The following is a 288,358-nucleotide window of genomic DNA, read 5'->3' as shown; positions in this document are numbered from 1 at the left end:
TTACGTGCATAAAATTAGCATATACGTGTGTAAGTAGATTGCGCACGAGTCCAAAAATACATGTGTGCGAGTACACATTTACATATGCAAAAAAGGGTGGTCTAGGGGAGTTCAGGGCAGGGCTAAGAGGAACATGCATAAATTGCTGTTTTATAAGAGATTTACATGTACACATTTGCCAATTTGTGTAATTTTACACCTGCTAATTATCTTGCACAATTCATTTCTGACTCATCTGTTCTCTACTATTGGTTGGGTGGGAGGTCTGGGTGAAGTGGGGGGAAGTTCAGGGTGAAGAACTAGGAGGGTCTCAATGACCTGAGAAGGACTGGGTGAACTGGTGGAGGTTTCAGTAAACTAGTGATTTCAGTTATGCATGCATTTTAAAATATACCAACTTACATGTGTAAGTCAGGATTTATAGGACTAAGTCATATTTTTTCGTGGATAAAATATATGTACATGTGTTTCTAAAATAGGTGGGAAAGGTACGCACTTTCAAAGCATTGCAGGTATTCGCGTATTAGCCAGCATATGCTCATATGTTTGGGGATAGACATACACGTATTTTCTAATATGCACGCACCTCATATGCACAGGTTGTAAAACAGTGTCATAGATCTCTGTGTGGCCATATATGTGCACGTATGGGGCCGGACGCAATTCTTTGAATGTTATCCTCAGTATAAGAGCTAAGCACTGGACAACCCTGAAATCAATAAGGTAAATTGGAGGGAATGAAAGTATGAGTGAAATATCCTGCCTATGAAATTGGTTAAAACTCCAAATAGGTATCTGTGGGACTGGACTGATTTACTTTATATTTATTGCCTTGCTTGAATTTTTTTTTACTAATCGGAACATTTCCATACTATGTTTAGGAGATTTTAGAAAAAATAATTTTCTAGAAAATATAAATTAAAGCACATTATGTAACAGAGCACCTTCTGCAAAGCATTTAATTGTATTAATTTGCATCCTGCCAAAGTGTATTTCAATGAGCTAATGTGCAGCAGTGCCTTCCTGGCACTCACATCACTACAGATTGATTCCTCTTTGCTCTGGCACTATAAATTGACTTGTCACTTTCAATTCTTTCATTTTGATCAAATACTCTCTTTCCTCGCAGGAAGCATGATTCAGTTTGCCTGAGATTGCACAAAATGCATCTATGCTTTCATCACTGGATTTTAATATCATAGAATTCCACAAAACCTTTGATCTCTTTCTGTCTTCTAAACACTTACCATGTCCCAGATGAGCATCTTATTATATTGGAAATTAGAAAACTTTTTTTTATATACCCAAGCATAATGCAGCGATCTGTGGATGGGAAACAATAATGCTCTCAGTTATCTGAATGCATTATGAATTAAATGTTTAAAAATAAGGTTTTGCTTTGCGAACTGCTTTTGAAAAGACTCCCCAGGCAGTGATGCCTTTTAATGGGCATCGAAACAGGAAAAGGACAATTTGGAAAGGAATTTGCCCAGGTAATTAAGCAGTTACTTTGATGAACCTGGATAATTTCCCTGGGCTGAAAGCTGCCCTCCCCTCAGCTGCTAAAACTGCATGCGCTGTTTCTCAATGCACACACGTTTTGCCTGTGGAGAAAAAGGGGGGTTGGCTAGAAAGTGAGGGGTGGCAAGGTTAAGAGGGGGACGGTAAAGTATGTACGGATTTCATTTGTAATTCCCTGTGCATTCACAGTACATACTGCAGTGCACTTGTAAAGCAGGTAAAAAGCCCACGGGGGCTCTTCTCCCCCAACAGCCTCAAATTTTCAAAGGGAATCGCTGCAGCATCCTGTTCTGCCTACATCTTCCGTTTCTTCGTATACTGTATTTCTAAGATGGATGTGATAATAGTGTGCACTCAAGCCAAACGTTGTCATGCACACCAGCTAGCTACTGCTCAGACTGGCTCCATACTAAATAGCCTAAAGTGATAAGGCTGGTGATCAAAGCAGATTTCCCCTCCTCCCACCGCATTCCAGTGGCACCACAATGAAGAGGCTCCAGTGCACTGGCAGACCCACCTTCCTCAAACCCCACCCCCAAAGTGAAAAAAGTAAGTGCCCTCTGAGCCCTGATCCCCCACCTCCTGGACTGAAAGTCCCCAAGTCCCACACCTACCCCACACACTTGGACCGGTACACTAAAAGTCGTGGGAGAGCGGGAGAGCGCCCGCTCTCCTGTGCGCGTGATTTAGTATCGGCCTGCAAGCAAATGAGGGCCCGCGGTAAAAAGAGGCGCTAGGGACACTAGTGCATCCCTAGCGCCTCTTTTTTGACAGGAGCAGTGGCTGTCAGTGGGTTTGACAGCCGACGCTCAATTTTGCCAGCGTCGGTTCTCAAACCCGCTGACAGCCATGGGTTCGGAAACCAGATGCTGGCAAAATTGAGCGTCCGGTTTTCAACCCACGAGCCGATTTAAAAATTTTTTTTTTAATTATTTTTAACTTTTGGGACCTCCGACTTAATATCGCCATGATATTAAGTCGGAGGGTGTACAGAAAAGCAGTTTTTATTGCTTTTCTGTGTACTTTCCCGGTGCCGGCAGACATTAACGCCTACCTTTGGGTAGGCGCTAATTTCTGAAAGTAAAATGTGTGGCTTGGCTGCACATTTTACTTACTGAATCGTGCAGGAATAACTAATAGGGCCATGAACATGCATTTGCATGTTGCGGGCACTATTAGTTTCGGAGGGGTTGGACGCGTGTTTTCGACGCGCTATTACCCCTTACTGAATAAGAGGTAAAGCTAGCATATCGAAAACGCGCATCCAAACGTGGGTTAACAATGCGGTCCGCTGGAGCGCACTGTACTGTATCGGCCTGACTGAAAATAAGGCTCAGTATGGAGCAAGGTACAGTGCAAAGTCAGTCTCCATCATTTTTTAAACTTCTGGCTGTAGGATAGAAAGGTGGCCCACTCTTTTTTGACTTAATCTTCAAGTGATCATCATCAGAGGTGGTAGGGCTTAAGGGGGGGGGGGGGGATCTTTCAGGTGAGGAGTTGGGACATGAGGAAGAGGGTCGAGCCATGATTGGCCTTTGATTTAATGTGTGGGCATGGGGAGTAGGGGGAAGGGGATTGGAGGTGAGAATGAGGTTCTTCCTTCAGCCTAGTGAAGTTGAATTGGGATCAGGGGATTTGGCACCATACTTTCAGTCTAGGTGCAAGGGGGATCAGGGTTTGGAGGATCCTTAATTTCAGTTTAGTTGGGTGGGGGAATTAGAACTCAGAAGCCCCTTACTTTCTGTAGTGGGAGGGGGTTAAATTGGGTACTGCATTCTGTGTGCCAGATATGAGGCAGATGAAATTCCCTGTACTAACTGGTCTACACTGAAAGGGCCAGTTAGCTCAGGGGATTTCTACATGGAGACAAGCATTCTTAGGATTTATGTGAACATAAAATATATAACAACAAGGCAGGTGTAAAATGTCTGCCTTAACTGAATCCATAGAAAATAATAGGTAAGAAGAGCATACCACCCTATTTCCCATGAGCTGGTAAAACTTCATTTACATATCATGATCCCTCATTTACATATGGGAAAATGAGACTTTTATCACTTACCTGTTAAAGAACAAGGATACTTATCTTAATATGCATGTTAAGCACTGGCAAATTCTATGAAAAGCATTGATAAGGAAGGCAAAGAGAGAATTTGATAAGAAACTTGCTGTGGAAGAAAAAACTCATAATAAAAAATTTTCAGGTACATTCAAGGTAAAAAGCCTGTGATGAACTCAGTTGGGCTATTAAATGATCAAGGGGTAAAAGGGGCACTTAGGGATGATAAAGCCATAGCAGAAAGACTAAAGATATGTTTTGCTTTGGTTTTCACTGAGGATGATGTAAGAGAGATACCCATACTAGAAATGATGTTCAGCGGAGATGATTCAGAGGAAATGAAACAAATCTCAGTGAACCTAGAAGATATACTAAGGCAAATTGACAAACTAAAGAGTAGCAGATCACCTGGACCAGATGATATACATCCCAAAGAGTTGAAAGAACTGAGAAATGAAATTAGGGATCTGGTATAGGAAATTTGTAAACTATCATTAACATCATCTATGGTACCTGAAGACTAGAGGGTTGCCAATGCATTGTAAATTTTTAAAAAGGGATCAAGGGGTGATCCAGGAAACTACAGACCAATGAGTCTGACATCCGTGCCTGGGAAAATGGTAGAAACTATCATAAAGAAAAATATGCTGAACATTCAGATGGGCATAGTTTAATTGGATAAAGCCAACATCATAGTTGGTGATTCAATTATTAGGAATGTAGACAGCTGGGTGGCAGGTGGGCATGAGGATCGCCTGGTAACATGCCTACCTGGTGCGAAGGTGGCAGATCTCACGCGTCACCTAGATAGGATTTTAGACAGTGCTGGGGAGGAGCAATTGCTGCCGGCTTTCACACCCAATAGCGCCATCATAAAAGGTGGTGCTATTGGGCGCAAAATTGGCAGCGAAAAGGGTTCTTTCCTTTTCGCTGTCCGCGATGTCATCGCGGCATCCGCCCCGGTGCCGTCCCAACTCCTCCTGTTCCGGTCTTGACGCCGCCCCGCCTCCTCCCCCATGTACTGGAAAATGACCCCCTTAATCAGCCACCATTATTTCTTGCGTTAGTGTAATATAGTTTATCGCTTACTACAAATCAGAGTGATCCCACGATGATCATCATTATGTGCTGCTATATACATTTAAAAGGTTTCCGCTTTCTATTTCAGTTATTGTGCAGCACACAATTATTAACTATTAATAGCTCTTATATTTTATTATGTAGCAGTATGACGAGGTGCATTCTTTGTGTGATTAATGTTTCTGAGCTATTCCTGTTTTAATGTGGTGGTGTTTTAAGGTAAAATTAATTCATCAGGCTTGGTACACCATCGGGTACACTAATTAAGGGCCGGATTTTAAAAAGGTTACGCGCTTAAATCTGGAGGATTTATGCACTAACCGGCCTTACGCGTGCCGGGCCTCTTTTAAAAAGGCCTAGCAATGCTTGTAAAGCCCCAGGATGCGCGTAAGTCCAGGGGCTTGCAAAAAGGGGCAGCGAGGGGGCAGGGCATGGGCGGGGTGGGCCAGTCCAAGGGTGGGGCGGGGGCAGGATCAGAGGCCTCTGACAGAGTGGCCATTGCCGCTGTGTTGGAGGATTGTGTGCCGGCAGGCTGCTGGCAGGCGTAAAAGTTTAAATAAAAATTTTGGGGGGGTGTTAGAGTAGGGCTAGGGGAGGAAAGGTTAGGGGAAGGGGTGGGAAGGTCAGGTTTGGGGGAAGGGAACGGGGGAAGGCAGCACGGCTCGATGCGCACAAGGTGCACAATTGTACACCCTCTTGCGCGCGCTGACCCAGGATTTTATAACTTGCGCGCGCCTGCGCACGCAAGTTATAAAATCAGATGTACACCTACGCCCGCACGCAGCCTTTTAAAATCTACCCCTAATTGTCTAACTTGATACATTCTTTTTTTGATGCATTGGCAATCTAGCAGTTTATGACATATTAAATATAAATGCATTTCAGAGAATCAACACTGTCCTTGTTTTAAGAACACTAGTGGCATTAACTGCATAGGAATCATATTCAACATCGGGTGGATCTTTGTTTGGTGAATGATACTTTGTACCTAGCCAGAATTGCTGTAAAATTGGAAGGTATCATTTTCATAAATTTTCTGCCTTTTTTTTTTTTCTTCATCTTTCTTCCTACTTTTCTTCTTTCTGTCCTCTTTTATTAATCATATATCTGCATCAATATATCTGTTTCACCATGTCCCTTTACATTATTTTAATAGTACTTGATATATCATCTTTTATGTAAAAAAAAAAGTATTTATACTTGTGATAATTCATTTTTAACTGTCAACATTAGCTCTTTCTATCTGCTTATTCCTGTTCTATAGATGTATGAACTTTTAAATATGTGATGAGAAATTAATTATGTTATTCTATATATTTATTTCATATTAATATGACTATTAAATCTATTTTGTATATCTTGCAGCCCCTGACATAGCTCCCACTTGTGGGCAAATCTCAGCCTGAGTAGGGCATATTTTAAGTATTTTTGATTTGAACTGCATCTTAAATAAAGGATTCCCTACATCTAAGTTGATCAGTCTTATTCCACTTTGTTCGCCAAGTGCCAGGTGATATATTTAAGGCTGAATTTTTATTCCTCCGCATGCGTAAAATACAGGGGTTACGCGCATGGCCAGGCTCCATGCACAAGGCCCTGCCAAGCATGTAACCTCTGCATTTTACGCATGCGGAGGAATAAAAATTCAGCCTTAAATATATCACCTGGCACTTGGCGAACAAAGTGGAATAAGACTGATCAACTTAGATGTAGGGAATCCTTTATTTAAGAAACAGTTCAAATCAAAAATACTTAAAATATGCCCTACTCAGGAGCTGGCGTAAGTTCTGAAATAAAGAAAAAAAAAAAAAGGTAGGCCATGTTAAGGGGTCAGAGAGGACAGGGGAAGAGGGAAGGAGTATGGGCAGGGGGAGTAGGGAATTTTCTTCCCAGTCTGCTCCTTAATTGGAGCAGACTGGGAGGGAACTGGGGAAGGCCACGATGCATCGCCGCACAAAAACTGCTATATTTCAACCCTCTTGCGCATGCGTCCATTTGCGCATGCCAGGTAGTGTGCGCACATGGACGCGTGCATGTATGTTTTTAAAATCTACCCCTTAGGGAAGAGCAGTCCAAATTATAGCTACTCAATGCAGGGTTCCATATTAGGAGTCACCATCCAGAAAAAGGATCGAGATGTCCTCATTGATAATACGTTGAAATGTTCTGCTCAGTGTGCAGCAGCAGCAGCCGAGAAAGCAAATAGAATGCTAGGGATTCTTAGGAAAGGAATGGAGAATAAAACATTGAATAACATAACAGAGATGTGATTCAGCCGAACCTTTCAGGTTCGGCCTTCGTTATCGGCCCGCCACGGGAAATTTCATTTCCCGCGGTTCGGTCTGATTTTTTTTCGGCTGCCCGATCCAAAAAAATAAAACCCTCCCCAACCCTTCATATTTAATTTATTACAATCCCTGACTCTCCTGACCCCTCCAAAAACTTGCCTAAAGTCCCTGGTGGTCCAGCGGGGGTCCCGGGAGCAATCTCCTGCTCTTGGGCCGTCAGCTGCCAGTAAACAAAATGGTGCCGGTGGCCCTTTGCCCTTACCACGTGACAGGGGCTATCGGTGCCATTGGCTGGCCTCTGTCACATGGTAGGAGCAATGGACGACTGGCGCCATCTTAAAAAACAGCGCGGGCCATCCATTGTTCCTACCATATGACAGGGGCTGGCCAATGGCACCAATAGCCCCTGTCACATTGTAAGGGCAAAGGGCCATCGGTGCCATTTTGATTAGTGCTAGCCAATGGCCCGAGAGTGGGAGATCGCTCCCGGGACCCCCACTGGACCACCAGGGACTTTAGGCAAGTTTTGTGGGGTTGGGAGGGTGGGGGATTGTAATTAATTAAATCTGAAGGGTTGGGGTGGGTTTGGGGTTTGTTTTTTTTATGTGCCCTTTCTCCCCCCCCCCCCCCCCCCAAAAAAAAAAACGATAAGAAAACCACATGAAATTTCGTGGGTTTTCCTATCATTTTGGGAACCCCCTGAACCGCGACAAAATAGGAAATATCATCTATATTTCCTATTTCGTCGCAAACGAATGCACATCCCTATAACATAATGCCTCTGCATCGCTGCATGGCACAACCTCATCTTGAATATTGCGTACAATTCTGATCACCACATCTCAAAAAAGATATAGCAGAATTAGAAAAGGTACTGAGAAAGGTGACCAAACTGATAAAAGAGATGGAACAATTCCCCTATGAGGAAAGGCTAAAGTGGTTAGGACTCTTCAGCTTGGAGAAGAGATGGCTGAGGTTAGATATGATAGAGGTTTATAAATTAATGAGTGGAATGGAACAAGTAAAGAATCAGTTTATGCTTTCAAAAAATTCAAAGACTATGGGACACAGAATGAAGTTACTAGGTAATACATTTAAAACTAATAAACAAAAATATTTTTACTCAGAGAATAATTAAGCACTGGAATTCGTTGCTAGAGGATGTGGTGAAATCTATTAGTATATCTGCATTTAAAAACGGTTTAGGCAAGTGCCTGGAGGAAAAGTCCATAAACTATTATTAAGGTGGAGTTGCAGATATCCACTGCTTATTCTTGGGATAAGCAGCTTGGAATCTATCTACCTCTTTGGATCCTGCCAGGTACTTGTGACCTGGATTGGCCATTAGTGGAAACAGGATACTGGTTTGATGAACCCTTGCTCTATCCTAGTATGGCAAGACATATGTTCTTATGTAAGGCCTTATTGCCCGTTTTTAGCATGTTCAAGAGGGACTTAACATTCATTTTAAAGTTTCTTACATAGACCCCATAATCTGCATCTCTACATCTCCTATGTTTAATATCAACATTTCTGTCCATGTGCAGTTTCAGCTCTGTGCTGCCTTTCCTCATACATAATATCGTTTTCAAAAAACATGCAAAGTAATTCTTCAGAGCAGGGTTCTCAGTTTTTAGCAATGAAAGGTGGGCCAAAGTCTGAGGCCCAGCATTGTTGCCATGTGGAAAATTTGGACTTATTACTCGAACCCAATTACTTTGGGGGACAAGGATTGAGGGTGTTTTGAACACAGAACTTATAGCTCCAGCTAAAGCTATAGACCAGCACTTACTGGCTCAAGAGCACCCTTGCACTAGATTCTGAGGGGAACCATGGGTCATGCCACATCAGCAAAGTACTGTTGCTGTAACAACTGGGCTACAGCCATGAGGGGTTAGGGCATAAAATAGGTAAGCACCTTAGGTCCCATAGCATTAAGGAAAGTTCAGATTAAGCTTCATGAACAGAGCAGATGAAAGTTGCCAACCTCAAAAATAAATAAGATGTAACTGAAACACGTAATATTTTTCTACCTCATTTTGTACCTTTTTTTAAGCATAGAAACATAGAAATGATGGCAGAAAAGGCTCAAATGGTCCACCCAGTCTGCCAAACAAGCTTCCCATGGTAGCATGTGCTGCACCGTGCAGGTAACCCCCCCATGCTTATCAGTTTCCCAAACTCTAAAAGTCAGGGCCCTCGGTGGTTACTGTCTGAATCCAAATCCCTGTTACTTCTTGCCACTGAAGCAGACAGCAATGATGGAGTAAAAAGCAATGAAGGCAAAAGTTGTAAATAATTTTATTTCCATTAAGAAAGCTGCAAGAATTAAGAATGACACATAGCTAGAAAAGAAACCTTTTTTATGTAAGACATATTTTCAATAGTAAACCTCTTTAATCAGGAAAAGCAAACTGACATGAAGTTTGCAGCTGTGATATAGTCATCTCCAATGAAAAAATCCTTCATTCATGAAAATTAAATAAATTGTTACTTAGCATGTGTTCCAATTATTGTGTATATGCTTGGCTTCCAAGATGAAGGCAACGCATCTGGAGGCTAAAGATTGCCAGTTGTATCCCCAGTCATCCTCTGAAAAAAATCTTGAGCCAGAAAGCAAATGTCAATCACATATGAAGAAAAGACTTATGTGGCCTCAAATGTTCATGTACTGTAAGAATCTTTTGTTGGCTGAATAAAAGGTATCACCCTGTACAGAAATTCTATCATAAAAAGGCAGAATTATACATTTTCATGTGGATAAAACTGAAAACCTCCATATAAAGAATAGTACTTTTATGAGAAGAGTAATAGGCTGCCAAACTTTTGGTTTGCTACTCATGCCCAAAACACAAACAGAGTAATTTTAAAAGGAATGCATGTGCACCCATAAATGCACATATTGGCATGCAAGCAGAGAGAAGCTGCGATTTTAAATTGTGCTCGCAAGTCCGTGCATATAATTTAATATAAAGAAAGAATAGATGCCTGTAGTCTAAAATTAATCCTTTATTGAAGTGGAGACACAAGGGTAGCCCGACTCTGGCCGAGTTTCGCCGTCACAAAACGGCTGCCTCAGGGGCTTAAATCAATCTTCTTGGGTTCATCAATCATATATAAATTAAATGAAAGATGATCGTATAGATCACTATATGATCTCTTATGCTGCTCCGTCTTGCAACATTCACAAACATCGATCTCAACTTGTGAAGTCAAACATCGATGTTTGACTTCACAAGTGGAGATCGATGTTTGTGAATGTTGCAAGACGGAGCAGCATAAGAGATCATATAGTGATCTATATGATCATCTTTCATTTAATTTATATATGATTGATGAACCCAAGAAGATTGATTTAAGCCCCTGAGGCAGCCGTTTTGTGACGGCGAAACTCGGCCAGAGTCGGGCTACCCTTGTGTCTCCACTTCAATAAAGGATTAATTTTAGACTACAAGCATCTATTCTTTCTTTTCATCCTGACGGCTGTTATAGATCGCCTTCCTTTGTGCTTTTTGGGTCCTATAATTTAATATATCCCTCCTATGTCTATTTCGGCTAAGGTTTTAGCGGGTTTTACACTTGTATGCAAGTGGATTTTAAAACATGCTCAATTGAGGGAAAACACAGATTTTCCAAGTAGTCCACCAGTTTGCCCAGTTTATATCAAACCCTTCAAGACCCCTCTGTTTCTTCAACCTGCAATCCCTCACTTAACCCCAAACCCTCACTCTGGGCTTATAACCTGAAAACTTGAAATCTCCAGACTTGTTCCTCATCAGGACCAGAAGTAAAGTTATGCAGATAACAAGCCATGTGCCATGGTCCGGGTATCAAGTACTTCACGGCTTCTTAAAATGCGCAATGCTCACATGAGGCCCACATACACTCGTATGTGGCCGTTTTTCCTTGAGCAACATTTTTAAAATCATCCAAATGGAGGTAATTTTCAAAAGTATTTATGCATATAAAATAATATTTAATGCACATAAATGGGCTTTTAGAAAATTACCCATGGGTCATGCATGTGGAAGTGATTTTGTGCATACTTTTTTATTATTATTATTATTTTTATTTATGTAATTTTCTATTACAGAAACCAAGAATCATTTCTCGTAGTGAAAAACAGAAAATGACTGTTTTATTTTCTTACTAAGTATAGAAAAACACTAAACATCATAATAAACCAAGTCAATTTCAATCCAAGTCCACCATATGAAGATCCAGACACAATTTAAGGAAAATATTTAAATTACAGAAATATGTATCACCAATCAGAGGCTCATTATTAATATAGGACTCTCTACTGACAATAAAGTAACACTAAATAGCTACAGAATGAGAAGGTTTATGTTCAAATGGCATCTTATTATAAAATAGGATAATTGTGCAGGCTGAAAAATAACATAGGAAACATCTCTTACTTGACACAACATTTACATGGGTATTTCAGAAAAAAAGGACTCCAGGTCTCATAACTAAAAATTGCTGCCTCTTTTTCTGCATTTGTCTGGCCACAACTGGAAAAACTCTAACTTTACAATTTAGGAAAGTCTCAGACATATGTCTAAAAAATTGACACAAAACCCAGTTTCTATCTATCTCTAAGAGAAAAAAAACTATCAAAGTTGCAGGAACAATCCCCTCATTATCAGACATCTCCAATATAACAGATAAATATCCAAAGCCAGTGGTGGTATAGTTGGCATCTTAATAGCATTATTAACCTCCCTTTTAAAAGGGGGAAGAGTAGTGCGCTTTAGAAATAGGAGGGAATGCCTGTTCCAAAATTTTAATATTTCCAAAAATTATCTTTTAACCATTTCCTTTGGTGGTATTAAAGAATTCTTAGAAGAGTTTATATATCTCAAGGTCTTTCTGATTATAATATTTTCAAGATTTTCCAATTCCTACACGTGTTTCATTATCCTTGAGAGACATAAGAACATAAGAACATGCCATACTGGGTCAGACCAAGGTTCTATCAAGCCCAGCATCCTGTGTCCAACAGTGGCCAAACCAAGTCACAAGTATCTGAAAAGTATCCAAACATTAAATAGATCCCAAGCTACTATTTGTTATTGACTAATAGCATTTTTTGGACTTTTCCTCTAGGAACTTATCCAAACCTTTTTTAAACCCAGTTACACTAACTGCAATTACCATATCCTCTGGCAATGAAATCCAGAACTAGGGGGGACATTTACTAAGCATTTTTCCCATAGACACAAAATGGGAGAAATCCTTTAGTCAATGACTCCCTTAATTATGCGTTGAGTGAAAAACAAAATGTCTCTGTGTTTTAAATGAGCTACTTGCTAACTTCATGGAGTGCCCCCTAATCCTTCTATTGTCTGAAAGAGTAAATAACCAATTTACATTTACCTGTTCAAACCCTTTCATGATTTTGTAGACCTCTATCTTATCCCCCCTTAGCTGTCTCTTCTCCAAGCTGAATAGCCTTAATCTCTTTAGCCTTTCCTCATAGGGGAGCTATTCCATGCCCTTTATCATTTTGGTCACACTTCTCTGTACTTTCTCTAGTGCAATTATATCTTTTTTGAGATGTAACGACCAGAATTGCACATAGTATTCAAGGTGCAGTCTCACCATGGAGCAATACAGAGGCATTATGACAAACACTGTTTTATTTGCCATTCCCTTCCTAATAATTCCTAACATTCTGTTTGCTTTTTTGTCCACCACAGCACACTGAGCCAACGTTTTCAAGGTATTATCCACTATGATGCCCAGATCTTTTTCCTGCGTGGTAATTCCTAATATGGAACCTAACATCGTGTAACTACAGCATGGGTTATTTTTCCCCATGTGCATCACCTTGCACTTGCCCACATTAAATTTCATCTGCCATTTGGTCGCCCAATCTTCCAGTCTCACAAGGTCCTCCTGCAGTTTATCACAATCCGCTTGAGATTTAACTACTCTGCATAATTTTGTGTCATCTGCAAATCTGATCACCTCACTCGTTGTACCAATTTCCAGATCATTTATAAATATAAAAAAATGCACTGGTCTAAGTAGAGATCCCTGAGGCACTCCACTGTTTACCTTTTTCCACTGTTTAATTGTTAGGTTTTGTATACCGTCACTAAGACATTCCATCTTAACGGTTCACAACATATTAGAAATACAAACAATTGTTTTAAACCTGGTACAAATGATAAATAATCGTATCCTTAAAAAATCAACCAAAATAGCATAACATTTAGACCTAAACAATTCACTAAGAAGTTATTAAATTAAAAAACAAAACTCATAAAATAGAAGAACTAAAAGTAATAACTGCTAAAATTAAATAGCCTGGGGCTAGAGGGTGTCCTGGGCCCTTAACCTGACCACCAATGTTTTATTTAAGGTAATGGAGGGGGATCCGGCGAGTGGCCCAAAATGCCTCCACCATTCTTTGTAATGAGTTGGTGGTGCAGGAAGGGTGAGGGGGAGCAGTACCTCTGTATTACTACAATGGAAAGGTGAGGCCAGAAGGTGGGAAGCTCCTCTTGGGGAGGATTTGGCAAGGGGGGGGGGGCGTCATCTTGCACAACATTTATTCTATTTTGGTTTTTTTTTACTATTTTTTTTGTGGGGCTGCCTCAATTGGCAACCCCAAGGTGGGGAGGGGGTCAAGTTAGACCCCCCCCCCATAACAATTTTTTTAACTTGTCGGGGCAATGTCAGATTTGGCTGCAGGGCCCTTTAAATCTACCATGGCAGTACCAGGACCAGTATTAGGGTCTTGATGCTCCTGCGGTAGATTAGTGAACTTCAAATAGCTGTAGATAAAAAATGTGGCTGACAAAATTCTAGGTCAGCCACTTTATTTTATTTACATAGGATTTTGTAAATGCAAAGCAGCTCATTGCAATAGGGGAAGGAATCTGATCAAAAACACATGCAATATCATGAATATCATGTGATAATCTGGTCAAATATACATGCAATATCATGAATATCATGCAATATTGCCACAGTAAAGCTGTATCATGTGATATACAGAATTTAACACACATTATAGCCCTAATGCGCCTTGATGAATCTCCCTATAAGTTATCTTGATAATGCCAATTTTCAGCATTATCCTGCTAATGTGACCAAAAAGCAATGCTAAAGATAGCCAGATAAATTTATCCAGCTTAATTTAAAATAACCAGATATATTTAGCAGCATGCCTGTGTTGCGCGATATGACAGCTAAATTAGCCAGATAAGTTTACCCTGCTTCCTTTCCTAGCCAGCCAGCAACTGAATATCGATCTCAAAGAGTTGTTGTGATGTTAGACTCCAGTTTGCTTTTAGGGACATAAAGGAGCAATATCTGCACTTTCAACAAAAGGTACAATGATCTAGGTTACTTCTTGATTGGTTTATTTTAAAACCTTCCCTCTAACCCTTGACTATACATTGTGCAAGTCCTTTAATGTAGCAATACTCTGTAAACTTTCCCCTTTGTTTGTTTCATATCATCTCATGTCTCTTTTTAACAAAACCTCTAAAAAAAAGTTTGTATTTTTTGTTGAAGATTAGATGATGTGTTCTTAAAGCTCTTCATCCTGAATCCATTTTAAAAACATCTTTGCCCTTCATGGAATGAGTCTTTGGTCAGGGCTAGGGATGTGAATCTGGCTTCGGACGATTGAAAATATCGGACGATATTTTCAAAATCATCAGAAATCGGGGGCTCCCCCAAAACGATAGGAAAACCCCACGATATTGATCGTGGGGGTTCTCTTATCGTTTCGGGGGAGGGCGGGAAAAATGGCACACAAAATAACCCCTAAATCCACCCTTTAAAACTAATACCTTAGCTTCCCCCACCCTCCCGACCCCCCCAAAAACTTTTTACAGGTACCTGGTGGTCCAGTGGGGGTCCCTGGAGTGATCTCCTCCTCCTGGGCCGTCGGCTGCCACTAATCAAAATGGCGCCGATGGCCCTTTGCCCTTACCATGTGACAGGGTATCCGTGCCATTGGCCGGACACTGTCACATGGTAGGAGCACTGGATGGCCAGCACCATCTTGTGCTCCTACCATGTGACAGGGGCTGACCAATGGCACTGGTAGCCCCTGTGACATAGTAAGGGCAAAGGCTATCGGCGCCATTTTGAATACTGGCAGCCGACGGTTCGAGTGCAGGAGATCGTTCCTGGACCCCCGCTGGACATTTGGCAAGTCTTGTGAGGGTCAGGAGGGTCCCCCAAGACTTGCCAAAAGCCCCTGGTGGTCCAGCGGGGGTCCGGGAGCGATCTCCTGCACTCAGGCCATCGGCTGCCAGTAATCAAAATGGCGCCGGTGGCCTTTGCCCTTATTATGTCACATGGGCTACCAGTGCCATTGGTCAGCCCCTGTCACATGGTAGGTGCACAAGATGGTGCTGGCCATCCAGTGCTCCTACCATGTGACAGGGTCCGGCCAATGGCACGGATACCCTGTCACATGGTAAGGGCAAAGGGCCATCGGCACCATTTTGATTAGTGACAGCCGATGGCCCGGAAGCGGGAGATCGCTCCAGGGACCCCCACTGGACCACCGGGTACCTGTAAAATGTTTTTGGGGGGGTCAGGAGGGTGGGGGAAGCTAAGGTATTAGTTTTAAAGGGTCGGGGTGGGTTTTTTGTTTATCGGCTCGGGCACAGCCGATAAACAAAACTGCGATCGGGCCCGATGAGAAAAAAACCACATGTGAATCGGATAGGGATGTGAATCGTTTTAGGACGATTAAAATTATCGTCCGATAATTTTAATATCGTCTTAAACCGTTATGGAACACAATACAATAGAGATTCTAACGATTTATAGTTATAAATCGTTAGAATCGTGAGCCGGCACACTAAAACCCGCTAAAACCCACCCCCGACCCTTTAAATTAAATCCCCCACCCTCTTGAACCCCCCCCAAATAACTTAAACATTTCCTTGCCAAATCCTACCTCCTTCAATCCCCCACCCTCCCGAACCCCCCCCCCCCAAATGACTTAAATTACCTGGGGGTCCGGAACGGCAGCGGTCCGGAACGGGCTCCTGCTACTGAATCTTGTTGTCTTCGGCCGGCGCCATTTTCCAAAATGGCGCCGAAAAATGGCGGCAGCCATAGACCAACAGGATTCGACGGCAGGAGGTCCTTCCGGACCCCCGCTGGACTTTTGGCAAGTCTTGTGGGGGTCAGGAGGCCCCCCCCAAGCTGGCCAAAAGTTCCTGGAGGTCCAGCGGGGGTCAGGGAGCGATTTCCCGCCGCGAATCGTTTTCCATACGGAAAATGGCGCCGGCAGGAGATCGACTGCAGGAGGTCGTTCAGCGAGGCGCCGGCCGAAGACAACAAGATTCAGTAGCAGGAGCCCGTTCCGGACCGCTGCCGTTCCGGACCGCCGCTGGACCACCAGGTAATTTAAGTCATTGGGGGGGGGTTCGGGAGGGTGGGGGATTTAATTTAAAGGGTCGGGGTGGGTTTTAGTGGGTTTTAACGATTTTAACGATATATCACGATATTTTACCCCCCCAAACGGCAACAATACGATTCCCTCCCCCTCCCAGCCGAAATTGATCGTTAAGACGATCGAGGACACGATTCACATCTCTAGAATCGGAACCGGAATCCGAACCGATTCCGGTTCCAATTCACATCTCTAGTCAGGGCTGGACTGGACCAGGACTGACTTTCAGATTCTACCTTGAATTGATGGTCACTGTTAATAAGCTTTCTGTTAAATCAAAGTTACATTGTAAATCCTCTTTTGAACTACACTGTGATCAAGATAATTGGCCAGTTATATGGGAATATGTAAATGTACATTTTTAATTCTGTCTTGTTTTCCTAGTATATAATAATTGCAAAAACAATTAACAACAATCTGAAAACAATTAGCTGCATTGGTAATATAGTTCTCTCTATTGTTAAAAGCTCCTCCATTTCAAACGACCACACAAATTCATAATAACATTTTTTATCAGTTGTATCTCACCCATGGGGTGTACACAAAATCTTCTCAGAGGTTCCTGACTCTTGCTTGAGTTCTTGCTCAGAGAAGAGCAGATTTAGACATGTTTGGTGGGACTGTTTTATAATTAAATCCATTCAGGTGAAGTTTCAAAGGAGCTGTAGCAATGTTTAAAAGCCACTTACCCATGTTAAGTGCACTTAACTCAGGTAAAACCTGTTGACAATTTAATGGCATATAGCAGGGGTGGCCAATTCCGGTCTTCAAGAAATGCAAACAAGCTAGGCTTTCAGGATATCAACGATGAATGTGCATGAGACAGAACTGCATAGAAGTGCATTCAAATCATATTCATATTCATTGTGGGTATCCTGAATATCCAGCCGGTTTGTGGCTCTCAAAGACCGGAGTTCGCCACCTCTGGCACATATAGTAGCAATTTTCAAAAGCCCACTTACAAGGGTAAAGTCATTTACACACATAAAACCCAGTTTTAAGTGTGTAAATGCTTTTGAAAATCAAGCCCACAATGTTCAAAATGTTTGAATAGATTCAAATTATTTAAGGGGTCAAACCCCTAGTTTCTTTTTTGCATTGTTAGGTTGTGATCCTGTACACTATTTCTTTCCAACTGTCCATAAGGTGATGGTTGCTAAACAGAAAAGCACTTACCCCTCCATGTATGGTACTTTTGGTTAAAAGGGGTTGGCAAATCTTGTTGATGAAGTTCACTGCCCTCAAAAAAGAAATGAAAAATAGGAATACCATAGTGTAGAATTAATTTATTGATTCTTCTGACAGGAGCCCTTAATATTGGAAAACCAGATTTGCTCTTTTTCTCGGTCTCCCAGAGCCTTCCATGTGGAATTGATCGAGTCGCTGGAGAACTGAAATTGGAACAGGGGGATAAATGTGTTGTACTAGTTTCATTATTGATGTGTTGATAACCTGTATTATTTTCATGTACACAGTTATTACAATAAAAGTACCCTCTTAATTACAACCTCATAACCTGTTCCTTACTTTTGTGACACTGTCTTTGTATAATTGGTATTCTATATTTCATTCTATGTTGAACATAATCAACAAAAATAGTCTGCTCGAGTTGCAGAACTAGACCACCATCTCATGGCAATAATGGAGTGACTCTGAAACAACTGGCATTAGCCCTCACCATCTCAGCATGGAAAGTAATCCCTGTTTATAGTGCATGTTGATGCTAGTACTCAAGGTAAGGGCACTTTGATTTACTGTTATTATACTACTGGCAAAAGCACTTACATATTATTTATCACAGGCCTTTTTACTCCCTCCAGATGCCTGTACTGCTCTTGTTGATCAGTCAGCAAAACTTTATCAATATAAATCAACTGTTCACATAACTCTACAGGTTCCTCTCCTTTCTCTTAGGTATTGGTGAAGGATTGATTTCTTACGCGTTTCTAAACACTTTTTTTTTCCTCACACTTGTTTCTTCCAGGAATCGTAAACTTTTTTTTTTTTTTTGGCATTTCGTGCTCATGCCACTTTGTGTTCTCTTCAGAGCTCAGATGAATTATTTCCAGGCTCAGAGTAAAAAGCCTGTGAGACACCACAAAAAAATCTTTTTTCATTTTTTTAAATAGCCTTTTTTATGTGCTTATTATTTAGTTCTATTAACATTCATATTAAGAAAAACTTTTACTTGCCTTCTAAAATTGTTTTTTTTAACCCTGGTTACTTCTTTTTAAAGATCTATAGTTTGCTTTCACCTTTCAATGCTGTCAATCATTCCATGTGCAAAAAGGCTCTTCTATCTATTAACTACTCCTGATGAAAAAATATGACCTTTCCTTACCCACACATGTGCTATCTTCCTTCTCTGCTATGCGATCTTATTATTTGGCTACTTATATATATGCATGTATTTTATCTTTTTTAAGTCTTTATTTGACTGTGTTTGGTAAGCACATGTTTTGAAGATCCAAAGTTTTACTAAGGAGTGGCAATTTTCAAACTCTGCACATTGGGATAAAGTCCATGGACTTGGCACCACGTTTCAATGAGAAAGTATATGTCTGTACACTCTCTGAAGCTTGCCACAAGAACAAAATATCAGGGTCATTTGCACCTGTTCTTTGTGCAGGCAGATTTTCCTCAGAAAATAATGCACACAGACCTGAAAATCCATTCTTCTTGCTTTGTTTTCCTATCCTTCCCAAAACGCGCCCCCAGGAATGCTTTCCCTAAATTCAGCTAATAAGTACACGCCTAATTTTAGCAGTGTTGAAAGAGAAAAGCACACAGGAAAATTGCCATGTTTACTCATGTAAATGGCTTTGAAAATCATTCACTAAAAATGGCTTTTGTCCTACATTTAACTTTTTGCTAGATGTACAAAAACAAAGATCAGTCAAATCCTTGTCATTTTGGTTGTGAAGCATACATAATTTGCAGGCCAATGTTTAAAAAAAACTGTACAAGTCCAAGTTTTTCCTCGAACCCGATACCGGAAACGAATCCGGTACAGATTCACATCTCTACAGCCTATGATCCTAAAATTTCAAGTTTGGCTGACTGCCAAACATGCCTGTAGAAAGGACTGCAGCCCTTGAAAAAATTCCACCCAAGAGAAGGCAGGAGTTGTAGGTCAGTCACCCACTGAGTTGTCCTCCCCTGCTGACGAATCAGGGGAGACTCAAAACCAAGCGAAACCTTTGACATGTCCCCCTCTAGTTCCCTTCCTGCAACCAGCTGGGAAGAACCAGGATCAGCAAAATCAGTTGGAGCCAACTTGCCCTGAGCCTTCAAGCAGCGCTGACAAAGATTAGAGGGGACCGCCGGCCGTGATGCCTGAATATGGCAAGCAGTGCAAATTGCAAGGCACTTGGGCTTCTTTGCTACTAGCACCATAGATGTCTAGAGGCAGCATGTTCAACAACAAGCATTGAACAATTGTGTGTCCAGTAGTGCTTCCATACCCGGCAATCCCAGACAGGACACCCAAAAATACTCTATTGAACACTCGTACTATACACACCCAAAACTTGGACATCCAACCACGCAGTCCAGATGGATGCTCAGACTGGACACGCAGGCATGAACCAACATCAGGCACTGCTTTCGTGGGTGACTTGTTTAGAAGAAAACGTGTAAACACAGTTGCGGCCTACCATGTGGCTTAACAGTGAAGCCTGAGAATGGGGCCTAACCCAAAGAGCTGCTCAACCCACCAAAGCAACCATGACTTCCCAGGTCCCCCATGGATATAGGAATACATGTCGGATCGGTGCACCGAGGCTTGGAGACCAAAAAACAGAAGAGGGGAGAGGAATCCCTAATCTCTCTCTTCTTACACTTTTTTTTTTAAACTCTTTACCTGAGCTCAGCCTGACCCAGCTGAGTACAGAGTTGGTCTCTGTACTCGGCTTCCTGCTCCCACTAGCCTCTCAGTTGATTCTGTCCTGACAGCTAAGTCCATGCCGGAACAGACTACCAGACTGAGGCACTTGACAGAGGGAGGGGCCACCAGATATCACCTCAGGAGAATTCAGCTGAGGGAGGGACCACAAGGTATCAACTCAGGAGAAGCAGTGTGTGATTAATCCTCTTTCTCCTTCTTTTCTTAAACCAGAATCCCCAGAAGGGAGATGCACGTCCACCATCTGCTGGAGATGGAGAATACTGGCGGGCTAATGTCAGAGCAGGGGTATATATATACCATGATGTCAGCTTTGCTCTGTCTCCATCTGCTGGTAGGGGTGCATAACCCACTGGTTGTGGATTAACCTATCTGAATACTGAGAAAGCAGAGTTGCTTGCTTGTAACAGGTATTCTCCCAGGACAGCAGGATATTAGTCCTCACATATGGGTGACATTGTCAGATGGAGCTCTGTCATGGAACACTTTTGTCAAGGTTTCTAGAACTTTGACTGGCATACTGAGCATACCCAGCATGCCACTAACCCTGTAGCCACCAGGGGTCCCCCTTCAGTCTCGTTTGTGGCAAAAGTACGAGCGAAAAATAAAATAAGAAGATGGTAACAAACCCAACTCCATAGGGTGGCGGGTGGGTTTCGTGAGGACTAACATCCTCTGTCCTGGGAGAACACCTGTTACAGGTAAGCAACTCTGCTTTCTCCCAGGACAAGCAGGATAGTAGTCCTCACATTTGGGTGAATAGCAAGCTACAGGCTGACTCATAACAAAGGAAGCCAATCAGCACTCAAAATGTGCAACAGGCACAACAACGGTAGTGCTGTTGGCAAGGATGAGGCAGCCTGAAATTCACAGCAGGTTGAGGTAGGACGAGTTGGGTTACTATACTGGAAATACGTTTCGTAGGACAGACTGGCCAAAGACGGCGTCTTATTTTCCAGCTTTGTCCAGGCAGTAGTGGGCTACAAAGGTGTGGAGAGAACTCCATGTCACAGTCCTGCAGATGTCAGCAATCAGTACTAAATGATAGTGTGCTACGGACATTGCCATGGCCCTGACTGAGTGAGCCTTCACTCGTCCCTAAAGTGGAAGGCCTGCTTGCTGGTAGCAGAATTCAAAGCAGTCTGCCAACCAATTGGAGAGTGTCTGCTTGCCCACCGCAGCTCCAAGTTTGTTTTTATCAAAAAGATACAAAGAGTTGGATGGATTTCCTATGGACTGTGGTGCGGTCTAAATAAAATGCAAGAGCATGCTTACAGTCCAAGGTGTGTAGGGCTCACTCATCCAGGTGAGCATGAGGCCTTGAAAAGAAAGTGGGCAAGACTATGGACTGATTTAAATGGAAATCAGTTACCATCTTAGGAAGGAATTTCGGGTGAGGGTGTAGAACCACCCGGTCATGGAGAAACCTTGTAAAGGGTGAGTAGGTCATAAGGGCCTGTAACTACTTACCCTGCGAGCAGATGTGATGGCTTCTAGGAAAAGTACTTTCCATGTAAGGTATCTGAGTGCGCAGGAGTGCAAGGGCTCAAAAGGAGTATGCATGAGCCGTGCAAGGTCCCAGGCCATAGAGGAGGCTTAAGCTATAATAAGCCTCTCATGAAGCAACTCACCAGGGGTTGAGCTGTTATCAGGGCATCCCCTACTCCTTGGTGGTAAGCAGAGATGGCACTAAGGTGTACTCTGATAGATGGCGTCTGGAGACCAGATTCCGAGAGGTGCCAGAGATAGTCTAACAGATTCGATGTGGGGCAAGAAAAGGGGGCCAAGCCTTTTTGCGTGCACCACAAGGTAAACCTCTTCTATTTAGAGCAGTAAAATTTCCGTGTGGAAGGCTTTTAGGAAGCTACTAGGACTTGAGAGATGCCACTAGAAAGATTGAATGGTTGTAAAATCAACCTTTCAACATCTAGGCTGTCAGAGACAGGGTCTAGAGATTCAGGTGGCACAACTTGCCGTGATTCTGTGTTATGAGATTGGGCGATGTGCCCAAGCGAATGGGCTTCTGGACAGAGAGGTTGAGAAGTATGGGGAGCCATACTTGCGTGGCCTCGGTCCTGTTGTCACTTCACGAAAGTCTTGCTTATTAGCGGAATCGAGAATACACATATAGCAGACCTGTGTTTCAAGGACAGGCGAAGGCATCCATGGTTGGTGCTCGTTTGTCCCTGTGCAGGGAGCAGAAGCATTTCACTTTGTGGTTCTGACTGGACACAAAGAGGTCAATGGTCAGTTTACCCCACCAGTGGAAGATTCTGCTTGCAACAGAGAGATCCAGAGACCACTCGTGGGGCTGAAAATGATGGCTGGGGTGGTCCACCAGTGCATTCTGTGTGCCTGCCAGATAAGTGGCTCACATTAATATGGAATGTGACAGGGCCCAGGCCCAAATCTGCACTGCCTCCTGGCAGAGCAGGTAAGAGCCCATGCCACCCTGCTTGTTCAGGTACCACATTGCAACTTGTTTGTCTGAATCAAGACAACTTTGTTGGAGAGGCAGTCCTGGAATGCATAAAGGGCATACCGCATCGCCCGAAGCTCCAGAAAGTTGATTTGAGAGGCTGCTTCAGTTGCTGTCCAAGTGCCTTGAGTTTGAAGGCCTTGGAGATGGGCTCCCCAACCTAGGTTGCAGGCATCCTTGGTTAAGGTCACCTGAGGAGCCGGGTTGCTGGAAAGGAAGACCCACTTGCAAGTTGGATTTGTGTGTCCACCAGATAAGGGACAGACGAAGATGGCTGGTGATGTGTATCAGGGACAAAAGCGGTTGAGTAGCTTGTCACCACTGACATTTTAGAGTCCATTATGTCATTCTCATGGCGAGGCGTGCCATTGGGGTGACGTGGACTGTTGATGCCATATGGCTGAGCAACCTGAGTAGGTGGGCAGCAGAGGCTCTTTCCCAATGGCGGATAGAGCTGGCCAGGTAGGGCAGCGTAATCGCACGGTCGTCGGGTAAGAATGCCTTGGCCAGTGTCATGGCCAGTCCTGCTCCTATAAAGGAGAGATGGTGAGACGGTGTTAAATAGAGATGTGCTTCGTTTTTTTCTACCAGGTCGTTTTTTGACTCGGATACTTCGTGGTAAAATTCGGGTTTTCTCGTTTAGTTTTTTTGAAAAACGAAACGAGGAAACCCGAAACCAGGCCAAAAAACGATTCGGGAAACGAAGCTTAAAAAAAACCCACCCCAAGCATTTAAAAGCATTTTCGTGCCTACATACAAACTCCCCCCCCTCATACCGATCCCTCCCCATGACTTACGAACATCCCTGGTGGTCCAGCGGGGTCCCGGGTGCCATTTGTTCCTCCATGCACATGTGTGCCATTGTCAGCCTTGCTCCTCAAAATGGTGCCGAACAGCCTCTGAACTACTATGTCACAGGGGCTACCAGCGCCATTGGTCAGCCCCTGTCACATGGTAGGAGAACCGACCAATGGCGCCGGTAGCCCCTGTGACATAGTATTGGCAAAGGCTATCGGCGCCCTTTTGATTTCTGGCAGCCGACAACGAAATCGCTCCCGGACCCCCGCTGGACCCCCAGGGATTATTGGCAAGCCTTGTCCTCGGACATTCGGGGCACTTTCTGAACCCGGTCGCCATTGTAAAAAAGGCGGGCAGGCGGTCGATGACCGTCGGGCACCAAGGAGAAATACTGCCGGGGATCGACCACAAACTATGGGGAAACACTTACCGAGTGCCGGAGAGAACGGTGCACAATGGGGGACCCCAGCGAGGGTGATTTTAGGAAGATTCAACTTCAAAAGTTCCATGAAGAAAGTTGTGAGAAATTTCTCACAGAGCTCCTAAACCACGAGGCAACTGCTGCACGGAAAAAAAGAGACTGAAGGGGAACCCCTGGTGGCTACAGGGTTAGTGGCATGCTGGGCATGCTCAGTGTGCCAGTCAAAGTTCTAGAAACTGAAAAAAGTGTTCAGTGACAGGGTTCCATCTAATGATGTCACCCATTTGTGAGGACTACCATCCTGCTTGTCCTGGGAGAAACACAAGATAATCAATAGGATGTAGCAGGAAGAAGGTACAGCTGCAGCAGGAAAGAGAGAATGATTCCTTTATGCCCTCCTGGTTACTTTAGCTGGGACTACTAACTGTCCCCATATCACCTGGATAGGGTGAGCTTTTCTTGGTTTTACTATGTGAGATCTATTAACTTGTAGTTCCAAAGTTTCTAAGAGCAGCAAGAGGCAGATGGTAAAATATGCACATACCTATGGATATTATCTCAAAAACTCAGCTACACTACCTTGAGATGTAGTTAACTTTTTTGTGTTAATGTGTGTGCAAAGCAATTAATGCACATATGCTTTTTCATGGATGTGAACTCTTGGGCTGTGGCATGGTTGATGTGGCCTAGCAGATGAACCCTCTAGGCCCATGCCAACAGCAGGTAGACTCACTCTTACAAAGATTGGATCTAGGGCTTCACCTATTCCAGCCCCGATCCCCGCAGGTTGAGTCCTTGGGTTCCAGGAGTTGACAGAGCTTAGGCAATGGTCCTGTAATGAGCAGTCAGGAGAAGTCAGGTACCAGGTCAGGGCGGTCAGTGAGTAAGCACTGTCAAGATCTAGGCAGCAGTCTTGGTATGCTGAAATCAAGCAGTGTTGAGGTACAGGCCGAGATCAGGACAGGTGGAGATTAGGCAGTATCGAGGTCCAAGCTGTGGTCAGGGCAGGCAGCAGTCCAAAGATATAGTCAGGGACCGAGGCCAGGGTCAAAACCAGAAATCAGGCAGAGACAGATAGATAACTCAAGGGACTGAGATGCGGCAGAGACATAAGGTAAGGCAGGGCCAGGAACACAAAGGCAAGGCAAGGAAAACAGAAGGAGAAGAAAGACAATGCACGAGAAGCACAAGGCAGCAAACTAGCAACACACACTGAAGTGTAGGCAGAGTGGATAGTTGGGAATATTTGTAGTAGAGTGCCGATTATGTCATCGGACAGTGCTTCAGCTCTATTACTGCTGCAGAGACTTCAAGACAGAGAAGTGTACACGTTTCACACCTATGGATGCACGTAGAAGCAGCAGCAGCATCTGAGCTGGGAAGAGGTGGTCATGGCAGAGGGGAAGGACAGTGGCATCCTAAAGTAAATACAGCTGGTCGCAGGGCCATCCTGGCCAGCCAAACGTTACACACTTTCATTACACCAATAGGTAATGAACTGTTTTGTAAAGCTTTGCATCTCATTTCCTCATCATTATAGGTTTTGTATTAAAGCTCTCAAAAGCTAATTTACACATGTTGAAAGCACTGTTAATGTGCATAAATTAGATAAGACACATTAATGATGCTTTTAACCAGGGCCGATGCAAAGGTGTTAAGCACCCTAGGTGAACCTTGCAGTATAGCTTCCCCCCTCCATCAGACCATTCTTAGAATAGATTTTACATGAAAAAGGACAAAGTACAGTCTTTAGAGGTGAAATTATTACAACATGTATAATGTATTCACATCAACTATTGTGGTGTCAACCAGAAAACCCTACAAAAAAAGAAGAAACTTGGAACTCATATGATATTAGACTAATTTTCAAAAATGTGTTTCATATAATTAACTGCCTTAGTTGGGTTCCTTCATTTATTTATTTATTTATTTATTTATTTATTGTTTTTGTTATACCGAGTTTCATGATAGGCATCACATCAACCCGGTTTACAAATAACAAGGAGTGTAAAGCATAACGTAACGTAAAAAACAATATTTTCAATAAGAACCTTGAACTTTAAATACAGTGAATCAGAAAAAGGGAGAGGGAAAGTTACAATAAAACAAGGAAAATAAACTTGGGATGGAAGGGGAGAAATTGAACAGCACAATATTTACATTTCAGCCTTCATATTACTGGGCTTTTCAATGTGCCTCTTGGCTATGAGCAATTTTTTCGCTACATTTATGTAACCATTTAGTATAATCATAGATCCTCTTTTTTTTGTATTGCGGATAAAAATGAAAATCAAGGGCTGCCAAACCCCCCTCTTAATCCATTCATACAAGCTTTTACTTCTTGCTTCTATGTTTCAATATCAAAGTAATCACTGCAGAACACTTAGCTTTTTCTTTGTCTGTATTCTACATTGAAACATAGAAGCAAGAAGTAAAAGCTTGTATGAATGGATTAAGAAAGGGTTTGACAGCACTTGATTTTAATTTTTATCCACAATACACAAAAAATGAGGAGCAATGATTATACTGAATGACTACATAAATATAGAGAAAAAAAATTGCTAATAGCCAAGAGGCATAGAAAATGTCCAGTAATATGAAGGCCCAAAATAAGGCAGTTAATTACATGAAACACATTTGTGCTAATATATTGTATTTCTAAGTAATTATTATGAGATTAAGATTGTCAGGGTTTGTTTTTTTTATATTCTGTACATCAAAGCAGATTACGACTTATTTATAGAAAAGAGTAGATATCTGAAATTTAGTGAGCATCCTTTCAGTTGGACAAGAAGTTGAGTATATTAGACTGATTGTAACACATGTGTGTGGTCTTGGCCCTCAGAAAGTCAAGAGTAAACAGAATTATAATGGTAGTATATTAAACATTCTATACTAACTGCTAGCATTCAAACATTAACAGTCCTACCTATGAGAAGATAACACTAAAAATATTACAACAGGCCCTAAAACACCAATACACATCCTATTAGGAAAACAATACAAGCCAAGCTGATACAGATCTCTACACAGAAACTACATGCTAGCAAAATACCCCATAAGAACATAAGAAAATGCCATACTGGGTCAGACCAAGGGTCCATCAAGCCCAGCATCCTGTTTCCAACAGTGGCCAATCCAGGCCATAAGAACCTGGCAAGTACCCAAAAACTAAGTCTATTCCATGTTACCATTGCTAATGGCAGTAGCTATTCTCTAAGTGAACTTAATAGGGATGTGAATCGTTTTTTGACGATTTAAAATATCGTCCGATATATTTTAAATCGTCAAAAATCGTTAGGGCCACGATACAATACCAATTCCCCCGATTTATTGTCAAAAAATCGTAAATCGGGGGAAAGGGGAGGGCAGGAAAACCAGCACACTAAAACCCCCTAAAACCCCCCCCCGACCCTTTAAATTAAATCCCCCCCCCCCCCGACCCCCCCCCCCCCCCCAAATGCCTTAAATTACCTGGGGGTCCAGCGGCGGTCCGGAACGGCAGCGGTCCGGAACGGCCTCCTGCAATTGAATCGTGTTGTCTTCAGCCGGCGCCATTTTTCAAAATGGCAGCGCAAAATGGCGGCGGCCATAGACCAACACGATTCGACTGCAGGAGGTCGTTCCGGACGCCCGCTGGACTTTTGGCAAGTCTTGTGGGGGTCAGGAGGCCCCCCCAAGCTGGCCAAAAGTCCCTGGGGGTCCAGCGGGGGTCCGGAAAACGATCTCCTGCCGCGAATCGTTTTCCGTACGGAAAATGGCGCCGGCAGGAGATCGACTGCAGGAGGTCGTTCAGCGGGGGTTCGGGAGGTTCCGGACCCCCGCTGAACGACCTCCTGCAGTCGATCTCCTACCGGCGCCATTTTCCATACGGAAAACGAATCGCGGCAGGAGATAGTTTTCCGGACCCCCCCTGGACCCCCAGGGACTTTTGGCCAGCTTGGGGGGGGCTCCTGACCCCCACAAGACTTGCCAAAAGTCCAGCGGGGGTCCGGAACGACCTCCTGCAGTTGAATCGTGTTGGTCTATGGCCGCCGCCATTTTGAAAAATGGCGCCAGCTGAAGACAACACGATTCAATTGCAGGAGGCCGTTCCGGACTGCTGCCGTTCCGTACCGCCGCTGGACCCCCAGGTAATTTAAGGCATTGGGGGGGGGGTTCGGGAGGGTGGGGGGTTTAATTTAAAGGGTCGGGGTGGGTTTTAGGGGGTTTTAGTGTGCCGGCTCACGATTTTCACGATTTTCACGATACTTTAAACACCCAAACGGCAACAATACGATTCCCTCCCCCTCCCAGCCGAAATCGATCGTTAAGACGATCGAGGACACGATTCACATCTCTAGAACTTAATAGCAGGTAATGGACTTCTCCTCCAAGAACTTATCCAATCCTTTTTTAAACACAGCTATACTAACTGCACTAACCACATCCTCTGGCAACAAATTCCAGAGTTTAATTGTGCGTTGAGTAAAAAAGAACTTTCTCCGATTAGTTTTAAATGTGCCCCATGCTAACTTTATGGAGTGCCCCCTAATCTTTCTACTATCCGAAAGAGTAAATAACCGATTCACATCTACCCGTTCTAGACCTCTCATGATTTTAAACACCTCTATCATATCCCCCCTCAGTCGTCTCTTCTCCAAGCTGAAAAGTCCTAACCTCTTTAGTCTTTCCTCATAGGGGAGTTGTTCCATTCCCCTTATCATTTTGGTAGCCCTTCTCTGTACCTTCTCCATCGCAATTATATCTTTTTTGAGATGCGGCAACCAGAATTGTACACAGTATTCAAGGTGCGGTCTCACCATGGAGCGATACAGAGGCATTATGACATTTTCCGTTTTATTCACCATTCCTTTTCTAATAATTCCCAACATTCTGTTTGCTTTTTTGACTGCCGCAGCACACTGTACCGACGATTTCAATATGTTATCCACTATGACACCTAGATCTCTTTCTTGGGTTGTAGCACCTAATATGGAACCCAACATTGTGTAATTATAGCATGGCTTATTTTTCCCTATATGCATCACCTTGCACTTATCCACATTAAATTTCATCTGCCATTGGATGCCCAATTTTCCAGTCTCACAAGGTCTTCCTGCAATTTATCACAATCTGCTTGTGATTTAACTACTCTGAACAATTTTGTGTCATCTGCAATTTTGATTATCTCACTCGTCGTATTTCTTTCCAGATCATTTATAAATATATTGAACAGTAAGGGTCCCAATACAGATCCCTGAGGCACTCCACTGTCCACTCCCTTCCACTGAGAAAATTGTCCATTTAATCCTACTCTCTGTTTCCTGTCTTTTAGCCAGTTTGCAATCCACGAAAGGACATCACCACCTATCCCATGACTTTTTACTTTTCCTAGAAGCCTCTCATGAGGAACTTTGTCAAACGCCTTCTGAAAATCCAAGTATACTATATCTACCGGTTCACCTTTATCCACATGTTTATTAACTCATTCAAAAAATGGAAGCAGATTTGTGAGGCAAGACTTGCCCTGGGTAAAGCCATGCTGACTTTGTTCCATTAAACCATGTCTTTCTATATGTTCTGTGATTTTGATGTTTAGAACACTTTCCACTATTTTTCCTGGCACTGAAGTCAGGCTAACCGGTCTGTAGTTTCCCGGATCGCCCCTGGAGCCCTTTTTAAATATTTGCTATCCTCCAGTCTTCAGGTACAATGGATGATTTTAATGATAAGTTACAAATTTTTACTAATAGGTCTGAAATTTCATTTTTTAGTTCCTTCAGAATTCTGGGGTGTATACCATCCGGTCCAGGTGATTTACTACTCTTCAGTTTGTCAATCAGGCCTACCATATCTTCTAGGTTCACCGTGATTTGATTCAGTCCATCTGAATCATTACCCATGAAAACCTTCTCCATTATGGGTACCTCCCCAACATCCTCTTCGGTAAACACTGAAGCAAAGAAATCATTTAATCTTTTCGCGATGCCCTTATCTTCTCTAAGTGCCCCTTTAACCCCTCGATCATCTAACGGTCCAACTGACTCCCTCATAGGCTTTCTGCTTCAGATATATTTTTAAAAGTTTTTACTGTGAGTTTTTGCCTCTACAGCCAACTTCTTTTCAAATTCTCTCTTAGCCTGTCTTATCAATGTCTTACATTTAACTTGCCAGTGTTTATGCTTTATCCTATTTTCTTCTGTTGGATCCTTCTTCCAATTTTTGAATGAAGATCTTTTGGCTAAAATAGCTTCTTTCACCTCCCCTTTTAACCATGCCGGTAATCGTTTTGCCTTCTTTCCACCTTTCTTAATGTGTGGAATACATCTGGACTGTGCTTCTAGAATGGTATTTTTTAACAATGACCACGCCTCTTGGACATTTTTTACTTTTGTAGCTGCTCCTTTCAGTTTTTTTCTAACAATTTTTCTCATTTTATCAAAGTTTCCCTTTTGAAAGTTTAGCACGAGAGCCTTGGATTTGCACACTGTTCCTTTTCCAGTCATTAAATCAAATTTGATCATATTATGATCACTATTGCCAAGCGGCCCCACCACCGTTATCTCTCTCACCAAGTCCTGTGCTCCACTGAGAATTAGATCTAAAATTGCTCCCTCTCTCGTTGGTTCCTGAACAAATTGCTCCATAAAGCTATCATTTCTTCCATCCAGGAACATTATCTCTCTAGCATGACCCGATGATACATTTACCCAGTCTATATTGGGGTAATTGAAGTCTCCCATTAATACTGCACTACCAATTTGGTTAGCTTCCCTAATTTCTCTTAGCATTTCACTGTCCATCTCACCATCTTGACCAGGTGGATGGTAGTATACCCATATCACTGTAGTCTTCCCTGTCACACAAGGGATTTCTACCCATAAAGATTCAATTTTGTATTTAGTCTCATGCAGGATGTTTATCCTGTTGGACTCTTTGCCATCCCGGACATAAAGCGCCACACCTCCTCCCGAGTGCTCCTCTCTGTCATTGCGATATAATTTGTACCCCGGTATAGCACTGTCCCATTGGTTATCCTCTTTCCACCATGTCTCTGAGATGCCAATTAAGTCTATGTCATCATTTACTGCTATACATTCTAATTCTCCCATCTTACTTCTTAGACTTCTGGCATTAGCAAACAAACATTTCAAAGTTTGTTTTTTGTTTGTATTTTCATTCAGCTTTTTAATTGATAGGGATAAGTTAGAATATTTTAGCTCAGGTGAGTTTTTAGTTACAGGCACTTGGACTACTTTTCTAATTATTGGAACCTCACTGTCGGGATGCCCTAATTCTCAGTCATACATGCAGAACACAGACAGATCCTCACCAAATACAGAATAAAGAAACCATAAAGTATAAATAGGTACATGTAGACATAAACTGAACTGGAAATCGCAGCAAGCCAGACTCTTTATGCAGAGCAACAATGGAAAAACAGAAACATTACCATTCTTCCTAAAACTGTTGCGGTCCCGGTCGCGAGGTTCACGACCGGGTCCTTACCTCTTCCTTCCTTGGGTGTCGGCAGCGGGCTCTGGGATCCTTTGGGCCTACTCAGGCCTCTTTGCAGTGGCGTTTCCATGAGGGAAACGCTGCCGAGCTCCGAATCGTGGCTTCACCCCCCATAGGCACGCATGCGAGGGGGAACCTTTTAAAGGGACTCTGGCGTGAAACCGCGGCCAGTCCCCAGAGATGACGTCAGACGCCGGCAAGGATTTAAACCCGGCGACTGACTGAAGATCTTTGCCTTGCAACATGGTCGACTCCTGGTGAGTAGAGAGTTGCTGTTCCTGCTTCTTCTGGTTCCTGTCTCCGTTCCCGCTCCTGTTCTAGATCCTGTTCCGGACCTAGCTGTGGTTCCTGCTCCAGCTGCCGCTCCTGATCCTGCTTGTACTCCAGTTCCAGTTCCACTCCTGCTCCTGCTTCAGTTTGCTGCTCCAGGTTCCAGCCTTGCCTTCCCTTCGGATTGTCTTCTTGGTTCCTGACTCCGGTTTGTCTTCTCGTGCTCCTGCTTGCCGCCTGCCCAGTACTTGGATCGTCTTCACACTGCTGTTCTTCATCCCAAGGGAATTCACCTAAGTCCCAGCGGTCCGGGTCCTCACGAGCTCCTCCCGAGGGGATCTCTGACTTCCAGGGTGAAGGTTCTGCTTGGCCTCCTGGCTTCGAGCCACCACCCGGCTTTCTATTCTCAGCGGAGCCCTTCTGTTCTTCCATCTCATCTCCGCACAGCTGGCCCAAGGGTCCACCTTCCTGCTCACAACAGTTTGCAAGGCCATGGACCCGGCGGAAATCTCAGGTCTTCAAGCCATTCCTGGAATGGTCCAATGCTTGCAGCAGCATCAGCATTGCTTGGACGTCCTTGCCGCCACCATCAAACGGCTGGCGAACCGTTTGAATTCCACACCTCCAGAGCCACCTCTTGTGCAACCTTCCACTCCAGTGGTGAGTGTGATTGCACTGACTCAGCTGCCCACTCCGTCTCGCTACTCCAGGAATGCTAAGGGCTGCTGGGGGTTTTTGAACCAATGCTACATTAGGTTCTCTCTCTTACTGAACCAGTTCCCCTCTGACTCTGTAAAAGTAGCTTACATCCTGTCTTTGCTGGATGGGAAGGCCGTGAGCTGGGCCTCACCCATGTGGGAGCACAATGATCTGCTGTTAAATAATTTGCAGCAATTCATAGCCAACTTCAAGCAGGCCTTTGATGAACCCGCGTGCTTGTCGACGGCAACGTCTGAGCTTCTGCAGCTACGACAGGGACCCCGGTCTTTGGCAGACTATGCGATCAAGTTCCACACCCTCGCCCTGGAGGTAGGAAGGCGAGACGACTGTCTGCGGGGAGTCTTCTTGGAGGGCCTATCAGCTCGTATCAAGGACGAGTTGGCTGCCAGCAACATTCCTTACGATATCAACGGAGTAATTGACTTGGCTGGGCAAATTGACCGTCGCCTTCAGCAAAGGGCGAAGGAGGGATGACTGCCTCGCCGAACAATACCATTGGCTCCTGTTTTCTCCATACCTATGATGTCAACGTCAGGGCAAGGAGCAGCACATCCTGAGTTGTCAACAGAAGAACCCATGCAGTTGGGACGTATGCCACTGACTGCAGAGGAGAGGCGACGATGCCGGGCATTTGGCTTATGTCTATACTGTGGAAGCAAGGGCCACTTTTTCGCCCAATGTAAGGAGCGTCCGGAAAACGCCAAAGCCTAGGCTGTACCGGGGAGCTGCTCCTAGGCTGTGTTAATTCTGCTCCTCAATGTACTGTGCCTGTCACCCTCAAATCCACTCCACATTCCTCACTCCTCTTAACTCTCAGTCTCTTTCTTTCTCACTTATGAACCAAAGGAGAGTCCTGGATATTTGTCTTTTTCTGACACAGAAATTTCAAATTGTTACTTACTCTTTAGAAGCTATTAGGATTTCATATACGTACTTCCCTTCTGGAGCAGCTATGAAGACAGTGCACCCCCCTTGTCCTTTGTATCCAGTGCTAGTTTCGAGCTCTGTGAAGAAATAGCCAGCTGCAGCCTCTCCCCTAGGCCCAGCCAACCCCCCAACACAGTTCCCCAGAGAAATCTCCAAGTTCAAAACCTATTCTCTCTCTCTCAGTAATCCTTGACTTCTGTAGCATTTTTCTAAATCCAAGAGAGCACATGGTATTCTCGTATGAGCTTTCACATTGATAATCCACTTGCACACTTCCAGCAGCGCTTCGGGGTGAAGCACTAGTTGTTCTCCTTTCTCTCTTTCAGTGGCCTGGACACTCCAGACACTCATAACCCTTTAAACTCCTTCCTCAGTGACTGGACCCTTTCACAGGGCACACATACAGATTTATACCAAACACAAAACTTCAATCATTGGTCCAACTTCATGCTTGCCACTCACACACAATACACACCCCCCCAGGGGCTGTCCTAGAACCCTATCTGGAATTTTCTTTGTTCAGGTAATAGGATAAAGTTTTAACTTTTATAAAAAAAAACAAAAAAACCCAAAACTTTCAACATCCCTTAGATGAAGGGCTACCACAAAATCTCCTCCCACCAACATCCTTTGCCCAGACCACAACTGATAACCCTGGACATTTGCACTTTTAAATTTCCAAATATTATACAGAATACATCTATGTAAACATGTAGCTCCATAAAAATACAGGAATAGTGCGCACTTAGTGGCATCCATGCCACAATAAAACCACTGGACTTTCAGATTATGGATCAAAAATTTGAGATCAGTCGGTATGCTTAATGATACTATACGCTCATTACAGCTAAATTCAGTACATCCACATTGACAACAAATTATGGTTATGTTAGATTGCCCTGTTTTAGTTGTTTGAAGCTTTTGCGCTCAGATTTAATGATTTTTTTTCAAAGCACTCAGCCAAGAACAGCATGTACTTTTTGAACCGTGAAGTAGCTCCGACTCTGAAGAAAGACAGGGGAGTTGTTGAACTCTCAAAACAAAATAGGCTTTACTCCAGTCTGAACATATGCCACAGATGGGCTATTAGTTTGTAAATAGGTATCGTGCAGCATCAATCTGACTTGAATTTTTTAGTGAATGTACTGTATGCATTTTGCTATAATTGCTATCTAACTGATAGCACTTTGGATGATGTATGAATACAAAAGAGCCAGAGTCAAAGCAAATCACCTGTTCATTGTTAGATTATTATTCATGAATCCCATGCAGAACTCATTTCTAAGGATGCTGTAAACTGTCAAAGACTTGGACCCCTACTGCAATAAACAAGTCATTTATATGTGAAGAATGAAAAACTAGCAAAGCCTAGAGATGGCATACATACCTGAGTAGAAAAAAATATAGCAATGAAACAGCATTAGGATAATCTAAATGCAAGGTTAAAGTACAAGTAATTTATGAAAATAGAGATGGCAAAAAGAACAGAAAATAAAGCTATCTAGTGAAAACTTACCTGCAAGAACCTTCATTTTATCGTTTTACAAAGATATTGTATAGAGCTGTAACACTGGGTCGACCGCGGACACCACTCCGCAGCCAGCCTGCACTTGCCCCGGGATACCACCATCATGGTGCGCTCTGAACTATTAAGGGTCTGTGGTGGAAACTAGGATCTGGCTGATGACATTAGAGCGGGCTGGGGATTTAAACCCTAGCTGCACCCCAAACTGGCAACTCAGGTCCTCCTGCCTGCTGCAGGGCATGTTGCTAGTTCCTGCTTGCCTTGTCTCATTCCTGCCTACCCCCAAGCCTTGTCCAGCCTGGCCAACCTCATCCGCTCTGCTTTGCTCCTTTCCTGCATTGTCTCATTCCAGCCCATCTTGGTCTTGCTCTGCCCTAGCCTAGTCTCTGCTCCAACTTGCCCCAGGCTTCGCCTGCACTTCTTCCTGCTCTGACCTTTGCCTGAACCTTGACCATGCCTGTCTGCAACCATTGCCTAGACTTTGACTGTAATAATGCAACAAACCACATGTAAGCATATATATATATATATATATATATATATATATATATATATATATCTGGATATATGCAGAATATGTTTTCTATTTTCAGTGATACCAATAGCCCCTGATGAAGATACTGAAACACCGGTGGTGTCGGGCGTTGCAGAGCTGTTGTTTTATGTTCTTACGCTACACAAAAGGATGTATCTTTCTAAGCTTTGTTTGGTGTTGGCGCAATACATATGTGTTTAACAAAGAAAGGAAAAAAGAAAAAAAGACATATGCACTCAATGTAGCATTAAAATATTTTTTGAGAAACATACTTTAAAACAAGGAAAAAGTGGCTTACCATGCTTGTATAGAGTGTTAATAAACCCCGTGATTAAATACACAGAGCAGACTATTGTTACACTTTATTAATAATAAGTGAACAAACTGGAAAAAAAACCGCTTTTTGCGTTCATATAATCTGCTCATCTATGAGGGTTTAACACCTATTTCATTGTACAAGTGGCTTTTTATGCTTACATGTGGTTTGTTGCATTATTATAGATTAATTTACCACATAGTCATTAGACTTGTGCCTTGTGTAGACTTTGACTGTGTCTGTCTACCTCCTGCTCCAACCTCTTGTCTGTTCCTCAGCCTCATCTGTTCTCTTCGGGACTCTGCATTAGGCGTCACTACCTAGGAAAAGGATTGTGGTGTCATGGTGGGCAATACATTAAAATCCTCAGCCTAGTGTGCTGAAGCAGTTAAAACAGGAAAGAGAATTATTAGGAAAGGAATGGGGAACAAAATTAACAATATCATAATGCCTCTGTTTAGATATACGGTGGGACTGTACCTTGAATACTACTTTCTACTCTGGTTGCCCCATCTCAAAAAAGATATAGCAAAGCTAGAAAAGGTATAGAGAAGAGTGCAAAAATGATAAAGGGGATGGGACAGCTTCCTTATGAACATAGACATATGATAGCAGAAAAAGACCATACTGGCTGTCTAGTCTGCCCATCCACACAACTGCTCAGCTCTACAAAACCTACCACACTCTCTCAGAGACACCTTGTGCTTGACTGATGCCTTTCTGAGGAACCGCTAAACAGACTAGGGCTCTTCAGCTAGGAGTACAGATGCCTGAGAGGCAATAGAGGAATATAAAATCATGAAAAGAAAATAAGGAACAGTTATTTATTCTTTTAGATTAGTACAAGGGGATATACCATGAAAGTATCAAGTAGAAGATCCAAAACAAAATGGAAAAAGCATATTTCCACTCAATGCACAATCAAGCCATGGAATTTGTTGTCAGAGGATGTGGCCACTATAAATAGTATAACTGAATTTAAAAGTGATTTGGACAAGTTCTTGAAAAAAAGGTCCATACACAATTATTAGCCAGGTGGACTGAGGGAAAGTCACCATTTATCCCTGGGAATAGGCAACAAGAAAAATATCTACTTTTAAGGATCTGCCAGGTACTTCCAAGAGATCTATATTGGCCACTGTAATAGACAGGTTGCTGAGCAAAATGGATCCTCACAAATCTGCTTCACTTTTTTAAAGGAGTTAATAAACATGTAGATAAAGGTGAACTGGTCGATGTAGTGTATTTGGATTTTCAGAAGGTGTTTGACAGTTCCTCATGAGAGGCTTCTAGGAAAAGTAAAAAGTCATGGGATAGGTGGCGATGTCCTTTTGTGGATTACAAACTGGCTAAAAGACAGGAAATAGAGAGTAAGATTAAATGGACAATTTTCTCAGTGAAGAGGAGTGGGCAGTGGAGTGCCTCAGGGATCTGTATTGGGACCCATGCTTTTCAATATATTTATAAATGATCTGGAAAGGAATACGAAAGTGAGGTAATCAAATTTGCAGATGATACAAAATTATTCAGAGTAGTTAAATCGCAAACAGAATGTGATAAATTGTAGGAAGACCTTGTGAGACTGGAAAACTGGGTATCCAAATGGCAGATGAAATTTAATGTGGATAAGTGCAAGGTGATGCATATAGGGAAAAATAACCCTTGCTATAGTTACACAATGTTAGGTTCCATATTAGGAGCTACCACCCAAGAAAGAGATCTAGGCGTCATAGTGGATAACACATTGAAATAGTCAATTCAGTGTGCTGCAGCAGGCAAAAAAGCAAACAGAATGTTAGGAATTATTAGGAAGGGAATGGTGAATAACATGGAAAATGTCATAATGTCTCTGTATGTCTCCACGGTGAGACCGCACCTTGAATACTGTGTACAATTCTGGTCACCGCATCTCAAAAAAGATATAGTTGCGATGGAGAAGGTACAGAGAAGGGCAACCAAAATGATAAAGGGGAAGGAACATAGAAACATAGAAACATAGAAACATAGAAATGACGGCAGAAGAAGACCAAATGGCCCATCCAGTCTGCCCAGCAAGCTTCCCTCATTTCTTCTCTCATACTTATCTGTTTCTCTTAGCTCTTGGTTCTAATTCCCTTCCACCCCCGCCATTAATGTAGAGAGCGGTGATGGAGCTGCATCCAAGTGAAATATCTAGCTTGATTAGTTAGAGGTAGTAGGGGTAGTAACCGCCGCAATAAGCAAGCTACACCCATGCTTATTTGTTTTTACCCAGATTATGTTATACAGCCCTTATTGGTTGTTTATCTTCTCCCCTGCCGTTGAAGCAGGGAGCTATGCTGGATATGCGTGAGGTATCAGTTTTTTTCTTCTCCCCTGCCGTTGAAGCAGAGAGCTATGCTGGATATGCATCGAAAGTGAAGTATCAGGCACATTTGGTTTGGGGTAGTAACCGCCGTAACAAGCCAGCTACTCCCCGCTTTGTGAGTGTGAATCCTTTTTTCTTCTCCCCTGCCGTTGAAGTTATGCTGGATATGCGTGAAGTATCAGTTTTTCTTTTCCCCTGCCGTTGAAGCAGAGAGCTATGCTGGAAATTCGTGATGTATCAGTCTTTCTCCCATGCCGTTGAAGCAGAGAGCCATGCTGGATATGCGTCGAGAGTGAAGTATCAGGTACATTTGGTTTGGGGTAGTAACCGCCGTAACAAGCCAGCTACTCCCCGCTTTGTGAGTGCGAACCCTTTTTTCTTCTCCCCTGCCGTTTAAGCAGAGAGCTCTGCTGGATGTGTGAAGTAACAGTTTTTCTTTTCCCCTGCTGTTGAAGCAGAGAACTATGCTGGATATGCATTGAAAGTGAAGTATAAGAATGGAGTGATCAAGCGAGTGATCAACAACTCCCCTATGAGGAAAGGCTGAAGAGGTTAGGGCTGTTCAGCTTGGAGAAGACACAGCTGAGGGAGGAATATGATAGAGGTGTTTAAAATCACGAGAGGTCTAGAATGGGTAAATGTGAATCGGTTATTTACTCTTTCGGATAACAGAAGGACTAGGGGGCACTCCATGAAGTTAGTATGTGGCACATTTAAAACTAATCGGAGAAAGTTCTTTTTCACTCAACGCCCAATTAAACTCTGGAAATTGTTGCCAGGGGATGTGGTTAGTGCAGTTAGTGTAGCTGGGTTTAAAAAAGGATTGGATAAGTTCTTGGAGGAGAAGTCCATTGCCTGTTATTAATTAAGTTGACTTAGAAAATAGCCACTGCTATTGCTAGCAACAGTAGCATTAGATAGACATAGTTTTTGGGTACTTGCCAGGTTCTTATGGCCTGGATTGGCCACTGATGGAAACAGGATGCTGGGCTTGATGGATCCTTGGTCTGACCCAGTATGGCATGTTCTTATGTTCTTAGTCTGACCCAGCTGGCACTTCTTGTGTTCTAACATACATAAAAAAGATTGTGCACACTAACGTTCTGAATGAGACTGGCCTAAACACAGGGAGCTGAATTTTCAAAGCTATCTGTGGTACTGTCTGACCCAGAATAGCAGTTCTTATGTTCTCAGCATTTGCACAGAGATTAATGCTAGTATTTTAGGACACCATGTATTTCTGCTCCAAAAGTATTTTCATATGTTTTCATATGTGTATATATTTCCAATGCAAGAAAATGTTTCTCTACCCATTTTATAAACATACGCATGTATCTTTTACATGCAAAATAATCATGACGCTGTATGAGTAAACATCCAAAATAAAATGCAGAGGCAGATGTTTCATAAAGTATAGGGTACATTTTCAAAACCTTTCATGCACCGGGCCAATTTTCAAAGGCCCAGCCACGCGTGTAAGTCCTGGGGCCTTAGAAAAGGGGCGGGGAGGGGGCGGGGCCTGGCTAGAGGTGCCCGGCACAGTGGCCAGAGCAAATGGTAAGACAAGGATTTGGGGGGGGGATTAGGATAGGGCTAGGGGGCGGGAACGTTAGGGGAAGGGATAGGAAGATTACTATAGCGGGTAGGGATGTTCCCTCCCAGGCCGCTTCTAAATTGGAGTGGACTGGGAGGAAACTGCGGAAAGCCACGGGCATTGGGCCCGCAGGTTGCACAAATGTGCACCCCCTTGCGCGCACCGACCCCCAGTTTTATAACATGCACACACCGGCGCGTGCATGTTATAAAATTGCGTGTCCATGTGTGCGTGCCAGGTAATGCACGCACATGGTCGCGCGCGCAAATTTTAAAATCTACCCCTATGTGCATATACTATTTTCAAAATACTTAATTGCATGAGTTCTTGGAATCACCAGTTCACCAGTAGTTTGACCATTTACTTGAGGAAGCTATTCCAGTAATGATGTATTTGTTCATTTTTATTTATGTATGGTCAGATATGATTACAATTCATGGAAGTAAATTACTGCTATTGTTTTTTGGTATTATTCTAGAAGCCCCAGAAGTGATTGTTCAAAGTTTGTCTGGGGAACATTTGTAGAATTTTCAAACTTATTTTTGGACATTTGTATATCAATTAGCAGTTATTTGAAGTTTTTTTATGCTCCATGTAAGACTATTCTTTTCCTTCTCTGGATATTTAATACAAATAGTTAAGTTTGCTTACCATTAACAAAGTTCTCCATAGGATGAATTAATCATAACACATTAGTGATGGCACTGAATGGACCCTTTTCTTCTAGCTCAGAGTTTTTGCTCTACTGAGCATTTGCAGAAGTTCCCACATACACGCTACCCTGTGAGCCCCTCATTGAGTCAATTCCCCATGGAGGTGGGCAGGTAATAAGCATGGTTAATTCATCCTGCTATCTACAGAGAACTCCATTTATGGTAAGCAAACTTGCCTTCGCCATCAATAAACAGGGTTCAATTAGCCATGAGATGTAGACAATCCGAAGCTGAATGCTGCAGCAGAGCATGTACAGAAAAAGCAAGCCAGTAAGCCCCTATCCTCCCACCCACTTGTGGAGAGTGGACTACTGGATGAACAGGCTGCACAAAACTGCTTGCCCAAAGCTACTGACATATTGTTCAGACAGTAATGGGACATGAAGGTGCGAACTGACAACCAAGTTTCAGCTTTGCAAATAAGATCAATAGGCACAGCTTACAGATGAGCCACTGATGTAGCCATGGCTCTCTCTTGAAGAGCCTTGACAGAATCTGTGATCTGCAATGAGCAAGGGCATAGCAATGTGTGATACTGTCTGCCAGTCAGTTTAAAAAAAAAAGAAGTGCTAGGAAAAAAAAATTGTATTTTTAATTTTGTTATTGGGGTGTTTTTTTCCACGAACTTCACTTCATTTAATGTTTATTTCATTTCCTTTAGTTTTCAAAAACAAAATAAACATTAAAAAAATACACACTCCAAAAATGAATTTAAAAATGAAACAGGGCCTCCTGAAGCTTCCCATCCCCATCACCCATCCCTCCCACGTGGAAAAATGCCGGGGCCAGAATCCTCCCTGGCCCCTCATCCAGTCTTGGGGGGGGGGGGGGGATCTGCTGACAAGGCCTAGGCTCAGGCTGAAGCCTTGGCTTTTCATAAGCCTAGGCCATGGTAGGTCACTGTGACCTTGGCCTAGGCCTGATACCAGAGCTTGGTTCAAAGGTCGGGTCTCAATGCTGGAGTCTTGCACCAAGGCCTGGCCTGGAAGCTGTATTCTGATGCCGGGGCCTCAGCCCAGGCACCAAATTTCAAGCCTCACATGTTGATGTGCTCTTCTTTCTTCTTCACAATGGTGCCTTCCTCCTCAGTGGAGGGTGCCATTTTGGTGTATGGCAGCTCATTTAAACTTGTAGATAAAGGTGAGCCAGTTCATATGTTGTATTTGCATTTTAGGCAAGCATTTGAGAGACTCCTCAGGAAATTAAAAAGTCATGGTATAGGAGGCAGTGTCCTGTTGTGGGTTGAAAACTGGTTAAAAGAAAGGAAATAGGGGGAAAATAGTCATAAGAACATAAGAACATAAGAAATTGCCATGCTGGGTCAGCATCCTGTTGGAAACAGGATGCTGGGCTTGATGGACCATCAAGCCCAGCATCCTGTTTCCAACAGAGGCCAAAACCAGGCCACAAGAACCTGGCAATTACCCAAACACTAAGAAGAACCCATGCTACTGATGCAATTAATAGCAGTGGCTATTCCCTAAGTAAAATTGATTAATAGCCATTAATGGACTTCTCCTCCAAGAACTTATCCAAACCTTTTCTGAACCCAGCTACACTAACTGCACTAACCACATCCTCTGGCAACAAATTCCAGAGCTTTATTGTGCGTTGAGTGAAAAATAATTTTCTCCAATTAGTCTTAAATGTGCTACTTGCTAACTTCATGGAATGCCCCCTAGTCCTTCTATTATTCGAAAGTGAAAATAACCGAGTCACATCTACTCGTTCAAGACCTCGCATGATCTTAAAGACCTCTATCATATCCCCCCTCAGCCGTCTCTTCTCCAAGCTGAACAGCCCTAATCTCTTCAGCCTTTCCTCATAGGGAAGCTGTTCCATCCCCTTTATCATTTTGGTTGCCCTTCTCTGTACCTTCTCCATCGCAACTATATCTTTTTTGAGATGCGGTGACCAGAATCGTACACAGTATTCAAGGTGTGGTCTCACCATGGAGCGATATAGAGGCATTATGACATTTTCCGTTCTATTAACCATTCCCTTCCTAATAATTCCTAACATTCTATTTGCTTTTTTGACTGCTGCAGCACACTGAGCCGACGATTTTAAAGTATTATCCGCTATGATGCCTAGATCTTTTTCCTGGGTGGTAGCTCCTAATATAGAACCTAACATCGTGTAACTACAGCAACGGTTATTTTTCCCTATATGCAACACCTTACACTTGTCCACATTAAATTTCATCTGCCATTTGGATGCCCAATCTTCCAGTCTTGCAAGGTCCTCCTGCAATGTATCACAGTCTGCTTGTGATTTAACTACTCTGAATAATTTTGTATCATCTGCAAATTTGATAACCTCACTCGTCGTATTCCTTTCCAGATCATTTATATATATATTGAAAAGCACCGGTCCAAGTACAGATCCCTGAGGCACTCCACTGTTTACCCTTTTCCACTGAGAAAATTGACCATTTAATCCTACTCTCTGTTTCCTGTCTTTTAACCAGCTTGTAATCCACGAAAGGACATCGCCTCCTATCCCATGACTTTTTAGTTTTCGTAGAAGCCTCTCATGAGGGACTTTGTCAAACGCCTTCTGAAAATCCAAATACACTACATCTACCGGTTCACCTTTATCCACATGTTTATTAACCCCTTCAAAAAAATGAAGCAGATTTGTTAGACAAGACTTCCCTTGGGTAAATCCATGTTGACTATGTTCCATTAAATCATGTCTTTCTATATGCTTTACAATTTTGTTCTTGAGAATAGTTTCCAGTATTTTTCCTGGCACTGAAGTCAGGCTCACTGGTCTATAGTTACCCGGATCACCCCTGGAGCCTTTTTTAAATATTGGGGTTACATTGGCCACCCTCCAGTCTGCAGGTACAATGGATGATTTTAATGATAGGTTACAAATTTTAACTAATAGATCAGAAATTTCATTTTTGAGTTCCTTCAGGACCCTAGGATGCATACCATCCGGTCCAGGTGATTTGCTGCTCTTTAGTTTGTCAATCTGGCCTACTACATCTTCCAGGTTCACAGTGATTTCGTTCAGTTCGTCTGACTCATCACCCTGAAAACCATCTCCGGAAATGGTATCTCCCCAACATCCTCATTTGTAAACACGGAGGTAAAGAATTCATTTAGTCTTTCTGCAATGGCCTTATCTTCCCTAAGAGCCCCTTTAACCCCTCTGTCATCTAATGGTCTAACCAACTCCCTCACAGGTTTCTTGCTTTGGATATATTTAAAAAAGTTTTTATTATGAGTTTTTGCCTCTATGGCCAATTTCATTTCAAATTCTCTCTTCGCCTGTCTTATCAATGTTTTACACTTAGCTTATCAATGTTTTACACTTAGTTTCCTAAATGGAGAAAAATAATTAGTGGAGTGCCACAGGGACTGGTACTGGGATCTGTGCTGTTTAATATATTCATAAGTGATCTGGAAAAGGGAACACTGAGTGAGATGACTAAATTTGCAGATGACATGAAATGATTCAAAAGTTGTTAAAGCAGCAGCTGATTACGAGGCATTGCAGAAAGACCTTGTGAGAAAATAATCCCAACTACAGGTACACAATCCTGGGTGCTGTAGTGGGACTCACCATCCAGGGAAAGCACCTTGGAGTCCTTGTGGACAATAGGGATGTGCATTTGTTTTTAACACCTGCAAAAAAGAAACAAATGAGGCCATTTTCAGTTCATTTCAAATGGAATGAACTGAAAATGGCCTCTGATGAAAATACCTAAAAACTGTTTAGTATTTTTACATTTGTTTAAAAAAATAGTTTTGCTGAAGTCTTTTTGACATCATCCACCCCCTCTAAAAAACTGGGGTCTCCATGGCCCTCTCTTACCTTACCCCATCTAAAAAAGCTAACCGGACTCCATGGCCCTGTCTAACCCCTCTCCCACCTCACAAAAGAAGACAAGAGATCCGGGCCCCAGGAAGGCTTATAGCCAAGCCTAGTCAGGGTCCTCTAGGCCCCTCCAACCACCACCTGCCCCCTGGATCAACTGCTGGGGCTGAAGAAGTCCCCAGCCTAGGGGTTCTCAGTGTCCAAAGAGCAGGCGCAATTGCCATTTGCTCCTGCCCTGGCTGGATTCAGTGAAGACAGTATGCTCTGGTGGCCAAAAAAGCAAATAGAATGTTAAGAATTATCCAAAAAAAAAGAATGGAAAATAAAACATAAAATATCATATTGCCTGGGGATGTGTACTTACTTTTAATTCATGTCATTTTCATTTCAGGTCCTTATCTGTTAAATTTTGGTTTTATATTGGTTCGGGAGGTATTTATTTTGGGTTTCCTAATTTTGGAGTTAGTGCGCACTAACTTCATGTTAGTGCGCACTAAGTCCCATTTGTTAGCTGTTGCCAGCCGGGGTTTGGATCCTTTAGCCAAGATGAGGTTGTCGCTACCTGTAGGGGAGGGCTCAGCAGGTCCCCGCCATTGGCAGGTGGAACTGGTTGTCGCAGGAATCCTAATAGGACCTTCATCTATACCAACCCTCGTTCCCCACAGGTTAAGCCCTTGGGTGCCAGGGCCGGCAGGACTTAGGCAGGGGTTCCTAGTGATGAAGATTCCACAGCGGAGGAGGTGGAAAGGTCAGATAGGCCAGAGTCAGGATGGGCAGCAGAGAAGCGAGAATAAAGTGGCATTCCAGGGTCAGGGCAGGCGGCAGACAAGGAGAATCCAGGAGACGTACTGATGTCAGGAGCCAGAAGACAATCCAAGGTGGTGATCAGGACACAGGTATCAGGGCATGGAGGCAGGAACTCAGGATCAGGAACTTGCAGCAACCAGCAGCTCACAAGGAGAAGGACTTGTTACAGAGGCAATCCCAGATTGCCAGAGCTCGGGTTAAATAAGGAGTTGGTCCTGACGTCATCACCCTGGGCCTCGGGCACTTCCTCGCTGCTGGCCCTATAAGGGGTGTGGGGAGCACTTGCCTGGGGGCCTGCCAGGGCAAATGAGCTGGATAGTGACCTTGCTAGCTCACCGAGTACCATGGAGCTCAGCAGGGGAGGCCTGTGAAGGACCGTGGCAGAGATTCCCTGCTGCTGCGAGGGAGCTGGCAGAGGACCCCGCCATGCCGGTAAGTGGGGTTGGTCGCATAGCCGTGAGCCAGCCTATGCAACACAGTTAGTACGCATAACCAGTTTTCCTAATTTCAGGCTTAGTGTGCATTAACAGGACTTTGGTGTGCACTAACTAGATGTTAGTGCACATTAAATCCCGTTAGTGCGCACTACCTAGTTTTCTTAATTTAAGAGTTAGTGCGCCCTAATAGAGCTTAGGGAGCACTAACAAAAAATGTTACCAATAAGTTAAAAAGTGTCAATTGGGGAGCAGTTTGTTAACTAGAGGTATGGTTCTACATTAGTGCGCACTAAGGGGTAGATTTTTAAATGTATGCGCAGGCGTACATGTGCGCGCACTACCCGACGTGCACACATATACGCCCAATTTTATAACATGTGCGCACAAGGGTAAGCATGTTATAAAATGGGGGGTCAGCGCTTAAGGGGGTGCATACTAGTGCACCGTGTGTGCGCTGATGCCCTCAGCCTTTCCCCATTCCCTCCCCCTAGTCTGACCTTCCCACCCCTTCCCCTAGCCTTTCCGCCCCCTAGCCTAACCCCCACAAATTGTCTCACCTTTTGCGCCTGCATAGGAGACGGGCGCAGGTTGCGCATGCCAGCAGCCTGTCGGCACGTGATCCTCCAACACAGCAGCAAATGGCCGCTGTGCCGGAGACCTCAGACCCTGCCGCCGGACCACCCCTTTAGTAAAGCCCTGGGACTTAGACACGTCCCGGGGCTTTACGCGCATCGCCGGGCCTTTATAAAAATAGGCCCGGTTCATGTAGGGCTTTGAAAATCCGCCCTAAGCCTATAAATAGGAAAAGTATAGTTAGTGCGCATTAACAGGACATAGTGTGCACTAACTACATGCTAGTACACACTAAGTCCCGTTAGTTCGTACTAACAAGAAATACAACATTTTGTCAATTTTTTTTTGTTTTGGGGCACTTCTGAAACATGACGAACTAGACGATTTTGACATGATAGATTTCAACATGATAGAAGTTAAATCATAAGTGAGGGTGAAATGAGTGCATATAGAACAGCTATTTACCCTTCCAAATATTACTAAAACAAGGGAACACTCCATGAAACTAACAATCAACAGATTTAAAACTTTTGCACTCAGCAATCAAGCTGTAGAATCTATTGCCAGAAGATGTAGTGAAGGCAACAAGCATAGTAGGGTTTAAAAGAGGCTTAGACAAATTCCTAGAAGAAAAGTCCTTAAAACATTATTAATCAGCTAGACTAAAGAAAGATGGATGTGAGTAACATGAAATAGGTCTACTTTTGGTATATTTGCCGGGTACTTGTGATTCAGACTAGTCACTGTAGGAGCTGACCTTGATGGTCATTGGTCTCATCCAGCATGATATTTATGATGTTCTTACCATTGAAAATGGCCAGTACAGGTACCTGATTGTTTCATAATGGGGTTTCTACATCTCATAGATTAGCCTGAACTGAATCATTTGGAAGGTATTCATTAATGTGGTGATGATCGAATAATATGGTATGGGATGCACAAAACTTGAGTGTGAACCATATGCAACTCATAGATCACCAGTTGGCAATCATAAAGAGAGAATGTTTCATCTGCCTAGAATTAAAATGTTCAATCTTTTCTAAAAAGATATCAAAGCCTGAATAGTGCTGTCTAATTCAGTTTGTATCTCTAATGCATAATGTGATAGGTGTTCTCCATGCACAGAATTTTAAAGTCAGTGGATACGTTTTACCTGCAGATTTTATGTCCATTTTCAAAAGGTAAAAGTTCCCTTTAAAAAGTGTCGGAAAAATACACAGATCTGCTCCTACTGTTTGTGTACCTTTGCCAACAATAACTATGCATACATAGTTCACATAAGTGCTAACCCCGCTATTGCTCCATTCCCCTAATGCATATACGTGTACTGGCACCACACAAGTACTTTCACATGCAGATAGGGTAGGCTATTTTCAAAGACCCCATTTCTAAATGTAAAACACTTATGTGTGGAAATGTCTTTGAAAATTGCTTTTATGGAAGTCAGTATTGATAGAGAAACAGAAAAAAATAACTTTTCACTATGTATACCAGAAGTATGAAATTGTTCTTTAATTCTTCTACATTATGGATGACTAAAATAGAAAGGGCAAAAGTGAATGCAGAAAAATATAATTGGAACGGACACAGAATAAAGGAACATGAAACGAACAAACTCTTTATTTGAATGGCTTTCCAGCAATTCCCACCTGAGTGCTGCTTTGGAATTCAGGTATCCTGTAAGTCTTTAGTGATAATACATATTTTAATCTAACCTTTTCAAGAAGAGTAATAGCCCACTCTGAAGCCTTAAGTTCAAAACCATGAAAAAAAGCATAATTTTCTTCAAGTCTATAACCCTAGGACCCTAAGAAAATGAAATATGTTCCAACCTTTTTATTTTAGCTCTGTGGACAAAGGAACATTTTATTACTGATAAACAACTTTTATTAATACTTTACATCATACTAGACGCTTAAGAGACTTCCATAGATTTCTCATTTCCTAAACATTTTAAATATACAACATAGGAACATTGAACAACTAAAATATTTTAGTATGCTATTTTCACCAACTGCGATAGTAACTCATCCTCCTCTAGTAAAAGGACCATGATTAGCTCTATAGCCCATGAAGATATTTTAAATAGGTCAGCACTTATAAAGAATTGCCTTAGGAAAGAACCTTTGCCCTAAAAATTTGCATCTTTAAATTTTGCTATCCTTATAATAGTAATACATCTTCACCAGTATCTATGGGCTTGATTCACCCTCTAGAAAACATCTGGAGGTGTTTAGCTATTCAGGCTGACTGGCAAACAAAAATTCCCTCTTTCCCCTTCATTTCTGCTCCTTCTACGTTCCTCTTTATCTCCCCCAACACAGTTTCTTCCCCACCTGCATCCTTTCATTTTTCTCTATCTGCCCTCCAGGTTCTTTTCCATCTCCTATTCCCCTCCACAGGTTGCTCTCTTCTCCACTCCCATGCCCCAAGGTCCTCCTCATTGTCCCCTGCTCCTGGATTTTTTTTCCTTTCACCTATCATTTCCATTGGGCTCTTCTCCCTTCCTCCCTCTCTTCCTCCTCCATCTCCTCAGGTTCATCTCCATCTCCACCTGCCTCTTCAGCTTCCTCTCTTCATTCCAATCCCAGTTCATCTCCTCCTCCTTTCCTTTTGGTTCCTTTCCATTTCCTGGACAGAATACCTCAGCAGCTTTAAACCAAGAGTTACAGCATTCACAGATAGGGCAGTCTTGTAGTAGGCGCTGCTTTCTCCTCATCCCCAGGGACTTCTCTCTGGGCCTTCTCTCTTAATCCCCTGCTCAGAGAAAGGACTATGAATCAGTATTCTCTTCTGGGCTGTGTCTTAAGGCAGAGCAGCAGTCAAAAAAGCAAACAGAATGTTAGGAATTATTAGGAAGGGAATGGTTAATAAAACGGAAAATGTCATAATGCCTCTATATCGCTCCATGGTGAGACCGCACCTTGAATACTGTGTACAATTCTGGTCGCCGCATCTCAAAAAAGATATAGTTGTGATGGAAAAGGTACAGAGAAGGGCAACCAAAATAATAAAGGGGATGGAACAGCTCTCCTGTGAGGAAAGGCTGAAGAAGTTAGGGCTGTTCAGCTTGGAGAAGAGACAGCTGATAGAGGTCTTTAAGATCATGAGAGGTCTTGAACGAGTAGATGTGAATCGGTTATTTACACTTTCGGATAATAGAAGCACCAGGGGTTATTCCATGAAGTTAGCAAGTAGTACATTAAAGACTAATCGGAGAAAATTCTTTTTCACTCAATGCACAATTAAGCTTTGGAATTTGTTGCCAGAGGATGTGGTTAGTACAGTTAGTGTAGCTGGGTTCAAAAAAGGTTTGGATAAGTTATTGGAGGAGAAGTCCATTAATTTCTATTAATCAAGTTTACTTAGGTAATAGCCACTGCTATTAATTGCATCAGAAGCATGGGAACGGTGTTTGGGTATTTGCCAGGTTCTTGTGGCCTGGTTTGGCCTCTGTTGGAAACAGGATGCTAGGATTGATGGACCCTTGGTCTGACCTAGCATGGCAATTTCTTATGTTCTTATGAATAGTTGAATACTATAGGCAGAGCAGTAGTAGAAGACTAGTAGGGTGAGGACATGGTGAGAGTGTACTACCTTTTATCTCAGCTGCTCTTCCACTGATGATGCATACTTCCATTGTGATCAGGAAGCATGGGGTAGGGGTGGGGGAGACTAGAAATGCATGCTTACTGTGTCTCCACATTGCTGGCCTACAGATGATCTGACTGCCAGAGAGGAGGGAAAGCTGAGGAAAGTTGGCTTTTTAAGGGCGGGGTCAGGTCAGGTTTGTAAGTTAAGCGCTCAACTATAGTTTCCAGTGCTAGACACCTAACCTAGTATCCTAACTGTAGGCATACTTAGGAATCTCAGTTTTAGGCATCCAAGTTGGCCAATTTTCAGCTTTAAACTTAGACACCTAATTTTGGATAACAAGTTTCCCAACTTTAGGAGCCTAAAACTGGTGTTTAGGTCAGGCACTCAGTTTTCTTTGAAAATTATCCCCAAAAGGCTCCATTATTGCATCACTTACTTTGCATCCTCAGCACTCATGCCAGAATCCAGGGGAGGCTGCCTTCATCAATTTCACTGCAGCATGCACTTACATAGAAACATAGAAATGACGGCAGAAGAAGACCAAACGGCCCATCCAGTCTGCCCAGCAAGCTTCACACATTTTTTTCTCTCATACTTATCATTTTCTCTTAACTCTTGGTTCTATTTCCCTTCCACCCCCACCATTAATGTAGAGAGCAGTGATGGAGCTGCATCCAAGTGAAATACCTAGCTTGATTAGTTAGGGGTAGTAGGGGTAGTAACTGCTGCAATAAGCAAGCTACACCTATGTTTATTCCCTTTACCCAGACTATGTCATACAGCCCCTATTGGTTGTTTTTCTTCTCTCCTGCCGTTGAAGCGGAGAGCCATGCTGGTTATGCATTGAAAGTGAAGTATCAGGCCCTTTTGGTTTAGGGTAGTAACCGCCGTAACAAGCCAGCTACTCCCTGCTTTGTGAGTGCAAATCCTTTTTTTTTTTTTTTTTTCTTCTCCCCTGCAGTTGAAGCTATTCTGGATATGCGTGAAGCCTCAGCTTTTCTTATTCCCCTGCTGTTGAAGCAGAGAGCTATGCTGGAAATGCTTGATGTATCAGCCTCTCCCATGCCATGAAGCAGAGAGCCATGCTGGATATGCATCGAAAGCGAAGTAACTGCTGCAATAAGCAAGCTACACCCATGTTTATTCCCTTTACCCAGACTATGTCATACAGCCCTATTGGTTGTTTTTTCTTCTCTCCTGCCGTTGAAGCGGAGAGCCATGCTGGTTATGCATTGAAAGTGAAGTATCAGGCCCTTTTGGTTTAGGGTAGTAACCGCCGTAAAAAGCCAGCTACTCCCTGCTTTGTGAGTGCGAATCCTTTTTTTTTTTTTTTCTTCTCCCCTGCAGTTGAAGCTATTCTGGATATGCGTGAAGCCTCAGCTTTTCTTATTCCCCTGCTGTTGAAGCAGAGAGCTATGCTGGAAATGCTTGATGTATCAGCCTCTCCCATGCCATGAAGCAGAGAGCCATGCTGGATATGCATCGAAAGCGAAGTATCAGGCACATTTGGTTTGGGGTAGTAACCGCCGTAATAAGCCAGCTACTCCCCGCTTTGTGAGTGCGAACCCTCTTTTCTTCTCCCCTGCCGTTGAAGCAGAGAACTATGCTGTATATGCTTGGAAAGTGAAGTATTAGGCTTATTTGGTTTGGGGTAGTAACCGCCGTAACAAGCCAGCTACTCCCCTCTTTGTGATAGCAAATCCTTTTTTCCACATTTCCTCTTGCCGTTGAAGCTTAGAGCGATGTTGGAGTCACAGTAAGCATCTGTATGTTTATTTAATAAGGGTATTGTCTCCGGGCAGTAGCCATCTTTCTGGTGAGCCACCCACTCTACATTGGCGGTCTCTTGACTTTATGGATCCACAGTGTTTATCCCACGCCCCTTTGAAGTCCCTCACAGTTCTGGTCTTCACCACTTCCTCCGGAAGGGCATTCCAGGCATCCACCACCCTCTCCGTGAAGAAATACTTCCTGACATTGGTTCTGAATCTTCCTCCCTGGAGCTTCAAATCGTGACCCCTGGTTCTGCTGATTTTCTTCCTACGGAAAAGGTTTGTCGTTGTCTTTGGATCATTAAAACCTTTCAAGTATCTGAAAGTCTGTATCATATCACCTCTGCTCCTCCTCTCCTCCAGGGTGTACATATTTAGATTCTTCAATCTCTCCTCGTACGTCATCCGATGAAGATCCTCCACCTTCCTGGTCGCCCTTCTCTGTACCGCTTCCATCTTGTCTTTGTCTTTTTGAAGATACGGTCTCCAGAACTGAACACAGTACTCCAGGTGAGGCCTCACCAAGGACCTGTACAGGGGAATAATCACTTCCCTTTTCTTACTCGATATTCCTCTCTCTATGCAGCCCAGCATTCTTCTGGCTTTTGCTATCGCCTTGTCGCATTGTTTCGCAGACTTCATATCATTAGATACTATCACCCCAAGGTCCCTCTCCTGCTCCGTGCACATCAGCCTTCCCCCCCCCCCCATCGAATACATTTCATTCGGATTTCCACTCCCCATATGCATGACTTTGCATTTCTTTGCATTGAATCTCAGCTGCCATGTCTTCGACCACTCTTCCAGTTTCCTTAGATCCCGTCTCATTCTCTCCACTCCTTCCGGCGTGTCCACTCTGTTGCAGATCTTAGTGTCATCCGCAAAAAGACAAACCTTACCTTCAATCCCGTCCGCAATGTCGCTCACAAAGATATTGAACAGGACCGGTCCCAACACCGATCCTTGCGGTACAACCACTTATAACCGCTCTCTCCTCAGAGAAGGTTCCATTTACCATCACACATTGTCTTCTGTCCGTCAACCAATTTGCAATCCAGGTCACCACATCGGCACTCACTCCCAAGCTTCTCGTTTTATTCACCAGTCTCCTGTGCGGAACCGTATCAAAAGCTTTGCTGAAATCCAAGTATATGATATCGAGTGCTCTTCCTTGATCCAATTCCTTGGTTACCCAGTCAAAAAAGTCAATCAGATTTGTCTGACAGGATCTTCCCCTGGTGAATCCATGTTGCCTCTGGTCCATCGATTCTCCGGACTGTAGATTGTTCACTATTCTCTCTTTCAGCAGTGACTCCATTACTTTCCCACCACCGAAGTGAGGCTAACTGGTCTGTAGTTTCCAGCCTCCTCCCTGTTGCCACTCTTGTGAAGCGGGACCACCACCGCTCTTCTCCAATCACTCGGCACCACTCCCGTTTCTAGGGATCTGTTGAACAGGTCACACAGTGGAGCCGCTAGAACATCTCTGAGCTCCCTCAATATCCTTGGATGGATACCATCAGGCCCCATGGCTTTGTCCACTTTCAGGTTCTTTAGCTCTTCCCACACATTTTCTACTGTGAAAGGATTTTCATCTATTCCACTTCCCTCCAGTTTCTTGTTGTGTAGAGATGGTCCTTCTCCAGGGTCTTCTTTAGTGAACACAGAGCTGAAGTATTCGTTTAATATTTCTGCCATTTCTTCGTCACTCTCCACACATTGATCATTACCACCTTTCAATTTTGCTATACCACTTTGGACCTTTCTCTTTTCGCTGATGTATCTGAAAAATGTTTTGTCACCATTTTTTATCTCCTTGGCAATCCTCTCTTCCGCTTGACTTTTTGCCAACTTGATTAATTTCTTTGTCTCCCTCAGTTGATTCAAATATGCTTCTTTGTGCTCCTCCCTTTGGGATCTTTTATATATCTTGAATGCTGTTCTTTTAGCTTTAATTTTGTCAGCCACCTCCTTTGAGAACCAGATAGGTTTCAGTTTCCTTTTGCTTTTCTTTACATTTCTAACATATAGAGCAGTTGCCTTGGTGATTGCTCCTTTTAGATTGGTCCACTGCTGATCCACATCTCTCTCGTTCTCCCATCCTTTTAGTTCTTCCTCCAGGTACTTACCCATTTCCTCAAAGTCTGTGTTTTTGAACTGTAAAACTCGGGTCTTTGTGGTTCTTTTCCCTATTCTTTTATTGATATTAAACCATACCGTTTGATGGTCACTGCTGCTGAGGTGGGCTCCCACCTGGACATCTGAGACATTATCTGCATTAGTGAGCACTAAGTCGAGTATAGCTCCTTCTCTCGTGGGTTCCAACACCATTTGTTTGAACAAAGATACTTGCATGGCATCCACTATCGCTCTACTATTTTTAGTTTCTGCAGATGGGATTTTCCAGTCTACATCTGGCATATTAAAGTCACCTACGATCACCACTTCTCCCTTCTTACCTATCTTATGGATGTCTTCAACCAGCTCTCTGTCCAGCTCTTCCTTTTGGTTTGGAGGCCTGTAAACCACTCCAATATAAATGGATGCTCCGTCATCTTTTTTTAGGTCGAGCCATAGAGCTTCTTCCTTACCCCAACTTCCTTGTAGCTCAGTTGCTTGGATGTTTTGTCTGACATAAAGAGCCACACCTCCCCCTTTTCTATCCTTTCTGTCCTTCCTTAACAAGTTGTAGCCTGGTATTGTTGTATCCCATTCATGAGATTCTGTGAACCATGTTTCTGTTATAGCAACAATGTCTAATTCTGCCTCAGCCATTAGGGCCTGCAGATCTGGGATTTTATTTCCCAAACTATGAGCATTTGTGGTCATTACCTTCCAGGTACTCTCTTTAAGATTATTGCATTTCCTGGACTCCTTATAAGATATTAGTTGAGATTTGTTATTCACTTCACTCTTTCTTTTTGTAGTTGTGCCACTGTTGACAGAGTTATTCCTCTCAATTAGATTTTTCTTTTGGTTATGGATCCTGAAATACTGCATGCATTGTGTTTTTTCCCTCTTTTCTGGTAACACTTCAATGTTTTTCTCATGAACTTCTTCAGTTTTTAATATAGAGAAGGCTTGTTCTTTTTGCATTTGGTACATGGTGTGTCTCCTCATCACAGGTCTAATTCTACCAGAGCCCACTGTATTCCTGGATTTTAAAGAGTTTCTTAATGACCTGTTTGAGTGGGGGGGTATACCTGTTGACTGCTCTTCTGTCAAGAATGGGTGACTGTGGGTCCTTCCTGAGCCTAATGAATTTCCTTTTCTTGACTCCTGGTTTTTCTGTGATATTGGGGAATTATATTCTGAGTAATGCAATGTGGGTGTATTATTTTTAATTGAAGCTAATTGATTTTTAATGTCAGTCAACTCCTTTTTCAGGGAAGAGAGTTGTGCACAAATTGGGCAAGCTCTAAGTTTCCAGATGCTTTCCCTCAAAATAAAGGCTCCACAGCAGTTACATTGGATAGTCCTCATCCTGGTAATTTATGATTTGTATGTCCTTGACTGTTACCAATGTACTAATTTATGTCGCTGCCAATGGCAAGTTAGGCAGTCTTTATTAGAAAACAAGCCCCAGGGGTGGGTGGGTAGAGGGGTAGGGTGGGTGGGAGTTAAACAGTTAAGCCTGGGACAAGCTGGGTAAAGCAGGGCACTTCTGGACGGTTATCTTTGCTTTTTGGTCAATTGTTTTAAAAAACAGTCTTTATGCCCCAATATTTTAGTTTGAATAGATTATTTCTGCCAGCTAACCCCAAAACAGAGAGATTATAACAGTTTACAAGCTGGAGAGAGTTTTTGTTGGGGGGGGGGTTCTAACTTTGTGCAACAAACAGCAATTTAACTTACTAGAAAATTATTATCTTACTATAAAGAAAATTAAAACAGGCAGGAATTAGGCACAGAGGCTTTCTGCACAAATACAAAGCAGTAAGCCCTGTGCAAGCAAACAGCAAATGAACTTACTGGAATAATTTCTTACTATAAAGAAATGAAACACACTATAAATAGGCACAGAAGCTTTCTACACAACTTCAAGAATAATCAGAATACTTAGCCACGATGCAGGTTCAAAGCAATAAGCAGAATTACTTAAGCCACAATGCAGGTTGCACAATGAATATACACGTCCTCCAAGGGAAATCACTCCAGCGTGTGCACAGGACAATGGCTTCTCCTACTCTGATTACCTTCCTCAAGGCCTGAGACACACCCAATTCACTTAGATTACGTCACTTCTGGACGGTTATCTTTGCTTTTTGGTCAATTGTTTTAAAAAACAGTCTTTATGCCCCAATATTTTAGTTTGAATAGATTATTTCTGCCAGCTAACCCCAAAACAGAGAGATTATAACAGTTTACAAGCTGGAGAGAGTTTTTGTTGGGGGGGGGGGGGGGTTCTAACTTTGTGCAACAAACAGCAATTTAACTTACTAGAAAATTATTATCTTACTATAAAGAAAATTAAAACAGGCAGGAATTAGGCACAGAGGCTTTCTGCACAAATACAAAGCAGTAAGCCCTGTGCAAGCAAACAGCAAATGAACTTACTGGAATAATTTCTTACTATAAAGAAATGAAACACACTATAAATAGGCACAGAAGCTTTCTACACAACTTCAAGAATAATCAGAATACTTAGCCACGATGCAGGTTCAAAGCAATAAGCAGAATTACTTAAGCCACAATGCAGGTTGCACAATGAATATACACGTCCTCCAAGGGAAATCACTCCAGCGTGTGCCTGGAGTGATGCAACCAATATACATATTAGCTGGGGTAGGACCATTAAGGCCAGGATGCCTTCAACACCTACTACTTTCAGTATTCTGAACAAGGATAAAACACAGAACTCATAAAGACAAGCATGACATACGGTACATCAAACAATTTGCATATGCACAGGGCAAATGTAGCCTGTTGACATGCCTTCTTCTTGCCCTTTTTCTTATGACACCTGTTTACAACACCCAAAGTGCACAGCATATATCTCAGTTTGTGATACATTTTCTCAGTTCTTTTTTAATACAATTGTTTCAGTTCATCAAGAATGGACTCATTCTCAAATGCAGGATCTAATCAGAGTGTGATATTTTACTGAGGGGCGAGCACACATGGGTAGAGTTTAAATCACTGAGAGCTAATAAAGAAAATACTAAAGATGCAAGTTTCTGTGTCCCTTTGATCCCTGTCCCTCTAACTTGAGACAATTGTTCAAGGAGAGGCTGCAGGATATGTTAACAGCCATTATTAATTCTTCATTTACTAAGACTGCCTTAACTGCGTCCCTTAAACATGCATTGGTTTGGCCTATTCTATTTATTTATTATAAATTTACAATCAAAGAAAATACTTTGTTTAAGAAAAAACAACCTAAGGACCAATATTCATATAGAAGGGCACTCAGCTGAATTTAGACCGCATCAAGGGGAGAATTATCGAAGAAACAAATTATACAAAAAACTTAATGGCAGCCAATCATATACATGTCTTCAAAATAATATGAACATCAAGTCAGGTTACAATAGTCTGATTTTCTCTATTCTGCGGAAACCCCTCTAGTTGCACAGGATCACAAAACACATATTTATTTCCTTGGAACTTAATTATACAGCTAGAGAGAAATTTTAAAAGAAATGGTGTCCCAAGGGCTGGTACCCTCTGGTTTTTTTTTTTTTTCAAAATAAATTTTTTTTGTCTTAGCTGTTTTTCTAACATTGTCAGGAAAAATTGCTATTTTATGGCCTAAAAAACAAGTATCCTTTAATTGAAAAAAAAAGTCTTAAAGTCAACTGCTTTTCAGCTTCACAATTAAATGAAACTAACAAAGTAGCTCTGTCATTAATCACATATTGGGATTGTTTTACTTATTCAGTGGCTCAATTCTCCCTAAATTAGCTTCAGGGGATATTTTACCACTATTGAGAGGGAAATAGTAAACTTTAGAGAAAGTAGACATATGTTCCTTAGGAATTTTAAAAAATCCAAAATAAAACTTATGCAACATCTTGAAAACATTAGAAATCTCAAAATCAACCTTTTAGAAAGGTTAGCAATATTTCAATTCTCTGAGAAAACATGTTATTTTCATTAATTAAGGAAACTTGACATTCATGCTATGCAAAACATCTATCAGTGATCTCAACCAATTTATCTAAATGCTCTTTTAACATCACAGAGTGTTCAACCACTTGGGTAGATAAAGTTCCAAGAGATGTAAGTGCAACATCAATACGAGGTGAAAGGGACTTTTCAAGACAGGTGATTCCTGACCATACCATGTCCAAAGTTACTGCAGAAGATGGAACATTTTAACTGATGCTTTTTGTGTAAAACATAGCTGGACAATAACTTGTCTAGTCCTGGAACTTCCCCAACCAGGAACAGAAGTAGATGTTCTCGTCATACCTTATCCAGATAAAATATATCCAAATAAGAAGAGCCGATATTCAAAACTTGGCATTGATTGGGATAACTCAATAGTAATCAGGATAACTGCCTTTGAATATAGCCTTTTATTGAATGGGATGTTCATTAGCAACTAATTGATTTTCTCATAAAATTCAGTTGTCTGTACTCCTGTCAGTATGGTTTTAGACAGGCCTACAGTAAGGGGTCTGCCCTTGTCACCCTGGTGGGTGGCCTGATTACACCTAGACAAGGGAAAGGTTATCACTTTTGACATTATTAGACCTAATAACTGCCTTTAACATCTTAAATTATGAGATTTTTTAAATTAGGTTAAAGTGTCAGTGCCAAAGGAAAAGTAGCTCATTTGTTTAATTCTTTTCTTGTAAATAGGATAAAAGTGGTGATATGGAAATAGTAGGCTTTCTGGCTCCGAGATTTTAGAATGTGGTGTTCCTCACGGATCTGTTATGACCATCAGTCGCAGATGGCTGCGACTGTGTCTACTTACATCCTGCACTTTCCTGTCTCCTTCTCCTGGCCTGCTCATGGCACAGGCTAGTCTCCGCCACCGCGTTCCATGTGGCTCCTCATGGAGGGCAAGACACTACCATCCTCCACGCTGGTCCCGCACCTTACTAGGCATGTGCGCGTGCCACCGGACCCTCTTTTAAAGCCCCTTTGGCGGGAACCTCAGGGGTGTCTTGGATTGATGACATCACTGCATCTGAGTACTTAAGCTTAAAAAATTAGAAGACAGGAGACAGAGAGCTCATACTCCAACAAAATCCAAACTAAAGTCCATGAGGATAGAAGGTGCTTTGGGATGAGAAGGTGCTTTGGGATGAGAAACAACTAGCACACACCACTTGCATGTTCCCACATGCAAACCCAAACTTCTCTCACTTATTGCTATACAGAATCTCCCAGCTTAATGGAATACTTCTTTAGTAAAAGGAAACCAAAGGTCCCTTACACTAGCAATGCAGTTCAACGTGGATAGCAATAGAACATACAGGGTGGCCCATGGAAAAGTAGACTGCCTGCAATGCATTGGTATTGGAGGCGGGCTACTTTTCCATGGGCCACCCTGTACATAACAAACATTCATAACTCAATTTATTATGCACTGGCTTCCTATCTTATTTTGGCCTGTTTTCAGATGTTATGTTCCACTTTTAAGGCTCAGAAAGGTACTGAACATTTCAAAGTCTAAGATCTGAAAACGAATGTTTTCTGGATTTTCCAAGTCACAAAATGATCTGACTCTCGGAAATTTGCGATAGATCATTTTCAGTGGCAGGTCCACAATTATAGAACCAGATACCATTAACTTTGAGAAAGGAGGAAAATGGAACAACATTTAGGAAGCAGGTAAAATCCCATCTGTTCATATAAGCCTCTTATTAGGAAAAAATGAAATTTAATATATTTATCATAAACAGTGCTCGTTCTATATCCATATAGTTTCAAAAGTATGGCAATTTCTCTTCACTGAAAACTGAGACCAGATCCTACTATATTATTGTCTTGTTTGTAGATAGACCATTTTAACACATGTTCTTTTGTACTATTGTTTTCCTATGTAAGCCACCTAGCACATGGATAGTGTGGCATATTAGAATGGTAACTTTCAAACCGGCTATTTTATAACTTGTGCGTGTATATGCACACATGTTATAAAATAGCCTGGCTGCACGCACATTTGTGCCACGTTTTAAGTGTGTGCATGCAAATGCCACTTCTACCACATAAAATTGGGAGATTTTAAAATGGTGCACGCAGACGCCATGTCCAGTTTTACCAGTTTGTCCGGTTAAGAGATAGGTCCGCCAACAACCCCCCCCCCCCCCATGGTTTGATAAACTTCACTCCCCCCCCCCCCCCCCCAGTTATCCCCGACTCTTAAAACCCCACCGAAATACCTATTTATCTTTATTTTATAACTTACATGTCATCCATAGCAGAAGTAACGTTACAAGGCAGAGGGCCTTGGTGCACGCTGGAGTGCATAAATATTTACACGCACATCTCAGCTTCACGCCCTGAAACACCCCATGTCCTGCCCAGACCATGCCCAAGCCACACCCCTTTTTGAAAACTTCTGAGATGTGCGCACTGCAGCATTTACATGCATCTACGAGCAGCTTTTATAATCCGCTCGGCGAACATGAGCCCAAAATATTCGTGCAGCCTCTAATGTGCATATCAGGCATTTAAAATTCACCTTTAAAGCTTTTACTATAAAATAAATAAATACTGTAAATGAAATGAAAAAAAAAAAAAGTAAATGTTGTTTGCTTTTCATTTTACTTGCAAAGCCAGCCCTATTACTACCACTACTTAACATTTCAATATCGCCACATGACATATGCAGCACTGTCCAAAAGCAGTCCCTGCTCAGTAGAGCTTCCAATCTAATAAGACAAACATACAGGTCAATAGACTTGGGGTATTTCATTAGCAAGACAATGGTTAAAAAGACAAGAAAAGAAAGTTAGTTAACAAGACTAAGAGACAATCACGCATAAGATTTAAAAGCGGTTTCAAAAGGTGGGTCTTTAGATGGGATTTACACACGATGACAGAGGGAGCAGGACGCACCAGTCCAGGAAGACTCTTCCAAGCACACGGCGCAGCCAGGTGGAAAGCAGGAAGTCGGGAATTGGCAGTAGAGGAGAAGGGCACAGATAGGAGTGACTTATCTGATGAGTGGAGAGCACGAGGAGGACTGTAGAGAGAGGTAGTGAGGTGCTGCAGAGTGAAGGCATTTGTAGGTGAGAAAGAGGAGCTTGAACTGTAGGCAGGAGTGGATAGGGAGCCAGTGCAGTGACTTCAGAAGAGGGGATTATGCGAGCGTAGCGACTTTAGTGAAAGATAAGTGGTGTCCCTGAATTTAGGACAGTGGGGAGAGAGAGGGCTTGCCGGGAGACCTGTGAGGAGCAGGTTGCAATACTCTAAGCAGGAAGAGAAAAGAGAGTGGATAAGGGTTCTGGTAGTGTATTCAGAAAGGAAAGGATGGATTTTGGCAATGTTATAATGAAAAAAACGGCATGATTCAGCAGAGTTTGGATATGTGTAGAAAAGGAGAGAGAGGAGGTGAAGACCAACTAAATATGCCTCAAAATAAAGGACAACCTCTTCCCCCTCCCCCTGATTTACTGTTTCTGTCCCCCTCTCCCAACATCTTACCCCATCCATGATTCCCCTCCCTCCACCCCCACCCCCACCAGGGAGGGGGTAGGAACAGTTCTCAGTCACACCTATCCTGCACGTGCCATGTTTCAAAATGGTGCCAGGGAGTGTGACAGGAGTTCTGTAATCCAGAACATCTCTGAGGCACCCCTTCAGCCCAGGAAAACTGCCCTAGGGAGGAGTAAAAAGACTCAAATGCTTTAACTTTTTGCATTTTTTTTAAATAAAAACTTTCTTGGATACTTTAGTTTTACTCTGTCCTTTTTCATTTTTATGTCCCGCTGCACGTTTTATGATGCCAACGTTGCACCTGCTATAATGAAGGTGCAAAGGCTGCAGGTACTAGTCAGCTGGCACCCAAATATTCAACGGAAAATTTGCATGCATGCTAATGGATATATTAATGTAACATGTGTCAGAGCTACTGGAAGGCCTAAAACCCTGAGGTATACATCTTCAGACCAATGCAATACAGGTCATGCAGGCTAGCACACAGGTTAACCTGCAGTTGGATGCGCATTTTGGAAGCACACCCATAACCTCTTATGCAATAAGGGGATTAGCACATCCAAAATGAGCATCCAAACCAGTGCGTAGCTAATAGCGCTCATCACATGTAAATGCTATGTTGATAAAGCTATTAGCCCCTTATGTAAAAAATAAATGTGCATCCGACACACACATTTTTACCCTTAAAAATTAACACCATCCCCGGAGCTGGCATTAAGTCTTGAGGAGCCCCAAAAGTTAACAGAAAAGCAGAAAATACTGCTTTTCTGTAGTTCCTCACACTTAATATTATGACAATGTTAAGTTGGAGGAACTGAAAAAAGGAGTAATGTAAAAAAAAAATAAAAACTGTAATCACTTGTCGGCGATCAGGTTAGGAAAATGGATGCTCAATTTAAGGGTGTCTGTTTACCTAACCCGTGGCTGCACACAAGTTAGGAAAATGGCCACTCGTAAAACTGAGCACAGCCATCCTGATGCCATGGACGCACAATTTTTCCCTAGCACGTCCTTTTTATTGCAGCGGCTCATTTTCCTATTGCATCGAGCCCCCAGGAGAGCTGATTGTGCATGCGTTAAATAAAGCGTGTCTAGTTTACACACACATTTTTAGTGCATTGGTATTGCTTGGGCTTGCTGAGATGTGGTAACTTTTTTTTTTTTTTTTTAACTCAAGATGCAATCACTTTTATGTTCCCAGGGCAGCAAATACATTTTTGCTAAACATTTTTTTCTAAGTCTCAAGCAGGGATGAATTTACTCTTAAGTACCTTGCATTAATTTTACTAATGGGGTCCTTCAGTTGATGCAGTCCTTTCTTTGCAAAGATTTACATGGCCAGAATACCAATGAGCTAGAAAAGTAGTGAAAGTATTTCTTCTGATCCAAAGTTCCAAATGTATCTACTTAGTTTCTCACCTGGCAATAATAAAATCAATCATATTTATGATGCTTTACCCCCATTATTTAGGCTATTATATTAATAATAATCACAATATTGTTCATAAAAGGCTATTTTATTCACCTTCATATATACACTCCCAATTAAGTGTTTTTTGTCAAGGGGAAAATTCTGTTGTCCAGCCTAATGGGCATGTAATCAGCTCATCAAGTTCAAGATTTCAAACATGCTGGCATTCCAGTCATTTTCAAATCATTCAAAGGGCTTCATAATTAAATCTGCAAAAAATATTCCAATGTCATGAGGGCTCCAAAATAGCACATTATTTGTCTAAGCATTTGATTTTATATAGTTTTTGGGAAGAAAAAATTGGGCAAATAAAGATCTTCAAAAACTGTTGCAGCACTTTTGCCCACAAGTTGCGCATTAAGAATCAGACAAAAGCTCCATAGTACCACTCATTTTTGCTTGTCATTTTTTTTCAAGGCAGTAATGTTCCCCAGCAGAAGTTGTGGGAAATTAAATCCTTGAAAAATGGATGTGCTGTACCCAAACTGTGCAAATAAACTGACTTGCAAGCCTCTTGCAACTGTTTTGCTCTCTGCTCCAAACTCATCTCAGACCTTAAGCTTTACAAATACTTTATATTTAAGAAACATGTATGCAAAATGAGCACTGGCTTGCATAACACATGGTAGAATTTATTGATGATGTTAGGAACACAGTACTATAGGCAGTCAAGACAATTCTCATCATTTCTCCCCTCCACATCCAGCAGTAATAAATAAGGACACAAAAAAACAAAACTTGCTTATTGGGAAAAAAACAGCCATAGTTTTATTAAACAACTAGCAAAATGTGTCCGGCATTGCAATTATAGTCTAGTCTATAATAGTGTGTGTATATGTTGATGCCTTTGCCAGTCTATGTGGGTGCCTGCGCCTACATGTGTGTGTGGGTGTGTTTGAGGGAACCTTTATACCTCTGTGCCTGTGTGTGTGTGTGTGTGCATATGAGCCTGTGTGTACATGCCAACTAGGTTGTGCATGTGTGGGAGCCTGTGCACACTTTTGCAAGCTTGTGCATACTTGTGTACACTTCTGCAAGCTAGCACAAACTTGTGCACGCGCGTTTATGAGAGCTTGTATGCACATATGTGTGTGTATGCCTACACTTGGCTGTCCCTGTGTGCGGGAGCTTGATGGACAAGTTTTCACAGACAGATTATATTAGAGAACATTACCCAGTGTTGTCTGGGTTGTCTAGTCAATAACAATCTGTGAGTGTGTATGTGCATCTGTATGCGTATGCCTGTGGGTGTGGGTGCCTCTACTTATAAGTATACACGGAGCATATATCCTGTTTGTCTGTGTGTGTGTGTGTCTCTGTGTACATGAGTGTGCTTGTGTGTAGAGATGTGAATCAGAACCAGAATCGGTTTGGATTCCGGTTCCGATTCACATGTGGTTTTTTTTTCATCGGGCCCGATCACGGTTTTGTTTATCGGCTGCACCCGAGCCGATAAACGAAAAACCCACCCCAACCCTTTAAAACTAATAACCTTAGCTTTCCCCACCCTCCCGACCCCCCCAAAAACCTTTTACAGGTACCTGATGGTCCAGTGGGGGTCCCTGGAGCGATCTCCCGCTCCCGGGCCGTCGGTTGCCACTAATCAAAATGGCGCCGATGGCCCTTTGTCCTTACCATGTGACAGGGTATCCGTGCCATTGGCCGGACCCTGTCACATGGTAGGAACACTGGATGCCGGCGCCATTTTGTGCTCCTAACATGTGACAGGGGCTGACCAATGGCACCGGTAGCCCCTGTGACATAGTAAGGGCAAAGGCTATCGGCGCCATTTTGATTACTGGCAACCGAGGGCCCGAGTGCAGGAGATCACTCCTGGACCCCTGCTTTTGGCAAGTCTGGGGGACCCTCCTGACCCCCACAAGACTTTCCTAAAAGTCCAGTGGGGGTCCGGGAGTGACCTCCTGCACTCGGACTGTCGGATGCCAGTATTCAAAATGGCGCCGATAGCCTTTGTCCTTACTATGTCACAGGGGCTACCGGTGCCATTGGTCAGCCCCTGTCACATGGAGCACAAGATGGCACCGGCCAGCCAGTGCTCCTACCATGTGACAGGGTCCGGCCAATGGCACAGATACCCTGTCACATGGTAAGGGCAAAGGGCCATTGGCACCATTTTGATTATTGGCAGCTGACGGCCCGGGAGCGGGAGATCGCTCCAGGGACTCCCACTGGACCACCAGGTACCTGTAAAAAGTTTTTTGGGGGGTCGGGAAGGTGGAGGAAGCTAAGGGATTAGTTTTAAAGGGTCGGGGTGGGTTTAGGGGTTATTGTTGTGTGCCGTTTTTCCCACACTCCCCCAAAATGATAAGAGAACCCCCACGATCAATATCGTGGGGTTTTCCTATCATTTTGTGGGAGCCCCTGATTTCTGACGATTTTGAAAATATCGTCTGATATTTTCAATCGTCCGAAGTCTGATTCACATCCCTACTTGTGTGTGTGTACCTGTGTTTGTTTGGGACAGTTCTTTTCAGATAAAGCATATTGTCTTTGCACATTGCACTTCCGCTATTCCAGGTGTCACCTGGTGGCCCAGACAGACGTGACCAACACAAGCCTTTCATATATAGATAAATAATACGAAACATACCCGGACCAATACATAAGAACATGCCATACTGGGTCAGACCAAGGGTCCATCAAGCCCAGCCAATCCAGGCCATAAGAACCTGGCAAGTACCCAAAACCTAAGTCAGTACCCAAAAACTAAGTCAACAATGTTATGAGGTAGCTAGATACTCTAGAATTGCAATTATAGTCCCAATAGATATACCTTATGGGTATATCTATTGGGCCTTACTGGACAAGCTAGGCCAACAAGTTTTCATTTGGAAGCATGACGGGTAGCCAGCTCTTTCTCCTCCTAAGAGGCTGAGCAGGGACAGATTTAGGATTTTGCTGCATCTAGACACTTTTGGTACTTTCACCACTTCACCTTCTGTAAGGGGCTGCTACAGGGTAGCAGAAGGTTGTTCTCTGCTGAATGAGATTCAAAAGAGCTGGAAGGTGGCAAATCTTAGTCAGTTTGCTGCCCCTAAATATTTTCCGCCCTACGCACGAATATAATGGGTGCCTGTTGACAAATCCAGGGCTGAGGCTGAGCTAACCTTGCAAGTGAGACTATCTTGACAGAAAATCAATCTAAGCTTTCTACCTTCTTATTACAATTCCAGGAGGGGCAATACCTCCCGCCATCTGCTCTCTTTCTGGCAAACTCTTTTGTATTTCTACTTATATTTTGGCATAAGATATTATCTGCCCCTAGTAGGTATTCTACCCCATATAAGAGGCACTAAACTTCTTATCTTTGGAATAAATTTTACCCTTGGCTCAGGTACCCTACCATACACCCAAAGAATTATTTGAAAATATAGATTCTCAAGGGTTTCCTAGAAATCATGACTGAAAAGATCCTGGATGATGTCATCCTGGTACAATCCCAAGCCACTGGTGGATACCAATATGTACCAAATTTTTCACCCTCAAACTCTATACCCAGATGATTTGCAGTTCCACAATTTTACATTCAGCCAACACCAGCATTTTTATAATATCCAACCAAAAGAAACATTATGTTCATGTTCTGTTTGTCAGCTTGCGGGTTGCTCCTGCGAGCCGGTTCACTCACCTGTCGCCGCCAAGCCTGCCCAGCACTGCCACTCTGCATGGCCAGGAACATTGTCATCTCCAGTGTTGGGGCCTCCCTCTAGGTGCATGTGCCATCATATGAAGGCCCCATAGTGGGAACAGATCTCATCGGTACTCCCTGATGACATCACACGGCCAGGTATTTAATCCCCAGCTTTGCAACATGGAATTGCCTCAGCAACAAGTTAACTATCCTTGGATAGTGTGAGTTGCTGTTCCAGTGTTCCAGCCTTGCCTTCAAGCCTTGTCCTCAGCCCTTCCTCTGTCTCTTCAGCTTGCCCAGCTTTGTCTCTGCCTCTTCAGCCCACACAGTCATTTCTTCATCCCTTCAGCCTCATTGAGCTTTGCCCCCTTTTTCCTAGCACATCCTGTCCTAGGACTGATATTCAGAACTGCCCATGACCTGTACCCTGCTTCAGACCCCAGCCTGGACCACGACCATCCTTGCCTGCTGCCTGCCACTGACCATTGCCTGAACTCTCATCGCCCCTGCTTTCAATCTTAGCCCGACACCGGATCTACACTTCCGCCAGCATCTCAGAGACTGTCACTTAAGACCTTCTATTCCCCGGACCCCAAAGGCTCAACCCGAGGGGAAAGGGGTTGGTACAGGCAAAGCTCCAGTCCAATCTCTGCACTTTCTATTCCTCCAGTTGGCAGTGAGGACCTACAGGGCGGTTCCTATAGGTTGCGTCAACCTCATCCCAACACAAAGGTCCACAATCCTAATAATCCAATGACTGTTAATGCTAGGTCAGCATTGTCCTTCTTGATGATTTTTGTCAGCTGCTTACATGAGAGGTCCCCAAAGTGATTTCCATCTAAATCAATATTTAATGCATGCAGGTATTTAAAGGAGTCCAGCTATTGCTTGATGAAAAGCATGAGTTGAATCCACCACAAGAGGATGAGGAGAGGTCTTGTGGTTAGAGCATTGAGCTGGGAACCAGAGAAACCAAATTCAAATTCTCTCAAAGACACTTCATGTGACTTTGGGTTAGTCATTTTTTCTCCCATTGCCTCACATACTTACTTAAGACACAGAGGGGAAAATGCTGTGGGAATTAAAAAGCAACAGTAATTGGCACTGCTGCTTTATGAATCTTGCAGGAATACTGCCAGGAAAAATACCATGGTGATGGTAAAAATCCCAAAGAAATCGGTAGAGACCACGATACATTAAAGGGGCTAATGGCCACAAATAACCCCCTCCCCCAAGGTGCAGAAAAAAACCTGGGGATCTCCTCAGACCCCTGTTCCACCACTTCCTCTGCCCCTGGAGACAGCCATAGTGTGAAAAAAAAAAGGCAAAATTTTAACAACATGTGGCAAGACCAATTCAAAATCCCAACCCTTCCACTTAAACAGTTATCTACCCCCACCCCAAAGGCTGGGCCCTTCACCCTATCCCACCCATTGGATGCCCCCTGGTGGCTTCCAATGTCTTTTAGAAAAATGGCCACTGCCAGATCCAAATCCTAGGGGCTGGTCCAGACTCCCACTATACTAGCAGAGCTGAAATTGTAAATGCAGGAGGATCAGGAGGTAGGCCTTCTGGAGGGGGAGGAAGGGTGAGTGATTAACTGTTTAAGGGGAAGAGTTAGAAGGGTTGGAGTTGGGGCTTGTCATGGACCTTTAAAATTTTTATTTTCATTTTTTTTTATACTATGGCTACCTCCAGAGGTGTATCATCATCACACAATAGGAATCAGTAATGATTGATGATATACATTTACATAATGCTACAATACTTTATATTTCACACCATGTGTATGATCCCATACAAAGAGAGCATAATGTTCTTCAAATTTTTATTAATTTATATTGCACTTTACCAATTTACACAATATGCATAAAATATACACTTTAATCAACCAAGATGAGAAACCTCATCCATCTTGTGGCTGTGGAAATGTCATATTTACATCACATAATATCATACTATAGTCTTCTACAAACTAGGGATGTGAATCGGATCCGATATCGGATCCGATTCTGGTTCCGATTCACATCTCTATAGATGTGAATCGGATCCGATATCGGATGTGAATCGGATCCGATATCGGATCCGATTCACATCCCTACTACAAACATATCATATCCCTATACCTTTAATATCCCATGTCCACATTCACACTCATTCATACACATAAAATCTAAACCCACCCATAAAATCCAATTAGTATTTCAGTATTCATTCATTATTTTATACATTTCATATGTCACTCTATTCCATCCTCAAGATTCCAACGCTGTTGACTCGTATTTAACCTCTAATTCATAATATTCGCATTACATATTTTCATACATATATATGCTGTTCCACTCCAATAGTGTTTACCCCCCTATTCCAGCGGTGTTCACCCCACATCCTCATCCACAGCCACAACCTCATCCACAGCCACAAGCTGGATAAGGTTTCTCATCTTGGTTGATTAAAGTGTATATTTTATGCATATTGTGTAAATTGGTAAAGTGCAATATAAATTAATAAAAATTTGAAGAACATTATGCTCTCTTTGTATGGGATCATACACATGGTGTGAAATATAAAGTATTGTAGCATTATGTAAATGTATGATATCAATCATTACTGATTCCTATTGTGTGATGATGATGTATCAGTGAGGGGGGGGGGGATCTAGAATATTCCTCATAGTATTGTACCAGATTAGGTTACCTCCAGAGGTGGCCAGGGCTGGTGCAACCCACTGTGCAAGCCGTGTACTTGCACAGGGCAGCGGCCTGGAGGGGGTGGCAGCAGCCTGACAACCACCACCAAGTTGAATGAGTTGCTGGTGCTGCCGCAAGGAGGAGGATCCGCAAGGTCCCGCCACGAAGAGGAGGGAGTTGCAGGGCTGTGTGGTGGTTCCCAAACTGCCATGCGATGAAGCTGAACAGCTGCAGGGCTGCAGCAAAGAAGAGGAGCTGTAGGGCCATGTGGCAAAGATAAGAGAGTTGCAGGGCACCAGCCACACGGCGGTTACCAACATGCCGTGTGGCAAGGATGAGGAGAAGCTGCAAGGCCGTGTGGCCAGTGAGTTGGAGAGCTGTACGGCCAAGATGAGGAGCTGCAGCCTGCAGGACCATGTGGTCCCCAGACAACCAGAAGGAAAATAATTCTACGAGGCAGTTCCCAACATGCCTCACAGCAGAAGTGGAAGGCCAGGGCTGCTGGGAGAGGCATTGGTGTAAGCATGTGTATCTGAGCAGAAGCAGAGTGTGTGTGGGTGTCTGAGCATGTGTGTGTGAGAGGAGGGATATGTATGAGTCTGAGCATGCTAATCAGCTTACTATAATATGCACAGTACTGGAGGCAGAATGACATGAGGAATTTCAAATGCCTTGCATTATGTAGCTTTGTAAATGAGTCCCTTAGATTATAAGCTCTTTGGGGCATGGATTTATCATATCCTCAATAGTTATCATTGTACTGCAGAGCATCTATATAGCACTGATATAAAAATGATAAGTATTATTATATCCCACACTCACCCATTAAACAAATTTGGATTCCTTTGCCAGTGGGGTAAAGGAAGCTGTAAGAGTATGACACTACCCGTTTGTCTGACCAGTTGACAAAGGAATGTCCTATGATCCAGACCATCCTTTGTGATCAAGGAAAGCTTGAGAAGAAATTATAGGATAGGATTAAGTATTGCCTTATTGACTTGTACCTGGGTCCTGATCCATAGCTGAGCACCAGATCTCCATTGGCTCCGTGAGGGATAGCTGAGCAACTTTCTTAGGCTGGAGGCAGGAACCACACTGACTTGACTGCATAAGCTTCATCTACTGGTAGTAAGTTGGACTTGCAGGGAAAGAACACAAAATCTTTTTTAAAAAATTCTTAAAGGGTTAAACTAGTACTGGCTAGGTTTACTGTGGTTTCGTTTTTAAGGCTAGTATTTGCAAGTTTTAAGAATTGTGTGTATTTAGAAATAGGACTTGGAGTTAATTGAGAGCTTGTTTAAATTAGTATTTGTAAGTATTAGAACTGTGTTTACAAAAGTCACTTTCTTGATATGGAAAGGTGAGGATACTAGTTATGGGGCAAGCAGTCACTAGTTTTAAACCCACCCAATCTAGGCTCTTTTTCTGTTAAATATATAGCCACCCCTCCTTATTAGGAAGAAAATCTTCAAAACAGGAGTCAGTTAGCAATGTTGAGTAATGGAGAAATTACTTACCTGATAATTTTGTTTTCCTTAGTGTAGACAGATGGACTCAGGACCAATGGGTATTGTGCTCTCCTGATAGCAGATGGGAGACGGAGTCAGATTTCAAAGCTGATGTCATCCTACATATACCCGTGCAGCAAGCTTAGCTCTTCAGTATTGTCTTTGAAAAGCCAGGGTGGATATATGTTGCTTAATACTTGATTAACCTTGAACTGGTTCAAGTGATTCTATATATATATAATTATTATTATTTTTTTTTTTAACTGGAGACCGCCAGTGCACTCAAACAAACGCAGACACCAGACATTTGTAGGTGGTCTTGAACTAGGGGTAGGCCGTGGCTTACCCGAATGTGCTTAGTCTCGAGATTTGTTATCAGAGGTTCTTGATTTCTGGAGCAGCTGTGGGCGGGAGTCTGAGTCCATCTGTCTACACTAAGGAAAACAAAATTATCAGGTAAGTAATTTCTCCATTTCCTAGCGTGTAGCCAGATGGACTCAGGACCAATGGGATGGACAAAAGCTATTCCCCTACAGGGTGGGAGGCTGCCCGTGGCCCACTTAGTACTGCCCTTGTGAAAGCTGTATCCTCCCTGGCCTGAACATCCAGGCAGTAGAACCTGGAGAAGGTGTGTAGGGAGGACCATGTTGCCGCCCGACAGATCTCAGCTGGCGAAAGCAGCTTGGTTTCAGCCCAGGAGACTGCTTGGGCCCTTGTAGAATGCGCCTTAACCTGTAGAGGTAGTGGTTTTCCTACCTCTATGTAGGCTGCCTTGATTACTTCTTTGATCCAGCGGGCTATGGTCACCTGCAATGCCGCTTCCCCTTGTTTCTTCCCACTGTGAAGAACGAACAGGTGATCTGTTTTGTGCAGGGGTACCGATCTTTCCAGGTATTGGACTAGGATTCTGCCGACATTCAGGTGGCGAAGGAGGCGTGAATCTTCCGAATCCTTGTGCTCATCTGGAGATGGTAAGGATATGGTTTGGTTCATATGGAACTGGGAAACCACTTTCGATAGGAAGGATGGTACCATACGCAGCTGTATGGTACCCGGGGTGAACCTGAAGAACGATTCCCAACAGGATAGTGCTTGAAATTCAGCGATGCGCCAAGCTGAGCATATTGCGACCAAAAATGTTGTCTTTAAGTTCAGGAGACGTAGAGACAGACCGTGTGTTGGTCTGAAAGAATTCCCTGCTAGGAAGTCTAGTACTAGATTGAGGTTCCATAGAGGCAATGGCCATTTCAGGGGTGGTCGGAGTTGCTTAACTCCTTTCAGGAAGCGAGACACATCAGGATGAGTTGATAGTCTGATACCGTCCACTTCGGACCTGATGCAGGCCAGTGCAACTTGGACCTTGAGGGAGTTGAGAGACAACCCCTTCTTCATGCCGTCCTGTAGGAATTCCAGGATCGTGGGAATCTTGGCTGTCCTTTGGAGGAGACCGCGGTCTTCACACCAGGCTTCGAATACTCTCCAGATCCATATGTAAAACAGAGATGTGGAGAACTTGCGTGCCTGGAGCAGGGTGTCAATCACGGCTTTTGAGTAGCTGCGCTTCTTTAGGCTAGTCCTCTCAAGGGCCATACCGTAAGAGAGAATCGAGCCAGGTCTACATGGGAGATCAGTCCCTGCTGAAGAAGGTCCCTGTGTGGCGGTAGACGCAGAGGATTCCCTGCCAGTAGTCTTCGCATATCCGCTTCCCATGGTCATCTTGGCCAGACCGGGGCGGCTAGTAGAACTAGCCCCCTATGGTGCTCTATCTTGTGGATGATCCTGCCCAGTAGTGGCCAGGGTGGGAAGGCGTATAGAAGGTTTTCCTCTGACCAGTTCTGGATGAGAGCGTCGATTCCCTGAGATTGTGGCTCTCATTTGCGACTGAAGAGCCTGGGGATTTGAGCATTGAAACGGGTTGCTAGTAGGTCCATGACTGGGGGACCCCATAGATTTACTATCAGCTGGAAGGCCATGTCCACCAACAACCATTACCCCGGGTCAAGGTTCTCCCCTGCTGAGGAAGTCCGCTGAGACGTTGTCTTTTCCTGCAATGTGGGAGGCCGAAATCCCTTGCAGATTTATTTCCGCCCACGCCATGAGGGGGTCTATTTCCAGAGACACCTGCTGGCTCTTGGTTCCTCCCTGGCGGTTGATGTAGGCAATGGTTGTCGCGTTGTCCGAAATGACTGACAGACTCGCCTTGGAGTCTGTGGCTGAATCGTAGGCAGGCTAGTCTGACTGCTCGAGCTTCCAGGTGGTTTATGTTCCATCCCGCCTCTTCCTTGTTCCATTGTCCCTGGGCTGTCAGTTCCTGACAGTGGTCTCCCTACCCTCGCAAGTTCGCATCCATGGTGAGTAAGATCCAGTTCGGTGGGGATAGGTTTACTCCTCTGCTTAGGTGGTCTTCCTGTAGCCACCATTGAAGCTGGTCCCGAACGTCTGTCGGTAGCTGGAGGCGAATTGAATAGTTCTGGGATGTTGGGTTCCATCGTGGCAGTAGGGAACGTTGTAGTGGTCGCATATGGGCCCTTGCCTATGGAACGACTTCCAGAGTTGATGTCATGAGGCCGAGGACTTGAAGGTAGTCCCATTCCTTGGGGCGAACAGAGGTCAACAGTTTTTGCAATTGACCTATCAGTTCCCTTCTCCTTAGAGGGGGGGAGGCAGACCTTGTTCTGTTTGGTATCGAACCGGACTCCCAGGTATTCTAGTGACTGGGAGGGCTGGAGACAGCTCTTGGCTGTGTTCATGACCCACCCGAGTTCTTGTAGTAGATTCTTGACTCTGGTGGTCACGTGATGACTCTCCTCTGGAGACTTTGCCCTGATCAGCCAATCGTCCAAATAAGGATGTACCAGGACTCCTCCTTTCCTCAGTGCTGCCGCCACTACCACCATAATTTTGGTGAAGATTCTGGGGGCGGTAGCTAGTCCAAAGGGTAGCACCCGGAATTGGTAAAGATGACCCTGTATTGCAAAGCGCAGGAAGCGCTGGTGGTCCTGATGGACCCAAGATGTGAAGGTAGGCTTCGGATAGGTCCAGGGAGGTTAAGAATTCTCCTGGTTGTACCGCCATTATAACGGAGTGTAGGGTTTCCATGCGGAAGTGTGGTACCTTCAGGTAACGGTTGATGGCATTGAGGTCCAGGATAGGCCGGAATGTTCCTTCTTTCTTGGGAACAATAAAATAGATGGAATAGTGGCCAGTATTTTGTTGAAGCCTGGGCATCGGGGCTATTGCCTTCAGGCTTAGTCTTGTTAGTGTGGTTTGCACTGCAAGTCTCTTGGAGTGGGAGTGGCAAAGTGATCTCATAAATTTGTCTGGAGGGATGCTTTGGAATTCCAGAGTACCCCTCTCAAATGATCGTTAGGACCCACTTGTATGATTTTCTCTCAACCCATCTTTGGTAGAAGAGGGCAAGTCTTCCCCCTATGTCTTCTTCCTGTGGATGGGTCTGCGTCTTCTCATTGTGGGGTACGGCCAAAGCCTGCCCCTGAGCCTGCTCCCCTCTTAATGTGTCTGTTCCGAAAGGAATGAGACCTTCCTGAAGGGCGAGGGTGCTTAGGACTGTGTGTTCTTGTAAGGTCTAAAATGCTGCGATCCTCTACCCTTAGTTCTTCTGGGGGAGGAGCGCTGATATGTTCTTTTGTTCCTGTATTCAGGTAGTCGGGGTACTGGAGATTCACCCCATTTGTTGGCTAACTTTATCCTTTAAAAGGCATTCTCGTGAATTTCGTTTTGGATGTCGCATCAGCCGACCAATTCCGGAGCCATAGTTGTCTCCTGGTCGCCACTGCCGCGGCGATACCCCTGGCTGAGGTGTGCACGAGGTCTGAGGTAGCATCAGTGAGGAAGGAGACCGAAGGTTCCATCGTTTCCCCAGGCGTGGTTGCATCTCTGGAGAGGAGCAAATGGGAACGTGCCACTAATGTGCAGCACGAAGCAATCTGTAGCGTCATTGCTGATATGTCAAAAGACTGCTTAAGGATGGCTTCCTGCCTTCTGTCCTGGGTGTCCTTCAGTGCAGCTCCTCCCTCCACAGGGATCGTGGTGCGCTTTGAGACTGCACAGATCATAGCGTCCACTTTAGGGAAGCATAGGAGTTCCTTAGCTGTGGGTTCCAGCGGGTATAAGTCTTCTAGGGCCCGCCCCCCTTTGAAGCTGGCATCTGGAGCATTCCATTCCAGATCAATCAGTTCCTTGATGGGCTCCAACATAGGAAAGTAGCATGAGGCCTTACGGAGGTACACCAAAATGGGGTTCTTCTTTGGTTCCGTTATAGGATCCGTGCCTGGAAGACCCAGTGTCTTCAAAGTCTGGGACACGAGGGCTGGTAATTCATCCTTGTGGAAGAATTGGAGCATGGTTCGGTATGGCTCCATCCCAGGGGGAATTTCTCCTTCTTTCAGGGAGTCAGATTCATCTTCTGAAGTGTCTGGATCCCCATCAGGGAGGCTCTTGGTTAGGAGAGGCATGTCTCGAGGAACTCGGGAGGTGCCGGGAAGGGCTTGTGCTTCCAGCAGGGTTTGAGTCAGTTGCGCAGCAGGGGCTGGTTGTGCCTGGACAAAGGTTTGCAGCCCTTTAAAAAATTCCACCCAGGAGAAGGTTCCTGGGTCCATGTTGATCCCAGGAGGGATTGTAGTGGAAGCCCCAGAGGTACTTTCCTGTGGAGACACAGAGTTGGAAATACTTAGGTCTGGGGTGCCATCATCAGTGGTTCCGGATCCCTCTCCTGGCTGTAGAGGGTCTTGTTTTGGTTCCCCCTGAGCCTGTTCGCACTGTTGGCATAGGAGAGATTCCAATTCAGGATGTGCAGCTCTTAAGTGGCAGGCTGGGCAAAGGAAGTGTCCCTTGGCCTTCTTGGATGGTGGTGCCATTGTTTGTGGGGGTATGGGCTTCATCCTCGTCCGTGCATGGAGGTACGCGCACAGATGCGCTTAGTTGTGCATGCCAGATGCACAGAAGTTGTGTGCAAGGGCTACGGACTTTGTGAGCGCAGCACAGTTATGCGCGCAGCTGTGCATATGGCCCAGTTGTGCACGCTGCTGTGCGCACAGCTCAGATGTGCGCGCAGCTAAGCGTGTGCCTTTACGGGCACGCTCAAGTTAGGCACCTCGGCCGTCCAGCCTGCCCCACACGTACCGTCGGTCGAGGGGGGAAACTGGCACCAGCGACCCCAATGGCAAGATGGCGACACCCCCCCTCCCCCCGGAGGGTCTCCACGTGTGGACCCTCGCACTGAATTGGGGCCTAGCCAAATAAGGGCTGCTCAACCAGATTTTAAACTTCGGCGGGAGGAAGATCGGTACGACTATTCGAGGCTTGGAGACCGGAGACTTAAAAGTAAAGGTTTCTACCTTACCTGGTCTTGGCGCTTACCGGTCGAGTGCCGTGCGGTCTCCAGCTACAGGGGGAGAGGGGAATACTTTCACCGCTGTGCTCAAATCTGCACCCGCTGCCTTTCAGCCACCCTGGGGGCTAAGTCCACACCGAGAATCGGCTGCCGGATCAAGGCTCACCTCTGAGGGATATCTGAAATCACCTCAGGAAAGTCTAGACTGTGGGAGGGACCGTTAGGTATCACCGCAGGAGAAGCGGGGCTCTCTTCTTAACAGGTACATTTTCTTTCTTTTTTGTTGTAAATGTTACACTATTCTCTTTTGGATAGTGTCTGCATCTGCTATGGAGATGGAGAAATACTGAAGAGCTAAGCTTGCTGCACGGGTATGTAGGGTGACGTCAGCTTTGAAATCTGACTCCGTCTACCATCTGCTATCAGCAGAGCACAATATACCCATTGGTTCTGAGTCCATCTGGCTACACGCTAGGAAATATATATTTAATTCTGATTTTAATGATTGACTAATTTTAGTCTTGTTGCTGGACATTCACAAATTAATGTCATTTAGTTATCAATTTAAAATCCTTACATTTTAAGACACCAACAAAAATTAAGATGTCATTTAGTTATCAAATTAAAAGACACCAAATAATTTAAAAGTCTGTAAATTGAGACACACCTACTCCTTAATCAACTTTAAAAATTTAGCAACCTAATTAAATTAAGATGCAGACAGAAGTCCAGATGTGAGTTGAGAGCTATCCAATCTTTTGCACAGACTGCCACATGTATGATTATCTACCTATTGGTGAGGTGTAGTAAGAGATCCTGCCTTTCAGAGAATGAGACCAATCTCTTGAGGCCAGAGTGGCAGACCTGGAGGAGCTGAGGCAGACAGAGAGATATATAGAAACCTTCAGGGACATAAAGGAACACTCCCAACTCCAGTCAAGCAGCCTTTGTGCTGCTTTGGAGGAGCAAGGTCATTTTGCAGAACACTACTTTGGTGTGGCAGGAAGTGATCCTATAACTAGGACCAGTCATCCAGGTGATGCCTTTTCCTCTCACAGCAAGGATGTCTCCGGGGCTATGAACCCAGGACAGAAGGGTTAGGATGGGCATTACAGTGGGTGATTTCATCATTAGACATGTAGACAGCTGGATGGCTGGTGGGATGAGGATTGCTTGATAACTTGCCTGCCTGTGTGAAGGTAGCAAATCTTGTGCACCACCTAATTAAGATTTGAGAGAGTGATGGGGATGAGTCGACTGTCATGGTACATTTGAGTACCGATGACATAGGAAGATGCATAAGGTTTCGGAGGCTAATTTAGGCTCTTAGGTAGGAAACTGAAATCCAGAACCTCCAGGGTTGCATTCTCAGCAATGCTCCTCATTCCTCGAGCAGGACTCCAGACAGGCAGAGCTCCAGTCTCAGTGCATGGATGAGATGATGGTGCAGGGAAGAGGGTTTCAGATTTGTTAGTAACTGGGAATCATTTTGGGAAAGGGGGAGCCTATTCTGAATGGATAGGTTTCACCTTAACCAGAGTGGAACCAGGCTGCTGGCACCAACCTTTAAAAAGGAGATAGAGCAGCTTTTAAATTAGATGATGGGGGAATGCAGATAGTCACTCAGAAGTGCATGGTTTAGAATGATGTATCTTTGAAGGTTGCAAACAGAACAGGGAAGTTAGGGCATCCCGATATAGAGGTTGCAAAAACTGCAAAAGTAGCCCAGGTACCTTTATGTAAAGAGCAGAGCAGAAAGATTCCAAATTACCCGTCAACTGATAAGCAGGTTTTTAATACAAACAAAAATCATATTTTGAAATGTCTGTATACAAATGCTAGAAGTCTAAAAAATAAGACGGGAGAGTTAAAATGTATAGCACTGAATGAAGTGACAGATATAATTGGCATCTTAGAGACCTGACGGAAGGAGGATAATCAATGGAACATTGTGATACCAGGATACAATTTATATCGCAATGGATCAAACTGGTGGAGAGGTTGTGCTATATGTTAAAGAGGACAAAGTCAAACAGGACAAAAGTTCATCAGGAAGCAAAATGCACTGTAGAATCTTTATGGATAGAAATTCCATGTGAGAAGGGGAATAGAAGAGCAGTGGAGGTATACTACCATCCACCTGGTTACATGGACAGACGAAATGGTAACAGAAACTGAATTTTCTGCTATAGGTGGTATAGAAAAACCTGTAAAATAAATAAATAGATTAGGGAAGCTAACAAATATGGCATCACAGTACTAGGCTATTTTAATTACCCCAATATTGATTGGGTAAATGTCACATCAGGACATAAGGAGGTAAAGTTTCTAGACAAAATAAATGAAGACTACGCCAAACCGATTATGGAGTCTTATTTAACTCCAAATTACTCTTCGAAGTTGTAAAATTCCTATTCAAAGACCGATCCTCCTCTATCACAATCTCAACTTCTCAAAGAATGTCTGCAATGAATGCCACCTCATTATTAGATAAAATCAATAGACTAAAATTATAATTTACCAACAGCACACAAACAGAAGAACCAGATGAAAATCATGAACAAGCCAAATGGACCACATCTGACAGAATAACAAGAATTGAAGTCAGTCCAATCATTTCAAAAATCGAGCCCGCAACACATCCTCTTGACCCAATCCCAGCAAATTCTTTGACACTGTTAAACAGTGTAATCACCCCAACAATAACAACCATCATCAATCTTTCACTCTCATAAGGTCTGAACCCAGATGGGGCAAAACATGCAGTGATAAAACCAATCCTTAAAAATAAACCTGGTAGAACTGATGATTGGGACAATTAGCACCCAATATCCAAGCTATCTTCCCTCTCTAAAGTCCTTGAAAAAACAGTATTTTACCAACTGGAAAACCACTTAGTAGACCATGCAATTCTACATCCAAACCAATTCGGTTTCAGAAAAAAATCACTCAACCGAGACCTTACTCATCATTAATTGACCCTGGCCTACTTGGATTTAATGATAATGAATCCTATATTCTGGTGCTAATAGATCTAACAGCAGACTTCAACACTGTTGATCACTCCCTTTGATGCCACAAACTAAGGAAAATTTTTCTCTTCTTTCCTATCCAACAGGTCATTCCAAGTAAAATTGGAAAACATATCTGACTACTTCCCCATCAATATAGGTGTCCCCCAGGGATCACCACTGTCTGCAACCCTATTCAACATATACATGCTCCCACTGTGTAAATTACTGACTGATCTAGGATTAACCTTCTTCTTATATGCTGACTACATTCAGTTCTACATTCCATTTGACTCATCATTTGAAACACTGCATTAACACTCTCAAAGCACATAAGGCAATACAGCAAGAACTCTCTAATATAAAACTAACTCTAAACACCAAAAAAACCCAAAGTCATCTGGTTAAGGAGAAACTCCTCCATAGTTAATCCTCAGTCTATAAACCTTGGTAAGTTTACTATCATGCCATCAAATGAAGTCTGGGACTTAGGAATCCAGATAGATGAAAATGTTACTATGAATAGACACAAATAAAAATCACAGCAGGATATGCAAAACTGTGCATTCTAAATAGATTGAAACCATTACTAACTACTGAAGATTTCCATACAGTCCTACAATCTCTAATTTTCTCAAATATAGATTACTATAACTCCCTATTACTAGGACTCCCAAGCAATCTATTTAAAAAACTGCAACTACTACAAAATGCAGCGGCAAAACTCTTGATTGGAACCAGGATATTTGATTACATCGCACCCTCGCTTATAGCACTGCACTGGCTGCCAATACAATACCGAATCTATTTCAAAGCTTTAACTTTAATCTTTAATATCATCCCTCAATGATAACCCAGGATTAATTGGCATGAGGCTTCAAACATATGCACCGCAACAAACCCTTAGGTCACAAAATAAAGGACTATTAACTGTACCTACATTCTGGAGCACAAACCTAAAAGAAATAAATGATCAAAGGTTCTCCACAGCAGGACAAACTATGGAACTCACTACTGGAGACAATTCGACTGATCCCAGAAAAAAAGATATTCACGAGGTGGAGGTGAGAGAGAACACTGATGCCATATTACCTCAAAATCTGATTTTCCAACTTTGGTGCTGGCTGAGCTCTACTCTGGAGCCTGGGACTGTAGCGGTGAAGGACTTCCGTACCGCTGACGTCATAGGGGCGGGACTTCCTGAATTTTAAAACTCGATGCTGTACGGTGCGTCGACATCGCCGGCGCGTGCCTTTGTTTCATACAAGTTTTCCCCGGATCAACTAATAGAATTATTGAAATTTCCAAAGGTTCCAGGAGAGCATATATTTTAAATGCGAGTACAAAACTTAATCTCAACTCACCCCGAGGCCTCCTCTCATGAAGCTATTGATGTGAAATTGAGTATTGGGCTGGAAGGACAGGGCCCGTTGTGATCTATTGTCTGACTCTTAAGTTAATGCCACACACTAAGCGGAAGGCAAAAGTCAGGGAGATGTCTACATCATCCCCTGTACTTGTTGCCTCCCAACCTCAGATACCCGCCTTCTTTCCCCCAAAAACAGGGTTAGAACCGGTAGTACAGGTCGCTGGAGGAGGCAGTGAGCTAATGCCAACCTCTATGATCGAAACAACTTTGAGCCCCGGTGCCCCAAGTACTCCTCCTCCACCTCTAAAAATTTCCTCTGATTTTTTAAAGATACAAGATGATTTACAAAAGAATGGAGAAAGAACCTCAGTTACACAGGGGAGAATGGAATTGGAAAACCCGGAAAGTTTATTATTGCATTTGGAGAAACCAGTTGAAATAACTATGGATACACTTTGGGAGGCTATAAAGGCTTTGGAGCTTGCAGTGGTAAATCTCACAAAGTTGACAATGGATTCAAACCAACAATTTAAGAATATTGATGTATCTATGATTAACATCCAAGCTAAAACTCAGCAATCAGAGAAGAGACTTGATAGTCTAGAAATATGGCAGCAGAAATTCGCTCGTGCTAAGATTTTTTATGACAAGAAATTAGAAGTATTGGAGAACTCATTTAAATATTTGAATCTTAGAGTAATAAATTTCCCAAAACTTGACTTGATTTCTCCATACGACATGTTTAAAGAATACCTTGTTGAGATTTTAAAGATTCCTCAATCTGTTATTCCCACTGTTTCTAAAATCTATTATGTAATTCCCAAGAGATCACCTATGCAAGCTGTTAATGAAGTACAGAATTCGTTGAATTTAACAGGGATAATCGAGTCCACTATTGATACAGTTATTTCCAATAGATCTGTATTACATGTGTCATTCTCATTCGCCATGGATAGAGATATGGTTTTTAAATCTTACATGAGAAACAGAATGCTACTATTCCATGGCGCTAGGATTTGGATGTATCCTGACCTTTCTAAACAATCTCAGGATAGGAGGAAAAGATTCCTTGCATTAAGAACTGAGGTGGAAGCAATAGGTGGGAAAATGATGTTAAAATTCCCTTGTAAGTGTGAAATAGTTCTCCAACAGCAAAAATATATTTTCTTTGAAGTTTCACAGCTAAGGGTCTTTCTAGATTCTCATCCCCTAGAGAGTGTGACTGTAGAACCTGAGGCAAAATTTATTTATTTATTTTATTTATTTAAGTTTTTTTATATACCAACATTCAAGACGATAGTCCCATCATGCTGGTTCACAAGAAACAGGGGTGCGATTATAATAAACTTTACAATTTGAACAATAGTGCAGAAAAGCAGTTACATGTAACAAGGAAATCAATAACTTGGAGTAAGAAGGGAAATGTAGATCAGATAATTATATAAATATAACAACATTGTAAGAGGAGGCTATTAATGCTAATACTAGCGAAGTGTGTTGATTGATGGAAGTTAAATAATGTTGGAGTTAGGAAAGGCCTGTGTGAACAGCCACGTCTTGAGTCTTTTCTTGAAGATTGAGATGCTGGGTTCCATTCTAAGATCTGGGGGAATGGAGTTCCATATAGTTGGAGATACCTTGTTGTACTCAATATTTCAGTTGTTCATCTGGTTGAAGAAGATCTTCCCAGATTACCTCAGATATTGCTCTACTATATATAACTTCATGAGATAATTTTCTTCTTTTTTGATTACGTTATATGAAATACTAGATGGGAATAATTATATTACTTGTAAGAAATTTTAATTTATGGATGTTTTCCCTATCTGTATTCATGAAACGGATATTGTTTGTTCATATAATAGAAATGCATAAAGAAAAAAAGAAAAAAAAAAAGATATTCAGATGAATTAAAAACATGGCTGTTTAAAAACGCTTATAATCTAACAAATGCTAATTGACTGAAGAAGCAACAACAACAAAAACAATACTAAGCAACAAGAAAACTAAGTAGTTTTTGACTACTCCTTACGAACATGTAAATTACTAAACAAGATTCCCAGCCCTACTAACCCCTGTACCCCTCGGTCGAGAAGTAAAAGAACTGTGTGCTGCAAAGTGTATGCCTTATCAAATATGTTTCATGTCAATGTACATGTGACACTAAATTGTATAGTACCAAAGTGTGTTACACCAATTTATGTAATAAACCAAAGATGAATGTTTCTTTTGTAAACCGTTGTGATCTTCACTTGGAATGATGGTATATAAAATAACTAAATAAATAAAATAAATGACCTGTTCATGGAGCAGCTGGTCAGAGAACTGACAAGAGGGGGAATCATTTTAGAACTAATTCTCAGTGGGAAGCAGGATTTGGTGTGAGAGGTAATGGTAGTGGGATGCTCAGCAACAGTGATCATAATGTGCTCAAATACTGGAGGGAGGATATTCGGTAAAGCTACTACTCTAGCATTTCATTTTCAAAAGAGAGACTTTGATAAACTGAAGAAAAAGTTAGAAAAATGAAGAAAAGGTTAAGAATTTACATCAGGGGTAGACATTGTTAAAAATACCATCTTAGAAGCCCAAACCAGATATATTCCACAAATTATAAAAGATGGAAGGATGGCAAAATGACTGTTGGCATGATTAAAAGATAAGATGAAAGAGGCTATATTAGCCTAAAGAACTTCTTTCAAAAACTGGAAAAAGAAGCCATCTGAAGAAAATAGGGAAAAGCATAAGCATTGACAAGTTAGATGTAAAACATTGATAAGGAAGGCGAAAAGAGGCTGATTATAGATACAAAAACTCATAAAAACTCTAAAAACTGTATCTGAAGTTTGATTGATTGAGGGGTTAAAGGAGCACTTAGGGAGACAAAGTCATATTAGAAAGGCTAAATGAATTATTTGTTTCGGTATTTATTGAAGAGGATGTTGGGGACATACCTGTGCCAGAAGCAGTATTTAATGGTGATGATTCAGAGAAAATAAATCATGGAGAACCTGGAAGATGCAATAGGGCAGATTGACAAACTAAAGAATAGCAAATAGCCTGGACCAGATTGTTTAAATCTCAAGAGTTTTGAAAGAACTAAAAAATGAAATGGTAGATCTTTTACTAGTAATTTGTAACTTATCATTAAAATTAACTTTTGTACCTGGAAATTGAGGGTGGCCAATTAACACTGATCTTTACAAAGGTTTCCAGGGGTGATCAAGGAATCTAAAGACTGGTAAGTCTGACTTCAGTGACAGGAAAAATCATAGAAACAATTCTAAAGAACAAAATCACAACATATAGAAAGACTTGGTTTAATGGGACACAGCCACCAATCTGCTACCTTTGTTGAAAGGATAAATAAATATATGGATAATGGTGAGCTGGTGGATATAGTGTACTTGGACTTTATGAAGGCATTTGACAAAGTCTCTCATGAGAGACTCCTATGAAAATTTAAAAAATAATGGGATGGGAGACAATGGCCTATTGTGGATTGCAAGCAGGTTAATAGATAGCAAAGAGTATGAATAAATGGTCAGTTTTCTCATTGGAGAAAGGTAAACAGTGGAGTGTCTCAGGGATTTGAACTGGGACCAGTGTTTTTTTTAAATATATTTATAAATGATTTGGAAAAGGAAATGACAAGTAAAGTGATCAAATTTGCAGGCAACACAAAAGTAATCTGACTTGTTAAATCAGAAGCAGATTGTGAGAAATTGCAGGACTGGAAAAAATTCCAAGACTGGACATCCAAATGGCAGATGAAATTTAATGTGGACAAGTGCAAAGTGGTTAAACAATGTTAGGTTCCTTATTAGGAGTTACCACCCAGGAAAAGGATCCAGGAGTCATCATGGACAATACTTTGAAATCCTAAACTCGATGTTCAGTGACAATCAAAAAAGCAAGCAGAATATTATGATTTATTAGGAAAGAAAGGAGAATAAAACAGAGAATGTCTTTCCTCTGTATCGCTCCATGGTGAAACCACATCTAGAGTACTGTATGTAATTCTGGTTGCCACATCTCAAAAAAGATATAATTGAATTAGAAAAGATTCAAAGAGTGACCAAAATGATAAAAAGGATGGAATAGCTTCTCTATAAGGAAAGGCTAAAAAGGTTAAGGCTGTTCAGTTTGGGGAAGTGACAACAGGGGGGAGGGGGGAGGATATAACAGAGATCTATAAAATCATGAATGGAATAGAATATGTATATGAGAATTAGTTACTCTTTCAAAAATTATAAAAACCAGGGGACACTCCGGGAAGTAAGTAGCACATTTAAAACAAATCGGAGAAAAATCTTATTCATAACACACACAATTAAGCTCTGGAATTCATTGCTGGAGGATATTGTAAAGGCAGTTACTATAGCTGGGTTTTAAAAAAGGGTTGGACATGTTCATCTAATCTAATTTTTTTATATTCCACTTTTTGGCACTTCAAAGCGGATTATTCAGGTACTGAAGTTATTTCTCTGTCCACAGAGGTTCACAATCTAAGTTTGTACCTGTTGAGATCGTGGACCTTTTCTCCGTGACATTATGAAGATAGTCTCAAAGGTGAAGCCCCTGAGAAACTGATAGTGGAAGGCGGTGCAAGCAAGAAAACCCAACAAAATATTAGTTCCTACCAGTCCATGTTCCTCTGGAATTCAGTCTTTGGAAGTTGTAATCATCTGTGAAAGGTAATTGAACCATGAAAAGTACTGGATCAGGATGAAGCCGGAACAAGCTGAAGCTGCATCAGGACAAAGCCGGAACAAGCAGAAGCTGGATCAGGACGAAGCCGAAACAAGCTGAAGCTGGATCAGGATGAAGCCGAAACAAGCTGAAGCTGGATCAGGACGAAGCTGGAACAAGCTGAAGCTGGATCAGGACGAAGCCGGAACAAGCTGAAGCTGGATCAAGACGAAGCTGGAACAAGCTGACAGACCTCAAGAATGAAGCTGGAGCAACCTGGCAGACCTCACTCACCCACGACTGTTGCCAGGACAAAGAAATCCAAGACCACTGCTGTTTTAAAACAGTACCAAGGCTTCCAATGAAAGTTCTTTGCCTCGAGCCCTGTAACTCAGCTGCTACCGCTTTAAGATGTCTGATGACGTCACTGACTCACGCGCACGTCCTGAGGGGCCTGCACAGACGCTGCCAACAAAACGACCCGAGCAACGCGATCGAGTCATAACCCCCAGAGAACACCGCGGTGGACCCCCGCGTCCAGACCTGCCAGAGCGAGTGGGAAAACTCGGCCACGGTGAATTGCGGCCGGGTTTTCTAACAGTACCTTAATCCATGGGAGTTAGCAGCTGTAACCTACCTACTGTTTGGAATCTTGCCAGATAATTGTGACCTGAATTGGTCACTGCTGGAAACAGAATACTGGACTTGATGGACCCCTGTGTGACCCAGTATGGCAGTTCTTATGTCGATGGCGAAAGCAAGTTTGCTTACTGTAAATGCTGTTTCTTGTAGACAGCAGGATGACTTAGTCATGCTAAATACTCACCCACTTCCCTGTAGAGTCAGTTATCTAGCTAGAATTAACTCTAAAATCAACTGAGGGGCTCACAAGGCAATGCCAACATGGGAATTCCTGAACATGTTCAGTACATGAAAAGCTCTATGAGCTAAGAAAGCATGGTTCGTTTGGTGCATCTGACATGAGGACACCCCTCATGTCATGGCTAAATTCATTCTGTTTATGGAGAACACAGTTTACTGTAATCAATTTTGCACTTAACTTCCAGGCTGTTAAGGTCAGAGATTGCAGGTTTGTATAAAGCATTCCCCAATTCTACATTATCAGAGATAGGCAAGTCAACATTGGATTCCTGACGCGTAACTCCCGAAAACGTGGAAGCAAAATCTTTCTCAAACAAGACAGAGGTTTGAGAATCAAAGTTTCTTGGTTTCTTCTGAGATTTACAAATTTTTTGCAATTGAGTATTTAGAGACTATGCCTACAGAAAACCTGCTCTCCATCAAACAAAGAAGGCATCTGAGGCTCGTCTGCTCTCGGATCCTTTCTAAGAACAGAAACAAGGAACCTTACTGTTCAAAGAAGTCATAAACAGATCTATCTTGAGTGCTCTCCACTCAAGATGATTCCTGTTTACCACATTCTGATCTACTAACCACTCAAGAGGGGTCCAGCTGAGCATATCTATTAATCTTTTCCTGTCAGGTACGTAGCCCTCAGGTAAAGACTAGTAGATACGCTCTGAGAAGGCTCAGTTCCATACCTTGATAGCTTCCCAACATAGAGAGTAACCCACTCCTCTTCTTTTGTTCAGGTGGAAGATGACTTTTTGCTTGTCTATCAGGACAATCTTTGATGGCCACCTGATCAATGAAAACCATTACAACAGTTAGTACTGCTTGAAGTTCCAGGAAATTGATGTGGTAGAATCTTTCCTGAACCAATTAAGCCCCAAGTGTGAAGTCTCTTATGTGAGCTCCTCTGTTCAAGTTAGTGGCATCTGTAGTCAAAACAATTTGATGTGTAGACATCTGAAAGTGTCTCAGAGCTATCCAGTAACTGACGTGCCCCTTTAGTCACTGAGTGGCTTGATTAAACCAAGATTTTAGGTTTAATGGGTTTGTCAAATATGAACATATGTCAAGAATGCGATGAGGCACATTAAAGGCCCATGTTGGTCTCAGGGCCAAGGGTTGTTCAGCTGCTAAGCTTCCCTTTCCCAAGGCAGAACAGCTATGACTTAGCACCAAAGTCAAGTCACAGCATTGTGACTTCCATATTGGCACAATACCACTCAATGCCTTGGCAAAATGTCTCAAGCAACTGTTCTATCAGCACTACAGTCAAGGCTGTTGTGTGACATGCCAATAAATTCATGTTTGTGATGGTGACAGAGGGCCTTGAGGTTTCAGCTATCTCCAATTCAAATTTCACTTTTGCTAAAACTAGAGGGAATAAAGCAGGGGAGGAGCTGACATCCTGAGTAGCCATGCCTGGGGGCATGGGAGGAGGTTGAGCCCATAGCACATAGCTTGGAGACCTTTGTGGCTTAGTCACTACTTATGAGGCTGATCTCACCTCTTGACATAGCAGAAATTGCCCTGCCCACTTTCAAGCAGCTATTTTCCTGCTGTCGGCCTTCAGCACTGATGGAGAACGGATGTTGTGCTTTGGTGCCTTCACTCAATGCTTTGAAAAGGCAAGAAGTCACACGCAGGTCATACAAAGCCTTATAGCCTTTTCTACAGTTATGGAATAAATGTTTGTCAGTATCATCAGATGACACCACTCAGATGTGCCAGATTCATTTTGCTTGTTGAAGTATCTGTCTCCCATGAAACAGTCCTTGTGAATAATGACAACACAAAAATAATTTAAATTACTAGCAATGTCCCAGAGAACAGAAACTGTATCTGAAATGGAATACAAATGATTTAGATGATTACATTTTATCAAAAGAGCAACAAATGCAGAAAACCAGAGTAAAAAAAAATCAAGATCTAGTTTAGTTGTTACCTAAGCTATATAAAATAGAAATAAAACATACTTTTGTAAAACTGTCAATATAATTCTTCCAGCACTCATGTTTTTACACTTGAAAGTAAGAATAGTAGTTGAAAGGTTAATATAAATAAGAGTGCTGTCTGGATTTTGCTCACAGGCATTTAAAAGGCAAAATGTATTACTACATCTTCATGAAGTACAGAGAAGTCCTATGAGAGTTATTTTTTTCATCACATAACTTTTCAAGCCATTTACTTGTAGGCTGCCAAAATTCAGTGGAAATGGACACATTTGAAATGAGTGTTCTGCTGCAGAAAAATAGAGAAAGTATGCTCATATAAAATGGATTGTGCTGGAGAATGACTTTTTGGAACCAGGATCAGTCAACTTATTCGAAATACCTTTGCACAATTTTGTGGGGACCAATGATAATGGCACCTGTTGCTTTCTCTTTTAAGCCTGCTTCGGACACGAGAAAGCAAGAGAAAGCAACAGTCCAGATCCTGGACTGATCTTCGTCCTGTTTCAGACACCAAGTTCCCCATCTACACAGGGTACCCTGCTGCAGGTACTGAAGTATAAGACAGCCCAGATCTTCTTGGGACCATCCAGACCAGCATTTCACTAAATCTGAAAATTTACTTTTAAACTAATTCCCACTAGAAACAAAACAAATTATCATACATTTTTAAACTAATATAATAGGCTGCAGATTATTCTGTGGTACATTATGTTGGATTGCAGTACAAATACCGTTGGCTTGCACTGTACCATAAGTCCCATTATGATAGAGGTTGTGCTTACTGAGACATTCTGGTTAACCATTTTCATATCTGTGCCTTGTTATTACCAACTTTCATATTAGTTTTAGGTCGTTGGATAAAACAACATGGAAATCATGATTGTTATATCTGAGGATGCAAAAAAAAAAAAAAAGTTAGCAAACAAGCTGCTTTTGATATTTTATTTTAGCCTAGCTATACTCTTCATATGGTTATTAACAGGAATATAATCTGAATACTATTCAAAGGAAAATTGGTTATCATCTGCTAATTTTCGTTCCTGTAATACCACAGATCAGTCCAGACCAGTGGGTTATGCACTCCCACCAGCAGATGGAGTCAGAGAGCAAAGCTTCGAGGCAGTGATATCCCAAGTGTGACACCTGCAACTCATCAGTATTTAACGATACCCAAGCAAAGTATAATTGACAAAAAATATCTAATTCCCAAAACAAGGAAGAACAGGAAAAAATTCCCTCAAGGGTCCGAAACAAATGACCCCAATACCTGAAAATCAGGTTTGAACCACGATTCATAACAAAAACCAAAATAATATAGAATCATTCTGATAGATTCCCTATGTACAGCAGCTAACAGTTAGGTAAATCAGTCTTTCAGCAGTAGCACCCAGGCAGGATCCTGGACTGATCTGTGGTATTACAGAAATGAAAATTAGCAGGTAGGAAACACATTTTCCTTTCCTGTACATACCCAGATCAGTCCAGACCAGTGGGATGTAGCAAAGCCACATTACACCAGGTAGGAACCTGAAAGACCCCCTTGCAAGACGCTCTTCCCACAAAGTGCTTGGTCTGGTTCCCTGATATCTAGATAATGCCTTGTGAAGGTATACAGGGAAGACCAAACTGCGGCTCTACAAATCTCAGCCAACAACAACTGAAACTCCGCCCAAGAAGCCGCTTGCGCTCTCATCAAGTGAGCTTTCAAACCAGTCGGGACGGGGCGACCCTTCCCGATGTAAGCCAAGCAAATTGTTTCCTTCAGCCAGCGAGCCAAGGATGCCTTAATGCCTTTTCACCCTTCTTCGGACTTCCAAAGAGCACAAAAAGATGATCCGATTTTCGAAAAGTGTTAGTGACCTTCAAATACTGAAGGAGAACCCGGCGGACATCTAACAGATGAAGATCTCTTCCCATAGCGGGGTTACGAGCCCAATCAGGGAATCCGGGTAACTCCAAGGACTGATTAACATGAAAGGCAGACACCACTTTCTGCAAAAAGGAAGGGACCATGCGCAGGGACACCCTTTCAGCCGAGATGTAAAGGAAGAGATCCCCTGGAGGAAAGAGCATGCAATTCTGAAATACGCCTCGTGGAACAGATGGCCACCAAGAACACAGTCTTCAAGGTGAGGTCTTTTAAGGAAGCATGCCCCAGAGGCTCAAAAAGGGGATCACGAATCGCCCTCAACAACAGATTGAGATTCCACTCCGTGCATAACTTCCGAAGAGGACGAAGAAGGTGCTTCACCCATTTCAGGAAACAGACAATGTCCAAGTGGCTGGCTAGAGGCCTGCCACCTACCCTCCCCTAGAAGACATCCCTGGGCCGAAACCTGAACATGCAGGGAACTATAAGCCAAACCTTTAGATAATCCCTGCTGCAAAAACCCCAAGACCCAAGGAACAGTCACCGACAATGGCACTACGCCCTGCTGGTAACACCAGACTTCAAACACTTTCCATACTCAAGTGTACGCCATAAATGTCGAGGACTGAAGCAGGGACTGAAGCAAGGTTGAAATCACCTGTTCCGAATAACCTTTCATCCATAACCGCCACCTCTCAAACACCAGGCTGCAAGAGAGAAGTGATCCTCCCGTACTGAAATAATGGGCTCTTGTCGCAGGAAGTTTGGCAGATGAGCTAGGCATAGCGGGCTGTCGCCAACTGTACCAGGTCTGCAAACCACGGCCACCCTGGCCACTCCAGTGCCACTAGTATTACCAAACCGGGATGGTCCTCTATGCGCCGGAGAACGCGCCCGATCAGGGGCCATGGAGGAAAGGCATATAGGAGGACTCCAGTTGGCCCCCCGCCATGAGGTTCAGTTGGGATCCAGCTGTTGACGACTGAGGAAGTCTGCCTGCATGTTGTTCATGCCTGACATGTGAGAGGCTGCGATGCCTTCCGGATGAAGCTCGGCCCAAGTGAAGAGGAGGTGTGCTTCCCATGCCACGGCTGGAGTCCTGGTTCCTCCCTGGCGATTGAGATATGCCACCGTGGTGGCCATTCTCCCCTACACCCGATACTGGTATGCCAACAACAGTTTGCGGACTTTGTTTCTAGGCGATTGATAGACCATGACCGTTAAGGTAAGGACCAGGTTCCCTGAGCCGCATGACCGAGGCACACTGCTCCCCAGTCTTGAAGGCTCGCATCCGTTGTCATGATCACCCAATCCAGGCCTTCGAGGGGCATCCCCTTCTGTAAGTTGTCTTCTGACAGCCACCATTGCAGGCTGGACTTGATTTGCTGCGACAAAGGCAGGGGCAACTGGTATTGCTCCAACACTGGGTCCCGCCGTGACAGTAGATCTCTCTGCAATGGTTTCAGGTGAGCAAAGGCCCAATTCCAATGTTGAAGCTATGAATCCCAGAACTTGTAGGTAATCCCACACTCTGGGGATTGGAAGCTGTAACAAGAGACACACTTGTTGCTGCAATTTGTACATCCTGTCGATTGTGAGAAACACCCTGCCCTGGAGGGTGTTGAAACGAGCTCCCAAATACTCCAGACACTGTGACGGAGTCAGATGACTTTTCGCTTTGTTGATAACCCAGCCTAGGGACTGGAGACGGATCACACGAAGAACCATCCACTCACCTTCCTCTTCCGACTTGGCTTGAATCAGCCAATCGTCAAGGTAAGGATGGACCATTATCCCTTTCTTCCAGAGGGTCGCCACCACCACGACCATCACCTTGGTAAAGGTGTGCGGGGCCGTCACCAGTCCAAACGGCAGCACCCAGAACTGAAAATGCTGACCCAGGATCTTGAATCTTAGGAATCTCTGGTGAGAGCTGTGAATCGGGATGTGTTGATAAGCCTCTGTGAGATCCAAGGAGGTGAGGAACTCTCCCTTTCAAACTGCTGCGATGACTGTTCAAAGTGTTTCCATTTGAAAACGGGGCACCTTCAAACAGCGATTCGCCTTCTGTAGGTCCAGGATGGGTCCGAAAGTGCCCTCCTTTTTGGGAACCATGAAATAAATGGAGTACCGTCCCCTCCCCCATCCTCGGACGACACGGGGACGATCACCTTCAGGGCCAGCAATCTTCATAAAGTGTCTTCTACCATGGCTTGCTTGTTGTGGGAAGCGCATCTCGATTCCACAAAGGCCAGTATAAGAGGCCGAGAAAATTCTAAGGCATAACATTTTTACCTCCTCCAACACCCAGCGATTGGAGATGATCCTGGCACACTCCTCGTAAAATTGGGACAACATGCCCCTGATCATCCTATCAGAGGAGTGGGTGGGCCTGATTTCATTGGGCAGGCTTCTCAGATCCAGTTCCCTGACCAAAACCACCTCTGGCAGCCACGAAAGTTTTGTGTACGGGAAGAGTTCTGCCTGGAATCAGAGGCTGGAACACTCCTCCCCAACCTGCTTTTTCGGAAAGCCCGAAAACAGAATCGAGGACCAAATGATTTTCTATCTTCCGGCAGTTCATTGCCCTTGGACCCCCTCAGAGATTTCATCAGCTGATCCAAATCCTCTCCAAACAGCAACTTCCCTCGAAAAGGTAGACTGCACAGTTGCGACTTGGAGGAAGCATCCGCTGCCTAATTGCGGAGCCATAGGAGTCGCCGAGCCACCACCGAGACCATAGTCCGGGCCACCGAATGCACCAAGTCATATAAGGCATCTGCCGCATATGCTACTGCTGCCTCCAGATGAGCCGCCTGAGAAGCTGACAAAAGTCCCAGAAGACAAAGGGTCCTGTGGCTTTTGAATCCAACATAAACACGCTCTTTGCATCATGCTGGCACACTGCCGCCCGAAGTCCTAAGGAGGAGACCTCGAACACCCGCTTCAGATTCAGCTCCAGCTTGCAGTCCCTGCACATCTCTGATAGCAGCCATTCCCGCCACTGGAATGGCCATCTTCTTGGCCACCGCTGATACAGCCACATCCATCTTAGGTACCCTGAGGCATTCTAAATGTTCCTCCATTAGTGGGTAGAGTTTTTGCATCACCCGGCTGACCTCAAGCTCCGCCTCCGGGAAGTCCCACTCCTGGCTGATGAGCTTTTGAAACTTCTTCGGGATGGGAAAAGCACTAGTTGGACCCCGGAGACCGTCCAGGACTGGGTTCAACTGTTCCCGAGGTAAAGCTGCCCAGGACAGACGACCGTCAGTTCGTAGATGGGGACTCTTGGGAATTCCGGTGAAAATCCTCTCGTTCCCGTCTCGTCACTGCTAGAATCAGTGTCCGTGTCTCTCGTTTCCTCCGGTCTAGGAGTCCGCGCAGTGGGGGACAGCAGGGTGGGGGTCATCCTGGGAGACCTTTTCCACAGAGTGTGCAGTGGGGGTTGGGCTCCTTCTGTAAGACTCAGCTGCCGAGCCCGACCTGCGTGCAGACTTTTTAGGTTTGGTCCTCTTGTCTCAGGCCCCTTCCCCACCCAGTGCACAGTCCGTGCACAGTGACAGGGGGTCTAAATAAGCTGACCATACCCCGCAGGCCTTACAGGGTTCCACCAGAGGAGTTTCTGCCGTGTTCCTCCTGCAAAAAGGGGCATATAACTCCCCCCCACCCCAGAAGAAAACAGGTGCTGCCACCCAGCCCTGGTGACTCCCACCAAAAATGCCACAAACATTGGCCCCAGGAACATTGGGAAGCCGTGTGGGAGGTCGAAAAAGAAAAAACCCAAAATGGCCAACGCGGTAAAAACAGCTCCGGAGCCGGTGGTAAAAATGAGGCAGGGAGCCTAAAAACATCTTCGGAGGTTCTTATCAGGGCTGAAACACTCTCCCCTCCTCTTCAGGGGTCTGCCTGGCTCTGCACTACCGGGCAGACTGATTTACCCTAGGAGCCGCGGTTTGTTTGTTTTTTTCTGTAAAAAAACAAACAAACAAAAAAAACAAAAAACACTTTATCTTCTAGTAACAGAAAAAAATAAAACCTAAGCTAAGAATAATAGAAAAAAATCCCCAAAGGGGCTACTTCCCTGTACCACAGACACTGAGGAGGAGCCTTCGTGTCACTGAGGGAGCCAGTTCCCTGGTTATCAGGGGACCCGGAACCACACGGCTCTACCTGAGGGATGGCCCAGACACTGAACCTAGCACCTCAGGGAGCAATAAAAATCTGTCTCACACAAACCTGCAACTATACACGACCATCATCTGCTGGAGTCAGAGAAATACTGATGAGCTGCAGGTGGCACTCTTGGGATAACAGTGCCTCGAAGCTTTGCTCTCTGACTCCATCTGCTGGTGGGAGTGCATAATCCACTGGTCTGAACTGATCTGGGTATGTACAGGAAACTGGTTTAGAGTCTCTCTCCCTCCATGTCCTTATCATACTCATGTGGGCTCCAACTGTATTTTGTCTACAAATCTCATAAGCAATTTCCTCTAGGAGTCCTATTGGAAATCATTCACCTTTGGGCTAGTTTTGGTCCCTGCAGCATTCTCCTTCTGACAGTTTACAAGCTATCTAGAAGAAACACTAGAACATGGTAGAATAAATATATAAGTTGCTATTTTTAAATCTCCACTCTAGGCTACTATCCTGAGCTCCAACTGGCTTGTTTTACAGAGAATCACCCACAAGTTTAGCTTTGTGTATTATTTAATACTGATAATATGCAAAGAGCTACTGGCAGAAGACTGTGCACTATTTTTTCAAAATTATTACTTCTGTTCTGTCTTATGTTCCTGGGTCTCTTTTTCCTTTTATGAGGAAAGTGGTGTGTGAAACACCCATGAAAGAAAGAAACAAGTTTGTTCTAATCATTGTATTCAGCAGAGGTTCCTAAACCTGTCCTGGAATACCCCCAGCAAGTCATATTTTCAGGATACCTGCAATGAATATGCATGAGGGAGATTTGCATGCATCACCTCCACTGCAAGCAAATTTATCTCATACATATTCATTGTGGATATCCTGAAAATCTTTCTGGCTAGGGGCCCTCCAGGAAAGGTTTGGGAACCACTGGTATACAGCATCATTCCATTACCTATCTATACAACAAAATATATTGTTGGAATGCTTAAATAACTACTGAATTAAAAATATATTTACAATATCTGCAATAAAAGTATGGTAACTTATAATTAACATTCATTCATAGAAGGTAGCTGTGGAATCAGTGTGTGTTAATGGTGATTTCTAATGTAAACACTATTAAACCAACACTGTTTAAAAAGGTAAAACATATTTCTAAAACCATCCTTTAATAAAAGAAAGCGATGTGTTACTGTGCATGAGATAAACTGAGAATGTTTTTTTCACCTGTACGTTTTGTTTATAATTAAGGCAATCCAACATTACTGGACAAATTGCTCACGTGCAACCACTGGTATTTGGATTCACCTAGCAAAAGCTAGATCAGTTTCAGTGGGGATCTTGGAATCATTTGTAAAAAAAAAATACTCAAGAAAACAAGTCCTGAGATTTTACTGTAGTCAGAGCAGTTATGTTACTAAAGCACCATAGACTACACAATTGTGTAGCATGTAGCTCTTCCAGCTCACAGCACCATTGTAATGTGAAATCAACTTTAAAATAAAATATCTGCTCCTGATACCTGGTGTTAATACAACTACATTAAGAAGGTATAGGTGTACTGAGGAAAAAGAAATCACACCATTTAAAAACAAAAAAACAAAACCCCTTATGTCATACAAGATCTTCCAAAATAACCACTAAGACAAGCAACATAGCAATCAAATTTCATAGAAGAAAGAGTTGGTTTTGTGGCCATGGGTTTGCAAACTAGAATGACTCACTGAAATCCAACAATCTTACCTGATTTCTCAAAGCATCAAGGGAAGACATTACTTTAATTTTTAATTAAGCATTACTAAGCTAAGTATAGCATTGTATATTTTCATTACAAAACTATGGCTCAAGATTATCTTAGGGAAAACTTTCTTAATCAAAATCATTAAGACTAGTTTTAGTTAAAATCAGGACAAACCAACAAATTTATTATTTCAGTACTGGTGTTTCTGGTCCAGCAACATTTTTATTATGAGATTGTTTTAATTATACAGTATTTTAAAATTAAAATGATTCCACTCTCTAACAGATTCCAGACAGAAAACATCCTGTACAGCTTGATTCATGATGATAAAAGGAGAATCACTGAGCTACATGGAACCCAAATTAAATGGTACAGTTTATTAATTTGCTTGAAAGTACAATCAGAACAACAGATCCAATGTAGATTTTGGGTCAGAAAAATAGTTTATGGCTTGAAGTGGTACTGAAAGATGTCTATCAATCGCACCAGTCAGCAGAAGGTATGTGACAATGATGGACACAGGTGCTGTGCAGAAATGTGTCAATCCTCAAGGGTTTTCTACAGCATTTTCCTCTTCTCAAATTCCTTCAGAGAGAGGGGATGAAAAAAAGAAAATTATACATTTGTGACACAAACACACTTCATTTTCTCCTTCACCATCCATTTATTAATATCTTAGGATGCAGTTATTTTTATATCAAGATTATACATAGGCTGTAATTATTAGATTAACTATATCCCTGTATTTAGAGTTTGGTTTGAAATGATCAGGCTGGTGATGCTTTGAGTGTTACTTAAAAAAAAATAGCCATTTCTAGAATATCTAATACATTTTATATTGGGGTGGAATTTATTATTGGGTCTTGCTGGTGTTGGCAGTCCATTGTTGGTACTATGTCTTTTTGTGATTTGTTGCATAACAGTGGAGCTATGTCACAGTGCTTTGTCTATTTTATTGAATGTGATTTATTTGAAATTGTATGCAAAGATGACCAAGCGATACCTTTGAAAATATCTTCAATGGAAGTTACTATAACACTCACTTGACGAGTCGCGACAGAGTCTGTAATCTGTGGGTTAGCCAGCACACAGCAGAGCATGATACAGTCTGCTAACCAAATGGATAGAGTTTATCTACTGCCATTCTCAATGTATTGAGATCAAAGGATACAAACAGTTGGGAAGCTTGATGATTAGGTTGACTCCTCTTCAAATAATATGCTAGGGCTCTCAAAGTCCAAGAAGTGAAGAGCCATTTCTCCTCTGTGCTCATGTGGTCCTGAGAAGAAAGCAGGCACACAATAGCTTGGTTAATGTGGAATACAGATACCACTTTTGGAAGGAACTCAGAGTGAGTACGCAGAACCACTCAGTTGTGAAAAAAGTGCAGGTATAGTGAGGACGACATCACAGCTTGCAATTTACGCACTTTTTGAGCAGAAGCGATAGCTACAAGAAAACCACTTTCCAGGTGAAAATCTAAGCCCACTGACTTGAAAGGTTCAAAAGGAGGTTTCATGAATTGAACCAGTTTCCAGAAGGAACAATGTAGGCATCTGACATGAGATCCCAAAGTACTGGAGGTTTACTGACCAGAGGCCTGGAATGTCACAATCCTTTCATGAATTTGGATACCAAAAGGTGGAGAGAGATCAGAGCCCCTTACATCTGCTGATATGCCACAATAGTGCTGAGATGATACTAAGGCTAGAGGACAAAAGAAAGAAAAGAAACTGAAGTAAATCCCTCAGACTAAAGGAGAAGAGATCCACATGGCTGGAGTCACAACTAGTTGAGAATCTATTGCACTGGAAATTGTAGGACCTTTTAGATGTTGAAGGGATTCTAGACAAAATCAGTATGTCCTCCACTTCCTTTGAAAGGAGCAAAAAGAAAGCTAGCGTTCCAATATCCATGCCATGAAGGGCAGAGATGTCAGAATCAGATGGCAGAGCCTGCTTTTCTCCTGAGCGATAAGGGTTGTAGATATACCCAATGGGATTGCAGACTGCACTGATAAGACAGATGAGACGATTATCATCCTTATCCCAAAGAGCTTTCTGGATTAAGGGTAGGAATTCCAGTCCTGGAGTGCCAAACAGGTCTTATTTTCAGGATATCCACAATGAATATGAATGAGATGCATTTACATACAATGGACGTAGTGCAAGCAAATATACCTTATACCTATTCATTATGGATATTCTGAAAACCAGACCTGTCTATGGCACTTGAGGACCACAGCTACCTACACTATTCTAGATAGTCCTGGCATTTAAAGAGACTGCAGGGTACGTATAAAGTATACAGACATTCCAGTTTAGCAGAAACGTGTCAGGAACTGATCTGTACTTGCACGTGTCAGGAACTGACCTGTACTTGCTTGGATGCTGGAGCAGAAATATTTGGCCTTTCTGTTGTCTTCTGAGGAAAACAGATTGATCACCAGCTTTCTCCAGCGACTGACTGCTCAATGTTCACGATTCCTCAGTCAAAAGACTGTTTGTGCAGATACAATACTCTGCTGAGGTGGTCTGCCAGAAGATAAGTTGCCTGTAGATGGGCATTGTGATGACTTGCCCAAGATCAGATATGGATAGCCCCATTGAAGGCCTCACATATAAACAATACTGTAATACACTGAGCTAAGGATTTCAATGTATTCTACACAAATATTCTATTATCCTCTTCCTGTGTGATAACTTCCACTACAGAACCCAGCATTGTGTACCCGCGGGAGGAGAAACTCCACTTCTAACTACAGCTGGGCGGACATACCGGTCTGAATTGAAGACTGAAACACAATGGGTTGGAGGAGGGTAAGAGCAGCAATAGCCATATTCCATCATTTTCAGGACCCACTTGATCCTTGGTGACTCAGTGCCACTTCGGTAGGAAGAACTGGACTCTTACCTCCTCAGGGCCATCAGAAACTGGTATTTGCTTAGGTTGCATGTCCTGAAGACAGTCTTAGGCTGGCAATTTTCTCTCTGACACCCTTGAGCAGGAAGCTACTGCTGCTGTAGAGGGAGCAGGGCTTGATGACAGTAATTTGTAAGAGAACTAAATTTTACCGAAGCCATCTGAACCCACACTGCAGATGACTATTGTAGCGTGGACTGATGCTTCTTAATCAGCATCACCATCTCCTTAACCTTATCATCGAATAGGCTGACCCCATACAGGACGCATCTGCAAAACAATCGTATACATCTTCTCAGAGGTCACTAGCTCACAACAATGCAAGTGTCTGGGTCCCACTGGCTGTCACAAAAGTTCTGGCTGCGGTATTGAAAGCTTCATAGATGGAATGGATAGGATGATTTTCATATTTCTCCGTGTCTTCTATTGTGCTATGAAAGTCAGCCTGCTCTGAGTCTGATGACTTTGTCCAAGGGTTGTAATTTTTGGATACATTCATGCAGATATTGCACCATATAGAACTGGTAAGCTGCAATTTGGACACAACACAGAACTCTGTGTCCAATACCTTCGGGTCTTTTCTCATGGTGTGTAGGAATAGACACGAGTGTGCTAGATTTATTTAAAATTTTTCTGTACCGCTTTTGCAGTCAAACTGAGGTTAGAGCAGTGTAGAAAATAAAAACATAATACAATACAGAAATATAACCACAAAATCAACATATAAAACAGCAGCAGATGCACCAAGAACATGATTAAAAAACACAATAATCAGCATCCAAAGTAACAACCCACCATAACAAAATATCCCCACTAACCAGGAACAAGCTACACCCAACAGAGACTGAATCCATTTATTCACATACCAGGAAAAAAACCACAATTGCACCTTCTTGTGAACAGTAATATAGTTTAACTCTTGCCTAATCTCCACTGGTAGTTTATTCCAAAGGAAGTGTGCAATAAACAGAGCATGCCCTTCTCCTGAACTGAGCTTTCTGCACCTGCCTAGTTGATGGTACCCACAAAAATGTCCCTCCTGACCTCAGACAATGCTATAGATACCAGTTTATTTTCTTAAATAAATACAACAAAGCATTACCTCACATTACCTTGAAAACCAAGGATAAAATCTTAAATTGAATATAGGCAGAAATAGGAAGTCAATGGAGCACGCCAAGCACCATTCTAAAAGGTGAAAATCTAAGACATCTCAAAACCACCCATGCTGCTATAATTTGGACTACCTTTAGTCTATGCATGAGTCTCTGAAGCAGGCCCACACATAGTCTCTTATAGTACCTTCTACTGCAAGATCACCAATAGCACACTTCAATGCTGATCTGACCACCACCAAGTGATGTGGAAGTCCGACCACCCGAAACCAGGGGCAGCTTATATGCTATATTTAAGTCCAGTTTCCAGAAGGAACAATGTAGGCATCTGACATTCTGATGGAGAGATCTTGGAGAAGCTTATGAACTGGAATAGCTGCAGAATCCACTGGACGTTGCAGAAACTGAAGAAGCCTGAAGATGTCCATTCTCAGGCCTTTTCCTTCCTAACATTCATCTCTAGAGTCTTAACCAACTTATCTAAGAATCTGGAGTAATAGAGATCCTCCAGGGAGAGAGGGGGACACGCATACTGCAGCAAGTTTGGAAGGGAATCAGATACAATCTCAATGGAGTCCTCTCAACACCTGACCACAGGGGAATGCTAGCCACAAACCCTGACAATAAAAGCGGCAAGTGAGATGAAAATGTTTGCTGGCTCAGAAAACATCTAGAAGGAACTCAGACCAGGTACAGCCCATTTCTTCACCACCGGATCCGTGAAGGGACGTCTATGGGGGAAGAAAATCTATCACTGCCTGATGAGGACTTATACCAGTGCCAGTGGTTCCTGTGGCAGAGTACACACTGGCGTGGGACATGGATCAGGCCCATTATGTGAAAAAAAGTTCCTCCATCTTATTTATTTATTTAAAGACTCTTCTATACCGTGATTAAGTTAATTCACGATCACAACGGTTTACAGAAAGGCACAATAAGGAAAACCTATAATTGGTATAGATTACAAATTATACATGTGCCAACAAAGAACGGTAACATTTTAATAAGGAAGGACTGTGTGTTAATTAAGGCTTATATGTCGGTTGAAAAACTGTCAAGTGGTTCAAATCTAGCGTTAATATGCAATTGGAGATATTAGAGGAAAAAAACATTACTTGGTGCTCTAACCCTCCCAACCCTCCTGTCTTCATGTTAAGGAAGTAAAGAAATTCTTCACTAGCTTTGATAATAGGGTTCCCACTGGTTGGAAGAACCCTCTTAACCAGAGTTGGAGGAAATACATCTTCTTCATAAACCCAGATGGGCTCAGCCTCAGAGTTGGTGACAAGGCTGAAGAGTCCAGCACCACAACTGCAATAGGGGCTGGTTCAGAGGCTCTCCACACAAGCTGCATTGACAAGTCTCAAAAATTAGCAATTCGCTCCATAGATGGTGCCAGTAATTCCTTCTGCACCATGACATCTACAAAGCCACCAATGGCACTACAGTTTACCATGCCGAGCGCATATGTGTGTGCTTCACTTCAACATGGATGGCACACTGGTTGGCCCTGGGTCCAGATTTGAGGTGTCTCGATGCCACAGGATCTTCTGCATCACAAACAAAGAGGTAAATAATATTTATGCACTACCTCTGTTATTGGATATTCATTATACACACACCCAGAGGAATTCAACAACTTATAATCCTACAAAATATTTTTATTAAAATGTGTACAAACATTAAACTCATAACTTTTAATACATCAGACCATCTATATGAACTGATACTTTTGATGTTCAGGGTGATGGTTAAGTAGAGTTAATTTATAATTTAAGTGTTTTAAATGTTTTATAGGAACTAGCACTATGTGTGGTGATGCCGTCAGCATTAAAGTATTGTAAAGAAGATTGTGCCCGATTATGAAGACAGCGCTTTAGAAGATAGTTATATCAAGTATATCAACATGACAGCATAGTTGCGCTTTTGTGAATAGTTAGTCCCTGAAGAAGCCCGCATAGACGGGTGAAACGAGATCTTCGTTGGGTGTTATGAAACTTACATGCTGAAGCAACTCGTTGTTTTGCATTATTGTGATTATTGTAAAATATGTGGAGGTAGCATGACTACACATCATGAAAGGTTAATCTGTGCATAATTATGTATAACTACTGATCATGTTGGTCATTTTTAGGGATGGTGAGTGTTAGGGTTGGGTATGGATAGAGTATGAATGGAGGGTAATGTATGGAGTATGTAGTTTTATTATAAAAGGCAAGCACTGTTCATATAGATGGTCTGATGTATTAAAAGTTATGAGTTTAATGTTTGTACACATTTAATAAAAATGTTTTGTAGGATTATAAGTTGTTGAATTCCTCTGGGTATCACAAACAAAGAGAGCATCTGTGCTGATAACACATCTCATTTTGGCATTGAGGAAGGGCCTGCTATCATGGAATCTTGCACCAGTGACACTGCCCTTTTTGGTTGCAACAGGGATAGCCCCAATGAGGATCCCGCCTTGTTGCCTTTCTCTGCACTTCCTCCAGCATCAGTAGCTTTTGTGGCATGCTCAATCCCTGACCTAGGACAGATCTGGAGCCTGGCACCACAGGGATGGAGCCTTCTCATGCTTGCAGGGATAAGAGAAGGAAATGTCCCATCTTGACTCTTTTGCTAGGAGCCCAACAATGCTTCGCTCAATGGTGAAGAAGAGTTGCATTGCTTGGCTTCATGCTGAAGCTTAGGACTCAGCCTCTGGCGCCTTCCAAAGGGCTTCAATCTTCCACGTGCGATACTGCTGCACCATGGAGGATATGCAAGCACAACTGTAAAAGTTTGATGAGGCTTGATCCAGGTTCCACCATCGATAACAGACAGTATGATTATCCGTGATGGACATAGATGCAGGCCTTAAACCCATTCACCACAGGCTTCTTGGCTTTGGAATTCTCCAACTGATTTTTTTTTTAAAAAGCTTAGAACTTGAGAGGTCCTTATTCAGACACAGTCCACATAGCAAAGTTAGCCAGATAAACTTATTCAGCTAACTTTGGAAGTATATTCAATAGTGTAGCCGCACTATTCAATATAGCTAGCTCTCTTATTCAATATAGCTGGCTCTGTTTAGGATAGGTTTTTGGTCCTACAAGACTTAGCTAGCTAAGTTATCCTGCTAACTCAACTCCTCCCAATTACGCCCCCAGAATGCCCCTAACATAACTGGCTAAATTCTAGCTAGCTATCTTATTAGTCAGATAGAATTTAGTCAGATAAGTGCTCAAACAGTGGACCTCTAAAAGTTGTGTTGGAGGGGCTGCCAAAGCAGACCTTAAAAATAAAATTAAGGAATGAGTCAGAAAAATAAGGAAGCACTATGTCTCAAGAGACAGAAAAATATGAGAGAGAATGGGCTATATCCATGCAGCAGCTCAGATGAATAAAGTCTTAGAGGCTCCCAAGGCAGCATGTGCACACAAAAACTGAACTTTTGAGAGCTGGATCTGTGTCAACACCATTGGATGTTGTCACCCACACATAAGGAGAAATTACTACCTGATAATTTTCTTTTCTTTAATGAAGACAGTTTAAACCACAACAGTGGGTTATGCACCTCTACCAGCAGATAGAGATGGAGAAAAGTTGATGTCATGGTATATATATATATATATATATAGATATATAGATAGATATAGATATATATATAGATATATAGATAGATATAGATATATAGATAGATATATAGATATATATATATATATATATATATATAGATATATAGATATATAGATAGATATAGATATATATATAGATATATAGATAGATATAGATATATAGATAGATATATATATATATATATATATATATAGAGAGAGAGAGAGAGAGAGAGAGAGAGAGAGAGAGAGAGATATAGATATATATATACCCCTGCACTGACATCAGCCTTCTAGTGTTCTATGCAAAAAGCAAACTGTGGACAACTGAACATTATATGATCATAACCATTAAAGACATCTATTCAAACACTCTGTTAACAAAAAAACATTCAGGTCAGACAAGGAGTGTAATATTACTAATCTAGGGACTGGATTTGACACTTGCCAGTAATCTCCAGAAACACAGCTACTCAGGACGACAATGGCACCACCATCTGGCAGCCAAGGGCGGGAAGGTGAATTAACCTAGTCTATTAAAAAAAAAAAAAAAAAAGGAAATTATCAGGTAAGTAGTAATTTCTCCTTTCTTAGCAAACAAACAGTTTAATCCAAACCAGTGGGATGTACCAAAGCTACTCCTGAGCAGGGCAGAAGGCTGCTCACGGTGTGAACACCACCGCACTTGCAAAGGATGTGTCCTCCTGGGCTTGCACATCCAGGCAAAAATGCCTGGAAGGTGTGTAATAAAGACTATGTCACAACTCAGCAAATCTCAAGGGGAAACAACCATCTAATCTCTGGCATGACACTTCCTGTGTCCTAGTGGAATGAGCACTAACCTGATTAGGCAACAGCTTCTCAGCAACCACATACGCAGCCGTGATAACCTTCTTAATCCAGCAGGCTATCGTAGCTCGTAATGCCGGCTCACCTTGTTTACTCCCACTGTGGAGTATAAACAGCTGATCCGTATTCTTGAATGGTTTAGAAACCCCCAATACCTTATGATACCCAAGGGCTATAACGGGCGATATTCATCTACATCATTCTCCCTGTCCAGAATCGGCAAGGAATTGATTGATTCAAGTGAAAATCCAAGACCACCTTTGGCCAAAAAGACGCAACAGTTCGCATCTGAACCGCCCCCAAAGTCACTCGCAGAAATGGCTCCCAGCAAGACAGAGCCCGCAGCTCAGAAACTCTACACGCAGATCACCATCCTCTAGTAAGTAACCTCAAGAAGAGGCTATGCAGAGATTGAAGGTGGGATCTGCCAGAAATCCAGAACCAGATTAAGACTCCACAAGGCCACCGTCAACTGCAAGGGAGGATGAAGATGTTTTATCTCTTTCAAGAACCGGGCCATAACTGGATGGCCGACAAGATTTCATGTGACCTTGGAAACAAGCAAGAGCCACCACCACCTGAACCTTCAAGGAATTAAGGTCCAAGTTTTTAAACAACCTATCCTGTAAAATTCCAAACTGAGCAGGATGTTAACTGAACAAGGATGAACCCTCGTTCTTCACATCGAGCTTCAAACACTCAAATGCGAATATAGGCTAAGGAAATTAATAACTTTCGCACTCAAAACAAGGTGGAAATCATAGCAGTGCTTCAACAACTGAGCCCTCTCAAGGTCCACACTGTAATACAAAAATCAAGTCCAATCCGATGTGAAGGCCTGTCCGATGTGTTGGTATATAAAATTTAATAAACCATTAAACCAATCTTCAAGAAGAATAGGTCCCTGCTATAGCAGAACCTTGTGGACCAGTAATCGGAGAGGAGAACGCACCAGAAGCCCCTAAAGATCTGCACATCACAGCCTCCTGGGCCAATCTGGCAAAACCTCTAACAGGTCTCCCTCTGGTCTCATTCCCACATCATGCTCGGAAGGGCGGGCTCAGTAAAAGCAACTGGAGATCACTCTCTCTGAGCCTCCAAGCAGCAAGCAGCACTGACAAAAGTTAGGGGGGATACCAAGCTGAGATGTCTGAATATGGCAAGCAGCACATCGGTAAACACCCTCTAGCAGCACACTCCCAAAGCATCTGACAATTGTGCGCCCAGCTATGCGCCCGCACAAGCGAGCATGCACAGGATTTCCAAAAACAAGGTCTGTCCAATAAGCGCCCAAAATATAGGCGCACAATACATGGTCCATGTAGGCACCGACCTGAGTGCCCACCTAAGCACACTCTCGGGCGTGCAAGCGCGAACCATCACACACTATTTTGCAGCAGACTTGTGTGCAGAAAAATGTGCGAACACTGCCGCAGTCTACCAAGTGACATCTAAGCAAAGCTTGAGAGTGGGGTCTAGCCAAAAGGCTGCTCAACCTGCCACAACTCTCCAAGCTCTCTCCGAAGTAGGAATGGACGTCGGATTGGCACACCAAGACTTGGAGACCAGAAGAGGAATGGAAACCTCACTTTTTTTTTTTTTTATTAAACTCTTTACCTGAACTCAGCCCGTCCCAGCAGAGTATACAGTTGGTCTCTGGCTGCAGAGGGAAAGGGAAAAGGTCTTCACTGCCACACTTGGCTTCCTGTACCCGCTGGCCTCTCAGCTATTTCTTTCTACAGCTAAGTCCACGTCAGAAAACCAGCTACGGGACTGAGGCACTCTTCTGAGGGAGGGATCCACAGATATCATATCAGGAAAATTAGACTGAGGGAGGGACCATAAGGTATCACCACAGGAGAGCAGAGCAAATTAATTTCCTCCTCCTTTTCTCCTTTCATTTTCTATTTCTTTTTTTAAAGCAGTCCCCAGTAGGGAGATGCACATTCACCATCTGCTGAAGACGAAAAAATACTGGCGGGCTGATGTCACTGCAGGGGGATATATACCGTGATGTCAGCTTTGCTCAGTCTCCATCTGCTGGTGGAGGTGCATAACCCACTGATATGGATTAACCTGTCTGAATGCTAACAAATGGCTAATTCATACCTGGTTGTCGATGGAGAAAAATGAGATAGAAAAATAAAAACATGAAATAAAAATGAGTCATACTAAACAAGGACTTCAGACAACCTGTCTTTCAGTCCTGATGGAAAAATGTAACGGAGAGAAAGTCCCTTTATCTGTAAATGAACAAACATAGTACCATTCTCTGCTTATAAATTGCTAACTATGGATGCAAATCACCAGCTTTAGCTAGATCAGTGGAAAATGCTGCAATGTTTCCATTAACACAAATGAAGTTAGGATTTTGGCAGCTGAGGTTTTTGTTGACATGTTGATCAAAGACAGCAGAGGCAAAATCCATTTGAAAAATCATTTTATCCTCTTCTTTCTAGATCCTGTGGTAAAATCAATATTGACCAACATTTATTTCAAAGTTTTAGTAGAAAGGTAACATTTGGCTTGAGTTGATTTGATTGGACCATAGGATACAAGAGTAGAAAGAAAGCTTATCAGAAAATCCTAGGCTGTTTAATATTGGAAGAGGAGGTGAGAATCGCAGTGTGAGCAGTAATAAGTATGATAGCAATAATTATCATGCCTGCTTGTAATAAAATACACCTTTCATTATGTGATACAGTCAATCTACTTGATGAAAAATTATATGAGGCATTTGGAGGCACTGTCACAAAAGGTAAATGGCACAATTAGTTGTGGAAAGAGAAAAGCACTGTAAAATTAGTTTGGTGGTTTTCACAAAAACACAAAAAAGTACTTTTTCATTTTGGAAGGGTGAGGGTGGGGGGGTAATAAAAATTCTGTAGATTCAGTCACTACCTTCCTATGAACTACATGGGAGACCTGCACAACTCCTGCCCATACTGTACTCAGTTTCAATCAGTGGAGTCACTGGTTCTACAATTTCATCAAATTGCACTTTATAATTTAACCCACTTAAATATGTTTTCTAATTATAAGGAAAAATGATTTAAATTAAAGCATAGTGAAACCACACAACCAGAACTACAAAACAATGTACAAAAATGTTTATGTAACACATGCTAGGGCCATAACTCCTTACTCCCAGCATCACTCTGCAGCTCCTACAGGCCACAGTCACAGAGCTGCTCTGAAAGGACACATGGAGGAAAGAATGTAGGTTACTATTTCCCTTAATAGCTATCTAAATATCTCTTTCCCTCTTTTATAGATATATATATATATATAAATAAAAGATTTGTGTCTGTCAGTCACACTGTCGTATATATCTGTGGCTAAAATGTGGTATTCAGAACAATGGAAGGTGCACTGTGCAAAGACAATATGCTCTGTTTGCAAAGGCCTGCCAAACACACATATGCACAGGCACAGCACCCATACACACAGGCTCCCCCAAACACACACTCAGATACAGACATCCCCCCCCCCTCCAAACATAGTTAGAGACACCCACGTACACACACAGGGCAAGCACCCAGGCTATTGACCAGAAAACTCAAGTAACGCTGGATATTGTTTACTAATATGTTCTGTCTGCAAAGCCCTCTCTCTCATTCTCCCACATACAGGGACAGACATGCATAGGTACATAAAGAAGTGCGCTAAAGTTCACACACACAGGCTCACACACACACATATACGCACACAGTGGCACAGTCCCCCCCCTCCCACACACACACAGGCAAAGGCACCCACTCAGGCTATTATAGACCAAATTACCTGAGCAACACTGGATACTATTCACTAGTGTGTGTATATATCTATCTATATATATATCATATATCTATATATTATATATCTATAGAGAAAGAGATATACACAGATATACATATTTTCACTACTACATGTCATCAGAAGAAGAGTTTATGTTGACATTTTTCAGTTTATTGCTTTCATTTTTTAGGCATTCTTCTGCAAAGTAAACAAGAATGCCTTATGTGAACGTCTTGTTCATCTGTGACCTAGTATCCCTGCTGAAACCACTGCAGGTATGATATCGCGCTTTGGAGGGTTTAAGCACAGTAGTATGGCAGTCACATATCTCTAGTTTTTACAATTCTCGATGATGTAACAGTAATATATGGCAGAAAAGGACCATAACAATTCTTAACAATTCTAAGAATATGGTAATTATCGTAATTAATAATAATTTTAAGAATATTGTACACTAACAATCATTTAATTGTTTATATGTAACCAGTGTTATTGTGGTTTAGGTTAGAGATATTGTATACTAACAATCCTAATTGATTATATGTAATAGAGCCTTTGTAGTCTAGATTAGGGATCTTAGGTTAAGTAGTTGTCATGATCCCGATTTAGGGATTTTACATTTACTTTTACGTGATTATTTATGGAGGTTTTAGGAATTTTAGGTTTAAGAAGTAGTTTTAGTGCCTGGTTTAGGGACTTATATTTAACAGATTAATTGTTCATTTTAGTTTTTAAATTGAAGAAATATGAAGTGTTTAGTTGTTTTTTATGTTATAATTTTATTGCACTGTCAATTGATTTGTAATTTTGTTGCACTGTTTACCGACTTGAAATCTTTTGAGGAAGGTCGATATATAAAAGTGTATAAATGAATAAGTAAAATAAATAAAAAGTTTACTGCTAGCAATATTTTTTAATTCAGTGCAGGAATGTAAATTCAGCGTGGGAAGATCTGACAGGCAGGACCACAGGAGACATGCACCATAAGTGCGCATGAAAAAGATTTGTGCTACCGGTAGGACCCTGAAGACAAAAAAAAAAACCCCACACAAGTGGCAGGAAAACTACATTAGGGGGTGCTGGAGGGGAAATGCTGCTGGCACATGGCCACATAGGGAAATACATGCTACAGACTGCTCAGTGCCAGAGAGAGGTACTGACACAGACAACAGGTACTAAAAGAGAGAGGAGTAACATGGGGTGTTTAAGTGAATGGATAATGGCATGACTAGAAAGAAGAATTCTACTCCCATACATATACTTTCTGTGGGAGTATATCTTTTACGCTTATTTTAAGTAGTAAAAAGATAAAGTATGGAAAGGGACAATTTCTTTTATTTGCTTTCTGTGATATATCCAGTTATCTCAATTAGGAGTACATAAGCTAATTCAGATGTACTCCAAACTCTCCTGTTTCTCTGACCTAGCTAAACTCAGGGGATCCACAATGTAACTGACATCTCTGTAGCTAATATGAACTCCTGCACCCTTGTCTTGACTCAAAAGATACAATATTAACGTTTGCTAAGGACAATTGTCAAATTTGATTGCTTATGCCCCAAAAAGAAAAATTTGTTCATTCTAATATATTAAAAGGGAAGCACAAGCACCAGCATTTTTACTACAGGCAGACAGTACATTCTGCGATTATTTAAATAGGACAAATCTAGGGTGGAAGATTTAAAAATTGTAAAAATACAAATAATAATAGTTAAGTCCTAAAACACAGGGAAAATGCTTTAAAAAAAAACCCAAAACAAAACAAAAATCAAACAAACCCAGAATTCTCCATTTCACAGCATCTATGCAATATCAAAAGCAATACCTTTTGCCAATTACCATGCCAGGTGCAATCTTAATTCTAAACAATTCAGTCAGCTAATTTTATATTTAATTGGTAGATGGCTATGAGAAGGAGAACTCAGTGTGTGAAATGCTAGTGTGTGTGTGTGTGTGTGTGTGTGAAATGCTAGTGTGTGTGTGTGTGTGTGTGAAATGCATGTGTGTGTGTGTGTGTGTGTGAAATGCGTGTGAAATGCGTGTGTGTGTGGTGATTCCAAAGAACATTTACATGAAAAAACACAATTAAGAACTCTGGCTCCCCCCCCCCCCTATTCTTGCTTAGCAAAGCTATTGCATGTCAAGATGTAATTATAGTTGCATTAAAACAGTTCATCCAGATGAACTATACCAAGTTACCTACAGTTAAACAATCAAAAGCAGTTTTAAAATGTCTCAGTTTTCTGGCTCCATACTATGCTGCACAGATTGAGAGTGCTTGTGACATCTGCATAATTTACCTTGTGCATAGTGCTGCCCAGCTGAGCAGGAGACATACTGACAATAACACCTGCTCCCTGGAGAGCAGCAATCTTCTCTTTCGCTCCACCTTTCCCTCCAGCAATGATTGCCCCAGCATGACCCATTCTTCTGCCTGGTGGAGCAGTCAAACCAGCAATGAAGGATACTACTGGCTTGGCATCTGGTCCCTGTAGAGAAAAAGCATTAAAAAAAAAAAAGTGTCTACATCTTAATATTGACTACTTTAAAAAACAAAAAAAAACCCCCATATAACAATCACCAAACTCAAAATGTCATTGTTATGGCACCAAAGGCCCCAAGATAAATGAAATTGCTTTATTTGCAGCTGGGCAAAACTATACTTAAAATAGCTATACAAAATTTACCACTAGGCCGCCCCATATGTTCCACAGAGGGTGGATAAAACAGAGTAGATGAATGGAAACCCAAAACTTAATAGCTCAGTTTTTCATTTCAAAATAAAGTGGGAAGTTAACATCCCCACAAAACTAGAGATATCATTGCTAAGTTTTGTTTCTATCAATCCAGCAAGCCAGAGATTACCTATCCTATAGTCCAGGGGTGGGCAAACTACGGTCTGAGAACCAAACCCAGCCCGATGGCAGATTTTTTCCGGCCTTCCTCCTTCTCAGTTTGCCCAGATATCTCCAGCCCACCAGCACCTTGCAATCATGTCATCAGCAATGACCAGACATCGCAGACCTTTGTTGATGACTTCAACCTGGATGTCTGTGACCAGAGGTGACATTCCCAGTGGGGCAGGAAGAGGAGCAGCATCATCCAGCTGCACTCAGCTGTGTGTGTGGCTGCTGTTGGAGCCCAATCTCACTGCAGTAAAGAAGAGGCCATCCATGGACCCCATCGACAGCGAAGAAGAGGGCTCGGCGAAGAAGAGAAGAGGTCGAGAGGCTGCCAATGGACCCAATCCCACCTGTGGCGAAGAGGAGGCCTCTCTCTTCAGTTCGCTGGGTGGTGCAGAAGCTTTGCGAGTATTTAATACCACAAGGCCTGAAGAGACGACAGATGGGCTCAGTTCACAAGGCAGTGCAGATCCACTAAGCAGACTATATAGACAGGCCTCTTTCTCTTCTTCACCACCGGTAGTATTGGATCCACAAGCAGCCTCTTCTTCTTCACTGCCGGTACACGATAACAGCAAGTAAGAAGCCGAAAATATTTTTTATATGGGCTCTACAGAGATAAGTGTACTATCTTCACCATGGTGATACGCGCCTATCACACTTAGGTGACGCTAATGAAGTTGGTCTTCAAACCAGCTTTTGATAGGTGTAAAAGGTAGTCAACCAGTTTTTGTGGGGGGCAGAAGAGATGATCCAGGGCTTTCTGTTCACATAACATTGAAAACCTCCTCCACTTCAGTCAACAGGACTTTCTAGTAGAAGGTTTTCAGGAAGCCACAAGGACCCGAGACACATCTTCCGAAAGATCAAGTGTTTGCAATATTAACCTCTCAACATCCAAGCTGTAGCAACAAGAGTCTGGAGGTTGGGATCTTGCAACCTGCCTTGATCCTGGATGATGAGATCTGGGAAGTCCCCAGCCTGATCAGTTTCCAGATGGACATCTCCCTGAGGAGTGGAAACCAGACCTCCAAAGCCATTGAGGGGCTATGAGGATCCTTTTCCTTGCGAAGCTTCAAGAGAGTCTTCGCTACTAGTGGAGCTGGAGGATATGCATACAGGAAACCCTCGCCCCAATGCCAGGGTGAAGGCATCAGAGGCTGATTTGCTATATGCCTTGTACAGGAAGCAGAACTGAGGAACCTTCCTGTTCCAAGGTGCTGTAAAGAGATCCACATCCAGGCTTTCCCCTAGAGGCAGAAGACCCCTTAGTCTGGCGATAATTTGTGGGGTCTGATGACTTGACAGTCTGTCCGTTATTACATTCTCCGTTCTGGCCAGGTACATGGCCTTGAGCACCAACCCATGGGAGGGGGCCCACAAACAGATCTGGACCACTTCCTGACATAGGAGGTATGATCCTGCACCTTCCTGCTTGTTGACATACCACACTGTCAACTTGGTTGTCGGACTGTATTGGAAAAACGTTGTTGGACAGCCAATCTCTGAAAGCCCACAGTATGTACCTGATTGCCTGGAGCTCCAGGAAATTTATTTGATAGAGACATTCCTGGAAGGACCATAGCCCCTGGGTGCTTTATCCATATACATGAGCTTCCTAGTCCAGGGTACACACATCTGTGGGTGGACTTTGGAAGAACACCCTCCTTTCCAGATTCGAAGTTTCCTGCCACAAGGACAAAGAGTCCTGGAGAGACAGCCTGACTTGAATGCGGTCCTGAAGGTCTTGTGGCTTGTCGTCACTGTGACCTCAAGATCCATTGGGCCTTTCACATGTGCAAACGTGCCAAGGGAGTAACAAGTCCTGTCGCAGTCATATGGCCCAATTGCCTCAACATGTGCCTCGCTGATGCCTGCTGGCTCTGTTGAATCCCCGCCGCAATGGTCATCAGGTTGATGGCCTGTTGCCAGGGCAGAAGGCCTTGGCCTGAACCATGTCTAGCAGGATTCCAATAAAGTTCAATTGTAGTGAAGGGCTGAAATGGGACTTGAGGTAGTTGACAATGAACCCTAGTGTCTCCAAGCACCCGAATGGTTGAGCGCATGGATGCATCGGCCCCCATCCAAGAGATATTCTTGACCAGCTAATCGTCCAGATAAGGGAAAACATTAACTCCCAGTCTGCGAAGGTGCGCCGTCACCATGGTTAGAAATTTTGTAAAGACATGTGGGGCTGACGTGAGCCGAAGAGGCAGAAGAGCTGCTTTCCCACCACAAATCAGATACTTCCGGTGACCTGGGAAGATCTTGATGTAAATGTAAGCAACTTTTAAATCCAGGGAACATAGCCAGTCCCTTTTTTGCAAGAAGGGGGATCAGGGTGCCCAGGGAAACCAACTTGAACGTTTCTCTTTTGATGAGTTTGTTCAAGACCCTTAAGTCCAGGATAGGATGGAGCCCCCTGTTTTCTTTGGTATCAGGAAGTACTAGGAGTAAAATCCTTGTCCTCTGCCTTGGTGGAACGGGTTTGACCACTCTAGCTGTTAAGAATGAGGAAAGCTTCATTACCAGTACTTCCTTATTCACTACTAGGCCCCAGAATGGGCTCAGGAGGCAAATTTTGCAGGGTACACAAATAGGTTCAAATTTGTACCTTCACAAACAATGGAAAAAACCCACTGTACAGAGGTTATCCTGGGCCACTGGTTCGCAAAGAACTGAACCATTCCCCCAACTGGAAAGTCCATCTCTCTGGGTACGGGCGACTTGGCTATGTTCCCTGCAATCCAATCAAAGCCCCATTTCTGGAGTTCACTGAGGTGCTAGCTGGGGCTTCTGGGCCCTCTGCTGCCTGGGTCGGCCACAAGGGTCCTGGAGTTGCTGATGGGAGTTAGGTGGTGGAGTGTAGCACCCTCTTCAGATGGAAGAAGGACTTTCTGGGCCCAAATCTAGATGGCATCCTGGCTGAGGAGGGTGGGTTCTGCGTGCCAATGGAGAGCTATTGGAGAGTTGCATGGTGGTCCCGGATCTAGCCACATCCTTCACTTTATCTCCAAAGAGATTCTTTCCTGCACAAGGCATATCGGCAAGTCACTCCTGCACCTCCTTTCTGAGATCTAAGACCCATAGCCACGCAAGCCTGTGGGTGCCAATTCCCACCACAGAGACCCTCGATGCAGTTTCAATCATAGGTCGAATGGACCCCATTTTCCTCACTCCAGACTTTATGCACCAGCAACTGGAGGGTGTCTTGCTGCTATTGAGGCAGTTGCTCGGCAACTGCTCAGCAAACACCTGCTTCAGGATGTTGCGCATGTACTGATTCATGTAGAGCTAGTAGACCACTATACGGGTAATAATGATAGCACCCTAGAACACCTTCTTCCCAAGAGCATCCATCGCTCTCTGATCTTTCCCCAGGGGCGCGAAGAATGGGTCCAAGAGCGGATTAGATGACCACCAACTGGTGGGGCAGCTGACACTTGTCAAACCTGAGAGCCTTTTGGATGAGATAAATAGCATCTGCCTTCCTGTTCATGAGAGGCACTGTGAGGGTGTGTTCCCACATCCTCATCAGCAACTCCACAAGGATCTCGTGCACTGGAACTGCCACAATCTTCTTGGGAGGCTTCACATACTGGAGGATCTCTTGCATTTTGTGCCTGGTATCCTTTTCAGTTATCAACTGAAATGGGATGACCTTCGCCATCACCGTAACAAAACCTGCAGAGGTCCACCAATAGGAACTTCCTTCGATCATCTGGAGGAGACCATCCGAAGGGTTGTCGGAAGTCACAGAGGAGTCATCCTCCCAGGGTTCATAGGTGCCCTCATCTCCGCTGTCATCATCTGGTGACCAGGTCCTAGACATTCGGTCTTCAGCCAGCAATGTAGGCACAGGTTTGAGTGGCTATTTTGGCCCATGCCCCGGTCGTGGCCTCTGGTATTGGGGGCTTCCTCCTCCGAGAAACCAGGGACAATAACCAGATTGGCTGCTGGGGGCACCAGTGCCCTGCAGGGCATCAATGTCGCCCTCAGGAACCAACACCAGGGACTGGGTTGATAACACACCAATAAGTACATGCAGGGATTCAAGCAGCGGTTCGAGGAGAGACTGTGTCGGTGTCCAGACGCCAAGGCCTCGCATCACTCTATCCATGGCTGGCTGTATGCGCCTCTCCAACTCCTCCTCAAAAATCACTGATGCCAGGACAGAATGGGACCCATGAAGTGTAACCATATCCTCTTCGGAACTGAGAGGACGACCAGTGGCAGGCATCGGAACTGAGAGGACGACAAGTGGCAGGCATCGGGACTGGTGGAAACTGTGGCATACCCCTAGCATCAGTGGAGGCCTGGCTCTCCTTGCCACAGGGTTGCTTCAGGGGCATCACAGCAGAAGCTAAGGCATCCCCATCCCAGCACCATGCAGTTGGGCCCCCGATGCAGATGCTTCCTCAATTTCTCTTGCTGCTCGGATTGGTCCTTCCCCGGTGCCAAGGTCAATGCATTAAAACTACGAACTCTGAGGTAAAAAGCTCCAAATGAAAAATTCCTCCTCCTTTTTTCGTCTCTGAATCAATCCCAACTTCCTCCCACAGAAATGAGGACTCTCCCTGTGGAAGATAGCACTGAAGGCTTCCTAAACTCTTCCCTGCCTTCCACAGCACTGCCAGGGGCCAGATCCAAAACGGCTGCCGCTGTTTGTTTTAACTGGCTTCCTTCCATTCTAGTCACCTTCTGGAGCTGAATTCTAAGGCCTTTTTTCACTGGCCAGGGACTCTCCAGAGACGCTCACCCCCTCTGAAATAGGATCAGTACAGTCCTGACACCAGGATACTACTGTGACAACCCCCACATGCAGGACACTTTTTCTCATGCTTCACGGTCATGTTGCTGACACTGTGCCATTGTAAGAACAAGCATACAACACTGCTGCCAAAAGTCCCCTCACCTTTCCGCCGAGCCCTGACAATTTTTTCTCTTTTCTCCACTTGCACTGCGGGACAGACAGGCTCCAGTCAAGCACTCTCCCGGCTTAAGAGCTGCCGCTATTGCAGCTCTCCACCTTTTCTTTTAAACTTTATCCTACCAAGGAGAATAAACACCCCCCAAACAAAAGAATGCAGGGACTGCCCTGTTGCTGGGTCCTTTTGCCTTCAAAAGGGAGCAAGGGAAGGAGGGGAGCGAGGAAAAAGGGAACTAGTGCCACTGATTTTCAGTGCCTCCTCAGTAACAGGGTCCAACCAGATACGGGTCACCGATCCCCCTGTTTGACACTTTACAACCACAGAGGACTGCCTTGGATAAACCAAAGTGCTCTATGGAAATTATTCACCAAGTTCACAGACTACGTTTGGCACCTCCACAATCTGGAGAATGAGAAATACTGAAACGCTGCAACTGGCACAGTAGGCTGCCCCCAGCAAAGCTTTCATTCTCTGTCTTCATCTGCTGGTAGGGGACAAAACCCCATGCATTTGGTAAGGATGCTAGAAACAGCAAATTTGTAGCAGGGTTTTTTTTTAAATGTAGTCTAAGAGTATAATAAAAAGGAGACCGAGGCTAACACTCTCCCCTCCCTGGCCTGGTATGTCTCTTCCCTCCCCCAGTACTCTCCTCAGCCAGACCCTAGGATTCCCCTCCCCTCCCTAACCCCAGCACTCTCCCTCTCCACTCCAGGTATTCTCCCTAGCCAGAACCCTGTATCTCCCTCCATGATCCCTCCTACTTCAGACTTCTTAGCTCCAGCACAGGAATCTGTCATGCAACTGGCTCCCGCTTTTCCTGCAATTGGGTTGAAGAAAAGGCAGCCAGCACATATGGCCTGCGTGCTTTTGATGGCTCTATCCATGGCAGCAACCTCCCCTTCCCTTCTCTGTGGCACAAAGAGTAGGAAAACAAAGATACAGTAGCTCTGTGCCAGTCTTCAGTTGATGTCAAAATCAAAAGCCAGCAATGTCAGGCCTTTGATGAAACGTGAACAGGAAGAGCCATGAAGCTGTAGGAGGGCGAGCCAGTCAAACTATTTATTGCACTACAACATTTTTAAAGGTACAAACACCTGTTGGCCATTTTGGCCCATGGGTCATAGTTTACCCACCCCTCTCTATCACCTATCAGTTTGTAAACTTATTTACCCCTAGAACTCAACCTGTAAGCTTCCAAGCTTGATTATGAAAGTTTCTTGTAACAGTGTCAAAGGCCTTATTAAAAATGTAAGCAGACCACACCAAGCACTGTTCTGATCCAATTTTCAGATCACCCAAAGCATCGCATTAGATCAGTTTGCCACAACCTCTCCTTAGTGAATCCATGCTGCTTAGAATCCTATAATCTGCTGATATTACATAGTCCTTTCCTTAAGTGACTCAATTTTTTCCACAAAGATCATAACACAGTAGTTTGTAGTTGCCAGTCTCCTCATCAGTACCAATGAGGGCCATTTCTGCAGTCCTTTGGAACCTCTCTTTTCTTTAGAGTGCAAATGAAGTGTTGGTAATTGTGCTGCCAGCACTTCTTTAAATTCTTCATATCTTAGGAAGCATCTCATTTAGCACCAATGCCTTGTCCACTTTCAATTTTACCAGTTCCATCTGGCCATTTGCTTCCATAAATTCACTGGAGTAACCTTTCTCCAGTCTGTACTCCTGTCACTTATAGCTCTTTTATGATCCCTGTATCTGTGAATGCAGTTAAAGGTATTTGTTTTGTGGTACAGTTCTCTTCCATATTCTCTCTTTCTTTCACTTAGTCTTACAAATACATTCCTAAACTTTCCTCTTCTACACATCTAAAAACGAGGTTTTCACTTTGTCTTGGATATTTTTAGTGCCATTTGTGCCTTTGTTCTTCTGACTGTCCATCCTTTCTGCTTCTTGCTATGCTTCCAGATATACTCCCTTGTCGTCGTCCTCCTTTTATCATCCCTTTTACGATCCCTTTCACCTTCCAAGGGCTAAACCTTTTCCTGGACACCCAAGCAATACTTACAGAATTGTAATCCTTCAGGAAATCGGCTGCATTTTCTTCAGCACTACCACCAATCTCGCCAATCAGTATGATGCCTTCGGTTTTAGGATCCTTCAGAAACACATCAAGACAATCAATAAAATTTGTTCCATTGAAGGGGTCTCCACCGATACCTAAAAGGAATGAAGAGCAAGGGCATTACTCTAAAGGAAGACCAAACTGTAAATGTGCTTGTGTAGGCAACATGTATATTTCAGTACTAGCTCGGATCCTATAGGGTGAATTTTAAGAGCTGCTCGCGTTAAAAAGCCCATATACGTGAGTATCTGGCAGAGCGCGAGTAACTTGCAATTTAAAATGATCCAATTATGCGTGTATATGCACGTGCAACCCAACGCATGAGAAAAAGGAAAAGAGTTAGGGCGTGTTGGAGCATTCCAGGGCAGAGCCAACATTTTCGTGCATAAATACAGATTTTAAATCCCCCGCCTGCAGCGGGCTATTACCCATGCTTATTTACTTCTGCACTTGATGAGGTGTAAGTAAGAAGAAAACTCATTTTAGGCTTAAAATGCCTGGGTGAGGGGGGTCTCAGTAAAGTGGAGGGAGTGCAGATTGAAGAACCAGAGGGGTCTGGATGACCTAGAGATAGACTGACTATTTAGTCAACCAGTTTGCCCAAACTGGCTATTTCCTTCATGCACATGTGTTTTAAAATCTGCTTAGCTGTGCGTGTTACAGCTGACAAATTCCTAAGGAAGATACACAAATAATGTTTGCTCGTGTAACTGCTTAAAATTAGAAGCACACATATGTGTGCAAGGTGTATTTTAAATAGAATGAGCACATTTGCGTGGATGATTTAAAATTCCTGCATGCAGAAGCAGCAAAATATCAAGTTAATTACAGTTAATAACTTTAAGATTTAAGGATCAATCCATTTAATTCTTTTTTTTTTTTTTTTTTTTTTTTTAAATACATCCCCACCTTGAGAGAGGTTAAATAAGAGCTACAATGACAGCCCTAAAGAGCCATTTGTTGCTTATGAGGATCAGATGATGTATCACTACTCTAAAATATGTTACTTCAGGAAGCATAATACAAAGGTTTTTGGATCATCTACAGTCTATACTGTTTTTTCTTTTATTTACACACTACATCACTGAGCACATGTAAATATTTTGAGAAATACTTAGCTTTACATGTAAAGCTGTTAATTATGTTAAGGAATACAACTGCAATTTTTAAACTGGCAAAATAAAGCATTAAAGGAGGAAAACCTTTTTCACGCTAAATTTAATAAGGTGTAAAATACATAGTATTTCATGTTTTAACACGATCAAAGTTTGAAGCAGGGAACAAAGCAAGCAGCAGAATACAGTTCAGGTATATGTTAAATGCCAAGAAATATACAACTGTACAAAACAATTGTTCTTGTTGCTATATAAAATAAAGTTTCAGAAACAGAAATAAGTTATGTGCAGCTACAGCTGACATTAAAAACAGCTTCAGTAGCTCACTAACTTACTCCTCCATCCTGTCCAACAATTCACCACTAAAGTGCAAGTAGTAAAATGCTCAGATTGTTAATTTATTTATTTCTTTGACCTATTGCTCTACCTTTTTACACATTAACTTAGCAGGTGATGGCAGAAAAAGACCAAATAACCCATCCAGTCTGCTTAGTTAGTCCTTTCCACACTGCTAAGGATACATTCTTGTTGCCAGCCAGAGTGTGACCACTTGTAAGTCCTCTTATCTAGGACGATTTTTTGTCTTCTGTATTTATATTCACACCATCTTAGGTAAATTGAGTATACAAGATCCACACAGACAAGGGAACGACAGGTTGTTGGAGGAGATTTAATTACAAAACTCTATAATTTATTTATTTATGTATCTAGTTTTATATACCATCATTCGGTTTTGCCATCATAATGGTTTACAAAAATACGAAGGTTTATAAGGTTAAGGAGGATAACAAGGTTTTCAAAAAGGTTTAAAAGATTGTTAACATAGGGATATCATATACAAGTTAGTTGCTGTTCAGTTTTTTCACATTTCAATTTTTTGTTATAATACATACTTGTGTTGTTTCATTTTTCTTCAGGTTAGACCGGAGGGGGTTGGCATTGTTTTGTTCATTGAGTGAGTTGGTATGCTTTGGTGAACATCCATGATTTTAGATCTTTTTTGAAAGTTTTTAGGTTTTGTTGAGTTCTGAGTTCGGTTAGGAGGGAGTTCCAGAGTTTTGGGCTTCCTACAGAGATTGCTCTATTTTAGGTTGAGGTGAGTTGTTTGGAACGAGTAGGTGGTGTCAAAACAGGCACCAATACTGTACCAATGTGGTCTTTGCCTGAACTGGCTTCTTAGTTCCCAGGGCGGCCTACCAGACAGCACTGGCTACATAAGTGCTTGAATTTTCGACGGGACATTAGTTATTACTATCCCTGTAACCTGCCAAGCAGACCCAGTTGCTAATTCTTGTCCTCTGTTCCCTGTTTTGCAACCAAGGATCTTCTGTGGTTATCCCATACCCTTTTAAAGTCTGTGGCTGTTTTAGTCTCCACCACCCTCCCTGGGAGGGTATTTACCACCCTATTCATGAAAAAATATTTTCTGGCATTGCTCTTCAGTTTGTCACCTCCGAATCTATCAAGACCCCTTGTTCTAGAGCTTCCTTTCTTTTTAGGTTTCTTATATATTATTGATACCTTTTAGGTAACTGAATGTGTTTCTTATTGTATCTCCTCTGGCTTCTTTTCTCTTCTATGGTATATGTATTTAGATCTAAGTCTCATCTGATAGGACTTCTGAACTTACACTCTTTTGGCAGCCCTTTTCTGGACCACTTCCACTCTGCCTATATCCATCTAAGGGCAAGGCCTCCAGAACTGAACACAATACACTAGATGATGTCTCACTAACTACCTGTACAACAGCATAATTATCTCCTTACAGCTTTTTGGTTTAATCATTTTCTTAATAAATCAAATTATTTATTTATTTAGAAGCTTTTATATACTGATGAATGTTGGGAACATCTCATCGGTTCACAGTAAACAAAAAATGCAGCTAACGAGCTTTACAGAGGACAATGAACAATCAATAAAAGAGGAACAAGAGGAAGAAAAGTATGGGGCTAGTCAACTAGGGCGTATTGCAGAATTAAAACAGAGCAATGTACAATAAGGGTGGGATCAAACAGTGATTAAAAAATATAAGATTAAATAATACAGAATGTCATGTAAGTTGAAATAAATTAGTATTCAAACATATAAGGCAGGATAACATAGTATTAAAAGGGGAGGAAGGCACTTATGACTAAGCTTGTGTAAAGAGGGAAGTTTTCAGGTTCTGCTTAAATTTTTTGTGACAGGGTTCCTGACGCAGGAAGGAGGGAAGTTTGTTCCACAGGACGGGTCCTGCCACAGATAATGCCCGGGCTCTAGTGGAGCCGAGTTTATACTGCTTAGGGGAAGGGATGGGAAGTGTTGCTCTATGTTGCTGCCTAATGGGTCTGTTTGAGCTGTGAAAGGTAAGGTGCTCAGAGAACCAGTGCATGTTTTGGTTATGGAGTGCTTTGTGGATAAGAGTGAGGGTTTTATATGTTATTCTTTCTGCGACAGGTAGCCAGTGAAGGTGTTTTAACACCGGGGTGATGTGATCGTTTTTGTGTGTGTTAGTGAGGATGCGTGCAGCAGCATTTTGGAGTAATTGGAGTGGTTGGAGTGTGCTTTTGGGTAAACCTAGGAGAAGAGCATTGCAATAATCAATTTTGGAGAGAATGAATGCTTGGAGTATAGTGCAAAAGTCGTTGAAGTGTAGTAAGGGTTTGATTTTTTTGAGGGTGTGCAGTTTGAAATAACAGGCTTTGAGGGTGTTAATGTATTTATTGAAGGAAAGATGGTTATCAATGGTGATGCCAAGACTGCGTACATGTTCGCTGGAAATCAAGGGGGGATGGGGGTTGTGGCCTAGGTGCAGGGGAGGGGCAATGCCAGGGGGAGTGATGTGTAGTATCTCTGTTTTGGCAGTGTTGAGTGCTAGGAAGTTGTTTGTCAATAGTGTGTTAATCACCGATAGAGTGGAATTCCAGGTCTCAGTAGCTTTATGAAGTCTCTTTTGTCCTGTATGTATGTCTTGATTAGATTGTTAAGATCTACCGAGTAGGGACATATGTGTATTTGTACAGTGCCACATATATCAAGTAGTGCTATAGAAGTAATTAGTAATCACAGTAGTCCCTATACCCCAGAGGTAATAAGGTGAAAAAACAAATTAAGCTTGCTGACAACATTATTCATATCTTATCAACTGAACAAAGGAGCATCAGAGCCCTGACCACTTGGGCATCCAACACTAATGACTCACTAAATATGGTCAAGTTGGGAGAGAAAGCAAATGTTGCTTAGCTGTAACAGGTGTTCTCACAGGACAGCAGGATGTTAGTCCTCACATATGGGTAACATCACAGGATGGAGCCTAATTACGGAACGCTTTTGTCAAAGCTTCCAGAACTTTGACTGGCCCCTGCTGGGCATGCCCAGCATGGCACTAACCCTGCAGCCAGCAGGGGTCCCCCTTCAGTCTTGTTTAAAAGCTACAGGTAGTGCCGAAAAATAAAATAAGAAAACGTTACGAACCCAACACTGCGGGGCGGCGGACGGGTTTCATGAGGACAAACATCCTGCTGTCCTACGAGAACACCTGTTCAGGTAAGCAACATTTGCTTTCTCAAAGGACAAGCAGGATGGTAGTCCTCACATATGGGTGAGTACCGAACTGAGGGTGTCCGAGAAATGCACCAAATGTACCCAGGTGTGCAAGGCACTAGGACTGGGATAAAAATTTGGCCAAGGGCATCCTGAACCCTAACGGGCAGGCGGAAGGGTGTTGGTACGTCACGTTGTAAATAGGTTACGAAGGACAGACTGGCCGAAGATGGAATCTTGTCTTCCAGCCTTGTCCAAGCAATAGTGGGCTGCAAAGGTGTGGAGAGAACTCCAGGTGGCAGCCCTGCAAACGTCAGGAAGCGGCACCAATCGTAGGTGCACTACTGAAGTCGCCATGGCCCTCACAGAGTGTGCTTTAACACGGTCTTGAAATGGAATGCCCGCTTGCTGATAGCAAAAGGATATGCAGTCTGTCAACCAGGAGGAGAGAGTCTGTTTACCCACAGGCTGCCCTAACTTGTTAGGATGGAAAGAGACAAAAAGAGTTGAGTGCTTTCCCTGTGGGCAGCTGTACGGTCTAGGTAGAATGCTAGAGCCAATTTACAGTCAAGGGTATGCAGAGCCTGTTCTCCTGGATTGGAATGGGGCCTGGGAAAAAAGGTAGGTAGTATAATGGATTGATTGAGAGAAAGTCCGAAACTACCTTAGGCAAAAATTTAGGGTAAGTGCGGAGTACTGCCCGGTCCTGCAGAAGTTTAATGTAAGGTGGATAGGTAACTAGAGCCTGTAATTCACTAACTCTGCGAGCTGAAGTGATTGCCAGAAGGAAAATCACTTTCCATGTGAGATAGCAAAGATCACAGGATTGAAGAGGCTCGAATAGTGGTTTCATGAGCCAACCCAAAACCAGATTGAGGTCCCAAAAAGGGGCCGGAGGACGCAGTGGAGGCTTGAGGTGAAGCAAGCCCTTCAGAAAACATGTTACAAGGGGTTGGACTGATATGGGTACATCCCCGACATCTTTATGGAAGGCGGCTACCGCAATGACATTCATTCTGATGGAAGACGTTTTTAGACCTGACTCCGATAAGTGCCAGAGATAGTCCAAAAACTTCGTGATTGGACAGGTAAAGGGGTCAAGGGACTGAGAAGAGCACCATGACGTAAACCTGTTCCATTTGTAAGAGATTTTCTCGTGGAAGGCTTCCATGAAGCAATCAGGTCACAGGAAACTGGTTCAGAAAGGTTAAGTGGATGAAGGATAAACCTTTCAACATCCATGCAGTCAGGGACAGGGCTTGAAGACTGGGGTGGCGCAGGCACCCGTCGTTTTGAGTGATCAGAAGTGGGTCCTTTCCTAAGGGAATGTGCCTGCGAATGGAGAGAACCTGAAGTATTGGAAACCACACTTGGCGTGGCCAGTGAGGCGCTATCAGGATCATGGTTCCCTTGTCTTGACGTAACTTCACGAGAGTCTTCGAGAGAAGAGGCAGTGGAGGGAATGCATAAAGTAGATTGGTTGCCCACGAAAGGGAGAATGCGTCTCTGGGTTGAGAGTGTTTGCTGTGAATGAGAGAGCAGAAGTTTTCTACTTTGCGGTTTTGAGTAGATGCAAGGAGGTCTATCTGAGGATATCCCCATTGTTGGAAGATGGAGTTCGCTGCTGAGGGGTTGAGAGACCACTCGTGCGGTTGAAAGATGCGACTCAGCTTGTCTGCCAAAACACTGTCCACTCCCGGCAAGTAAGTGGCCCTGAGGTACATCGAATGGGAGAGAGCTTCCGCCCATATCTGTGCAGCTTCCTGACACAGAAGGAAGGCGCCTGTGCCTCCCTGTTTGTTGATGTACCACATGGTCACCTGGTTGTCCGTCTGGATCAGGATAACTTGATTTGAGAGGCGATCCTGAAATGCCCTGAGAGCATATCTGATCGCTCGAAGCTCCAGGAAATTTCTTTGGTGTTTGGCTTCCTCTGGAGGCCAACTTCCTTGTGTCTGCAAATTGGCCACGTGAGCTCCCCAGCCGAGGTTGGAAGCATCGGTGGAGAGAGTTAATTGAGGGTCTGGAGCCTGAAAGGGAAGCCTTGGAGGAGATTGATCTGATTTTTCCACCAGGCAAGAGACTGACTGAGTGAGTCGGTTAAGTGACAATGGTCGACAGGGGCTGAATGTTTTGAGTCCATTGTGACCTTAGAGTCCACTGCATGACTCTCATGGCCAAATGGGCTATTGGTGTGACCTGAACAGAGGACACCATGTGTCCCAGGAGGATGAGAAAGTGGCATGCAGTCGCGGAGTGCTGAGACTGTAGCTGGTGTGCAAGAGACACGAGAGCTCGCTGTCGAGGCAGAAAAGCCTTTGCCTGCAAGGTGTCCAAGTCTGCCCCAATGAACGACAAGGTTTGAGATGGGACTAAGTAGGATTTGTCATAGCTGATGAGAAATCCTAATGAAATTAGAGTGTGTAAGGTTAGATTGAGGGATGACAGAGCAGCTTGCTGAGTGGGAGCCCTGATTAACCAATCGTCTAGATAGGGGTAGATGTGAACACCTTGAGTCCTGAGGAAGGCTGCAACTACTACGAGGCATTTTGTGAAGACTCGTGGCACAGACACTAGGCCGAATGGAAGCACTCAGTATTTATTTATTTTATTTATTTATTTAACGTTTTTATATACAGACAACCGTTTGCACAGTACTGATAGTGCTTGGGGCCTACTAGAAACCTCAGGTATTTGCGATGAGATGGAGTTATCGCAATATGAGTGTATGCGTCCTGGAGGTCCAGAGAACAGAGCCAGTTTCCTCTTTGTAGAAGAGGAAGAAGCGAGCCTAAGATTACCATCTTGAATTTCTCTCGCTGGAGGTACTTGTTGAGGGCCCGTAGGCCCAGAATAGGCGAACGCCTCCCAATTTTTTGGGGGATTAGAAAGTACTGGGAATAGAATCCTAGGCCATGCTGAGAGTAGGGTACCGGTTCTATTGCCTTGGACTGGAGAAGGAGGGAGACCTCCTGATCCAGAAGGATGGAGTGATCGGATGTTCTCCACTTCGGTAGAGGTGGGGAGTCCGATGGCAAGAAGAGAAAGTTTAGATGGTAACCCTGAGCAATTATCGCCAGTACCCATTGGTCTGAGGTGATTGATTGCCATATGTTGTTGAAGTGGCACAGTCGACCTCCCACTGGTATGTGAGGCAATGGAAGCTGGCTGCTGCTCTCTAGGCAGAAGTAAAAAACCTGAAGCAGGACCTGGTTGAGGTGCTGCTTGCGGTTTTTGTTTCCGTGTCTGACGAGACTGGGCTTCTTGAAAAGGTCTCATGGAATGGGATCTGGTTGGTGGCGGGTAGGACTTCTTCGGGCGGAAGAATGAATTCTTAGGATCCTTTTGGAAGGGCTGTTTTGAAGAGTAGTCAGAAGGCATCAGAGAGAGCTGTCTTAGGGTCTCATGATGGTCCTTAAGTTCCGCCACCATCCGTTGAATCTGTTCACCAAACAAATTATCTCCTACACAGGGAAGGTCGGATAACCTGTCTTGTACCTCAGGGCGAAGGTCGGAAGACTTGAGCCAGGCCCATCTCTTTGCCGAAATAGCGGCTGCAGATACCCTAGTAGCAGTGTCAAAGATATCGTAAGATGATCTGATCTCATGCTTGCCTGTCTCAAAACCCTTGTTTACTAGGGTTTGGAGCTGATCTTGAAATTGCTGAGGCAGGGAGTCTGTGAAATCTTGTATCTGCTTAAAAATGACCCTATTATATTGGTTTATATTAGGGGTGTGCATTCGTTTTGAACTTATAGGTAAAACGCAACTTTTTTTTTTTTTTTTTTTTAACTTAAAAAAGTGATGAGGCGAAAACGATCGGATTTCCAACTTATTCAACATAGCTATGTTGAATACGTTGGAAATCGCGATTGTTGATCCTAAATACAAATTTAAACCCTCACCCTCCTTAATCCCCCCCCAAGACTTACCAAAACTCCCTGGTGGTCTAGCAGGGAGTCAGGACGCCATTTCTGAACTCCTTTGCGAGGAGCACGTGACGTCGGCGTCACATCGGAGTGACGCAGACATCACGTGATTCCCCGCGGGTTCGCTCCGGGACCCTCGTTGGACCCAAAAGGAACTTTTGGAGGCCCTCCCAAGCTGGCCCCCCCAGCTGGCCCCCCCAAGCTGGCCAAAAGTTCCTTTTGGGTCCAACGAGGGTCCCGGAGCGAACCCGCGGGGAATCACGTGACGCCGACGTCACGTGCTCCTCGCAAAGGAGTTCAGAAATGGCGTCCTGACTCCCCGCTAGACCACCAGGGAGTTTTGGTAAGTCTTGGGGGGGGATTAAGGAGGGTGAGGGGTTTAAATTTTTATTTAGGGAATCAGTGCACGTATGGACATACTCAACTTATGGAATTCTCCATATGTCCATATTGACCGAAATTGACCCCCCCCCCTTTCGACTTATGGATTTATGAACATAAACTTTTGGTCTGCACATCCCTAGTTTATATAGAGCTGATAAGCGGCAATTCAGGAGATGAGCATTGATCCTTGGAAGACACGGCGACCAATGGCATCTAGAAACTTCTGTTCCTTGCCAGGGGGAAAAGAAGTATGAGGCTTTGATCTCTTTGCTCTTTTCTGTGCAGATTCTACCACTACAGATTGGTGATCCAATTGAGGTTTCTGAAAACCTGGAGCTGACTGCACCAAATAGGTAGTGTTAGCTTTTCTGTGGACTGGAGCAATGGAGCCAGGATGTTCCCAGTTCTTCTTGAGGAGATCCAGAAGAACCTGTGGACAGGGATGGAGGTTATTTCCTTGGGAGCATCCAGGAATTGTAGCAACTCCATCATCTGATGTCTATCATCCTGTTCAGTCTGTAATTGGAAGGGAACCAATTCAGACATTTCCTTCACAAAATTTATAAAGGAAAGGTCCTCTGGAGGAGAATGCTTTCTACTTTCAGTAGGTGAAGGTGGTGAAGGCAAATCATCGGTGTCTGGGGAGGAATCATAAGTCCAGGTATCATAGGGATCAGCACCTGCCCCTCTAGGAACTAGAGGAGGACGGGGTGATGGGATACCCAAGGGTCCTGGTCTAGGCTCCGAAGGAATAATTGGAGGCACCGATGAAGGCATCGAGGGCACTGGCGCAGGCATCGAGAGCATCGATGGATGGCTCTGTGGCACCGACGGTGCCTTTTCTGGACGGGGTTTCTTCGACGGCAGCTTGGACGATGGCGAGGTCGATGATTTCACTCCCTTGATGGTCCGAGACTTTCGATGTTGATGGCGATGTTTGTCCCTGCGATCCCCTCGGTCCTGAGGGGGAGTAGAGGGTTCGAAGGCTGAGATGTTGTCAATGCCGGATGGTCACCGGCCGGGGGCAATGCTGGCGCAAAGTTGACAGAGCCGGTTCTGATGATGTTGATGCAATGGACAGAGTCGGGGTTTGAGCACGGAAGAGAAGTTCCATCTTCTCCATTCTGGCCTTGCGACCTTTTGGTGTCATTAGGGAACATTTGGTGCAGGTCAAGTCATCGTGCTCTCATCCAAGACACATTACACAGACTTTATGGGGGTCTGTGATGGAGATGGTGCGATTACAGTACAGGCACCGATGGAACCCCGACACCATGGCAAAAATTGAGCAGCGGTACAGTCGACAGCCAGTAGGCCATGAGGGCCAAACTTGACGGTAATCAATAGAGAACAGGTAAAAAAACTTATCAGAGTACCGTGGCTTGAAAAAGTTAAAGAAGGGACCCCTGTGGGACAAATTAACTTTTAGTAATTCCGTGAGGAAAATTCCTGTCAGGAATCTCTGCAGAGCTCCTTAACCACGAGGCTACTGTTGCACGGAAAAAAGAAGACTGAAGGGGGACCCCTGCTGGCTGCAGGGTTAGTGCCATGCTGGGCATGCCCAGTAGGAGCCAATCAAAGTTCTGAAAACTTTGATAAAAGTGTTCCGTGATTGGGCTCCATCCTGTGATGTCACCCATATGTGAGGACTACCATCCTGCTTGTCCTGTGAGATCCTAGGGATAGGGGCTTTGGTGGAGAACAGGAGCCCAGCTGTGTGAGAATACATGAGGCAGGCTCTGTGTGCATGCACACAAGCAGCTGTATGTTCATGCAGACATGAGATGCAAATTCTGTTGTCGGCATGCTATGAGGCAGACTATGTAGGTGGGAGGGGGACACAGGGGCAAGATAGTTGATCACCCCAACTAGGATACCTTTCATTTCTCTAGACGCAAACGAAACGGAGGGGGTCTCTTAATCTGCAAAAAAAGAACAAACTTAAATAATACAAATCTGAAATAAACCCGTCCAATGAAGTTGCAATACTAAAATCTCCACTTCTAAATATTGGTCTGATCTATATCCCACCCGGAACACTCCTAAAAGACTACTCACCTCTAATCGAAATCTTCACTAAAGCGTTTCTGGTGCCAGAAACAATCCTAATCGTAGGAGACTAACCTTCATGTAGACAGCAGACCGAAATCTACAGCATGCGAAATCTTTCTAGATTCTATGAGAGCCATGGGGTGGACACAATTTGTAAGCAACCCCACCCATAAAGCAGGGCACATCTTTGACCTAATTTGTGCCAATCGCAATAAATGATTAATGAATTCTTCTCACAAAATATTACCCTGGTCTGATCACCAACTAATAATTATGAATTAAAACTATGAATTAAATTTTAAAACCCACATATCCAAAAAAGTTAAGGAAGGTTTTAATAGATTAAGACTGCTGAAACGTTTAAAACCGCTGCTCTCTCAAAATAATTTTAGATATGTTGTACAGATGTTACTGTTCTCAGGGCTTGATTATTGCAACTCGACTATGTTAGGACTTCCAAAAACAACTATGCGACCCCTACAGGTGATTCAGAATGTTGCAGCAAGAATTTTAACAAATACAAGAAAACGAGATCATATTACACCAGTCCTAAAATCATTACATTGATTCTATACTCAATTGGCAGCCAAACATAAAACTTTATGTATGATTCACAAGATTATATATGGAGAAAAAACTGACTGGCTGAACTCAAATATCAAACTTCACGTGCCCCAACGAGAACTAAGGTCAGCAAACAAAGGATTAATGTCAGTGCCTACAGTAAAATCTGCAAATCTTAGCGAAGTGAGGGACCGGGCCATTTCGATCGCAGGGCCAAAACTGTGGAACGGTTTACCAGTAGACCTTAGAGTGCAGGACAACCTGAAAAAATTCAAGAAAGATCTAAAAACATGGTGCTTTCAGCAAACATTTGGAATCGAAACTAGAGAGCTTTAGCTAAGTCAGAAGTTAGAGGATTCTTTTTATTTTCTTAACTATATCTTGTTTTGATGTGTAGATTTTAACTATCATACTAACTTTAATTTGTATTGAATTTTTACTGTATTTATTCCTGTTTCTAACTGCTTTTATTGAATTTTATCATGTAAACCGTAAAGATAGAATTTTGTATTCTGTGACACAGTATATAAAAGTTGCACAAATAAATAATAAATAAATAATAAAGGCTGAAGTAACCCTCCTCACCACACAACAAACGCACATAATAATCAATCTTTCATGTACCGAAAAAAAAACCTGAAACGCTCAAAGAAACTATTAAAAATAAAATAACTGAGTTTGATCCCGATAATGCCACCTCATCTGTTGACTCCTAGGATAAAATAATCAATGAAATAGCGGATACCCTATGCCCAATCCAGAAAAAACCATTCCAAAATGAAGGCAACACAACTAAACAAAAGAAACCTTGGTATGGCGAAGAGCTAAGATATGCTAAACAGACCTTGAGAAAATTCTGAAAAGCAATGGAGGAAATGCCATACTACAGAATCCCATAAAAAATATAAATCTGTATTAACAAAATATCATGAACAAATCAATAAAGCAAAAAAAGAATACTATGCAAAATATATTCATGATGCAATATTTAATTCAAAACTACTCTTTGAAACAGTTACAAACCTAATCAAGGATCCATTCTCTTCCATTTCAAATAACTATGACTTTACAAAGAACTCATGCAATGAATATGCTAATTCATTGTTAAAATCAATACACTTAAATCACAATTCTCCCCCTGCCAACCAACAAAAGAACTGGAAGAAACATTTGGTGAAGTGAAATATAACTCACTTGACATAGTATCTAAATTTGAAGTAAACCAAATCATCACTAAAATAAAGCCTGCGACACACCCACTGGACCCTTATCCCAGTGAGTGCCCTGAAAAAAGTAAACTGCATAATAACCCCGATATTCACAACCATAATAAACCATTCGCTAGCAGAAGGATTGGTCTCCAACAGGGCAAAACAAGCTGTGATTAAACAAATTCTAAAAAATGAAATCAGCAGAATCTATGCTTGGGACAATTACTAACCAATATTCTACCTGCCTTTCATTGCGAAAGTCCTAGACCAGAAATTATGATTAAAGTTTCTTACAGTTCTCATGTTATTTACATTTGATGTTGCATACTTATGCCAGTTTTCGGCTCCTCATCTCTCTATACTCTGTTATCCCATACCCAGTACCTGTTTGATGTATTTTCTACCTGCAGTTCTAATGTAAACCGGTATGATGTGTCCACTAATACCGGTATAAAAAAAAAAAAAAAAAAAAAGAGTTAAATAAATACATAAACTACCTAGAAGATAACAATATACTATACCCAAACCAGTTTGGATTCAGAAAATAATTGCTCAACAGAAACCTCCTCATTTCTTTAACTGACCCTGTTCTACAGGGCTTTGATAACAATTAATCATATATCCTGGTACTAATAGATTTAACAGCAGCATTCATCACAGTTGACCATACACTCTATGCCACCAACTGAGAGAAATTGGAATAGGCGGAAATGTTAATTGTTTTTCTTGCTTCCTAAAAGATAGGACATTCCAAGTCAAACTAGGTAATCAAATTTCAGACACCTTCCTGATTGATACAGGCGTCCAAGGTTCAACACTCTCGGCCACTCGATTCAACATCTACCTGCTGCCTATATGCGTATTGCTAGCAAATCTAGGAATCAACTTCTTCCCATATGCAGACATACAATTCTACATTCCTTTCGACAAAACATTCAAAAAAACTGCAGCATCTCTGTCAACACACATGAAGTCCATACAACAAAAACTCTCTCAACTGAAACTAACTCTAAACCCAAAAACAACGGAAACTGTTTGGTTAAGGAGAGAACACAATCAAATCACCAACCCTAAATCTAGGAATTACCAGTATTACTCCATCAGATGAAGTACGAGACGTATGAATTCAGATCAACGAGAACTTCACTATGAAAACGCATATAAGCAAATTAATCAAAACAGTATACTCCAAGTTGAGAATATTACATCGACTAAAACCTCTGTAACAATACAAGACTTCCACACTACAAACACATATTTTCAAACGGAGACTTCTACAACTCCCTTTTACTAGGCCTCCCCTCAAGTCTACTAAAACCACTATAGTTACTTCAAAATGCATCCGCAAAACTCTTACTAGGGACAAGGAAATTCAAACACATCACTCCCTCGCTGATTGCCCTGCACTGGCTTTTTGCACAATCCAGAATTATAAAGGTTTATCCTAATTTTCAACATCATGAACAATATTGATCCATGATTATTATTTATTTATTTAGTACTTTTTTATACCAACATTCATGATACAGATCATATCATATCGGATAACAAGGAACAGGGAGTGCCACATCAACCCTACACACCAAAAAGAAACTTAAGATCACAAAAAAAGGAGTTCTAATTGTACCCTCCACTCGGAACACACACCTAATGTAAATATGAGACTGAATGTTTTCAACAGCAGGACCCAAGCTGTGGAACTCACTTCCAGAGCCATTACGTCAGATAACAGAAAGTAAGTTTCAAGTGTGAAGTGACAACATGGCTCTTTAGAAAGGCATACGATTTAACATAAAATGCCAATATGCTGATAACTGCAACGACAGTACCAGAGATAATGCTAGTTGAGCAAGCAATACAGAGTATTGCTAGTAGAATTAGAATTTGTATTTACTGTTGTGTTGACCTAGAAAAAGTATCAATATGAACTAAATTATATAGTAACTACTTTTATATCCTAGAACATGTATGACTATGAACTAAAATATGTACTTGCTGTGGTGTTGAATTAGAAGGTGAATGTTGACACAAAGTATATGATCATAGACCATGAATATGAATGCTGATACTGTAAACCATTATCTTCTTTTGGAACGACAGTATATAAAGCCTAAATAAATAAATAAATGAATGAATGAATGAATGAATGAATGAACATTGAAAACTTTCAAAACCAACTTAGCTCTGCAAGCAAATAAGCTATATACAAACAGAAAGGCAGACTATAGGCTAACAAGAATTAGGTGGGATCCCTTCAACTAGTCTGACAAAACTCACGGAACGAAAATTAGCAGGTAACAATCAAATTTGTCCTTCCTTACCCACCAGACCAATCTAGCAAACTGAGATGTACCCAAGCTACTTATACACTGGGAGGGAGCTTAAGAAACCTGCCCTCAGAACACTTGCCCCAATGGAGGCAGACTTTTGGACTCGAAAATTCTATCTGTAATGTTTGAAAAAGTATGTAAAGAAATCCAAGTTGCTGCTTCTCAAAACTCCTCTGGAGGGACCAAATGAAGCTCTACCCAAAAGGCAGCCAATGCCCTAGAAGAATGATAAGAACATAAGAAATTGCCTTGCTGGATCAGGCAAAGGGTCCATCAAGCCCAACATCCTGTTTCCAACAGAGGCCAAACCAGGCCAAACAAAAACCTGGCAAATACCCAAACACCAAGAAGATCCCATGCTACTGATGCAATTAATAGTAGTGGCTATTCCCTAAGTCAACTTGATTATCAGCAGTTAATGAACTTCTCCTCCAAGAACTTATCCAAATCTTTTTGAACCCAGCTACACTAACTGCACTAACCTCATCCTCTGGCAACAAATTCCAGAGCTTTATTGTGCGTTGAGTAAAAAAGAATTTTCTCCGATTAGTCTTAAATGTGCTACTTGCTAACTTCATGGAGTGCCCTCTAGTCCTTCTATTATCCAAAAGTATAAATAACCAATTCACATCTACTCGTTCAAGACCTCTCATGATTTTAAAGACCTCTTTCATATCCCAGCTCAGCCGTCTCTTCTCCAAGCTGAACAGCCCTAACCTCTTCAGCCTTTCCTCATAGGGGAGCTGTTCCATCCCCTTTATCATCTTGGTTACCCTTCTCTGTACCTACTCCATTGCAACTATATCTTTTTTGAGATGTGGCGACCAGAATTGTACACAGTATTCAAGGTGCGATCTCATTATGGTGCGATACAGAGACAATATGACATTATCCATTTTATTAACCATTCCCTTCCTAATAATTCCTAACATTCTGTTTGCTTTTTCGACTGCTGCAGCACACTGAGCTGAAGATTTCAAAGTATTTTCCATTTTGATGCCTAGATCTTTTTCCTGGGTGGTAGCTCCTAATATGGAACCTAACATTGTGTAACTACAGCAAGGGTTATTTTTCCCTATATGTAACATCTTGCACTTGTCCACATTATATTTCTTCTGCCATTTGGATGCCCAATCTTCCAGTCTCACAAGGTCCTCCTGTAATGTATCACAATCTGCTTGTGATTTAACTACTCTGCATAATTTTGTTTCACCCGCAAATTTGATAACCTCACTCGTCATAATTCTTTCCAGATCATTTATAAATATATTGAAAAGCACCAGTCAAAGTACAGATCCCTGAGGCACTCCACTGTTTACCCTTTTCCACTGAGAAAATTGACCATTTAATCCTACTCTTTTTCCTGTTTTTTAACCAGTTTGTAATCCACGAAAGGACATCGCCTCCTATCCCATGACATTTTAGTTTTCTTAGAAGCCTCTCATGAGGGACTTTGTCAAACGCCTTCTGAAAATCCAAATACACTACATCTAACCGTTCACCTTTATCCACATGTTTATTAACCCTTTCAAAAAAATGAAGCAGATTTGTTAGGCAAGATTTCCCTTGGGTAAATCCATGTTGACTGTGTTCCATTAAACCATTTCTTTCTATATGCGCTACGATTTTTATCTTTAGAATAGTTTCCACTATTTTTCCCAGCACTGAAGCCAGGTTCACTGGTCTATAGTTTCCTGAATTGCCCCTGGAGCCCTTTTTAAATATCAAGGTTACATTGGCCACCCTCCAATCTTCAGGTACAATGGATGATTTTAATGATAGGTTAGAAATTTTAACTAATAGATCAGAAATTTCATTTTTTAGTTCCTTCAGTACCCTAGGATGCATACCATCCCGTCCACGTGATTTGCTACTCATTAGTTTGTCAATCTGGCCTACTACATCTTCCTTCACAGTGATTTGGTTCAGTTTGTGTGACTCATCAACCTTGAAAAACATCTCCGGAACTGTATCTCCCCAACATCCTCATTAGTAAACATGGAAGCAAAGAATGAATTTACTATTTCTGCAATGGCCTTATCTTCCCTAAGAGCCCCTTTAACCCCTCGCTCATCTAATGGTACAACCACTCCCTCACAGGTTTCTTGCTTCGGATAGATTTAAAAAAGTTTTTATTATGAGTTTTTGCCTCTACGGTTAACTTCATTTCAAATTCTCTCTTCGCCCGTCTTATCAATGTTTTACATTTAGCTTGACAATGCTTATGCTTTATCATATTTTCTTCAGATGGATCCTTCTTCCAATTTTTGAAGGATTTTTTTTGGCTAGAATACCATGCTGGTAATCGTTTTACTTTCCTTCCACCTTTCTTAATGCATGGAATACATCTGGACTGTGCATCTAGGAATTTATTTTTAAACAATGTCCATGCCTGTTGAACACTTTTAACCTTTGCAGTTGTACCTTTCAGTTATTTTATAACTATTATCCTCATTTTATCAAAGCTTTCTTTTTGAAAATGTAGTGTTAGAGATGTAGATTTACTTATTGTCCCTCTTTCAGTTATTAGTTTAAATTTGATCGTTATGACTACTATTGCCAAGTGGTCCCACCACAGTTACCTCTCTCACTAAATCCTGAGTTCCACTAAGAATTAAATTTAAAATAGCTCCCTTTCTCATTGGTTCCTGAACCAATTGCTCCATGAAGCAGTCATTTATTACATCCAGGAACTTTGTGTGTCTAGCAAGTCCTGATGTTACATTTACCCAGTCAATATTGGGATAATTGAAATCTCCCATTATTGTTGCACTGCCAAATTGGTTAGCTTCCCTGATTTCTCTTAGCATTTCATCATCTGTCTGACGATTTTGTCCAGGTGGACGGTAGTTTACTCCTATCACTAACCTCTTACCCAACACACATGGGATTTCTACCCATATAGATTCTACTGAGCATTTGGTCTCTTGTATGATCTTTATCCTGTTAGACTCTATACCCTCCCGGACATAAAGTGCCACTCCCCCACCAAGCTGATCCTCCCTATCATTGAGATATAATTTTTACCCTGATATATAGCACTGTCTCATTGGTTATATTCCTTCAGCCAGGTTTCTGTGATGCCAATTATGTCAATCTCATCATTTACTGCTAAACACTCTAACTCTCCCATCTTACTACTTAGACTTCTGGCATTGGTAAACAGATATTTCAAAGTGTGTTTTTTGTTTGTAATAACAACCTGCTTTTCAGTTAGGGATAATTTGTAAATCTTTAGCTCAGGTGATTTTTTACATATAGGCATATGGACTACGTTTGCTTTTATTGGAACCTCTCTGTTGGGATGCCCTAACTCTCCTGTTTCATTACTATCCTTCAAGGATACATTCCTCCGAACAATGCACTGCTGTCTGTCTCCTTTCCCCCTTGTTCTAGTTTAAAAGCTGCTCTATCTCCTTTTTAAAAGTTAGTGCCAGCAGCTTGGTTCCACTCTGGTTAAGGTGGAGCCCATCCTTTCGGAAAGTCTCCCCCTTCCCCAAAAGTTTACCTAGTCCCCTACAAAACTGAATCCCTCTTCCCTGCACCATCATCTCATCCACGCATTGAAACTCTGGATCTCTGTCTGACTCTGGGGACCTGCACGTGGAACAGGAAGCATTTCAGAGTATGCCACCCTGGAAGCTCTGTATTTCAGCTTTCTACCTAAAATCCTAAATTTGGCTTCCAGAACCTCTCTCCCACATTTTCCTATGTTGTTAGTGCCCAAATGTACCACTACAGCTGGTCCTCCCCAGCACTGTCTATAATCCTATCAGGTGACGTGCGAGGTCTGCCACCTTTGCGCCAGGCAGGCAAGTTACCAGGTGGTCCTCACATCCACTAGCCACTCTGCTATCTACATTTCTACCTTCCCTCCTGGGCAGTAGCCCTGGGAGACTTGTCCTCAGTGCGAGAGGACAATACATCACCTGGAGATTATGTCCTTGCTACAGAATCACTTCCTGCTACTGGGAGACTTTCTGATCCAAGGCAGCACTGGGTCTGCCAGACTGGATTTGGGACGTGGCTACTATGTCCCTGAAGTCAATGTACCTTTCTGACTGCCTCAGCTCCTCCAAGTCTGCTACTCTAGCCTCCAGAGATCAGACTTGTTCCCTGAGAGCCAGGAGCTCTTTGCACCGAGTGCACATATACAATCTCTCACCAGTGGGTAAAAAATCATGCATGTGACAATGCAAAAAAAGACTGGAAAGCACCCCCTCTTGCTGCTGGACTGCTGCCTTCATCTTAATTTTACTGAGTTCCTAGTTAAGTTTAGGATACTAAGGGAGTTGGAATTAGAGTACTTTAAATTTACAGGTGAATTTACTAATTAATCAGCTAGTGTCCTAGAAGGGAATGATTAAACTTTCAATAGGGGCTGGTACAATATAATGATTTAGATAAGAGCCTGATTGATTTTTAATGAGAAAGTGTCTCTTGCCTAAAAGTGGTGTTGGGTGGGTAGGAAAGACAGACACTAGAATTAACTATCTCTGGCTTGCTTATTACCTCACACACACACACAAACTCTAAAGAATATATCCCACTATTTCACCTTTCTCCAAACTTTTATAAAGTCCAAAGATTTCCCAAAGTTATACTTACCAATCCTCTTTAACCACCATTAAATTGATCTTCACTCAAAGATCTGAAGGGTCTGAGATTCAGGTGTTTAACGGCACGCGCTTTCGGTCCTCTTCTACTGCAAAGGGTGCGGGGTCTCTGGAAGCTGGGGCGGTGGAATTCAATCCCTGTATCGCTTGCAGTGACCTCTGGACTCCTCTCCCGGGGGATGCTGGGAGCAGTATGCAGATGAACCTTCCGATCCTCTTCTACTGCCAATCCACCTTAAGAGCCTTCTGGTCCTCTTCTACTGTCAATCCACCTTAATTGCCAGGCCCTACTTTGAACCACACTTAAGTATATACCTCCCCTGGTTTGATTTTATAACTACGTGGATCAGGTACACTGATGACATTTTCCTTCTTAATTTGGTCATCAACTCCAGGAGAACTACAGCAGTTTCTAACATGGCTTAATTCTTTGAATTCTCATCTTAAGTTCTCTATGCATCATGACACCAACAGTGTACAATTCTTAAATATACTGGTCTTCAAACAGAATGGCCTGGGTACTAAGTTGTATTGAAAGCCCACTGATAAAAACAATTTTTTATGATTCAACAGTCTTCCCCTCATTGTTTAATGACAAGCCTTACTAGCAAATTTTTGAGGACGTGCTCTGATAGACAGGATTTTAATGTTATTGTCTTACCATCAACTATCTCCTGATTAAAAATTAGTCTGTGTGTTGACTCGCTCTACCAATTCATCCAGGGTCACAGCTCTTATTTTTAAATACTGGCATGTACTGCCTATATACCCCGTTTGTTTGTTTTTTTTACTTACAGCAACCAATCATTATGTATAAATGTGGCAAAAACATATCTCATTGTACACTCTGCCTTTCTGAAGAGGACAATGCGGCTGGACTTTGTCCCCAGGACATTATGCATACGATTGTTCTTTCTGTGATCAAACTCTGGAGGGACATAAGTGGATCCATCCAATTACTATAATCAAATATACCAGAAAAATGCACTCTAATTGCAATCCTGTGAAGTGGTATAATCTCATTATCTCTCCCTGTCCATTAATTTATGTGGGATAGTCTAAAAGGACTATTAAGACTAGACTGACTGAACATCAGTGGGAGCACTGAGAAGAGAGGATCACCTTGCTGGTGGCTGGAAACAATCAATAAGTATTGCTTGGAGAAATTTTTAAAACTTTAAAGTATTGAGTAGAAGTAAACTAGTGGGGTATATTATTATTTAGGGTATTCGTATGCTTTGTTTTAAATAGGAAGTCAGAAAGTCAGGCAACAAACAGAAGTTTGTGTGTTTGTATTTTCCAACCCTCCCACATGCACCCCAGCTTGCCCTTTAATTTATAGGCAGGTGTCACTTTCACAATTAAAAATTTTAAAAAAGTTAAAATAAAAGGCTGATTTTTTATTTTTAACTTAAACTCAGAAATTCTACATATCTTAATCAAGTGTGATCATTCCCTAGTAGATTACGACCAGATATATAGCGAATACACTAATACATTTAAAGGACCCTAATTATATGCAATCCTACACCCATAGCAACCTAAAACTTAACTAGGAACTGAACAAATTTAAGATGAAGGCAGCAGTCCAGCAGCAAGAGGGGGGCTCTCCCAGTCTTTTGCATCGTGTCTCACATGTATGAAATTGTACGTGTGCATCTGATGCAAAGAGTTCCTTTCTCTCAGAGAATGAGTCTGATCTCTGGAGGCTAGAGTGGCAGACCAGGAGGAGCTGAGGCAGACAGAGAGGTATATAGATGAGACCTTCAGGGACATAGTAGCCAAGTCCCAACTCAAGTCTGGCATCCCTGATGCTGCCTTGGAGGAGGAAGGGCTCATGATCAGAGAACATCAACCTGGTGCAACAGGAAATGATCCTGTAGCAAGGACCTGCTTCTCCAGGTGGTGCACTGCCCTCTCGCATCGAGGATGTCTCTCTTCCAGGGCTTCTGACAAGGAGTGAAGGGTCAGGTCAGCCATCTTAGTTGGTGATTTGATTATTAGGAATGTAGACAGCTGGATGGCTGGTGGGCGTGAGGATCACCTGGTAATATACCTACCTGGTGCGAAGGAGGCGGACCTCATGCATCACCAAGATAGGATTTTAAACAGTGCTGGGGAGGGGCCGGCTGTCGAGGTACATGTGGGCACCATCAACATAGGAAAATGTGGGAGGGAGGTTCTGGAAGCCAAATTTAGGCTCTTAAGTAGAAAGCTGATATCCAGAACCTCCAGGATAGCATTCTCTGAAATGTTCCCTGTTCCACACACAGTACCCCAGAGGCAGGCAGAGCTCCACAGTCTCAATGCGTGGATGAGACGATGGTGCAAGGAAGAGGGATTCAGTTTTATAAGGAACTGGGGAACCTTTTGGGGAAGGAGGAGTCTTTTCCAAAGGGATGGGCTCAGGCTGCTGGCACTAGCCTTTAAAAAGGAGAAGAGCAGCTTTTAAACTAGAACAAAGGGGAAAGCAGTCAGTCATTCAGGAGCACATGGTTCAGAGGGAGGCATCTTCAAAGGATACTGATGAAGCATTAGAGTTAGGGCATCCCAACAGAGAGGTTCCACTAATAAAAGTAGTCCAAATGCCTATAATTAAAAACTCACCTGAGTTAAAAGATTCCAATTTATCCCTGTCAACTGAAAAGCAGAATGTAAATACAAACAAAAAACACACTTTGAAATGTTTGTATGCTAATGCCAGAAGTCTAAGAAGTAAGATCGGAGAATTAGAATGTATAGCAGTGAATGATGACATAGACTTAATTGGCATCTTAGAGACATGGTGGGAAGAGGATAACCATTGGGATATAGTGCTATACCGGGGTACAAATTATATCGGAATGACAGAGAGGACCATCTTGGTGGTGGGGTGGCGCTTTATGTCTGGGATGGCATAGAGTCCAATAGGATAAAGATCCTGCATGAGAGTAGATGTACAATTGAATCTTTATGGGTAGAAATTCTTGTGGGTTGGGGAAGAGAATAGGCGTTTACTACCATCCACCTGGTCAAAATGGTGAGACGGACAGTGAAATGCTAAGAGAAATTAGAGAAGCTAACCAAATTGGTAGTGGGAGATTTCAATTACCCCAATATTGACTATGTAAGTGAAACATCAGGGCATGCTAGAGAGATAAAGTTCCTGGATGGAATAAAAGACAGTTTTATGGAGCAATCTGTTCAGGAACAGACAAGAGAGGAAACAATTTTAGATCTAATTCTCAGAGGAGTGCAGGATTTGTTAAGAGGAAACGATGGTGGGGCCGCTTGGCAATAGTGATCATAATATGATCAAATTTGAATTAATGACTGGAAGGGGGATTAATGACTGGAAGGGGGACAGTATGTAAATCCATGGCTCTAGCGCTAAAAAGAAAAATTTGATAAAATGAGAAAAACAGAAAACAAACTGAAAGGAGCAGCTACAAAGGTAAAAAGTGTGCAAGAGGGGTGGACATTGTTAAAAAATGCCATCCTAGAAGCACAGTCCAGATGTATTCCACACATTAAGAACGGTGGAAGGAAGGCAAAACGATTACCGGCATGATTAAAAGGTGAGGTGAAAGAGGCTATTTTATCCAAAAGATCTTTATTCAAAAATTGGAAGAAGGATCCAACAGAAGAAAATAGGATAAAGCATAAGCGTTGGCAAGTTAAATGTAAGACATTGATAAGACAGGCTAAGAGAGAATTTGAAAAGAAGTTGGCTGTAGAGGAAAAAACTCACAATATCATTTTTTAAAAATATATCTGAAGCAGAAAGCCTGCAAGGAAGTTGGTTGGACCGTTGGATGATCAAGGGGTTAAAGGGGCACTTAAGAGAAGATAAGGCCATCGCGGAAAGATTAAATGATTTCTTTGCTTCAGTGTTTACTGAAGAGGATGTTGGAGAGATACCAGTTTCCAGAGGTTTTAATGGGTGATGATTCAGATAAACTGAACCAAATCACGGTGAACCTGGAAGATGTGGTAGACCTGATTGACAAACTGAAGAGTAGCAAATCACCTGGACCAGAAGGTATACACCCCAGGGTTCTGAAACAACTAAAAAATGAAATTTCAGAACTATGAATAAAAATTTGTAACCTATCATTAAAATCATCCAATGTACCTGAAGATTGGAAGATGGCCAATGCAACCCATATAACCCCTATATTTAGAAAGATTATCCAGGGGTGATCTGGGAAATTGTTGACCGGTGAGCCTGACTTCTGTGCCAGGGAAAATCATGGAAACTGTTATAAAGAATAAAATTACAAAACATTTAGATAGATGTGGTTTGATGGGACACAGTCAACATGGATTTACCCAAGGGAAGTCTTGCCTCACAAATCTACTTTTTTTGCTTACCGTAAAATGTGTTTCCGTGGATAACAAGGTGAATTAGCCATGATATCTGGGGACGTCCCTCCAGTCCTCTAGGTGGTGGAGCTCCAAAAAGCATACAGAGTTGAGCTCTGTGTGCCTGCCTGTGCATATCACCACATGGCTCCCAGCCTGCCTCTGTCTGTTATCCAAGCTTGCAACTGCACTGTCTGGAGACTGTCCAGGAAGGTAGGTGGGTTAGCATGGCTAATTCACCCTATCCAAGGAAAACACCTTTTACGGTAGGCAAACTTGCTTTTTTCCCCGCAGATAAGCAGATTGAATTAGCCATGATTTCTAGGGAGTCCCAAGCTGAGCAGTTCAGCACCCCCTGGCGTTGGAGGTGGGTGTAGTTCAGTCCGGATTTTAGAGGGGTATGCTCAACCTAGCATCCCCTTGTGGGCAGTCTCTTTTGTTGTACCCACCTGTAGAATAGCTCGTCCCATTGCCACATCTGCGGCTGCTTGCTGGTTCAGGCAGAAATGCATCGTAAATGTGTGCAGTGATGACCACGTGGCGGCTTTACATATGTCCTGAATAGGCACTTCGCTTAGGTGTGCCATTGATGCTGCCATTGCCCTGACCTGGTGAGCCTTCAGTGCAGTAGACAAGGTTTCTGCTCTCTTGCAATGCATTTGGAAATCCACGATGACTGTCCTCTTAGAGACAGGAAGTCCTGGAGAATTTGGGTTGAAAGAGACGAACAGTTGAAGGGCTCTGGAATTCAACTGTATACATCATTTGTAGTATGCTAGGGCACGCTTACAATCCAGTGTGTGAAGTCGTTTTCCTGTTTCTGATTGGTGTAGCTTCGGGAAGAAAGTCAGCATCATGATTGGTTAAGATGGAAGGCAGACACCACCTTGGGAAGGAATGACGAGTGAGTCCTTAATGTCACTTTGTCATGGTAAAACTCCAGGTATAGTGAATAATGGACTAATACTTGTAGCTCACTGACTCTCCTTGCTGAAGTGAGCGCTACTAGAAAAAGAGGACCTTCCAAGAGATACCTCATATGGGTATTGTCCATAGGTTCGAAGGGTGGTAGCATTAACTGCTCTAGGACCAGATTTAGGTCCCACGGCACTGGCAGCTTCTTTACTGGTGGGCGCAGCTGGAGGTTGCCCCTCATGAACCTGGAGACTAGTGTGTGGCACGACACTGGAGAGCCATCTTGAGGAAGGTGGTAGGCTGCAATAGCGCTCACATGCACCCTGACCGATGTTGTTGCTAGTCCTGCCTGATATAGGGAATGAAGATAATGCAGCAGGCGATCTGGGGGGGCATGAGAAAGGGTCAATCGCTTGGCTCCCTGCACCACCTCAAGTATTTGGTCCATTTAGCTTGATAATTCATCCTAGCGGAGTGTTTCCTCGAGGAGACTAGCACATCCTGGATCAGACGTGGTAGGTCCAATCGTGTTAGAACTGCTCTCTCAATCTCTATGCTGCCCGAAGGTGGGAGAGGCTGCGGACTCCCCTGTCCTCTGGCGGTCGGATCCACCCGTATTCCCGGAGTCGAATTCATCCCCTGGGATGAAATGTTAGGTGGGCGCCTTTGCACCCCTTGCTCCCCTCAGTACGAGATGAATGAGGGGAATGCTGCCCGCCTCCCGCTCTTGCACGGCCTTTGCTCAATTCGGGGCAAGTATCCAGGACCAAATCAATCATATCCTCCCCAGGGCTGCGGCCTTAGCCGGTAACCGGCAACAGTTGTTGCGGTCACCGATACGGTCCATCCTTGGACTGTTGAGCCCCCTGACATGGCCTTACAGAGAGTATGGGATTGGCCCAGGGCATGCCTCCTGGAGCTTCTGCCCCATAGGCAGTCTCAATTTCCCCATGCGGGACAGGGCCCAAGCTAGCAGTTGCTAGAGGATTGGCCCCTGGAATGACTTCGGTATAGGCAGGGGCATCCTGCACTGCAAGTGATATTCACTGTACTGGGAGTAGCGGTATTGCCCACAGGTATGATAGACGTGGGCCCTCTGCGTCGGGGGGCGGGGGGTATAGCCCTTCCCCTGTGCCTGGAAGGGGGACAACATGGGAACCAGAACCTTCACTCCCGTCGAGAGAGACTTTGTCGGGAGGTGGTGTTCTTGCAGGGCATTCTGTGGATATTTCCTGTCTTAATCATGCAGCTCTCCCTGTGTTGTTAAATCTGGGAGCCTAACTCTAATTTCCACATTTTGGACAGGGAAATGGTTGGTCCTAAAAACCCTTGTTGGGGTTTTGGACCAGTCAGGTAACTCAGGGGTCCACTGTTGGTGCGAGTTGCATTGCTGGGCGCATTTTTGGGGCTGATGCGGTTTCCTAGATGGCTGAAGTGGTTGTGGGTGAAAAAGAGGGTTTTGCACCTGTATCCTTTGAGAGGTCGAATAGAACCTCCTTCCGGGCTGCTGTTCTGGAGATGTCAACGACTGTACCGCCACATTCTGTTCTTTTAATTGTATCAGTCTCCTGGAGCTTGTCCCCGAAAGATTGTTGGGAAGACAGGGAAGGTTGGAAAGCTTCTTATGGACATCTTCCCTGATGGTACTCACATGTAACCAGGCCAGGTGCCTGGCCGCAATAGCTCCCGCAGAAATCCTCGCTGAGGTGTCGAATGCTTCATAAACCGAGCAGAGCAAGTGACGCAGACCCTCCTCCATCGCATGTAGTTGGGGCGGAGGGCTGCCACCTGGATCCACGACCATACCACGGTTTTCAGTGACTGCAGGCAGTCATACAAGTACTAGGTGATATAAAATTGATGTTGCTGGATCTTTGCATTCAGCATCGCGGCCTGGAACGTGCATTTGCCGAAGTTATCCAGGTACTACTTGTCTCTCCCCGGGGGAGCATTCACATGCAGTCGGGGCTTCTTTGCACTCTTCATGGTTGACTCTACCACGATAGAAGCATGAGGCAGTTGCATCATGCTGTAAAATGGTGACTCGCGCATCCTAAACTTGATGTCTGTCTTGCGCAAGGTCGACACTCCTGAGAAGGGAAGTTGCCACACCTTGGTCAACAATTCGTCTAAAACAGCATGCAATGGTAACGTGGTTGGCTCCGCCGGTGACTCAAAGATCTTAAGGATCCCCAGCACCTCCACTCTTGGATCCGGCACATTCTTGGTTTCCACATTAAGAGTACTTCCCACCTTCTCCACGAATTTAGAATAGGAGAGATCTTCTGATGGGGAAATGGGTCGAGGCTGTTCCTCCGGGGGGTCTGACGGATACCCCGTTGAGGAATCCGGAAACGAGGCAGGCAAGTCATACGGAGAAACTTCCTGCCATTGGTCCCGCGGATAAATCATGGCTGGCCAGTCAACTTCTTCCCTGTTTGGAGGTAGTGTTACCTGGGGAGTTTGCGCCCCCTGACCATGGCTTTGTTCAAACAAGGATAAGAACTGCATCAGTACTTGCGATATCTGTGTCATCACCCGAACAGCCAGCGATCCCTGTACCCAGAGGGTGGGCTCCCTTGGGGCCCCTTTGGGAGGTACTGCCGCCAACAGTATGTCTGAATCTGGCCCTCTTGGACCTACTAGCTCCCGATGTACGGATGGACCCCCTTTATTCCTTTTCTCTAGGGGCTCCTGTAGGTGAAATCCCTCGTGCTTCCATCTTGAGGTGGCCGACAGGTTCGAGAAAAACCTAGATGACTGAGAGGATCCCGTGGAGCCCAGGGCGAATGTTAACTCCACATCTGATAGCCCCTCCCAATCTGGGACAGAGGCTCCCTGCAGAGATGGTGGCTGGGTTGTAGGCGACGAACCCATACCCGCCACATGTGGGATCCGGTGGTCCGCAGGCCCCCCGTTGTTTCAGGGGATCTGTCTGATGTCTCTGATGAGGGCTAGTTCGCACCGGTGTCCAGACTCATCCAGCGACTTCCTTCGGCACTTTCATTTCCCATCCTGGTGGTCCTGCTTCGACACCCTTGCATTGGTCTGGTGTCTTGTTTTGTGTTGATACGTCGGGTGCTTCAACTGCAGCTTGCCTGCGTCACTGTTCTCCTGCTGCTCCCTGCGTTGAGGCAGTCAGTGCGCGCTTCTGTGGGGCCCTTTCATCGCCTGAGGGTCCCCAACTGAGCAGGTCCTCTTCTCCCTGCCTCTCAGGGGTTCCCTGCTGGGCCCTGGAGAGAACTGGGTGGATCCTTGAGCAGACTGTGCAGTCTGAGGTTCTGATGCTGCTGCCTCCTTAGGTTTTTGGATCTTCGCTGCTCTCTGCCTTTGCGCTCTCGGGGACAAGCTGGCCTGGTCATGGTCTGGCCCCAGATAGACATAGCAGAGAGTATGTCCATCCGTAATTGACAATCTTGCAACACTGGCAAGATTTAAATCCAGAAGGTCTTGGCATCTTCACTGCTTGTTTGATCCCACAAGGAGTTAATCCAAACAATATTGCAATGAAAGAATCAGAGCTCCGTGTGCTACCTGCACGGTGGAAGAACAAGACTGAAGCAGGCTGGGAGCCACGTGGTGATATGCACAAGCAGGCAAATAGAGCTCAACTCTGTGCTTTTTAGAGCTCTGCCGCCTAGAGGACTGGACGGACGTCCCCAGATATCATGGCTAATTCAACCTGCTTATCTGCAGAAAATAACCCTTGCTGTGGTTACACAATGTTATGTTCTACCTTCGGAGTTACCACCCAGGAAAGATCTAGGCGTTATAGTGGATAATACATTGAAAATGTTGGTCCAGTGTGCTGTGGTGATCAAAAAGGCAAACAGAATATTAGGAATTATTAGGAAGGGAATGGAAAAGCGTTGCTGACACCAATCTGAGAACAGATATTTAAAGCCGTAAGGTCTGCTAGTTGAAGGCAGATATTACTATGTCAACTTCCTTGGGTAAGAAAAATGCAGTGATCAGTGAGTACTCAATGCCAGGCTCTCAGATTAAGAGGAAAAGTACAGATGAAAGAGATATCCTTCTTAAATTAACAAGGATGGATCTCCCTCTAACACAATTGGGGCTGATGGACAGTTGTACTAGATACACAAATTACACTTGTCTAGGACATGCTGGTGCAATAAGTATCAGACAGGTCCTATCTTTGAGCAGTTTCTGTACTGTCTTAGTTATCAGTGGAATCAGTGAAAATGTGTACATGAGATCTGCATTCCAATTGAGCAGAAGAGCATCTTTAGTGGATCCGAATTCACTGGGAAGAATGGAACAAAATCTTTCCCTTTTCTGTTCTCCTCCAACATGAAAAGATCGATTGAGGGATCTCCCAACAGATTGAACAGTCTGTTGGCTGTTGACTGGTGTAGAGACCATTTGTTTGAGTGAAATATCCTGCTGAGGTGATCTGCCAGCACATTGTTGATTCCAAGAAGGTAGGTTACTTGAAGAATCTGCATTCCTATGTTCTTATTGTTTTTTAGCAGACAGTCCATGACCCTGTGCCTCCTTGTTTGTTGTGAGAAAGTAGTCAAGGCATGTAATCGCATGCAACTCTAGAAGGTTGATTTGAAAACTGCTTTTCTTTGATTTGAGCAACTGCTTCTCTAAGCTTGTCTCCAAAGAGATTATCTCACAGGCAAGGGATGTCTGTGGACATCAATATGCAAGCTGCTGATGGAAGCAGATGAGGACTGAACTGTTGTATGGAATGCCTCATACACTGACCAGATAAAATAGCAAATGCATTCCTCGGCATCAAGGAGCAGTTGCGGGTATGCAGAGCTGCTATCTCTTGAAGAAACAAACAGCATTCGTTTTTGCATACAATCATGTAAGTATTGTACCACAAAAACTGGTGAGTAGAAATAAAAGCACCGAGCATAGCACTCTGGGTTCCCTTTTTCTCTGGTGAAGTATTGTAATATATCCTTGTCTTCTTTGTTTGCTTTAATGCAAACTATACCACAACTGATTGATGAGATAGTTACACTACCCCAAATTCTGGGGTTTTCTGGACTCTATACTTTAAATCTAACTTCCTGGCAACTGGAGTTTAGGAGACTGAATGTTGCCACATTCTGGTTTGTAATTGCAAGATGGCATGGATCAGGATGGCTGCTGGCTCTGCAGGAGTGTCAAGGATCTGGAGAAGGCCAAAGACTTCAGTGCAAGGGTCTTTGCCCTTACTGATATTAACTCCTAGTATCTTACCCAACTTATCCAGGAACCTGGAATGAGAGGTCCTCTGGTGAGGATGAATGCTCTGGAGGATCAGGTGGGGGGAGGGTGGGTCAGAGAGGATTCCCAATGATCCTTCCCTCTGATCCTAGAGGAGAGAAGATACTAATCCAGATAAAGTAGACAACTCCTTGGTCACCTCAAAGGGTTGTATCCCCTGTGAACATCCTCCGACTGGCTGGTCTCTGCTGCAAGGGAGTGGAGAAGAATAGAACCACTTTGCAGGACTTCTGATGGAGTACTCCTTTTATCAGGAGTGAGCACAACTCTCCTGTGGGAGTAAATCTGGTATTGTGGAAAGAAGAGATTGTTCTTAGCCACTAGGGAGGTAAAGAAAGATTTCACCAACTCTGCCACTTGGTCCAAGGGCTGGCATGTTCTGAACGGGCATGGGAGGAAGAACATACTTTGCAGAGACTAGGATAGAATCTTCCCGTACTATTTCTGATTCTGTAAAATCTGTCCTGGAAGCCTGTTAGCAATTAAGGGCATCAAAGAGCAATTGGGGTCTGGTATATCCAGACATAAGACTTGTTCCAGTAGCCTTGATAGAGACATTGCTCTTGTAATTGATAGAGGTAAGTGAAGCACATCTCCTTCTGCTTCCGCTATGCTCTGTAAACATATATAAGGTGATTTAGTAATAGTTGAGTTGGAAGCACCACGGCCCAGTGCACTGACAACAGAAAATTGCTCAATTTTGGCAAAGAAGGAGGCATCAATGGTGTCGAGGCTCGAAGTTTTGAATGCTTCTTAGCCAGCTGTGTTGACGATGATGGTGAGTGAAACCGTGAGGGCGCTGACAGCGCTGGGCACCAATGTGTCAATGGCAGTGAGAGTCAATGCACTAGTAAATGATGCGTCTGCTACACTGATGGCTTCTTCAGCCCCAGGAGCATGCTAGCTCCTAAAAGTGGTAGCACTTCTTTTTACTAGTCCCCCAAGCTCTTCAGAGACTTAGTCAGTTCCTCCATCTTGCAAGCCCTGGATTTTTGGGAATACGGAGACCAACAATAGCAGTTGGTTTGGTTACGATTCAATCCTAGTCACTAGAAATAGATGTCATGACCATCTGTAATAGATATTTTTCTACTGCATATACAGCCCAAAGACAGTGGGCTTCTTGATGAAGCTTTTTTTTTTTTTGGTAACACTGAAAAGTGTTGCTTGGGGGCTGCTGGGTCAAGAAGACAATGCAAAAGTTAAAAAAAGTTTAACAAATGCGATATCAATCGAGAAAAACACAAAGAGAAAGGGTACATGTCTGGGCTGGAGCTCGGACAAAAAAAAGACTGAAGAGCTCATGAAGCAACTCAGTAGAGCAAAAGCACAATGAGCTAAGAGAAAAGGGTCCGTTCAGCATCATCTGATGACATATAACCCACACGTCACTGCTAATTCAGCCCTGCTTGTCATTGGAGAAGGCCTTATCTCCTTCCCCAAAGACCTCCACACACCAAACTGTCCCTGGGAAAATAAAGCAAAAGTGGTAAAAACACAGGGCTTCCTATCTTGCCTCACAGGATTCTTTTCTCTTTTCAAATAAAGTTTAAGCCATTCAGACAGAACAACAGAAAAGGCACTTCCCTTAGAAGAATCCAGCAACCTCATCTATTCCCAGGCACTGACCTATGGTCACCCGGAGAGAATAGGCCACCTGGAGAGGAAAGAGGGAACCAGTGCCACTGACTTTCAGACTCCCCTCATGCCACGGATCAAGCCAGATAAGGGCCACTGCCCCCCCTCCCCTCCCATCTCTACTCTACCAAGACAGGAGTGGCAAAGCTCGCACCTTTCTAGGAGCAAATTTGTCAATCAGCAGCAGGATTGTACCTCTACTATCTGCTGGAGACAGAAAAATAGAGAAGCTGCAAGTGACACACTTCCTTATTTGGGATGACATAAGCAAACACCTTGTTTCCCTGTTTCCATCTGCTGGTAAACATTGGTCTGGTGGGATAGCATATGTTGCTTACCTGATGTAACAGGTGTTCTCACAGGACAGCAGGATGTTAGTCCTCACAAATGGGTGACATCGAGGATGGAGCCCACCACGGAAAACTTCTGTCAAAGTTTAAACAGAACTTTGACTGGCCCCTACTGGGCATGCCCAGCAAGGCACTGACCCTGCAGCCAGCAGGGGTCTCCCTTCAGTCTGATTTTCAAAGCTACAGGCAGTGCCTAGAAAGTAAAAATAAAACGAACCCAACACCGCGGGGAGGCGGGCGGGTTTCGTGAGGACTAACATCCTGCTGTCCTGTGAGAACACCTGTTACATCAGGTAAGCAACATATGCTTTCTCACAGGACAAGCAGGATGGTTGTCCTCACAAATGGGTGAGTACCGAGCTGAGGATGTCCCGACCTGCACCAAATGTACCCAACGGTGTGCAGCAGGCACAACAACTGAGGAGAAATTTGGGAAAGGGCATCCGCACCCTACCGGGTAGGTGGAAGGGTGTTGGTACATCAGGTTGGAAAAAGGTTACGCAAGACAGACTGGCCGAAGATGGAGTCCTGTCTTCCAGCCTTGTCCAAACAATAATGGGCTGCAAAAGTATGGAGAGAACTCCAAGTTGCAGCTTTGCAGATGTCAGGAGGCGGCACCGATCGAAGGTGTGCCACTGACGTCGCCATGGCCCTCACAGAGTGTGCTTTAACACGGTCTTGAAAAGGAATGCCAGCTTGCTCATAGCAAAAAGAAATGCAGTCCGCCAACCAGGAAGAAAGAGCCTGTTTACCCACAGGTTGTCCCAACTTATTAGGATGGAAAGAGACGAATAATTGAGTGCTCTTCCTGTGGGAAACTGTACGGTCTAGGTAAAAAGCTAGAGCCCGTTTACAGTCTAGGGTATGCAGGGTCTGCTCTCCAGAGTTTGAGTGGGGCCTGGGAAAAAAGATAGGTAGTACGATAGATTGATTGATATGAAACTCCGAAACTACCTTAGGTAAAAATTTAGGGTGAGTGCGGATAGGTAACTAGGGCCTGTAATTCACTAACCCTGCGAGCTGAAGTAACAGCCAAAAGGAATAACACTTTCCAAGTGAGATATTTCAAGTCACAGGAGTGCAGAGGTTCGAAAGGAGGTTTCATTAGACGACCAAGAACCAGATTGAGGTCCCAGGATGGGGCCGGAGGACGCAAGGGTGGCTTTAGATGGAGCAAGCCCTTAAGAAAGCGTGTTACTAGGGGTTGCACTGAAATAGGATTACCCCCAATACCCTTATGGAAGGCAGCTACCGCACTGACATGCATTCTGATAGAAGAGGTTTTAAGACCTGATTCAGAGAGATGCCATAAATAGTCCAAGAATTTGGAGATTGGACAGGAAAGGGGATCAAGGGACTGAGAAGTGCACCATGATGTGTACCTTTTCCATTTGTATGAGTAAGACTTTCTTGTGGAAGGCTTTCGTGAAGCTATCAGGACCCGAGAAACGGAATCTGAAAGGTTAAATGGTTGAAGGACTAACCTTTCAACATCCATGCCGTCAGGGACAAGGCTTGGAGGTTGGGATGGAGGAGGCATCCGTCGTTTTGAGTGAGCAGATGCGGGTCCCTTCCCAGAGGAATGTGCCTGCGGATGGAGAGATCCTGGAGTATTGGAAACCATACTTGGCGTGGCCAGTAAGGTGCTATCAGGATCATGGTTCCTCCGTCCTGGCGTAGCTTCACGAGAGTCTTTGACACAAGAGGGAGTGGAGGGAATGCATAGAGCAGACCGGTTGTCCACTTGAGGGAGAATGCATCCCTCGGCCGAGAGTGCTGGCTCCGAATGAGAGAGCAGTAATCGTCCACTTTGTGGTTCTGAGGGGACGCAAAGAGGTCTATGCGGGGAGAACCCCACTTGTGAAACAGAGAGGTCGCTACCAGAGGATCGAGTGACCACTCGTGTGGGTGGAAGACACGGCTCAGCTGGTCTGCCAATACATTGTCTACTCCCGGCAGGTAAGTGGCCCTGAGGTACATGGAGTGGGAGAGGGCTTCCGCCCAGATCTGCGCAGCTTCCTGACACAGAAGGAAGGAGCCTGTGCCTCCCTGCTTGTTTATGTACCACATGGCCACTTGGTTGTCCGTCTGGATTAAGATTATCTGATGAAAGAGATGATCTTTGAAAGTGCGGAGCTCATAGCGGATTGCTCGAAGTTCCAGGAAATTGATCTGGTGTTCGGCTTCCTCTGCGGACCATAACCCTTGGGTTTGAAAGTCGTCCACATGGGCTCCCCAACCGATGTGAGAAGCGTCGGTGGTTAGGATGATTTGCGGATCCGGTGGAAGAAAAGGTAAGCCCTGAAGGAGGTTGACCTGAGTCGTCCACCAGGTTAAGGATAGGCGCAGCGCTTGTGTGACTGTGACTATGGAGGACAGAGGCTGAAAAGCTTGAATCCATTGGTGTCGTAGAGTCCATTGTGTTACTCTCATGGCTAGTCGGGTCATGGGAGTGACTTGAACCGAGGATGCCATGTGTCCTAGGAGAATGAGGAACTGGCGAGCCGTGGCAGTGTTCTGAGACTGGAGCTGGCGAGCCAGGGACATTAGGGTATGGACCCTCTGAAGAGGAAGGTAAGCCTTTGCCTGTAAGGTGTCCAAGTCTGCTCCAATGAAGAATAAGGTTTGAGACGGGACTAAGCAAGATTTCTCGTAATTGACAAGAAACCCTAAGGAAAGGAGTGTTTGAATTGTCAATTTTAGGGAGGATTGAGCTATCTGTTGGGTGGAGGCCCTGATTAGCCAATCGTCCAGGTAGGGGTAGACGTGGACACCTTCCTTCCTTAAGAATGCTGCTACCACTACGAGACATTTGGTAAAGACTCGTGGGGCAGAAGCCAGACCGAAGGGTAGGACACGATATTGATAATGGTCGTGGCCTACGAGAAACCGCAGATACTTGCGATGGGATTGTGTGATCGCAATGTGGGTATAAGCGTCCTTGAGGTCGAGAGAGCACAGCCAATCCCCTCTTTGTAGCAGAGGGAGCAGCGCGCCTAGGGTTACCATTTTGAACTTCTCTTTTTGAAGGTATTTGTTGAGGGCTCGAAGGTCCAAAATGGGACGTAGTCCCCCTGATTTCTTTGGAATTAGGAAGTATCTGGAATAGAATCCCTTGCCTCGCTGAGAGGGAGGAACGGGTTCTATAGCATTTGATTGCAGAAGAAGAGATACTTCCTGTTGTAATTGAGCCAAATGGGTGGATAGACTCCACGCTTGAAGAGGCGGGGAGTCTGCCGGAAGAGTTATGAAGTTGAGGTGGTAACCCTGTGCGATAATTGTTAGCACCCACTGATCTGAGGTGATCTGCAACCAAGGTTGTAGAAAATGGTACAGTCGACCTCCTACAGGAATGTCTGGAAGAGGGGTTTGGCATGTGTTCCCTACAGGGGAGTCAAAGGCCAGCCGCAGGCCCAGGAGGAGGGGCTACAGTAGGCCTTTGTTTCCTAGGCTGACGCGGCTGAGGCCTAGTAGAGGATCGCGCTGGACGAGGCCTGGCCGATGGAGGGTAGTAACGGAGTGGCCGAAAGAACGACTTCTTAGAGTCCTTCTTAAGTGGTTGTTTGGAGGAAACCTCAGACGGAACAGAAGAAAGTTGTTTCAACGTCTCGTGGTGATCTTTTAATTCAGCTACAATTTGCTGAATTTGTTCTCCAAACAAATTGTCCCCTAAGCAGGGTAAATCCGCTAAACGATCCTGGACCTCTGGGCGAAGGTTGGATGACTTTAACCAAGCCCAACGTCTGGCCGAGATGGCAGTAGCCGAAACCTTTGTGGAGGCATCGAAGATGTCATAAGCCGTTCTGATCTCGTGCTTCCCCGCTTCAAACCCTTTGTTAAGAAGGGCCTGAAGCTGTGGCTGGTATTGGTCAGGTAATGTGTCAGCAAAATCTTGCATCTGTTTAAGGATGGCTCTGTTATATTGCGTCATGTAGAGTTGATATGAGGCTATGCGAGAAATCAGCATAGCTCCATGGTACACTTTCAGTCCCACACTGTCCAGGAATTTATTGTCCTTGACAGGCGGAGTGGAGGAGTGTGGCTTTAGACGCTTGGCCTTTCTTTGTGCGGACTCAACCACAACAGAGCGATGATCCAGTTGAGGCTTTTGAAAGCCTGGTGCTGACTGGACGAGATATGTGGAGTCAGCCTTCTTGTTAACTGGTGATACAGATGAAGGAGATTCCCAGTTTTTCTTTAAGAGATCGAGAAACACCTGGTGAATGGGGATGGAAGCGATGATTTTTGGGGCGTCCAAAAATTGAAGCAGTTCCATCATCTGGTGTCTGTCATCGGTCTCAGATTGCAGCTGAAAAGGTACAATTTCGGACATCTCCTTTACAAAATTAATAAAGGAGAGATCCTCTGGAGGAGATCTTTTTCTACTCTCTGTAGGAGAAGGCGGTGATGGTAAATCTGTGTCAGAAGATGTATCATCACCCCAGGTATCATAGGGATCACTTGGGGGTTGAAGCCCCGATGGACCTGGTTGAGGATCCGAAGGCATCGAAGGAAACCTTGGAGGAACCGGTGGTACAATCGGTACTGGGAACGGCATCGAGGGTTTCGGTGCTGCCGATGGAGTCGGTGCCGGTCTTGGAACCGATGGAGCCAAAGGATAAATCGGTGGAGATATACGAGAAGGCACCGATGGGACCACCCCGGAAGGGGGAATCAGGAACGGTGTTTCTCCCGCCGATGAAAATCCAGTCGGAGACGATGGCGCTGTCGGTGCTACTGGAATCATCGATGGGAGGGCATGTACAAGTGCCTCCATACGTTGTAGTAGCGGTGCCAGCGCTTCCACCAAAGGTTCGGTGGTCGGTTCCTTCCTCGGTGGCGGAGTCGGTGCCGGGGTCGATGCCGGTGGCGGTGCCGGAATCGGTGCCGGAGACGGTGCCAATGGAGGTTGGAATCTTTGCATCACTTTCTCGATGGCCTCCTGGACCAGCCGGTCCAGTTCTGCCCGGAGACCAGGGGTAACAATACCCGGCTCGACGGGAGAGGGAGGCTGAGGCAGAGCCGGAGGGACCACCGTAACCGGTGGGATCACGGCTCCCACACCCCGAGAGAGTGAGGGTTTCCTCGATGCCTGCGAACGAGACGTGGACGGTGCCAAGTCTGAACGAGGCCTCTTAGTCGGTGGCTCGGCTTGTTCAGCGGTCGATGACTGTGGATCCTTGACAGGCCGAGACTTGTGCCGTCGATGGCGATGCTTGTCCTTCCGGTCTCCTCGCCCATCCGGGGAGGGGACAGGAGTCGACGGCCGAGAAGTCATCGATGGTGGACGGTCACCGGAGGGTTGACGATGGTGGTGCAACTTCGACGGTGCCGGTTCCGATGACGTCGATGCAATCGATGGCGTTGGGGTGGGTGCATGGAAGAGGAGCCCCATCTTCTCCATCCTGGCTTTGCGACCCTTAGGTGTCATTAGGGCACATTTGGTGCAAGTCAGGACATCATGCTCACTACCCAAACACAAAACACAAACCCTATGGGGGTCTGTGATTGACATAGTCCGGGTACAATCCGGGCATCGACGGAACCCCGTCGCCATGGCTTAAGGCCAAATTTAGTCGCGGGCTCGGTAATTGCCAACAGGCCTCGAGGGCCAAATTCGACGGTAGTCGAAGAAAAAAGGCAAAAAACTTACCGGTTTCCGCGGAGGTGACAAAAATTTGTCGAAGAGAGACCCCTGAGGGGCAAATTTTCTTCGGAAAGAAAAATACCGAATTCCTGTCAGGAACGTGGTAAGAGAGCTCCTTTCACCGCGTGGCAACTGCTGCGCGGAAAAAAGAAGACTGAAGGGAGACCCCTGCTGGCTGCAGGGTCAGTGCCTTGCTGGGCATGCCCAGTAGGGGCCAGTCAAAGTTCTGTTTAAACTTTGACAGAAGTTTTCCGTGGTGGGCTCCATCCTCGATGTCACCCATTTGTGAGGACAACCATCCTGCTTGTCCTGTGAGAAAAGGAAGTGATACTTTTATTTATAATCTGCAAATGTACAACATTTCTGGAAATTAGCCATTTCAGATATCTGAATTTATTTAAGTATTAAAGTGAAACATCTCCAAAATTATCATGCACACAGAAAACAATGTTTTTCATATCTGAACAAAATAGCCTGATTTATGAACCACATACCCACCAATACAAAGAGACTGCCCCAATCCAACTTGTGTTGTCTGATGAACAGCTTCATAAGTGAGAGTACCAGATCTTGACACAATACCTTATACAGGAAAAACAAAACAAAAACAAAGAAGGAGATTAGCAGTATGTCCACAAATTACTACTAAAAAATTATTTTTGGTCATTGAGAACACAGACTTGAACATTGATATTCTATTCAGTTTAACTAGTAGAAGGTTATAATCAAGTTTTACACTGCTCCAAACACAAAACTAGAGTTGAACTAAGAAAATAAGAAATGCCATACTGGGTCAGACCAAAGGTCCATCAAGCTCAGCATCTGGTCTCTGATAGTGGGCAATCCAGATCACAAGTACTTGGCAGGATCCCAAAGAACAGATTCAATCCCTTTTGCTCATAACCAGGATTAAGCAGTGGCTTTGCCAAGTCTCCATGAATAATAATGGTTTATAGAGTTTCTCGCAGGAACTTGTCCAAACCCTTTTTACACCTAGTTATGCTAAATGCTTTTCCTACCTCCTCTGCAACAAATTCCAGTGTTTAATTATGCTCTAAGTGAAAAAAAAATACTTTCTCTGATTTGTTCTAAATGCGCTATGATTTTGTAGCCCTTTATTATATTTCCTTTCAGCTGTCTCTTCTCCTAGCTGATGACTGTTAATTTGTTTAGGCTCATCTAGTAGGAAAGCTATTACATTCTCCTTTGTCATTTGGGGTGACCAGAATTGCACATAATACTTAACTACTTAGTTTAGCTGCACAAATACTCACCTACAGGCCAATACAGTACAGTGCGCTCCAACAGAGCGCACTGTTAGCCTGCTCTTGGATGCGCGTTTTCCCTTACCCCTTATACAGTAAGGGGAGGAAAACGCGCGTCCAACCCGCGGCACCTAATAACGCCCTCAACATGCAAATGCATGTTGATGGCCCTATTAGGTATGCAGGCGTGATTCAGAAAGAAAAACGTGCAGCCAAGCCACACATTTTACTTTCAGAAATTAGCGCCGACCCAAAGGCACCAGGAAAGTGCACAGAAAAGCAGTAAAAACTGCTTTTCTGTGCACCCTCTGACTTAATATCACAGCGATATTAAGTTGGAGGTCCCAAAGAGTAAAAAAAGTACTTAGCTAAAAACTGCCTGCCCTCCAAAATGTACCAAAAATTCTGACATGTATAGTTTACTTCTGTCACTGCTATCACTCTTTGAAGACTAACCATATAAATGAACTGTTTTTGATGAGTGTATTCAAGAAAATCTCATGTTCCATTAAAAAGCCAACAGAAGAACTTTCCAATTGTGGACGACATTAATAAAGAAATCTGAACAGTCCAATTGTGTACAGTATAATGTTAATGAGACTAAAAAGGAGATATTGCTCCTCTGTGTTTCATTTTATTGGTCATTAACAAATAAATATAGATATAACTAATGTATACAGTCAATGAGCTATTGGTCCAAATCAGACATCCAAATCACAGACAATAAGAACAGAACAGAATATTCTAACTAAACATTAACAAAACAAAAAACAAGAACAGAGAGAAACAGCAGTCATAGTAGCCATAAAGAGGTATAAAAATAACTCGAGTGGCTACACCTGTAGGGAATCCTTAGTCTTTGCTTGTCACTTCATCAGTTTTGTATATTCCTCTGGTAAAAGTACTCATATAAGTCCATATCTGACAAAAAAATAGCATTGTCCTTTGTTAATCTTAAAATAGATGTGCGATATTCCATGTAAATTAAAATCAACCATTCTGGTATTCTAGACTAAGAAGCCTGGAGCATGGTCTTTTATCCAGTTAAAAAGAATATATTTTTCGCAACCAAAAAGGCTTTAGCTATAAAATTACTGTGATATTTCCCAACAAATGTCTACTGGTCAACATAATTTAATAGCCAAAACTCTGGGGAAAACAATCTCCTTCCTTGTTATCAAATCCAAATACCGTATTATGCTTTTCCAAAAAAAATGTTTTTAAGACAGTCCCATAAGCAATTAAAGAGCTTTACATTCAAGTTAAGTATCTGGCTCACTTAAATCCATTTGCTTGGCTCTTAATGGAGGAATGATAAGTAAACAAAACTGCAATTCCCAGAGATCAACATTTTCAGATACTTTTGTTATATAAAGATTACATTTAGACAAATCTACTTGGCTAAGATTGGAGTTACAATCCCTCTTCCAAACATCTGTCAAAGCTACCATTATATTATGAGACATCAAATTGATAAGAAACAGGGAGGAGGAATAGCCTAGTGGTTAGAGCAGTGGACTATGAACCAGGAGACCAGGGTTTGAGTCCTGCTGTTGCTCCTTGTGACCTTGGGCAAGTCACTTTACCCTCCATTGCCTCAGGTAAAAAACTTAGATTGTAAGCCCTCTGGGGATAGAGAAATACCTACAGTACCTGAATGTAAACCAGTGTGATAATGATAATATATGTTCAATATGGAAAATCTCCTGGTCAAATAAATCAAAAAAGGAAGCAAATTGTGGCAATATATACAGTAAGATTACCTGAGAGAGTATCTCATTGATGTAATTCCAAAGTTGCAGATACATAAAAAAAATTCATTTTCAAAACCCCTTCCCCAGAACACAATACTCAAAAGACTCAGCTCTAGTAGTATTTGGCACCATAAGATACCCAATCGTCACTATTCCCTTATCTGCCAAACTTTTGTGGTTGGGATATAAAAGCAGGTGGGAAGAAGATTCTCCAAGATTGGCTAAAAAGAGAGACCGTGTGAGCTAACAAAACATATTGTCGAAGAATTTCCAAACCTTCCTAGCTACAACCATCGCTTTGTGTAAAAATAAAGGAAAATACAGCCAACTTTTTCACACAACTTGTGTGTAAAAAATTTAACAAATTGATTGTTAGTATCATACAATCTAGAAGGCTACTGTGAAATCCAAATACTTGATCTTTTTTCCGCCCGTTTAATTGGAAAATTGACCCAAGTAGAAGACAAACCTCCATTTACATCCAACTTCTCCAAATTAAGTTTAAGGCCAGAAAATTTACCATGAACTGTTAGTAAATCAAGAACCATTGGGAGAGGTTGTCTAGCATTTTATAGTAATAGAAAAATATTGTCTGCAAACAGTAAATGTTTAACACATTCAGTGCCAACAGAAATGCCCTGAATTCATCTCTTTCTCTCCAAAGATTGCACCAGAGATTCTAAAGATAGAATAAAAAGGAAGGGTGATAAAGGACAGCCCTGTCTTATCCCCCTCTGTAATAAAAATGCAGGAGATAAACAGCCATTAACTGAGACTTGTGCAGTCAAATTAGAATATAAAATTCAAATAAACTCAAGGATTTCACCCCCTTGAAAACCATTTTTTGAACAGTAAAAACTAAGTTTCAATCTATTAACTAACACTTTAGCAAAGATTTTGACATCTTGATTTTACAGGAAAACGGTTCTATATGATGTTGGATCAGATAAATCTCGCCCTGTCTTAGTATAAGAGAAATTAGTGCCCCTTGAAAAAAGCTCAGGAGTATTTCTGGTTTGTCATTTCTGAATATAGGTTTTGTAACAGCTCCACTATTTCAAAAGACAAGATCTTATAAAAGTTGGAACTCAGGCCATCAGAGATCCAATCACCTGCAGTATTTCCCGACAGGCAATTGGAGTGTTCAATTTCTGCAACTGTGATGGGGACAACTGCGGCATAACTAATCTTTTCATGAAATCATCTCTTTACTGCCCACACAATATTCTCATAAAAAGCATTAAAAAAATATATATTGCAAATCAGTTTCGGCAAATATATGCGTTTACCTTGGAATACATCTACATCCAGTTTAGGATTTAACTAGTTATGCTAGAAGTTTCCCTGGTTTGTTTCCATAAAGAAAAAAAATGTTGTAAGAAGAATTGTCCTCTTTGTTGTATCAAATTATTCAATAAATGCTGTCTTAATAAACATCTTTTTAGCTGAATCACAATTATGCTTAGTAAGCTCTGGATTCCAGAGCTATAATTTCTTTAGATAACCTTTTCCTCCTTCTGGTAACAAAATGAATGATCTCTCCCCTGAATACAGCTTTAGCTGCTTCCCAAAAAAGGATGAGCTGATTTTTATATTGAGAATCATGAGAAATATATAATTTTTTTTAATGAATACCTTGAAATCCTTATTAAACCACAAGGGCATTCTCCACTGTCTGTCTCCATCCATGGTAAGACCGGTTGCTACACTGTATGTTACAGCATGATCTGAAAAAACTAATGTTGAAAATAAAGCTTCTGCAGCCAAAATGTAGTCTATACTTGACTGCATCCCATGTACCCTAAACAGATGGAGAAACATTACTGTCTGTAGGGTTTCGGAGCCTCCATTTATTGGCCACTTTCAACTGTGCACAAATAAAAGGAATACCTTTGTCTCTGCCCAGAGACTGCTGGGAAGAACTGAGGGATTTATTTAAGCTAGGTTCACAATTAAAAGTGTCCACCAATGATGAAAGAAGCACAACCTAGAGATAAAATGGCAGTCATAAAATCTACAAAAAAAAGATTGTGAATAATTGTTAGGAGCATATATCCAGACAGTAACTGGCTTACCATATAATTTCCCAGAAATAATAATGAACTTGCCTTCTAGATGAGAAATTATTTTATCCAAATGAAATGGTATTCTCTTTTGTATTAAAACACCACCACCACAATTTTTGGTAGATCCAGAGTGGGGGGAAAAAAAAAAAAAACTTGAGAAATCCATTTACATTTCAATGTAGTATGTTCAGAGTCAGTGAGATGAGTTTCCTGAAACAATGCAATATGTATTTTAAATTTTGCTAAATGAAAAAACATTTTTCTCTTCTAATAGGTATATAAAGGCCTGCCACATTCCAAGTGACATAGCTAAAGTGGGGCACCATACTTCACCAACCATGTTCACACTGATCAATACCACAGGAAATATATAGCTGCTTCCCAGCTCAAGCAGCAGTCATCTTGATAACGAGAAAAATAGAAAGTCACAAATCAAAAGCTTGTGATTTTGCTTTTTGATGCTCTCCCCACCACACAAAATCTAATACAGCCCACATTCCCACATAGCCCTCCCCATCCCATACAGTCAGAACCAACATATTTATACCAAACAAGCATCCTGAACATGTGTAAGCCAAATAAAAAAAAACAGCTGGAACAAAAATGTCCATTTAGGAATACAAGCCCATATAAGGTGTATTCAGGTGCCACTCCTGGAAATAAACAAAAAACAAAAAAAACAGACTAGAGCCTCCACAGAATATTTTATTTATTTATTTTGTTTAAAACTTTTCTATACTGTCGTTTAGTAGTGCACCATCACAACGGTTTACAGTTAGGCACAAATATGTGGTTTCTCAATTATCCATAGGGTGTCATTATTATACAGTTACATAGTTCAATAATATACTCTAAATGGGGCATGGGTGTGGTTACCCTTCCTGCTTTGTGTATGTGTTGTTATTCCGCTACCTCACTGTGAAATGCTTTTTTGAAGAGCCATGTTTTTAAGCCTTTTTTGAAGAGTTTTAATTCCTTCATTAGTCTTAATTCCAGTGGTAATGTGTTCCATAATAATGGTCCTGCCAAAGATAGTGCTCTCTCTCTAACTTGGGTCAACTTTGCTGTTTTGACTGAGGGTATGGTTAGCAGAGCTTTATTGACCGATCCGAGATTTCTTTGAGGGACATGTAATCGTAATGTGGTGTTTAGCCAGTCAGAACTTTCATCATTAATTAGCTTATGAACTGTGCATAGTGTTTTAAATTGAACTCTCTGTTCTATTGGGAGCCAGTGTAGATCTGCAAGTGTTTGGGTGATATGATCTCTTCTGCCTTTACCAGTAAGTATTCTGGCAGCCGAGTTCTGTGGTAATTGCAGTGGTCTGATAGTGGTGTATGGTAATCCTAGGAAAAGTGTGTTACAGTAGTCTGTGCTGGCAAATATTAATGCTTGTAGTACTGTACGAAAGTGTTCCTGATTTAATAAGGGTTTTAGTCTTCTAAGGACCATTAGTTTGGCGTAGCCTTCTCTTACTTTTATTGATATGTGTTGGTTAAGGCTCAGTTCAGTGTCTATAATTACTCCTAGATTTCTAGCTTTATCAGTTAACTCTACTGATTTGTCATTTTTAAGTCGAATGGGATTTTGAATTCTTTCGATGTTTTTTCGTTCAAGATGTATAAACTCTGTTTTTTCAATGTTGATTACTAGTTCCATTTGGTTTAATAGTTGTTTAATTATGTCTAGGTATAACATTGCAAAGTTTAGTGTTTTTTCAATTGATTCTTCAACTGGTAGAATTAATTGAATGTCGTCAGCATATATGTAGTGTATGATCCCTAGGCCAGCCAGTAGGTGGCAGAGGGGGAGCATGTAAATGTTAAATAGAGTTGCTGAGAGTGCTGAACCCTGGGGGACTCCTGTCTTTAGTGTGATTTTGTCTGATATTGAGTTTTTTATCTGTACCTGATAAGATCTATTGTTAAGGTAGGATGTGAACCATTTAATTGTTTTGTTTTGTAATCCAATTTCCTCCAGTCTTTTCAATAGTATGTCATGGTTTACTGTGTCAAATGCTGCGGACAGATCTAGCAGTATCATGATGTAGTGTTTTCCGCTGTCAAATCCGCGATGTACGGTATCTGTTAGAGAGATTAGTAACGTTTCGGTGCTATAGTGTTTTCTGAAGCCATGTTGTGATGGGAAGAGTATGTTATTGTTGTCTAGATGTTCTGCTAGTTGCTTTTGTACTGCTTTTTCTTTTAATTTTGCGATCATGGGCAAGTTTGAAACAGGTCTATAGTTATTTAATACGGTTAGGTCACTGTTTTTCTTTTTCAGAATCGATTTTATTATTGCATTTTTGAGTGAGTATGGCATGACTCCTTCACTGAGTGATAGGTTAATTATTTTGGTTAGTGTGTATGAGGTTATATCAGCTAGTTTTTTTTATATCTGTGGTGGGAATGGTGTCAATTTTATGTAGTGCGGGATTCAGTTTTTTTTTTTTATCATGCATTCAACTTTGGTCTGGGATACCTCGTCGAATGTGGAGAATTGTGTCATCTCTTTTTTGCATCTTGATTTCCTGTTTTGTTAGGAACGGAACTTTGGCTTTAAGGTTTGTGATTTTGTCTGAGAAATAGTGTGCTAGGTCGTTGCATTTGTTCTCTTGTGGGGCTTGGGGCATATCTGCATTATCATTAGTCAGATTTTTACCAAACAAGCATCCTGAACATGTGTAAGCCAAACAAAAAAAAATCAGCTGGAACAAAAATGTCCATTTAGGAATACAGGCCCATATAAGGTGTATTCAGGTGCCACTCCTGGAAATAAACAAAAAACCAAAAAAACAGACTAGAGCCTCCACAGAATAATGGATATCAGAAATATTACAGCAGATGCTCTGCAAATAAGGCTGTATAAGTCATACAGTAGGAATTCAACATCAAGGGTCTTCAACATATATTCCCCAAATAATAGTCCATTGTTCAAATGTAATCCTTTAAAGACTGGAGGTAAGATGTAGCAGCTGCAGCTAAACTGAAAAACTGTATTTGGCCATCATAAGAACATAAGAATTGCCATACTGGGTCAGACCAAGGGTCCATCAAGCCCAGTATCCTGTTTCCAACAGTGGCCAATCCAAGTCACAAGTTCCTGGCAACTACCCAACCAATAAATAAATCTCAAGCTACTATTGCTTAATAATTAATCGCAGTTTATGGAATTTTCCTCTAGGAACTTATCCAAACCTTTTTTAAACCTAGCTATACTAACTGTTGTAACCACATCCTCTGGCAATGAGTTCCAGAGCTTGTTTTATCAAACTTGAGACCCATTTTCAACCTTCCCTGCTTATCAAAAATACTTGAAAAAATAATCAACTAAGAGATTATTGGAAAAGCATAGTACCCTATTCCCAGCACAACATGGATTTAAGGGATTATTTTAGCACTGAGACCCTATTAACCTTGTTACATGATATTATCCTCAGAGGAGCCGATAACAGCCAAACCTACTTCCTGATCATGCTGGACATCTCGGCAGCATTTGATACAGTTAACCATAAGATCCTCGACAGACTTAGCGAAATAGGCATCAAAGAATCCGCACTGAAATGGTTTGACACGTACTTAAATAATAGATCCTTCAAAGTAAAATTTCTTTATAAAGAATCTTAACCTATTAAACTTCAATATGGAGTACTGCAAGGATCCTCCCTCTCCTCTACCCTTTTTAACATCTATATGCTTCCGCTATGCAAAATTCTATCCGGTTTCGGTCTAACGTTTTTTTCTATGCTGACGATGTTCAAATTCTAATTCCAATCGAAAAATCTATAGACCTAACTCTTAAACTCTGAGATATTTATCAATCCGCCATTGAAGAAGTACTAGCACAACTGAATCTCTCCCTTAATACAAAAAAAACCAAACCAGAAATTCTATACAACTCACCTAAAATAAGCAAAGCAAAGAACTTGAAATCCAAGAAGCCACCAAAAATTACCCCATCTCCCAGGAAGTACGAGATCTAGGGGTCCTTTTAGACTGCGAATTCACACTGAAAAACTGGGTTAAAAGAGTCATTAACGACGGTTACTTTAAACTACATATTCTTAAAAGATTAAAACCCCTTCTATTCCCTAAAGACTTCAGAACAGTTTTACAGGCACTGGTTTTATCTAAATTAGACTACTGCAATTCTTTATTCTTAGGTCTCCCAACAAACACAACAAGACCACTGCAACTCCTGTAGAACTCAGCAGCCAGACATCTGACAGGATCCAAATGATCAGATCATAACACCCCAATATTAAAGGACCTTCACTGGCTGCCTCTTAAATACAGGGCCCAATATAAAACTCTTACGCTAATTCATAAAACGCTATACAATGTCAAAACTGAATGGCTAACATCCTCCCTTCATTTCCATACTCCCTCAAGAAAAACTAGATCAACAGGTACAGGAATGTTACCCATTCCTTCCCCTAAAATTGCTCATCTAAATGGTGTCAGAGATAGAGCCATTTCTATTGCTGGGCCCCAACTATGGAACTCTATACCAAAAGAACTACGATTGGAACCTGACATCAAATTATTTTAAAAGGGCATCAAAACCTGGCTTTTCAAACAAGCCTTCCAAGAACTATTAAATTAATGTTTTAAGAATACTGGACATATATCAAGGTAATGTATACTTTTAAATTTATAATCTCTGCACTCACTATCCTGCCTCTCTAACAACAAACTTTAGCATAGTAAACTAATTGTTAATAATTAGTTAGTATTTTAGTCTAATTATATTATGAAACCAAGTATTTACTTCCTTTTCCTTTTGGAACTGCAATTATTATTAAATGAATATTTGTTACCTACTGTAAACCGGTTTGATATGTTCGCATGAAAAATTCGGTATATAAAAAATTATAAATAAATACATTGTGCACTGAGTGAAAAAGAATTTCTTCGATTTGTTTTAAATGAGCTACTTGCTAACTTCCTGGAGTGCCCGCTAGTCCTTCTATTACCATACCAGATCTTCAACTGGGCAGAGTACTGCAGTACAAACTTAATCTTTCTGTTTAACAAATCTGAACAGATAGGGGTAAACTTTTCATTAAAGAGATATTTTAGATGAGAAATCTTGAAAGTGAAACACTTTCTTTTCTTGATACACTAAACATGTCTTCCTATATACTTGAGAAATCAAAGCTTTTTGGGCATAATGCAACCAAAATGTGCTATTACGACTCAGAGCCATTTCATATCTGGCATTTTAGTCTCCAATCTATTAGCCCGTTCAAACAGTAATTTGTCGTTCAGATCCGAAAGAGTTAAATGAATCAGCAGCCATATCCGTAGAATATGCATCATGTTCAGCATAAGACACAGATTCTTCAATGCCAACAAAGTGCAGATTATTGCGCCGGGATCTGTTCTCAAGATCATCCATTTTTTCATCCATCTCCTAGGTTTGTTTCTTTAATGTCTGAATCTGCACCTTCCAAGCATTAATATCATCCATTTGCTTGCCGACTTCAATTAACAGAGTTCAGCGATCCAAACTGCATGTATATTTTGTCAAAGTCTTTGGCAGGGGTGTTCTCTCCCCGATTGTCTGCCATCTTTGTGTCAGCTTGGCAAGGTTTATCTGTTTCTTTTCACACAGTTTTGGTAGCCATCATCGCTCCACTTCAAGCAAAGAAAAATCCACTGAGTTCCAATGGTGGTTAAGCTGACCAAATGAGGTAAGAGACAGTTCTGCAAGTGCTCAAAGGTTAAGGGGGTTTTTTTTTGTTTGGTTTTTAAAGTAAGGGTGGCACCCAGAGACAATTAGGCACACATTTATTTCAGCTCATCACCTCACATCACCTCATTGCTACTCTAATTCCCTGGCAAGAACTCGTTTGGAATACTGTGTACAATTCTGGAGACCATACTTTCAAAAGGATATAAACTGGATAGAGTCTGTCCATAGGATGGCTACTAAAATGGTTAAGAGACTTTGTTCTAAAGAATATGGGGACAGATCTATAGATCTAAACATGTATCTCCTAGAGGAAAGGCAGGATAGGGGAGATATTATAGAGGCATTTAAATACCATCAAGGTACCAATGCACAGAAGGCGGGCCTCTTTCAGTGGAAAGGTGGCTCTGGAATGAAGTGATCATGGGATGAGATTAAAAGGGGGTAGATTCAGGAGTTAATTTAAGGAAATATTTCTTTACAGACAGTGCATGTGGTGGAAACAGACAGTATCTAATTTCAAGAAAGTATATAATAAGCACAGGGGATCTCTAATGGCCGGATTTTCAAAAGGTTACACGTGCCAGGCCTATTTTAGAAAGGCCCGGTGACACGCGTAAAGCCCCGGGACGCGTGCAAGTCCTGGGGCCAGAAGCTTATTTTAAACTAGATGGAACAACTTCTTCTGACAGAGAACGATTAATTAAATCTTTTTTTGTAACTGCTTCCCCCTTGCACCAGTTTAGTTCTACTGTTCGATGCACCCCTTGTTTCTATGTAAACCAGCATGATGTGACCTGGTCATGAATGCCGGTATATAAAAAATCTAAATAAATAAATAAAATAAATAAATAAGTAATTTTAGGGGTGATATGCTGTACTTCTTTTATTGAACTAGTTGGAATTGGGTCAAGAGGATGAATAGTGGGATTAATTTTAGCAATAATGTGACCAATTTCAAGATCAGTTATTCTATCAAAAGTAGCCCATTTAACCAAGTCATTGCTTAGTATAACATTTCTTTATTTCTCCCTTCTATTACAGGTTTGTTGATTTCAATTGATTGTATTTCTTTATATCTTTGTCTGAAATTAATATTGCTTTACTGCAAATTTACATTCATTACTTTATTGTAATATTTGAAAAATTCAATAAAGATATAATTAAAAAAAGAATGCTATGGTTCTCTCACAGGAGAACAAATAAAATTAATAATCTGAGGATTAATTTTTCTATCTAAGAAAGATTTGGCATAATCATTACAGGGAACCTTAGACACACTAAAATTAGTTGATAAAGATGATGGATACTTATTTAAATGTTTGACTACATCATAAAGTAATTTAGGATTAAATATTATTTGATACATTTGTTTAATATAGTAATGTAGAGATTACTTACCTGATAATCTCGTTTTCCTTAGTGTATGCAGATGGACTCAAAACAAGTGGGTATAGTGTGCTCGTGCTAGCAGTTGGAGACAGATCTGACGTCAGCACGAGTACATATACCCCCGCAGGAAAGTGCAGCAATTCAGTAATCTTCCTTGCAAAAGCTTTATGGATATATGTGTAACTGACCGATCGATTAAATGAACAGGATTACCCTGACCGATTGATAGTAGCTGGAGACCGCCAGTGTTCTCAACCGGAAGGCGTCGACACCCAGCAGGGTGGATGCCCTATTATAAGAAAAACATGGCTTACCGTGAGTCGGTGAATCCCCATGTATGCCGGCAGCCGGGCGGGATGCTGAGTCCATCTGCATACACTAAGGAAAACGAGATTATCAGGTAAGTAATCTCTACATTTCCTAGCGTGTAGCAGATGGACTCAAAACAAGTGGGATGTACAAAAGCTACTCCCGGACTGGGTGGAAGGCTGCCCGAGGTCCATTCAGGATTGCCCTCGCAAATGCTGTGTCCTCCCTGGCCTGGACGTCCAGACGGTAGAATCTGGAGAAGGTATGGAGGGAGGACCACGTCGTCGCTTTACATATTTCTGCAGGCGACAGCATCCTAGTTTCTGCCCAAGAGGCCGCTTGCGCTCTGGTAGAGTGAACCTTGACCCGTAGAGGTGGTGGTTTTCCCGCTTCTACGTAGGCTGCCTTGATAACTTCTTTGATCCAGCGGGCGATGGTTGCCCGTGAGGCCGCTTCCCCTTGCTTCTTCCCGCTGTGAAGGACGAACAGGTGATCCGTCTTTCGTACTGCTTCTGACATTTCCAGGTATCTGGACATCAGCCTGCTGATGTCGAGATGGCGTAGTATTCGACCTTCTTCCGACTTCTTCAAACCTTCCGTGGTAGGCAAGGATATGGTTTGGTTGAGGTGGAAGTGTGAGACTACTTTGGATAAGAAGGAAGGAACCGTGCAAAGATGGATAGCCTCTGGAGTGATTCTGAGAAATGGATCACGGCAGGACAGCCCTTGTAGCTCTGAGATGTGGCGTGCTGAGCATACGGCCAGCAGGAACACCATCTTCAAGGTTAACAAACAGAGGGACAGGCCTCGAAGGGGTCTGAAGGCGGGTCCCGCTAGAAATTCCAGAACTAGGTTGAGGTTCCACAGGGGCACCGGCCACTTCAGTGGCGGGCGAATCTGTTTGACTCCTTTCAGGAAACGTGAAACGTCTGGGCGTGTGGCGATACTGTTGCCTTCACTCCGGGGACCGTAGCAGGATAGCGCTGCCACTTGAACCTTGATGGAATTGAGGGACAGACCCTTCTGAAGCCCATCTTGCAGGAAATCCAAAATGATAGGGATCTTAGCAGCATGTGGATTGGTGCCGTGAGTTTCGCACCAGGCTTCAAATACTCTCCAGATCCTTATATATGTTAGTGATGTGGAGAATTTGCGTGCTCGGAGGAGTGTATCTATTACCGGCCCCAAGTATCCTCTTTTCTTCAGTCTAGCCCTCTCAATGGCCAGACAGTAAGAGAGAATTGAGCCGGATCCTCGTGGAGGATGGGACCTTGCCGCAGTAGGTCCCTGTGTGAAGGCAGGGGAAATGGATTCCCTGCCAGTAGTCTTCTCATGTCTGCGTACCAGGGTCTTCTTGGCCAGTCCGGGGCCACTAGAAGAACTAGGCCTCTGTGCCGCTGAATCTTGTGTATAATGGCGCCCAGCAGGGGCCATGGAGGGACGCCACCACTACTACTATGACCTTGGTAAAGGTCCGCGGCGCAGTGGCCAACCCAAAGGGTAAAGCTCGGAACTGGAAGTGTTGGTTCAGGACTTTGAAGCGTAAATAGCGCTGGTTATCCCGATGTATTGGGATATGCAAGTAGGCTTCCGACAGATCTAGGGATGTGAGAAACTCCCCTGGCTGTACTGCATTTTTGACAGACCGCAGAGTTTCCATGCGAAAGCTGGGGGCCCGTAGGTGTCGGTGGACTGACTTGAGGTCCAGGACGGGCCTGAAAGTGCCCTCCTTCTTGGGTACTATGAAATAAATGGAATAATGCCCAGAATTTATCTCCCCTGCAGGCACTGGGATTATGGCTTTTAGGGATAGGAGCCTCCGCAAGGTAACTTCTAGTGCCGCCCTCTTGAGGGGTGAACAAGGAGATTTCACAAACTTGTCCGGCGGGAGCCGAAGAAAGTCCAGGTAATACCCTTCTCGGATGATGGCGAGGACCCACTGGTCCGAGGTGATCTCGACCCACCTGCGGTAGAAGAGGGTTAGCCTGCCCCCTATGGCTGCTACCCCTGGATGGGTCGGCTGATTGTCATTTTGGGGTATGGCCGGGACCCGAACCCGAGCCGGTTCCTCTCTTGTTGTGCTTAGTCCGAAAGGACTGGTTCCTGGCCTGCAAACGAGGTGCTTGGTAGCGAGTCCTGTAAGGGATGAAGCGCTGAGAGTTTCTGCCTCTAGATCAGGGGTCAGGAACCTTTTTGGCTGAGAGCCATAAACGCCACATATTTTAAAATGTAATTCCATGAGAGCCATACAATATGTTTAAAACTAAATACAAGTAAATGTGTGCATTTTATGTAAGATCCCACTTTTAATGTACAATAAGTCTCTGAAAATATTACACCAGGCCTTAAGACACCAATACATCTCCTATTAGGAAAACGGACCAAGTCAGGCTGCTATAGAGTCCTACACAGAAACTACACGCCAGCAGAAAACCTCACCTGAATCACGTGCTGTCCCTCACCTAACATAGAATAAAGAGACCAAAACGCATAACAAGAAGCATGCAGAAAAAACTGAATTGGAAACTGCAACAAGCCAGAGTCTCTGTATGCAGTGTAACAAAGGAAAAAAGAAACATCACCCATCCTTATAAAACAAATCAAGAAATATAAAATCATCAGCAGTAAAACTGTACTAACAAAAAGAACATATTTCGAAACAGCTGATGAGAGGAATATCCAATAATTAAAACTCATATAAAACATTTCCAGATACCAACAAAATATTTCAAAATAGCAGACACAAAGATCCAGTAATGAAAAATAATAAGGATACAAAAATTTTTTTGCTCTGCATACCTGGGAACGTTTGATATCCAGGTGTCCTGAGATTGTTCTGAATTAGCAGGAGGTGGGGTGGTTTGCTTGGAACTTTCTCCTCTCTCAGTCACATACCAGCGCTCTCTCTCACACTGGCTCTCAATGACACACCTATACACACATGCTCTCAGTACTCACATATACACATGTTTTTTCTCACTCACTTATATAGGCTCTTAATTACACATTTACACACATGCTGTCTATCTTTTCACGCTTACACACATACACAGGCTTTCAATCACATAAATACATGCTGTCTTTTTCTCTCACACACAGACTCTCATTCACATGCTTACAAACATGTCCTCTCTTTCTCTCATTTACACACAGGCTCTCAATCACATACTCACATGCTCCCTCACCTAAATCAGCTCTCAATCACACACAGACACACATGGTCTCTCTCTCTCATTTAAACACAGGCTCTCAATCACATACTCCATCACCTAAACCAGCTGTCAATCAGACAGAGACACACATGATCTCTCTCTTACTTATACACACAGGCTCTTAATCATACATACACATGATTTCTCTCACACACAAAGGATCTCAATCATACACACATACTCTTTCACACAAACAGGTTTTCAATCACAAACTTACACATACAGGTTCCCAATGGTAAACTTACATTCATGCTCTCTCTCTCACAGGCAGGCTCTCAATCACAGACATACTCTCTTTCACATACACAGGCTCTCAATCATTCACATACATGCAATCTCACTCACACACACAGGATCTCAAACACACACGCTTGCTCGCTCATTCACTCTCTCTCTCCCCCACCCCCACCCCAGGAACTCGCGGCAGCAGCAGCCTCCTCCCAACACTAACCTCCTTCATTTTCAGCCCTCGCGGAGGCGGAGTCCCATCGGCCGCGGTTGAAACTCTTCATTTTCCTCCTGCGCGGAAGAAAAGACCACGCTAGTGTGGTCTCTTCTTCCCGCGCAGGCACCCGATGCTCTCTACTTCCTCTTCCGGGCCGCGGGGGGGGGGGGGGGGGGAGAGGAGGAGAAGAGAGCACGCCGGTGCCGCTGACTCCAGCTGTCCCGCCGCGTTCCGCCCGGGCTGACAGCATTTTAAGCCCGGGCGGCGGAGGACCGGGGAGCAGCTGGGTCAGCGGGGAACAGCGAAGTGTGGCGACACTTGTCTGCGAGCCAGATGCAGCCCTCAAAAGAGCCATATCTGGCTCGCGAGCCATGGGTTCCCGACCCCTGCTCTAGATGGTCTAGGAAAAGGGCGCTGGCTCCTCCTTGACCTGTCTTCTGGTAGACGGGGTAATGGAGAGGCGCCCCATTTATTGGCCAGTTTCTCGAGGTCGCTGCCAAACAGGAGGGATCCCTTAAAGGGCATTCTCGTGAGACGTGTCTTGGAGGAGGAGTCGGCCGACCAATTACGTAGCCAGAGCTGTCTCCTGGCTGCCACTGAGGATGACACTCCCTTGGCTGCCGTACGGACTAGGTCAGAGGCTGCGTCAGTGAGGAACGAGAGAGCTGATTCCATCTCTTCTCCCGGGGGTGTTGTTCCTAGCCTTTGATAAACAGGAACGCGTCACCACAGTGCAGCAGGTCGCAATGTGTAGGGACATGGCTGCCACCTCAAAGGCTTGTTTCAGAATGGCGTCCATGCGCCGGTCATGTGTATCCTTGAGGGCCGTCCCCCCTTCCACCGGAATAGTGGTGCGCTTCACAATTGCGCTAACTACGGCGTCTACCTGGGGGCACGCCAGCATCTCCTTGGTTACCGGGTCTAAGGGGTACATGCCAGCCAAGGCCCGACCCCCTTTGAATGAGGCCTCCGGTGCATTCCATTCCAGATCGATTAGCTGCTGTGCTGCTTGTAGGAGGGGAAAATGGTGAGTCGTTTGGCGAGGGCCCTCTAACAGGGGGTTCATTCTAGGTTTGCCTGGGGTGTCATGGCCCGGGAGAGCCAGTTCCGATAGGCATTGAGAGATCAGGCCTGGGAGATCCTCTTTCAGAAAGAAGCGCCTCATGGTCCGATATGGTTCAATCCCCGAGGGAAGTTCTCCCTCCTCGGGGGGCTCGTCGTCTTCCTCAGGGCAATCTGAATCCCCATAAGTGGGGGTTCCGGGTGGCGAGTGGCCGTGCCTAGGCCTTGAGGGTTCAGGGGCCGGGTCATCCGGTACGTATGGACCCGTTCGGGGAGCAGACTGCCTTGTGACAAAGGCATGAATCCCCTTAAATAATTCCACCCAGGAGAGCGAAGCAGGATCTGGCCTTAGGGGCACCAGGTATCTCGGGTTCCCTGGCTGCTCACCGCTGCCTGCTAGGTCCGGGGTGTTCCCTGAGGAACCGGCAAGTACGCTGGGCTGCGACCGGTCCTGGCCTGGAACTCCCAGGGCCTCTTCACATTGGGCACATAGGGAGTCTGCTTCCTCGCTCTGTGTGGCTCTGAGGTTGCATGCAGAGCAGAGGCTTATGCCTGATTCTGGAGGTGCTGGCTCCGCTGATGCATGGGCTCTCTTACGCTCCATCTCGTCTGTTAACTCAGCTAGAGTCTGCGCTTTGTAATATGCGCCTGTCCACGTGCGCCTATCAATGTGCGCCTATGAGCAGGCGCCTATCAACGGGCGGTCGGTAACGTGCGCCTATCAACGCGCGCGTAGCAACATGCGCCTATTGCGCGGTGACGAACCAGGGCAGAAGGCGACGGCGAGCAGGCAGGCAAAATGGCGACCCCCTTGGCGGGTTGCCCCGTAGGCAGACTCTGCTACTCCTCGCTTCCTCGGAGACCAACAAGTAAAGATGTACGCCTTACCTTGTCTTCGGCGCTTCCCGGCTGCGACCCGGGCGGTCTCCGGCTGCAGGGGGAGAGGGTGATTACAGTCATCGCCACACTCGAGGAGGTGCACCCGCTGCCTCTATGCCGCGCCCGAGCCCTTCTCACTCGGGGGCTAGGTCCCTGCCGCGAGTCGGCCACCGGACCGAGGCTCTTACCTCCGAGGGACCACGGAAATCGCCTCGGGAAACTCAACTGGGGGAGGGACCGAATGGTATCACCGCAGGAGTACGGGGCTCGTCTTCAGGTAGGTTTCTTCTATGAATTTAGTCGTTAGAATTTGGAAAAACGCTCAGCGAGTGTGAGGTAGCTCCAAACTGCTTTGGAGACGGAAATTACTGAAGTGCTGCACTTCCTGCGGGGGTATATGTACCCGTGCCGACATCAGATCCGTCTCCAACTGCTAGCACGAGCACACTAAACCCACTTGTTTTGAGTCCATCTGCTACACGCTAGGAAATCCTTTTTAGTATTAAGGCACGATATTTAACAAAAAGAGATCTATATTTTCCGAAGGAATCAGAAGAAGGGAATTTCCGCCAAGATTTCTCAAATTTCCTAAGAATCTGTTTGTTTATTTATTCCATTTTTTATTCCGCCAAATCCAAATCCAAGGCACATTACAACTTTTACATTCATAAATTAAATATATAAAAATAACATTATGCATTAAAATCATTAATACAATTAACACAAAATATAAAATAAACAGACTTAAAACCTCTGCACTTTAAAAATTCTAATTAGACTTTCATCTGCTCCTCATATACTTGTTAAAGAAAAAAGCCTTCACCTATTTTCGGAATTTTAAATAATCTGATCCTTGGCATACTTCCACAGGCAATGAGTTCCACAATTTAGGAACATCATAGATTTTCATTAAGCCAGGGATTTTTCCATTTGGAAATATTCTTTTAATTATTAATAGTTCTAGTTGAGAGTCACGTGATGTGGTGATCTGGGCTGGTCGCAACTAGCTCGGCTCCAGGTGGCAGGCCGCTGAATCTGCTCAAATCAACCTTCATCAGCACACTTTTTGAACTTACGACCGGCTACAGAGACGGGGCTTATGAATATCGATCGATATATGCATAAATCGCCTGTAACAATGCCTGCTAAACTGGCCAAAAAAGACAAAGAAAAAACGAAACCTGCTGAAGACAAGATGGCCGCCGGCACTGACAAAGGGCCTTCAGTATTAACAGATGAATCGGCTTTGACTGCAATAACAGCAGCGGTGACCTCTGCAGTGAATGAAGCTTTGGCGATTAAACTTGATAAGATTTCGGAACAGCTGAATACCATGCAAACAGCGCTTCTGGAACTCCCTCCTCGTGTGGACCACTTGGAACTCCGAATGTCTGCAGCTGAGGATGGGGCCTTGGCGGCAGAAGGTAAAATTCATAAGATGGAGCAATTAATTCGCTCTCAGGAGGATAAGCTCGATGAGCTTGAAAACCGCTCACGTCGTAATAATTTACGCTTTGTCGGTGTCCCCGAATCGGTTGCTGATAACGATTTAGCTGCCTATCTGGTGAAATGGATCCCGGAGGCCTTAAAAGACCAGGAGCTGTCGTCGTTACAAATTGAGAGGGCCCACCGCCTTGGGGCGCGTTCGGCGCAAAATAGCCGACCTCGGGTAGTCATTGCCCGAATCTTCAATTATGCTGATAAACAGCGAATTTGGCAACTATCTCGCAAAACCTCGACTTTGCAATTGCAAAACACGCCGGTGCGTATTTTCCAGGACTTCTCCGCTCGCGTAGCCGCCAAGCGTAAAGAATTTAGCCCTCTTTGTTCAAGGCTGGCTGAGAAGCAGATTCGTTTTTCATTGCAATATCCTGCAAAGCTCCGTATCTGGAACAACGGGCAAGCTCAGGTTTTTGAAAATTTGCCGGAAGCACAAACATTTGTTCAAAACCTTCTACCCCCTGATCCGGAATGAAAGACAGCGGGAATTGATGTTTCAGATGGAGGTTTTCTTTATGCAGACCTAGCAATTTTTTCTTTCTTGTGGCTGACTATACAAGCGATTTTTATTTTTTATTTTTGATGCTGGGACATGAAGGCATTTGTTCTGACCATCCAGTGTGGTACTCTAATTTTCATTTGGGCCTGCCACCGGAACACTCACAATAATGGCTCCTGCTCTATTTATAGAGCGTACCTTGATTACTGATGGAAGGGTAGGGTATATCTGTAAGGGGGGAGGGGGTGGGGGGAAGGGAGGGACGGTCAGCACCTTATTGTGGGGATTATTATTTACTTGTTGTTTCTGTTAACATTACTGCTGGCTGGTTTGCGGAATGTCATCAGTTTATGTTTAGGGCTCATCTCTTTTTGGATAGTGGGATATATTATATTTTTGTCCCGGGTTCACTTTCGTCTTGGGTCTATTATATTGTATATGAATACGGGTCACTTTCACCAATTGATATTCCCTCATGATTCCTAAGACTAAATATTTGACTTGGAATGTGGCAGGTATGGGCTCGCCTATCAAGCGGGAAAAAGTACTGGCACACTGTCATAAGTCTAAGGGTGATATTATTTTCTTACAAGAAACCCATATGTTAGACAAGGAACACCTCAAGCTCAATCATAAAAAAGGGTTCAATCAAATTTATTTTTCTTCAGGCACACATAAGCGTAATGGCGTGGCCATTTTGATTCATAAATCTATTCCTTTCCAATTGACATCTCAATGGAAGGATGAGGAGGGACGTATTGTGATTATTCAGGGTTATCTTTTTGGGAACTTAATCACACTGGCCTCAATTTATGGTCCTAATAAGTATCAACATTCCTTTTTCACCACTTTAGTTACTAAACTTCTTGAATTTGGTCCTCAGTCTTTGATAGTTGCAGGAGATTTTAATTGTCTCCTAGATGTTACACTAGATAGAAATTCCACTAGTCCAATTTCAGATATGGGCCCTGATAAAGGTCTGTCCTTTTTGTGTTCCAATTTACATTTAGTGGATGGATGGAGAGCCCTCCATCCTCTGGAAAGGGATTACACCCATTACGCTAGGGCACATTCTACCAAGACCAGAATAGACTATATTTTACTTTCTGAATCCTTGTTTTCTTTGATAGATAGTTCGGAAATTTGCCCACTAGTGATATCAGATCATTGTCCGGTCAGCTGTATATTAGGATCTTCTTCCTCTTTACCCTCCCTCTTTCAGTGGAGAATGCCTGAATGGCTGGCCACAGATAAAGATTTTGCGCGATTTTTAGAGACACAGTGGCTACAATATGAAGAGTTTAATCATATCCACAAAGATCAGCCACAGCTCTTTTGGGAGGCTGCTAAAGCAGTCCTCCGAGGAGACATTTTAAAGTATGTCATCCAATACAAAAGGAATCAAAACAAACAAATATTAGATTTAGAATCCAAACTTGATTATTGTAAAAAACAGTGGAACACACATAATAATCTCGTGTGGCGTGACAGGTTCCGACAAACGCAGAAGCTTCTTAATGATTTAATCCACAAAAAGGCGACAGGCAGTATGTTTGCTTTTAAACATAGATTATTTGAACATGGGGACAAACCGGGACGATTATTGGCTCGCTTGACAAAAGCTAAACAGACATCAAAATATATAACTTCAATTAAACGCTCTGATGGCACTCTGGCAGTCTCCACTCCTGAAATAGGTCAGATATTCCATGATTACTATAGGTCTCTATACTCGGCTGATGAGCCAAATATAGATAATCAGGCAAAATTTTTGGAGAACCTATCCTTGCCCCGGATTTCGAACCAGCAACGGGATAGCTTGAATAGACCTATAACCCATATTGAAATTTCTAAGGTAATAGCTGATCTCAAATTGCACAAATCTCCTGGACCAGATGGTATAAATTCATTGTTTTATAAATCCATAGTGACTCATATTGTACCTTCTCTCGCTGATTTGTTTAATCATATGATTTCCCAAACTGTGATCCCTGACACAATGAAGGTGGCGGCTATCACCATCTTACCCAAACCTGGACGGGACCCTACAGATCCTGGTTCCTACCGCCCAATTTCGCTCCTGAATCAGGACGTAAAAATTTTTGCAAAAATTCTAGCAAATCGACTCAAGTTTATATTGCCTGACTTAATTTCACCTGAACAGACTGGGTTTGTACAGGGACGACGACCGCTTTCCAATATCCGAAGACTGTTGGTAGCGTTGGGCAGCTGTAGACATCAAAACACGCCTGATCCCTTGCTGGTCAGCTTCGACGCTGAAAAAGCGTTTGACCGAGTAGCGTGGTCATACTTATTCACTGCATTACAGCAGTTTGGGATCACTGGCTCGTTTCTTAATGCCATCATGATACTCTATAAAGACCCCAAGGCGTTTATTTGTCTTAATAATTCTACTTCTTCCATTTTCTCGCTGGGAAGGGGAACACGACAGGGGTGCCCCCTGTCCCCCCTTCTCTATATTCTTTCCTTGGAGCCCCTTATTCATACGATCAAAACCTCGGTAGATGTACCAGGTGTGACTACTGGAAATATAGAGCAGAAAATGATGCTTTTTGCAGACGATATGTTAATGTTGGTATCCAATGCTAAGTCCTCTTTACCTGCCTTATTACACATTATCCAGTCCTTTGGGTCATTTTCTGGGTTAAAATTAAATCTCACTAAATCTGAGGCCTTAGATATCACTGGCACTCTCAAACCTACGTGGCCTGACTTCCCCTTGCTCTGGGCCTCAGACACTATAAAATACTTGGGGATTAGGATCCATCAAGACCCCCGACGTTGGTATTCTTGTAACATCACTCCTCTCCTTCACACCTTTCGATCTAAGGTAGACAGTTGGAATGCTTTCCCTCTTTCCCTTTCAGGAAGAATAGCTCTGGTACAAATGATTTTACTTCCTAAATTGTTATATGTTTTACAAATGCTTCCGGTGTTTTTAACAACTAAAGATGTGAAAGTGTTACAAAAAATGTTTAGTAAGTTTTATTGGAGAGCGAAGAAAGCCAGAATGCTTTATTCTAAATTGATGGTACCTAAACTGGAGGGAGGATTGGGAGTGGCGAACCTTCGTTTTTATAACATGGCTTGTCTGCTCCCTATCCTACGAGAGTGGCTGGGGTATGGACATAATCCAGTTCTTAGTTCGCTGGAAGCGGCGTTGTTGCAACCTACTAATTTAGCATTTTTGCTCCATGCACCGGGCCACTTGATACCTGCTCCTATGGGGCATAATGTTTTACTTCGGTCAATGAGAAGTTGTTGGCGTTTTTTGAGACACCACTTGCAATTACCATGGCAAGTATCTTATTGTCTCCCATTAACGGGAAACCCAGATTTTCCCGCGGGATCCAGTGGTGGCTTGTTGCAACGACCATGGTTTGTTTCTACATGTAATTCTTTAACTCCTTTTATGAACTTGCAAACAGTGGTGATTTATCCCTTTACTTACTGTTGTCAACATTTGCATTTTACAGCAGCTGATTATTTGTTTTATTTACAAATTCGTAGTTACCTTACTAAAATCTCTTCTTCCTCAAGCAGCAGCCTAACTAATGGACCTTTTCAACGGTTTCTTCATTTATGTTCCAAGACAAGTATCTCCATTTCATCTTGTTATCATTTTCTACATGATACCACCACATATAGGTTGAATGCAGCGGTAGCTGCTCACTGGTCTCTTTGTTTTCACCAATCCATTACCACTTCAGATGTAAAGAAGAGCTGGACATTTCTCAGAATTATCGCAAGGAGCACTTATCTTCGTGAATTGCAATTTCGGATTTTTCATTGCCTTATTATATGGCCAAGGAAAGCCTTTCTGGCTGGAATTTCTAATACCCATGCTTGCCATAAATGCAATCAATCCAATGCTACTTTTTTACACTGTCTGTGGACTTGCGATCATATACACAAGTTTTGGGACTCCATTTTCCAGTGGTTTGGAAAAGATCAATACACTACTGGGAAACTGGGAGCATCCTTCTGTGTCTTGGGGATCCCTATTCGACCTGGCGGAGTCACAGGTTTACATCCTCATCTGCTACATAAAAGCCGTTTAGTTACATTACGGGTTATTCTCCGCCACTGGATATCGTCTTCGGCTCCATCACTAAAGGAATGGCTGGATGCTATGTTGGATCTATACCTCCTAGAACGGAAATCTATCTCATTACTTTCTAAGCACAAACAGCTGTTGTTTACTACTATCTGGAACCCATTTTTGAAATTATTACCACAGAGTCTTCGCCAACATACGGGACTGCGTACCACTGACTGAAATCTATTCTATAATTGGCCATATTATTATTTTACTATCCTATACTCTATACAGGCCCTGTGCTGATTTTATATGGGGTTTGGATTACCGGGGCAAGAGTTTGGTTATGTGACGTTCCTGTCAACTGTCCTACCACGATTCTGTAAGATTTGGTATGCCTCTATTTCGGTTTTAATGTAATGTATACTGATATGTTTTCTTTGTACGCATAAGGTGCTGACGAGGGGGGTGGGTGGGGGGCTGGCAAGGGAAGGGATGACAGATGGAGACATTACGTTGAGATAACTAGATGTTATTATGTTGGTCTATCTATCTTTTGCTTGTTGCATAGCGGATAGGCCGCTTGTTATTTATGTTATTTACGTTCTCCATGTATAAAGAACGACCACTTATGCACATAGCTTGATATTAATGTGTATAATTCTTGTTCATGTAATATTTGGTTGTATCTGAATAAAAAAGCATTACAAACAAAAAAAAAAAAAAAATAGTTCTAGTTAATCCTGGACTGATATTATCAGCTATATCATTAACAATCTGTTCCAAAGAATTAAAGGCAGAGGAAACATTTTCCAAATTTAATTCAGAAAGCTTATTTCCTAATAACTCTGAAAGCACCTCCTTATCCATCTTTTTCCTAAAGGAAAATATATGATTTTGATCAGAGATATTAAAGGAAGAATTAAGAAAAGTTATTTCAGTTTTAATTAAATGTTAGTCAGACCATGGCAAAACAGTATGTAAATTATTAAATCAAACAACTGCCATTACTGGCAAAAATTAAGTCTAAAATATGCCCTGCTTTATGAGCGGCTTTAGAAAAACTGAGTCCACCCCCAAGGCATACATAGCTTCCAAGAAAGTTTCACAAGCTAAAGTTTTGGGTAATTTATTCACATGAAGATTAAAATCTCCTACAATTAAAGTAGAATCTGATGATGGAAAACAATTAGATAATAGTTTGATTAATGGAGAACAATCATGCTGAAGACGTCCAGGAGGACAATAAACAAGTCCTAGATTTAATTGATATCAACTTTATAAGGAACTAACTTAGTTATTTCTTACTAAGAATTAACAAACCCCCACCTCTGTGCTTTAACCTAGGGAAATGAAATACATCATAGCTAGAATGAGAGATTTTGTTTATCAAGACAGTATCATTAGCTTTAAGCCAAGTTTCAGTAATACAGCAAATAGACTCAAATCCTCTAAAAGATCATTGACTAAAGGAATCTACTTTGTATGAGATTGAACATTCAATAGAAGCAACATTAAAATTAAACAAGAAGGTATAGCAGTGATATTACTTATAATCGGATAAATCAAATCTCTACTCCTTCTTCGAACCCTTCTAAAAGTACCCCTTAAATCCCCATACAAACCACGAATCATGATACATGAAAATCAAACAAAGAAAGAGAGCCAGTTCTGGTCTTAAGTGCACCAGGGCTGCACGAAGGAGTGCACAAAAGGGGCCTGCCTGAGGATAAGCCTCAGTCCACCTGACTTTTTGATGATTACATAGAAATGATATCTCCAGCTGCAGCTAATCTGATTGGGTGGACTTGGATCTGGAGGCTTTTATCCATTGGTTTTGTCAGAGGGCAAGAGAAGCACAAATGATAGCCATGCTCAACAACTTTTGGGACCCATTTGCCCTTTGTGATGCAGTTCCATTCCAGCAGGAAGAACTGGAACCTTCCCCCTATCGGAGGAGGTGAGTGGAGGAACAAAAGATTTGTTTAAAAAAAAAAAAAAGGCTGGGCTTGAACTGTCGCATTTTAGTTCATCACCTTTCCCTCTGTTGGCTTCTGATGAGAAGCTATTAAACATGAGAAAAATCAGATGCCCCTGGAAAGAATGTAAAGGCCTCTTTTGAGAGATGAGACACTTGTACAAGTAGTATGAATGTCCAGAAACATCAGGCTGATCCCTCACCACCAGGGACGTCTACAGAATAGACTGGTGCTCCTTGATTAATGCCATCATCTCTTACATTTTGTCCCCAATAGTTTTGCACTCTTACACTGCCCTTTGTACATTGCCTCATGCTTCAGTTGAGGCAATGTACAAAACCAAATTCATAAAATAATAGGATATTAATATAATGCAAATTCACAAAACAAGACAAAATTTAAAACATAATAAAATATAAACTTGTGTAGCTGAAATTCATGTCTTTGGGCTCATTCTAAGATAAGACCTGTCAGTCAAAGGACAATTTAAACAAAGTGGTTTTGAGCAATGCCTTAAAAGTTTTCAGACATTCTATACGACATATCACCTCAGGTAAGGAATTCCACATTATTGGTGGACATCCACTAGCCAACTGTGAATGTCCTACTGGAGACAGCTCATCCAAAACCAGGTGAGCCTCCTGGCTGTAACAGATACCGTCGAAGTTATAGCCACGGTGTCAAAGGTCTAATCAGCAGAGCAGATCAATTTCTTACCACATTCTTCCACATCTGCTAAACCTACTAGAAGACCACCCAAGGTTTAATCTACACAGTCATGCCTTCTGGTCTTTTTTGACAGGTATGTTAGAATGCTCATTAAAGTGACTTGCCCATTTTAAGGTTCACTCTACCACTACAGGATGGCGTGGGAGCTGGATTACACCAAATCCTGGACAGGGCTGGACTCTGAATTTTGATCAATTTTGCATATCACTGGTAGGCAATATACGGAGCACTCTCACATTCTCAACTGGAAGTCCCTTAATAGGCCATTGACTGGGACGAAAGTGGTCTTTGTTGGAGAGGTGAATGAACTGCAGCAGTGCAAAAATATTCGTTCTTGGATGGTACTCCTTCCTCAGATAACTGGACAATATTCACTCTTAGTTTCTGGAGAAGATGGTATCTAAAGTCCACGGGAGACTAGGTATGGCTTAGTAAAGACACAGCGGGGTCATAAGGCATCATTGTGGATCCCTCATTCTCAGACCATTGTGGTACACTCCTCATAACATGGATAAAAGAGGATGGTCGAAGAAAAGATCTCTTGCATGTCAATGGAGGAAGGATTCACATAAAGAAATTGGGATTCCGGCATAATTAAGAATTAATTTAAGCTTTGAGAAATCTAAATGTTGACGTTGTGTTAAATATATATATAACTTATATTACATCTAACATGACAATTAGATGAAAATAAATACACAGATATCCTATGGGGATTCTTAATAATCTGCAACATAATAAACACATAATCTGCTGAATGCTCTTGTTGAGGACAACTGCCAATCCCTCTATGGTGCTATTCCTATGAACCAATTATTCCAAAGTAGTAAACTCATAACAGTAATTAATTTGAAATGTTATACTATGGAAAGTCTAACAAGCCAGACTTTAATGTGTGCAAACATAATATAATGGAATGTGCAATATACTGCAGTTTCTGTAGAAATAAACCCTATATGCTCTCTCTTTAAAATGCAGGATTATTGTTTCTTGAGGGGAGGGAGAAAAAAAATAAAGTTCTCCAAATGTATTTTCACATTCTGTAATTTTCTAAAACAACATTTAAGCTAGGCATTGCATTCTGACGCTAACACATTAATAAATCAATGCCTAGTGGTGCTGAAAGGGTCCACTTTGGCTGACAAAGTGCAAGGCAGAAATAGGGTCCCATTTTCTTCCATCACTGTATACCAAAAGTGTGTGCATTATAAAAAAATAAAATGCAGCAACATGGATAAGTACATCTGAACATAGCCATCAACAGAGAAAATATTAAAGCAAACTGTAGATTATACTTATGCCTCTTACCAGAACATAGCTAACAACTCATGCTACCTTAAAATTGACCTAAAAAACATCCTATAAAAAGAGAGAAGGCAGTCTATAAATAAGATGTATAGAGTATCTACATTTACTTTGTCTTCTGTTTCTAAATTACATGTTTGAAAAAGCCTAAATTACAATACAGTTTTTTCACAGTGCCAATCACTTCTACTCTTAGTTAAAAATATATCAAGGAAGGGAATTCTGGTGAAAAACGTTTTGCTATAATTCCTGCCATGTTTTATAATACTGCTGCATCTGCTCCCAAACATTCCTCAATTTGTAAAGTGATTTTAGTATTTTCTATCTTACCAGGTCATTATTCAAAATGCATTATGGCGTTAACGCACGCAATAATGCATTAACACATGCGTTATTGTTCATAACGCATGGCACGAATACAAATGTTTTGGAGGGGTGGGATCAGGGAGGAGTTTGGGTGGGATTTAGTTAAATGAGGGATGTTATTGCACCGTGCAATTGCATGTGTTAACGCCGGAAATAACTATACCTTTTTTTCCTGGCAATAGGCCCGAAATGTCCATAACGCAATTTGCAAAAAATTTTTGGAATTGCATTTTGGCCATTTCTGGGCTGAGGGGGGAGAGAGGAGTGGAATCAGAGAGAGGGAGAGGAGTGGAGAGAGCACCTCTGGGGAGGACCCTCACTGTGTGCACCTATTTATATTTCTATAAGAGGGCCATCTAATAGGTCAAGGTGCAGTGTTAGTGGTGGTGTAGTGGCCAGTTTCGCATGTACGAACAGCACAGTACACTGATGTGAAGATTTGACGTCATTTGGAATGAGGAAAATCTCACAAAGATGAAATTTTGTACTATGTTATCTCACCCTAGCTTGTTATAGAGTCCATCAAGCTAAGGTAAGGGAACAAGGTAGAAATTTCATCTTTTTTAACAACCTGGAGCAAATCTGCCAGGAAGAGTGATAAAAAATGATTCCCAAACAGTGTGCAAAGCTGGTAGAAACTTACCCCAATAGACTTCAAGCTGTTAATAGAGCCACCTTTTGCTACAATAAATATTTATCTGAAAGGGTTGAATATTTATGCAAGCAGCATTTTTCAGTTTTTAATTTTACTTTGCAAAAAATGCAGAGAAATAATGAATTATGACTTGAATATTTACTGGTTTGCAATAAACATCTGTGTATCAGTTATAATCCACACAAATCTACTGACTTTTTAGAGGGTCAAATTCTTTTGCAAACTCTTATATATATATATATATATATATATATACACACACACACACACACACACATATATCTCATTTTAGGCCTGCATTATACATGCAGAAAATAGAGCTAACAAGAATAGACCAGTGCTGTTTGTTAATATAGACAATTTTAAATACACACACATTCTTCTCCATTTCTGATTCCCTTCATTATGCTTCACCAAGCTCCCTCCATGCTCTTTGCTGGTTCTCAGCCTGCACTTTCCTCATCTCTTGCTCTCCATCTCACTCTACCATTTTTTTCTTGACCCATCCCACCTCCCAGCCTTCCATCCCCCTTCTCTGGTTCACCCCACTTCTCAGCCTTCCACTTCCCTTTCTTTAGCTCTCTCTCCCCTTAACACACCCTCCCCCCCCTCCTTCAGCCTTCCATCTGGCACGCTCTACTTCCTAGCTTTCCATTCCATTTCTCTTTCCTTAATTGCCAGCCCCCTATTGCTCGATTGCTTCCCCATCTCAAAGACCTTATCTCCATACTTAGCTCTTTCTCCTTATTATCCTTCCATTTCCTCAGTTTTGCTTTCTTACCTATGGCATTTGGGAAGAAGCAGCAAAGCAACCGCCAAAAGTACAGGAGTAGCAGGAGGGAGTAGGCACTATAGGGCTCAATGAAAGTGCCACGTTTCCTTTTCTTCCTACTCCAATATTGGCTTAATTTCTAATAAGGAGGAGGTGGTGATAGGAGTGCTTTCACTGTCCCCTATAGCTAGCTGCCTCTCCGGCTCCTATCAGCTATAGTGAGACCAGGAGACATCACAGGTTTTCCAGGAGGGAGTACACATCACCAATTGCAATGAAGCAAAGAGAATGGCTCTTCCTGTGACAGTGGAAGATGGTTGTCTTGTAGTCTGGGCTCCCTTCTCTTGTGCAGCAAAGGTAGACTGTGTATCCCGTGACAGGTTTCCATTTAACCCTGGTTGATAGCCACTGCTTTATAATGTTGCCATGAAGCAGGCAGCTTAGAGGGCAAAAGACTGGATAACAGAGACAAAACTAATATTCAAATAAGGTTTTGCTAATATTCAAATAAGGTTTTCGGAATGGCAAGCTCTCCATCCTAAACTCTTAACTATGATTTAGTTGTATTAATAAATTGCTTATTTGTTCACTCATAATGCATGTGCTCCAAGAACTACTCTTTTTATCTGGAACCCAAAATCTATTGTGGAGCAAACAGTGACCTGCAGTTTACAGAGAGGATTTTATGTTTAAAAAAAAAAAAGTGACTTGCTAAAGGTCACTCAGTGTTAGTATAACTGGAAATCCCATTCCTTTTTGTAACATTTTTTTTTGACTGTGTTGATATTCAACTGGCAAGATTAAAATTAATTTTAGATCCATTTGCAAATTCAGACATAACCAGTAATGCACAACAAACTATAAAGGTGTATAATAATGTTAAATTATATTTTAATTTGTTTTATACCTAATTTCTTTTACTTCTCTGGTTGTAAACAGTCTTTGGCAATAGGCCTTTCTTGCAAGCACATTTATAAGAGCCTTTAAGAGCTACAATTTGGAAGAGAATAGAGGACAGCTTTTAAGACACTGTTATTAAGCCAATACTTTATGACTACAAAAAGGATACATCTACAAAAAAAAAAAAAGTGCAATTGTAGCCCTCAGATTTTTCAATTTTCGGTTTATGGTTCCCTTCACATCAGAGGCATGTTCAGAATATTAATTACGGTACCGGCTGCATTGCCAACTGCACACTTTTGTTGGATCTAACACAGTGATCAAAAAATCTAATAGTTACAATATTACTACCTATGACTAAAAAGACTTGAAAATGGTAATTTCTTTAATACTTATATGATTTCAGCATGAAACAAGAAAATAAAGGTATTTCCAGATTATTTTTTATGTTTATCCTCCCCTGCAGAGCTTTTTCTTTACTCTTTATTAGTAGCACATGAAGGCCAAATAACTATACTGACCTCCTGTGGCTAGCAATGTGATAACAGACAGCAGTTTGGTGATTTCTGTGCTTACTTCTGCCTGAAAAATCTGACTTAGAAGTGCTGCCATTTCTAGAAATCCTGAAAAGGGTGTTGTCACTACAGATAGTCACCTGCTTACTGATAGAATTTTGTGGGCAGGAACATCACTTCCTCTCAAAGATTCCACAAAGACTGCAGCTATGAATCTATTTAGCAGCCAACAGACATTTATACCACAAATGCTCCCACTTTACAGCCCCAACCAATGTCTATTTGAAAATAATCCTGTGATGATAAAAATAACTACAGGAATGCAAAACTCAGGACCATTGCACTTCACCAGACAACTCTAAGAGGGGAGCTGTCAAATGACAATGTTATGAAATAACCATTCCTAATCTATTTTTACTGCCTACACACAAGCAAAGCAAAACCCAAAAGATTTAAAACCAAGAATCTAAGCAAATATAACCAAGTTGTCAAATATGTGGATAGCCCTAGGACTCACATTTTTTCTGCGATTTACCATACCCATTGTTTTTTCAAATCAAATCCTTTGGCCTTCTCAACAGATTTAGATAGCCACAATAAATATTCATGCTTTGGATCTGTATACATGAATCAGGTTGTTTGCAATTTTTTATGACCTTGAAAACCAGTCCTAAGGAGGGAGGACCCCTTAGGAACAGAAATGGGATACATTATCTTATTTATAAGCTGCATTTTATGGGGGTTTTAACCCATAAAGGATGAAATCACTAACATTATTATATTGTAATATATATAAAAAAAAATATTGTATTCAATGTAAGGTAAAATTAGAATCATACATGCTAATTTCATTTCCATGAGTGCTTCCAGACCAGTTCAAACAGAGCAAAAACTATTCGCTGATGTCCCTCTTCCCTATATAATCTGGTACAGTGAGGAAGTCATCAGTAGACTCTTGCCCAAGCTAGCCCTGCTATTCCTTCCCCATGATAAATCCTTATCTGGGAATAAAGAGAAGTTTTTTTGGTTTTAAATGGAGCCACTTTCCATTCTTACTTGACTTTTCCCTCCTTTTTTTATACTTTCTTCTTCCCAAGTATTCCCTCTGTACTTAGACTGTGCTCTGGACTGGTCTGGCAGGACTAAAGGAAAGGAAATTAGTAGGTAAGATTCTAATTTCACAGTTTTCATTTTCCTGTCAGACCAGTCCAGACTTGTGGGATGTACATAAGCAGTGAATATCCCAGTTGGGAGTAGGCTGGTACTGCTGTGAGAACTCCTATTCTGAAGGCCATGCCCCTTTTCACCTGCAAGTCTATCCCATAATGTTTAGTGAATAAGTGAAACAAGGTCCAAGATGCTGCCTTACATATGTCTACCGGACAGACAAGTCTGCACTCTGTCCAGGATGTGGCTTGTGCCCCAGTACTCAATCCCTCCAGAAATTACTTCCCTTTAGTTATATAGGAAGCAGCTACTGACTCCTTAATCCATGTAGCAATGGACACCTTCAATACGTTGGGCTCCACCAGAGTAAAAAGTCTGACTTACAAAGCAAATTTGTGGCTTTAGGTAGTGCAAAAATATCCTTCATACATCCAGAAATGTAGGCCCTTCTTCCTACTTTCACATTCTGGGGGATTTCTTAGCTTAGATAGAAACCCAATACCACCTTAGGCATGAAAGATGGTACCAATCTGATGCTGACCTTCTCTTGTACAAAACATCAAGTAGGGATCCCAGTAGGACAATGCCTGAAGCTCGGAGATTTTCCTTGTTGAACAGATAGCTGCCAAACATACAGTTTCAGAGTAAGATCCTTTAGTGAGGCTCTTTTCAGTGGCTGAAATGGGGCTTCCAACAGTGCTTTCAGTACATGATTCAGGACACATGGTGGTAATGGCCATACTAACAAACATACATACTTCACTCCCCTAAAGCTACACAACTTATCTGGGTATGCACCAGGGAGATGTGTCTAACCTGCCCCTATATCAGGCTACAGCTGCCACTTGTACTCTCAATGAGTTGAGGGCTAACCCCCTTGTCTAGCCCCTCTTGTAGAAATTACAGAATTGAAGTCAGTTGTGTTTTTAATGAGGGCATCTTTTTCATATCCTGATGTAAGTTATAGTCATTTCTTTCTTTCAGTAGAGTTGATATCACCTGTCCTGAATATCTCTGCTTGTACAATCATGTCCACTCAAGAACCAGGCTGTAAGACAGAATGGAGAAGGATTTGCCACTGTTACTGGGCTCTGAGGTAACAGCCCCCTTAATTGGGTGAAAGTGATCACTTCCCCCCTTCCTGAGTCTGACTTGGTCCGCATTCCCCAGATGCCTCGCCCAGTCTGCAACTACTAAAATGAAATTTCCATGATGGTCAGTGATCTGGATTATGCTTTCCCCCATTAGCCATGGTGGATGGAAATACATAAAGGAGGCTGTCCCGTGGCCACTGCTGAAACAGTGCATCTAGCTCCCTAAACCTTGGTTCCCTTCTTTGACTGAAAAAATCTTTCATCTTGGCATTCTTGTGAGTCAATAGATCCCACTGAGGGTGGCCCCAATCTGGTTGAACATTTTCTTGGCTAGTTCTCATTCTCCTGGGTCTAGCATCTGTCAGCTCAAGTAATTCATCTGTACAACATTTGTTCCCACTATTTGCTGAAAGGTCCTGCAGATGTGCTTCTGCCTAGGCCATTAATTGATCTGCTTCTTTCACTATCGCTTCTGGTCCCTCCTTGCCTATTCACATAAGCTTTTTCTTTCAACTGTTGAAGAAAGTTAATTGGGGCTAATCTGATGGCCCTGGCCTCCAGGCAGATTATCAGCCACGATGCCTTTATCCCTGGCAGAAAGTTCCCCATCCAGTCTTGCTCATTTTGGTCATTGCCATTACCCAATTTAGGAGATCTAGGCTGACCCCAACCTCTAGGCTGGCCTTGATCAGATAAATCCAGGCTTTTCCTGGTCTGCTGTGTGATGGGAAAGATTGCTTTGAAGTTTTGACTCTGTGGAGACCATCTCAACAGGAGGGCCCTCTGCAGGGGGCACATATAGGCCCTTGCCACCATCAAACCTAGGAATGTGGTGATTTTGAGATCAAGCTTATGGTGATTTTGTGGCAAGGAATTTCCTCACCTGATCTCGCAGCTTGCTGATCCTGTTGTCAAAAATACTCTCCCTATGCTCTCCTGAACCTTGCCACTAGGCATATTAGCGATTGTGAGGTATGTAACTCATTTTTGTCTTTGTTTATTACCAAACTTGGACTTTCCAACTGTTGCAAGACTCACTAAATAGACTGAAGGTTTTTTTGCAAGAACTTGGCCATGATTAGCCAATCATTTACGCATAGGTGTACTAGAATGCATTTCCTGCAGAGGAAGGCTGCCACCAACATCATTACTTTTGTGAATGCTTGTGGTACAGTGGCTAACCTAAACGGCAGAGCTTTGAAATGTCTTCCTAGTACCTGAAAATGCAGGAACCTTTGGTGCTTTCCCTGCTAGGGATGTGGAGATATGCCACGGATAAATCTAGGGATGACAAGAACTCCTCTTCTTACTGATATCATCACCAACTTCAGGCATTCAATCTGAAAATGTAGCACCTTCAAGAAATGATTGGTATCCTGTAAATCCAGAACATGTGAAAATGTTCCCTCATTCTCTGGGACCAAGAAATAAATGGAATTTCTTCCTCGTCCTATTTCTGATTCTGGGACTGGCACCATTGCTTCCAGCCAAAGCAGTCTGTCTAGTGTTGTTTGAACAGCCAATTTCTTTACTTAGGATTTTCAATGGGACTAGACAAATGTTCCTGGTATAGGTGTGCTCTCTTTGAGAGTGTATCATTGCCAAATGATCTCCAAAACCCATTAATCCTCTGTGATGCAGGCCCACTCCTCATAGTATCATTGTAACAACCCTCATACTGGTGGGAGGAAGAAGTGGCCTTTTGAACTCTCACTGTGGGTCCCTGGATTCCATAGGATCCTGCATTCCCTCCATCTTGGCCCCCTCATCTACACCCTCCTAATGGCTTTCCCCTTACCTGGTAGTCTTGTCCTCTGGACAAGACAGGGTCTGCTGGACACAACTTCAAATCCAATTTTCTTGCAGTTGGAATAAACAGAAAGGAGTTTCCCACATGCACATCGTTAATACATTAAGCAATGCATGAACTGGTAGAGGAACTGGTTCCGAGGAAGCATCCAGGATTTGTAACAGGCCCAGTATCTCAAAGCAAGGGTCTTTATTCATGCGTACTTGAATATCAAGAGCATGAGTCAACTTCTCTATGAAGTTTGAATAAGAGAGATCCTCTGGAGGTAACTAATGTCTGGTGGGTCTGGGAGAATGGGCCTGTAGAGTCCTCTACAGAACCCATTGGCACATATCTTCAGAGAGATAGCCATGTTAGTCTTGTGTAGCAAAAGCGACAGGAGGTGGGTGGTATCTTACGGACTACCAATTTATTGAGGCATGAGATTTTGAAGACAGAGTCCACTTCATCAGATACATGAAGTGTAATACTGAGGTGGGTATAATATACGCAGATGGGGTGGGAGGAGAGAGATACAGAACAAAGAAGGCATTGAAATAGGTAGGCAGGGTGTGAAAATTAGAGTGTTAACAGCATTATAGTTCAGACTACTGACAACTGAGGTAAGTGTGAAAAGACAGAATGATCTGAGAACAGTTAAGTTCATAGATAGCTGTAGTGTGCCATTATCTCTCTTCAGACCTAGGGTGATGGTGTTAAGTTTTTTTTATGATTTCCCATTGAGCAGTTTCACACTGGGAGCGTTCCTCTGAAGTTTCTTTCAGATATAGATTGTCCTGGAAGCTTGAAATGTTCACCTACTGGTTTCTGAATGTTGCCATTTCTAATGTCAGATTTATGTTCATTTATTCTTATCCTTAGGGATTTATCTGTTTGTGCTATGTAGAGAGCAGAGGGATATTGCTGGCAGGTGATGGCATATATTACATTGGAAGAAGAGCAAGTGAATGATCTCTGGATGTTGTAGGTGAGTTGGCACAAACTCACATATCTAAGAATATAACAAGGAAGAGGGGGAGTCAGAAAGCCCCTGTAACGGAAGCAGAGGAGGACATGCCTGGTCCAATCTTTCTATCCATGCTCCTATGAACTGAATCCTCTGGATAGGAGTGAGGTTCAACCTGGCAAAATTGACCAGCAACTGAAAGAGACCAATGGTTTTCATAATGGTTTCACCGCTGACTGGGATGAACCTGATACCAACCAATCGTTCAGGTAAGGGAGGACACAGGCTCCCCAACGACAAATACTACTACCGCCAGGCACTTGGTGAATATCCTTGAGGCTGCAGATAGGCCAAAGGGAAGGACTTTGTATTGGCAATGAGTCCCTTCCACTACAAACCTGAGATATTTCCAGTGAGTTGGATGAATGAGGGATATGAGCATAGGCATCCTTTAGGTCAAGGGTGCACATCTAATCCCTAAGCTGAATGAACAGGAGGATCATATGGAGGAAATTTCCCTTCAATTTCTCCTAGGAGCAGTATGCTTAATCTTCATAAATCCAGGATAGGCCTCAGTCCACCAGTCTTCTTGGGGATGAAGAAATAATGGAGTAAAACCCTTGGCTATGCTCCTGGGGCAGAACCAGCTCTATTGCCATTCTGCTTAATGAGAAACTCCACTTCCAATTGGAAGCTGACAGAGTCTGGATTATAAAGTAAAGGTTGCTGGGTCATAGGCAAAGGGAGACCTGTAAGCTGTAGCCATACAACAAGTTATAGGACTCTATGGTCCCTTGTGATCTTGATCCATTCTGCAAGGAAGGATCAGACACTCCCCTCACTGGAGATAGTGGAGAGTCAGGCACAAGGACTCATCAAAATCTAAGCCCATGTTTCACCTGCACTTGCTGCAGGGCTATTGGTTTGCGTCTCTCTCTTTGGTGCCCTCTGGCAGAAAGCTGTTGCATGACAGGAGTAGTCCGATGATACTGATAAGAGCAGAAGGAGTGTCTATGGAAGAACACTCATATATAAGAGAAGTATTGGTGCTAGATGATGGAGACTGGTCACCACCTCCTTTTAAAAGAGACTGATTAGTAACTTGATGCTTCTTAAACTAAGCTACAGTCTCTCTCTGATCTTCTTGCCAAATACAAGGAACATCTGCAAGCCGATCATTAAATTCTTCCCAACAGTCTATGAGCCTCAATGGCTGCCGCAGAAGTTCTGTCTGCAGTATTTAATGTTTCATAAACTGAGTGGATTAAATGCCTCTCACATTCTTCTGCGTCCTCCATTGCTTTGTGAGTTGCAGCCATGTTCTGGGTCTAGTAATTTTGCCAAGGGCTTAAGGATTTTTGGGTCTTTCCCTGGAAGAGTACTGAAAATCTCCTGAATTTTCTTGGCCCACTTAAGTGTGGACTCTACCATAGAGTGGTGAGAAAGCTGGACCACACCAAATCCAGGGGCTAACTGTATCCTGTTTGTCAGGTCGAGTTTTCTGGCTACTGACAAGCAAGTAGTAAAAATGATAGGAGTCTGGTGGTACCTTATAAATTAACCAATTTATTGAAGCTTTTGCTTTAGAGGACAGAGTCTACTTAGTCAGAGACAAGTAGTGGGATTCTGTCACATCATGGACTGAAGATCTTAGAGTAACTTGTGCACAAGAACTGTTGCAGAGTCCACTGGAAGCTGTAGGAGCTGCAGAAAGCTGAAAACATCCATTCTTAGATCCACCTTCTAACACTGATGCACATAACATTTCCGAATTTATCCAGAAACCTGGCGTGGAAGAGGTCTTCAGGTGGGGCGGGGTGTTGTGGTAAATCAGGTAAGGGGTCTGAAATAATCTCTGTTGATCCTGACAAGGGAGAAACACTGATCCATAACCCCAGTGTAACTGATGTGGAGATATCTGTTGCCTCAGAGGGGACATGCTAAAAAAGAAGCTGACCTAGCTGAAGCTCCTTCCCCTTTTTCCAACTCAGGACAAGATTCTTCAATCACAGAAGGCTTGCCCGAATGTTAAGAACAGTCTCCTATGCAGTAGGCAAAGTACTGGCAACGAATGAGGTGAGGGGCTTTAGCTTGCAGGAATCTCTCTCCTGTTTTGCACAGGAGAGGTACCAAGGCTTCGTTCCTGCCTTCAGAAGTCAAGGAGGTAAATACATTTTTTACGAACTCAGTGAACTGATCCACTGGCTGTTGAGCTCTCTGGATCGTAGCTGAAGATAGTCTCTTTAGAAACTCATATAGGCTCTTACTTTATTGTAAAAGAGCTAGGTACCTGGCACATTTGAAAGACTGGGTCTCAAGGCTCTCCGCAAGGAGTCTCTGAAGTCCGTGGTGAAGCATCCTGATCCAACAGCTCTCTCATCAAAACCAACAGTATCATGTTAAGAACTCTGCCCCAGTGTGTCCACCCTCTACACCAACAATGTCTTAGAATGTGTGCTCTGCGTCAAACCCACTGACGGCACTCTGGATGGTACAATTTATTTATATAACCTGCCTAGATCTGATGAGAGAGTGTGATATAATTTTTTTAAATAAATAAAACAAGTGGGTCGGCGCCAGGATTTTTTTTTTCACACAATGAACAAGGGCACCTACATGGCTCCAGTAGTCACAGTTGCTGTTAATGGGCTTGCAGCTGTAAGGTCATGCCGCTTCATTTTTGTTGGGCTCCAAAAACCTTTGCCTGGGAGAAAGGCCCAACTTAAACACCTTCTTCCGCACCTCTTCTGGCACCGGGCGCTTCTATGCATTGCTCAACTCCAGGCTCGAAGCGGATCTGGAACACAGTGCACTGGATGGGGTGGTGGGGAGCCTTAGCCATGGAGTGGCAATGTAAGCAGCTCTTGCTCAACTCAGCACAGCATGAGCCTGAGAATACCCTGCTTCAGGCCCAAGAAAGGCTCCAATGTCTCAATGCTTGCCCTTAAGCACTCAGATCCCACATCTTCCAGGCCATATACTGTTGAGTCCAGGACAGGGATGTCCTTTATGTGGCGAAAGGGGTGATCTGCACTTTAGGAGGTCTGCACTACCATGGTAGCCCCATCCCTAACTCCATAAGGAGAAATTAATACTTATCTGATAATTTACTTTTCCTTAGTACAGACAGGTGAATCCAAAACCAGTGAGTTATGCACCTCTACCAGCAGATGGAGATGGAGCAAAGCTGACATCACAGTATATATACCCCTGCAGTAACAGCAGCCCACCAGCATTCTCTGCAAAAGCCAATTGTGAACAAACTAACAAAACTTGATTATTAACATAACCATCCCAGCACTCAGCCAACAGGAAAACACTGAGCTCAGACAGAGTGTAATAACACTAATCTAGGGACTGGATTGACATTTACCAGTACTCCCTGGAACATAGAGCCATGCAGGAAGACCACAGCACAACCATTCAGCAGCCAAGGGTGGGAAGATGCTTCACCTGTCTGTACTAAGGAAAAGGAAAATTATCAGATAAGTAGTAAATCTTTCCTTTCTTAGCGTACAGACAGGTGAATCCAAAACCAGTGGGATGTAGGATGTACCAAAGCTACTCCCGAATAGAGCAGGAGGCTGCCCGTGGCCCAGTCACATCCAGGCGATATTGCCTGGAAAAATGTGTGAAGACCACGTTGCAGCTCGGTAAATGTTGATGGGAGAAAGCAATCTAACTTCCCCTCATGCTACTCCCTGAGCCCTAGTGAAATGAGCCCTAACCTCAGTAGGCAAAGACTGCTCAACATCCACATATGCAGTAGAGACTACCTCCTTAATCCAGAGGGCTACTGTAGACCATGATGCCAGCTCACCATGTTTATTCCCACTGTGGAGAATCAATAGTTGGTTCATCTTTCTTAGAGGTTCAAAAAAACCTGTCGATGACATCCAAGGGTCGTAACAGGCGATATTCCTTCCCCATTGCTTGCTCTGTCCAGAGATGGCAGTGACAGACCGATTCACTTGCCACTTTTGGCAAAAAGGAAGGAACAGTATGCAGCTGTATTGCCCCTGGAGTCACTTGTTGAAACTGCTCCCACCAAGACAAGGCCTGTAGTTCAGATACTTGGCACGCAGAACAATACATACTGTTTTTAAGATCAGTAACTTCAAGGAAAGGTTATGCATCAGTCGAAAATTAGGGCCCACTAAAAAATAATAAACTAGATTAAGACTCCACAAGGGTACCAGTAACTGCAGGGGAGGATGAAGATGCTTCACTCCTTTCAAGAAAATGGCCTGACCTCGGAAAGAGCCACTACCCATACCTTCAAGGAATTAAGGGCCAACCCTTTACTCAATCCATCCTGCAAAAATTCCAAAATGAGCGGGATCTTAACCAAACAATGAAGAAGCCCTCTATCCTCACACCAAGCCTCAAACACTTGCCAACCCCAGACACAGGCTAAGGAAGTGGAGAATTTTCTCACTCGTAGCAAGGTGGCAATCACTTCAGTAGAATATCCATGCTTTAGCAACCAAGCCCTCTCACATGCCATACCGCAAGACAAAATCAATTTGGATCTTCGTGAAGAACAGGTCCCTGCCATAGCAAATTCATGTGCGCCGGAAACCAGAGGGGAGAGTCCTTCATACATCTGCATACCATGGTCTCCTGGATCAATCTGGTACCATCAAAGCACCATCCCTCTGTGACTCTCAACCCTCCGAACTGTTCTGCCCAACATGAACCACGGGGAAAGGCATACAGCAGCTTGCCCTCCAGCCATTTCTGTATGAGGGCATCGATGTCCAATGACTTTGGATCTTACCTGTGACTGAAGAAGTGAGGAACCTTGGCACTGTTAAGAAGTCGCCAGCAGATCCAGAAACGGAAGGCCTCAGCGATCCACTATTAGCTGAAACGCCTTATTTGACAATTCCCATTCTCCTGGATCCAGACTCTGCTGAGAAAGTCTGCTCTTACACTGCCTTTTCCTGCAATATGCGAGGCTGAGATCTCCTGAAGATGCACTTCTGCCCATTCCATAAATTGGGCTATTTCCTGTGACACTTGATGACTCTTAGTTCTTCCCTGCAAATGATGTAAGCCACAGTCATTTGATTGTCCGATATTATCCAGACCTCTCGACCCTGCAATCTATCACCAAACCGCAAGCATGCCAACTGGACTGCACAGGCTTCCAGACAATTGATGTTCCAAAGACTTTTCTGCACTCCAACTCCCTTGCACCGTTGGTGCCTGACAGTGAGCTCCCCAACTTTGTAGACACACATCTGTCGTGAGTACTAGCCAGTCTGGTGATCTTAGGGAAACCCACTTTCTTAGATGATCCTCTTCACCACCACTGTAGTTGAGAGCAGACCTCCATCGCAGAGTGTGCTGAAGAGGACACATATGCATCTCACCCACAGCACCACCTCCAGAGTCGCCATCAAGCCAAGCACCTGAAGTTAGGGCCACACTGTCAGGCATATTGTGTTAGTTAATAGATGCACCTGCGCCATCAGCTTCTGATTACGGCCCTCCGGCAAGAACACCCTGCCCAGTTTCGTGTCGAACTGAACACCAAGATGCTCTAGCGAATAAAATGGCTGAAGATTGCTCTTGGCCAGGTTCACAACCCAACCTAGTTCCTGCAATAAGGAGATCACCTTGCACGAGACCCGGAGGCTCTCTTCCAGACTCTTCGCCTGAATCAGCAGGTCATCCAAGTACAGGTGTACCAGGATCCTATATTTTCTCAACTCCGCCACCAACCACCACCATTCTGGGTGCAGTGGCCAAACCAAAGGTTAGCACTCAAAACTGTTAATGACATCCCAAAACTGCAAAATGCAGAAATCGTTGATGCTCTAGTTGGATGGTAATATGCATGTACACCTCAGTCAGATCCAGAGACGTCAGAAAGTTCCCTGACTAAACTGCCATTATCACTGAGTGTAAGATTACCATGCGAAAACGAGTCACACGCAAATGACGATTGACTCCTTTAAGATCCAGGATAGGACAAAAAGAGCCCTCCTTCTTGGGCACCATAAAATAAAAGGAGTATCGACCCATAATTACTTGAGACTTGGGCACTGGAATCACAGCTTGCAGGCTGAGTAGTCTTGACAACGTAACCTCCACCGCCTGTCTCTACTGAGGAGAGTTGCAGGGAGACACCATGAACACGTCCCAAGGAACGCTGCAAAACTCCAGCGCATAGCCATCCCTTATCAACTCCAGCACCCATTGGTCTGTCATCTTGACCCACCTTCGATAAAGAAGAGAGGTGACCTATGTCCTGATCGGAGGTGGGTCGGCACACCTTCACTGGGAGACTCAGGGGAGCTCTACTACTTGAGCCTGCGCCCTTTCTGGGCTGAAAGTACCGAGATCTACCCAAAGGTCGAGTCCTCTGAAAAGCTGCTCCCTCTGTAGGGTCGAAAATGTCTGAACCCCCTAGTACGACCTCTCATGCTGACTGATCACGGCGTCTGTTTCTTATCCTCTGGTAATCAAGGAACTGGGGGCTCACCCCACTTATTTGGGAGTGAGCTGGAAAAATGGCCAATAAGAGTGTTATAACTTGTAAGTGTGTGAACCCTGGGCCGAGATGAGATGTGTCTCCGCCCACAGAAAGGATCCCTGTGAGCCTTACTGTCGGTAGGCGTGATCTCAGTGGTGTCAGACACAGCTGTGGAATTGCGTCTTTATTAAGAAAGAAGAAAGGCACAGCCCGCGGAGCGGGAGGTGCAGTATAAGTATAGTTCTGAGCAGAGGGTTATACCCAAGGGTGATACCTTTGATGTGAAGATCCGGTAGTGGCCGGCGGAGCGGGGTACGCCGGATAGGTGTCTCAGCAGTGGAATTGAGATGGTAGTCCAAGGAGCAGGAAACCCCATGAGGGTCCTGTAGTGGTGGTGCGGTAATGACCTGCAGCGCAGGGTGTACCGGAGTGGTTCCTACTGGAATGTTGTGGTAGTGGCCCGAGGCACGGGGTACACCGAAAAGGATCCCATAATGAGGCTTGGTAGAGTTGAAGTCCATAGTAGTAATGTACTCACAAGAGGTAGTTCCAGGAGAGGTCCCGTGGAGCGGGACCGACAGAAGTCCAAGGCAAGAGGCCCTCCGAAGAGTGGATAGCCAGAGACGAGGAAGGGCTCCCGAGGAGCAAATACCTGGAGCGTCTCATGCCAAGTGTAGAGTCTGGAACCGGAAGACCAAGAATGGAGTGGAATTCAGCAACGAGGGAAATCCTTGCTAACTTAAGTACAACCGATGGATGAAGTCATTCGGAGGGGACGCCCCCGAGGTTCCTGCCATGACTTGTACAAAGGTGGCCCGTGCGCACGCTTAGGTAATTCCAGGAACAAGAGGGCGGTCGACAGCGCCCACGCTGTCCCGGGAACACCAGGCTGGTTGGTGGTGGTTGGCGGAGGCCACCATTCTTCCTAGAGATGACAAGGCAGCAAAGAAAGAGCAAGCCTTTAAAGGGCGAATTCTTAAGGTTAGACTTTGAGGTTGTATTGGCCGACCAATTTCTCAGTCATAGCTGACGTCTAGCCCTATAACCGAAGCATGAACCAAATCACCTCCCGCATCTGCCAAAAAGGTGGCTGCTGGTTCCATCACTGCCCTGGAAGTTACACCAGATTCATCAATATCCTGCAAAATCAATAAACGAGTGAGCTACCAGAGAACAACAGGAAGCTATCAGCAAATTCATTGCCATAGCTGCAAAGGTCTGCTTAAGTATAGCCTCCATTATCCTATCCTGTGCATCTTTCAAGGCCACTCCCTTTTTCTACGGGAATAGTAGTCCACTTGGTAACAGCACACACAAGCGCATCCGCCTTCGGGAAACGTAGTTGCTCTCTCGCAACTGGATTCTTGGGGTACAGTGCTTCCAAGACTCATCCCCCTTAAAAATGAGCTTCTGGGGCCCTCCATTCAAGATCAATTAATTCTTGGATGGACTCCATAATAGGGTAGCAGCATGAGGCTTTATGCAATGAAATCAAAATGGGATGTTTATTTGGCTCAGAAATGGATTCAGCCTCAGGCACCCCCAGCATCTTCAATGTCTGGGAAATCAGAGCCAGTAACTCATCTCTTTGAAGAACCTCAACATAGTTCTATATGGCTCTAATCCCAGAGGAATTTCACCATCCTCCAGGGAGGAAGGATCGGTCTCATCATCCATGCCATCTGGGTCTCTTATCGGGAAGGCCGGCTCCAGGCAAACCCAGACACTTACCCCCAGGACCAGGCATGTGGGATTTCACCGCTTACAATCCTGATTGGTTAAGATTGGTCAGAGTCAGGGACTGCGCCTGAAAGAAGGAGTACAGTCCTTGAAGAAATTCTACTCAAGAAAAGGCAGAAGGATCCATGCCAAACCCAAGGGGCAACTGTCCTGTGCCCACTGAGCTACCTTTAAGGCTGGGAGGCCCTCAACTACCTGGGGAGCTCAAAAATCAGGCAACCCTTCTGGGAGCTTTTTTTCCATTCCCGCACCAGGCTGGGAAGAACCAGGCTTAGAAAGTCAGGAGGCAGTAATTCTCCCTGAGCCTCCAAACAGTGTTGAGTTAAATTCAAGAGAACGCCAGGTTGAGATGTCCAAATATGACAAGCAACACATAGAATAAGGCGCTTAGGTTTCTTCGCCATAGGCGCCATCAGTTTAGATAAGGCACAGAACACCGTGCCTATATAATTGCTCAATCTGGGCTCCTTCAGGACACTCAGATAATGCACGCAAAAATGCAAGTGTGCGTGCATAAAAAAGGTGCATACGTGCGTGCACAAATAGGCGCCCTGGTAGGGGCTCCTATGCACCTAACTAGGTGCACAACCAAACATACAAACGGGTCGGACAGTTCGGTGCACAAGCACAATCTGACGGAGACTGAAGCGGGCAGTCTGTGGTGAACAAAAAACCGTGTGAAAACACCAGCGCGGCCTAGTTCATAGCAAACCAGATGAGCATTGGAGCGCAGTCTAGCCGCAAGGGCTGCTCAACCTACCAGGCTGTCCCCGTCCCCTGAATTCCACTGAAGGTGGGAACAATACTCTGATTGCGCGCCAAGCACAGAGACCGGGTAAGGGGGGGGGGGGGGGAGAGGAGAAATCCCTACTCAACTCCCCTTCTCTTCATCATGTTTTTTTTTTTTATTACCCTTTACCTGAGCTCATCTAGTCCCGGCTGAGTATAAGGTCGGCCTCTGGCTGTGGGAGGAGAGGGCATAAACCTTCACTGCCGCGCTTCTCTTCCTGCACCCACTTGCCTTTCAGCTTTTTTTTTTTTTTTTTTTACACAGTTAAGTCCATACTAGTTGAAAAACCAGCTACCGGGCCAAGGCACTTACCTGAGGACCCGTGGAAATAGCGCAGTTACTTACCTGTAACAGGTGTTCTCCTAGGACAGCAGGATGTTAGTCCTCACATGTGGGTGACATCATCCGATGGAGCCCAGTCTGCTACTATCCGCGCATCCACACAAGGTCCCCCTTCAGTCTTGTAATACAGCAAAAAATACAAGCGAGAAAAATAACAAACCGAAGGTAAACCCAGCATCGTGGGGAGGCAGGCAGGTTTCCTGAGGACTAACATCCTGATGTCCTAGGAGAACACTGTTGCGCCTGGTCGCAGACGGCTGCGACCTCTCATGCTCACTTCTTTTTTCGCTGCACCATCAAATCTAGGATGAGTGGCGGCCTCCGCCAGTCACCGCCGACCACCCTGGCATTCCCGGGACAGCGTGGGCGCTGCCGACCGCCATCTTGCTTCTGGAGTCACATAGGCGCATGCATGAGCCAGCTATGTACACGTCATGGCAGGAATCTGGGGAGTGTACCCTCTGGATGACGTAGTCTTGCTACCTGTACTTAAGCAGACTGGCCCTATGCACTGACGAGTTAGCAAGGACTTCCTTCCTGCTTAATTCCACACCTTGGAGTTTCCTCATTGCTGAATCCACTACCCTTGGACTTCGGTTCCAGTTCCTGGCTTGCTGTGTGAATGCTCTGAGTACGGGTTTTTCGGGGGCTCTTCCGCATTCCTGGGCTATCCGCTCCTTGGAGGGCCTCCCAGCCTTGAACTCTGTTTGTTCTACTTCTCAGGACTTTCCGTGGAACCTCGCATCGTGAGTATCTTCTTCGTACTTCAACTCTACCTAGCCTTACTGGGATTCCCTGCGGTGTACCCCGTGCCTCAGGCCACTACTGCGCTCTTCTTAGCGGGATTCGTCTCACCATATCTACGCTACAGATTACTACCTCAACCTCTTCAGGAACCTTCTGAGCTTCCGTACCTCTGACTAACCTCAGCTTCACCAGCACTGTACAGTCATTCTCGGCATACCCCACGTTGCGGGCCACTACCGGATCTACACATCAGAGGTAACTGCTTCACCACTACAAAGGCTTCCTGGCGTGCCCTGTTCCACGGGCCACTACCGGATAACAACATCTGAGGTATCACCCTGGGCATACCCCTTGCTCAAGAACTATATCTCTACTACAGTCCCCGTTCCAAGGGGTCTGCTCTTTCTCTGCTATAATAAAGTCTCCTTATACTTGTGTCCTAAGCCTCTGAGACCACGCCTACTGATGGTGAGGCCCACAGAGCTCCTCCCTGTGGGCAGAGTCATCTCTCACCTCAGCCCAGGGTTCACATCCATACCAAAACATAACAAATACCTGTTACAGGTAAGCAACTGCGCTTTCTCCTAGGACAAGCAAGATGGTAGTCCTCACATGTGGGTGATAACAGAGCTCCAGACTGCGTCATTCGACCAGAGAGACCCACAGTAAGTAAACAAGGTGTCAACGGGCACAATACAAATGTGGCATTGTGGGGCAAAACAGGGGGCGGCCTAATCCCACAGAGAGCACGATGAGAGATAGTTGGGTTCAGGACTGGAATAGATTTGGCCAGTCTGTCCTACACAAAATGCTGTTCTGGCGACTATCCCTATTAAGGCAGTAGTGAGCTGCGAACGTGTGGAGAGAACTCCAGGTCGCGGCCGTACAAATTTCAGCGACAGGGTCCGCACGCAGATGGGCCATTGACGTTGCCATAGCCCACACAGAGTGAGCTTTCACCCTGCCAGCCAGCTGAAGGCCTGCCTGCTCATAGCAAAAGGTGATGCAATCTGCTAGCCAGTTTGACAAGGTTTGCTACCCCACCACTGCTCCCAGCCTATTGGGGTCAAACTCACGAAAAGCTGGGTGGACTGCCTACGGGCCACTATCAGATCCAAATAGAAAGCGAGCCCTTGCTTGCAGTCCAGGGTGTGAACACATTCCCCTGGGTGGGATTGAGGCTGTGGGAAGAATGTCGGAAGGATGATGGACTGGTTGATGTGGAAAGCAGTCACCACGATCATGGAAGAACTTCAAGTAAGAAGCGTACATCTCCAGGGCCTGGATCTCACTGACCCTACAAGCGGAAGTGATCGCCACCAGGAACATGACCTTCCAGGAGATGAAATTCAGGTCACAGGACTTGAGAGGCTTGAACAAATGTTGCATTAACCTCACCAGGACAACGTTGAGATCCCACAGGGTTGCTGGCGGTCAAAGCGGGGGCTTCAGCTGAATGAGGCCCCGCATGAAGCATCTGACAAGGGGCTGGACTGAAACGGACGAACCTGTGACACCCTGGTGGTAGGCGCTGAGGGCACAGAGGTGTACGCGGACCAAGCTGGTTTGGAGGCCAGACTCTGACAGATGCCAGAAATAATCCAGCAGGCGGTGGAGCAGACAGGAGAAAGGGTCTAGTCCGTGACCACCGCACCAGATGGAGAAAAGCTTCCGCTTCGAGCTGTAAGACTTCCGGGTGGAAGGTTTCCGGGACTCAAACAAGACCCTGGACACACTATCCGAGAGCTGCAAAGGCTGGAGGATCATGTGCTCAACATCCACGCCGTAAAGGCCAGGATCCGGAGGTTCCAGTGGCACAGGGTGCCCTGGTTCTGCGATATGAGGTTGGGAGCAGTTCCCTGCGGGCCAGCTGCGCTCATTGGCAGGTCCTGGAGAAGAGGGAACCATACCTGCCTTGGCCAGGATGGTGCCACCAGGATCATGGTCCCCCCCCTGTCCTCTTGCAGCTTCATCAGAGTTCTTGAGAGGAGCGGGACTGGGGGGGGGGGGGGGGGGTATGCGTACATGAGACCTTGCCCCCAGTGAAAGGAGAAGGCCTTGCAGGCCAGATGGCCCTTCCCCCAGAATTAAGGAGCAGAATCTGCTCACCTTGTGATTGTGGGGGGAAGCAAACATGTCCATGTTCGGCAAGCCAAAGCAACAAAACAAGTCGGCTGCCGCGCAGGGTTAGGGACCACTCATGAGGTCGGAAGGACTGGCTAAAGCGGTCCACCAGAGTATTTAGGTGACCCGGCAGGTAGGTGGCCCATAGATACATCTCTCTTGAAAAAACCCAAACCCAGACCTGCATTGTCTCCTGGCAGAGGAGGAACGAGCCCGTGCTGCCCTGCTTGTTGATGTACCACTTCGCCATCTGGTTGTCCGTTCTGATAATGACGACCTTGGAGGACAGCCTGTCCTGGAAGGCCAACAATGCATACCAGATCGCCCAAAGTTCCAGGAAGTTTATCTGGCAGTGAGCTTCAGCCGCAGTCTAGAGACCCTGAGTATGCCTGCCGTCCATGTGGGCCCCCCACCCCTGAGGTGAGGCATCTGTGGTGAGGGTCATCTGGGGTGGCACGGGCTGAAACGGTTTCCAAATTGGGGAGGGCTTTCCACCAGATCAGGGAGAGGCAGAGAGGGTCTGTGACCATAACCGGAGCTTCCAGATCCTGGTATGCCTGCTGCCACTGGGACTGCAAGGCCCACAGAGGGTTCCTCATGCGAAGGCGGACCAAGGGTTCACGAGAACGGAGGCCGCCATGTGGCCCAGCAGGCGGAGCATAGGTGGGCCGGCACCCACTTGCCGTTGCGAACAAGGACAGCCAGTGAGGAAAGGGCGACCGCTTGTGCCGGGTCCACCTGGTGCCTATAAAGTCTAGCCATGGAGACTGACAGAGATGCGTCTTGGGGAAGCTGATGACAAATGCCAACGTCTGAACTGTCAGGGCCAGTGTGTTCAAGGTCCCGGAGTGGGAGTCGCTCCGGATTTGCCAATCGCCCAGGTATGGAAAGACATGACTAGCGACGCCTAAGGTAGGCAGCCACCACCGCCAAGCATTTGGTGAAGATGCGTGAGGCTGGTGCCAGCCCAAAGGGCAGCACTTTGTTCTGAAAATGTGCCGTCCCCACCAGAAAGTGGAGGTACTTTCTGAGGTTGGAGACAATTGCAATATGGGTGTAAACCTCCTTTAAGTCGAGGGAGCAAAGCCAGTCTCCTCTTTGGAGGAGCAGGATCAGCATGCCCAGAGAGACCATTCTGAATTTTTCTCTTATGAAAAACCTGTTTAACACTGAGATCGAGAATGGGGTGCAAGCTGCTGTTCCTCTTCGGAATGAGGAAGTACCTCGAGTAGAAGCTGGGACCCTACTGCTCGCGAGCAACCAGTTCCACTGCGCCCACTGCTAGAAGGGCGGAACGTTCCGATTGAAGGATACCTGATGGGCGGGCAAACCCCACGATGGACATGGGGAGTAGTCTCTGGGAGCCTGAGTTCAGGCGGTAACCCTGACGGACAATGGAGAGGACCCAATGGTCCGAAGTGATCGCTTCCCAAAGCAAAGCAAAGGAGCCTGCCCCCGACCGGGGGATCGTCCACCATAGGAATCTGCGTTTGGCTCAAGCCCCCTCACCACCAGTCAAAAGCCTGTAGAAGGGGCCTGGCTGGGGGGTCCTTGGTACCCGCTGCTGTCGGCCTCGACCTCTGTGACTGGTACGAGATGGGTGGGCATGGGTGGCTGGAGGATACAATTTCCTCGGCCAGTAAAAGGGCTTGCGACAGCCTGTCCTGGAGGACTTCCTGGCAGAGGAAGGGCTTTTGGAGGGGCTGGCGGAGAGTTGCTGAAGAGTATCATGCTGATCTTTCAGTTGCGCCAAGACCTTTTTCACCTTATCCCCAAAATGGGTTCTCGCCTGTACAGGGGAGATTTGCGAGCCTGTCTTGAACCTCTGGTCGAAGTCCTGAGGCTCGGAGCCAAGCCAACCGTCTGGCACCAAAGCCCCCGGCGGAAAGGCAGGCTGCGGTCTTGAACACGTTGTAGGCAGACCTCATCTCGTGTCTACCCGCCTCAAGGCCCAGCATGGCAATGGCTACAAGAGATTCCTGCTGTTGCTGGGGGAAGACCCTCTGCAAAGTCTTGGACCTGTTTCCACAGACTGCAGTTGTATTGGGTCATGTATAGCTGGAAGGCCACAATGCGGGCCACCAGCATGGCCCCATAAAACATTTTCCTTCCTTCCAATGCCATCGAGCTCCTTGTGTTCGAGCCCCAGAGGGCCAGAAGTGTGTGTCCGGGAGAATCTAGCCTTCTTGAGCGTGGACTCTACAACCGCCAACTGGTGGGGGAGGTGCACCACATAGGTAGCATCAGCCTTCCTGTTAACCGGGGACAACAACACCGGGTGTTCCCACATATGGAGAAGGAGCTCCTTAAAGATGTTATGGACCGGCACCACCATGATTTCCTTGGTAGCATTGATGAACTCCAACATCTTGTGACGGGTATCCTCCTCCAACAGGAGCTGGAAGGGGATGGCCTCTGCCATCGCCTTTACAAAGCTGGCAAGCAACAGGTCTTCGGGCAGAGTCAAAAGCTGTTCCTCCAGCGGGGAAGGCTCCGAGAGGGGGTCCTCTGAGAACTCCGAGGATGAGTCTGAAGAGTCATCGCCCCATGGGTCATAAAGGCCCTGCTCCTCGCTGGGGTCTGGGCCCCAAGGGTACATCGATGGCATCGATGGAACCTCCGGCATCGAGGGGGGCATCGGCCACAGTATGCAGCAGCCTGGGGAACCGCGGGCAAGGGTGCCAGGTCTCCAAGGCCTCATTCTCTTCGGAGGATTCAGGATCACGCCGGTGGAGCGCATCGGTGGCTGAGGAGGCATCGAAGGCCTCTTGGGCACCAGTTGTGTCGGTAGGGCGCTAAGGACGGACATCCAGACGCTCCAGGAGGGGTGCGAGCATCGATGGCGGAGACTCGGGCACTGGTATGGAGGCAGGTGGTGGCGGCAGCTTGACGCTCTGTAGTGCTTTGAGCACCGCCAACTGCACCCTGTGGTCCAACTACTCCTGAAAGTCCTGGGTGGTTAGGACTGATGGAGGGGGACGAGGCGTCGCTGGTACATCTTCAGAAGTTTCATGAGGTGGCATGGCACCCTGCACCATAGCCAGTGGGGAATGCCTCATGCTACCAGGGGTAGCAGAGGATAGGGCCTCTGGTGGATGGTGCCACTCCTGAACCGTGACAAGTCTGTGACCGGTGTCTATGCTTCCTGGATTTCTGGTGCTTGGCCCAGTCTTTCCCCAGCGCAGAGGATGACGAGGACCCCAAGGTTAGCAGGAGGGGAGAGGTCACAGAGGATCGATCTCCCTCTCCCCGATCCTTAGGGGTACTGGATAGTGGGACCGCCAGAGGAAAAGATGGAGACTGTTCCCTGCGGCCCTTTGATGTCAAGGACACCGAAGCCAAAAAAGAAGGTTTCAGAGACCCAAAGAGCTACTCCATTTTATCCAGGTGCCCACAACGCCCTTTGGGGTCATTTAGTCACCCAAACAACACCCTCAGACATTGTGTGAGGCCCCAGGCAGAGGATACATACCCCATGCGGATCCGCGATGGTCATGGTCCACAGGCTCTGGGGGCTCCATCAAAAACCTGACTACGCCATTGAAAAGAGAGGCCGGCGCACGGTCAATGACCAATGGGCACCATGGTGCAGAAGTCGGGAATCAACCGCGAAGAACAAAAAAAGGCAGAAACAAGGGTGTCTACCGAACAAAGGAACCAAGTGCGAAGGGGGCATGACGCAAAAAAAAAAAAAACTCGAAAAAGTTAACAATTTCAAGGAGTTGGAGTTCCACCACCATGAGGATACTGCACCGCAGAAAAGAAGAGACTGAAGGGAGACCTTGCATGGACAGCAGCAGGCTGGGCAAGTTCAGTCTGCCACTCAAAGTTTATAGAAACTTTTGACAAAAAAGTTTTCTGTGCCGGGCTCCATCGGATGATGTCACCCACATGCGAGGACCACCATCCTTGCTTGTCCTAGGAGAAAACCTCAGGAATTCTCAGCTGAGGGAGGGACCATAAGTTATCACCACAGGAGAGTGGGGAAATTAATTTCTCTCTTTTCTCCTTCTAAAACTTAAAACAATCCCCAGTAGGGAGATGCATGTCCATCATCTGCTGGAGATGGAGAATACTGGTGTGCTGATATCACTGCAGGAGTACACACACACACACACTTTCCTTCCTATGCCATTGTGTCCAGGAGTGTCTAGCTTTCTTAAGCGCAGACTCCACAACCGCCGACTGGTCAGCTTTGCTCCATCTCCATCTGCTGGTAGAACTGCATAACCCACTGGGTTCTGGATTCACCTGTCTGTATGCTAAAAAATTTTAGTTCCAGAGCCCCACTGCAATTAATTCGCCCTGGGCCCTGCACCCTCCTAAGGTCAGCCTTAGCCTTGAGGGATATACGACCGCAGTTATAGCAATTAGCTATATTGTGGTCAGGGCCCACGCACTTATAACAAACCTCATGGGCATCCATGACAGATATTCAGCCCTCAGACTAAGACCCTCAGGTCTTGAAGCTACTGCTGACTGGCTTCATCTTAGGCCTTTCTCTGGTCAATATAAGAAAATGTTTTCCCTTTTTTTTTGGTAGCACTTAGAAGTGCTATTAAAGGGTTACCGAGGCAGCAAGGCAAGAATAAAAATCCTATGTGTAACAGGGCAGTAGAAAATATAATAGAAAAACCAAGAGGGGTGGTGTCACACATCCATGCAAAAGCTCAAAACAGCTTGGTAAAAGTTTCACTGAGATCCATTTGGTGCCACTGGATGATGTTGCCAACATGTCATAGCTAATTCAGCCCTGCCTGTTGATAGAAAATGACGTTAGGTGTAAAGTATTAATAAGGCAGGCCAAAAAAAGAATTTGAAAAGAAGCTTGCCAGAGAGAGAAAAACTCAAAATAAAAACTCAAGTATATTCAAAGTCAGTGAGAGAGTCAGTTGACCCACTAGAAGACCATGGAGTAAAACAAATACTCAGGGAAAACCAAGATATAGCAGACAAACTAACTGAATTCTTTGCTTTGGTCTTTACTCAGGAGGTTGTCAAGGAGATATCTATGCCAGTAGCATTCTTTGAGAGTGGTGATTCAGAGGAACTGAATCAAATCATGGTGAACTAGGAAGGTGTAAATAGAGAAAATTGATAAAGAACAATAAGTCACTGGGACCTGATAGTATACATTCCAGAATTCTGAAAACTCAAATGAAATCACAGACTTGTTACTAGTAATCTCTATCTTCTCATTCAAATCAGTTATGTACCTGAGGATACAGGGTGACCAATGTAATATATATTTTTAAAAAGGGCTCCAGAGGTGATCCAGAAAACTACAGCCCAGTGAGCCAGATATCAGTACCAGATATCAGAAAAACAAAATTACTGACCATCTGGACAGACACAGACTAATGGCAAATACCAACATGGATTTAGTAAAGGGAAGCCTTGTCTTACAAATGTTTGATTTTTTTTTTATGGGGGTTAAACATATGGACAAAGGTGAGTTGGTTTGCATAATATGTCTGGATTTTCAAAAGGTGTTTGTAAAAAATCTCTTATGAGACACTCAGACAATTGAAAAGTCATGGAAAAGGAAGCAATGTTCTGTTGTGCACTGGAAGCTAAAGGATAGGAAATAGACAGACAGAGCTAAATGATCATTTCTCTCAATGGAGAAAGGTAAATAGTGGAGTGCTTCAGGGATCTATACTGGGACTTGTAAGTTTTAATAGATTTATAAATGATCTAGAAAAGGGAGCAATGAGTGATCAAATTCACAAATAACACAAAATTGTTCAATGCTGTGAGACTGCTAGCCAATTGTGAGGAACTGCAGGAGGACCTTGCAAGACTGGGAGATTGAATGTTTAAATGGCAAATGAAATTTAATGTGATGCATATATAGGGAATAATAATCCAAACTATAGGAATATGATACTAGGATCTATATTAGGCATTACCATCCAGGAAAATGGATTCCAGTATCATATGCCTATAATTTGGATTCTTCTTCTCTAAATTTACATTAGTTTGTACTTGTTCGCATGAAACTACATCTGCCATTTAGACACATGTGAGAATCATTGTGGACAGTACTCTGAAATCCTCAGCCTAGTGAACAAAAGTGGTTGAACATCAAACAGAAAGTCAGGTATTATTAGGAAAGGAATGGACAATAAAATAGAGGATATCATAATGCTTCTGCATCGAACCATGGTGTGACCACACCTTGAGTGTTAAGTACATTCTTGTGACCTGGATTGGCCACTATGTGAGACAGGATGCTGGGCTTGATGGACTTTTGGTCTGACCCAGTCTAGCATTTCTTATGTTCTGATCCAATTGCTTGGCTAGATAAAGGTACAATCGTCTGAAGGGAGTTTGTGTTGAACCTCTCTTATACAATTTGCTTCCTTAAAAATTGGATAAGCTTCAATTCTTCTGATTTCTTGGGAATGAGAAAGTACCAGGAATAAAATCTCTGGCAACATTCTTGTGGAGAAACATGTTCAATTTATTGGAGAAAGGATGCTAACTCCAACTGTAGTTGGGCAGATCCAGAGGGTTTGGAACTGAAAACCACTCTCTGCTGGAGCGAAGGGGGCAGAGAAAAGTGTAAGCGGTAGCCATATTTCATAAATCTTCAAAACCCATTTGTTCTTAGTGATGAAAACCCACTCCAGAAGGAAGGACTGGACCCTTTCCCCTATTGGCAGTGGTGGACATCAAGGTCCCAGGCTTAGGCTGAGACCGGTGCTGGGCCTTTGATGCCTCTCCCTCACACCTTTAGTGGGCAGCTGCTGCTGGCGAATAGAAGGGGCTCAGTGATTAAGAAAACCTAAGGGACTTCCTTGAAAAAAAGGATGTTTGAGGAAAAATATTGGCATCTGACAAAGACCAACTGCCGCTATGAAAGCCATCTGCAGATTGGATTGATGCTACTTAAATCAGAGCCATCATTTTCTGCACTTTATCGCCAAACAAGTTTTTCCCTGCACAGGGAGCATATATATCAGACAGTTGTGTACATCTTCGCAAAGTCCACTTGTTTGCAACCATGTGAGCTTTCTTCCTCATAGCCAAGGATTGACCGCAGCATCAAAAGCTTTATATGTGGAGCAGGTAAGGTGCTTCTCACACTCCTTCACATCTTTCACAGCCCAACAAAACTGCACCTGCTCAGAATCTGATTCTCTTAAAAGCTTCAGCTTCTGCACACGTTTGTTCAAATACTGCACCACATACAATTGGTGAATCACAATCTAAGCGCTAAAGAGTTTTGGAAGAACCTTTTTCCACACACATCCAATGCCTTTGGTTCCTTCCCAGGAGTCATGTTAGAGTGATCCTAGATGTGCTTCATCTGCTTCAATGCCAGTCATTACTACACAGTGGTTTGGTAGCGAGACTATTCCAAAACCTAGGGAGGCATATACTTTACACTTCAGATCAATCTTTCTGACTACCAGAAGACAATACTGGGGCCTGCCCCATACTCATTCACAGGTCTTTGGCGAGACCTTGCAACAGAATGGATGCAGAGTCTGCAGGTGTCTGAAGGAAGTGCAACAAGCCAAAGACATCCATTCTCAGGTTCTGCTCTTTTCTAACACTAATGGACAGTGTCTTCACCAGTTTATCCAAAAATACAAGTAGATCTTTCAAAGGATATGTATGCTAAGGCAAGCCTGGTAGGAAGTCTGAAAGAATCCCTGTCGAATCCTCTTCCTTACGCAGAGCCAGATACCCAATGACAAGGGAGAAAGAGGAAATCTTGATTGGTCTGAGAGGGAAATGTCAGTGGAAACTCAGAACGAGCTGAACCCACTTCTTCCCCTTCTGATCAGTGAAGAGGATCCCCTGGATGGTGTGAATCTATCATGTCAGGGCAGGGAATAAATGTCTTGGCATCACAGGAAATTTCTACAACATAAAAAGACAAAAGTACTTTCATCAAGGAAGGTAATGCCCATGTTGGCATTAAGAAAATATCTGTGCACATGGAACCTGTGTGGAAAGTGTTAGTTTCTTTGGCACCGAGCAGGGTGGCTTGGAGGTGGTCCCCTTTTGCTGGTTATGTGTTTTTCTCGGTACCTCATCCAGTATCTTACTCAACCCCTGACTGGTGACTGATCTGGGAGCTGGCACCATGGAGGTAGGAGTGAGGAGCTTTTTCCAATTTGCGGGATAAAGGCAGTCTCAAATCCCACCTTGGCTGCTGCTAGCGCAGAGTCTGAAAACACCGCGCTTCAAGAGGAGCAGCAGCAGCTCCGCTGAGTCCCTTTGTGCAAAGACTTTGGGAGTCTTACTCTACTGCACCTTCCACAGAGCATACCTTTCAGGTGTGATACTTTTCAACTTGCAAGGACACCTGACCACAACTACAGTAATTGGTGTTGTCATGATCCGTGTCCAGGCAGTGGTAGAAGACGGCATGGGTATATATGCGATTGACATCTTGCATCCACAGATGCAGGCTTCTTGGCTTTGGATTTTTCCAGATTGTTTTTTTTCTTTTAGAACTGTAAAGTTTATATTAAAGAGCTGTCAAGGCAGCAACAATAGAAAAATAAATCCCAAATGTGACGAATCAAAAACAAGGCCAAAATAATCTTTGAGAATGGAAAAATGTCCATGCAGTAGCTCGGACAAATGAAGACAGAGGTTCATGAAGAAGCCTGTGCACATGAGAACTCGCTCATGCACAATAAGACTTTTACCTGAGCTCTGAGAGCTGGGTCCGTGTTGGCACTGTCGGCTGATTCATGCCTGCTTGTCAAAGAACTCCATGTAAATCCACAAGAGTCTGCTTGTAACCCATGTATGCCCTAAAAAATGATGGTTACTCAACAAGTCTACATTTCCAACTCTTCAATTGCTGGAAAACTGAAGCAGGAAGACAATTTGCCATTGGGTATGGAGCAGGAGGGCGATAAGCACTACCATGGTGAGCGTTACCATCAAAAGATAAATGGAAAAAAGCACTGAAAAAAATAAATAAAAGAAGGGTTGGTCCTAAGGCTTGAGGGCTCAACTGTGCAGAATGTTCTTAGAGGATGTAATCTCATCTTGAACAATAGAGTCATCAGAAAAGTGATGCGCTCAAGCCCTAGGGAAAGTAGATTTTACTCTAAGGTCTCCCATTCTACCAGCAATGCTTCACTTACACTCTGCAACATTCCCTTTACCAACTTGTTAAATACAGTATAGCTAGCTAATTTAAAAAGAATACTCCCACTTTTATGACAAGCAAGGGGTTACTAGAAAACGTTAGCTTACCAATTCTTCCTTTTTTATGAATGTGACCAGGCATTATTCCAATTTTACATTCTCCAGGCTTAAAAGAAAACAAATAAAAAACTAAGTGAGTATGATAGTTTTAAAATGATGGTTACATATAATAGCATGTTTCACTTGATGTATCAAACAAAAAAGGGGCAGTTACACCACCAGCAAACAATTCTCCACACTTCCATCCAAGAGGACCTGGGTTCCATTCTAGGTTCTAATTCTTGCTCCTCAAGATGGTCAGAGCAAAACTCACAGAATCAGGGAATGGGGAAGTCAACAGCTGTTCTCACTGGTATCTAAAGCTTGGCCAAAGGACAGCACTATAACAGTTTTGAAAGGGGCAATTTCCTGTCCCCTCTGCCACAAAAAGTGGCGCTAGTATTTTGTTAATGTATGGAAAGACCTAAGGAAGAGGTACAGTACTGGGGGTGAAATTCTTCTAAGCATGAAAGAGCGGGTTCTAGGGGTGATTGTATCTAATAATCACAAGGTGGCCAAACAGATGGATTAAGCAACAGCAAAAGCCAGAAAGATGCTTGGCTGCACAAGGAGAGGAATGGACAGCAAAAAGAAGAAATTAGTTTTTATCTGATAATTTCCTTTTCTTTGAGTGCAACTAGATCAGTCCAGATACATGAGTTATGCCTCCCAAACAGTAGATGGAGATGGAAGCTAACAGGTTTGCTAACATCACCCTCAATTCGAACTTGACATTATTTTCCGTGCGATCACAGGTTATCTCCTATGCACTAAGATCTTACATCAGAGCCATATAGCACCTAAGGTACAAATATTTGAAAAATGCTAAATTTCGGCACTGCGCTGGGTTGAAGAGATTCTGGGAACAGGAACACCACCTTGTGAAGGATTTTCCTTAGAAAAGATATTGGTATATTTCTATTTGGATAATTCTATTCTCCCAGGTTATACAATCTATGTTTTTTTGTAGCACATCGAGCCTTATAGTTTCTTTAAAAATTATATAGAGCTAGATTATTAACATTACACATATGTTCATCCTGTGGGGAACAAAATGAAATACTGTCTCTTACTTTGTTTTTGTCCTTTGACATTCTTTTTGGAAAATGGTATGGGGAAAGAAATTCTGCTATCTTGCATTTTATGCAGCCACTCTCTTATAGTGTTGTTATTTTGAAATCCTTAGCTTTAAAGCCTCCATTACCTGAGTCGCAAGGAAAACTAATGGGTTTTTTACTCTCTATTGTAACTAAGGCTGTTCTGCATATCTGGAAAAATAACAGCTTAATGTACAGTTTTGGTAGAACACTATTTTACAAATATGAGAAGCTTGAGGTGATTTGATGTAACAGAATCGCCAAATGGTTGGCAATGTGGGGACCTATAGATGAAGTTTTTAATATTTAGTTTTACATCATCTCCTTTTGTTCTAACCATTGCCTATCAATAAAGATATCTAGGTTATGGGAGGCCTTCTCTACATTACTCATGCTCTAATGTGTGGCATATCCTGTTGTGTATCAGTTCATATTTATATTGTTTATGATGTTATCTGATATCATTTATGTTGTTCTTTAGAGACTGTTTTGTATTTTTTTTTTTTATTTTGGAAATCAGTAAAGAGGTCTAAATTTGAAAGAACTTCCAGGCTCTTACGTATGCCAAGAATGTGAAAACTTTAACGATTCTCTATGAGGCACCATTGGCAGAAAAAGAATCAATAAAATTTCTTAAATGCTCAGGTGCAAAGAAAATGTAACAATCACTCCCCTTCCTTACAATACATTTGCAGGGGTAGCGCAACATAAAAGTTGCGCCTAAAGAAACTGTCTCCTGCCTCATACTTAAAAAGGCTTTACGCCTTTCTTGAGTGATCTTTGAGATGTCTGGGAACATGCATATAATTATACCATGAAAGGGGGTGTTTAAATGCTGAAAATACTTAGACATAATTTTGCTGACATCCTGTTCTGCAATTAGTGTAACAATCAATGTAGCACATTCAATAATTTCTATTGCAAAGGATTCAAGGAACATAGTAAGATTATCTACAAATTGATTTTGCTCTTGTGGAACATTTTCCCCTCTTTCAGCACTGGTTCTGGGAATAAAATAAACCTTATTTATCACAGGCATATCAGAGTCCAACATCTGAAGAGTCTCCCAGAGATATCTTTTGAAAGTTATTATGGGAAGCTCATCCATAATTTTAGGAAATTTGATCACTCTCACATTAAGTCTCCGGTTCCAGTTTTCTAGTAATTCCAATCTTCTGGACAATGCAGTTCTATCTTTTATTGTTGCCTGGTTGAAAACTTGTATATTTCCTTTTTCTGTTTCCATTCCATCCACTTTTTCTTTCATTACTTGCAGTGACAGATTTTGCTCAGAAATCTTATTGTTTAAAGAAGAGGCTATTTGTTCCATTCTCTGGTTGCTAGCTCTTACAGCAACTGTGAGATTAGCAGAAAGTTCCCATAATGTCTCCATAGTTACCACTGCTGGTCTTATAGGGGTTTCTATATGCTCATCCGATGAAACTGATGTTACGGTGGCTGGTGCACTGGCTGCCCCTTGGCCAAACATCTCCGAAAGTCCCCCAAGAGGATTCCTCGTCGGCTCTGGCTGGGCAGCTACTTTGCTTCCTTCTCCCTGCCTTCCTGAGACGCTGCCTTCCTCATTCAGCGTCTCTAGCAGAATTTCTGATGACGCTCCCCTCTCAGCTGGTGGTCGAATCATGGGAGGGCTGAGGGAAACCTCTGCCTCTGGCGGTGTCGAATTTCCTCCCTTCGGCACTGCAGCAAGGCTACTCCCGGAGTTGTGAAGGTAGTTATGAGCCTCTGTTCAGATAACTGCATCGAAATTGAGGGAAAAACCCTTATTTTCCCTTTACGTTTTGCTGGCGTTTAAATTATTTATTATTTCAAAAATTAACAACATTCCAAGGAATATAGAACGCTGTGCAAAACGAACTGCTCAGCAACTACTCACACAGCTCCGCTCAGGGCGCCATCTTGCCCCCCCCCCCAGCATCTTGAATTTTATCACCGAAGAGGTTGTCTCTGGTGCATGGAAGATCTGCCAGCTTATCTTGCACTTTTGATCAGAGATCTGAAGCTTTTAACCAAGCCCATCTTCTGGCACTGATTCCTGTAGCCGACATACGTGCAGAAGTTTCAAATGAATCATATGCCGCTCCTACCTCGTGTTTTCCTGACTCAAGGACTTTTTGGATAATGGCATTGAGTGGTTCTCTTTGTTGCTGTGGAAGATTGTCTGCTATATCCTCTACCTGTTTCCACAGGTTCCTCTGATACTATGTCATAGAGTTGAGAGGCTGCAATATGTGACACTAGCATGGAGCCTTGGAATATTTTGCGGCCTAGTATGTCGAGAAATTTGTTCTTTTCCTGGAGGGGGGGGGGGGGGAGACAGAAGAATGAGGGTTTTGTTTTCTGGCTTTCTTCTGTGCCGATTCCACCACCACTAATTGATGTGATAGCTGTGGTTTTTGGAACAAGGTATGTCACATCAGTTCTTCTATTAACGGGTGGAACTGGTCAGGAATGTTCCCAAAGACTGTGCTGTAGATCTAAAAGCACTTCATGGACGGTATAGCCATGACTTCTTTGGGGGCATCGACGACTTGGAGGACTTCCAGTGTCCTCTTCTGTAACCAGGTCAAATGGTATTGTCTCAGACATTTCTTTTATGAAATTTGTCAAAGATAAGTCTTCTGGGAGAGACTTTCTTCTTTCCTCCTGTGGAGAAGGCTCTGATATGAGATCATCTGTATCTGTGTCTGTATTCACATCTTCCCTCTAAATGTGACCCAGGTGGAGGAAGAGTATCCTGTATAATAGGACGTTTTGGCATCGATGAAATTTTTTGAAGGAGGATACTTTGGCATCAATGGAGGTAAGTCGGGCATCGATGGGAATAGACATCCGATGTTCCCCGATGGACTGGGAAGAGGCATCGATGGAAGTCTTGGCTGGTAGGGTTTTTGATGTCCCGATGGACCAGGTAAAGGGTTCGATGTCGATGGAATCGGTAGAATAGGACTAGAAACCATATCCTCATCTTCCAACAAACCCGGAATGGGTATTGTCGGTGGAGTCATCGGAGATTCCATCGGTGTCACTGGCATAGGCTGTGTCGGGAAGGCGCCGATCAAGGCATAGAGTCTGTTTAACAGTGGTGCAACCACCGATGGCTCTGGTGTCAGTGTGGGTACGAGGACCGGCATTGGTGGAGGTTGTAGATTTCGGAATGCCTCGATGACTGCCTGATTGACCAGGACATTTAACTCTTCCCTGGAGACAGGGATAGGATCCACTGTCACAGGAGAAGGCATGGTGGGCGCTACTGGCTCAGCCACATGAATATGTGCTGGCTCAGTCTCCAACACCGATCCCGGTGGGGAGCACATCGGTGCCTCGGGTACAAAGGGGCACCGCTTTGCTATCGGATCAATGGCCATTGATGCCGATGCGGTATCTGTTCCTCCACTTGGCATGGATTTGGTCTGATGACGGTGACGTCTTTTTCCCTCGATGTCTGGTCCGGTCTTTACCTGGCACGGAGGAAGAAGCCAATGATGTCCCAGATGGAGTCTGTGATGGACGGTCACCATTTCTCTTCTTTTCCCAGTGACTTTTCTCGATGTAAGAGGGTATTATCATTGGTGATGACTTTGCAGATGTCGATGGAGTAACTTTTTTGAAGAGATTCTCCATCTTATCACGACGGGCTCGCCTGCCCTTCGGAGTCATTTGTGCGCAGGTGGAATATGTGCGGACATCGTGACTGGGACAGAGGCAAAGTAAGCATATTTCACACGAGTCTGTAATAGACATCATTCGGGGTCAGATTGGACACTTTTTAAACCTCGAGGCCATGATTAAAAAATAAGGCCGGGAACGGTCGGTGGCCTGCGAGTATCGATGGTGAGGTGGCAGGAACAGACTGAAAAAATCCCCAGAACGGTACTCACCGAATGTTGTTTGAAGGGAGACCCGTGTAGGGAAGTTTCTGAAGTGAAAAACTTCGAATTTCCACGAGGAAATATTTGAGAGAGAACTCACAGAGCTCCTTAAAACGCAAGGCTTACAGCAACGTGGAAAAAAAAAAGACTGAAGGGAGACCCCTGCGGCTGCAAGGATCATGGCATGCTGTGCATGCTCAATGGGCTCAGTGTGCCAGTCAAAAGTTTCTAGAAACTTTGACAGAAAGTTTTCCGTGATAGGGCTCCGTCCAGTAACGTCACCCATATGTGAGGACTACCATCCTGCTTGTCCTGGGAGAATATATACTCCTGCAGTGACCTCAGCCTGCCAGTATTCTTTTCAAAAGCAACTGTGGACTAGTAAAAAACTTGATTAAAAAACAGTCAACCATAACTGCACTCAACCAAAAATAAACACTGAACTGAGGTAAGAAACATAGGTACCCCAAGCTAGGGACTGGATGAACACTTACTAGTAATCCCTTGGGATCCGTATCCCCACAGAAGAACTACTGATTGGAACTGAGAAGCCATTGCCTCATATGCGGCCATGACCACCTCCTCAATCCAGCGAGCTAGCATAGCCCGTGAAGCTGGTGCGCCCTGCTTCCTTCCACCATAAAGGACAAACAGATGAAACGACTTCCTGAAAGGTTCAGAAACCTCCAAATACCACACAAGACTCTTGACATCCAAGGAACGCAGGAGGCAATACTCCTCCGCGTCCCTGACTTTATCCAGGGACAGCAAAGAAATGTGCTAATTCAAATGGAACTCCGAGACCACCTGAGGCAAGAAGGAGGGAACAGTACAAAACTGCAACGCCCCTGGAGCCACCCGAAGGAACGGCTCCTAGCAAGAAAGGGCCCGCAAATCGGAAATGCGACGTGCAGAACATATAAATCACCAGGAACACTGTCTTCAGGGTCAATAATTGCAAGGAAATGCTATGCAACGGTCAAAATGTAGGGTCCGCTAAATAATCCAGCACCAGGTTAAAACTCCACAAAGGAACCAGCAACAGCAAGGGAGGCCGAAGGTGCCTTACTCCCTTCAAGAAACAGGCCACATCAGGAAGGGATGATTGGGAGGCACAATTTACTGTCTCTCTAAAACATTTAAGAGCCGCAACCTGAACCTTCAAGGATTTAAGGGCCATTCCCTTAGTCAACCCATCCTGCAAAAAGTCCACAATAAGTGGGATCTTAACCGAACAAGAAAGAACACCGCGCTCCTCTCAGCAGGCCTCAAACATTCTCCAAACCTGCACATATGCTAGAGAAGTGGAGAACTTCCAAGCGCGGAGTACGGTAGCAATCACTGCAGAAGAATATCCACACTTCAAAAGGCGAGCCCAGTTTGGGGAGGACAAGGAAACACCTTTTCTCATATGAGCCTCCTGCAACCACCACTAGCATCGAGAGCAGAGTTCCATCGGCAAGTGAAACAGAACAGTCCTGAGTCTGTGGGTTCCAACAAGATAGCAGTGGGCACTGAAGAGGACGCATATGCGCCCTCGCACATGGCACCACTTCTAGGGTTCCCGCCAAACCCAGCACCTATAGATAGCTCCACACCATCGGACGGATAGTGTTCACCAACTAATGCACCTGAGACATCAACTTTTGGATCTGTGCATCTAATAGAAAAACCTTGCCCAGCCTTGCGTCGAAGTGAACTCCCAGATATTCCAATGACTGAGAATGCTGGAGACTGCTCTTGGCCAGGTACACCAACCAACTGAGATCCTGCAGCAAGGAAATCACCTTGTTGGTCACCAGACTGCTCTCTGACAAAGATACTGCCTGAATCAGCCAGTCGACCAAGTTTGGGTCTACTAGCATCCCATCTTTTCTCAACGTTGCCGCCACAACCACCATGATCTTGCAAAATGATCTAGGGGTGGTAGCCAGATCAAAGAGCAGCGCCCAAAACTGATAATGGCAACCAAGCACCCTAAAGCATAGAAAACATTGGTGCTCCAAACAGATGGTAATATGAAGGTAAGCCTCAGACAGGTCCTCCCCCAATTGTATGGCAATTATCACAGATCGTAACGTTTCCATGTAAAAATGAGTCACCCTTAAATGATGGTTGGCACTTGAGGTCCAGGATGCGACAAAAGGAACCTTCCCTTCTTTGGCACAACAAAATTAATGGAATATAGCCCCGTATTTTCCTGAGACATAGCACGGGAACCATAGCCCTCAGCCGGAGGAGCCAAAGAAACATAGACTCCTCTGTCTGCTTCTTCTGCAGGGAGTGGCAAGGAGACACCATGAACACGTCCCGAGGAATGCTGCAGAACTCCAGCGCATATCCTTCCCATATTACTTCCAGGACCCATTGATCTGATGTGATCTCGACCCACATCTGATAAAAGAGAGACAGGCGTTCCCCATCGCCTCCTCCCAAAGATGGGTCGGCAGACCTTCATTGGGAAGCTCAGGACGGTCCGCCACCTGAGCCTGCTCCTCTCTTGGACTGTCAGGGAGAAAGGACTGAGACCTACCAAAAGGTCAAGTCCTCTGAAAGATCGGGTTTCTTTAGGGACAAAAACACCTGGAATCCCGAGAAGACCCCTCATAGATAAGAAGCTGCAATTGCTTCCTATCTCCGGTAACAGGGAACTGGAGTCACCCCACTAACAGGCCAGCTTTTCCAACTTACTCCCAAACAAGAGTAAGCGTTTAAAGGGCATTTTTGTAAGATTAGCCTTGGAGGCTGCGTTAGCTGACCAATTTCGCAACCATAACTGAAGTCTGGCTGCCACTACGGCCAAGGTACAGACCAAATCACAGCCCACATCTGCCAAAAAGGCAGCAGTAGGTCCATAACTGCTCTGGAATTCACCCCGGAATCATCCACCTCTTGAGAGAGAAGCAGACAAGAACGCGCAACAAGAGCCCAACAGGAAGCATTCTGCAAGGTCATTGCTACTGCGTCAAAGGCCTGTGCTTAAAAGTAGATTCAATTTGTCTATCATGCACATCTTTCAAGGCCGCTCTTCCCTCCATGGGGATAGTCATCCGTTTAAATACGGTGCAGACAAGTGCATCCACTTTGGGAAAACGGAAAAGCTCTCTCACAGCTAGATCCAGAGGGTATAGGTCTTCCAATGCCCAACCCCCTTTGAAAATCGCCTCCGGGGCATCCCATTCAAGATCAATCAATTCTTGAATGGCATCCATAACACAAGGAGACCAAAATGGGATTCTTCTTCGGCTCTGATGAAGAACCCACCCCAAGCAGTCCCAGCATGTTCAATGCCTGGGAAATTAGGGCAGGCAGTTCATCTCTATGAAAGACCCTTAACATGGTCCGATACAGCTCCAAACCAGGAGGAATTTCATCATCTTCCAAAGAATCAGGATCTGCCTCATCATCCGTGCCATCTGGGTCCCCACCATGAATACCTATGTCAAACCAAAGGCATGCCACAGCGCTTAACCGTAGGAGTGGAAAAGGGCTGAGGGTCTGATTTGACCGGAGTGGGCAAAGTGGAGGACTGCACCTAAATAAAGGCTTATAAACCTTGAAAAAACTCCACCCAAGAAAAAGCAGCCGGATCCATACCAAGCTCAGAAAGTACTGGCATGGACCCAACTGAACTGCCATCTCCTGCGGATGAGCGAGTCAAGGGAGTACCAAGATCTGGTGCATTTCCAGCCAAAACCGTAACCAGACCATTATCAGAATGAGAGGTTCCAGGCTTAGCAAAATCCAAGGAAGACAACTCTCCCTGAGCATCGGAACAGTGCTGACACACGTTGGAAGACAAATCAGGCTGAGAAACCCTAATATGACAGGCAACACAAAGAGAATGGCCATTAGGCTTCTTGTTTACTGGTGCCATGAGCAGCGATAACTGTGCGTTCAAACGGCTCGCGCTTAAATAAGTTGCACACACAAAGTATAGGCACCCCAGCAATAAGCACAACAAGGCGCACGCACTACTAGTGCCCCCTCCACCCCTCGCTGAGTGTATCACCATGCACAAAATGTTATGTGTGCAAAAGTAGACACACTGCACACACAAGACGTTCTGTTCAGGGTAGTAAAGCACGTGCGAAAATGCTGCCACAGCCTACCATGCAGCATGTCAAGAAAAGCCCACCGTGGGGCCTAGCCCACCTGAGCTGCTCAACCAGCCAGACTGTCCACTTCCCCTAACTCCAATGGGAGCAGGAACAACAGGATGGCGAGCTGAGCATGGAGACCGAAGGAAGGCCTAAAACTCCTTACCTCTCTCTGTAGGTAAATTTTTTTTTTTTTTTAAATTACCGGAGCTCAGCGCTTACTGGCTGAGTATAGAGACAGTCTGCAGCTGCAGGGGAAGAAGGCATCTATAGTCACCACTGCACTCAGCCTTCTGCACCTGCTGCCTTTCATCTGTGCAAGCAGCTAAGTTCATGCTGGGAACCAGCTACCGGACCAAGGCACACCTCTGAGGGCCTATGGAAATCACCTCAGGAATTCTTAACTGGTGGAGGGATCTTTAATTATCACCGCAGGAGAGAGAGGCTTTTGTTTCTCAATATAAAATTCTCCTTTCAAAATTCTCAGCAATCCCCTTAGGGAGATGCAAGTCTACCATCTACTGGAGAAAGAGAATACTGGCAGGCTAGGGCCACTGCAGAAGTATATATATATATATATATATATATATATATATATATATATATATATATATATATATATATATATATATATGTATACTGTGACGTCAGCTTGCACTGCCTCCATCTGCTGGCAGGGGAGCATAACCCACTGGTCCTGAGTCTATTTGTTACATACTAGGAAAGCAAAGATTGTGTTTTTAAATCATCTTCCATCTATACCCCCTCCATTATCAATGTGACTTAGACTTAGGTGCTTAGGCCACCGTTGGAAACAGGATACTGGGCTTGATGGACCCTTGGTCTGACCCAGTATGTTCTTATGTCCATTGATGGAAACATGATAAAGATTGTCGATCAGGCAAAAAGTCCAAATTGTGATGCATCCCACAAACTAGAGCAGTAGTTAAAGCAGGCTTTTATAAATTAAGACTGCTGCGGCCTCTGAAGATCCTGCTGCAATCTATGGACTTTCATTTAGTAGTTTATGCATTAACACCACCTTTGATTGACTACTGTAACATCTTATTCTTAGGCCTCCCATTTTCTGCCATTACGTCCGTGCAGCTTCAGCAGAATGCTGCTGCTCACCTTATTTCTGGCCTTGCAATTAAGGCTCATATTACTTCTGTTCTGGTAAGCCTACACTAACGTCCTGTTGCTTTTAGAATCAAATTTGGTTCACAATCTAAACCTCATACAGCAACATCTTGGGTTTCCACCATGATTAAGCTTTACTATCCATCTAGATCTTTGTGCACAAAGAGTGCTCCTTGATGTACCTTTTCCTAAGGAGGCTCAACTACATGAAATTCAAAAGACTGCATTTTCAGTTGCAGGTCCAGACCTCTGAAATATTTACCAGATGAGCTGAGATCAGTGACCTGCTTGAAAGTGTTTAAGAAATTACTAAAAAAACCTTACTTTTTGAGAAAGCCTACTATTAATGTTTTATTTTTGCTCTCTGGCTAACCATGCCAGAGACTATGGGTATCTTTCCTCCTGTTATTGTGCTGCTTGGTTCTGACTTGTTGACCAGATGTTGTCATGAGATGGGACTGGATGTTAGTTTTATTGTGAGAGATCACCCTGTGGCTAGTTATGCTTTATTATGTTTATTTACCTATGTTTTATTGTATATGTTTTATTGTGTATGTTTTGTTGTGAGCCTCCCCAGATAGGGGCGGCATATAAATAAAATGTCAACCATAACCATGCCACGGAAATGTTTTCAGCAGTTTCCTTTAACTTGATATTATAGGGTCTTTTTCTGCGTTAAACTCCTATCTACTTTATTATTTTTTTGCTATGTCCAGCATCCTTAGGGACAGGGAAACAATAGGATAAAAGTTCCTCTCTCCTTATGGGAACATTCCTTCTCCTCAGATTCTCTCAGTGCCATTTTCTCTTAAAAGTTTAAGGTCCACAAGTGGCAAATCCAAAAGCACAGGGGACTTTCTCCACTCCCAATCCTCCTCTACTTCCTTTCTCATTCTTTTGCTCTGGATTCCCAGAAGGAGCTCCTATGGAGGGGGTTCTGCAATAGAAAAACCCAGAGCTACGGTTCACAAACTTTATGAAAATAGAGCCCAGGAAAAGGAAAAAATGGGAGTTGCTCCTCTTGGAACTCCACCCAAAGGAGCAGCAAACCAAACTGCTAGGGTGGAGACTGCTGGAACCAGCATAGGAGACCCATGCGCTGAGCTCTTCTCTTCATGCAGTTCCAATATGGCCACTGTTTCTGCCACGGCAGCAAGCACACCAGCAGGAATGGACTGCAGATGACTCCACCAATGCAGCTCTCCTGAGGCAGATGATTACACGTGCTGCCCTCTCTGCCTTTTCTCCCCACAAGAAATACATAGGCTTCTCCTGCCCAGCAGCTGACAACGTGATACACATACATTGCAAATTACCAAGTGCTTCCCTTGTTCTAGGAGAGGCACTATCATTTTTTACCTTACCTCTATCTCAGTTCACAGTCCCTCAAGACAGGAAATCATTCTTTTGCCTTTATTTTTTTTTTAAACACATAGCTTTAACTAGCAGGAATCTGGCACAGCCATGGAGCTCAGGAGAAGGAAGGAAAAAATAGAGAGTGGAGCCTTTATTCTTTTTTTTTTTTTTTTTTTTTTTAAGGTCAGAAACGAAAAAGCATGGGGAGAGAGGGGGCATTAGGATAATTCCAGCCTCTGTAGTTGGGGGAAAACCCTGTACCAACAACTGGAAGCCCCTGGTCCACTGGTTGTGATCAACTAAGGGAAGTAGAAGAATTTCACCTCAGGAGCAGCCATCCAACCTTCTATCTTCTTCACCAGGCATTCCTTCACAGTTTAAGATGCTTGCCTGCCATCTGCTGGAGACAGAGAATACTGGGACTGATGTCAGTATGGGAGCCTTTAAAGCAGTGGTTCTCAACCTTTCTAATGCTGTGACCCCGTAATACAGTTCCTCATGTTGCGGTGACCCCTCGCCCCGCCCTCGCCCTGCGAGGGCGGGGCGAGGGCGGGGCTTTGGTCATATGGGGCGGGGTTATGGATGGGGTTGGATTTTAGTGCATACTTATTTATTATCTAATATATAAATAAACCCCCAGTGTATTTTAATTTTCTGCCGAATATCAAAAATAATTCTTTGCTGACAATCAAGTCTTAAATTTACATACTATTTGAAAGGTAAACCGCAAAGTGTCGTGGGACCCTTGCACGTTACCCGGTAATTAAACAACAAAAAATTTTTGAAAAGGTAGAGGAAGGGTTTCATATATAAATTTCTCAGCCCAGCATAAGGTCTGTTGGATTTTCAAGTATAATCATCAACCAAACCTCCTCCACCTATAGGTTTTTTTTAAATTCTGTGCAAACCCTAGTGAAAACTGCAACACAATTTTTTTATCCCTTAAAACCAATTTTTCTTAAATATTATTTATAAAATACTCAAGCCTTCTTTCAAAGAGATTTCAAAGTCCCGACTTATCTGGCGATGTTAATCCACCCGACGTAGCTACGTTTCTGGTTCGCGCCGGAACCTTTCTTCAGGGGATATGTTCTTTTTAGAGCAGTCAGGTATACCGCGTTAGCTGAAAATCATCTATAAGGCTGAAGTTTTCCAGACGCTGTACAGCGTTCTGTCAACGCAAAAGTTTTCCAGACGCCATACAGCGCTCTTGCTCTCTGCAAACCTCTCTCTAACGATCCAAGCTTTTTAAGCTAGAGGCACAGATGACATGAAGCACCAATCACAACCCACATCGCCGCGACGTCATCGCGTATTCATTCAAACTAGAGAGCCCCAATCAAGAGCCTCATTCATTCCCAGAGGAGCTTGTGTGTTCAAAGTAAAGATCAAAAACACTTCACGTTTATTCAACAAGCCTTCGCGGTTTCCTCCTCTCAGCGTAGTGGGTATGTGATCTATAACTGTCCATTTCAAAGTGCTATATGAGTGTCCATGCTGTTCACAATGTGCAACAATTGGAGCAGATAAAGTCGATGTATTTAGTTTAGATTTATGTTCATTCAGCCTCACTCTTATTTTGCGGGTGGTCCTGCCAATATATAAGCCTGGCATGGGCATATGATTGCATAGACTACATGATCTGAATTACATGTTGTGTTATGTTTGCGATGTATCAAATACCCTGTCACCGGTTCTTGCCAGCTCAAGCCTTCAATGCAGTTTGCCCAAAATCCACAAACATTTAACTAAGCCTCCCATACGCCCCATTGTGTCTCTTAATGATTCCGTTTTAGAAGCTCCTGCTATACTATTGGACAAAATTTTGCAACCTCATGTTATACAAGCAAAATCCTATGTGAAGGATACCATACATTTGTTGCAAAAACTTCAATCGGTCCAATTAGATACATCTTTAAATTACATGTTGGTGACTTTGGACATTGTTGCGCTCTATACCAACATCCCGCAGACGCAAGCATTTGAAATAATCAATCAATGTCTTTCACAGAGTTGACCATCAACGCATATCTACTGGCGTGATTTTACAATTGTTGGAGACAGTTTTGTATCACAATTATTTCATGTTTAACACAGAAATCTTTTGGCAAATTCATGGAATCCCTATGGGATCACCTTTGGCTCCTACTACTGCCAATATTTATGTCAAGCAATTTGAAGAGGATGTTGTGTATAAAGCTGAGTGGTGGCAATATATCACCTTATGGGTTCGTTACATCGACGACATCCTGTTGGTATGGAGTGGCACTCAACAGCAATTGCTTTGTTTTTTTGATTGGATCAATAGTCAGGATTCTCACCTGAAATTCACCATACAATATTCAAGATCACAGATATCTTTTTTGGATGTTTCTATTAGTCTGGAAGAACATACATTTAGGACCACCATGTATCGCAAACCTACAGATAAAAATAATTTATTAAAATTCCATAGCCATCATCCCCACTCCTTTAAATGCGGGTTGCCTGCTAGTCAGTTTTTTCGCGCAAAGCGTATCTGCTCTACCACAAGTGATTTTGAACTTCAGGTAGCAAATTTGCGCGATCGATTCCTTGAACGAGGATATCCGAAATCAGCAATCAGAAAAGCCTATAAAAGGGCGGAATACTCTGACAGACAAAGTCTACTACAGTATAAACCCTCAAAAGCTTGTCCACAACTTGTTTGTGTCTTAAAACAGTCAGTGGCTACAAATGTAATTTCATCATCGATACGACGCCATTGGCATGTATTAGCACTCCATGAGATTTTTAAAGAGACACCGCTTATCGTCACCACGCGTGGCGCTAACATCAGAGATAAGCTGGTACATGCTCAATTTGCCACAAAAGTTCACGTTCCCGTTAGAGGGCATTACAAATGCGGACAATGCTCTCATTGTACAAACTGCATTGAAGGCTTGAGCTGGCAAGAACCGGTGACAGGGTATTTGATACATCGCAAACATAACACAACATGTAATTCAGATCATGTAGTCTATGCAATCATATGCCCATGCCCAGGCTTATATATTGGCAGGACCACCCGCAAAATAAGAGTGAGGCTGAATGAACATAAATCTAAACTAAATACATCGACTTTATCTGCTCCAATTGTTGCACATTGTGAACAGCATGGACACTCATATAGCACTTTGAAATGGATAGTTATAGATCACATACCCACTACGCTGAGAGGAGGAAACCGCGAAGGCTTGTTGAATAAACGTGAAGCGTTTTGGATCTTTACTTTGAACACACAAGCTCCTCTGGGAATGAATGAGGCTCTTGATTGGGGCTCTCTAGTTTGAATGAATACGCGATGACGTCGCGGCGATGTGGGTTGTGATTGGTGCTTCATGTCATCTGTGCCTCTAGCTTAAAAAGCTTGGATCGTTAGAGAGAGGTTTGCAGAGAGCAAGAGCGCTGTATGGCGTCTGGAAAACTTTTGCGTTGACAGAAAGAACGCTGTACAGCGTCTGGAAAACTTCAGCCTTATAGATGATTTTCAGCTAACACGGTATACCTGACTGCTCTAAAAAGAACATATCCCCTGAAGAAAGGTTCCGGCGCGAACCAGAAACGTAGCTACGTCGGGTGGATTAACATCGCCAGATAAGTCGGGACTTTGAAATCTCTTTGAAAGAAGGCTTGAGTATTTTATAAATAATATTTAAGAAAAATTGGTTTTAAGGGATAAAAAAATTGTGTTGCAGTTTTCACTAGGGTTTGCACAGAATTTAAAAAAAACCTATAGGTGGAGGAGGTTTGGTTGATGATTATACTTGAAAATCCAACAGACCTTATGCTGGGCTGAGAAATTTATATATGAAACCCTTCCTCTACCTTTTCAAAAATTTTTTGTTGTTTAATTACCGGGTAACGTGCAAGGGTCCCACGACACTTTGCGGTTTACCTTTCAAATAGTATGTAAATTTAAGACTTGATTGTCAGCAAAGAATTATTTTTGATATTCGGCAGAAAATTAAAATACACTGGGGGTTTATTTATATATTAGATTGTCATTTTGCCAAACACCCCAGAAGATTTGGGTGCTGTTTTTGAGATTTGGTACTTATTTATTATGACATTTATAATCAGAACCACCATTCCTCATAAAACAATAAAATTAAGAAACATAAAGCATCAGTTATAATAGTAAAACCATACTAATAAAAAAATATTTTAAAATTACTGATAAATAGAATTTCTATTAATTAAAATCATATACATTTTTATAATTTCCCAAACACCAATAATATTTCAAAACAGCACATATATCAAATAACACACAATAATTAAAACTAATAAGGATTTTAAAAAGCCCCTGCTGTCCATACATGGGAGCTCTTGATTTCCAGTCACCCTGATATTGTCGAGGATTAGGAGGTTATCCTCTCTCTCTCACACATACACTCACATGTCCATTCTCTCTCACACATACACTGTCACATACTTACACATTCATGCTCTTATACCCACCATAACCTCTCATTCTCACAGACACTGACACACTCTCAGGGTGTAAGACACTCTCTCTCCCCCCCCCCCCCCCCCACTCACACACACTCTTACTCCCCTGGATTTTCTCATACACACTCATGCTCTCACTCTTACTGGCTCCCTCACAACCTCAGAGCCTCTCAGATAAAACTCTATGCAGCAGAAATAATGCTGAATGTTGAGAATTGTGTTATGCAGACTAATCTGGAAAATGCACTAATTTCTACATGAGTCATAATGAATCAGTCCTCAGCTGCAGGCTTCAATTGATTATCCTGGCTCCCTTTAATTTAATGTTTGCCAAATACAGTTCATGTGTAACAGCAATCCTAATTCTCCACCAGATCAAGCTGATTTCACATCCCACTTCATACTTTGTCACCTCCAGCTGAGTCAAACAATTAATCTAATTACTGCCACTGCTGCCACGTGGCTATTGGGGAGGCGCTGATTGCTGCTATTGGCACTGAAGCCCATTCTGCTGCCTCCTCTGTGCAGGCCCCCTGGGTTTCCACTTCCTCCATGTTGATCTCGTACATTGTGAGATCCGCCATAGAGAAAGTGCTACTCTTGCACATTCCCAAAGATTACATGTACCAATCAGTAAAAAGTAATTTTATTTTTTTTTTACATCTGCTTCCCTTTATTTTTTTGCCATTTCCTTTTATATTGCCTTTTTTTCTGTTTCTTTTCTCTCCACCTGTCTTCTTCCCTCAAACACACAGTCAGGTTCTCATTCTCACATGCATTTCTCTCTCAAACACACATACACACACAGGATCTCACTGTCACATGCTCTTTCTGTCATGCAATCATTCATACACAGAGTCTCTCACTGGCACAGGCTGTCTGAGTCTCACACACAGGCTCTCTCACACCCCCACATGCTGCCTTGCTCAAGCACAGGCTCTCACTGTCACATGCTGTCTCTTTCACACACACAGAGGCTCTCACATGCTGTCTCTGCAAACACACACAGTCTCTCAATTCACTCTCACACACAATCTCTCAACTCATCTCATACTCGCACACACCTCTCTCTCACCTCTGGGCCTCTTCTTTACGGGTTACCACAGGATGGGCTCTGCAGCGGCCCTAGTCTTCCCGGCCCCGCTGCTCCTCTTCTGCACGCGGCTGACGCGCCTCCTCCTTCCTGCCCGTGTGGCTCTGGCAACATTTGTCTTCCGGGGCAGGGCGGGCAGGAAGTAAGTAGGAGGAGCACCGTGACGCGCTCCCTTTTGGGGTTGGAGGAGGCAGGTCTCCAGCTTCGCCCCGCCTCCCCGCAGCAGCCGCGGACCGGCAAAAAACCCCAACGGCCCGGTACGGACCGGGCCGTTGGGGTCGGTACGCAGATCAGTTTTGGTCGAACGACCAAAACACAGGCGACCCCTGTGTTTTGGTCGTTCGACCCCCGCCGGGGTCGCGACCCACAGGTTGAGAACCGCTGCTTTAAAGGGTGATATCAACAAACATGTTAGTCTCTGTCTCCATCTGCTGGTTGGGAAGCATAACCCATACATCTGAACCGGTCTGGCTGAAGAGGAAAAGGGAGATTATATATTGTCTCTGTAAGGGTCCCTGGTGAGACCTCATTTGAAATACTGTGAGACCTCATTTGAAATAGTGTATATTTCTGCAGACTGTACCTTCAAAAGAATATAAAAAGGTTTGAATTGGTCCAGAGTGGCTACTAAAATGGTCATTGGTTTTCATTCTAAAGCATATGTGGAGAGACAAAAGATCTAAGTATCTTAGAGGAAAGGAAAGATATGACAGAGATATTAAAATACCTCCAAAGTTTCTATGCACAGGAGGCAAGCCTCTTTCAATGGAAAGAAGACTCTAGCACAAGGACTATTGGGATGAAAGTGAAAAAGAATAGACTCAGAAATAATCTTCTTTACAGAGCAGGTAGTGGATCCCTGGGAAAAGTCTCCCAGTAGAGGTAGTGGGATCAAAAACACCATCTGAATTCAAGAAAGAATCTCTGAGGAAGTGATAGGAATTGTAATGCTAAATTAGTTGGGCAGATTACATGGGCCATACGGTCTTTTCCTGCCGCCATGTTTCTATGAGACAAGTTCCAAAAGGTAGAAGAAAGTAATAAACAGTTTAGTTTTACACGGATGCTTTATCCCTTGAAACTTACATTGATGACTCCAGGACAATTTGGGCCAATTAGGCGAGTTATATCCTGGCGTAGCAATTTGTGTTTAACCCGCACCATATCCTGTTGTGGAATTCCTTCTGTGATACATACAGCTAGGGGCATTTGTGCTTCCATTGCTTCATTGATTGCAGCAGCAGCAAATGGAGGTGGCACATAGATAACCGTAGCAGTTGCTCCTGTGGCTTCTTTGGCCTGCATTTTAGATTATAAAAAGTAAAGCAGAAGAAATTTTAGAACTTTTTTTATGCTCAAGTAGTTTAACATCACCTGTGATTATAAGATGTCTCACTTTAGGAAGTACTTTGATTTGTCAAGCCAAAACAAAATCTTTACATCTGCAGTTTACATAGAGCAGACCATGAGCAAGTGCAGTACTGGTCACTGAATAGTGAATCTGAAATTTCACAACACAAGCCGCATGTCAAAGTTTCCTGTTTTCATCTACTAAGCTTATTTTGTAAGAAAAGGTTTCTGATTAATTCAAACAGGCAAAAGACAGTGACGATGAAAAACAGACGTAAGCAAAATCAGGGCTCTAGGACCTACAGAGGTCGCAAGTGCACCAGGAAAAAAAGCAGCAGTTGGGCCTGCCAGAGGAAGGGTTTTGCCCAAAATGGATAAAAAAAATATTTGGAATTTGTGAACTCAGAAATTAATGAAATCTGAAAACGAAGTTGCTTACTTGTAATAGGCATGCTCTGTAGACAGTAGGATAATCAGCCACACAAGTGGATGACGTAAGCAGATACAGCCAATGCTCAGTGCTCCATAGCAAGCCGTAGAAACACCTGAAAATGTATACTTGACCAGCATAGAACCTCACGCCCTGATGCATTTTCGCAGGGCTCCCTCAATCCTATATAAAACTACAAGAAGCCAACTCCTAAAAAGGAGGTGAGAGGGATGGTGCAGCTGATTATCTGGATGTTCATGGAGAATACCTTGCAGGCAAGCAACTTAGCTTTTTTCCATAAACAAGCAGTATGAATCAGCAGACGTGGCAATGCCTCACACTAAGGGTTGCCTTCCAACAAAAAGAAGGGGAAAATGAAGACAATGGGTCAGTGTATAGTATTTTTATGGACAATGCCCTTTTCCATTTGTTTTTTTGGTTTTTTTTTTTTAAAGAAAACTTGAAAGGAAAAAAAAAAAAAAAGAAGAGGTGCCAGGATGTACAGTCTACCCCTCAAAAAGACCCCACCCTGGAGGGTAGACCATCCAAACCTATTGTCATGTTGAGAGTTAGTGCCCAGACAATAATGGGAAGTAAATGTGGGGATAGAAGCCTGTGTTACAGTCTTACCAATCTCCTCAAAGGCTGATCTTAGGAGGACAACAGAAGCAGCCAAAGTTTGGACATCATAAGCTTTAATATGTACTTCTAGAATCAGACTCGCTTGGGCATAACAAAAGGAGATGCTATCTGCTACCTAATTAAAAATGTTATATTTGTTTACAACAAGTCCAAGCCTGTTTGAGCAAATGAAACAAAAATGAGTAACGTTTAGGGTTTTGGTGTACTCCAGGTCAAGGCAACATTTCTTTTGCAATCCAAACTGTATATGGCTTGCTAACCTTGGTTAAGCCGGGGGGGGGGGGGGGGGGGGGGGGGCGCTAGGAAAAAATGTGGCAAGAATTCACAGGTTAAACTGAAAAAAATCTCTACTTTGGACAGGAACTTGGGATGAGGGTGCTGGTTCTGAAGTTCACTTACAATGCAGGCTGAAGTGATAACCAAACAAACAATGATCATCTGGTATGTTTTGGTCTTGGCTGAAATAAAGAGGTCCCCAACCCGTATCACATACACACAGGGTTGCAACATCAAAGACATGGTTGTGAGATGTACACTGCTTTTAGATCTGCGCTTTCCAGATCCAATCGGAAGGGATATTACCCATGTATAGGGTCCTTCATTTTCAGTTAAAAACTGATTTTCACCCATAAATTCCCAGGTTTTTCCAAAGATGACAATCCGGTTAAACCAATTTCACCCTAATATCAGGCTGATTAAAGAGCAGCTCCAGAGCTGTGGATGCAGTGTTTTAAGGCCTCCCGCCACTGCTGGAACCTAGTGTGGGCCAAAGCAAGTGCTGTGTTTCAAGTTCCTTCCTCTCCATTTGTGAAAGCACTCATGTGGCATTTCAAGTCCTGCCTCCACTTCCCAGTGCTTGCTGTCTGGTGCTGCTAATGCAGCATTTGAAGCACCCCCTCCCCCCACGGGAACCCATTCTCAGCAGGCTCCTTGGATGAGAAGGGAGGGCGGAACTTGAAATGCAGCACATGCTTTAATGCATAACAAAAAACAAAAATTAAAAAAAAAAAAAAGTGATAATTTTTGGACTGATGATTAAAAAAAAAAAAAAAAAAAAAAGAGGCTAATGCGTAAGTGCAGTTTAGTGCTGAAGTAAGCCAAATAGGATGGTCCATTTAATTGGTAATATCACTCTATAAGAGGGTTGAAAATTATATTCAAATAAGAGTGGTGGATTGGTGGAAATTGAAGCTTATCAAAGTGCCAGAAAACATGTACTAAGCATAAAAAAAAAAAGAAGACGACTGAGGAAGTCAAAAACTGTGGCAAATTATCTCTGAGACAGAGAAATGTGTCCGATCTGTTCAGAATACAAAAAAAGGACTGAGGGGCCTTGCATAACAGCAGCAAGACAGGAGGTTCCCACGCAGGTCAAGTAGAGTCTTTTAGGCTCTACTACAGCAGCTCTATCAGACAGCATCATGCACTTGTGTCACTGATTCATCCTGCTTGTTTGAGGAAAAGAATGCCCTTGCATAGACAGGGAAGGGTCCATTTATATGCCATCAGCACAGCATGAGAAACAGACAAAGAATAATAAAATTAAATTACCTAAAATTACAAGTCTACTAGGTAAGACCTCATTTATGTGATACTTACCTAGTATCACATAAATGAGCCAGGTGTGGCACAGGAAATGAACACTCCAGTGTGCGCCACTGAAGTACTACTGCACAAAAACAACTGGAGGCAAACTACACAAGGATTTTGATAGGATTAGGAGGAGTCCTTTATTTTGCACTATATATTGTGAATTATTATTCGTTTCAAAAGTAGAAATTATTACGATGACATTTGAGGTTCTCAGTTCTAAGTATGCCCTTTCAATCCTATTATGTATGGTAGGAAAACGAGTAACCAATAGGTCACTAGTTGATGTTCAGTGTCACATTTATTTCTTAATTTTCTGGTTTAAGTTTAGCTTGCCTTTCTGAGTGATTTCACACATGTAATAGCTAAAGTAACAGCTTGGTCAGCATAACATTGCATATTCTTTTGGAAGAAAACTAACATCTGAGATAGCAAATGTTGCTTACCTGTAACAGGTATTCTCACAGGATAGCAGGATGTTAGTCCTCACATATGGATGACATCACAGGTTGGAGCCCAATCACGGAACACTTTTGTCAAAGTTTCTAGAACTTTGACTGGTACCTGCTGGGCATGCCCAGCGTGGCACTAACCCTGCAGCCAGCAGGGGTCCCCCTTCAGTCTTGTTTGAAAAGCTACAGGAAGTGCCGAAAAATAAAATAAGAAACGTAATGAACCCAACACTGCGAGACGGCGGGCGGGTTTCGTGAGGACTAACATCCTGCTGTCCTGTGAGAACACCTGTTACAGGTAAGCAACATTTGCCTTCTCACAGGACAAGCAGGATGGTAGTCCTCACATATGGGTGAGTACCGAGCTGAGGATGTCCGAGTATGCACCAAATGTACCAAAGACGTGCAACAGGCACAACAACTGGGGTGGAATTTGGCAGAGGGCATCTTGAACATTAAAGGGGCACGCGGTAGGGTGTTGGTACGACAAGTTGTGAATAGGTTACGCAGGACAGATTGGCCGTAGATGGAATCTTGTCTTCCGGCTTTGTCCAAGCAATAGTGGGCTGTAAAAGTATGGAGAGAACTCCAGGTGGCAGCCCTGCAAATGACAGGAAGCGGCACAGATCGTAGGTGTGCTACTGAAGTCGCCATGTCCCTCACAGAGTGTGCTTTAACACGATCTTGAAGTGGAATGCCTGCTTGCTGATAGCAAAAGGATATGCAGTCCGCTAACCAGGAGGAGAGAGTCTGCTTACCCACAGGCTGCCCCAATTTGGTGGAATGGAAAGAGACAAACAACTGAGTGCTTTTCCTGTGGGCAGCTGTACGGTCTAGGTAGAACGCTAGAGCCCATTACAGTCAAGGGTATGCAGAGCCTGCTCTCCTGGATTGGAATGGGGCCTGGGAAAAAAGGTAGGTAGTATAATGGATTGATCGAGATGAAACTCTGACACTACCTTAGGCAAAAACATAGGGTGAGGGCGGAGTACTGCCCGGTCTTGCAGAAGTTTAGTGAAAGGCAGATAGGTAACTAAGGCTTGTAACTCACTAACTCTGCGAGCCGAAGTGATTGTCAAAAGAAAAATCACTTTCCATGTGAGTTAGCGAAGTTCACAGAAATGGAGAGGCTCGAAAGGTGGTTTCATGAACCTTCTTAAAACCAGGTTGAGGTCCCAAGAAGGGGCCAGAGGACGCAGTGGAGGCTTGAGGTGAAGCAAGTCCTTCAGAAAACGTGTTACAAGGGGTTGTACTGATATAGGAACATCCCCAACTCCTTTATGGAAGGCGGCTACCGCACTGACATGCATTCTGATGGAAGAAGTCTTTAGACCTGACTCAGATAGATGACAGAGATAGTCCAGAAACTTCGTGATTGGACAGGTAAAGGGGTCAAGAGATTGAGAAGAGCACCATGACTGAAACCTGTTCCATTTGTAAGAATAAGATTTTCTCGTGGAAGGCTTCCGTGAAGCAATCAGGACACGGGAAACTGAATCAGAAAGGTTAAGTGGCTGAAGGATTAACCTTTCAACATCCATGCCGTCAGGGACAAGGCTTGCAGATTGGGGTGGCGCGGGCACCCGTCGTTTTGCGTAATCAGAAGCGGGTCCGTCCCCAAGGGAATGTGCCTGCGAATGGAGAGATCCTGAAGTATTGGAAACCACACTTGGCGAGGCCAGTGAGGTGCTATCAGGATCATGGTTCCTTTGTCCTGACATAACTTCACGAAAGTCTTTGAGAGAAGTGGAAGTGGAGGGAAGGCATATAAGAGACCTGTCGCCCACGAGAGGGAGAACGCATCTCTTGGTTGTGAGTGTTGGCTGCGAGTGAGAGCGCAAAAGTTCTGTACTTTGCAGTTTTGACATGTTGCAAAGAGATCTATATGAGGGTAACCCCATTTTTGGAAGATCGAGTCCGCCACTACGGGGTTTAGAGACCACTCGTGCGGTTAAAAGGCGCGACTTAGCTTGTCTGCCAACACATTGTCCACTCCCGGCAAGTAGGTGGCCCTGAGGTACATTGAGTGGGAGAGGGCCTCCACCCATATCTGCGTAGCTTCCTTAGACAGAAGGTAGGAGCCCGTCCTTCCCTGTTTGTTGACGTACCACATGGCCACCTGGTTGTCCGTCTGAATCAGGATGACCTGATTGGACAGGCGATCCTGAAATACCCTGAGAGCATATCTGATTGCTTGGAGCTCCAGGAAATTGATTTGGTGTTTGGCTTCCTCTGGAGACCAACTTCCTTGTGTCTGCAGATTGGCCACATGGGCTCCCCAGCCGAGACTGTAAGCATCGGTGGTGAGAATTATTTGAGGGTCTGGAGCCTGGAAGGGCAAGCCTTGGAGGAGATTGATCTGATTTTTCCAATAGGCAAGAGACTGACGGAGTGAGTCGGTGACGTGGACAATGGTCGACAGGGGCTGAATGCATTGAGTCCATTGTGCCCTTAAAGTCCACTGCATGACTCTCATGGCTAGGCGGGCCATTGGGGTGACCTGAACTGAGGACGCCATGTGACCCAGTAGGATGAGAAAGCGGAGTGCAGTCGTGTAGCTCTGAGACTGCAGCTGGTGTGCAAGAGACGAGAGCGAGAGCTCATTGTCGAGGTAGAAAAGCTTTTGCCTGCAAGGTGTCCAAGTCTGCCCCTATGAATGATAAGGTTTGAGATGGGACTAAGTAGGATTTGTCGTATTTGACTAGAAATCCTAGCGAAATCAGGGTGTGTAAGGTAAGATGCATGGACGACAGAGCAGTTTGCTGAGTGGGAGCCCTGATCAACCAATCATCTAGATAGGGGTAGTCGTGAACACTTTGAGTCCTGAGGAAGTCTGAAACTACTACGAGACATTTCGTGAAGACTGGTGGTGCAGACGCGAGGCCAAATGGAATCACTCGTAACTGATAGTGCTTGGGGCATACCAGAAATCTCAGGTATTTGCGATGAGATGGAGTTATCACAATATGAGTGTATGCGCCCTGGAGGTCTAGAGAGCAGAGCCAGTCTCCTTTTTGCAGAAGAGGAAGGAGGGAACCCAAGGTTACCAACTTGAACTTTTCTCGTTGGAGGTACTTGTTGAGGACATGTAGGTCCAGAATTGGACGAACGCCGCCTGATTTTTTGGGGATTAGAAAGTACCAGGAATAGAATCCTAGGCCTCGTTGGGAAGAGGGTACTGGTTCTATTGCTCTGGACTGGAGGAGGAGGAGGGAGACATCCTGTTCCAGAAGTGATGAGTGGTCGGATGTTCCCCACGTCAGCCGAAGTGGGGAGTCCGGTGGGATGGAGAGAAAGTTCAGGTGATAACCATGAGAGATTATAGCGAGGACCCATTGGTCTGAGGTGATTGTGTGCCACTTGTTGAAATGGCACAATCGACCTCCCACTGGTATGTGAGACAGTGGACACTGGCTGCTGCTCTCTATGCAGGAGTCAAAAACCGGAAGCAGGGCCTGGCTGAGGAGCTGCTTGTGGCTTTTGTTTTCGTGTCTGATGAGATTGGGCCTTATGGAAAGGTCTCGTGGAACAAGTCCTAGATGGTGGTGGATAGGACTTCTTTGGACGGAAGAATTACTTTTTAGTATCCTTCCTGAATGGCTGTTTGGAGGCATAATCGGAAGGCATCAGAGAGAGTTGTCTCAGGGTCTCATGATGGTCCTTGAGTTCCGCCACCGTTCGTTGAATCTGTTCACCGAACACATTGTCCCCTATACAGGGAGGTCGGACAATCTATCCTGTACTTCAGGGCGAAGGTCCGAAGACTTAAGCCAGGCCCATCTTCTCACCGAGATAGCAGCTGCAAATACCCTGGTAGCAGTGTCAAAGATATTGTAAGATGATCTTATCTCATTCTTGCCCGCCTCAAACCCTTTGCTTACTAGGGTTTGAAGCTGTTCCTGGAATTGCTGCGGCAGGGACTCTGCAAAGTCCTGTATCTGCTTGAATAAGACCCTGTTGTACTGGGTCACATACAGCTGGTAAGAGGCAATCCGAGAGATGAGCACTGAGCCCAGGAAGACACGGCGTCCAATGGCATCTAGAAATTTTTGCTCCTTGCCTGGGGGAAAGAAGTATGAGGTTTTGCTCTCTTTGGGGCAGATTCCACGATGACAGAGTGGTGATCCAATTGAGATTTTTGAAAACCTGGGGCTGTCTGTACCAAAGAAGTGGTGTCAGCCTTCCTGTTGACTGGAGCAACAGAGCCTGGGTGTTCCCAATTCTTTTTGAAGAGATCCAGAAGAACTTGGTGAATGGGGATGGAGGTTATTTCCTTGGGAGCATCCAGGAATTGCAACTCCTCCATCATTTGGTGCCTGTCATCATGCTCGGTCTGTAATTGGAAAGAAACCAATTCAGACATCTCCTTCACAAAGTTTATGAAGGAAAGGTCCTCTGGAGGAGAACACTTTCTGCTTTCAGAAGGAGAAGGTGGTGAAGGCAAGTCATCGGTATCTTGTGAAGAATCATCTGTCCAGGTATCGTAGGGATTGGCATCTGCCCCTCTAGGAGCCCTAGGGGGACGGGACGGTGGAATCCCTGAATATCCTGGTCTAGGCTCCGAAGGAATAATTGGAGACACCGATGAAGGCAACAAAGGCATCGATGAATGGATCGGTGGCGCCGAACGTATCAGCATCAATGGGACGCATCGGCATGACTCCCGATGGAGGGATGCGGAAGTGTTTCTCCTCCCAATGACAAGGTAAGCGGAGAGGGCACCAGAGCCATCGGTGACTTGGGATCCATCAGTGGAAAAGCAGTGATGAGCGCTTCCATCTACTGCAGCTGCGGTGCCAACGCTGCCGGAATCAAGTCAGCGGTTGGTTCCAAGATCGGTACCTGTGTCGGAGGAACTTGGAGTCGATGCATCGCCTTGTCGATGGCCTCCTGAACCAGCCGGTCCAGGTCTTCTCGGAGACCTGGAGCAAGCAGCCTCGACTCCGGAACAGAAGGAGGAGGCAGAGGCATAGCCGGAGGGACCACCTTTAAAGGCGGAGTTGCGGCTCCCAATCCCCTTTCGGGTGAGGGTTGCCTCGGTGACCCGTTCGCCGAAAAGGTTGGTGCCTTTTCTGGACGGGGTTTCTTCGACGGCAGCTCAGACGATGTCGAGGTCAATGGCGATGTCGCTCTCTACGATCCCCTCGGTCTTGAGGGGGGAGTAGAGGGAGCTAAAGACAGAGAAGTCGTCAATGCCGGACGGTCACCGGCCGGTGGTCGATACTGGCGCGAAGTTGATGGTGCCGGTTCTGACGACGTCAATGCAATATATGGCGTCGGGGTTTGAGCACGGAAGAGAAGAAGTTCCATCTTCTCCATTCTGGCCTTGCGACCTTTGGGTGTCATTAGGCACATTTGGTGCAGGTCAGAACATCGTGCTCACATCCGGGACACATTACACAGACTTTGAGGGTCTGTGATGGACATGGTGCGATTGCAGTCCGGGCACCGACGGAACCCCGACTCCATGGCCTTTGAAAAATTTAGCCACGGTATGGTCGATAGCCAGTAGGCCGCGAGGGCCAAACTCAACGGGAATCGACCGAAAATGGGTAAAAACTTACCGGAGTACCGCAGAGTCAAAAATTCGAAAGAGGGACACCTGTGGGGTATGAAACTTTTTAGTAATTCCGTGAGGAAAATTCCTGTCAGGAATCTCTGTGGAGCTCCTTAACCGCGTGGCTACTGCAGGGTGGAAAAAAAAAGACTGAAGGGGCACCCCTGCTGGCTGCAGGGTTAGTGCCATGCTGGGCATGCCCAGTAGGGGCCAGTCAAAGTTCTAGAAACTTTGACAAAAGTGTTCCGTGATTGGGCTCCATCCTGTGATGTCACCCATATGTGAGGACTACCATCCTGCTTGTCCTGTGAGAAAATAATTCATTCTATCAGAATTTGTTTGTGTGCTCACCATGCCCATGGCCCTTCCCCTCTCTCTCTGAACGAGAGTGTACCTCTCTGACAGGTTCCATCAAGGATCAAATGATAACCAAGAAAAAAGTGAAGGGCATGATACAGAACAAATTATTTTACAACTGAATAGTAATATGCAGGTCTGCAGATACAATATAACTTCATTTGTGCTGATCTGCTGTATGAAGGTTCCAACCAATAACAAAGTAAAAATATTTTTAAAAATAAAAAAAAGAATATCTGAGCTCAGATCTATACAAGGCATTTTATTCCAGGAATACATTAGTATTTGTGCAATCTGTATGCTGTATTTATTTATGCTGATATAATAAACTGTACATTTATAAAATCAATATTAGAATTATTAGGTCAGTAATACAAAAAACCCCCCACACTCTTAAAAGGAGATAATTCACAAGGATGATATTATTAATAATAATAACAATAATAATAAGAGCTATAGTTACTTAGGCTGAAAACCTAGCCACAAAGGGAAAAGGTTCTTCCAGAAGTTAAACAATTTTTTATTTTTCATTCCTAAATATGCTATGTAACTAGGGATATTTCTGCAGTATGCAGCTATGTTAGATCCCTGTCTCCTTGGTATTACATTATAGCTAATGATATTTTACCTCTGCCACAGAGTTGAAGACTGGCAGGCCCAGATGGGATTTTCCCCCTTTCCCAGGTGATACTCCTCCCACTAGCCTGGTTCCATATTCCAAGGCCTGCTGGCTATGGAACGTACCCTGGAGAACAACAGAAATAACAAAACCATTCTTTCCAAATCTTAACGCACAGGTGAAAATGCTACGATAACTTGTCCCAGAAACAAAGTTTTACAGCATTAATAGCACTTATGTTCTGCTATAATAAAACATTTTCTGGCCCTGGGGAAGTTTTTCTGTGGAAGAAAAGCAAGTTTGCTTACCTTAAACTGTGTTTTCTGTATATAGCTGGATGAATTAGCCATGATCTGTGGTAGTGCACCCCTTGGCAGTACTGGACAGAACTGTCTCTCCAAGGAAAAAAAAAAAAAAAGACAAACCAGTAACATGCCCCCCAAAATATTGAGACAAGAAAACATTGTCCATGCAGAGCACAGTCAGAGAGACTGAGGAGCTATGCTGATAACTCCTGTGCATGCCCACTAGAGCTCAAAGCTCTATTAACTTGGAGAGACAGTTCTGTCCAGTGCTGCACTACCACAGATCATGGCTAATTCAGCCCTGCTTATCGATGGAAAAATTTAATTCTCATGCAATCTTATTCAACTTAGAACGAACACATTCTAAAATATCCTAAACCTGTAGTGAGTCACAAAGAAGTGCAGCCAGATGTGCATAAAAGACGACACAGTAGCTACCAACAGAAAGTGAGGCAGGTTCAAGACAGCACCCTATTGAAAAATGCTTATGTATTATGCCCTATATATAGTTGTGTGCAAACTTTAGGTGGTCCTGGTCAAACTGTATATTGCAACAAAATTAACAGAAATTGATACAACTGCTTTCATGGTACAAAGTTAATGACATTTTTCTGCAATTTTCAATGCAATATTACTATTTGCTAATTTTAACAGACTGAAAATAGTGAATATGGCCAATGTTTGAACACTATTCCAGTTGATCTGTTACTACAAACTGTTAATATGGACCAAAAAGTTGATAGGCTCATTAGGCATTAAATTACTCAGGTGAAAACTAATTCCACAGTTAAACAAATATTTTACGACCCTTCTAACCTCTCAGGTTGTATTTCTTCTGTCTACTTTCAACAAACATGGGCTCCTCTAAACCAGTTGTTCCCAACCTTTTCACGTCCAAGACATACCAACATTAAAAATATTGTTTAGTACACCAAAACCTGCATCTCTTATTGTAAACTACTTTCATATTAACTGAAAATCATGTTATAAAAAGAAACTAAATAATCCAAACAAATAGTAAACGAACCCACAAGGGAGGGTGTTATACTCGACCTAGTGGTCACTAACGGGGAGAATGTATGTAATGTCCGGGTGGGTGCCCACCTCAGCACCAGTGGTCAACAAAATGTATGGTTTGACATCATAAATAAGAAACTGAGAAGTCACACAAAGATCTGAGTTTTGCATTTCAAAAATATGAACTTTGTCAAAATGGGAACGTACCTGGAGGTAAAACTAGAAGACTGGGAGAAAATGAGAGATGTGGAACAGTGTGCCAAACTAAAAGGAGCAATTACAAAAGCAAAAACTATGTTAGAAAAGCAAACGAAAGTAAGAGAAATAAGAAACCAATCTGGTTCTCAAGGGAGGAGGCTGATAGAATAAAAGCAAAAAGAACAGCATTCAAGAAATATAAAGAATCCCAAAAAGTGGAATATAGAGAAGAATACCTGGTGAAACTGAGTGAGACAAAGAAAGTAATCAAGAAAGCAAAAAGTCAGGCGGAAGAAAGGTGAAGCAAGGTGACAAAACATTTTTCAGATACATCAGAGAAAGGAGAAAGGTCCGAAGTGGTATACTGAAATTGAAAGGTGACAAGGATCAATGTGTGGAGAGAGACGAAGAAATGGCAGAAAGATTAAAGAAATACTTCAGTTCGATGTTCACTAAGATGACTTGGGAGAAAGACCGTCGCTAGTTAAGACTGTGGATGGGGGTGAAGTAGACGGAACTCCATTTACAGAAGAAAATATATGGGAAGAGCTAGGAAACCAAAGTGGACAAAGCCATGGGGTCTGATGAGGTTCATCCCAGGATATTGAGGGAGCTCAGAATTGTGCTGGCGGACCCACTGCATGACCTGTTCAAAGATCCCTGGAAACAGGAGTGGTGACAAGTAATTGGAGAAGAGCAGTGGTGGTCCCGCTTCATAAGAGTGGGAGCAGAGAAGAGGCTGGAAACCACAAGCCAGTTAGCCTCAACTCAGTGGTGGGAAAATTAATGGAGACTATGCTGAAGGAAAGGATAGCAACACTGTTCTAAGAAGCTATCAAAAAAACCCTCTCTAAAATGCTTCCAGCTAGCAATTTCAACTGTCAGAAACATAGTAAGAAATGGAAGTTATAAAAAACTATTGAAGTTACGGCGAGATCTGGAAGACGAAAAACAAATCTCCAATAGAACTGCCTGAAAACCAGTCAGATCTGCAAAACAGAACCCACAGATCACTGCAAATGACCTGTTGAAAAGTTCAATCAACACTGGGGTAGTTGATCTCACGTCAACAGTACAAAGTTGCTTCCACAACGTTCTGCATGGGAGAGTTGTCAGAAGGAAACATTTTCTACGGCCTCATCACAAATGGCATTGTCTAACATATGCAAAGAAAAACCTTGATAAACCTGAAATTTTATGAAACAATGTGCTTTGGAATGATGAAACAAAAAACTGAACTGTTCAGCCACAACCACACAAGACAATACATTTTGAGAAAAGAAAAGGAGTGCAACATCTGAAGAAAAGAACACCTTACCAACCGTTAAATGGAGAGGTGGGGGTAGGGATCTCTTACGCTTTGGGTTTGTGTGGAAGCCAGTGATACAGGAAAAACTATGAAAGTAAAGTTAATGTCCCATAGTCAGTGAATCAATTGAAACTAAAAAAAAGACTGGATATTTCAGCAAGACAACAATCCAAAGCAGACTTCAAAATCAACCATGAAGTACTTACAAGGAAGGTAAAGGTTTTGGAATCACCTTCAAAGTTCCCAGACATGATTATTGTTGAAAATCTGTGATCTATTCCAGACTTCTCTTGATTTTGCTGTATTTCGCTCAGTTGTTATGGATTTGTTTGTTTCATGCTTTGCGTCAGCAATAGGTGATTTACAAATAAACAAACAAGCATGAAGTGCATGCAATGAGACCTAAGAATATTTCTGAACTAGAAGAGTTCTGGAAGCTAGAATGGGAAACAATTCCAAAACAAGATCAGAAAGACTCCACTGGCTACAAGAAACATTTGGAAGCTGTTATTTTTGCCATAGGAGGTGTTACAAAAGTGAGTCCAAACTTTTGCACATGCCATATCCCTTGTTTTGTTATTTTTATTTGGTTAAAATCAGCAAATAGTAATTTTGCATAAAAAATTGCAGAAAGGCGTATTTTGCTTCAAATCATGAAGAAGTTTGTCAGCTTCTGCTCATCTAGAGAGTCTCTGAAATGTAAAAGTTTAGGCACCCCTGATCAAACTGTACAATTATACAACAGGAATGAAGAATGCTAGTCAGAGCCTCGTTTTCAGTTTTTGCACAATGAATATTAATGATATAGATCTGAAAATATTTAGAGGCCAGTTTTCAAAGCAACCTATGTGCATTAAAGATTATTAATGCACCAAGATTGTCTTGTCTGAAAATTGCTCTCCTCAGCCCTGCCAAGATTCCACAGCATATGTACTTATAGCCGGATTGCAAGGAGACATCACTAGATGCATATAGGTCGGGGAGGGAGGTGGTGCACTCACTTAAAATTGTCAAAAATCCATGCATCCTTTTACCCTCGACTGCCCACATACAATAAGCAGGTGAAAAACAGATTGGTGCTTTTAAAACACGTCACACTAATTTTCAAAGAGAAATTAAACTGGTAATGAGAAATTACTACTTACCTGATAATTTCCTTTTCTCTAGTATAGACAGGTAGCTCCAGAACATGTGGGTTATGCACCCCCACCAGCAGATGGAGATGGAGCAAGTATATATACTCCTGCAGGACATCAGCCCGCCAGTATTCTCTGCAAAAACCATCTCTGGACAAACTAGCAAAACTTGATTATTAACAAATAACCATTTCAGCGCTCAGCCAACAGGAAAACACTAAACTCAGACAAAGAATGTATTAACACTAATCTAAGGACTGGATTAATATTTACTAGTAACCCCTGGAACATGCAGTCACACAGGAGGACAACAGCATAACTTGCTGGCAGCCAAGGGCGGGAAAGTGGATCCACCTATCTATACTAAATAAAAGTAAATTATCAAGTAAGTCATTTCTTAGCATTTAGACAGGAGGATCCAGAACAAGTGGGATGTACTAAAACTACTTCTGAACAGGGGAGGATTCTGTCTGCGATCCAGTCCAAACTGCAAGTGCAAAGACTGCGTCCTCTCGGGCCTGCACATCCAGATGATAATTCCTGGAAAAGATGTGTAAGGAGGACCATGTCGCCGCTCAGCAAATGTTGACGGAAAACAACAATCTAACCTCCGCCTATGACACTGCCTGAGCCCTAGTGGAATGAGCCCTAACCTGACTAAGCAACGGCTGCTCAGCATTCACATTTGTGGCCGTGACTAACTCCATAATCCAGCAAGCTAGTGTAGTCCACCAAGCCAGCTCGCCATGTTTACTTCCACAATGGAGAACAAACACTTGATCCGTCTTCCTGAGAGGTTCAGAAACCTCCAGATACCTCACGATATGTCTCTTGACAGCCAAGGGCCGCAACAGATGATATTCCTCTGCATCTCTTTCCTTGTCCAGAGACGGCAGGGAAATGGGCTGATTCAAATGAAAATCCAAAAACACTTTTCACAAAAAGGAAGGAACAGTATGCAACTGAATTGCCCATGGAGTCACTCGAAGGAACAACTCCTGGCAAACAAAGGCCAAACAAATTGCGCCAAACAAATTGCCACAAGAAAAACACATTTTGGTCAGTACCTGCAAGAAGAGGTTACACATCAGTCGAAAAGTAGGGTCCGCTAAAAAATCCAAAACCAGATTAAGACTCCACAACAGCACCGGTAAACGCAAGAGAGGACGAAGATGTTTCACTTCTTTCAAGCAACGAGCCACATCTGGGTGAGCCAGCAAGGGTCCACTGTTCATCTGACCCTTGAAACAGGCAAAGGTTGCTACCTGTACCTTTAAGGAATTAAGGGCCAACCCTTTACTCAATCCATCCTGCAAAAATTCCAAAATGAACAGGATCTTAACCTAACGAGAAACAACCCTTTGATCTTCACACCAAGCCTCAAATACTCGCCAAACCCGCACGTAAGCTAAGGAAGTGGAAGACATTCTCGCTCATAGCAAGGTGTCAAAGACAGCAGTAGAATATCCATGCTTCAGCAACCAAGCCCTCTCAAGGGCCATATTGTAAGACAAAACTGAGTTGGATCTTCGTGAAGAACAGGTCCCTGCCGCAGCAGATCCCTGTGCACCGGAAGCTGGAAGGTGGGGGGGGGGGGGGGGGGAGGTCTACCAGGAGCCTTCGCAGATCTGCATCCTATGGTCTCCTGGGCCAATCTACTACCACCAGAAGCACCATTCTCCTGTGAATCTCGATCTTCCGAATTACTCTGCCCAACATGGGCCACAGGGGCGAAGGCATACAGTAACTCACCCTCCAGCCACTCCTGCACAAGGGCATCGATACCCATGGACTTTGGATCTCTCCTGCAACTGAAGAAATGAGGAATCTTTGCAGTACGAGAAGTCGCTAGTAGATTCAGAAACAGAAGGCCCATCAATCGACAATTCCCATTCTCCTGGATCATGACTGTCTGCTGAGAAAGTCTAGTCTTAAATGGTCTTTTCCTCCAACATTTGATGCCGAAATCACCTGAAGATGCATTTCCGCCTATTCCATAAGCTGGGCTATTTCCTACGACACTTGCTGGCTCTTGGTTCCTCCCTGCAGATTGATATAAGCCACTGTAATAGCATTCTCTGACATTATCGGTCCACTCGACGCTGCAATCTGTCACCGAACTGCAAACATGCCCACTAGACAGAACGGGCTTCCAGCTGAATGATACATCAGAGAGACTCTTCTGCACTCCAGCACCCTTATACTGTCAGCTCCTGACAGCGAGTCCCTCAACCCTGGAGGCTTGCATCTGTCGTGAGCCCTAGCCAGTCCAGTGAGCTTAGGGAAACCCCCATTTCTCAGGTGATCCTCTTAACCACCATTGCAGGTGTGAACAGACCTCCATCAGCAGATGAAGTCAATTCAAATAGTCCTGAGTCTGTAGGTTCCGAGACAGCAGAGTGCGCTGAAGAGGATGCATATGGGAACTCACCACAGCACCACTGCGAGTGTTGCCACCAATCAAGCAACTGTAGATAGGACCACACTGTCTGGAGTAATGTGTTCATCAATAAGTGCACCTGCGCCATCAGCTTCTGAATATGACCCTCTGGCTGGAACACCCTGCCCTGCTTTAGGTCAAACCAAACACCAAGATACTGATGGATGGAGACTGCTCTTGGCCAGATTCACCGCCCAACCAAGCTCCTGCAACAAGGAAATCACCTTGTGAGACACCAGGAGGCTCTCTTCCAGAGTCTTGGCTCAAATCAGCCAGTCATCCAAGTACAGGCAGATCAGAATCCCATCCTTTATCAACTCTCCTGCCACCACAACTTTGGGAAAAAGTTCTGGGCGCAGCAGCCAAACCAAATGGCAGCGCTCGAAACTGATGATGACGTCCCAAAACCGCGAATCGCAGAAAATATTGGTGCTCTAGCCAGATGGGAATATGCAGGTATGCCTCGGACAGATCCAAGGACGTCAAACTCCCCCGACTGTCAGGCCAGTACAGAACAGTGCACTGAGCCTATTAGGTAGTCACCCGCAATACAGTCCTTCCAAGACTTGTCCCCCTTTGAAATTAGCTTCCTGGGCGCTCCATTCAAGATCAATCAATTCTTGAATGGCCTCCATAATAGGGAAAAAAACATGAGGCTTTACGCAAAGAAATCAATAGGGGATCTTTCTTTAGTTCAGACATAGATTCAGCTCCAGGTACTCCCAGCATCTTTAATGTCTGGGAAATCAGAGCTGGTAACTCATCTCTATGAAAGAATCACAACGCAGTTCTATACGGCTCCAATCCCAGAGGAATTTCTCCATCCTCCAGGGAGTAAGGATTGGCTTCATCATCTGTGCCATCTGGGTCCCTAGTGGGAAGACCAGCCACCAACCTACACGTATTTCGACGTTTTGCCTCAGCACCAAGTGTGTGGGAGTTCACCACCTGCAACTCTGACCTGGCAAGACTGGTCGGGTCTGAGGATTGCACCTGAAGAAAAAACTGAAAACCTTGAAAAACATTCCACCCAAGAAAAGGCAGAAGGATCCATGTCAAAACAAGGAGGCACTTGTGCTGTATTCATTGAACTACCTTCCCCCGCTGATGAACCAGTTAGAGGAGCTCTAAAGTCAGGCACCCCTTCTGACACGTCTTTACTTAGACCCACATCAGGCTGGGAAGAACCAGGCTTAGTAAAATCGGAGGAAGACAATTCTCCATGAGCATCTAAGCAGCGCTGACAAGTTAGAGGGAATGCCAGGCTGAAATGCCCAAATATGACAAGCAGCACAGAGGATAAGACACTTAGATTTCTTTGCTATAGGCGCCAGTCTGTCAGTAGGCTCTAGCAGGCAACTGAAAACTGTGTGTCCAGCTGTATTCGTGCTGCAAAAAATAGGCTTCCAAACTTTAGGCGTATAATCCTGTGCATCGATGAGCACCCAAAAATTGAGAGCCCTCAAGGCTGCTTAGATTGTGCATATAAGTAAGCGCACGCCTCAAATAAACGCCGCTATCAACTGGATGCACAACCAGTTGCCCAACTAAGCATCTAACTAGGTGCCTAACTGGGCACACAAAAACTGGGCGCACAACTGGACACACAGCCGGACGCACTCGCATGAAACGATGGTCCTGAAGAGGGCAGCCTAATGCGCAGGAAAAACAAACAAAAACGCCGCCATGGCCTACCATGCGGTGAACAGTGATAAGCCTAATAGCAGGGCCTAGCCAAAAAGCCTGCTCAACCCACCAGGCTGCCCATGTCCCCTAAGCTCCCCTGGAGGTGGGATGATCATCGGATCGGCGCGCCGGGCACGGAGACCAAAGAAAGGAGGAATCCCTACAAAAATTCCTTCTCTTTTTTTTTTTTGCTTTACCTGAGCTCAGCCAGTCCTGGCTGAGTACAGAATCTGTCTCCAGCTGCGGGGTGAGAGGGCATATGCAGTCACCATTACGCTCTGCTTCCTGCACCCATTTACCTTTCAGCTGTCTTTTACAGCTAAGTCCATGCCGGCTGAAAAACAGCTACCAGACCAAGGCACTCATCTGAGAGAGAATCCAATATATCACCTCAGGAATTCTCAACTGAGGGAGGGACCATAAGGTATCACCACAGGAGAGTGGGGAAAATTAATTTCTTTCTTCTTTTTTCCTTGTAAAAAAAACAAACAAACAAACAAACAAACAAACTTTAAGCAATCCCCAGTAGGGAGATGCACATCCACCATCTGCTGGAGAAGGAGAATATTGGTGGGCTGATGTCACTGCAAGAGTATATATACTGTGATGGTAGCTTTGTTCCGTCTCCATCTGCTGGTGGGGGTGCATAACCCACTTGTTCTGGATCCACCTGCCTAAATCCAAAGAAATTCCTCTTTGAAAATAAGTGTAAAGTATGCAAACTAAAGTGCCCATGAACTTTGAAATGATGTGGGCTATTTGAATATTGCCCCTTTATTAAATAACCAGGTTAATCTGCATAATTTGGCTTTTATAAACACCAGACTCTTTTGCAATATCAAGGACCAGTGTTCACCCCCAAGAGCAAGAAATAAGTCTGGTTTTCAGGATGCTCATAGTAAGTATTCATCACATATATATGCCTACTAGGATTGGAACTTCCCTTGAGCTCCAATTTGGAAAAGAAGAGTGAATAAAAATTTAAAATCCAAATCCATATGTATGGTGCAAGAACAAAGCTAATTTGCATAGCTTGGTTAATCAGAAAACCAGACCTGTTTATGTTCATTGATGACCAGAATTACAAACCTCTGTTACATAGTATGTACATACAGGCATTGCAGCAAATCAATTGTACAATTCTTCCCAAAATAAATATTCAAATTAATTAATGATCACCTTTTTATTTATTAAAATATTGTAAGAGTGAGGCTGGTTAGGTTTATTTTCCTATTAGTCAAATGAGGCATTAGTGCATAACTAACTTTCTCCTTCAAATGTACAGTGACAAACTATATAGATTATTCAAAAGATCAACTTGGTTCTCCTAGCTCAATTGCCTCCTCTAGATTCCTCAAGAATCCTATAGATTTCTTATAACTATCTAAATTCATTTTATGTCCGTTCTCTTTGTACTTTTTTTTGGGGGGGGGGGGGGGAAAGTGTTACAGCTGCATTCCTGTGTTTGAGAAACTCCTTCCCCAAGACTTAGTTTTCAGCTGTCTGGACACATCACATGAAGCACCAGCAATATGATGTTTATATGGGACTCTGATGAAGATCGGCGCAACAGTGTCCTGATTTACTTTAGGCTCAAAATAGTGACCATGGAGCAGATTTCAGAGACTATAAGCACCAATATCTCCTTCGGAATGAACTAAAAAAACTCTAAACCAAAAACAAGGGCCATGTTTGTTTATTATGACTTGTTATTGATTTCTATTGTGTTGGTATGCCAACATTGCCTTTTGGTATTATATGAAAATAGCACATTTAGAAATACCCACACCAAACTGTGGTCCCCAGGAAAAAATGTGAGAGAAATTACCCAGCTGGATGTGATCATGGAAAAACCTATCCTCAGAAGAATGGGTGTGAATTAAAGTGTACCATCCTACATCACTCCATCCCAAATAGGAAAGAGAAAATACTATTCCTTCACCAAACTTCTGATTGTTGTGCAATGATCAAACCCTAAATTCTACTTTTGTGACATTAGAGATGGCTCCATGTAAGTTTCTGAAGTATTAGCAATGAAAATCTATGTTTTCCATGGTAGGAGCACAAGATGGCGCCAGCCGTCCATTGCTCCTATCATGTGACAGGGACCGACCAATAGCACCGGTAGCCCCTGTGGCAAGTCTTGGGGGGGGGGGGGGGGTGTGTTTGTAGTTAATTAAATTTAAAGGGTTGTGATGGGGCCAAAAAAAAACCTTTTATGCTCTACCCTAATTTGCTCCATAAGACGCACAGACGCCCGGAACAGAGACAGTTTAGCACACCATATTTATTTATTTATTTATTTTTTAATTTTCCCGCTCTGAATCCTAGGTGCATCTTATGGGCAAGTGCGTCTTATGGAGCGAAAAATACGGTAGTTAAATCACAAGCGGATTGTGATACATTGCAGGAGGACCTTGTGAGACTGGAAGATTGGGCATCCAAATGGCAAATTAAATTTAATGTGGACAAGTGCAAGGTGTTACATATAGGGAAAAATAACCCTTGCTATAGTTTCACAATGTTAGGTTCCATATTAGGAGCTACCACCCAGGAAAGAGATCTAGGCATCATAGTGGATAATACTTTGAAATCATCGACTCAGTGTGCTGCAGCAGTCAAAAAAGCAAACAGAATGTTAGGAATTATTAAGAAGCGAATGGCTAACAAAACAGAAAATGGCATAATGCATCTGTATCGCTCCATGGTGAGACCATACCTTGAATACTGTGTACAATTCTGGCTGCCACATCTCAAAAAAGATATAGTTGCGATGGAGAAGGTACAGAGAATGGTGAACAAAATGATAAAGGGGATGAACAGCTCCCCTAAGAGGAAAGGCTGAAGAGGTTAGGGTTGCTCAGCTTGGAGAAGAGACGGCCGAGTGGGGATATAATAGAGGTCTTTAAAATAACACTAATATGTCTTGAACGAGTAGATATGAATCGGTTCTTTACACTTTTGGATAATAGAAGGACTCGATTCCTGCCGCTTCAACAAGAACTGGTAAAGTACCTATATAAAAAAAGAGGGAACGCTTAGGGAAAAATCGGGATACCCGCCAGGGAGAGGATACTAGATATTTGAGACTAAGCACATGAAATGAAACAAAAGAAAATAAAAAATTGAAAATCAATAAAGTATTTAAAGAATAAACACGGGAGCTATTAAAGGAGACAATCACATAGTGGTTGCCTCGGATATAGCAACCGCACATCGCCACACATCGGGGAGTTCCCTTGATAGTTGGTTGTTAATTATCTCTTGAAGACAAGGGAACGAAGTTTAATTGTTAAGTGGTTACTGGCATCAGTAGCATGGGATCTTCTTGGTGTTTGGGTACTTGCCAGGTTTGGCTTCTGTTGGAAACAGGATGCTGGACTTGATGGACCCTTAGTCTGACCCAGCGTGGCAATTTCTTATGTTTTTATTAAGCAAAGAGAAAAGGGAATATGTTTAAGCTATGATGATATGATATTTTCATTGTATAGATAAGATAAAATTTCCCTATAAGAAAGGAAAAATAAAAAAGGAGGGTATTGAATAATATGCACTCTGGAGATGCTCTGTACATTTTGTAAAACTTTTCAGTCTACTTCATGATCTAGCTGCACAAAAACAACATACCTGCTTGCCAGTAAACCCCTGGCAAATAACCTTTGTATCTTTTGTGATATAGAGATGTTTCCGTGAGGCTGCATACGAACAGTGTCTTACTCCATTCTGCGGTACTAAAAAATTACAAAATCCATGTTAATATTTCCATCTTCCCCATTATCAGCCATAATGTCTTTATTATCACAAGCAGATTTTACTGTAGAGAAATTGCAGCCATGCATACAACACATGCATTAATGCATCCATCTCCATGAACTAGATACCATGTTTCCTTTCAAAGATAAGAAGCTCAATGGAGCACTTTCCACATTTTTTTGCTTTAGAAAATAGAAGCACATTTTTATTTTTATTGTTCTTACAGTGCTTCTGTTAGCTCCATATGACAAGTTCATATACAATATACCACGGCTGTGACCTGTACAGGAGTCATCCCACTGTATTATGGGGTGATCTTTCAATAAGTTCCCCACATTTCAACAAACTCCCATTATTCTGAGATAAGTAAAATAACCGTGTATCCCTTGAGTTGGCTTTGTCCAATTAAACCATGTTTATTTATATGTTCTGTGATTTTAAGGGGGGGGGGGGGGGTTTGTTTTGTTTTTTTTAAAGAGTTTCTACAGCAGTGGTTTTCAACCCTGTCCTGGGACCCCCCCAGCCAGTCGGGTTTTCAGGATATCCACAATGAATATGCATGAGAGAAAATTTGCATACACTGCCTCCATAACATGCAAATTTTCTCTCATGCATATTCATTGTGGATATCCTGAAAACCCGACTGGCTGGGGGGGTCCCCAGGACAGGGTTGAGAACCACTGTTCTACAGTTTTCCCCGGTATAGGCTCACCTGTCTATAGTTTCCTGAATCACCCCGGAGCCCTTTTCAAAATATCAGCATTACATTGGCCACCCTTCAGTCTTTAGGTACAATTGGAGAAATTACTTACCTGATAATTTCGTTTTCCTTAGTGTAGACAGATGGACTCAGGACCAATGGGTATAGTGTACTCCTGTTAGCAGTTGGAGACGGATCAGATTTCAATATGACATCAGCCCCTAGTACATATACCCCTGCAGGAAGTGCAGCTCTTCAGTATTCTCCTCGAAAAGCATTGTGGATATATGTGTGACTGACTGATTAACTTAATAATTTGGTTAACTTGAATAACTTCATAACTTGGTTAAACGTTCAAACTTGATTAACTTGAACTGGTTGATTGACTATAGCTGGAGACCGCCAGTGTACTCGACCGGAAAGCGTCAACACCCGGCAGGGTGGATGCCCTAGGCAAATGAAAACATGGCTTACCCTTGAATTATTTGAAAAACCATGCATGATGGCAGCCAAGGGTGGGATGCTGAGTCCATCTGTTTACACTAAGGACAACGAAATTATCAGGTAAGTAATTTCTCCATTTCCTAGCGTGTAGCAGATGGACTCAGGACCAATGGGATGTATAAAAGCTACTCCCGAACCGGGTGGGAGGCTGCTCGTGACCCACTTAGTATTGCCCTTGCAAATGCCGAGTCCTCCCGAGCCTGAACGTCCAGACGGTAGAATCCGGAGAAAGTATGGATGGAGGACCATATAGCCGTCCTGCAGATCTCGGCAGGTGACAGCATTCTAGTTTCTGCCCAGGATACTGCCTGGGCTCTGGTAGAATGGGCCTTGACCTGTAGGGGTGGTGGCTTGCCAGCTTCTACGTAGGCCGCCTTGATAACTTCCTTGATCCAGCGGGCGATGGTTGCCCGCGAGGCCGCTTCCCCTTGTCTCTTTCCGCTGTGAAGGACGAAAAGGTGGTCCGTTCTTCGTTCGGGTTCCGACATTTCCAGGTATCTGGATAGGAGTCTGCCGATGTTGAGGTGACGTAGACTACAGGCTTCTTCCAAATTCTTCAAGCCATCCGTCGTTGGTAGCGAGATGGTCTGGTTGAGGTGGAAGTATGAGACCACTTTGGGGAGGAAGGAGGGAACCGTGCGTAGTTGGATGGACCCCGGGGTGAGCCTGAGGAACGGCTCACGGCAGGACAGTGCTTGTAGTTCCGAGATGCGGGAGGGCTGAACACACTGCCAGCAAGAACACCGTCTTTAAGGTTAACAGGCGGAAGGACAGGCCTCGGAGGGGTCTGAAGGCGGTTCCCGCTAGGAAGTCCAAAACGAGATTGAGATTCCACAGAGGTGGACCAATTTTGCAACCAGAGTTGAAGCCTGGCCGCTATCACTGAAGCCACTCCTCTGGCCGAAGTACAGACCAAATTACAGCCTGTGTATGCTAAAAATGCGGCAGCAGGCTCCATAACCACTTTGGAATTCCCTCCAGATTCATCAACCTCCTGAGAGAGAAGCAGACAAGATCGCACCACTAGGGCACAACAGGAAGCAATTTGTAAAGTCATTGCCACTGCCTCAAAGGTTAGCTTAAGAATAGCCTCAATCTTTCTATCATGTACATCTTTCAAGGCCACTCTACCCTCTACAGTGATAGTCGTCCATTTAGAGATGGCACATACCAGTGCATCTACTTTGGGAAAACACAAACATTCTCTCACAACCGGATCCAGGGGGTATAAGTCTTCCAATGTCCGACCCCCTTTGAAATTTGCCTCTGGGGCATCCCATTCCAGATCAATCAATTCCTGAATGGCATTCATCAGAGGGATAAAAACAAGAGGCTTTATGTAAAGAAACCACAGTGGGATTCTTCCTCGGCTCTGACATGGCATCCGAACCAGGAACACCCAGATGTTTCAAAGTCTGGGAAATCAGGGCCAGCAGTTCATCTCTATGAAAGAGCCACAACATGGTTCGATATGGTTCCAGTCCTGGAGGAATTTCCCCATTTTACATTTATTGAATTTATGGATCACCCAACACAAAAAGGTCTGGGTGATGAATAATAAAACATACAGGATCATCCTCATGAACAGTGCCATCTGGATTCCTGTAGGGAACACTGCAGAGAGCAGAGGTGTGCTCCGGTGCTTAAGCACAGGACTGGAAGAGGGAGGAGCCACCGGTCGAGGGTCCGACCTGACAGGAATGGGTGAAGCGGAGGACTGCACCTGAAGAAAGGCCTGTAAGCCTTGAAAAAAATTCCACCCAAGAAAAAAAGTAGCTGGATCCAGAATGGTCCCATAGAATTGCCCTCACCTGCGGAGGAGCCAGTCAAGGGAGAACCAAGGTCTAGTATCCCTCTAGTCAAGGCTGTAACCAACCCATCATCAGAAAAGGAGGAGCCAGGCTTAGCAAAATCCGAGGAAGACAAATCTCCCCGAATGTCTGAGCTGACGCACTGCACATATTGACAGCCTGTAAAGAGCAGCAGAGTACACACAGGAGCGTGCAAAAAAACGCCACCACAGTCTACCACACGGCATGCAAGAAAAAATCCTAACTGCGGGACCTAGCCCACTGGGGCCACTCAAGCCCGCCAGGCTGCCCAGTTCCGCAACCCCAACAGGAGCAGGAATGAATGTCGGGATGATGCACCAAGCCAGAGGGAGTCCTTCAAAAAAACAAAAACCCTCTAACAGTCTCTGCTTAAAAGTTAAACCCCCCCTTTTTTTTTTTTAATCTTTCCTGAGCTCAGCGCTTAACGGCTTATAGCGACAGTCTCTGGCTGCAGGGAAAGAGGGCATCTGCCGTCACTGCCATGCTGCCTTTCAGCTGAACATGCAGCTAAGTCCACGCTGGGAAACCTGGCTACTGAACCAAGGCATCTCTCTGAGGGATCACGGATAACACCTCAGGAATTCTCAACTGGGGGAGGGACCTTTTGATATCACCGCAGGAGAGCGGTGCTTTCTTTTCCTTAAATCAGAATTTCAAATTTCTCCTTTTAAAAAACACAAAGCAATCCCCATAAGGAGATGTATATCCACCATCTGCTGGAGACAGAGAATACTGGAGGCTGGGGTCACTGCAGGACTATATATATACTGTGACGTCAGCTTGCTCCATCTCCATCTGCTGGCAGGGGAGCATAAACCCACTGGTCCTGAGTCCATCTGTCTACATGCTAGGAAACTGCTTTTTGCATAGTTTACTACCCATTCAAGCTGCTTCCATCCTGGAGGCCTGTTAACTCTCCTGGAAAGACTTGGTTCTGATCAGTCAGTTGTTCAGATAGGGATGGACCAAAATGCCTTTTCTGCATAGTGCTGCTGTCACCACCACCATCACTTTGATGAAGATTCTTGGAGTGGTTGCGTTGAAAGTGCTTGCCCAAAATGCAGAAGTGAAGATGATCTTGATAGGACTCCCTTATTGGGATGTGAAAATATGCTTCTGCAGGTTGAGGGATATTAGGAATTCTCCTTTCCTTACGGACATGATGATGGAGTGGAGTGTTTCCGACCCTTTACAACACCAGAAGGAAAGAACAGTTCTTTTGGACTATCAAGTAAATTAAATAGGCCCTTTATCTTCTTCCCCTGTGGGGACTAGCGCAATGGACGGCAAATCCTGCAGCCTTGCCAGTATGGCTGTTATCGCCACCCTCTCCTGATGAGGAACATGGACTGTGGTGAACAAGTCTGGAGCATACCCTCCTTGGATGGGGTTCAACACCCATTGATCTGTCGTAAAGTTTATTTATTATTTATTTTATTTTTTTTTTAAATATATGCAGACATTCGATATGAGATATCACATCTGTTTACATTCAGGTACTCTAGGCATTCCCCTATCCCCAGAGGGTTTACAATGTTGAGATTACTTACCTGATAATCTCCTTTTCCTTAGTGTAGACAGATGGACTCAGAACGAATGGGTATAGTATGCTCGTGTTAGCAGTTGGAGACGGATCTGACGTCAGCACGGGTATATATACCCCCACAGGAAGCGTAGCAACTCAGTAATCTTCCTTGCAAAGGCTGTTATGGATGTGTGTACTGATGCTCAGTGAAATAGTGAAACAGGATTCCCCTGACCGATTGATATTAGCTGGAGACCGCCAGCAGTCACAACCGGAAGGCGTTGACACCGTGTAGAGTGTACGCTCTTATGTAAACAAATGACATGGCTTACCTTGAATCGGTAAAACCCATGTACACAGGCAGCTGGGCGGGATGCTGAGTCCATCTGTCTACACTAAGGAAAAGGAGATTATCAGGTAAGTAATCTCAACATTTCCTGGCGTGTAGCCAGATGGACTCAGAACGAATGGGATGTACAAAAGCTTTACTTCCAGCCTGGGCGGGAGGCTGCCTGAGGACCATGTAGTACCGCCCTCGCAAATGCAGAGTCCTCCCTGGCCTGGACGTCCAGACGGTAGAATCTGGAGAAGGTATGGAGGGAGGACCATGTCGCCGCTTTACATATTTCTGCAGGCGACAGCATCCTGGATTCTGCCCAGGATGCCGCTTGTGCTCTGGTAGAATGAGCCTTGACTTGTAGAGGCGGAGACTTCCCGGCCTCCACGTAAGCTGCTCTGATAACTTCTTTAATCCAGCGGGCGATGGTGGGCCGCGAGGCCGCTTCACCTTGCTTCTTCCCGCTGTGCAGGACGAACAGATGGTCCGTCTTTCGTACTTCTCGTGTCACTTCCAGATATCTGGACAGCAATCTGCCAATGTCGAGATGGCGTAGCAGACGCCCTTCTTCAGATTTCTTCAAACCCACCGTGGTAGGCAAGGGTATAGTTTGGTTAAGATGAAGTGAGCTCATAGCCAAACACATTAACGCTGACAAACCCGCTATAATCCTTGGAGACTTTAATCTACATGTGGACGCTTCTCCTCAATCCATCAACTGTCTAACAGTTCTCTCCTCACTCAGCCATTTGGGTTTTACTCAAATAGTCAACAGTCCTACCCACAAGGCAGGCCATACATTGGACCTCATCTTTATTAACGAAAGCTTTACCATCCACGCTAACCCCACCTGCTCGCCAGTTCCCTGGTCAGACCACAGGGTCATCTACACAACCCTTAAGATAAACAATCCACCACCTCAAGTCTCTACCAAATCCACCATCCATTTCAGGAAACCATGTTCATTAGACCTACTCAGTGAAAAGATGTCCGAAGCACTAAATCAACTAGACCTCATAGACGCAACCACAGCAACCACCTCATGGATCAATCTTAACAATAAAATTGCAGATCAAATCTGCCCAACTTCAACCAAAACCATACAACCCACATTAGACAATAGAAAACCCTGGTTTACCCCGGAACTTAAATCCCTCAAGCAATCACTAAGAAATAAAGAACAAAGCTGGAGAAAAAACCCAACCACTTCGACACATGCTATCTACAAATCCTTCCTCAACACATACAGGAACACCATCCTTAGAACAAAGAAAGAATTCTACGCAAGAAAAATCCACAACTTCATTTTCGACTCAAAGGCTCTTTTCTCCTACGTCTCCTCACTAACCAAACCTTCTCCTCCCACCATCCCAGACCACCAAGCTCTCAATAAAGCAAACGAACTCGCCAATTACTTCAAGACAAAAATCACCAACCTTACCCATTCTCTCACAAGCAACAGCCTCCCCCCAACACACCATCTCATAACCCTGCCACAACAAAATGCTAGTCTTGATTCACTTGAGCTCACCTCTTCACTGGAGATAGAAAATACCCTCAAGAAACTTAAACCATCCTCCCACCCATCAGACCCATTACCAACAAATCTCCTCATCGCCATACCGAACATCATATCAAAACCAATTGCAGAAATTATTAACACATCCCTTTCTCAAGGCTTAGTACCTAACCAGTTAAAATTGGCAATCCTCAAACCACTACTGAAAAAACCAAACGCCTCTCCATCGGACCCAGCTAACTTTCGACCTATCGCGAACCTACCTCTCATCGCCAAATTGATGGAGAAAATTGTCAACAAGCAACTGTCAGAATATCTGGAAGATCATAACATTCTATCCCCGGCTCAGTATGGCTTCCGCAAACTCCTAAACACCGAATCTCTCTTACTATCACTCACAGACACCATCCTCGTTAACCTGGAGAAAAAACAATCCTACTTGCTTGTTCTTCTAGATTTGTCAGCCGCCTTTGACACGGTTAAACACACTATACTTATAGACCAACTTGCCAATATAGGGATCAAAGGCTCAGCTCTCAGATGGTTTCAGTCCTTAAGTAACAGATTCTACAAAGTCAGGATAAACAACAAGGAATCTCATCCAGTCCTTACAGATCAAGGAGTCCCGCAAGGATCTTCACTTTCACCCACCCTCTTCAATATCTACCTCCTTCCCCTCTGCCACCTACTCTCAAACCTCAAGCTTACCCATTACCTCTATGCAGATGACATACAAATCCTTCTCCCGATTACAGAATCCCTTCAAAAAACCATCACCTACTGGAATGAATGCCTACAGCCAATTAAAGACTTACTCTCAAGCCTCAACTTAATATTGAATGCCAATAAAACAGAAATGCTCATTATCTCCAATGACCCCCTCACAATCTCATCAAGCCCCACGCAACCAAACTCAAACAGCATGTTCTCACCTGACGTCAGGGACCTTGGAGCCTGGCTAGACAACTATCTAAACCTAAAAAAGTTCAAACACACCACCACAAAGGACTGCTTTTACAAACTGCAAGTCCTCAGAAAACTAAAACCCCTCCTTTACTTCACCGACTTCAGGACAGTACTCCAATCCATTATACTATCTAAGCTAGATTACTGCAATTCCCTTCTTCTCGGTCTTCCCACTAATACCATCAAACCATTACAGATGGTACAGAAATCTGCCGCTAGAATTCTCACAAACTCTAACAAAAGAGACCATATCACCCCCAATCCTTCGTAATCTACACTGGCTTCCTATTAAACACAGGATCCTCTATAAAGTACTCACAATCGTCCACAAAGCGACATACAAACTAGCTCCTATCATGTTAAGCACTCAACTTCAACCTCATACATCTTCCAGACCAATTAGAAACACATACAAAGGCACACTTCATGCCCCTCAGGTAAAATCATCATTGAGTAAACGAGCACTTTCTTCAGCAGGCCCCCACCAGTGGAACGTGCTCCCCCCAGATCTAAGACTGGAACCAAGTCATCAGAAGTTCAAAAAAAAGCTAAAAACCTGGCTTTTCCACCAAGCCTTCCCAGACTCTTAATACTGCCCAGACGGGAGGATAAACCCAATTTATGGGATTCCTCACTGAGTTTTACTATTATGATCTTTTAACTGTACAAAGATTTTGAGTTCAAACGTTTCTCTTACTTATATTGTATTTATACTGTATCTATTATTTATTTTAATATTTCTATGTTAAATTGGCATTCTGTTCTAATGTTCCATGTAAAGCCCCTTTCTCTATTTTGGGCATACCATCGTTTTATGTAAACCGGAGTGATTTGTAGTCCTTACAAGAACTTCGGTATATAAAAATTAAAAATAAATAAAATAAATAAATAAATGAAACTGTGAAATCACCTTCGGTAGAAAGGAGGGAACCGTGCGAAAATGGATAGCCTCAGGAGCGATCCTGAGAAATGTATCCCGTCAGGACAGTGCTTGTAACTCTGAGATGCGTCGTGCTGAACATACAGCCAGCAAGAACACCATCTTCAAGGTTAGAGAACGGAGAGACAGGCCCCGAAGGGGTCTGAAGGTGGATCCCGCTAGGAAATCCAAAACAAGGTTGAGGTTCCATAAGGGCACAGGCCACTGCAGTGGCGGACGGATATGCTTGACTCCTTTCAGGAAGCGAGAAACATCTGGGTGCTTGGCGATGGTCTTGCCATCCCTCCTGGGGCCGTAGCAAGACAGCGCAGCCACCTGAACCTTGATGGAGCTGAGGGAGAGACCCTTCTGAAGTCCATCTTGCAGAAATCCAACACAATAGGGATTGTGGTCGCATGCGGATTGGCGCCATGAGTGTCGCACCATGCTTCAAATACTCTCCAGATCCTTACATAAGTGAGGGATGTGGAAAACTTGCGAGCTCAGAGGAGTGTATCTATCACGGGCTCCGAGTAACCTCTTTTCTTCAGTCTAGCCCTCTCAATGGCCAGACCGTAAGAGAGAATTGAGCTGGATCCTCGTGGAGGATGGGACCTTGACGTAGAAGGTCCCTGAGAGGAGGCAGGGGAAGAGGCTCCCCTGCCAGTAGTCTTCTCATGTCCGCGTACCAGGGTCTTCTTGGTCAGTCTGGTGCCACTAGAAGAACTAGGCCCCGGTGTTTCTGAATCTCGTGGATGATGGCGCCCAGCAGAGGCCATGGAGGAAAGGCATATAGTAGAGTCCCTGGAGGCCATGTATGAACCAGGGCATCGATTCCATGTGAGAACGGGTCGCGCTTGCGGCTGAAGTATCTGGGTACTTGAGCATTGGACTTGTCCGCCAGTAAATCCATGTCCGGAATCCCCCAGTGATCCACAATCATCTGGAAGGCTGTGAGTGACAGCTGCCACTCTCCCAGATTTAGGCTCTCTCTGCTGAGGAAGTCTGCCATGGTGTTGTCCTTCCTGGCAATGTGGACGGTGGAGATGTCCTGAAGATTCACCTCTGCCCAAGCCATCAGTGGGGCGATCTCCAGAGATACTTGTCGGCTTCTGGTTCCGCCCTGACGGTTGATGTATGTCACCGTGGTGGCGTTGTCTGACATCACTCTGACTGCTCTGTTCTTCAGTCTGTGAGCAAATCGAAGGCATGCCAATCGGACTGCCCGAGCCTTTAGACGGTTGATGTTCCACGCGGACTCTTCTCTGTTCCACCGCCCTTGTGCGGTAAGTCCTTCGCAGTGTGCACCCCAGCCGCTCAGGCTGGCATCGGTGGTGAGCAGAGTCCACGTGGGGGAGGACATCTTCGACCCCCTGCTCATGTGGTTGGACTGCAACCACCACCGTAACTGGGTCCGCACTCTGGCAGGCAGAGGCAGGTGCATGGAATAGTTCCGTAGACGGGGGCTCCAGCGAGAGAGCAGGGAGTGTTGTAAAGGTCTCATATGGGCCCTTGCCCAAGGTACCACTTCCAGGGTGGATGCCATGAGACCGAGAACCTGCAGATAATCCCAAGCTATGGGCCGACTGGTTCCCATCAAGTACTGGATACGCGTCTGGAGTTTTAACCTTCTCTTGGTAGTGAGACTGACTGTGTCTGCCTGGGTGTCGAACTGTACTCCCAGGTATTCCAGCGACTGGGCAGGCTGTAGGCAACTCTTGCTGAGGTTGATTACCCAGCCCAAGCTTTCCAAAAGGGTGATCACTCTGTCGGTTGTCCGATGGCTCTCCTCTCGTGATTTCGCCCTGATCAGCCAATTGTCTAGGTAGGGATGGACCAGAATTCCTTCCCGCCTGAGCGCCGCTGCTACCACGACGACCACCTTGGTGAAGGTCCGCGGTGACGTGGCCAACCCGAAGGGCAGAGCCCGGAATTGGAAGTGGCATCCTAGAACCTTGAAGCGTAGGTAGCGCTGATGATCCGGATGGAAAGGCGCGCTGGATCCTCCTGAACCGATCTTCCGGCAGTCGAGGTACTGGAGAAGCGCCCCATGTGCTGGCCAGTTTATCAAGGTCGCTGCCAAACAGGAAAGAGGCCTTAAAGGGCAATCTGGTGAGGCGTGTCTTTGAAGGCTCATCGGCTGACCATTTCCGGATCCAGAGCTGCCTCCTGGCAGCTACGGAGGACGAAATCCCCTTGGCTGTTGTTCGGACTAGGTCTGATGCAGCATCCGTGAGGAACGAGAGAGCTGACTTCATGTCTGCTGCTGGAGCGTTGTTTCTGACCTGTGACAAACAGGCACGCGTCACCACTGTGCAGCAGGTTGCGATCCGCAAAGATAAAGCTGCCACCTCAAGAGTCTGTTTCAGAATGGCGTCCAGTCGCCGGTCATGAGGCTCCTTGAGGGCCGTCCACCCTTCAACTGGAATGGTAGTGCGCTTGACCACAGCACTAATCAAGGCGTCCACCTAAGGGCACGCCAACAGGTCCTGGATAGCCGGTGCCAGGGGGTACATGCCTGTCAGGGCCCGACCCCCTTTGAATGAGGCCGCTGGTGCAGCCCATTCTAAATCTATCAGTTGCTGTGCTGCTTGCAGGAATGGAAAATGGCGGGCTGTAGGACGAAGACCTTCCAGCAGGGGGTTCTGTGCAGAGGGTACCGTAGCACTGGGACCTGTAATATCCAACTCCGCCAGACACTGAGACACCAGGTCGGAGAGATCCTCCTTAGGGAAGAACCGCCTCATGGTTCTGTATGGCTCAATCCCTGGGGGAAAGTTCCCCCTCGTCCGGGAGTTCGGATTCGTCCGGTGAAACCTCCTGGTCTGACTGATCTGGACTGTCCAGCGGTGGGAGGTCCCGCTCCCGATAAGGGCGTGAGGGTCCAGGAACAGGATCCGCTGGAGCCGCCACCGCAGCGGCAGCCGCCGCCACAGTCGCAGCCACCGCAGGAACAACCGGAACCGCAGGGCCTGGACGGGAAGGCGTTTGCATCTGTACAAAGGCATGAATCCCCTTAAAAAGATCCACCCAGGAAATTGAAGCAGCCTCTAATCGCCGGGGTACAAGATCCCCCGGGATTCCCAATTGGTCGAGACTGCCCGCTAAATCCGGGGTAACCCCTGGGGAACTGTCAGCAAATCGTGGCTGAGACTGGTCACATTGGGCACATAGGGAGTCTGGCTCTTCACTGTGCGTGGCTCGAAGCTGGCATGCGGAGCAGAGGCCGAGGGCTTTAATGCCGGAGGCAGGTGGCGCCCCCGCTGAAGACGCTGAGGCGTTCTGTTCCATTGAAAAGTATGCGCTGAATGAAAAGCGGCAACAATATACGCTTAGCACAACAGGCTCCCAATAATATGCGGCAGCAGTATGCGCTTAATACAACAGGCGCACAATAATAATATGCGGCAGCTATATGCGCTTAACACAACAGGCGCACAATAATATGTGGCAGCAGTATGCGCTTAATACAACAGGTGCTTAATAATAATATGCGGCAGCTATATGCGCTTAATATAACAGGCGCTTAATAATAATATGCGGCAGCTATATACGCTTAAGAGAATAAGCGCTCAGCCATATGCGGCTAACAATACACGCTCAATGATATGCAATATGCTCTCACCAATAAGCGGTTAGCAATACACGCTCAATGGTATTCAATATGCTCTCAGCAATAAGCGGTTAGCAATACTCGCTCAATGGTATTCAATATGCTCTCAGCAATAAGCGGTTAGCAATACACGCTCAATGGTATTCAATATGCGCTCAGCCATAAGCGGTTAGCAATACATGCTCAATGTTATTCAATAGCATATGCGCTTAGTCATAGACCTGCGCCTATTACGGGTGCTCAATACCTGAACAAGGCCACAAAATGGCGCCCTCCACGGCGTGCCACGCCGCCGATCCTCGGTTCCTCGGAGACCAGAAGTAAAAGACGTACGCCTTACCTGATCCTCGGCGCTTCCCGGCTGGAACCCGGGCGGTCTCCGGCTGCAGGGGGAGAGGGCAAGTACCTTCACCGCCGCGTTTGAGGATATGCACCCGCTGCCTCGTCCACGCCGGGACTGAGGCGCCTCGTATGCCTCACCCGAACCTTGCCCGGGGGCTACGTCCCTGCCGCGATTCGGCCACCGGACCGAGGACTTAAACCTCCGGGGGATCACGGAAATCACCCCGGGAAACTCTACTGGGGGAGGGACCTTAGGGTATCACCGCAGGAGTGCGGGGCTCGATGTTGTCGAGAAAAGAAAGTAGAAAGTAGTTTGGAAAACACGCTCAGCGAGCGTGCAGGCTCTCCAAACTGCTTTGGAGATGGAAATTACTGAGTTGCTATGCTTCCTGTGGGGGTATATATACCTGTGCTGACGTCAGATCCGTCTCCAACTGCTAACACGAGCATACTATACCCATTCGTTCTGAGTCCATCTGGCTACACGCCAGGAAATTTAAGTTTTGTACCTGAGGCAATGGAGAGTAAAGTGACTTGCCCAAGGTCACAAGGAGCAACAGCAGGACTCAAACCCTTGTCTCCTGGTTCATAGCCCACTGCTCTAACCACTAGGCTATTCCTCCTCCCATTCCTGGAATAATTGCCTCAAGTGATCACCCACCCATCCATCTGCAAGCGACTTACTTGCCGGGAGTAATCAACACCCGGGTGGACAGGCTCAGCAGAGTGTTCTACCCTCACGAATTGGCTCTCAATCACCAGGTGACTCTCAACATTTTTGCTCATTGGGGAACACCGACCTTGGAAGGTCCCTCGGTTTAGCCCAGTCAACATTGGATAGCGCAAGATGCCTTCCTAATTCCTTGGACGGAAGAACCACTGTATGAGTTTCCTCCGATCCCTCTTATTACCAGAACAATTCAAAACTGTATACGAGATGGAGCACAGCTGATATTCATAGCCCCGGCTTGGCCTTGTCAGCCGTGGTACACCTTCCTGCTGGACCTCTCCATCGCAGAACCCATCCCTTTACCAGATCGACCAGACCTCTTAACACAAGCAGCGGGGTCCCTTCAACACCTGATGCACTCCTCCCTGCATTTTACAGCATGGAGGTTGTGCGGCTCCTCCTTGTGGAACAAAGGATATCCTTAGAAGCACAGGAGGTCATGTTACACTCCAGAAAATCATCCACTAGACGAAGTTACCGGTTCAAGTGGAATAGATATTCGGCTTGGTGTACTTCGAAGGGACTGCTACCCTTGGACTGTGCGCCCGAAGCCCTGCTTGACTACCTCCACACTTTGTACAAGGAAGGGCTGGCTACGGCATCTGTGCATGGCCATTGCAGCATATCATAGACCACATCGGGGCAATTCAATTTCGTTCTATCCGTTGGTTGCCAGGTTCATCAAGGGATTACTTCAACTGTGACCACCAATTGCTAAGCCTCCGGTGCTATGGAACCTTAACCTAGTCCTAGATTAGCTAATGCTTTCGCCCTTTGAACCACTGGACTCAGCCCACATGAAATACCTCACATGGAATGTCGTGTTTCTAGTTGCAGTAACTTCGGCACGCCGAGTAGTGAACTACAAGCCCTGGTCCATTATAGTCCCTATCTTCAATTTTATCATCACCTGCACTATCAACTTCTGAATATAAGCTTCCAGCAGGAAAACCCTGCCCTGCTTCGTGTCGAACCTAACATTGAAATACTCTTGCAACTGAGAAGGCTGAAGACTGCTCTTGGCCAGGTTCATCACCCAGCTGAGTTCCTGCAACAGGGAAATCACCTTGCAAGTCACCTGGCGGCTCTCTTCCAGAGACTTGCCCCGAATCAGCTAGTCATCCAAATATGGGTGAACCAGGATCCTAGTTCCTCTCAACTCTGCTGTAACCACACCATAACCTTGGAAAAGGTTCTGGGTGCAATGGCCAGATCAAAATCCAGCACCCAAAACTGATAATGGCATCCCAAAACCACGAATCGCAGAAAACGTTGGTGCTCAAGTCAGATAGGAATACACAGGTATGCCTCGGACAGGTCCAAGGTCAGAAATTCCCCCGACTGCACAGCCATTATCCCTGAGCGCAATGTTTTCATGCGAAAATGAGTCACCCGCAAATGATAGTTCACCCTTTTGAGGTCCAGGATGGGACGAAAGAAGCCCTCCTTCTTGGGAACAATGAAATATTGACCCATATTTTCTTGAGACATAGGCACTAGAACCACAGCCCTCAGACTGAGGAGCCTTGACAATGTACACTCCACTGCCTGCTTCTTCTGCAGGGACTGGCAGGGATACACCATGAATGCATCCCACGGAACACAAACTCCAGTGCATACTCCTCTCGTATCACCTCCAGGACCCACTGGTCCGAAGTTATTTTGATCTACCTCTGCTAAAAGAGAGAGAGTGGCAACCCCCCCCCCCCCCCCCCCCCCCCCCCATCTCCTGATCCTAGGGGTGGGTTGCCAAACCTTCACTAGGAGAAATCGGGAGGTTCCACTACCTGAGTCCGCACCGCGTCTGAGCTGTCTGGGATAAAAAGAACTGAGACCTACCGAAAGTTCAAGTCCTTTGAAAGGTCGCTCCTCTGTAGGGTCAAAAACGCTTGGATCCCCTGACATGACCTCTCATGCCAAAGGAATGCAACATCTGCTTATCATCTGGCAATCTAAGAAGCAGGGATTCGCCCCACTTACTGGCCAGTTTATCCAACTTGCTCCCAAACAAAAGCAAGCTTTTACAGGGCAATTTCATAAGGTTAGCCTTGCAGATCACAACAGCCAACCAATTTCTCAGCCATATCCGACATCTGCCTGCTATTACCCAAACTCCCTCCCCCCCCCAGCTGAGGTGTGGACCAAAACACAAGACCACATCTGCCAAAAAGGCGGCTGCTGGCTCCATAAAACTGCTCTGGAATTCAGTCCGAATTCATCAACCTCCTGAGAGAGAAATAATTAAGAGCGAACTACCAGGGAACAACATGAAGCTATCAAATGCTTGCTTAAGGATGGCCTCAATCCTTCTATCATGCACATCCTGCAAGGCCGCTCTTCCCTCCATGGGGATAGTCTTCCGCTTGGATACAGCACAGACAAGCGCGTCCACTTTCAGAAAACACAAAGATTCTCTCACCATTGGATCTAGGGGGTTCAGGCTTTCCAAAACCCGACCCCCTTTGAAATTAGTTCCAGGGCGCCCCACTCAAGATCAATCAATTCTTGAATGGCCTCCATATAAGGGAAAAAATAAGAGGCTTTACACAAAGAAACCAAAATGGGATTTTTCTTTGGCTCCAACATGGAATCTGCCCCAGGTACTCCCAGCATCTTTAAGCAGAGCAGGTAGCTCATCTCTATGAAAGAACCGCAATACAGTTCTATACGGTTCCAGTCCCGGAGGAATTTCCCCATCCTCCAGTCAGGATCAGCCTCATCATCTGTGCCATCCAGATTCCTATTGGAAGGACCTGATGCCCATCTAGGTGTACTTCGGCGTTTAACAGTAGAACAGGGTGAGTGAGAGGTCACCACCTGCAACTCTGACCTGGCAGGATAGGACAGGGCTGAGGACTGCGCCTGAAGAAAGGATTGCAATCCTTAAAGAGAATTCTACCCAAAAAAAGACAGAAGGATCCATGCCAGAACCAGAAGGCACCTGTGCTATGCCCACTGAGCTACCTCCTGACAGCTCTACTCAGGCCATCTTTAGGCTGGGAAGAACCAGGCTTAGTAAAATCAGAGGAAGACAATTCTCCCTTAGCCTTTAAGCAGCCCTGGCATAAGTTAGAGGGCATGCCAACCTGAGATGCCCGAATATGACAGCCGGCACAGAGGGAAAGGCAAGTAGGTTTCTTAGCTACAGGTACCATCAGGCTGTCAGTACACGTAACAGGTGACTGAAGGTGTGCGTCCAGCATCCAAAATTTAGGCGCCCCAACACTAAGTGTCGCAAAGCCAGTCATCACAAACTTAAGCACACAATACACCTAAATTGTGCACACAGACAAGCACATGCCTAACACGGAAGCCGCTATCACCTGGCCACCCAAACATCCGACTGAGCGCTCAAAAACTGGGCCCACAACCTGGACGCACAGCTAGACACACTTGCACACACTGACAATCCTTAAGAGGGCAGCCTAACACGCAGGAAAAAGCGCACCTAGGTCTACCACGCGGCATACAGATAAAAGCCTAACAGCGGGACCTAGCCCACATGGGCTGCTCAACCCTCCAGGTTGCCCGCGTCTCTTAATCTCCCTCGAGGTCGGGAATGAACATCGGAATTGAACACCGTGCACGGAGAACCAAAGGAAGGGGGTGGTCTTACTAACAACCCTTCTCTGCCTCTGTTTTTCTTTTTTTAAGCCTTACCTGAGCTCAACCCTTCCCATCTGAGTACAGAGACAGTCTTCAGTTGCGGAGGGGGGGGGGGGGCCCATATACCTTCACCGCCACGCTCAGCTTCCTGCACCTGCTGCCTTTCAGCTGTTTTAAACAGCTCAGTCCACGCCGGCTGAGAGGACCATCTACCAGACCAAGGCACTCATCTGATGGACCACAGAAATCACCTCAGTAATTCTCAACTAGGGGAGGGACCATTTGGGATCACCGCAGGAGAGCGGGCAAATTAAATTTGCTTTTATTTCTTCTTCTAAAATTGAAGCAATCCCCATAGGGAGATGCACGTCCACCATCTGCTGGAGATGGAGATCACTGGCAGGCTGGGGTCACTGAAGTGTTTCCTATTGGCTGAGTATTGAAATGGTTATCTGGTATCAAGTTTTTGCTAGTATGTTCACAGTTGGCTTTTGAAGGGAATACTGGCAGGCTGTCACTTCAGGAGTATATATATGGTGATGTCAGCTTTGCTCCATCTCCAACTACTGGTTGAGGTGCATAACCCACTGGTTCTGGAGTCATCTGACTAGACACTAAGAAATAAATAAATGTCTCAACATCTTCCTCCATAAACTCACAAGTAATGAATTCATTTAGTCTTTCTGCTATGGACTTGACTTTCATAAGTGTTCTTTTAACCTCTCGATCATCTAACAGTCCAATCGACTCCCTCACAGCTTCCTGCTTCAGATAGATTTGAAAAGGTTTTTTTTGAGTTTGCCTTTATGACCAGTTTCTTTTCAAATTTCCTTTTTCCTGCCTATTTTCTTCAGATAGATCCTCTATTTTTTAAGAAGTTCTTTTGCATAAAATAGCCACTTTCATCAAACTTTTTAACTATGAGGCAATCGTTTGGCCTTCCTTCCGCCTTTAATGTGTGGAATACATCTGCTCTGGGCTTCCAAGATGGTAATTTTAAACAATGTCCATGCCTGATGTAAACTCTTAACCTTTCCAGTTGCACATTTTAGTCTTTTTTTCCATTTTCCTCATTTTATCAAAATTTCCCTTTTGAAAGCAAAATGCTAAAGCAGTAGTTTTCCTTAATGTCCTCTCTCCAGTTATTAAGTCAAACTTGATCACGTTATGATCACTGTTGTGAAGCAGCCCCACTATCATTACCTATCCTACAAAATCTTGCAAATAGCTCTCCTCCTCATCAGTTCCTGATGCATCTGCTCCATGAAACAGTCAATTTATTTAATCTAGAAACTTTACCACACAGCTTCCCTAATATATTACTTTATGTTGCACCTTTTACCCCTCAAATCAGAAACATACATGTTTTCATAATAATTCCTAGAGATCTCTAGTAAGTCTACTTCACTAGGTGAACCCCTGGTGCAGCTGCACTGGCTGTCTCACCCTCCTCCACTGCTGCTGACACTGATTTAATTATCTGTATATTAAAACTGTGCACTGAAATCCAGCACAGTTTCTTAATGCACAGATTCATTTTTTTTTTACTCCTGATGCAGTAATCTAATCATAAACAAATGCATCGGGAGTTAAAATAGGTATTTGAAGATTGCATTCAGCACAGAGGGAAGGAGCCACCACTGGAATAGTCAGGCTGATGACAGCTGCCACCATTTAGCCAGATAAATACGACTTAACAGATTTAAGTGGCTGAAGTTGCTAATTACTTGTATAAGTATTTACTTAGCCATTTAAGTGGCAATAGCTAACTTTGACCACTTACCCAGCTATCTGGCTGACCTCAGGAAAAAAAAATTTTTCCCTAATCCACTGGCAGATAGCAATGCTGGAAACTTTACTCCACCTCTAACAAGGCATAAACCCCTAGATTCATAAAAATGCTATAACTTTCACATGGATAACGCCAGCGATAAGAAAAAGGGGTGTGGCTATAATTTTAGAATTACCGCACAGGTAGTTATCACAGGGTGCGTTAAAGTTTTCGCACCCCACGATACTTGTACTTAGCTACTCGCGAAGTGCCCCATCAGGCAGAGAGATATACATTGATAAATCATATCCGTTATGGCATTATCATGGGCATTAATGCCATAACGCATTTTGATGAAGGACCCTGAAACTTTCCAGCATTAAAAAGGTGTGTATTCAGCCACCTCATTCTCTCTGCATTGTGAAGGTATACTTAATGCTCTCATTAGCGACGAATTTCAACCAAGCCAATGCAATACTGTGCACGCTGCCAAGCACACTGCTTAACTCGCGGTTGGATGCAGGTTCTGGATGCACTTCCACAACCCCTTGCTCTATAAGGGGATTAGCACATCCAAAACGTGTGCTCCCCCCCCCCCCCCTCGCAAAAGCAAGTGTTAATTTCTGAGCAGTCCAAAAAGTGTACAGAAAAGCAGAAAAATACTTCTCTGTACTTCCTGCGACTTAATATCGTGGAGATATTAATTCTGAGGATCAAAATGGACCAGAACTTTAATAAAAAAAAAATTAAAAAAAAAAAGCATGCCAGTGGTCAAGTTAGGAAAAAGGACACAATTAATGAGCATCCATTTTCCTAACCCATTGACAGCCACCTTTCTTGGGCACCCGCTGTTGGAGTCACAAGGGGCACACATCTGTACCTAGTACCTCCTTTTTTAGCGCAACCCCTCATTGAAATATTCAATCACATACCCAAGAGAGGTGGCTAGACAAGCCTTAGGAAAGCAGGCGCTCAACACAGGGCGCCCATTTTCTGCACGGATTTATTGAATCGGCCAGAATGCAAAAGCGGTAATCTGCCTGCCCGCACATTTTTGAACTTAAAACTCCTTGCTGCATCACCTTAAGGTTAACGCTCACAAAACTAGCGTTCAAAAGTAGGTAAACGTGTGCGTTCGGCTGATTGCACTTTTCTGCATCAGCCTGTCAGTTTATGAAGCCATAAAGGAAAAACGAGTAACATGCTGACAAAAAAAAAAAATCAAAGGCAGGGCATAAATCCAAGTTATACATGAGAAAATCGTTTTAAGTTTGCAAATAAATTCACCACTTTATTCTCAAACTAATTAAAGCACATTTATTTTAGAGATATTAACAGGACAAACAACTTGCAGGCCTAAACATTCTTGCAGGTCTCGTTACCACCCACTTTCTTCACTGATTTTCTTTTATCTCAGCGCGTGAAGGCACATGGTGGGCCTGACAAGCCACTCAGTTTATTGACCTTTTGGGGGTTTTTTTTTTCTGGTGCTTCCCCGGTGACCAGCTCCCCAGTGCTGTGTCAGGTTATTTGGGTCAAAGGGTTTTCCACCCATGGGCAGCGGCTGTTACACCATTCGCTCCAGACGCCTCGTAACCCCGCCTACAGTAACACAACTCGAAGCAAGCACAACAGCAGCAGAATACCTAGAAGGCGCGGCTATCGCAATCGCCTGCCCGCCCACCCGTGGCCTAGCACGGGGAGAAGCGCCGGGGCCTTGAGTAAAGGCGAAAGCGCAGCTACGGCGGCGTAAGGACCAGGCCCCCCCCCACATGAAGTTGAAGGCCGGCGTGCACAGCGACAGCAATCGAGAGATCAGGCGCAGGAAATACTCACAGAGTAGCCGCGCGAGCTGCCGACCGCCCTGCTGGAACATTTTTTTTTTTTTCCTCTTCCGCGCGGGTCACTCGCCAATGACAGCCGGCACTGGGGCAAGCGCCCCAAGGGACCTGCGCACGCACAGGTTGGCCGGCTGAGGGGGGGCGGAGGGATTTGGGCGAGGCCCTAGGCTAAGGCCGGCGCCTGACGAGAAATAAAACAACCTTTTTTAAAGCTAAATTAATAATTGAAAAAAACAAATGCAGACGAGAATGCAGACCCTTTTAAAAACACAAAATGTACATTTGCAATGTCAGCATTTAATGGAAAGTCCGACTGAGCGTGGGCTTATGGGAAATGGAGTTTTTTTTTGTAAGAACCTTGCTCACTCAACTCACGGTCACCTGCGGTCAGGGGAGGGAGGCGCTGGCAGAGCCTAAAAAGTTTCTGTTAAGCATAACTCGCTTACACAGGAAGACCATTTACTAACCGACATCATGCCTTTGAAACTAAGATAAATATAAAATAACGCCAGGTTTAAATTCACTTTTCCGAATAAGAATTAAAATGAATTAAAACAATCAAATTATGTAACGAACATTTATCGTGATTGAATTCTGTTTTGAAGTAAATTTACCCCTTATACTGATATCCAAACAAGTTTTTAATGAAAAATAATTTATGAAGCAGCTCTTAGGAAAGTTTTTTTAAAAAGTCAGACGAAAGTGAGTTTTTCAATAGAAATAAAGTTACAAAAATAATAAAGTAGGTTTCTTTTTGGCCTCACTTGAAAGATAAAATTATGACCTAGATTACATTTCTGTTTGCTTTTGTATATCAATCACATGTTGTGCCCTATTGTACAGTTGCCTGCAGCTCAGTAATCAGTTTCCCTTTAATCATGAGTCAATTGCAACCGTTAAATGTTTATTTGTGTTACAAATTGTCATAGAATTTTAATTTCGTTTAATATTTCATAAAGTATTCAAGATGTCTCTCAGTAATATATTTTTAGTTGCTTATTTATTAAGAATTTCACTTTGGGGTTTCATTATTATTTTTGCATATTCTTTGGTGTTTTAGCCAGCAGTTTTTAAAAAGTCTATTCCAACTACAGGTATTTTTAACACATGTATTTTATTCTAATTCTCTTTAAATACTACCTATATTGTTTTCTTTAAAAATTAGCAAATATAAAGTACGCAATTAAAAATATCTGCATACTTTGTATCTGGTTTTTGTGTAGGAATCGAGCAATAAAATAATGCACATACATATAGAAATCAAACGTGCATGTGCTGGTTTCGTCCTCCAACTAAACAAGCCTACAGAAATGCCTTTTGTCAATATTGCCCCTAATTCTGCACCTTCTATTGTTTGAGGAGCAGTAGTAATTTTCATTAAAAAAAAAAAAAAAAAGTATCATTGGGTCCACTAGCAGCCTCCACCTTTCACTTTTCCTCAATGGAAAAAAGAAAGCAAACTCAAAAAGGTATTGGTGACCTGGCATGACCTGTCAGAAAATCACCAATGTGGAGGAAATTCTGAAGGCTGTTTCTCAGAGTGACAGTATTGTCAGATATAAAGTGTGAACTTTAAACATATATATACATATATGTGCAGCAAAAATGTAAGAAAGAGGGTTGGAAGAGGAGGCACTCAACTAGATAGAAAAAAAGGAAGGGGAAAGAGGTGAGACAGAGGAGATTTGAGAGTAAGAGAAAGTAAGAGTGGTGAGGGAAAAGATGAGACTGGAGGAGGGGAGATGACAGCAAGGGATAAGCACAAGGAAGTGTGTGAGAGCAAAGGTGTAAAAGAGCAGAAGAAGGGGAGAATGATGGAGGGGAGGAGAGAGCAAGAAAGTAGTGTAAAAGCAAGGAGGTGAGAGAGTAAAGGAGTGGAAGAGATGTGAGAAGCGTCAGCAGCCTCCAGGCCACGATGGAACAGAGGAGCTGTAGCAGCTCGGCTCCAGCCACGCTGAGGAAGCAGCTGAGAAGGGAAAAATAAAGGGAGATACTGCCCAATAGGGCAGAATCGCAACAATAAAACTATGTCTGACATAGTCAGAATCTGTACAAATTACAATGGTCTGTAAACCATGCTGTACAGCGGTTTGCACATCTTTCAGTGCTGCGGTAAGCTCTGCATACTGATTTGATTTGGATCCAAATCCAGGGGTAATTCTTCTCCCAAGCTATTCCTACTCCGGCTACTAATTCGTGGTCATTATCCCTGCGGAAAGCACAACCAACAACATAGGCTTTAAGGAAATGGTTGCACATTTCTTCATCATAGGCATAATGATGATGGGGTTCTGTTATCTCAGTCTCAGATTCCGAGATCAACTCAGATTCTTCTTCAGTAGTGCAATTGTGGAATTCAGCTAAATTTTCAGCCACAATGCTTTTATGTCCTTGGGCATATCACACTTCAAACGGCCAACCTTGAAGAGTGAGTGTCCAGGAAGCGATTTTGCTGTTGGAGACCTGACCAGCTTTGATTCAGTCACTGGCTAGAAAATTTATGGACTGATGGCAAGTCTCTACTATTAGTTTCTCCCCTTGCACATAGCTTCTAAAGTATTGAAACACCCATACTGTCGTTAGCAGGGACTTCTCACACTCGAGTATTTCTTTTCCACTTCTGTCAGTGCTTTAATGGCAAATTCAATGACCCGCCAGTCAGTATCATATTTCTGGTACAAGACAGCACTCATGCAGTGGGCAGTGAAGGCTAATTCTAGGAAGAAGGTCCTACCACTTTCTGGATAAGCAAGACAGGGAGTCTTACCCAGGATTCCCTTCAACTCGTCCATGGCTGTTTGCTGCTCAGATCCCCACTGCCAGGGTTCATCCTTATTCAGAAGTTTTACTAGAGGCTGTGTGATCTCGGCAAACTGGTCTATGAACTGTCATGAGTAGCTGCATATTCATAGGAAAGAACATAGAGTGGTGGGTGCCTTTATTTTGTGTAAGGCTTTTATTCTTTTCTTTTGTGGATGTAATCCCTCTGCTGAGATTTCATATCCTAAGTAATTTTGGGCCTCATTTTCTAAAGTATCGCAGGCTTGCGATACTTTAGGAAATGAGGGACGGGGAGCAGAAACGGGGAGCGGGCCTGCACTAGCCGGCAGCGATCACCCCATCATGGGGCGATTGCTGCCAGTTTCGCACCCAATAGCGCCACCATAGGAGGTGTAGCTACTGGGAGCGAAATAGGACGCAAAAAGGGCCTTACCTTTTCGTTGTCCGTGGTGTCGGCGCAGAGTCGCCCCCGGTGAAGCCCCGACTCCTCCTCTTCCGGGGCTGACTCCGCCCCGACTCCGCCCCCATCCTGGTATCGCACGTGATAAGGGACTTTTCGCATGCGAAAGGTCCCTTATCGCGTGCAAGCCTCTTGGAAAATGAGGCCCTTAGTGACTTCCTACACCACTGTCCTTTTGAGAGACACAGTTTGGCTCCTGCCACCTGCAGCTGGGCCAAAACATGATCAATCTCTAGCGGGTGCTCCTGGAAGTTGGTATTCTTAATTAGGATGCCCCTTGCAGCTGCATAAGGTAATACTTTGTGTAGGAAAATGTTGAAGTCTGTAGGTGAGTTTAAGTACCCAAAGAGAGTTCTGCTCTAAGTGTATTGTTTCTTCCCAAAAGAAAAAGCCAATTTATACTGATCTTTAGGTTCTACAGGGACTGTCCAGTAACCTGAGGCTAAATCAAAGCTGGTGAAATATTTGGCTCCCTGAATTCTGGTCACATTCTGATCCAGACAGGGGCACAATTTTGTTCAGTTTCCTGTAGTCTACAACTAATCTCCATGTGCCATTCTTTTTTAAGATGGGCCATATGGGGCTGTTAAAGGTACTGTTACATTGTCTGATAATTCCTCTTTCTTCTAGGGTATTTAAGATTTCTTGCACTGACTCATAGGAAGCTAGCATAATTTTGTATTGGCATATGAAAACTGGCTTGCTTTTGGGGTCTGTCGGCACTTGAGTAACATGGTAAGTCAGTCAGGCAGCAGTCATAGGCATCGATGGCAAAGATATCTTTGTATTTATTTAGCAGTTCCTTTAACTGATCTCTCTCTGCTGGGCTTCCACGAGCTGATTGTTTACTGTCTCCTTGAATCCGGGGAAGGGTTCATTCTGAGCTATCTCCACTCACTCTTGTAGCTCCTCTGAGATGGAGTGTGTCTGAACTGAGCTAACCGTTCAAACTCCATCAGCCTGGACTTCACCTGTCTCACTTTTGTCAAGTTCCCTTGACAGTAGGAGGCAGTCGTTTTCCAGATGAACTTTGGAAGCTTGATCATCTTATGGCCAAATAAACTGTAAGTTGATAAGTCATTTAGGCAGCGTTTTGTACCACTCATGGGGATCTTCTCCAGGGCCTACCTTGGTGTTCCCAGATAATTTACCTATGACTGGCAGGTTTAGCTCTAAATCAGGGAAGGATTCACCAATTAAGGAACCTAGGTTTCCTCGTCTTTTAGTGCAATTAAGTTTGGGCTGGTATTTGTCACAAACAGGTACAGTACTGTTTCCAACACCTCCATACAAGGTTTGGCTCCCATAGACAATTTAGATTCTAAAAATCTGGAGATTGGCGAGAAGAAAGCCAGTTTATCTAACATTTGTTGAACTTTGGCTATTCTGATTTTGAGGGGATAATTTTGTGACATTTTCTGTTTTATTCACCATTCCCTTCCTAATAATTCCCAACATTCTGTTTGCTTTTTTGACTGCCACAGCACACTGAACCAACGATTTCAATGTGTTATCCACTATGACGCCTAGATCTCTTTCTTGGGTGGTAGCATTTAATATGGAACCTAACATTGTGTAACTATAGCATGGGTTATTTTTCCCTATATGCATCACCTTGCACTTATCCACATTAAATTTCATCTGCCATTTCAATGCCCAATTTTCCAGTCTCACATGATCTTCCTACAATTTATCACAATCTGCTTGTGATTTAACTACTCTGAACAATTTTGTATCATTTGCAAATTTGATTACCTCACTCGTCGTATTTCTTTCCAGATCATTTATAAATATATTGAAAAGTAAGGGTCCCAATACAGATCCCTGAGGCACTCCACTGCCCACTCTCTTCTACTGAGAAAATTGTCCATTTAATCCTACTCTCTGTTTCCTGTCTTTTAGCCAGTTTGTAATCCACGAAAGGACATCGCCACCTATACCATGGCTTTTTACTTTTCCTAGAAGCCTCTCATGAGGAACTTTATCAAATGCCTTCTGAAAATCCAAGTACACTACATTTACCGGTTCGCCTTTATCTACATATTTATTAACTCCTTCAAAAAAGTGAAGCAGATTTGTGAGGCAAGACTTGCCTTGGGTAAAGCCATGCTGACCATGTTCCATTAAACCATGTCTTTCTATATGTTCTGTGATTTTGATGCTTAGAACACTTTCCACTTTTTTTCCTGGCACTGAAATCAGGCTAACTGGTCTGTAGTTTCCCGGATCGCCCCTGGAGCCCTTTTTAAATATTGGGGTTACATTAGCTATCCTCCAATCTCCAGGTACAATGGATGATTTTAATGATAGGTTACAAATTTTTACTAATAGGTCTGAAATTTCATTTTTTAGTTCCTTTAGAACCCTGGGGTGTATACCATCCGGTCCAGGTGATTTACTACTCTTCAGTTTATCAATCAGGCCTACCACATCTTCTAGGTTCACCGTGATTTGGTTCAGTCCATCTGAATCATTACCCATGAAAATCTTCTCCAGAACGGGTATCTTCCCAACATACTCTTTAGTAAACAGTGAAGCAAAGAAATCATTTAATCTTTCCGCGATAGCCTTATCTTCTCTAAGTGCTCCTTTAACCCCTCGATCATCTAACGGTCTAACTGACTCCCTCACAGGTTTTCTGCTTCGGGTATATTTTAAAAAGTTTTTATTGTGAGTTTTTGCCTCTATGGCCAACTTCTTTTCAAATTCTCTCTTAGCCTGTCTTATCAATGTCTTACAATTAACTTGCCAATGCTTCTGCATTATCCTATTTTCTTCTTTTGGATACTTCTTCCAATTTTTCAATGAAGATCTTTTAGCTAAAATAGTTTTTCACCTCCCCTTTTAACCATGCTGGTAATCGTTTTGCCTTCTTTCCACCTTTTTTAATGTGTGGAATACATCTGGATAGTGCTTCTAGGATGGTATTTTTTAACAATGACCACACCTCTTGCACACTTTTTACCTTTGTAGCTGCTCCTTTCAGTTTTTTTCTAACAATTTTTCTCGTTTTATCAAAGTTTCCCTTTTGAAAGTTTAGCACGAGAGCCGTGGATTTGCTTACTGTCCCCCTTCCAGTCATTAATTCAAATTTGATCATATTATGATCACTATTGCCAAGCGGCCCCACCACCGTTACATCTCTCACCAAATCCTGTCCACCATTGAGAATTAGATCTAAAATTGCTCCCTCTCTTGTCGGTTCCTGGACCAATTGCTCCATAAAAATGTCATTTATTCCATCCAGGAACTTTATATCTCTAGCATGTACCGATGATACATTTACCCAGGCAATATTGGAGTAATTGAAGTCTCCCATTATTACCGCACTACCAATTTGGTTAGCTTCCCAAATTTCTCTTAGCATTTCACTATCAGTCTCACCATCTTGACCAGGTGGACGGTAGTATACTCCTATCACTATAGTCTTCCCCGACACACAAGGGATTTCTACCCAGAAAGATTCAATTGTGCATTTAGTCTCTTGCAGGATGTTTATCCTGTTGGACTCTATGCCATCTCGGACATAAAGCGCCACACCGCCTCCCGGGTGCTCCTCTCTGTTATTGCGATATAATTTGTACCCCGGTATAGCACTGTCCCATTGGTTGTCCTCCTTCCACCATGGCTCTGAGATGCCAATTAAGTCTATGTCATCATTCACTGCTAGACATTCTAATTCTCCCATCTTACTTCTTAGACTTCTGGCATTAGCATACAAACATTTCAAAGTTTGTTTTTTGTTTGTATTTTCATTCTGCTTTTTAATTGATAGGGGTAAGTTAGAACTTTTTAGCTCAGTTGAGTTTTTAGTTACAGGCACTTGGACTACTTTTCTTGTAGTTGGAACCTCACTGTCGGGATGCCCTAATTCTAATGCATCGTTAGTATCCTTTGAAGATACCTCTCTCGAACCATGTGCTGCTGAGCGACTGTGGGCTTTCCCCATTGTTCTAGTTTAAAAGCTGCTCTATCTCCTTTTCAAAAGTTAGCGCCAGCTGTCTGGTTCCACCCTGGTTCAGATGGAGCCCATCCCTTCGGAAGAGACTCCCCCTTCCCCAAAAGGTTCCCCAGTTCCTAGGAAAACTGAATCCCTCTTCTTTGCACCATCGTCTCATCCACGCATTGAGACTCCGGAGCTCTGCCTGCCTCTGGTGACCTGCGCTTGGAACAGGGAGCATTTCAGAGAATGCTACCCTGGAGGTTCTGGATTTAAGCTTTCTACCTAAGAGTCTAAATTTGGCTTCCAGAACCTCCCTCCCACATTTTCCTATGTCATTGGTGCCCACATGTACCATGACAGCCGGCTCCTCCCCAGCACTGTCTAAAATCATATCTAGGTGTCGCGTGAGGTCCGCCACCTTCGCACCAGGTAGGCACGTTACCAGGCAATCTTCATGCCCACCAGCCACCCAGCTATCTACATTCCTAATAATCGAATCACCAACTATGATGGCTGACCTAACCCTTCCCTCCTGGGCAGTAGGCGAATCGATTTTCCGCACGAAAATTGATTCGCGGCAGCAGATCGCTCCCGGACCCCCAGGGACTTTTTGGCCAGCTTGGGGGGGCCTCCTGACCCCACAAGACTTGCCAAAAGTCCAGCGGGGGTCCGGAACGACCTCTTGCAGTCGAATCGTGTTGTCTACGGCCGGTGCCATTTTGCGCCGCCATTTTACAAAATGGCGCCGGCTGAAGACAACACGATTCGATTGCAGGAGGTCGTTCCGGACCCCCGCTGGACTCCCAGGTAATTTAAGGCATTTTGGGGGGGTTCGGGAGGGTGGGGGATTTATTTTAAAGGGTCGGGGTGGGTTTTAGGGTGTTTTAGTGTGCCGGTTCACGATTTTCACGATATTTTAAAAACCCAAACGGCGACAATACGATTCCCTCCCCCTCCCAGCCGAAATTGATCATTAAGACGATCGATGACACGATTCACATCTCTACCTCGTGGTGGGTGGAGGGTTTTTTGCCGCATTGCAGGTCTTTTTCCCCCCTCCCCATTACTTTGGGAGGGGTCCTGCCACATTGCAGGTCCTTTCCCCCCCCCCCCCCGTTCCTTTGGGGGTAGAACTGCCATGTCTGTATGCCAAGCTGTGTGTCAGAGTGTTTTTCTCTGTCTCAGGCTGCCCCTCCCTCTAAGAATGAGGGTCTTTCTGCTTGCTTGCTTGAATGTCTCTGATGCTTGTTTAGGATCTTAAGTCATTGCCTCTCTGTCTGGTTTCTTTATTTGCACAGGTACTGACAAACAGGCACATCTGATAAGGTATCCTTCACAGTATTAGGACAAGGCCTCTTCATTTTTCACTGATACAATGCAGTTTAAAATTCACCTGGGTAAAGTTCCTTCTCATGCTGTAACAGCATTTGAAGCCTGTCAGAATTTGGCCTGTACATGGCTATTTTAATTCATGTTGGTGCATCATTGGTCAACAGGGAATATCACCCTACAGACCTAAAGGACCTAGACCTAAGAGTCAAGACACGTTCACCTTTCAGGTATCAATCCAGGAAAAACCATATATCAGACATCAGATCCTGTCACTGTTGAACAGGAGTGGAGGAGTAGCAGCGGGCTATGAACCAGGGAAACCAGGGTTCAAATCCCAGTACCACTCCTTGTGACCTTGGGCAAATCACTTTACCTTCCATTGAGTCCTTGGGGATAGGGAATCGCCCACAGTACCTGAATGTTATCCTCTTTGAAGCACCGAAAAGCGAAATATTAATATGATCCATTTGGATTTGTTGCCTCAGTCACTAAAAAGGGCTAAGGGAGATTTCAACACAGACACGAGAATGGGCCTCTTCTCTGCCCCTAAGCAAGAAAGGGGAGTGGGAGGCATTAAGAGTATCCCTACAAGCTCTTGATCTGTTCCATATACTACCTGACCTGCCCCTGCCCCACTGCTAATCAATGAAAATCTCAGGGTGCCTGAAAATCAAAAGTTCCCAGAGATGCTTATACCAACTTGGGCACACAATTAAAAATTATACATTGATAATAACAGATTTTACATTAAAAAAATAACAGTTCAAAGTATAGGTATATTAAATTTACATGTACTCTTATGGTGCCTAAAATGACACTCTGAACCCATAAGGTATGAGGCCTATTGTAAAGTATGTTGGGTATGGGTTTGGTCTCAGTAAACTGAATTACAATTGCAATATAGTAAATCTCCCATACCAAAATGGCACTCAAACAGTAGCAATCCACTTCCCCAGCTCTTCTTCTTGACCCCCTTGAGCAGGATGTAAAGATACAGTGGGAATGGGAGAGAGAGAGAACTAATCTTCCATCCCTCACTGAACCTTGACCCCCCCCCCCCCACACACACACACACACACACACACTCCCCCCTCTATCATGACCTGCATAGGAAAAGAAAATGGCTTCTAACCTGCACAGATGAGCTTCCTTTTCAGGCTCTGCACAGGTTGACCCTGCTCATTGCTCTTGTTCTCCTCCAGAACTGCTGCTGCTGTCGTCTTATTCCTCATCCGGCCCCATGCATGTTGACACTGTCCTGCCCTCCTCCTTTGGCTCAAAGATTCTTCTGCTTCCCTCCTCTTCCAGCTCTGGCTCTCCCCTTGTTTCCTCTGCAGTGCACCTGCTCATGGCCACTCTCAGCCTTCTTATTGGCTATGCTGCAGCACAGAACCAGGAAGTAAAATGCTTGTCCACTCTGCTTGGTGGGAGTAGCTTAAATCTGCCTTTTGCTTTTCCCTCCTCTGTGATGACCCCATTGCAACCCCCACAGCTCTGTGTCTGATACTCGGGTCACTGACGGTTGGACTCGGGGCACAGGCCTCTTGTGCTCAGTGCTAACAATGCCCCTGTGAGAGTGTGAGGCCAGCAGGCATCAATCGACACCACGGATCCAGTAGGACAGATTGTATAGTGTGTATCAGAGATCCTGGAACCTCATCACATCAGGTTAGGGAGAGGGGATCTCATGCAGGGAATACAGCAGGGGTGTTTTCTTGTGGTTTGGCACAAGGAGGGTGTTCTGCTCTGTGAAGCAGTGGTATCCTCATGCCAAGGGGAGGAGAATATGGCTAGCTTTACCAAGGCCAGTCAGGTAAAACTGCTTAATGTTATATTTTTCTAAGGGCTTAACACCCTTTAGTAAATATCTTATTAATATGGGCTCACTAACACCTATTAAAATTTGTTTTTAACAAACTTTAGTAAATAAGCTCCAGACGGACCTAAGTCAGTTTGTTATGGGTACTCTCACTTCCCCACAAAATTCACAAGTCAAACTCTTAACAATTAGGCTCCCACAACTTCTGAGCTGCAAGTGAAATGTTCAGTTTGCAGCTTTCTTCTGCCAGATTAATGCTGCACTTGTCATCCATTGACAGCCTTTGGAAATGGGCCCAATGGGTTTTTTCAAAATACAGTTGTTTCCAGAAGCCCTAACAGCATGCAGAGTGATAGGTAGCAAAACGAAGAAAAAAAATCTGTGTGGAACTAAGAACTCTGGTACAATCATGAGCGGGTGATCCAGGAAGGCATCTATCATGACAGTCTTCCTAAAATTAGATGCAATTTTGCAATTTTCCACCTTATTTTCCATTTTAAGTGAAAACATAAAGTCCTTATTGTGATTATGTGTTTATACTGATATAACAGATAAAGCCTCGCCAGACTGATTTACTTGCTGTGCAAGGTTCCCAAGGGCTCTTCTTTATTGTCCAGTGCAGATGGTGAAGTTAGGGTCGCTGCTAATGAGTCTAGCAGTAGAGCATCCAGATGGAGATAAAAATGAATTAATTGCAGAAAAGACAGTCACGTATCTCCAGGTGCTAAAATACTGGCAGAAACAGGTTTATTCATCAGTGTGTACAAAAATAGAGCTATAACCGTAGTATACAAGTCCTTAATAATAACCCTGGCTGTTATAGTGCCTGCTTCCATTCCCTTATATCCCACCAAAAAAACACACTGGTATTTTCTAACATAAGTTAATAATGGATATGTGCAGGGTTACAGCTTTATTAATTACAATTTATAAAACGTATATAATTTATATCTTAGTTGGTTATTCCTAAACCTGCAGGCCTGTCCATTTTGCAAAAGGCAGGCCAGTTCCTGACAAGACCATCTAGTACAGGCATTTGTTTCATTTTTGGGGCGTTTATTCCCATGAATTTAGTTTTGTTTAATGTTTATTTCATTTTTTCATAGTTTACAAAAATGAAATAAACATTAAAAAATCCCCCAAAAAATGGATTCCAAAAATTAAACTGGTCCACCTGAGGCTCCCTTGCAGCTCAACCCTCCCACCCTTCAAAAAACTGCCAGGGCCAGGATCCTCTGTGACCTCCATGTACCTAGATCATGGGATCTGCAGAAGAAACCTAAGCACAGGCCCAGGCCCGAAGTCTTGGCCTTGTATAGGTCTAGGCCCTGGGAGGATGACGGGACCTTGGCCTAGGCTTGGACCCTACATAGAGGCCCAGCTGGGTCCCAGGGCCAAGGCCCAGACCCAATACCAGGGTTTGATCCGGAGGCCAGATCCTGTCACTTAGGCCCAGGTCTGGAGGCTGGAGACCAGGCCATGGAGCTCTTCTGTCTTAAAATGATGTCCTCTACTTGAGGATGCACTTCAGTAACTTCACTTTGGTGCCCTCCGCTCATGTTCAACGTCTGGTGAGCATTTCTTTATTGTAACCCCATCTCCAGGTGATAACTACACATCAATGGTGCCATAAAAGAATTTATATATATATTGGAGCTATTTCTATTCCAAGCTCTCTCAGAAAGGTCCCTAGCCTTAGGGCTGGGTTCTTTTACTGACAGGGGGAAGGAATTTCTCCTGAGAGGCCCTGGGTGACAGGGGTGACACTGTATCTTGTACCTGAGAAAGATATGCCTTCTTTTTCCCCTAGGTGAATGTGAGTGCCAACAAACTATGCCGGAGACTCTGATGTAGTGTCCAAAAATAAACTTTCCTGACAGGGATCGTTGAAAAATTAGAGGCATGATTCGTATCAGTTCTCAGTTCCCAGATGGCATTTATAGTCATTAATCTTTATCTGTGCAAGGGTCTCCCTATGAACCAGGGTAAGGGAAACACTTGCCCTCTAGAGCAAGGGTATTCTTGTGTGGGCCAAAAAAATACCCGTCCAAATTGGCAAGAAAATTGTATTTATTTATTTAAAATCATTTATGTATCGCTTAACAGAAAAATATCTTCCTAAGCGACTTACAACATAAAATTAATACAATTAATACAATCAGGTACAAAATAAAATACAATAAAACAAAATTTAAAAAAAACTATAAAAAAATTCTTTCATCGGAAAAGTTTTTAACGCTTTTCTAAATTTAAGCAATTCTGTTTCTTCTCTCATAAATGGTGGTAAATCATTCCAAAATTTAGGAATCATTCCTGAAAAAGATTCTACTCTCAAGCAAGAATGCCTAAACATTCTAATATACTGAGCTTTCAGAAGATGACCTGACATTGATCTCAAAGAACGATTGGGCTTATAGCAAGTTAAGCAATTATTTAACTGTGGGGAACCTTCACCTCTTAACAACTTGAATGCCAGAGCCAGATTTTTAAATTTACATCTGGCACTCACTGGAAGCAAATGAAGATCTAATAATAGTGGCTTAGCTGGGGTTCTCCTCGTACTCCCTGTCACTATACGAGCTGCTGTATTCTGGATAATCTGCAATTTACAGATAATATTAACAGTCAAACCTAGAAATAAAGCATTACAATAATCAAAGTAGGATAAAACCAAGGCAAAATTTATCATCTTCAATACTACTGTATCCAAAAAAGGTTTAATTTGTCTAATCAGTCTTATCCTAGAGTAACATGGCCTGATCAAGCCTGAAACATGTTTCTCTAAATTCAAAGAAGAATCCAATTGAATCCCCAAAGATCTTACTTCTTCCTTCAGAAAAATCTCTTCCCCCATAAATTTCAATGGAGTATCACATCTATTATCCCCCAGATAAAGAATCTCAGTCTTCTTAAACATTCAAAACCAACCTATTCTCCTTTAACCAAACCTCCAAATTTTCCAGACACTAAGCCAGTTTCAAATAAATTTCCAAATATTCCTCTTCCTCAGGATGAAGACTCTATGTGGGGGTCCTCAAAAAGTCTCAAATTTGGTCTTATTCACAGTTTTCCGGCAAGTCTCTATCTCTCTCTTTCTCTTGGGACCTCTTAATGGCAAGAGGAACTACACAGCTCTTACGCTGTTCCTCCCGGCTCTTCTAACAAAAATTTTTCTTTCGCAGAACTAAGTCCAAACACTAGAAATGCTTGCAGCAGGTCACCACTATTCCTCTGTCCTTAATAAGGTTGCAAAGGGGTAGGTCTTCCTTATCCTGTCCCCCCTGGAGGTAAACTTCCCCATAATCTTTCTCCAGGCAACAACCAGGAGTCTCATGAGGCTTCTTAAAACACAAACTTGGAAAAATCCCCAAAACAACCCAGAAGACCAATCCAACCAGCCAAAGAGTGGACCAGAAACCCAAACTGCAGGCAGGTGGTGCCTGAGTCCAGAAGTAGGCCCAAAAACATCTGAGGAGGAAACTCCCGACTCCCACTAACTCCAAAACCAAAGCTACATTGCCCCACTTTCTAAGGAAGAAAGCTGTTTTTATAACCACAAGGGGAATAGTCATCCCAGCTCTCAAAGGATGGGGCTATACTGATTGGTACCTCCCCTAATTTCCTAGCCTGTCTGTCCTAGTATAAACCTTTCTTCGTGGACTTAACTGTTTCCAAATGCACACAAATAGAATTTGTCTCTGGGGCTGTCTCCACTATCTCTCTTCCTCCTTCAGCTTGTCTCCAAGGTATAGGTTTTTTTCTGTGGGGGTGAAGGCAGTGGTGCAATTTTCCCTTAACTGCCCCAGGTAGTGGTGCAATTTTCCCTTAACTGCCCCAGGCAGTGGTGCAATTTTCCCTTAACTGTGTGATTATCTCAGTGTCTCTTTAGAAGTGATGTGGAGCTGCTGGGACAAACAGGATGGACACTGCACTGGGTGTTCAAAATAAATTTACAAATTCATTTAAAAGTTCAATCAATGTCAATAATAAATCCAAAAGTGTTCTTGTACAGCTGTCTTTATTTACACTGTTCTCTCTTTTTCTGGGTATATATCCTGTCTCTCAGGTTACTGGGATGGAGCTTACCACTTCTTCTCTCAGTGCATAAACTGTTCCAGTGGCTAGGGAAATCCTACTTGTGGGGAATCCCCTGAATCCTGGAAAAGTCCTACCTGAGTCCAAATGCCAAATCTTAGTCACCCAGCCTTTATCCTGGTCCCTTGGGGTAGAGATCCTGTTGAGGGTCTCCTGATCTTCTTCCTTCTCCCGAAATTCCTGATTGGATATGACTCTTCTGAAGGAAAAGTCAGATTCACTCAGGAAACCAGCTATACCAACCCAGCTTCCCTGTGGATAGGGGTGGATCATAAGTCTCCTCACAATCAGGCCGATACAGTAAGGTGCGGTAGAAAGAGGTGCGTTAGTGCCGGGCGCACCCGCGTTTGCCGCACGCATAGTCTGGATCACATACCGCTCGATACTGTATTTAAATGGCATGCAAATGCAAGCCGCGTCCAACGCGCATCCATGAAGCGCAATCCATTTTACCGTATAGGATCCTGGGTGCG

At 43.8% G+C, this 288,358-nt stretch overlaps 1 protein-coding gene across 1 annotated transcript; it reads right to left on the bottom strand.

Moving 5' to 3' along the window:
* Positions 1 to 95,577: 95,577 nt before the first annotated feature.
* Positions 95,578 to 273,604, bottom strand: SUCLG1 (succinate-CoA ligase alpha subunit). Its single transcript, XM_029593343.1, has 9 exons — positions 273,451 to 273,604; positions 253,125 to 253,228; positions 241,416 to 241,532; positions 231,496 to 231,708; positions 213,270 to 213,327; positions 155,935 to 156,018; positions 117,513 to 117,664; positions 109,956 to 110,144; positions 95,578 to 95,981 (listed from the first exon to the last, which is right to left on the bottom strand). The coding sequence occupies exons 1-9, from the start codon at positions 273,488 to 273,490 to the stop codon at positions 95,955 to 95,957; spliced, it is 984 nt and encodes a 327-aa protein (XP_029449203.1). The 5' UTR covers positions 273,491 to 273,604; the 3' UTR covers positions 95,578 to 95,954.
* Positions 273,605 to 288,358: the final 14,754 nt, after the last annotated feature.

This window comes from Rhinatrema bivittatum, chromosome 1 (genome assembly GCF_901001135.1).
Source record: "Rhinatrema bivittatum chromosome 1, aRhiBiv1.1, whole genome shotgun sequence".
NCBI lineage: Eukaryota > Metazoa > Chordata > Amphibia > Gymnophiona > Rhinatrematidae > Rhinatrema > Rhinatrema bivittatum.
The sequence above is the reverse complement of the archived record's forward strand: the minus strand, read 5'-3'. Positions and strand labels throughout refer to the sequence as shown.

Excerpts from the sequence above, each read along its gene's own strand:
- SUCLG1 (XM_029593343.1), bottom strand. The coding sequence starts at position 273,490 with ATGTTCCAGCAGGGCGGTCGGCAGCTCGCGCGGCTACTCT. Across the intron at positions 253,229-273,450 it reads GCAGCTCGCGCGGCTACTCT|TACCGCAGAATGGAGTAAGA; the intron begins GTGAGTATTTCC and ends GTAATTTTTTAG. Across the intron at positions 156,019-213,269 it reads TCATAAAAAAGGAAGAATTG|GTATTGTGTCAAGATCTGGT; the intron begins GTAAGCTAACGT and ends TTCCTGTATAAG.